Source organism: Sphaeramia orbicularis, chromosome 1 (genome assembly GCF_902148855.1).
Source record: "Sphaeramia orbicularis chromosome 1, fSphaOr1.1, whole genome shotgun sequence".
In the NCBI taxonomy this organism is placed as follows: domain Eukaryota; kingdom Metazoa; phylum Chordata; class Actinopteri; order Kurtiformes; family Apogonidae; genus Sphaeramia; species Sphaeramia orbicularis.
The window spans coordinates 22,475,510-22,763,867 of NC_043957.1; the positions used below are offsets into that span (position 1 = coordinate 22,475,510).

Genomic DNA, 288,358 nt, shown 5'->3' on the forward strand with positions numbered 1-288,358 from the left:
ACCAGCACAAATTAACACATGTAATTAGGCCAGTGCATATTAATTGTCATTTTTTCTAACATGGGCCCACTGGTGGAAACTAGGCTAAGCTAAGGGGTCAAAGATTTTAATGATCGGCATGGTTTCTTAACTTTGGGGCCACACCAAAAATATCCTCTGAGCCCCAATCTGCTCTGAAGTTCCAACGATTTTATTCTCAATAAGTTACCAGAACAAAACAAAACCTTTCTAGCTTCAGAAATGTTTGTGGAACCTTATGACAACTCTAAGTTTGTAGTCTCTGTCTTGGGTGAAAAGGATTCCTCTGATGAATCTAGAGGACGTACAAAAATAACTGGCCCAAGTTGATTTATCATCTGCTTTCTCCACTGGTGATGTTGTGACCCAAAAGTGGGTCCCAGACTTGTTGTGGTGTTTGGTGATTATTTTGAGTCAAACATGAACAGACATCTGTCAAGAATTAGTAGGTTTGTTTGGAAGATGTAGCAAAAAAAATATGACATCAAAATGCTGTCATACAAGAATATTCAACAGAATCTTTTTTAAACTATGATGGACAAATCAAAGGGGTCAATTTGCTACTGTACCCCCCCCCCCACACACACACACACACTCACACACACACACACACACACACCCCGCCCCCTTTCGGATTACACACCGCTATATGAAGAGGTCACTTCCACAGAAAACATTGTACTACAAGGAGCTACCATGGGAAGAGACAAATCCTACACCGGTACCCGGTCTCTTCACCAGGGCCAGGAGAAGAGACTGCAGCCCGGCCCCGGGAGAAGGGACCAGGCGAAGAGGCCATGACTCCGGCTCTCAGTGGCTCTTACCGGGTAGTTGGACCAAGGGAGAGCTGGCATCAGTCTTCAAATTCTTCTCCACTTTCATCCGTCTCCATGTTTCAAAATCATCTCCTATACATATCCTTGAAGCACTTCGTAACATGTGATTTTAAAAAGTGCTATATAAATAAAGCTTTACTTACTTACTTGTTTTGTTTCTCACTTTATCACGACATATTTGGGAATAGTAAGAGGCTTTTTAGGTTTATTAACGTCAGACATTTATGATCAGAAATGTTCCAGCTGCAGCTCAGTGGGAACTGGCAACCTGGATGCTGAAAGGCTACCGACTGTGATTGGAAGACAGGTGATGGGCGGAGCCTCAGACCAAAACACACAGTGTCAACATAAACATCATTTAGGGGCTGACACTGAGCTTTTCAATTGCAAATATTCTGGCTGGACTACTACTGTCAGTGATATCAGTATTTGAAATGAACATGATTCCGTAATGTCTGGTGACAGTCAGGCCATTTTAATATTACTTAGAACATCATTCCTACATACTGCACCTTTAATAAAGCAAATTGTGCATTATTTTTTTTTTTAACTGATTATCAGCTTGATAGTTTATAGAACTCACTAGTCACTGTAGCAACCAATACCAATGTCAATACCACAGATGAGGTGACTCATCTGTGCCCTGTCCTGACCTGTGACCCTGGACCTCCTCCTCCTCCTCCACCCTCACCTGTCTCATCTGACTAGATGGACTCCCTCATGTGCCCCCCACCCTACTGCATCTTTACAGACTGGAACTACATCTGCCAATGGACGACCATCAGTCCTGGTCTCATCTACAGCCTGTCCATTCATGGGAGTGGATCTCTCCTTCACTGTGGTTCTCCCCGAGGTTTCTCTTTTCCCACTGGGTTTTTGAAGTTTTCCTTCATCTACTGTTTATTTGACTGTTGTTTCTTTTCATATCCATCTAATTCTGTAAAGCCCTGTGAAGCAACCTTGTTGTGATATAGGGCTCTACAAATAAAAATGAACTGAATTGAATTCAATCAAAGTTTGTATATATATTAAGTACTTGATATTAAAAAAAGAAAAAGCGTTATATTTTCCTTCAGATACTCTTTAGATAATCCAAGGAGAGGGTTTCTTTGATAATTTTATGCTCTTGTTTGGTAAATAAGGTCGGCCATTAACATTGTGCATGGTCTCGCTGCACACCAATGCACACATATATTATCTGTTCTCTTGTATAAATGTTAATGAATGCACACTGTATACACAATCAAAATGCATTCATGTTCCCACAAATCTTGTACATCTAGCAAAACTTCTAGCATAAAACTGTATTTTAGGATTAAACAACAACTATCAATGAATGACTAGAGAGTATTCAAAGAGCAGCTTGAGAATCAAAGTGAACATTTGCAGGATTGTTCAGCTTTCAGAAAACTGCAACATACAAAAAGCTGCTCTGGTCTATCTCAAAAAAAAAAGAAAAAAAAAAAAAAAAAGAGGACCTATCGTGAAATTCATCTGGAACTACTGGGCTGTTTGCCAAAGATCATCTCCGACACAGACTCAGCCAGTCAATCTCCCTGCACTTAGCCGTTCTCCTGTATTATCTTATCGACCTGTGCCTCGATTGAACTGGGACTTTGCTCTCTATCATTCATCTAGTCAACTTTCCTGCTCAGTGTTCCACGTTGAATCAGGAGACATATTCTAGGACACTGATACTGTTCTCCGTGAAGGCCGGTGTAGCAGCGTCCATGGACCAGTGGACAGTGGGAATCGGTGTTGATGGATGGCAGCAGTAAAAGGAAACATTTACATGCAAATAATAGCATCCATCTACTGGCTACTCAAGCATGAGATACACCAACATGACTCCACATCCATAAGAAAAGCAGAGAACACCGCGCAAAAATACACACACTCAGAGCAGTGGTAATGAGATGATGTATGAGAGCTCTTAAACCTATTTTCAGCACTATCTTTACTGCTCTCCACTGGTCTTCATGCTCACGAGTAGACTTAGGGCCTGATTTACTGGGATCGCAATTAAAGGGCGCAAATTTACTTGCTCGCATTTAAAAATGCGTGTGTTATTGATTTGCGAGTCACGGTTGATCAACTGAGATTGACAACAGGTGCAAAGTCTTAGAGGCTTCCCTATTTAAATGAGGATTTTGTGTGTGCCACTGGTTGTCGTCATGGAGACAGTACGCTGGAAAAACTGCTCTGGGATGCCCAATAGTGCACTGGAATGATCCAGATGCAAGGAAATGTAATGATGGAGGAGTTTTGTCATAGAAGGTATTGTACGACTCCTCCTTGTGACTAGATCCAGATCATCCCCTCGCTCATTTAGAAGTTCTAAGATGGCGTTGCTGGGTTGGTGATACGTCTCAATTATTTTTTCTTTCGTCATTAGAAAAATATTGATGTGATCAGTACCAGTTGGTTCTCTGTGTTGCCTTTGGTTGGGCCTATGCCGCCTCCTCACCACTACAACTACAGCCAGTTTTGCGCGAAGCTGTGCCAGTTAAAACCTGCCTTTCAGACGTGCTGAATATAGACGCAAAATCAGGCACTGCAATCAGTTTATGGTTTGCTAAATCCCATTTTACGTGCAAAATAAATATTTGCATCTACTCCTGAATAATTTTGCGTGCTCTGGCAGAAACGCCCATATTGCATATTCATCAAGGAAAACATGTTAAATGGGTTGCACGAGCTATTTTGCACATTTGAGAAACGCAACCCTTGGTGCATCCTGTTAGTAGATTAGCTTCAACGTGTTTTTGCTTGGACATGTTTTTACACATCCAAACCTGTAGTAAATCAGGCCCTTAGTACTTCAACAATGTGTGTGTTATTCTTCTGTTCCTCTATTTTAAATATTGCCATGGTTTGGTTGGGGTAATCTAGGCTAATGTATTTGGTTGTTTCAGATCAAACAATGTGGGATAGGAAGGAGAGAAGCTGCTTTTGATAGTTTTTTTTTTTTTTTTTTTACATGTTTTAAAGGCATCTTTCACTGATGATCGGTGTTGGATATTCAACATGTTCTCAGGAACAAAGTATGCTACCGCACTGAAAGAAAAAACAAAACAAACACACACACACTGCATGACATCTATCTACACAATCAATGAGCCTGTTTAAATGACTATAAAAATCCTAAAATGAGTAAGCCCATTTTTCACACAGTGACTAAAATGTAATGACATTTGCTCAACTAAAACTACACACTGCAACTAAATCATTCATATAGCATGTAATACAAATGACATTTCAGTCAAAAGACTCTTCAGGGCAGATAATGTTTGTCATCCAGTCCAAAAAATGTGTCCAGTTTACAAAAATATGTGTGGAATTACACCACCACCCATGGTTGTTTCCATCTTTGAGTGAGGTGGACTGTAGAAAGAAAGCGTCAGATCAGCTGAAACACTCAGTTTATTTAAATCCAAGTATAGAATTCTTATTCAGAGGTTCAGATCTGCACTGTTTCTTTGAAGCCTAAAGTTTTTATTTTTTTTTTAGAATTATTTTATTGCTTTTTATTGCTTCCCCTGCACCCCGCTGTAATGCTTTTAATGTTTTATGTGAAGCAGTTTGACTTGTCTTGCACATGAAATGTGCTATATAAATAAACCTGCCTTGTGCCTAGATGTCAGATATTCTTTACCCTTTTTATAAAGGTCTCACTGACTGAGAGGGGATTGTGCACACAATACTTTAAGATGTATTATTACGTCAAAGTACAGTAATTTCATACAGAAAAATAGGACCAATGTTCCTGTATCTCACCAGCATGTTCTATCAAGAGTCAATAACAAGTTGAATTTGTGAGGTTGTCAGGTTCTGTTCTATGTTAGAGTCCTGTGGTCTGGATGCAGGAGATCAATCTCCCAATAGAAGTGGGTGGTACTTTCACTGGAGGAGAACTCAACTAATTAAATTAAAGTCCACATATGACTTCCTATCAGTGCTCAGCAGGAACTATACTGATATCTCTGACCATTTACATGTTATAAACCATCAAAATATGGAGCATTAGAAGTAAAGGCAATTTTTTTTGTATTTCAAAAATTTGTCAAAAATTAAGAAATCATAATTTCTGGAAACTGTACTCAAAGTTTGTAGACATGATCTCAAGGAAGCTACATAAAAAATCTGAACTGAATCTAGCCAGTAGTTTTGGAGAAGAAGACTGTTGAAATGTAGACAGGATTTGGGTCCATGACTTCATGGACCCAAATGAAAGTCTATATCAGTGCTCAATAGTAAATAATTGATATCTCTGACCATTTTCATGTTATAAGCCAACAGAATATGGACCATTATATTTAAAGGCCCATTTTTAATATTTCAAATTTATTTAAAAAATTTCAGAAATCAGTATTTCTCAAAACTGTGAGCAAGCTTTGTAGACATTGTCCAAAGGAAGCTACAAGCTCCATCTACATTGCTAATGAAGATGACAATGAGGAAGATGCCTCTGGACACAACGCCTTCACAACAGCCGGTTGGTCCACCGGTGAGATAAAAATACAAATATACTCAGCCCATAGGATCAATAGAAACACAACTGTCCACCATTTCTGATTTCTTATTACCTCTGCCAAGGATGTCACGTCACGTCATGTCTGTCCGTCCATGTGCAAGATAACTCAAAAAGTTATGGATGGATTTGGATGAAAATTTCAGGAAATGTTGATACTGCACAAGGAACAAATGATTAAATTTTGGTGGTGATCGGGGGGGTGGGGGGTGGAGGGGTCACTGATCTGCCTTGGCGGAGATCTACACTCTCCGAGTACTTTTCTAGTTTATTAGTGCAATGACCACACCTCCAGCCACAGCTAGTAACCACCTAGCACTGACAAACTTCTGTTTTTTAGTTTCTTGGCACTTTTAACACCCATATTGCACCTACACTAAACACATAAATCATGACCCTGGAAAGACACGGCACATTTAAACCCAGTACTTCCTTGTCAGTCTCATCCGCAAGGACCTGAAAAATGGCTAAAAGCTGCTACGTTGGGATGTACTACCAACAGGGTTAGTAATCCACAATACGGTTGTAAAAGATGTCGAGCTGAAAAATCTGAACCTTTAAGATGACAGATTGGATAGAGGCAATAAGACGTGAAGCATCAGGAGAAAGAATGGGAAAACAGAGGAATACTGACACTCAGTAGTTATAAAATGCTTACTGCACATGTTATCGTGCAAAGTCAAATATATTAATGTTAAAAAGTTAATGTAACACAGCATTAACATTAACGTTCTATCATTACCATCAAATATTTTAGTCAACTGTACCATAATGTCTCTTAACCTCCATTTAGGCCATAAATACATTGTAAAAACTGCTTATTTGCCTGTAATTGAAATTAAAATACATGTAAAATAAAGCCCTTATTCTAAAAACTACACCTCTGTCTTTCAGCTCAGTCTGTCACAAGTTATTTCAATATAACACAAATACCTCAACACCTAATGGTATTAAAAATGCACACCAATAATCGATCTAAAATTAATAGTTTGCACTCAAGCGTGGGATGTTGACCGATAATTAGTAAGTGTTGTTCACCTGGTTTTTTAACTCATAAAGACCCAGCGCTACTTTTGTGTCAGTTCACAAATGAAATTTTCTCTAGATCAAACCTTTCTTAAAGGGGTCATATTTTGCTAAACCCACTTTTATTAGTCTGTGGTACATTTATATGTGTGTTTGAACCCTAATAGTTCATAAAGCTTGAATTTTAACCCTCCAGGTGCTGCAAAGCTATCTTTATATTCATTCTGGCAAAAATCGAGTGGATTTCTACAACCTGTTTTAATTCCTTCTTAATTTGTTGCGTCTATAACTAGTTACATCCTGACATTTGTACATATAAGGTCAAGACTTCTGACAAACATTTCTCCGAGTATGACATAATAGTTTGTCAGCAGCAGTGGTTGAGCCGATTACCTAAAATGTTTAGTTGTTGGTTGAACGAGATGGAGCAGCACAGCCAACAACCTGGAGGGGGTGGGGCCTGAAGTAGCTCATTTGCATTTAAAGGGCCAGCACTCAAAACAACCTTTCTGATGCCATTACTCAGAAATAGGGTTGAAAATGGACCCGTGGAGTTGAATTAATGAAGAATTCAGACCCAAGTATAGCATTTACAGTTTATGTAGACCGCAGGGAAATGTTTTAAAATGCAAAATTCCATTAAAAAAAAGTAAGATATCACTCTTTTAAGTGGTTTATCACCATTTATTCCAGTGTTTTTCAACCCTGGGGTCGCCTGGAATTCAAACGGGGTCACCTGAAATTTCTAGTAATTGATTTAAATAAAAACAACACCACTAATTTACTAATAAAAAATATATGGTGAGAGGAGAGAGACAATCACAATAAATAAAAGACATGACAAACTGTGAAGCTGAAACTGAAGCACTGTGGTACTGTTTATCTGTCAAATGTTCATTGTGGTCCGTTTCAGATGCTGCAGCTCTTTCATAATTCATAGTTTGAGTTCTTGTTTGTTCAGTATTAATTGTCAGTCTTGTAAATCCAAACTGGACTGACTGTACATATCCTGACCAAGGAAAATAAAATTCTCCCTTTGTGCAGTAATCTACACCTGGCTTTTCTGCCTCCGTCCATAATAATATACATTATATAGACTAAATGTTATCTAAAATTAATGTTTATTTGCAACATAGTACAGCAAACTACTACATGATCAAAAACAAATTAATTTTAGGAAAAAAAAGTCTCTGTTTTGAATGTCTGAGGTTGCCAGAAATTTGTGATGTTAAAATGGGGTCACGAGCCAAAAAAGGTTGGGAATCACTGATTTATTCAATTATCATCATCTGTATTTTGTATTTTATCAACATAAATAAGGTGTTTTTCTGTATTTAATTCACTGATCATGAAGATGTTCATAAAATCTCTGTGATGGACACAGCCACACAAAGGTAATATCTTCACAAGCACACCATCACCTTATTAGTTTCATATCATATTTTTCATAAGTTTGGTTAGCAGCACATGGTTTCCATTTGTAGTTAGTCATTTAACATACACAGTTTATTTTGTATTTCTTTATTTTTAATCTTACACTGTAGATATAGGTGCACATATATTGACAGTGTAGGGTGACGATTAAATTATTTGTTTTGTAATATTAATCTTTGGTTCTGTTGTTTGAGTTACTATGTGGCGTGTCCTAGCACCATTCGGCTGTAGAAAAGGCGTGGTTAAGGGTGGAGCGGAGCTATATACTGTAGCCACCTTGTTGGAAGGAACCACGGGCTGTGGTGGCATGGGGGGGATTTAGTGTTACCGGGGTTTCAGTTGTATTTAGTTATAGTTAGTGTTCATTTTGTTTTCCCTTGTGTATTTCATGGTTTGGCCAAGCCACTATATATGTTCCCCTTTGTCTCACTTTGTTAGGTCAGTTTTTGTTAGTTTGTTTGATACCTCAGTTTGTGTTCTCAGCCTTAGTTGCTATTATTTTTTAGCGCAGTTTTGTTATGTTGACCTCTTTTATATATTATAATCTTTTTTTTTTTTTAAATAACTTTGGGTAAATAAAAACCCACTTGTGAAACTTTAGTCCTGTCTCCTGGTCATCTTGCTGCTTGGTCCCTAACAAGCTCAAATTACAGTTGAGGGTTATTATATCAAAAGCAGAGATAACCGCAGAAAAAAAACATGACTTTTCAGAAAAAAAGTGACTTTTGTCAGTTAAACCTATCATTAACTGAACATAAAACAAGCATTTCCATCTGGTGTCACTGATCTCATTCCATGGGTTTTACTGGTGAATCAATGTTGTAGAAGATGACAGTGTTTCTACCGTAACTACAGAGCCTCTGAATGTCCAAATGGGTCATATCTGATGACCATGAAAAAATGACAAACTGTATTTTACACCAATTATTTTAAGGTATTGATAGGCTTAGTGGATGAAAAATTATCAGTTTATATCAGTAGTTGCTTTCGGTTGCCAGTGGCTGTTTGGGTCTTCGAGGGTTAAACTGATGTTCATTTGTAACATTACTTTTGGTTATTACTATTAAAAAAGAAACACGACACAAACACATATTTTTATTGGATTGTACTACATGTAGATATTTGCATATTAGCATTTGACAACAATTATTTACATGTATTGACAGAATGAGTGGATCAACAGGTATTAAACAGTTTAGATCTGTAGGTGCTTTTGGTTGGTGATGGATGTTTGGGTCAGTTCTCAGACGAGCGCTGTATCACTGGGATGAAACTTGGATCTACCAGTTTGACACAACAAGCAAAACTCAATCAAATGAATGAGTGACCTAGAAAAATGCTGCATAAATCCAATCCACTGATAAAACGACACATTTCAGAAACATCACGTTGATGTTTTAATGGATGTTACAGGAAATACTGTCTCTATGGTAATGAAAGATGCACAGAAATGAGCAACTACTTTTAGCAACACATTTACTTAATAGACCAGTGGACCCATTTGTGGCTGATCTACTATGAGTTTAACCCTTAAAGACCCAAAAAAAACCACTGACAACCAAAACCGTCTACTGATCTAAAATGTTTAATAACCTTTAAACCACTAATCCTATTAATGCATGAAAATAATTGGTGTAAAATGCAGTTTGTCACCTTTTCATGGCCATCAGATATGACCCATCTGGACGTTCAAAGGCTCTGTAGTGAATGTGGATTGATTCACCACTAAAACCTATGGAGCTTGATCAATGACAGCGGATGGAGATGCTTGTTTTTACATTCTGTTTTTGATATCTTTGCCGAAAAAGCCACTTTTTCTGCAATTTTCTCTGTTTTTGATATAACATCCCTCAACCTTAAACTGAGTATCTACATCACAGGTGTCAAACATGCAGCCTGGGGGACAAAACCGGCCTGCCAAAGGATCCAATTTGGCCCATGGAATGAATTTGTTAAATGCAAAAATTACACTGAAGATATTAACAGTCAAGGATGTTAAAATCATTTTAGATCAATTCAATCTAAAGTGGGTAAGACCAGTAAAATACTATCATAATAACCTAAAAATAATGAAAAAGCTATTTTTTTTCCTCTTTGTTTTAGTGTAAACAAAGTAAAATTGCACAAAAATGTTTACATTTACTAACTAGCCTTTTACAAAACATGTGAATAACCTGAACAAATAAGAACAGCTTGAAATGTCTTAAGTGAAGTATGTGGAATTTTACCAATATTCTGCCTGTTACTAAATGTTTTGTGTATTTGTAGATCCACTGTGATCTCTAAGTTGTGATGCACATGTATAAATGATAAACTATGTTGCAAAATTGTTAAAATTGCACTCATTTTTCTTAAGAATTTTCAGGTTGTTCATATTTGTTTATGTTATATTCCAGTACAGTTCGTAGATGTAAACATTCTCAACACGGAATTTTACTTTTTTCACTCAAAAACAGAGAAAACTTTGAAGTTGATATTATGTATAAGTTCTTATCCTATTATTTTACTGGTCTGGCCCACTGTATATCATAATAGGCTGTGTGTGGCCCCTGAACTAAAATGAGTTTGACACCCTTGATCTACATGATCAGTGAATTAAATATAGGAAAATGCATAATTTTCTCTGAACCCCCCCCCCCCCACACACACACACACACACACACACACACACACACACACAAAATACATTAATCGGATAAATCATAATATTATAATAAATGGTGATGAATCACTTAATAAAGGTTAGAGACAGAGAAAAATAATTTGCGAACTGCCACAAAATAGATGCTTATTTCTGCTAGTATTCACCACAGCAACACAAACACATGAGAGATGTTCTGTGGTAGAACTTGAAGTGGATTGCTGTAACTTTTCCAGTACCTAAAACACCAGCCTTGTTGAATATGTCCTTGTACTTCCCTTTTGGACAGCATCAATTAATCATCCAATATGATTTACAGAGGTGTGAAGTTGTCAGTTTACACCCAGCTGTGCCATGTCAAGGCATGTCGTAACCCTTTTGTGCTGGATCTGGATGTGATTGAAGCATGTGGATGTGCAGAGAACAGTCTGTGTAAATAATTTATTGTAATTTTGCAGGAGGAAAATCTGAGATGACCCGCTACCTCCAACTAGGATTCACACCACACTTTACCTGCTTGGACAAAATTTACAGAACTTTGTTTTTTCCGCATCCCATGGATTTTGTGGTTCATATTTTCACCTGCATCGTCCCTGGTCAGAAATGAGAAAGGCATGGAAACAGATAGTGTTCCCAAAATGGCCTCTGTTCTCCAGAGGTAAGAAGAGTAAACAAAACGTAAATATAAGTATAAAGGCTTATTTTTACAAACTGTATGTGTTGTAAGACTACGTGTCCATCATAGATGTTAACGCTACTGACAGTGGTAAATACTGGGTCAACACATTAACCCTTAACGACCCAAACACCAACTGGTCCACCAAAGTCACCTACTGATCTGAACAGTTTAATACCTGTTGATCCACTAATCCTTTCAATACATGTAAATAATTGGTGTAAAATACAGTTTGTCATCTTTTCGTGGTCATAAGATATGACCTATTTGGACGTTCAGAGGCTCTGTAGTTACCATGGAAATATAGTCATCTTCTACAACATTGATTCACCAGTTAAACCCATGGAGTTGGATCAATGACAGTAAATGGAGACACTTGTTTTATGTTCAATTAATGATATATTGTGTTGAAAAAGTCAGTTTTTCTTCAGTTTTCTCTGTTTCTGATATAATGGAACACAACTTTAATCTGAGCTTTTATGAACATCTACATGATCAGAAAATTAAATAGAGGAAAGTACATGATTTATACTGAAAACCCCCCACAAAATACAGAGGATAATATTATATTAAATGTTGATAAATCAATTAAGAATGCTTGAATAAATAGAAAAATTAATTTAACTGCCACAGAAGCGATGGGTCTTTATGGGTTATAAATGAAGCCCCTATGAATAACAAACATCTTAAGAAAGTGACGTCGCCCGGTACGGCGCAGCCGGGGCCCCACCCTGGAGCCAGGCCCGGGGTTGGGGCTCGCATGCGAGCGCCTGGTGGTCGGGCCTATGCCCACGGGGTCCGGCCGGGCCCAGCCCGAAAGAGCGACGTGGGCCCACCCTCCGACGGACTCACCACCCATCGAGGGAATCATAGGGGCCGGGTGCAGTGTGGATTGGGTGACAGTCGAAGGCAGGGAGCCCGACAACCTGATCCCCGGACACGGAGTCTAGCTCTTGGGACATGGAATGTCACTTCGCTGGGGGGGAAGGAGCCAGAGCTTGTGAGGGAGGTTGAGAGATGCAAGTTGAGAGGAACAAGGCGGTTTTCGTCCTGGTCGTGGAACGCTGGACCAGCTCTATACTCTCCATCGGGTGCTTGAGGGTTCATGGGAGTTCGCCCAACCAGTCCACATGTGTTTTGTGGATCTGGAGAAGGCGTTCGACCATGTCCCTCGTGGTATCTTGTGGGAGGTGCTTCGGGAGTATGGGGTCCGGGGCCCTTTGCTAAGGGCAGTCCGGTCCTTGTATGACCGAAGCAGGAGCCTGGTTCGCATTGCCGGCAGTAAGTCAGACCTGTTCCAGGTGCATGTTGGTCTCCGGCAGGGCTGCCCTTTGTCACCGGTTCTGTTCATAATTTTTATGGACAGAATTTCTAGGCGCAGCCAAGGGCCGGAGGGGGTCCGGTTTGGGGACCAAAGGATTTCATCTCTGCTTTTTGCAGATGATGTTGTCCTGTTGGCCTCATCGAACCTGGACCTTCAGCGTGCACTGGGGCGGTTTGCAGCCGAGTGTGAAGCGAGCGGGATGAGGATCAGCACCTCCAAATCCGAGGCCATGGTTCTCGACCGGAAAAAGGTGGTTTGCCCTCTCCGGGTCGGTGGGGAGTCTTTGCCCCAAGTGGAGGAGTTTAAGTATCTCGGGGTCTTGTTCACGAGTGAGGGAAAGATGGAGTGTGAGATTGACAGACGGATCGGTGCAGCGTCTGCAGTGATGCAGTCGCTGTACCGGTCGGTTGTGGTAAAGAAGGAGCTGAGCCGAGAGGCGAAGCTCTCAATTTACCGGTCAATCTACGTTCCTACCCTCACCTATGGTCATGAGCTTTGGGTCATGACCGAAAGGACCAGATCCCGGATACAAGCGGTCGAAATGAGTTTCCTCCGTCGGGTGGCTGGGCGCACCCTTAGGGATAGGGTGAGGAGCTCAGTCACCAGGGAGGAGCTCGGAGTAGAGCCGCTGCTCCTCCGCGTCGAGAGGGGCCAGCTGAGGTGGCTCGGGCATCTGTTTCGGATGCCTCCTGGACGCCTCCCTGGGGAGGTGTTCCGGGCATGTCCCACCGGGAGGAGACCTCGGGGAAGACCCAGGACACGTTGGAGAGACTATGTCTCTCGGCTGGCCTGGGAACGCCTCGGGATCCCCCCGGAAGAGCTGGAGGAGGTGTCTGGGGAGAGGGAAGTCTGGGCATCCCTGCTTAGACTGTTACCCCCGCGACCCGGCCCCGGATAAGCGGAAGAGAATGGATGAATGGATGGGTTATAAATGACAGTGGATGGACGCATTTGTTTTTACATTCAGTTAATGATATATTTGGCTGTAAAAGTCCCTTTTGAGTCGCTGGATCCACCCCCCCTCTGTGATCTGGCACCTCCCACTGTACAAATTACGGACTGGGCTTTCCCCAACATTTGAACTCATTCTAATTAGCCTGTTATCTTGAGAAAACTGAATTTTATCTCCAGATAACAACATTAGAAAAATAATTGTTGCTATGACCTCTCTTGTCTTCCAAAAACGTGACTTTCATTAAGTAAAACTACTGATGTAAACAGGGAACAAACATAAACTCTTCAACTTTTTCTAAAGTGCTTAGGCATCAAAATCCAGCAGATTGCACTCAGGGTTCAAGTTCCTCGTGGGGTGTTATTCATTATAATACTTACAGGAGGAAGTGTAGATGGAACTGCCAACACACTGCACAGAAAAACACAGGTTAACAGGCACCATTTGTTTTTCAGAGATGGTCGGAGAGTATTCAGATAAGCCTGCAAACAAATTAAATGAATGCTTTTATGGAAATTTGGATGGTGAAAAGACCTTGTTTGCTAAATAAGGTCATCCATTAACGTTGTGCATGTTCCTATTGCACACCAACGCATGCATTTGCACATGAAATCTCTCACATATACGTTAATGTATCCATAAACACCCCTTGCTCTCACTAATCCTGTACCTTCACTGGGCACAAACCTGCAGTGACAGAAACAGAAACACACACACACACAAACCTAACTCTCTTAAACCTCGTCTGGTGAATCCTCCACCTCCTCTGTTCTTTCCAGGTGCTGCAGGGGAACACAAATTACACATCCTCTCTCAGGTCTGATGACAAGACTTCCTCAAACATGATCGTTACCTTCGACCTTTACCAAAGAGTTCCCTCCAAATCCCTGGTCTTTGTCCAAGTGTCAGTGGAAATTGTCCACTGAGGTGTGTACATGCATCATGTATACATAATGCATGTACACACACGACTTTTATTCTGTTCGTGCAGCAGCACAGTAATCTCACACATCTTCAGTAATCAGCCCTATGTCCAATTAGATCTCTCCTCGTCTTCCTTTGTACGATATTCCAGTAGATGTTTTCTCCACCTCTCTGCTTTGCATATAAATTGCTAAACACGGCTTTGTGATGTCAGTCAAACCATACGAGTCAAACACTGGAAACAGGCACTGACTATGAGAGACGGCGCATAAAAACACTACAAGAACTATAAAACATGGTAGTTGACAGATCCCTGTGGCACATTAACAAACTGAAGAGGATAATTTACAGTTCAAGGATCAATACTCAAATAATCATTTATTTACTGCTTTATAGTAACTGGACAAAACTGTCACAAAAGAAACAAGACTGAGAAGGAACAAGTTCAACCCTCACAGACCTAAACAGACGCTGACAACCAAAAGCATCTGATCTGAAAAGTCTATGGTACGCATTATGGTGCCAGTGAGGGAAAAATGTTTGCAGTGTTTTTAGGTCTCAAAATATAGACTAAATAAACATAATCTGAAGAAATTTTATTTTGGGGTTCGTTGCCTGTAGGCAACATTGTACCATTTAGAACAGCCCATTGAAATAAACTCGTAAAATGTAACAGAGTCCAACCAACATTAAACTACTTATCTCAACAAAGATCATAACCATTTGAAAAACAAGAAATGTGTCGAATTCCAGTGTTTGATCACCACTGCTTCATTTCACTGCATGTTTTCTGTCAGTCCCCTGTGTCTTTTCTGACATGAGTTGCCATCATTGATGCATCATTGAAGCAGTTTTTTTTTTTCCAGGAGTGAACCACAGGTAGGCGACACGTTTTATGCACTGCACTTTCACTAAACCCTTACATTCAGGGTATTTGTATCTGCCCTTTTTTCTCCACCCAAATAGGCCAGTGTTGACCTGATGCACAGATGCTGATGCAGTGGTGAAGGCCGCTGTGGTGATCCATAATGGTTCACTGTTCACTACAGGCAACATGTGCAATTTTCAGTGATAGTACAACAGCTGCATTTGAACAAGTTTCCACTATTCAATTAGCAAATAAATTGCATGAAACTATTAAAACATGAAGTTTACTCACTTATTAGTGTGAAGATATTTTTTTCCAGGTAGAAAAAGGCCAGGAAATAATGTTTTGAAAGTCTTTTTTGCAGCAAGACAGCAGAGGTGTTTCCTTAGAAAAATCACACCAAAAAGGGTTTCAAACTGGCTCCCTGGACGTCATGTGACTAATTAAAACATTTTTATTGGTTTTTTATGGTTTTGTTCTTTTTTAAAGTATTGCATCATTTAAAGGGATGCATAGTGCAGATGTGACAGGCCAAAAATGGGTTTGTTGCCTGAGGGCAACATGGTATCATAGAGGGTTAATAACTTTTCAACCACTAATCATGTCAATACATTTTAATAATTGAGGCAGTTTCTCAGCTTTTCAACAGCATCAGATATGATATACTGTATACTGGATGTTCAGAAGCCCCGTGGTGAACACGGAAACACCATGATCTTCTGCAAAATTGATTGACCAGTAAAAGCCATGGAGTTAAAAAGTCTTTTTTCTCCAGTTTTCTCTGTTCTGATTTAAAACCTTCTGAATTCATGTTGAGCTTTTATGAACAACTACAACAGCCCCCTCAGAATAATAAAGTATTCTGATTCTGACACATGATCAGTAAATTAAATACAGGAAAATACCTGATTTTCACTGAAAAATGTGAAATGCAGAGAACAATATAATGAACAATGATAAACCACTGAATAAAATACTGATGAAAAATTAATTTGGAAGTTACCACGAAAACAGTTCAACAAAGTCTTTATGGGTTGATATACAGCTGATCCAGGAAGCTTTTTTCTCTTCGAAACACACAAGTTTCTCTAAAAGCATGATTTTTGAAATTCTGAAGTATCTATTGACAATACACCATTTTTTGCTATGCACTTCTATTTCTTCATCTTTATAATTTATCATGTGTACAATCAGGCTGGTACTGATGGGGCATAGGCTGGTGAAAAGGTCAGTCCATTATGCTTTTAAGTGAAATAAAGAGTCTCTTTTCAGGTCACATTTACTCAGCCAGGACACAAAACAAAGCAGTGATTAAAGTAGAACGCTTCAGATCCATTAATGCAAATACAGGAATACAGATGCCATGAGATGCACTCATGTTCAAGAAGACATGTTGAGTTTTCTTTTTTTACATTTAAGAGAGTGACACGCTAGTCTTCAGTCTTAATAAATAGATTGGACAATACTTCAACAGTATCGGTAAAGCTTCCAACATCAGAACCAGGAGTGAACAACATGGATTTAGTCCAGAGTAGACACGGCACTGATCAAAATATAATAACGACCTAACAAAAAGTACAAAGAATGAGACATGTTTTGTGCCTTTATATTGCATTTTTAATCAATGAGGATACTAGCTGTTGCACTTATGAAAGCAGGTTTTATCTCCATACTTGCAGTTCACAAGATTTATCAGCTGCTCAGCAGTCTGGATGTTGTTTTCTAATTATCCTCTTCACAATGTTCACACATTTTTTAATAACTTGGTTGTTGAAAGGAATAGATATAACACAAATTAAAAAGATGTAAAAACAAAACAAAACAAAACAAAAAAAAAAGCAAAGAAAAAAAACTTCTTTTGGTGACATCAAGCAGAATTAAAGTTTATAGACAGATTTGCGGTGTTCACTGTCAGTTACATCATTTACATTTTTTTCCCCCACTGTTGATGGAGACGTACCAAATGAATAAAATAAAATTTTCATTTGGGTTATGTAGGATTAGACGAAGTGGAGGGACAATATAAGATTGTATTCTTCCTATTCCCTTTTGTACATGCAGTACAGTGGACAGACTCAATACATTGAGTTGAATGTGAGTTCTTCTAATATAACATGTTTGTTTATGAAGGTACAGAAAGTCCTAGTTCATACAACAGTAAAGACAAAAGTTTCAAGATAAAAACGGCTTCTATAAACTGAAGCGGTCATATTTCATGCGACCTTCCTTTGCACTCAACATGTCTTTAATCCTTTAAACCCTAAGCCTAAAATAGTCCACCTGGACTTTTTTTCTTATTTTGACAAACTAAAAGGTTACAAAATATGCTGTGAGTGAGTCTGTTTGCCCATTTTTCCAGAACACAGTTTTTTCCCCCAGATTTTTCAAACTCTAGCAGTTGTTCACAATTTATTGCATGTTATAATACTGGTAAAACGGCTTCTTCTCCAGCTTCTTGTACAGGCGTGAGTGAAATTACCATAATGACCCAATAAAACCTGTATATAATATATATTATATCTAGAAGCGCAACGTCTCAGGTTTCAGAAACTGTTAATAAGTTACAGCCATCCAAACTGCATATGCACAGGGTGTGTCAGCGATGACACGTCAGGTTTTAAAGAGTTAACCCTGTTCATGAAAATAATGACATTCATTTTATATTTTATGCCAGGTTTGATTCAACACATCAACACATGTCAGATGTTTTTAACTGTTTGTGCTGCTTCTTGTCATGGGGTCAGAGTTCACACTAAACAGCAACTTTAACCTTTACAATACATTTAGTTCAGTTTTTCGTGTGTCTGTTAAGGCTGTGTACATATTTCCTGCATTTTCTTGTTGTATGAGAAGATAAGAGAATGAGAAATACATATGTTCATTTCAACTCTGAACAAAAACCAAAACTAAAAGTGGTATAAGACTTTTGTGCAGTACTGTATGCTGTCAAAGGTTTCCCTACACTGGATACTGTACAGAATGATCCATCGTGTGCGTTTTTCCTCCAGTGTTGATGCTCAAACGAAATCTAAATAATTAACAAGCGACTCTGCAGATCTGAGCGTCAGAGCATTTTAGCATCTTTTTATTGCTTTGTTTTTGCCAACACTTCAAACTGTAAAACACAGAGGATGGGTAATTGTGCTTTTAAGATCTTGTTAGTCTTTGAGTTTGATGCTGTTTAATGATGAGTTTTGCTGTATGTCTTTGCTGCAGATTTGGATTACAATTGGAATTATTTTCCTTATCCATATCTGCAAATGAAGTGGAGAAGGAGAGGCTGCTCTAAAAAGGTAATACAGCAAATGTACTGTATAATCAAACTAATGTGCCAACAATTACATTTATTATAAAAAACATGATGAAGGGAGTGTATGTTGCAGGGCTGTTATGCCATTTTTAAACAAAAGTATTTGGTGTGTTTATATATAGGCATATTGTGACTCCATGTTAAATATTTAACAATGAATATAGCTTTACTACTTCTACTCCTCCTTGGGTGTTAAACCACGGCATGAATTATGTATCTAAAATTCTGTTTCATTGCAATACAACAGGCTTTTTAAAAGTCTCTTCTAAATAAACAATTACAGTTGATTCTGGACCATTTTCATTTTTAAAGCGTGTTTTTAAGGCTTTTACAAATCAAATTACTAGTGATTTCGTAACAATAAACCAGTGGGGAAACAGACATAATAGTAGACGTAATTAAGAGTAAAAGCGCAGCGGCTCACCCCAAAAAGCTAAAATCCTAAGTGCTGCTTCTTCAGCTGTGAAAAGAGCACATACGCCAACACATGCGCAGATACGCAGCTTCAATAATTAAGGGACTGATCACAGAAAATTGAACAAATAATCTCTCTATTTATTGTTGACATTTGTGAACATGAAAGCGCGCGCACACACACTCACAGAATCCATGTTTTTCAGTTTTCAAGCTCTCATTTTCTCCTCGTTTTATTCTGACTCATCAACAATTCTGTCAGAAGTTGTCTTTGAAGACTTTGGCTCAGCATTATGCTCTCTTGTCCTGGTTTTGTTGATATTTTTCTTTCTAAATGTTAATTTGATGCTTATGTTTGTGTGCTTTTGTAGAGTCCTCGAGTGGTGTTTCCAAAAAAAAATAAAAAATAAAAAGCCTGAAGCTGCTTGACAACAGTTCTCATGATGCTCCAGCACTAATTAACTCATTAAAATAGAAACAGAGGGAAATATGAGCGCGGTGAATGGATGTCAGCCAGATGAATGCAAGTAGGGTAAACTGAAGGAGACGAACAGATGGAACGAAAGTCAGACTGAAATCAACCTGTTACTCGGGCATTTTAGGCACTAGTTTCCATAAAAAGCTTGTGTCTACACCAGAATTTCCAGGATCTATGACATACAAATTGGCGTTTGTGATCCATAGCGAGTTGCCTCCATAATTCTGACCTTGGAGTTGACAAAGCTCCAGAGTCCCCAACAGAGGAAGCTGCTGTACAATACATAAGAAGAAGCTCATAGAGTGTGTTAGATTAAAGAAAATTGCCAGCACATCTCACAGCTCCTATTGGGGGAAACTCAGAGACAAACAAATGAAAGTCCTCTGACATTACTCTACGAGGAGGACCCCTGCTGCTGCGGATACGTAATGAAAGGAGCTGTGAAAGGCTACAAGCTTTGAAAATATGATGGGATTTGTAAAGAAGACGCAGCAATATGGATTTTTCTGTAGGAGTGCATGAAAATATACAATTCTTTAAAGTTACTAAGAGCTAAAATCAGGGGGAGATATGCTGAAAGTTGACCATATGTACTTTCTTTGTGCACTTTCTTTAAAGTTACCTAAATATGGATATAAACAGGGTGCGATTTGTCAAAAAACAGCAGTTACATATACAGTACGTGGGGGTGCGGTCCATAACTAATGTAACTAAAGTGAAACTTTACATACTTTCAATATCCAACTCCCGGGTTCTATTCCTCGATTATACAGCGGATCTTACACAAAATTTTCACAACTTCTAACCCAGGGGTGTCAAATATGCGGCCTGGGGGCCAAAACCGGCCCGCCAAAGGGTCCAATCTGGCCCGCGGGATGAATTAGTGAAATAAAAAAATTACACTGAAGATATTAACAATCAAGGATGTCAAAATAATTTTAGTTCAATTCCATCTAAAGTGGGTCAGACCAGTAAAATACTATCATTATAAAGTATAAATAACGAAAACCACATATTTTTCTCTGTTTTAGTGTAAAAAAAATGTAAAATTACACAAAAATGTTAACATTTACAGACTAGCCTTTTACAACAAATGTGAAAAACCTGAACAAATATGAACAACCTGAAATGTCTTAAGAGATTTAAGAGTAATTTTACCAATATTCTGTCTATTAATAAATGTTTTGTGCATTAGTAGATGCACTGTGATCTGTATGTTGTAATGAGCACGTAAAAATGAGAAGCTGAGGCCAAATAATGGCATAAATTGTTAAAACTGCACTTTTTTTCCTAATAAATTTCATTTTGGTCATGGTTCATGTTTTTCCATATTTTTATAAAAGATAGTTTGTAGATGTAAAAATTTAATAATATAATCTTACTTTTTTCACTCTAAAACATAGAAATTAGACATACAAATTTTGGAAATGATATTATTTATGTATTATTATGTTATTATTTTGCAGGTTATATTGGGCTTTATGTGGCCCCTGAACTAACATGAGTTTGACACCCCTGTTCTAACCTATATCCACTGGACCCCCTCCACTGCTCTATGGCCCCCCCACAAATGCCGGGCCCCTTGAATTTGTTAGATTTGTAAATTCAGTGGTGGTCTCGCCTTACCTAATCTTCTGTTTTATTATTGGTCAGCACATATTCACAAATGTATTTTTTGGTGTCAATCCCCAGGTTTATTATGGTGTAGATTAGAAGCTCAATCACTCTCTTCATTTTCCTTACTGGCCATACTCTCCTCTTCCCTCCCAATGAATCCTTCCAAGTTCACAAACAATCCAGTGGTGTTTTCCACCTTTAAGATTTGGTTTCAGTTTAGGCGCCACTTTAAATTTTTGTTGACCTCCACCTTCATACCTATAACTAAAAATCATCTATTTCCCCCTTCACTTATGGACTCCACTTTTATGATTTGGCAGAACCAAGGCATTAAATGTTTCAGAGACCTCTATAAAGATGGTATCTTTTCTACATATTCTGATCTGATGTTAGATTTCAATTTACCAGCTAACCATTTGTTTCGCTATTTCCAACTACGACACTGTGCCTCCACTCTTTTTACAGGTTTCCCTTCTCTTCCAGCCAAACAACCATGGGACGATCTTCTAACTTTGAAACCCAAAGAGAAATCTCTTATATCAAAAATTTACACACAGTTAATTTCATTTGATGATGATTTGATGACTAAAGCTCGAATTTCTTGGGAAGGTGAATTAGGCTTAAACCTCACAGACCAGCTATGGGATAAAGCTATCCTTAGTATACGGTCCAGCACACCATATGCTAGATTACAACTTATTCAGTTTAAAGTGTTGCATAGAATCCATTTATCAAAATCTCGACTCTCTGCAATCTATCCAACTATTGTGGACCAATGTGACAAGTGTCAAGGATCTCCCTGCAACTTAACCCATATGTTCTTTTCCTGTCCTAAGTTACTGAAATTTTGGGGTGATTACTTTATGATCATGACTAATATTCTTAGGAAAAATATCAATATTCACCCTTTTATAGCGATATTTGGGCTCCCTGTTGACTCCTGTCTTAACCAAATAGAGTCTGATATAATAGCTTTTACATCCCTCCTTACAAGACGACGTATCTTATTTTATGTGGAAGTCTCCTAAACCCCCGTCTATTTCATTTTGGCGTAGAGATGTTATGTTTTTTTCTACAAGTAGAAAAGATTAGACTCTCACTACAAGGCTCCTCAACTAAATTCTTTAATAAATAGCAATCTTTTTTAGATTACTTTCAGTCTTTACAAACGCTGCCTTCAGATTGATCTCTCACACCTCCACCCTACTCTGTTTTATTATTGTTTAGGTATTGTTGTTTTTTGTTGTAATTTGTTCTGTCTACCAATTATTGTCACATTTGATACATCTAGGTAATGTCTAATATTTAAAAGTAAACACAGGTATCTACAAGCTATGATTTTTTTTTTTCTTTCTTTTATTTCCATTAGCTCAATTAATGTTCTTGTACACCACAGATTTGATACTGCTTGTACTTATTTGATTTTCTACTGCTCAGAGATTGTTGTGATGTTCTTGTTTCTGCTGTTGCCCCTTCTCGGAGGGCCTTGGGGTTGGATTGGGAATGGGGAAAAATGATATAAAAAGGCAATGTATAATGAATGCATTGTATTTATGCTCCTTTGTATGCTCTGTTACATTGCTCATTAAAAGATAAATTAAAAAAAAGAATTTGTTACATTCCCCCCCCCCTTTACGGGTTCCCAGTGCATGGGGACGTTTGCGAATTCTTAGACTGCTGACAGTTGGGTTCAAGTGAACATTAGTGCCAGTAATGTAGGATATAAGTGTTTGAAAACTGTCCCAACCTGCCTGTTATTTCTATTGGCTGATTGTCCCCCCCGAGGATGAAATTCATTGAGCAGAAATAGGGATGTAAAAACCAGAGGGGTTATTGATCCTCCCAAACAAATCGCACCCTGGATATAAAGGAACTGTGCAAAAGTGAAGCCACTTTTCTAAGCTGCCATGGCCACATCTGGTCAGCGTCACTCAACCATGTCTTTAACTCCTACTTCTCTGAAAACACGGCATTGGCTAAAGTGTGCATTATGGAGTAGATTGTATTCAGTCTGAAAAGAGTTCTTATTTCCTCTCAGACCACCTGAATGACAGTATACTGAAAGGTAATTATAGAATCTGTGCTCAGTGATGCTGAAAAACGATCGAGCGCTGCTTCTTTCAGTAGTTGATCATGTTACCTCTCATTATAAAGCACTTATCAAAGCCTTATTCCTAATGAATTAATGAAACTAATAATAAAATACAAAGTGAAACAAGTGGTGCCAGGCACAACAAACCCCGCCCCTCCCACATATTTTGCCCATTATAAGTAAATAGGAAGATTTTAAAAATTCATAAAAAATTGGAATTTTGATCTACTGTTCCCAAAATGTAATGAGATCCATTCTGGGTCACTGGCAATCTATAGTCGTGGAAAAAATTATTAGACCGCCCTTTTTTTCTTTAATTTCTTGTTCATTTTAATGCCTGGTACAACTAAAGGTACATTTGTTTGGACAAATATAATGATAACAACAAAAATAGCTCATAAGAGTTTAATTTCAGAACTGAAATCTAGCCATTTTCCATATTTTTTTTGATAACCAAAATCACTTCAGTTCTTGCATCAATAGCTATGGCATTGTACTGACAAAAACAGTGCTTTTAGGCATTCATGTTTTCTTTTCTGTCTGTTTTAGTCACATGATACACACAGGAGTTAGCACTTGATTGCATAACCATTGTTTTAGATTACCTTTGATGGTCTAATAAGTTTTTCTGCAACTGTATAAAGTCAATTTGGTATGAATTTAACCAATAGTTGTACTGCTACAGACGTGAAATTTCACCCATTATATGCAAATGGGGAAAAAAAAGATGTTAAAGAATTCATAAAAATTTTTAACTTTGACCTATTGGAACAGACTGTGTGAACAAGCATTAGTTCCAGTAAAACCACTTTCTATACCCAAACGATAATACTGGCCTATTTTATTTTTTATTATTAAAAGTGAGACAGTAAATACACAAAGCCCACAACTGAAAGGCAATAGCATAAGGTAATATTAAATAAGTCTGCATATTTTGCCAGTGTAAAGATCTGAATTGGTTAAGTAAGTCAAAATGTCTGTAGATATTATTTTTTATTGTGATACAGGTGCAGGCGAGTCTAGGGAAACTGGAGGAAGAGTGAAAGGGAGAGCAGAGTCTACTGATGACAGAGGAGCAGCTCAGCAGCACAACCCTGAATCACTAGGCACAAAGGAGACAGATGAAGATGAGTCTTTTGTTAGCTTTGATTACTTTGCTCGCCCTCAGTCACAGGATATACATACATTTTTTCCAATCATCCTCGTCAAACCCCTAATATAACTATACCAAAAGTTTTCAATAGCAAAGATGGAACAAACCGCAAGTGAGTTGTGATGGAAATCTTTTGTTGCAGAGGATACAAAAATGATAGTTATTAGAAAGTGCAGCAGGCTTTATTTTTTGTATTATTTTTTTTATTTAATATTTTTATATATTCTTTTATTTCATTTCAAACATTTTAAAGGTTTGAAAAATGTTAACACTTATAAGAACAAAAATATAGATTCTGTTATTGTTGTGTTGTGAGGAATAGTAATGTTGGAGATGTCGATGTGCACTCACTGTTGAAATAAATCCACATTGTGAAGCAACCTTTACTTGCACTGAATTGGAAATATTTTGGAAAATACACTGAATTACAAGGCTTGGCAGAACAGTGTGTAGACCTAACATGTAAGGTTATAATTCCATAATTTTAATAATAATTGGTCGTGATCTAAAGTGGGCTGGTCTGAGGTATGAAACTCCAGGGCTGAAAATGAGTCTCAGTCCGGCCCTGGTGTGTACCTAAATATAAAGTAGAACTGAAAATCCCATTCTCTAGTAGTGTACAGTTACCTTTTCAGAGCTTCCAGAGTTTCACAGCTGCTTTCAGTAGAGTATCATAGCAGCAGCAGGGGGTCCATTTTATGATATCATGTCGGAGGGCTTTCACTTTGTTTATCTGAGTTTCCAGATAGAAACTAGTAGACTGAGATTTCTTTTATGCCCAAACACCTGTCTGTTTTTGAGCATCTGTGGAATTTAAATTATACATAGCAGTTGGTGCATGAAATGCAAGTAAAGATAATGTCAAATATACAGTGAGGATGTATTACACAATAAATAAAGCCCCAGGAGGAGGTCACAAAACAAAATTTCCTTCACATAAAAGGAGTGAAAAGAAAATGTGTAGGCAGTCGTGATGTAAGAATGTTCAGTGCTAAGGTTTAGTCTTTAATCTCACAGTTTGAACAAAACATCACTGTTATTTCTCCTGTCAGACTTGTTGACTTGACTGAGGCTTGTTGTCAAAATGTGAGGGGGCGGTAAGGTGGTACCTTTACCTAATAAGACTTTCTCAGTTATTCCCAAGTATATAATGCATAATGACTTTCTGACTTTAAGATTTCCGAGGTCGTGTTTGTTTACAATAAAACTTGATGTGGAAGTGTGTGTTTTTTTTTCCTCCACATCAGAGACCCTCAGCTTTGGAACAACCTGAGGAGATGAGGCTCACAGAATCAGTGACTTCCGTACCAAGAGAAATGATACCTTGACATCTAACCTTGCTTTTTTTCTCTAGTAACCCTGTTTTTGCTTTGATTTCAAAATGTTAGTGCCTGTTTGTATGTCTGAGATACCCTGACTCCAACTGAACCCCTGGACTCACTCTTACTAATAATGTTGTGCTATTTAAGATGGTCACCTGCCCTCCTGTCTCTGTGACAAACAGGATTTTATCTCCAAACAATTTAAGACCACAGCTGCAGGGATACCATTAACACACACTGTCTGATTTAATTGACAAAGGGGTTAAAAAAATGACTGAAATTAGCATCAGTGTTTAGGATATAGAGTTCTTAAGTTCTGCCAAAGATACCAATGTATTACGTCGTGGAGATACGCAAGGAATTTATTTCCAGTGACTTATGTGTCCACTAGAGGGAGTAGTGAGTCACTCTGCTGGTTTCCCATTTGGAGGAAAACTAACACCATGGGGCCTTTGACCAAAGCATCAGAGTGACCAGATGGAATGAGAACCATCAAGAAACAACTTTTAGAGTCGAAGAAAAGAAGTGATAAAAACATTCTTCGAGAGTAGAAGTAGCCTTTTTGGTTTATTCAAGCGTTTTGCTTAGTTTAGTTAGCCATCAGGTACTGCCCCCCCCCCCACCCCGTATTTTGATAGCTAGAAGTAGTTCTTATCTTTTATTCAGAAATTCGTTCGGGCTGCTCCATTAGCCCTAGGCAGATTAGCTTTTCCCTTTTTGTTGGCAGTATCTGTTCAGCTCTCCTTTAGTTCTGTAATTTGTATTGTTGATTTATCGTTATTCTGACAGAGCTACAATAAAAATGTACTTTATGCAAGCTGCCATTTTTCCACCTGTTTTTTTTTTTTTTTTGTTACATCCTTTACTTGCTCTTTCCCTAGCAGAGCTGGGTTCTAACAATGCTCTAGTCTGAAAACTTGTTTCCCACAAGTCTCTAATACTTCTACTGAATACAATCCTTAACCTTTGAGATCATTTTCAGCTGCGCCATGGAGCTAGCCCCCATACTACACTCACTCTTCTGCCAATCATACCGGACTGCCACAATACCCACACTATGGAAAACTGCAACCATAATCCCAATACCGAAAAAATCCAGACCCACAGAACTCAACCACTACTGCCCCATAGCCCTCACGTCCATAATAATGAAGTGCCTGGAGAAACTACTGCTGAACATCATCCTTCCACTTGTCACCCCACACCTGGACCCCCTCCAATTTGCCTATAAGGCTAAAAGAGGCACTGAGGACGCTGTGGCCTGCCTGCTGCACCTCCTCCTCCAGCACCTGGACTCCCCAGGCAACTTCGCCAGGATCCTTTTTGTGGACTTCAGTTCCGCCTTCAACTCCCTGCAGAAGCATCTACTGATCCAGAAACTACATCATCTCAACATCCCCCCTCAGCTGATCCATCTCACCCATAACTTCCTCACCGACAGACTGCAAGCAGTAAGGGTGGGCTCAACCACATCCCCTGTACTCACTATCAACACCGGGGTCCCACAGGGATGTGTGTTGAGCCCTTTCCTGTATGTACTTTACACCAACGACTGCTGCAGCATCTCACCCACCACAACATACCTAAAATACTCAGACGACACAGCCATCCTTGCACTTCTCTCTGACAATCAATCCACTCTGGACTACCACAACACAGTCACCCACTTCACCAAGCTTTGCACAGACAGTTATCTGGAGATCAATGTCAGCAAGACTAAGGAACTATGGTTTAACCCCCCCTCACCCCAGGATCCCATTATCATAAATACACAAACAGTTGAGTCAGCTGACACATTCAAATATCTGGGAATAACTCTGGACAATAAACTCAACTTTGATCAGCACACCACAGACATTCAAAAAAAGAGCCAACAAAGACTGTCAGCCATCCGCAAACTTAAAGGACTACATGTTGCGCCCCACCTCCTGTTGTCACTCTACAAAAGTATCATCCAACCCATCCTCCTGTACTGCTCCACATGTTTTTACACCATGCTTTCCGTCACCAAGATGTAAACCTGATCATAATATAATTTTACTTTTTTCACTGTTATTATTTTTACTGGTCCGGCCCACTTCAGATCAAGTTGGGCTCAATGTGGCCCCTGGACTAAAATGAGTTTGACACCCTTGGACTAGATGATTAATCAGTTTGTCTTTTGACCTCAATGAAGCAGCAGATTTTAGTCTTTTTGCTTCCAGTAAGGACATGAAAATTCATATTACTTTATTTTTCCATACATTTAATTATCGTTGACATTCTGTGCATGTCTAACAAACTATTACGGTCCCTCAGTTCTCACATGTGGGTTCAATCCCCGTCACCCTCATACATGGACATATGTGCGTGTTTAGACAGTCCGGTAGGCGACAGACTCCAATAACAGACATGTGGGTCAGGGGTGGATGTGTTTTGGTAGCTCCGGGTTACTCGGACAGCTGCATTGTGCCTGTTCATCCATGCAGGAAAGCTAAAGCCTTAGCCGAGCCGACAGGAGAAAACGGTCACATGTGTTTAACTGTGGTCCGCAGTTTGACAAAAACATGTTAAAAAAAAAACAAAACAAAAAAAACCCCTAAACAATGCACAGAGGGAATGGTCTGCAGTCTTATCACACTGGATATTAGACTGTCAAACACATGAGAATAGGAAAACTGGTATATTCAGCTCTCTAAAAAATGGAAGTGTCAGAGCCGCTAATGAAAACAAATATCGATACACATACTGCCATAGTACACACAGTACTTACACACACACACTCTGCCAGCAGCTATATTATTTCTTTTTATTCTCCGTGAGCTAAGGTTTGTGAGATGACTGTAAATGGCTTTAGAGGTTTAAAGGAAGGAGTACAAATCTTTTATTTAAAGACATGCTTTAGTGGTATAATATTCGCAGGTAAGTTTGGGTCACCTGGCTGATGCTATTTGCACAGACAAATCAATTTAGAAAGTATTGTGTCTGAAATAAGCACTAGGAGAGTCAAAAGTTTCCAAATGTCTCTATTTTCTCTAAAGGACTGAGCTACACTTTTCAAGGATATAAAGATGTGTTTGTCGCCCTTTGTTAATTGTTTTTTTCCTCACTATTATAACTGCAATATGCTACTTTCTGCAGTACACTTCTACCCACATGATGACTCAGAGTGTATAGTTACTGTTCTACCACCTTTAAACTGACAGAAGCAACGTACGACATCTGTTTACAGCTTCATATTAACCCACTCGTATGTCATCAATTTTATATATTAGAATCCTGATCTGTTTCTTTTATCGCCTGGCAGCAGTTTACTTCCATATCTATCAACAGGACGGGAATGTTTGTAATGGGTAAAACTGACCTGTGACCTTTAGAGGCTGTTTTCTGATCGGCCAACAATAACGTAAATATTTGGTTGAGTTTTGGCAACTGAAACGTACACTTAAGGTCACAGTCATGCTCTGGTGGTCAAAGGGTTTAAGGCTCTGTCACTGTAAACACGTCATCCACCAGCTTCAGTTGGATGAACACTTCTTTCAACATGTCACTCTTCATCTCTCTCCACTGTTCTCTATAATAACAGGCATAAATGGGAAAAAACACAGAGAAACACTTTCCCATCCTGAGAACATTAATCATCATCATGCTGCTTTTCTTCCTGTTTTAATGGAAGGAAAAATTCAGTAAGAGAGGATAAAGTTGACATCTACGTGTTACTGGTGTTTACAATGGTCCATTTTTTAAGCTGCAGTGCTAGACTTGTGTTGACTGTTTTTTATGTTAGAGAAAATCTACCCTGGGATCCAGTCTTATCGCAGGTGATTTCAGAAAAGTAAGGGGGTTAAATATTGATTGACAGCTGGAATTTCAGATTTTCTCTTTGCTGGTCTACACAGAGGTTGGAAAAAGTGTGTTTGCTTCACATGTCAAATGATGCCAAGTCTCGTACGCTCATTTAGTCTTATTTAGCCAAAGAGAACTGACTGCAGGTCACCGCAGAGCTTCAGTCTATGCCAGTGGTTCCCAACCTTTTTTGGCTCATGACCCCATTTTAACATCACAAATTTCTGGTGACCTCAGACATTCAAAACTGAGACTTTTTTTTGCTAAAATTAATTTGTTTTTGATCATGTAATAGTTTGTTATACTATGTTGCAAACAAACATTAATTTTAGATGACATTTAGGCTATATAATGTATGTAATGCACCTTTTTAAAATTTTTGTGAGGAAAAGTGTGTGGTGTTTTAATTATAACGACGTATATACTGAATCATAACAACTTATTTTTTTTATTTGTAATTTTTTTTTAAATCAATTACTAGAAATTTCAGGTGACCCCATTTGAATTCCAGGTGACCCCAAAGTTGAAAAATACTGGTCTATACACCCAAAAACTACCAACCAGGCCAGAAATCTCGGTGTGGTGATGGACTCTGACCTAAATTTTGAAAAATACATTAGAGCGGTGACAAAATCAGCCTACTATCACCTTAAGAACATCTAAAGGATAAAATGATCTGGTGTCTCAGCAGGACCTGGAAAAACTAGTCCATGCATTCATCTTCAGTCGGCTTGATTGTTGTAACAGTGTCTTTACAGGTCTACCTAAAAAAAAAAAAAAAAAAAAAATCAATTAGACGACTGCAGCTCATTCAGAACGCTGCTGCTAGAGTCCTCACCAGGACCAGAAAAGCGGACCACATTGGTCCAACTCTGAGGTCCTTCCACTGGCTGCCTGTCCGTCCATCAGAGGACAAACTTTAAAGTTCTGCTGCTGGTCTATAAAGCTCTGAATGGTTTAGGACCAAAATACATCAGTGACCTCCTGGCCCAGTATGAACCCACCACACCCCTCAGGTCATCTGGATCCGGTCTGTTGCCAGTTCCCAGAATTCAGAACCAGACATGGAGAAGCTGCGCTCAGCTTCTATGCTCCACATGTCTGGAACAAACTCCCAGAAAATCTCAGATAATAATACATTTTATTTATAGGCGCCTTCCTTGGCACTCAAGGACACAGTACAGTAAAACAGGAGAGTTTAAAACAAGCAATAAAGCAGAGTAAAAATAAAAGGCAGATCAGCTGAAACACTCAGTTTATTTAAATCCAGGTTAAAGACCCACCTGTTCTCAGCTGCATTTGAATAGTTTTTATTCATCAGATCAGATCTGCACTGTTTCTTTTAAGCTTGAAGTTTTTATCCGTTTTATGTTTTATCCATTTATCTGTTTTTTTTCCCCTCATGCCTATACTTTACATTGATTGCCTGCTGTAATGCTTTTAATGTTCAATTTAAAGCACTCTGAATAATCTTGTACATTAAATGTGCTATAGAAATAAACCTGCCTTGCCTTATAATTTGGACCAGAAGTCACTTTCTGATGCTTTGGTCAAAGGCCCTGTGGTGTTAGTTTTCCTCACCATGGGAGGCTGACAGAGCGACTCACTACTCCCTCTAGTGTTCACAAAAATCCTCTGGCCCCTCGCTGGAAATAAATTCAGTTCATATCTCTGTAATCCAATACAGTGGCATCACTGCAGAACTTCACAGCTCTTTATTCTAGTCACTCTAATGATAATTTCAGGTCATTTTAAAATATTTGGCAGTAGAAATACTACATATAGCTCCTTTAATGTCTCCATTCCCACCAGATCACCAGTAACCCAGTCACTGTTTTGTATTAAATAGCATACATTAGTTTCTACACAAAAGCATTTGTCAATATAGGCCTTGTTAGAAATCTTAGATTAGATTATTTAACTAGAAGCACTTGGAGCGCAGACCTCCGCCGAGGCTGATCAGTGGCCCCCCCCCCCGTGGGCCCCCCCACCCCCGATCACCACCAAAATTTAATCATTTCTTCCTTATCCCATTTCCAACAAACCCTGAAAATTTCATCCAAATCTGTCCATAACTTTTTGAGTTATGTTGCACACTAACGGACAAACAAACAAACAAACAAACAAACAAACAGACAGACAAACCCTGTCAAAAACATAACCTCCTTGGCGGAGGTAATAATTAGTGAAGTTTGGAGGGATTTGTTGGATTATGGACTGGATAGATCTGTGGATTGCGTTTGTTCTTCAGAATGAAATAAAAAAATAAAATAAAAAAAAATCTAAGTCAAGATTAATGTCTTTTATTACCTTCGCCAAGGAGGTTATGTTTTTGCCAGGGTTTGTTTGTCTGTTTGTTTGTTTGTTTGTTTGTTTGTCTGTCCGTTAGTGTGCAACATAACTCAAAAAGTTATGGACAGATTTGGATTAAATTTTCAGGGTTTGTTGGAAATGGGATAAGGAAGAAATGATTAAATTTTGGTGGTGATCGAGGGTGGGGGGGCCACTGATCAGCCTTGGCGGAGGTCTACGCTCTCCGAGTGCTTCTAGTTCTATTCTTAGATTCTCAGTTTATTTTATATCATTTCTCAGTGCCAAAACATTATTAGAATTATTGAAAGAATCATCTGGCTCAGGTTGTATTTGACCACATGCTAAAAGATTTTCTGAACTAGAGGTCATACCTTTCAGATGAGGTGACATTGATTCATTTTGACCTTGTGGCTCTGCAGTTAGGCTTTGGGACTTGGTGAATAGGCGAAAATTAACAAATTAAGTGGAAAGGAACAGGTTGAAGAGGGTGAATACTGTTTCCACAATTGCAAGTTAGTGTTGCTGAGATGTAAAGAAACTTACCTGGCCAGCCATCTGGTTCTCTCAGTGTATTCAGTACTAAGAAAACAGTTTGGAATTGGGCTAGTCGCTGTAAAATATGCACAATCTATTCTATACCGGACCAATCACAAGTCTGGGGAGGCGGGTGTTTAGCAATGCGTCATACAGACTGACTTCTTTTTGTCGTGAATCAAAGTCAGTTCCAAGTCTGCAGATCTCTTAACAACTGTTGTCCGTTGTTTGATTCAAAAATAAGGGTTGAATTACAGATTACACCCTGTGTTCTCAACTTTCTGACAAAAGCGACAGTAATCACATCCATTTTATCGGTGATTGGTTTACTTGGTGCCTGTTAGAAGCTGTTTAAACGTAGCTGAGGATTTTTGAAAACGGAGACTTTTCTCTGTGTTTGTGCCTATCGTTTACATGACAATGACAGACAAGTGCACAGAAAACGAAGGTTTCTAAAAACTCTGGCCGAAGTGGAGAGTTCGGCAAATCTCAGTTTTTGCGTTTGCGTGTCAACAGAGGGAAATGCTTTATCATTTACCTGTTCTGTCCAGTTCAGTAAAAGGTAAATGTCAAAATGTACATCCGTGCACAGCGGTGTACAAGAACTAAAGACAAAGCATGACTGAAAAACACACGCAGCTGTTAACGACTACAGAACTAACAGGGTTCAACTAGGAGTTCAAACCCTTTTTCATCCCCCCCGTTACATCACAAAGCAGTTTGTGATTGTAAATAAAGTCACTGGCTCATCCATCTGCATTGCACTGTACTGGTTACACATCTCGGACAAGGAACCAGGTAAACTACATCTCTGTAGGTTCATAGTGAAAGTAACATTTTGTTGTGATTCTTTTCAGGATTCTGATTGGTTAATGGTACTCTATCGTCCCACTACACTGCCATCTACAGGCCTGGCATAGATAAACAGGGACGTATAAATGCAGAGTTTACTGAAAACAATCACGCCTGCACATTTTTTTTTTTTATCTTTTTTTTTTTTTTTTTTAAAACAGAGGGAAATCTCAGTTTTCAAAAATACCCAGCTATGTATACAGGGTGGGGAAGCAAAATTTACAATGAACATTTAGTTGTTTTTTCTCAGCAGGCACTACAGTACAGGCCAAAAGTTTGGACACACCTTCTCATTCTTTGCATTTTCTTTATTTTCATGACTATTTACATTGTAGATTCTCACTGAAGGCATCAAAACTATGAATGAACACGTGTGGAATTATGTACTTAACAAAAAAGTGTGAAATAACTGAAAACATTTCTTATATTCTAGTTTCTTCAAAGTAGCCACCCTTAGCTCTGATGACTGTTTTGCACACTCTTGGCATTCTCTTGATGAGCTTCAAGAGGTAGTCACCTGAAATGGTTTCCTAACAGTCTTGAAGAAGTTCCCAGAGATGCTTAGCACTTGTTGGCCCTTTTGCCTTCACTCTGCGGTCCAGCTCACCCCAAACCATCTCGATTGGGTTCAGGTCCGGTGACTGTGGAGGCCAGGTCATCTGGCGCAGCACTCCATCACTCTCCTTCTTGGTCAAATATCCCTCACACAGCCTGGAGGTGTGTTTGGGGTCATTGTCCTGTTGAAACATAAATGATGGTCCAACTAAACGCAAACCGGATGGAATGGCATGTCACTTCAGGATGCTGTGGTAGCCATGCTGATTCAGGTTGCCTTCAATCTTGAATAAATCCCCAACAGCGTCACCAGCAAAGCACCCCCACACCATCACACCTCCCCCTCCATGCTTCACGGTGGGAACCAGGCATGTAGCATCCATCCGTTCACCTTTTCTGCGTCGCACAAAGACACGGCGGTTGGATCCAAAGATCTCAAATTTGGACTCATCAGACCAAAGCACAGATTTCCACTGGTCTAATGTCCATTCCTTGGGTTTCTTGGCCCAAATAAATCTCTTCTGTTTGTTGCCTCTCCTGAGCAGTGGTTTCCTAGCAGCTATGTGACCATGAAGGCCTGATTCACGCAGTCTCCTCTTAACAGTTGTTGTAGAGATGTGTCTGCTGCTAGAGCTCTGTGTGGCATTCATCTGGTCTCTAATCTGAGCTGCTGTTAATTTGCGATTTCTGAGGCTGGTGACTCAGATGAACTTATCTTCAGCATCAGAGGTGACTCTTGGTCTTCCTTTCCTGGGGCGGTCCTCATGTGAGCCAGTTTCGTTGGAGCGCTTGATGGTTTTTGCGACTGCACTTGGGGACACATTCAAAGTTTTTGAAATTTTCTAGACTGACTGACCTTCATTTCTTAAAGTAATGATGGCCACTCGTTTGTCTTTACTTAGCTGATTGGTTCTCGCCATAATATGCATTCTAACAGTTGTCCAATAGGGCTGTCAGCTGTGCATCAACCTGACTTCTGCACAACACAACTGATGGTCCCAACCCCATCAATAAGGCAAGAAATTCCACTAAGTAACCCTGACAAGGCACAGCTATGAAGTGAAAACCATTTCAGGTGACTACCTCTTGATGCTCATCAAGAGAATGCCAAGAGTGTGCAAGGCCGTCATCAGAGCTAAGGGTGGCTACTTTGAAGAAACTAGAATATAAGAGATGTTTTCAGTTATTTCACACTTTTTTGTTAAGTACATAATTCCACATGTGTTCATTCATAGTTTTGATGCCTTCAGTGAGAATCTACAATGTAAATAGTCATGAAAATAAAGAAAATGCGAAGAATGAGAAGGTGTGTCCAAACTTTTGGCCTGTACTGTACGTCAATTGTTTTGAAACCAAACATATATTGATGTCATAATCATACCTACCACTATCATCCATACCTTTTCAGAAACTTTTGCCCATATGAGTAATCAGGAAAGCAAACATCAAAGAGTGTGTGATTTGCTGAATGCACTCGTCACACCAAAGGAGATTTCAAAAATAGTTGGAGTGTCCATAAAGACTGTTTATAATGTAAAGAAGAGAATGACTATGAGCAAAACTATTACGAGAAAGTCTGGAAGATACTATTAAAGAAGAATGGGAGAAGTTGTCACCCGAATATTTGAGGAACACTTGCGCAAGTTTCAGGAAGCGTGTGAAGGCAGTTATTGAGAAAGAAGGAGGACACATAGAATAAAAACATTTTCTATTATGTCAATTTTCTTGTGGCAAATAAATTCTCTTGACTTTCAATAAACTCATTGGTCATACACTGTCTTTCAATCCCTGCCTCAAAATATTGTAAATTTTGCTTCCCCATCCTGTATATGTAGTCTTAGTCCTGCCTTCATATTTGGATTCAAACCCCACAAAATTCCAGAGGGATTTTTCATTGAGAAAGACGGAGGAAAGGCCAGCCTATACAGAAACACTCTCCCTGAAGTATTAAACGAACTCACACTCTCAGTTCCAGGGCCTGGTAGCAGAGTTGTAATCCAGGATTAGCCAGATTAGGATCTGTACACCTGCCTGTGTGCATTAAATTATTAACCAAGCCTATTTACCAAGAAGAAAAGACGATCAAATCAACAGGCTTGTGCTGGAGTGACAGCTGCAACAGATCGACTGTGGAGAAGAGTAAATTATTTGTTCACTCGCTAAAGTCTCTTGTTCTTTGATGCAAAACCATTGTTTGCTCTTCTAGTATGAGAGAGGAAGACGAGGTGGAGATGGTAGAAGAGGAGGAGGAAGAGTGAAGAGAAGAAAGAAAATGAGGAAAACAATAGCAGAGAAGATGAAGAGTGTTGTGTGTGACAGCTGATAGAACCTGGATGAATGACAAAGAGTTGTAATTAATAAACTCAAAGGATAATCAGGAGGCGGCATGAACACGTAGTTGGACATGCAGGCTTTGTTTCTCTCTCACTCACACACACACACACACACACACACACACACACACACACAGGTGGAATATATCTCAGTACGCAGCTGAGGACTACAGGCTCCCCATGGTATGATGGAGGAGCGCTGAACAAACACGAAGTGAGGGAGGGCTTAATGAAGATTTTAAATGAGGACATTTCTGTGAAAATATGATAACCCTCCCTCCGTTTATCCTCCCAGCTCTAACGCCAAAACTACTTCTTCATCACTGTGCACCCCCTTCGTCTCGCATCCCTCCGTATCCTGCCTGCCATAAACACTGCGACATTTTAATTGGGATTTGTACACCTCAACACTTTAATTTTCTCATCCTTATTTTGCTCTGAAATCTCTGTTTTATTAGTTATCAGACCATTCCAGGCCAAACTCATAATTACACTCTGTCCCTGGGGAAAATGTGTTTACGCGAGTATGCGTTTCGGGTATTCTAAACTTGCGAGGACGCTTAACATTTTAAAATCTTTGCAAGAGTGTTCCTGTGGGCAAAATAATAAGATTTTAAGAAGTGCGATAAGATAGAAATATAGGTTTTGGGGTTAATTTCTCAGCCTAATGTTTAGGAAAAGGAATAAAGATAAGCTTATGCCAAAACCAACTAATGTGTGTAGGTGTGAGGAAGGAATCCCCCCCTTCCTCCCCCTTTATAAATTCATTGTTTGGCTCTATCCTACAGCGAACAGTTATGTTATTTACCTGTAGTAATTGGTTTTCCCAAATGGCAGGTTTCCTCATCACATACACACACATTTAGACATACACATTCGCACACATACACACAGTAATGAAGGGAAAGACAACGGAGATATCATTTCAGATAGTGAAGGCACAAAGTCAACACACTTAGTGCACACACACAGAGATAAATGTGTGTGAGCAGACGGAAAAAGACATAGTGAGCTGTGGGTTACTAGAACGGTGATGATCTCGAGGTGGAAAAAGCAGAGTGAAAGAAATAATTAGACACACAACTCATCCTCGGTGTCATGTGTACATCCATTAAGCACATATCCTGTTGTCTTTGTGCCTGATGTGACCTCAGCTTAATATTAATGGTGATGAAGGATGAACATTATTTATAATAAAGTGCAGTACATTTTTGCAGTTACATAAGGGGAATTGATGGCATTTATCAGCCACAGAAGTTACTGCTGGGTTTGTTGTCTTTAGGGAGCTAATGTTCAAGAGCCACAAGCTGCAGTTCTTCAAACGTCCTCTAGATTCTGTCTCCAGAAGTGAGTGAAGACTCTGCCTTTACAGCAGACATGTTTACAACCTGATGCAAAATGTTTTGAGCAAATTCTCCTGCGCTAGAAATCCCAGTTTTGTACATATTCCGGCTCTTGGTTGAGTGACTTGTTATTCCTGGAAAAAAGATCTATTTTTTCCCCAGAGGCTCCTCAGGTTGATTCTGCTGCCATTGGCGACCATTGCTCAACTACTTTGAGGGACTGCCTGCTGATGAAATCTCGTCGTAGTGCCATCTCTCATGCTGAAAGTACTTATACCCTGCCGTCTGTCCACCCCCCAATCCCTCCCTCAGAGGAGGGGCACTCATGCAGGTATGGAGGATGTAGGCTCTTATTTCCTAGGTTATTTCAAGTGTTTTGTTTGTATCCTGACCACTGCAGTGAATCTATGGTCACTATGTGACATGGGCGGTGTCATACTTGATTTACCATTATTTTCTGATACACTTTTATGCATCTACCTTTTCTTTTTCCCCCAGAATTCATTTACTTATGTATTGTTACCCTGCCCCCCGCCCCAAAGGCATGGGGGATTGTTTTTGGTTCAGTTTGATTGTTAATACTCTAGCAGCAAAACTGTTGGTTGGATTCATACTAAATCAGGTTTATAAACTGCCGGTGACAAGGAATATGTCATTATATTTAGGGAAAAGTAGGTCAAACTTTAATTTTTTTAAATGAATTTTTAAAAGCTTTTTTTTTTTCCTCCCCCATTTACTTCTAATGGGCAAAATTTCACATGTCTGTAACAGAAAAACTATGGGTTGAATTCAACCCAAATTGGGTTTATAAATTGCCAGTGACCCAGAATAGATGTGGATACATTTTGGGAAAAGTAGGTTAAAATTAAATTTTTTTAATGAATTTTTTAAATCTTTTTTTTCTCCCATTTACTTATAATGGGCGAAATGCAAAATGTCCATTAAAACATTAAGTTTGTTTCAATGTACTTCAAACTTGGCACATACATAGGATATGCTGACATCAGCACATGATGACGTCATCTGGATCGATGCAAAAATAAGCTCCAATACGTGCGAGGGGCGGGGTTTGTTGTGCCTGGCATCACTGATTTGTTGTATTGTTTACTTGTGATGTTACTTGATGGTCACTCTGTCCTGGTCCTCGTGGGGTAAGGGATGGGGGGGGTTCAGGCTGCATTGCAGTGGAATCAGTATCATCTCCTGTACCAATTCTCACTAGTTTCTTTAATAAAATGTTGAAACAAAAAAAAAAGGTTTGAGCTAATTTTCCCTGTTCATTAGAAATGTATTGGAAGTGTATTTTATGTAATGCACACATTTAAATGATGCAAAAGTCTTAAAATTGATGCATAATTCAAGCCTCAGGTACTTTGAGTGACAGGTGGGTGTCGTTCTTGTCGGCTGTGTGGGGTTTCACTCCTTCACCTGCTGAGTTTCTGTTTATGTCATTAAACCTTTTTTCTGACAGACAGTTCTACTGTAATTATGGTCGAGAGGTTACATTTACAAGACAGGCAAAATTCTACCATGCAGTTTACAGATCGCTCAGCTAACCCTGTTCTAAATCTGAACCTCTTCTTACTATTTTTACGCCTGTTAATCTTTGGTGAGCAGTGTGTCACTCTCCGGTGTTTTCAGTGTTATCAGAGCCATACTGCAAAGGAAACAGTAGGACATTTCTGTAATAACAGTCATGAAATAGCAGAGAGGTTCACAGAGAAGACTGGAGGACCTATCTGTACAGTGTAGAGTTAATTTAATCCAAACTCTGACCATAAGGTACACTGCCGACTACACAGATGTTAAATCTGACGTCATGGTGCCATAAAACTCATTTCATTCCAGTCAGTTAATAATGTAATGGAGCCTGAATAGTTGTTTACTGTAAGTCTTTAGTGTGGCAAAAATTGGGGTCCTGAAGGGTCTAAATGCATTTATTTAAGTTAAATACAGTGGTGCTTTAAATGCAGATTGCAATCCTTCCTGTCAAAGTCTGCTTGGTATTTTACTTCCCTGACAATATCCAATACCTGACTGACTATAAATGTCATAAAATGATGGAAAAAATCCTTCATAACGCCACAAACAACCTGATGCATGCAAAACATCTGTTTTCCATTCATTTTCAGAACAACTTAAAGGTAGGGTAGGAGATGCTTTCTTGGAGCATATTTTTACCATGTTGTTTAAAATCCGCTTCACACTCTGATTAATTAAATGCTCTGACACAAAAATACAAAAATTTAGTCACCTGTGGAATGGACAGGACAAAAAAAAACAAAAAAAACACTATCTAATCATTTTAACCGGCCCATCGAAATGATTAAATAGTAATATGTCTGTCAAAGTCAACTGTCATTTGTCCCTCGCCCCTCTGCGTGCATAAATCGTGCGTTCTCAGAGGCTTGGAGCACTTGTTCAGGAAACGAAGCCAGAGCTTGGCTATATTAGCTATATTAGGATGGAAAGTTCACCTGCAAGCTGTTTTGTCACTAACGTAAATCAGGAAATGTAACATTAACAAGCAAGGTATGACTTGGGGCTGTTCTGCCGACAAACAGGGGGGTGTTGGAGGAGACTGAATAAGGTACACATGGATCCATGAGCCAGGGCCAGACCCAGAGCTGGGGTCAGAATGTCTGGGGTCGCCAGAAATTTGTGATGTTAAAATGTGATCACGAGCCACAAAAGGTTGGGAACCACTGACTTAATCACTGACATACATTAAGTGAAAAATGGTTTAAATGTTAATATGTATGAGCTCTGTTCTTGATAGTTATAGCTGCTGTAAATGGGCCCCGCTACCTCACACTGTCACAAAATGACCATTTAGTTCATGTTAGATCTTATCAGGAGGGTTTGTAAGTTGCTAGTTTCTGGATAAAATGTTAAAGATTACTACAGTGGAGGTCTGGTTTTTATGCAACCGACGTTTCCACAAAAATGTTGTTTATTCACTGCACTGAATCACTTCTCCCATAGGACTCCATTCAAACAGAAGAGCCTCTGGTCTCCCTATAACAGAATCTTGCATTTTTAGTCTGAAAATCAATGGGTAAATTACATACCCACCCACAGGTCAGTTCTGACTGAAAAACAAGATGGAACAGCTGAAATATTAAACAGTGTCTATGTCTACCTCATAAACAAAGTGCAGGTATCCTTCGTGTTTCAGGTAATACTTTACATTTGGGCCCTTGTAATATATGATAGATAGGATTTATTGATGGTAATGAGGGATTGTTCTCATGTTAAATTCTGCAGCTGCAAAAAGTGTAGTTATGTCAATGCATTAAAGTATGTGTTAATCATAAAGCAAAAAGAGGATCAACAGTGATGTCATAAGTAAATTGGTTAAACTTGCAAAACGTTTGTAGAATACTATTAGTTAACCTTTAGTAAGCATAAAATTGCTTATGAATCTCTTATAATCTTTTTTTTAAAAAAAAGGCATTTATGATCATTTTATCTCTTATAATACAATATTTACAAGGACCTTTATCAAAATTATTACTGTAAAATTGAATGTGATCCATGATTCGTTCTCTTTGGGCTCATTTTTTCATCATTTTTGTTCATACGGTTATATGATTTGGACATGGAGCTGATCTCCATAGTGTAAGTCATTAAACTTGAGGGTTAAGTCTTTTAATTTCAGCTAAAATCAGGAGTGTCAAACTCATTTTAGTTCAGAGTCCACATTCAGCCCAATATGACCTGAAGTGGGAACAGTGGAATAAAGTACAATTACATTATGATAATGTTTGCATCTACAAAGTTTCATTAAAAATGTGAATAACATGAACAACTTTAAATGTCTCAAGAAATCCAAGTGCAATTATAACACTATTATGCCTCCGTTTATCATTTACACATGCTGTCAAGTCTCTTCTAATTTTTGCCGATGTTCTCGGCTTGAAAGAACTTTTTACTGGATGTTTTCCCTGAACTTCACTGAAAGAACCAGCTAATCAATAGTCCTTCCACTTTTTATTGAAGTAGTAGGTGGATTTTACATCTTTAGAATTTTCTTTGGTGTCTCTAGTCTTTAGGTGAAGAACCTCAAAGGAAAAAAAAAAAAAAAAATACAAAAGCAATCAAACAATTAAGCATTTCTTTAAACAGCACCTTGACCTTTTACAAAAGTTATATTTTTAAAGTTAAAAAATTGCTCTTAGAAATGAGTTCTATTTAAACAACCAATTACTTCTAATATAGTATTGATCTTGTCAAATTTAACCAACCAAATATATTTTTAAACAGATTTTTAACCATTTTAACAATTTTTAACCAACAAAAATCACATTTTAAATAGTAAATGATGAACTTGTTAGTACATTTTAAACCAAGGTATCTTTAAGCAATATACAGCACTTCAATGAATTTAACCAAATGCTTTTAACCATTTCATTTTTATTTATATTTTCAGTAATGTATATTTCATATCTAACAATTTGTTTTAACCAGTTAACTTAGTGTTTGAAAAATACATTTTTAGTAAATCTTCAAATTAAATATATCCATCAAAATCAGTGAATAATTATTACACTACTTAAAAGGCTATTAAACAATAAACAACTTTGCAACTTATGCACAAACTAAAAGCACATTAAACTTAATATTGATCAAAGCCCAATTCTCCCAGGCGCTCTTGAATACATCAAGAAAATAATGCAGGTCTCAAACAGACACAGTCATTTTCTAGGCACTTACCTGCTGTTCATCCGAAGTTATAAACAGTTACGACACAGTTCAGTCACAAATCCTGAGGAAAACTTGGTCTCTGCTGAAGCTGTGAGGTGAACGCTGCTGTTGTTCTCTCCACACTGACAGGAAACTGCTCTGAAGACTGGACACTGATTAGCAGACTGGTTTCACCTGTGTGCTCCACCTGGCCTTTCCCTCATTAGCAGGAGGGTGGAGGCAGTTTGACAGAACACATGCATGACAACTTCCAGATCACAGTAGATCTACAAATACACAAAACATTTAATAACAGGCAGAATATTGGTAAAATTGCACTGATTTCTCTTAGGACATTTCAGGTTGCTCATATTTGTTCAGATTATTCACATTTGTTTGTGAAAGGATAGCTTCTGAAGGTAAACATTTTCATGTAATTTTACTTTTTTTATATACTAAAACAAAGAGGAAAATTTTTTTACTTGTTTTATTTGTAGGTTATTATGATAGTATTTTACTGGTCTGACCCACTTTACCTGAACCTGAACGGAAATGATTTTAACATCCTCATTTTAACATTTTAACATTAGTTGCTTTTCCATTGGACATCTGCACAAAACTTTACCGATATTTACTAAATGTCGGAAAAACAGAAGTGCGTAATGTCGGTTTTTCCATTAAATCACAAATATGATGATTTGTTTATTTACTATCACGAGATGACGTGAGAAGTCATTCCATAAACATGGCGACAAAAGTAAATATGGTGTTGATTTACAGATATATTCATTATTATATTATATTAACCCTCTATCTCGTACTAAATTAAAAAATTATTGGGTTTCCTGGTGTGTTCACACATACCACGACATGTTTCTTCTTCTTCTTTGCTTGTTGTAACGTCCATCAACATTTCGTTTTTTTTAATTCACCTGACTCCAGTTGCAAAAAAAGGTCATTCCATTGCAGTTTTGCATGATATACCATTTGTGCTACACCCAAAAAAAAAACCTACCTCTTGCTAATGCAAAAACGTTTAATCGAAAACAAGAGTTCTGGTGAAATTGTCGTTTTTCCATTAGGTAAATTTTTATGCGCAAGTAATATTCGTACAATTCGAGGGTCAATGGAAAAGTGACTATATTAATACTGATTGTTATCTTCAGTGAAATTTTTGCATTTCACACATTGATCCCACGGGCCGGGTTGGATCCTTTGGCCGGTGGCTTTTGACCGTATGTTTGACACCTGTGTTGTAAATAAATGGAAAGTTCTTTAAATCCATGAAGCCCTAATGTTCATTGTGTGTGTATGGAACCAGTTGTTCAATATCTGAGGTGAAAATAAACCTGTCAGATGAACATTTTACCTTCTGTCCTGCTTCATGCACCCTCCTCTGTCTTCTGGTCCACCTCTTTATCTCTGCTCTTTCACCTCTGATTGATCTGTGTCCTCCTCCACACGCTCTGGGATAATGCGTCGATGACCTGCAGGCTACAACACAAAAGAACAAACTGAAATTATCTGTATCTGCACAAGCTGAACCAGTGAGTCTTCAGACATGTGTACACTGTCACCACCACAGAACAAAGATTGTTGTTGTTGTTGTTGTTGTTAATGCAGATGCCAGTAACCAATTGAGGACATGTTCTTTTGGTTTTTACATCAACAGAATGATACAGCTGGCATGATGCAGTCTGTTATATTTAATACTGCCGCCCCTAAATAATACTTTAAGTACCTCTGTGATTATATGATTTAATTGCAGTATCTTAATATTTAATAAAGTATTGAAGTCACACCTAATATGTTTATTTTTAGTCACTATTTACTAGTCTTTAACTCTTTAAGTGCCAGACAGTTAAGGGGCTAATAAGCCTTAAAAGTGCCACAGAATTTGGACGTTTTTCAGTATTTCGCGTCGTTTTTATAATATTTGAAGAATCCTGCAGGAAACCGCTCGGTAACATCTGACCGATTGCTGATTAGATCCAAAACGCACCGGACGCAGCCAATTCATTATTGATCGTAATTTGCATAATTTATAATAATAATAATAACAATAATAATAATAATAATAATAATAATAATCTTTATTTATATAGCACTTTTCATACATTAAAAACTGTAGCACAAAGTGCTTTACATATCAGTTTAAAAATCAGTACCGCCCCCCACCCACACCCACCCACTCACCCACACACACACACATATACATGCAAACCCACATATACATGCAAACCCACAAGCTCACACATATTTAAGAAGACTGACTGAGCACGGGTAGACCAGAACAAAAATGTACAAGTAAAAGTAAAACATCAATTTAGGAGGCGCTGTCTCAGGGAGCCATCCGCACCAGGAGGCAGCCGCCGACCCCGGCGACCAGGCACCAGCAACACAGCCCCGCATCCCAACTAGTGGGAGAGGGCCAACTGGGACCCCCACCCACCAGAAAGGAGCGGACCCCAGTGAGAGAAGGCGCCACAGCCCCTGGAGTCCACAGCCGCCCCCCGGCATGGAGGGCTCCCTCTGATGAAACACCGGAGAATAAGAAACATTAAAAAGATATAACAATATTATTCGGTCGCGTGACCTCAAATTCCCGTCTGCTTGGTTTCAAAAGGGGGACACAGAAAGAACGTCATCGAAATGTGAGAAAGAAATGGGGGTGGATGGTTTGTTTGTACACAAATGTGGCGTGTTCTCCAAAGCCGATCTGATCGGCCCGTGGCACTTTACAGGTTGTTTTCGTAAAGCCGATTTAATCGGCCCATGGCACTGAAAGAGTTAAAGGTCCTGTACAGACTTTCTGCATGATCTTATGTAACAGGGTCAATTATTTTGCAGGAATGTGGGTATGTATATGGTATTGTGTGTTGTTATAATTACACAAAATCTGTTCATTTTATTTTCATTTCTTTTGGTTGGTACCTGACATTGTGGGCCTCTGGGTCAGTGTGTGGAACTTTTGGTTTGGGTCTGTTCCCCAGCGAGAAATTTGCAGTGTGACACTACATGTATAACCTGCGTTTTCACGCCTTTGCCTCTTCCTTTTTGTTCCAGATTTCTGTGGGAGAGGTAAGCAGCCGTGCAGTTCATGAAAATTTTTGGTTTAGCCTCTGTTAATTTATTTTTTTTACATGAACCAGCTAGTTCAGGCTGTATCAGGTGCTTATAATGTGCTTAAACACATTTCTGTGTCATTTTGGTTTGTGTAGGAGGTTGTTTAACAGGGGGTACTGATCGGGGGTTTTTATGTTTTCTGTCACTTGTCAGGTATGCTATATTTTGTTTTAATAATTTAATGTGCCCTTTTGTTCTGGATTTCTGTGGGAGAGGAGGTTGTTTAATGGAGGATACTGACCGGAGGTTTTTATGTTTTCTGTCACTTGTCAGAACAACAAACGGAGACTGCCTCCAAAGACACACTTGCAGGTCTCGTCATTAAAAAAAAGAACACAACGCAGAGTCCGACACCACCGGTTACACTTAAAAACGTCTCATTTTTAGATATACGCCTGATTGTAATCCGCAATTTAAAATGAGATTATCAGCCCCGAAATAGGTTATTACCTCCACCACAGAGGTTATGTTTTTGCCGGCGTTGGTTTGTCTGTTTGTCTGTCTGTGTGCAAGATAACTCAAAAAGTTATGGATGGATTTGGATGAAAATTTTAGGAAATGTTGATACTGGCACAAGGAACAAATGATTAAATTTTGGTAGTGATCGGGGGGGGCACTGATCTGCCTTAGTGGATGTCTGTGCTCTCCAAGTGCTTTTCTAGTTTTCAAATGCTATTTCCAGCTTCCCTGGTCGGGTCGGACAAGACTGGACTGATTTACAGCAGACTTGCGTCACTATGACAACACCACACCAACTGGCAGAGTTTAGTAGTGAGATGTAAGCTTAAGGAGGGAGGAGTATGATCTGTCCTTTTTCTTACAGAAAGGGACTTCTTGGATTTATTTAGTTGTAATGGTGGAGTTAGCGCTGAACTGCTAATGCAGAATGATGAGGATGTTGAATGACTTCTTTGTGGAAAAGCTAGTGCAAATGTATATTATTTGGACACATCTTAAACACCAGTCTTTATGTGACACTCTGGAGAAGCGGGAGTAAGAGAGACATAGAAGCAGGAGTCGAACTTCCAGTTTGGTTTCACTTTCGTTTTCATGCCAGTTACTAAACTACACTACAAATGGACTTTATGAAGTTTGCTTGTTGTCTCATTTCAAACGTCACTTTGCACCTGCAAGTTACTGTCTTGAAAAAAGAAATGCAGAGTTGTAAAGAGGATCCACTCTTCAGTCATTAGCTTCAAAACTCCTTGGCCAGAGTTATGCCCTCGTGACAGTAGGTGCTAGTACTCATGGGAAGCGGAGTCTTTGTCCCTTAAAAACACCACCGATTCTAGCTGAAGGTGTCGCTGCAATCCACTTTAAACTAATTCTCTGTTCAGGACCTTTAAACAGGCCACAGTGTTCAGATTCTTATAGGCTAAATTGTCTCTTTAGAAATAATTTTGCTTTTAGACAAACTCAGGCCATGAATACACATAACCAGGTATTTATTTTTATTAATAACATTGTGCACACCAGTTTTCATATCTATCTATCTATCTATCTATCTATCTATCTATCTATCTATCTATCTATCTATCTATCTATCTATCTATCTATCTATCTATCTATCTATCTATCTATCTGATGTATTTTTTGTCACATACTGCAGCGTTCAGGACCCTGTAACTCTGTTTCCCCCTGAATGCACACAGTTTTACAAAATTTCCACTTTGGCTGAATTTTGCAGAAATAATGGTTTTCAGTGACCTACATTAGACTTGTCATGTAGATAAAAAGAAAAAAATGTAAATTAAATTAAACGTCGGGTCGTTTCATTTACTAACTTATTTTCTAGTACTCTTCATAATGAATTACACACCCGAATATAAGCTGCACCTGAGTGTAAGCCGCACCCACCAAATTTTAAAAGAAAAAAATATTTGTACATAAATAGGCAGCACCTGACTATAAGCTGCAGGTGTCCACATAGTAACATGAGATATTTACACAGAAAGATGGTAAACAGAAAGATTATTTAAATATTTATTTCCATACCTTAACTGCTTTTTTCCAAACAGTGCCTGTAACACGGCAGTAAAACGGCAGGAACATGGCTGGTTAAAAAACCCAGAAAAGTCATTGATTGCTATCTTCATCTTCCTTCTGTGCATTGAAACCACTGCAGTCATCTTCTTCAGTGTCAGAGTTGAACAGCCTCAGAAAGGCTCCGTCACACACCTGCTGCGTCTCTCTTCTGTTGTTGCTCTTAATGGCACTTACTGCCAAGCTCTATTTCCTTCTTGAACAGACAGATCGATTGGTTTTAACTTAAAAGCTGCATTAAATGCATTTCTTCATGTGTTTTCCATGATGAGGGTTTGTGCATGACACAAACGCATCACCTCTCCCACCTGTCTGTCTCGCTTTTGCGCTTCCTGCTAGAGCGCCCCCTGGAGGTCGTTAGCCTGTAAAAATCTATACTCGAGCCACATTGTCGTATAAGCCGCAGGGTTCAAAGCGTGAGAAAAAAGTAATGGCTTATAGTCCAGAAAGTACGGTATGTTATTTATTATAGAAAAAAAAAGAAGTCGGACCCCCCAAACCAGCCCAGCAGTCAACTTTATACCCATCTACCCTCCTGTTTTTCCCTGTGTTCTTCCATATTTTACTCTATTGTCTTCCTGTTGGGAAATTTCTCATGCAATTTTAAGATAGTTTACAGATATACGTAGCCACCAGGTGAATTTGATGTGTTTGTTTGTTTGTCCTGTAAAGCAGGTGGTGGGTGTTACAGTGATCTGCCAATAAAACACAAAGAAACTAAGAAGCAATAGCAGTAACAGAAGAACAGCAACACAGGAATTAAACATGCATGAGGTTGAAAGATGGATGAACATGTGAGATAGAGCACAGGTCTGCTAAAGAGGCTCTAAGTCTGCACCAGAATCTCAAATGGTCCGAGACGTAAGTGAATTTAAAAAGCAAAATGTGTGTCGTCCCAGAAACTGATTGTGTGAGATTTTGTATCCACCTCCTGCTGATTTTATATGATCAAATATTCATAACGGGAGGTTCAAAGATCAAGTTACTTCAGTTAAGTTGCGTATTTGACCTAAGTTAATGCATATGATTTTAGTTCAGTCAGGACCACTTTTGTCAAACTGTGCTGTGCCTGAACACATTATATTTGATGTTATGGTTCTGTTCTACAGAGCCTAATGCAGGGGTCACCAATCCTGGTCCTCGAGGGCTACTATCCTGCATGTTTTAGATGTATCCCTCTTCCAACCCACCTGATTCAAATGATAGGCCTATCATCAGGCTCTGCAGAAGCCTGATAATGACCGTCAGGTGTACTGGGAGAGGGATTCATCTAAAACATGCAGGACAGTAGCCCTCGAGGACCAGGATTGGTGACCCCTGGCCTAATGTCTTCCATGTGCAGATGTGGAAAGCTTAAGCAGGAAGTTCACACCTTCAAGACTTGCTTATTGTAAACCCTTGAAGACCTACAACTATTTTTGATCTTCTGGGATTTATCACAGTTGGCAACGGCGCGTGATTGGGAGCTGAAAGTTGATCTGGGCAGGCAGCTGAAGTTCCCAGAAGCAGTTGCCAAGACAACATTAAGACCAGACATTGTCCTCACGTCGGCAGTGTCCAAGCAGGCAATTCTCTTGGAGCTCACGGTACCTTGGGAAGACAGAATGGAGGAGGCCCACGAGAGAAAGAGGGCAAAGTACTCCGAGCCAGTGGAGGAGTGCCGGAACAACGATTGGAAAACAAGATGCCAACCCACTGAAGTGGGATGCCGAGGATTTGTGGGCCAGTCCCTCTGCAGGGCCTACAAGATGCTGGGCATCACAGGGGCCAGCCAGCGAAGGGCCATTAAGTTGGCCACCGACGCAGCAGAGATGGGATCAAGGTGGCTGTGGATCAAGAGGGGAGAGGAGTGGAAAGTAGGGTAGCGCTACCTGGACACAAGCTGGGGCCTGATCAACCCCGGCTGGGTCGCCTGGGGGAGGGGGTCTAATTGTTGAAAGACCCGAAACCCCCTGAGATCCCAGGTTACATCACTGATGATGTGTCCAGGAGCACCACAAAGTGTATCTTAGAATCACTACTTAGGGGTGACACCAGGGATTCCAGCACCAGTTGATGGGGGTGGGACCTTTCTCTGTGGAGTTTGCATGTCCTCCCCATGTCTGTGTGGGTTCTCTCCGGCTTCCTCCCACCATCCAAAGACATGCACTGACAGGTTAATGGGTTCATCCAAATTGCCTGTAGGTGTGAATGTGAGAGCGATTGTTTGTGTCTACACTACAAACAAAAACTTAAGGATTTTTTTTTTTTTTTTAATTTTTGCGCTATTTTTTTCAGTTGGGATTCTTGCACAGCACTTTTTACTTTTTTTGTGTGAATTGAATTGAAACACATTTTTTTAATGACCAGACATGCTTTTATTTACAAATGGCAAAAATGACAAAAAAAATCTATCAAAAAAAAAAGAAATATCCTTAATGTTTTGTTTGTAGTGTATATGTCAGCCCTGTGATGAACTGGTGACATGTCCCGCCCATAAGTAGCTGGGATAGACTCCAGCGACGCCGTGACCCCAGTGAGGATAAAGTGGGTTCAGAAAATGAAAATGAATGAATTATCACTATTTATTATTTTATCATCAGCATTGTTCAGTAAAAATAACGCTGAGTGGCAGTGGCTCAGAAGGTAGTTCAGAGGGTTGGTGGTTCAAATCCCACTCTGTCCTAGTCCTGTACTATTGTGTCCTTGGGCAAGACACTTCACCCACTTTGCCTCCATTGCTGCTACCCACACTGGTGTATGAATGTGTATGAATATTTGGTGGTGGTCGGAGGGGCTGCCACACCTCTGTCAGCCGGCCCCAGAGTCCCAGAGTGAATGAATAATGGATCCAATAACTTAGTTCAAAAACACCTAAAGGGAACCACAGCTCTGTCGCGTGCCATGCCCATAGTTGGAAACAGAATTTCTCCCATCCCTGTATGAGAGGTTATATAAAATGGGCCGAGGGTATTAGATCATTCTCACAATTACAAGACAAATATGCTCTACCTTCAGATGACCTGTACAAATACCTACAAATCAGACATTATATTACAAACCATAACGACTGGGAATATATCAAGGGGGAGCCAACCAGTCTAGAAACCTACCTTATACACCCTGTCAGGACAACTTGTGTCAACAAAAAAACAAATATCCAATATCTACATAAAGCTGAACACAGACATTGCAGATGACACTTTGCATATCAAAGAACAATGGGAATTAGAGCTGAACATCGTGCTGAATGATGATGCTTGGGAAAACATATGCGCACCGTGTCACCATGGGATTGATAGCCAGCTCTGGAGAGAATTTGATTGGAAAGTTAAAAAATAGATTTTTTAGGACCCCACTGGTGTCTGGTAGGTTTAAAAACAACTCGGACAATAACTGCTGGAGAAAATGTGGTATGGTCAGTAGGGGTGTATGAAAATATCGGTTCTGCAATACATCGTGATATTTTATTTCACGATACTGTATCGATATCAAAAAGTACTGTATCAATATTTTTAGGTATTTATTCAAATGCAGATATGGCGGAAGTTCATTTTTCTTTTTTGTTTTTCTTTTTTGTTTATATTTTATTTATTATTATTTAACACTGTTTTATTAAATAATGGTTATTTGAAGCATCCTAAAAGCACTTTTTACTGTCTGAGAGGCAGATGTTAGTTCCTTTGGAAACTAGGAGAATCAGAAAAATTTTGTGATATAACATTAGATCCTGTTCTGATCAAATAAAAATGTGTTTAGTATTTGTACATATTTCTGGTGTTAATTCAATTCTTCCAGGAAATAATCTTGAAAAAATGACTTTTTTAACAGTATCATGATATACCGTGATTTACCGTGTTGTGATCCTAGTATTGTGATTTGTATCGTATCGCCAGATTCTTGCCAATACACACCCCTAATAGTCGGTGAACATACTCATATTTTTTGGGACTGTCCTAAAATACAGTCATTCTGGAATAACGTTACATTCCCATGGACCCACTGGTATTTTTATTAGCTGTTTCCTGATCACAGGTGCACGCCGATGAATGTTATATTCTGCACATTCTTCTGATGACGTTATCATTGGCTTCACAAAGACAGTGTGTAACCAGTGGATCGTCTCAAAGAGGGAGGATTTATTTAGCATGCACAGGGTAAACAGGCACACAGACAGACTATCAGCATCTGAAATACAAGGTGTTGTTATGGTTTGTTCAGAGCTGTTACACATATATGCTATGTAAGTTGCAGATAAGTCCATGGCTTGGTTGGTGCAGCTGTATTCCAAAAGGGCCTTAACCCAATTTGCTCGCTACGTGGTGTTCTGTAGATTAGATTGTATGCAGAGCTCACAGCTTGTATGAACTTTATGTAGAGTACGAGTAATATGGCTAAATAATGACATAATAAACATATAGATCCACAATGACTGCAAGAAAAAGGATCACTTTTGACTGGATGAAGCTTAACCCCTCCATGACTGTTCAGTAGTTACAAAAAGTCAAACATGTATATGATGGAGTGCTTAACAGCCCAATTACAACTAAAACTCCCTACTTTTAAAAGTAAATGGGCTCCAGTTGTTGATTACTTGTAAGTTGTTTTTTTTTTCTCTCTTCCCACTGATGTAATCCTAGGTGGATATATATATATATATATATATATATATATATATATATATATATATATATATATATATATATATATATATATATATATATATACAGGGTGGGGAAGCAAAATTTACAATATTTTGAGGCAGGGATTGAAAGACAGTGTATGACCAATTAGTTTATTGAAAGTCATGAGAATTTATTTGCCACAAGAAAATTTACATAATAGAAAATGTTTTTATTCTATGTGTCCTCCCTCTTTCTCAATAACTGCCTTCACATGCTTCCTGAAACTTGTGCAAGTGTTCCTCAAATATTCAAGTGACAACTTCTCCCATTCTTCTTTAATAGTATCTTCCAGACTTTCTCGTAATAGTTTTGCTCAGTCATTCTCTTCTTTACATTATAAACAGTCTTTATGGACACTCCAACTATTTTTGAAATCTCCTTTGGTGTGACGAGTGCATTCAGCAAATCACACACTCTTTGACGTTTGCTTTCCTGATTACTCATATGGGCAAAAGTTTCTGAAAAGGTATGGATAATAGTGTTAGGTATGATTATGACATCAATATATGTTTGGTTTCAAAACAATTGACGTAGTGCCTGCTGAAAAAAAACAACTAAATGTTTATTGTAAATTTTGCTTCCCCAGCCTGTATATATATGATGGTATATGTACATATAGGTTTCATCACAACTGTAATATTTATGTTTAAATGTGGATGATGTAGGAGTATGTATGATAGGAATGTACATTTATACACTTAACTTTACACTGTAATGCCGAGGAATGTACATTTATATGCACAGAAGATAAATACATGGAAGGCAGCATTTTTTTCCTCTCTTATTATATGCTGAAATCTCATTCATATATACATTTTTTTAAGGTGAAAGCTACTCTCAAGGCAATCTTATTATGTACTGTTAATTGCCTGTCTTTTGTTGATAATGGCAATAAAGTTGGAAAAAAAAAAAAAAACCCTAATGGATCCAATATATGCGTTAATAGAAAAGTGCTATACAAATCTAATCTGTTGTTATTTTTATTTTCCTGTAAATTTAATCTACTGGCCTTGTAGATGTTCATAAAAGCTCAGAGTAAATTCAAAGGTTGTTTTATCAGAACCGAGAAAACTGAAGCAGAGGTGACATTTTCAGCTAAATAGATCATTATGTGAATGAAAAAAACAAACAGCTACAGACACTACCATTTGTCAAATACAAGGGTTTTATTGGGGAATCAATGTTGCAGAAGGTGACTGCGTTTTCATGTTCACTACGGAGCCTCTGAACGTCCAAATGGGTCATATCTGATGACCACAAGAAGATGACAAACTGCATTTTATGTGAATTATTTTAATGTATTGATAGGATTAGTGATTCTAGACTTACTAAACATTGTATTTCATTAATCTCTCCCCTCCTAGTTGATCACCAGTTATCCAGCAGCCATTTAGTTTTAACCCATAAAGACCCAAACAGCCACTGGCAGTCAAAATCATCTATTGATCTAAAATGTTTAATAACTTCTGAACCACTAAACCTATTGATACGTTGAAATAACTGATGTAAAATGCAGTTTGTTGTCTTTTTGTGGTCATCAGATATGACCCATTTGGATGTTCAGAGGCTCCGTGGTGAACGTGGAAACACTGATTCACCTGTGAAACCCATATAATTTGACAAATGACAGTGGATGGAGACACTGGTGTTTACATGGTGTTACTGATATCTTTGCTGAAAAAGTCACATTTTCTTCAGTTTTCTCTGTTTTTGATATAATAACCCTCAACTTTAAACTGAGCTCTTAAGAACAGTAAATTAAATATAGGAAAATACCCAATTTTTATTGAAAAAAAAAAAAAAAAAGCTAAATAAAGAAGATGAACAATAAATATAGAGAAAAATCTACTTAAGTGCCACAAACGTATGGGTTAAAGACATGAAAAATGTCTACAATAATTTAACATATTGGAAAGCTTAGATTCTCCACAGTTTAGTTGCTAAGTTTATTTTACAGTATTCCTGAGCACCAAAACATTTGAGTACTAAACCAGAACTGTGGACCCAGCGTGGCAGTGTGAACAAGGCCACAGTCACCTCAGTATCAGGACTCAGGACTTAAGCTCTAATCTGACTGCTCCAGGGTTTATCCATCTCCATTCTGTGATTTGTTCTTATAAAGAGAAATCTATCATCTGTCAAACTGGTTTGCATTTCCGTTTCACAGTAAGATGGTTCTGGGTTCAACTCTGTTAAACTAGAGCCTTGTCTGTGTTGAGTTTATCTGTTCTCTCTGCACCACGTGGGCTTCCTCACAGCTACATACAGGTTAACTCTATCAGTGCCCTTGACCACGGTGCTGGTGAAGTTCGCTGCTCCTAATGCCTGCTATGTGCTCATGTTAATGCTAACGCTAGGTTCTGTGTGTGTATTACAATGGGTAAAATGCAGAGACTGAATTTCCTTATGGGGATAATAAATAGCGTTAACCTTTTAACCTAACCTTCAGCCTTCTAAATGATGCAGCATTGTGGCTGAATAAGTGAAATCCACTTTTGTCTGTTTAGTACTATGGAGTACTAATCTACGAGCTGAACTTAAATCAACATCTTCTTTATCATTAAAAAGCATCTGAAAAGGATTCAAATTTATGAAAAAATGTAAAGTTGTATATCATTTAATTTGTACTTGATGATTTGTAATTTGATTTGTATTTCTAGTGTTTTCACTTTAAATTATTATTTCAGTTATATTGTATTTTTAATTTTTTTTTTTTTTTCTTTCCTTCTTCCTGTGTATTGTTTATTTCTGGGGAGGTATTCACATAAGCCTTTTTTGGCTTCTATCCTCTCCTGCACAGTGATGTTACTTGTTTGACTATTGTTGTTTTTGTTTTTTGTTTTTTTCACTTGCTGTTTATGATGTGCAAATAAATAAAATAAAAGTATAGTGCTGTTTTCCATAGATGTTTTTATGAGTCCCCATTTGTTATGTCCCAGCTCTGCTAGGGGTTGGAGTAAGGGAGTTACAATAAAATTTTACTTTACACGACCCTCCATTTTTCCATCCCGGTTTATTTTTTTTACTCCCTTACTCACTCCAACCCTTAGTGGAGCTGGGACGTAACATCATGTCTTTGTTTAAGCCAATATTGAAAAAAGTAGACTGTAATTAACAGTTTATTGATGTGTTATTGGATATATTATGACTCTGTATTGTTTGACAGTGTATTCAGTCCTTTTTAGCTGTTCAACCACTACTTTTATGTAAAATTTTTACTTTTAAAACATAAATCACAGGATATTGTAATCTTTAGACATGGAGACACTTTCTCCACTCTCTTTCAAACGACTTTTCTTGGAAAAAAAAAAATCAGCTTTTTGGAACATAGAAAAAAATTACAGTACAAACCATATGAAACCATGCAGTGAATGAGTCTTACACTGTTACAGTAAATTGTTGACCTTTGCTGTGATTTTTTTGGTCAGAAACATCCCTCTTCCACAGTGGTACTTTGTTGTAAAAATACAGAGGAATATTTTCTCTTCAGTGAGACAGTGTTGAGCTACAAAGTTTTCAAAACCTCATTCGTCTGATCACATCGGTCTTTTTTTATTATATATATATATTTTTGGCTCTTTTGTCAAGAGATGACATGAAGTAAGGACAGACAGATAGGGAACAGCATGCAACAGAGATGAAAACACGCAGCTATTTTAATTCATCTTGCTGATTAGATGTCTGCCCAGGCTGATGTGTGATGTAGCAAAGGAAAAAATTACCTGTGGTCAGAAAACCGAATGCATTAATACAGAGACTCTTAACCACAGGGTACCCCAGCAGATCCCAGGTCTCATCAATTAAAGAAAAAAGGGATTTTGAAGGATTTATAACATTTATTGAATTGGTTGTTTTCTCCCCCTCTCTCAAACATAGACGTGTGTGAACATTTTTTTTGCATTCCATTCAGACAAATTCCTTTACAAAAACCCTGCTGCTGTCATGTCTGGATGTCAGGTTGTATTGGTCAAATTAGATGAGCGTGAATGCATGACAATGGTGAGCACAGATATTTTACATGTAGTACTTGTAATTTGGGTTGTTTAGTTTCATAGTTGAGCTTATGTAATTGATAGACAGCTTTTCACCTAATATTAATGGATTAGATTTATACGATATATATTTATAAGAAGCTATGAACGCATACAGTGGATTTATTATTCATTCGCTCACACATTCACGGTAAACTACATATGCATTCATACACCAGTGTGAGTAGCAGGACAGGAGGCAAGGAGGGTGAAGTGTCTTGCCCAAGGACACGACAGCACATGAGGACAGAGCAGGATTCGATCCACTAACCCTTCGGTTATTGGATGCCCCGCTCCACCTCCTGAGCCACAGCCGCCCCCTCGGCTTAAACAAACTGTGGAACAGGTCCTGAAAGACCAGTATGTACAAAAATGGAATAAAATCAGGGAAATGACTTCATGTGATGTTTATGTTGAAGTTAAATCAGAATATAAACTCGAAAATATCTGTTATGTGAAAAACTTGGTTACAGGCTAGCAATTTGTAATTTTACAACAAACAAGGATCCCTAAAGTCACCGGACGATACAAAGGTTCAGAAAGAAGTCTGAGAGTCTGTCATTTGTGCTGTAATGGTTGTGTGGGAGATGAATTCCATGCTTTACTTGAATGTACTAATGTACAAGTTGATGAATTTAGGCAGAAGTATTTGCCAAAACACTACTCACAGCATCCATCAATGTATAAACTTATAATGCTTCTTCATTCCAAACAACTGAAGACAATACATTAATTGGGTGCCTTAGGGAAAAGGGTTTTATCTCTTTCAGTGAATTTTGTTATTGCTGAATGCACATTGGGGTTTTTTCTGTCATGAGGTGGTGTTTGCACTCCATACCATGTATTTGGTGATGAGCAAAATAAAATAAAATGAAATTAATTGAATAATTTCCCCTGAACAGTCACCGGAGTCACTTACATCTCATAGTGCTCTGTGTTCACATTTGTAAGATATGACGGAAACTTAATCTTGAGACTGTTAAAGAATGAATGTGAACTCCCTCTAGGCAGCCAAAAACTAGACTTTCCATCTTTTCTAGTCTCCTTTCCCTGTTACAGCATGTTAATCAATCCACTTCACTCAGTCTTCCCTTTCATTACTGAATCCTTAATGGTGGAAGAAAGAACTTCCCTCACCAGTCAGATCTGCAGAATGACTTTCCATTCCAGTACAATAGTGTGTACTTAACACTACATCTTATTTTATATATACATATCTTCTTTACATAGCACATTATTATTTACATGACTACTGGTAAATGCATGGAAACAGAAACGCTCTGACCTATTCTGGAGTTGTACTTTCTTATTATTTTACGGCCACTCATTCACCTATTCCATCTAGCCTAATTCACTTTGCGTCAGAGTGCCACCTAAATGTGTAGAGTATAAAATGAAAAATGCTGGTGAGTGGTGAGGTATTGAAACTCACTGTTCATATATATTAATGGTGAGACCCAGCCAAAGTTTCTGCTCCACTGTACAGAATCAATTGAGCTGTACCAGCCATCATGGAAAACTATCTGCAGTTGGATTTGGATGGTTCAGCCATTAATTATCATATTAAAGTGTCGGCCAACTGACATGAGTATGAAAGAAGATCATGAAAATGTGAATGATTTATCATTGAATAGAGTTTTAAAGGGCAGACAGTGTATATGGTGATGACCAGTGGGGGAAGAAGTACTCAGATCTCATGCTTAAAGCTTCAGTATTAAATGTTCTTATGTGGAGTTCAGGCGGTGCTAGAATTTTTATGATGTTATCCAACTCCAACACTAGCTAATATTAGCTATTGTTACAGACTTCCATAGACATACAGTACATACATAACAAGGGGATGTAGCAACCATTATGTCAGTCAGTGTTGTTGTGATTGTCAGAAACGACAATATTTGGACAAAAAGTGGAGCTGTGGGTGAGATGGGTGATCTAAAGGTTCACATTTGCATAAAAATGGTTTTGATCGTTTAAGTGTTAACCATAACTGAACTGACAGGATAATAGAATAGAATAGAATAGAATAGAATAGAATAGAATAGAATACAATAGAATACAATACAATACAATACAATACAATATAGAATAGAATAGAATACAATACAATACAATACAATACAATATAGAATAGAATAGAATAGAATACAATACAAAATAGAATAGAATAGAATAGAATAGAATAGAATAGAATAGAATAGAATAGAATACAATACAATACAATACAATACAATATAGAATAGAATAGAATAGAATAGAATAGAATAGAATAGAATAGAATAGAATAGAATAGAATAGAATAGAATAGAATAGAATAGAATAGAATAGAATGCCCTTTATTGTCATTATACTGAATGCACAATGAGATTGGAGAGCTTCTTCTTTTTCACTGCAAACAGGTAATCATATATATAACGTACAAAATATATGCAAGATAAAGTCCGACAAGACAGTACAGTTAGCTCTATATACGAATATGAAGATAAAAGAATAAAATTTGACAATATAAAAAATGTGAAAGTGTATTGCACAGGATGGTTGAATATATACAGAATAATTCTAGTGCTCAGGGTAATAAATACTCACAGATGAATATAGATTACATGTGAGGATGATTGTATTGCACAGGATGAATGAATGTTGAGGTAACAGCAGCAGTGACAGTGATAGATTCGCTGCACACTGTTCGTTATATTGATGGCTGTGATCGTTACATGTGAGAGTTCAGGGTGGTGATGACTCTCAGAAAGAAACTGTTTTTCAGACTGTTTGTTCTTGCCTTGATGCACCTGTAGCACCTGCCAGAGGGCGACAGGTCAAACAGCTGAGAACCGGGATATAAACTGTCCTTAATGATGTTCTGAGCTCTGTGCTGAGGCACTGGGTGGTGTAAATGTTCACCAGGGAGGGGAGAGGGCAGTCGACAATCCTCTGTGCTGCTTGGACTGTCCTCTGAAGCCTCGCTCTGTCTGCCTCAGTGCAGCTCCTGTACCAGGTCAGCAGGCTCTCAATGGATGAGCGACAGAAGGCCAACAGCAGCTTCCTGTCCAGGTTGTTCTTCTTTAGGACTCTTGCACCTTTTGCACAGACACCTTGAGGTAATTTAAAGTGTTTTTACTATAGTGTTTTTACTAGTGTTGTTTTTAAGTTTGTTATACTGCTGGAACCTGTAAGTTTCCCTATGGGATGAATAAAGTATCTATCTATCTATCTATCTATCTATCTATCTATCTATCTATCTATCTATCTATCTATCTATCTATCTATCTATCTATCTATCTATCTATCTATCCATCCATCCATCCATCCATCCATCCATCCATCCATCCATCCATCCATCCATCCATCCATCCATCCATCCCTCCCTCCCTCCCTCCCTCTCTTTCTCTCTAAGGAAGTGTAGACACTGCTGGGGCTTCTTTATCACAGCTGAGTTGTTATCTGTCCAGCAGAGGTCATCAGAGATCTGGACTCCCAGGAACCTTAATGTGTGGATCCGGTGTGGTCAGGTCTGTTCATCCTCAAGTCCACGATGATCTCCTTGGTTTTTGTGGTGTTCAGTACCAGGATATTGTCTGAGGGCCAGGTCGTTATCTTCTGGACCTCCTCTCTGTAGGCTGTCTCATCTCCCTTTGAGATCAGTCAGACCACTGTGGTGTCATCTGCAAAGTTGACGATGATGTTGTCTTTGTGGGCCGGACTGCAGTCGTAGGTGTAGAGACATTATAGGAGGGGGTTCAGCATGCAGCCCTGTGGTGAACCGGTGCTCAGGGTTTGGGTAGAGGAGAGGTGGGGGCCATGTCTCACAGTCTGGGGTCTGTTGGTTAAAAAGTCCTTGATTCAGGTGTGTGTGAGAGGGGGGAGGCCCAGGATGTCTAGTCCGGGGGTCAGAATGTCTGGGATGATTGTATTGAATGCGGAGCTGTAATCCACAAAGAGTAGGGCTGTACAATATTGGAAAAAACTGACATTGTGATTTTTTTTTTAACCCTGCGATATATATTGCGATATGACAAAATACTCAGGAGGATATAATAGCCGTGTGGCACCGACATAAATGGTCAAACAAATTAGTTGTGTTTCCTCTTGTTGTGGAAACATTTTCAAGGCACTGTCGACACAGAACACGTGTTTCAATATCATCCTTTTTGTAGCCAAAATAATTCCAGATAACTGATGTTGCTTTTCTTTTTGGTGCCAAGTCTTCGTTTTCAGTGATTTGCTCTTGTTCGTTGCTCATTTTTCCATGTGCAGGGGCGTGGTCTGCTTCAGCAAACTGGTTAAGAAGGACTGTGATTGGTGGATCGCTGTGTGCAGTGAGTGTCAGGTACCCAGGTTGAAATTAGATGAAAACATGTCAAGTTCTTTTGCCTCCTACATTGCAGGACCTGTGATGTGACTATTATGCACACATACAGTGCAATGACGATGCTCAAACGATATATTGTGCAGCTCTAACAAAGAGCATCCTGGCATAACTCTGCTGCTGTTCCAGGTGTCTCAGCCCAGCGTGCAGAGCTATGGCTATGGCGTCCTCTGTGGATCTGTTCGCCTGGTATGCGAACTAGTGGGAGTCGAAAGTGGGGTGGAGACCGTCTTTGATGTGTTTGAGAACCAGAGTCTTGAAGCACTTCATAATTACAGGTGTGAGGGTAACAGGGTGGCAGTCATTAAGGCTGGTGGTGGGTGACTTCATTATAACAATTAAAAAACAAAACAAAAAAATGAATTTATTTATGTAGCGCTTTCAATCAAAGTACTTTACAACACAACATGCACAGGATGAGACAGTTGTGCTTTCTTTTGTGTGATTTTTACCTCCGCCAAGGAGGTTATGTTTTTGCCAGGGTTTGTTTGTTTGTTTGTCTGTCTGTCTGTTTGTCTGTCCGTTAGTGTGCAACATAACTCAAAAAGTTATGGACAGATTTGGATGAAATTTTCAGGGTTTGTTGGAAATGGGATAAGGAAGAAATGATTAAATTTTGGTGGTGATCGGGGGTGGGGGGGCCCACGGGGGGGGCCACTGATCAGCCTTGGCGGAGGTCTGCGCTCTCCGAGTGCTTCTAGTTGGAGTATGTCATTTTAAACTAGAAGCACTCGGAGAGCGTTGGAGTATGTCATTTTAAACTAGAAGCACTCGGAGAGCGTTGGAGTATGTCATTTTAGACTAGAAGCACTCGGAGAGCGTAGACCTCCGCCAAGGCTGATCAGTGGCCCCCCCCGTGGGCCCCCCCACCCCCAATCACCACCAAAATTTAATCATTTCTTCCTTATCCCATTTCCAACAAACCCTGAAAATTTCATCCAAATCTGTCCATAACTTTTTGAGTTATGTTGCACACTAACGGACAGACAAACAAACAAACAAACAAACAAACAGACAAACAAACAAACAAACCCTGGCAAAAACATAACCTCCTTGGCGGAGGTAATTATCATTTTTACAAGCCCATTGTTATTAGAATCAATATTGTGCTTTATTTTTTGTTATAAAAGTCCCTTAATTGTAGGTACTGAAAGTGATCTTGATTTGCCAAGTCAAACTCCTGTTTTAATTCTTCAAAACTTTTAAAGCAGCCGTCTTTAATTAGTACACACCAAGCTGTTATACCTTTATTAATTCACTGCTTACATCGCAGGTGCTGGGTACCTGGGGTAAAGTTTTTATGATAAGCGGGCCACTGAAGTAAAGGCAGTTCCCTTTCTAATTTGTATTTTCGTATTACACTTAGCCACGTTCCTAAAGTGAAACTAGTCACTGTATCTACTTGGTTGAGGTTGTTCTTGACTGTATCTGTCTCTGCAATAATACTTGAGATTTCTCTTCCCTGTATCACATGTTCAATATTTTTCCATTTTGAAACATAATTTACATCACACCAATTTATTATGGGAGTTATTTGAGCTGCATGGCAGTATTCTTTAAAATTGGGCAATCCCATGCCCCCATTATCTTTTCCAATTTCTAGTTTTTCAAATTTGATTCTAGGTTTTTTACCATTCCAAATGAACCTTGATATAAGTCTGTCCCATAACTTAAACTGCTTTTCTGGTATTTCAATGGGTAATGCCTGAAAAAGGTAAAGGAGACCAGGCAAAACATTCATTTTCAGAGTTTCAATTCTGGAACTACAGTCCAGGGTGAGAGAGTCTCATCTTTCTATGTCGCTCCTGATTTCCTGGTCCAGCTTGGTAATATTTACATCATATAATTTATCGAGCGTTTTTGTTAGTGTGACTCCAAGATAGGACATAGTAGAGGAGTTCCAATTCAGATTATATCTTCTCTTTACATTTTCAGATGGGGAATAGTTCATTGCTAATATTTGTGTCTTAACCAAATTTAATTTGTATCCAGAGAGTAACCCGTACACCTCCAAATTATGAATTAGAATGGGCAAAGATGTTTCTGGGTCTTTTAAATAACATATTACATCATCTGCAAAGAGTTCCACAACATGTGAATCATTCCCAATCTGTACTCCCTTGATTTCTTCATTTTGTCTAATAAATTGTGCTAGAGGTTCTATATAAGTTGCAAATAGAGTTGGAGATAGACTACATCCTTGGCAAGTTGAGTGTTGGAGTTGTATGGTTTCAGTGAAATTACCATTAACTTTTTTTTTTTTTCAAGCTGTAGGTATATATTTATAATGTTTTAAATGTGTTTCTTTTTATTTCAATGTCCTGTGTGAAGCACCTTGAATTGCCTTGTTGCTGAAATGTGCTATACAAATACACTTGCCTTGCCTTGCCTTGCCTAGGTGACTGATAAAGTGTCTTAACACACTGTACAGCTTTTGCATTGAATCCAAATTTCTTTAAGACTGCATACAAGAAAACCCAGCTAACGCTATCAAACGCTTTCTCTGCATCAAGACCTACTAGTACTGCTCTATTTTTCCCTTTTTTTTAATATGATCTATAATGTGAAGACTCCTTCTAATATTATCTTTGGTTTGGCAACCTTTAATGAATCCCGTTTGGTCTTCATCAATAATGTCTCCCACAAACTGTTCATATCTCTTAGCAATAATAGAAGTGTAAATCTTGTAGTCTACATTAAGTACAGATATCGGCCTAAAGTCTGCACATGTGTCACTTTTCTTCTTTTTGGGAATAACAGTTATAATCGCTTCCCTCCAGGATGGGGGAAAAATCCCTTGTTCTAATGTGTAATTAAATGATGATTGTAACAGTGGTATAAGTTCGGCACTAAATGATTTGTACCATTCTGATGGTAAACCATCACTGCCAGGTCTCTTATTTGTTTTAAGTCTACCAGTTGCCTTCTCTATTTCATTTTTCGTTATAGGAGATGTTAGTAGATCATTTGGTTTACTTCTGATTGAGGGTAGATCTAGGGTCTGTAAAAAGTTTTTTATTTGCTCACTATCTGCACAGGGTGGTTGGCTGTACAGTTGTTCGTAGTCATTTTTAAATAATTGTTCTAATTCTTTAGGTTCATATGTAAACTGGTCTGTTTTGTCATCTTTTAATTTATAAATTGTTCTTTCTGCTTGCTGTTTTTTAAGTTTCCTGGCTAATAATGTAGTTGCTTTGGGCCCTACTTCATAATAAGATTGTCTGAGAAATTTAGGTTTTTACTTCCTCTTTAAATTCACCCAGTTTGTGCTTTATGTCTCCTTTGAAATCTCGTATCTCTTGGGTTAGCAATGTAATGCTTTCTAGCAATTTGCCCTGTTGGACGGCTAAGCTAGCATTAGCATCTTCAGTTGTAGCATCGTTGTCACTAGCATCATCAGATTCTTCGACATTTTCATTCACCTTGGGTATTTTCTTGCCAGTTTTATGGCTTTTAGGCATTTTCCTCCTTTGTGTTATAATTTGTAACGTATTTGAAAGCTTTAGATATCTCCAGGAGGTATTTTTGATTACTGACCTTACAGAGCTCTTTAGAATGCATCCATATTGGTTCTGCCGCACTCAGAAGTCCTCGACATCTTAGTATTTCTTGAGGGAAGTTCAGTGTAAGTATTACAGTCTGTGCCGGTGTTGAACGCTGGCCCCTCTCTCTCTCCACATTATCCTTGATCAAGAACCACCTGCTGAGCACCGCGTGGCTGCAGCACATCATCATTTAACCTATTTACAGCTTGGTGCTGCAGCCGTGTGGCGCTGGTCCATTGCATCTTCTCCACCTGTTCCATAACCCGGACATTTTCTCACTCAGGACTCTGACTCAGGTTTTTGTTTATTCTACGTTACTATGTTTCCATTGTCATTTATGTTAATAAATTAATTTTTTTCCCTTCAGCACCATGCAGTTGAGTCCTCTCCTTTCCACCAGTGGCGATTTCTCACAGACTGCAAGGGAAGCTCGGCTTCCCCTAAAATTACGAAAATTAAATGGTTAAATCTGTACGGTTGTGTTGACATTTCATTGACTACAGATGTGTTAGAACACGTTCATCTCAAAGATGAGTTTGTTCAGAATCAGCTTTATCACAAATCAACAGACTCGATGTTGTTCACTTCTCATACATTCCAGTTGCGCTGTTTTCTCATTCGATCTCTGCTCAGTGCATTTGTCCGTAGACTGCGGGCGTCTATGGGCTTCAACGGGACTGAGTGGAACAGTTTTTTTTCATTGCCTCAAAACTGGACGCTAATTGGATAAATGCCACGATGTTGTCCCGCCCACGGACGCCGGGCGTCTCTGGGGGTGAATGGAGCTGTGGGTGGAGCTCGGCCGGGCTGGACGCCAGAATCCCATGTGCTGATTGGAGGATCAGTTGAAAGGCTGACTCCCATTTGATTGACAGCTGTTTTCAGATCTACTCCTTCACTGACAGTTCAGTTTAATACCGTCGCACATTCTGCTGTGAAATCAAGAGAGAAACCACTACGAAATTACTCGTTCATTTCTTGCACTGTAAATAAAACACACTCATTGTACTTCCTTGTTTCAATTTAACATAATTTCAGCGTTTTCTTGTTTCAGTTACATAATTTAATCATTTCTTGTTCAAGTTTAATATCGTTTTGTAGATAGTTAAATCAATCAAACTGTCGGCTAGGTCGGAGTGAAAGGAGCATCTCTAGTTTAAGAAGGCTGAAGTCTTACACCCACAACACAATGGGCCAAGGCAATCTAAGCAGCCTAGCTCTGCTGGACATTCAGAGGACACTGGTCCAGTCCCTGGAAAAGATGCCTACTTGGTACGATAAGGTTACTGACCATTTTCTTAAAAAGGAACGGCGGGCCGAATTTATGTTTAAATAACTTGACAATTTTTTTGATGTAAGCCGACAATGAGCTTCCCCTGTCTGAAAGATGAGCAGCTGCCACTGCTTTCCACCCTTGTGTCAGTAAGTCTATAAAAATCAGCATTTAGTTGTCAGTAATATTACATATGAACAGATTTCAGTAATTGCTTCACTTGCAACGTGCTGTCCTTGCCCCTCGGAGAAGAACCCAGACTTCAACTCATGGATTTTTGTGGAAATCCATAGAATTCAGACTGTTATCATGGACGTGGGCGACACGGACAATTGTTAGCTTAGAAATGGAGATTATGTCAACAGATGACGGTCCCTCAGCACAAAACAGACTCCAATACAAATGTCACATATGTACATATGTTTTTTACACATTGAAGGTTTAATTAGAAGCACAAATATGAATACTCAACAATAATAAGCAGTTCATTGAAAACTGAAAGCTTCAATATGTAATGGATAGTGCACAGTAACTTTGCAGAATATGAATGTACCTGATCCTTTTGCTGATCTGCAAAAACCGGCCCACCAAAGGGTCCAGTCCAACCCATGGGATGAATTTGTGAATTGCAAAAATTACACTGCAGATGTTAATTATTTTAGTTCAGGGGCCACATTCTGCCCAATCTGATCTCAAGTGGGTTAAACCAGTAAATACTGTCATAATAACCTATAAATACTGACAACTCCACATTTTTCTCTTTGTTTTAGTGTAAAAAAGTAAAATTATATGAAAATGTTCACATTTATAAACTCTCTTTTAACAAAAATTGTAAATAACCTGATGAACAACCTGAAATGCCTTTGGAGAAGTCCAATTTTAATAATATTCTGCCTGTTACTAAGTCTTTTGTGTTCTAAGTTCTAATGCACATGTGTAAGAAGCTGAGACATAATATTGTGAAATTACACTTGTTTTTCTTTATACATTTCAGTTTCTCCATGGTTGTTTGTGTTATTTACATTTTTTAAAGAATACTTGGATGTAAACATTTCCATGAGGTAATTTTACTTTTTTTCACTCTAAAAGTAGAGAAAAGTTTTTACATATTATTATATTATTATTTTACTGGTCCGGCCCACTTCATGTGACATTGGGGTGAATATGGCCCCTGAACTAAAATGGGTTTGACATCCCTGTGCTACAGGAGAGGAGGCAGGTTTACTTCTGCCGCATCCTTCTACTGTATGTGATTCATCTGAATAACCAGGCTGTTAACTGTGTTCACAACCTTTAACACAAACCAACTCTTGATTGTGTCTCTGGAGTAATCAGATTTATGTTTGTTTTTTTTTGGTTTTTTTTGTAATTGCACAAACACAGTAACATTGGTTAGTTTATGTTCGTTGACCTCTGATACACTTCTACAAACAAGGTCTTGTAACATGAATATTCCAATATATGTGTATTTCCATGTATTTAGACTTTTTTATTTGTAATGTGTGGGTGCATTGTAACCCACTGTTAAAAACAAAAAAGTGTCAGCCCATATGAAAAAAAGAAATTCACCAAGCACTTATATTCGACTCCACCACTAGTGTGAGGCAGTTGGACAAACAATTCCAAAACACACAGAAGGACTCAACAATCTGTTGAGAACAGAGGTGAAAAAGGCACCGATTAGAGAATGGGGAACAGGTGTACGGGTGGGGGTCGAGGGCAGATAGATCTAATTGGAGGGAAAGTCAGGTCATTTTCTTCTTCCTCTTCTTTTTCATTGGGTCTTATTGACAACTTGGATTCTATACGTTGCACTGCAGATTCAGAGATACTTAACTCCTACTGTGTCCAAGCTGCCAGATTGACTCATCTGTCCTGTTTTCAACACTGTCGGTCTGACAGCGTCTTACTTCGGCCCTGTCCATATGAAGGCGGTTTCAGTCATATCCGTAAAAGTTTTGTATCGGATAGGCCGGTGTTTTCAGTCACTGAAACTGCAACTTTTAGAAACCGGGTCCCAGAGTGGATAAATTTGAAAATGCTTTGTTTCACATCTTCATCTGTCTATGATGTCATAGCCCCACCTCTCTAACCTTTAACCCTGGAAGCAAGACGCCACTTCACAACAACAATAACAACTAGAAAAGTACTCGGAGAGCGCAGACCTCTGCCAAAGATGATTAGTTCTCATCCCCCCTGCACACCGATCACCATCAAATTTTAATCATTTGTTCCTTGGTGCCAGTGTCAACATTTCCTGAAAATTTCATCCAAATCCATCCATAACTTTTTGACTTACCTTGCTAACAAACAAACAGACAAACCCCGATGAAAACATAACCTCCGCTGTTCCTTGGCGGAGGTGAAAATCTGTCCCTTTTTCTTCAGTTTTCTCTGTTTTTGAGATAATAACCCTCAACTTTAATCTGAGCTTTTATGAACATCTACATGATCACAGTCCATGAAATATCAGAAAATACCTCCTTTTTGCTTAAAAATACAAAATACTGAGAAAAATATTAAAACTAAACAGTGATAAATCACTTAAGAAAGGTTAATTATAGAGAAAAATTTAATTTGAGAACAGCCACAAAAGTAACACTGGGTCTTTATGGGGTTGGTGTTTATTCATCTATGAAGTGAGTGTAATGGTGTGTAATAACACAGACAGGGTGAGAAGGTGAGAGAAATGAGTGAATTTGCAAAAAAAAAAAAAAAAAAACTATGGAAAGCAGAGGTCATTCTTGTATAACTTCCTCATTGATGTGTCTCTTGTGAGTTGTGTGTTGATTTATCCACATATGACTGTGTATAGATGGGTGTAAGTATAACATATGTACATAGACTGTGTAGGTATATAAAGGAAAGGAAGCTGAGAACCATATGAGGGAGGAGGGTGGGGGATGGGATGGGAAAAGTTCATGTAATATATTTGTTTTGTTTTGATTTTTGTTTTTGTTATTTTTATTTATTTATTTCCACCAGGTCTTTCCCCTGTAAGTCGCTTTGGAAAAAAGCGTCTGCCAAATGCGTAAACATAAACATGCGTAAACATAAACATTTATTTCTTCTTTTTTCTTCTGATGTTTAGAAATTATCCCTGTGTGGTGTATCTGTAAGTTTATACATTTATGTGTGCTCCTTCTGTAAAATGCGCCTTTTCTAACTGTAATGAACTGTAGACATTTGTTAAACACCATAAACATCCTGTAAAAGCTTCTGTTAATAAAAACTTTTTTTTTTTTAAAGAAAAGCAGAGGTGATTTTTGGTTTTACTGTGGCTTTTTTTATTTATCAATGCTAAGCTAACAGAGCTATAATGAAAATAATGTATGGGTGTATAATGATTGTCAGACAGTGAGGGTTGGTTGATGGAGAAACCTTGACACTTGATACTAAAACAGATTTGGATGAACACTGAGCTTCACTTTTTTTTCAGTGAGTGATACTGTCTGTGGAGATGTAGTGTTAATTGGTTGGTGGTTTTGGTAGCTGTGGGTGCATTCTGATTTCAGGGACCTCCCCCATGTTGTTGATAGTAGAATACCACAACTACACATGTCTCCATTAGACTGAGCTTTCACAGCTGTATAAACCCTAGTTCATTGCTCGTATGTGCATTTTGTTGTCGTTTTAAGACTCGTTCTGTCAAATTCCCAAAGAAAAAAAAGAAGCTGCAAATGGTGCACAGAGAAAGCACCAGTCAACCCACCAGGTCTCATCTCCCTGACACGGAGCATCGAGAACGGCTCTGCCATTAGGGAGCGGAGAAAAAGAAGAGCATGTGGCATTGACTGGAGTGTGGTCCTGTCAATCAGCTCTAACAGCGGCATTTGGCATTTCAGTCAGGTATACAAAAGGTGTGTTTGGTGCCAAAGTACCTCAAGTCAGACAGGCATCCAGACAGTGTGCATGAATAACAATATTTCATCAGAGTGAAGAGGGAATAACAGGGAAGAGGGTGAAAGGAAGGGGGGTGGGGTGGGGTAAATATAGTGGAGGTTGGAGCTGCTGCTAAGTCCTTTAACAAAAAAGCAGCATACGTATGCCATCAAGGTCCTCCTCTACCACCTGTTCTCCAGCTCTAGTGACTCCTGCCATCTTCTACCATTCTCCACTCAACACGCCCTCCCAGATTCATTAGCATATAAATAACTCATACAAACACAGAAAACACACTCCATGGCAATGGTACCATCACACCATGGCTTATTCCACTGATGCTAAGAGGTGAACATGGAATATTATTAGATATAGCCAGACTCCATCGGTGTGTGCTATGAGTGTTGTTCCACTGATGAAAAGGCTTTTAGGCTAATGACACCAGAATAGTGTGCTGCAGTGTAGATAGATTTTTATCTTGCATGTACATCTCTCTTTCATGCAAAGATTATGTGCAGAGACACACAGTGACAATTCAACAGGCTGCTGCTGTTGGGTTTGTAAATTAGGGAGTCATTTTATTACAATAGTGTGTGTGTGTGTGTGTGTGTGTGTGTGTGTGTGTGTGTGCGTGCGTGTGTGTGTTACATCCTCCCCAACACTAAAGTCTGTGATTAAGTCAATAAAGAACATCATGTACTGAGTGTGACAAACGCAGCCTCTTCTCGGTTCATTGCTGATACCTTGTGTGCTGACTGTGCTTTTCATTTGCAGTCCTTCCTTTTCTTTGCAAAGTAGGAAATAAAAGGAGTTTTAAGAAAAAGCAGTCGGTGGCTTAGTCTTCTGTCTTTCTTAAAGCTGATGAGACGGCGCCCTCTGTCCAGAAAAGGGTAGAACTACGGCAAATTTGATCACAAAATGAAAAGAACTTGTTTTATTTATTTATTTTTCTCATCTTTTTTTTTCTTTTTTCTTTTTTTTTTTTTTAAATTATTTTAACTTATACCTTTGAGATTCCAGGTGAGGGCTTAATATTTTTCCACTTTGCATAAAAGTATCTCCTGATCCACAGACTCAGAAAGCACTTCAGCTTCATCCAATGAGCTTTTTATAATTTTTGTTATGTAACACCATTGAATACCTTGGAGACACCCAAATTGTTTAACAGGAAGAGGCCTATTTCTCTCAGGAAAGTTAAACAGCTGCTTTGCAAATAAATTTTCATATTACAGGAAGAACTAAAATCAGTCCATAATTAAAGGCTTGGTCAAGACTTCAAAATTGGAGTTATAATTCCTTGGTGAAATATTTGATGAAATCCAACAAAGTTAACAGAATAATTGATTGGATGTGTTATAAGATAACGGGTAGATCTGTACAATAAACCTTTAAAAAAATGTTTTTACACAAAAAATAGGACACATACTGACAAAGAAGTATTGGTAATACATGAAAGGGGTATCTAATGCGTCTATATAAGCAGCTAAACACCTAAACATCTTATAAAAAGTGGGAAAAATAACACAAAATTAAATGATCATAGACGGACATTAGATAAAAAAGTAGAGTAGAAGGATGGAACCCAATCTTATTGAAGTGGTCCCTTAATAACATAAGATTTTTTCCAATGTAAGAACTTTAAACTGTTGGTTTTCAGTTGGTCAATACTGGTTTTCTGGCAGTAGGATCACAAAACTAGGGCATCTTTTGTCAATAGTGAACTATGTCAGTTTGAGGAAGACTCAGAGCAAGGAAAGACTTTCAGTTCTCCTTTTTCCTGTTAAATCTAAGGTGACAAAAATATCTGCGCAATTATCTAACCTCCTAAGACTCAGCTATGGGTTTTCTGTCCACATTTGTGGACAAGAGTTTCACAAATTTACACTAAAAAAAGAAAAGAAAACTGTCCACCACAAAGGACATTCCATAAAAATTTTTTTAAAACTGCATCTGAAAAAACTGTTGCATCGTGATGTTTCCAATATAGGCACTTATTTAATAAAAAAACAAAACAAAAAAAGCTTGTACTTTGCTGACATTTCCTGGGTCTCAGGAGGCTAAGGATGAAAAAAGCCAAATCATATGTATGAGATTCTGTCAAAGAGCTCTGAAGTTTAAGGTAAATGCACTGGTCTCATCACCAGAGCTCAATTTACTGCTTCTTCTCAGCGAGCGTATAATCTGTCCAACCTTCAGAACTGAAAGTCTAAAATAAAACTCCCCTCCAGTATTAGAAGGAACATTAATTACCTCCGCCAAGGAGGTTATGTTTTCATCGGTTTTTGTCTGTCTGTTTGTCTGTTAGCAAGATAAGTCAAAAAGTTATGGAAAGATTTGGATGAAATTTTCAGGAAATGTTGATACTGGCACAAGGAACAAATGATTAAATTTTGGTGGTGTCTATGTCCTGTCTATGTTATTACACACGATGTATAAATCAACACACTACTCACAAGAGACACATCAATGAGGAAGCAGAATGACCTCTGCTTTCTTAGTTTTTTTTTTTTTTTCTTTTTTTGCAAATTCACTCATTTCTCTCACCTTCTCACCCTGTCTGTGTTATTACACACCATTACACTCACTTCATAGATGAATAAACACCAACCCCATAAAGACCCAGTGTTACTTTTGTGGCAGTTCTCAAATTAAATTTTTCTCTATAATTAACCTTTCTTAAGTGATTTATCACTGTTTATTTTGAATATTTTGCTCAGTATTTTGCATTTCTAAGCAAAAAGGAGGTATTTTCTGATATTTCATGGACTGTGATCATGTAGATGTTCATAAAAGCTCAGATTAAAGTTGAGGGTTATTATATCAAAAACAGAGAAAACTGAAGAAAAAGGGACGGATTTTCACCTCCACCATGGAACAGCGGAGGTTATGTTTTCACTGGGATTTGTCTGTTTGTTTGTTAGCAAGGTAAGTCAAAAAGTTTTGGATGGATTTGGATGAAATTTTCAGGACATGTTGATACTGGCACAAGGAACAAATGATTACATTTTGGTGGTGACTTTTTTTTTTTTTTGGGGGGGGGGGGGGGGCTGATCTGCCTTGGCGGAGGTCTGTGCTCTCCAAGTGCTTTTCTAGTTTATCTTTTAATTATGTAAACTTGGCAATACAGGCAGCAGAAATACACAACTCCTGCATGAAAAACCCCACTTGAGGTAAAAAACAGAAGGATTGGCAGTAAAATGTAGTTCTGGTGCTGGTTTAGTTGCTCTGACTGATGTATTCTTCTGTGCTCCGTCATTAGATGATTAACGGTGAATCACTGGTGAGTTACTGTTATAGCTGTTGGCATCGAAGCCAGCTGATCTACTTCATATCCTGTTTTATAAACAGAAACAGAGATGAATCTGTGAGGAAAGCCAAAAAAAAAAAAAAATCGGGGTGACATATTGGATGATATGAAATGAAACAGAAATGAAACCATGTGCAAAGTTAAGGAGGAAAAACCACGACTTGATGCAGCTGTTAACAAGCCATAAATATCTGAAATGTTATTGTGAGCAGACTACACACTGCATTAGATATCAGAAGGAAAAAAGGCTGGAAACCACTGCTTTAATCTTTAACACTGTGTTGGATTTTAAAAGACTGTTCTATTACTGCCGTGTCAGAAAGTAAGTAAAGTTGTCAGACAAATGTAGAGCAGAACGCACAATTTTTACTGCTAAAATACATGGGAGTGAATCAGAAAGAGACATAAAATAGAAACAAGTCAAGTACATTTTCAGTGTTTGAGTACATTAGCACCTCATCAAGTAAAACATCTGAAACCTTTGAGGGGTATTACTGTGGCATAATACTGGATATAAAAAAAAACTAATTTAAGACTCAGACACAGAAACAGCAGTGGATGTGGGTGTTGACAATGTTCTACTACAAACAACTATAGGAGGTGTAACAATGATGTGAAATTGCTGGATTTGTGATTATTTTACAGCTTCTGCATCAGCGTTATGCAAAGTATGAGTTTTTCCTTTATTAGATACCTCAGCTGCACTAACAGGACTATTTACAGAACTGTTCCCACCATAATCAGATAATGTCAGGTCAAAACTCCATCTAAGGCTGGTCAGTGGGAAGGAAGCAAGCGCATGAATAACCACCAATAGGCCACGGGCCAGGATGGTCCCTCATGCTAACCCCCACGCACACACACACAATCCTATAAATTTGGTATCATTAGATTCCTTGGGATGTCTAGATTACAAATATAAATGGTAACAGTAAAAAAACTGGGACTCACTGTGACATATCAACAGTTTTATTGACCTACCTTAAAACATACAAAATGGCTAAATGGAAAATCTGTAATTTTACCATTTGATACAAAAAACTCATTAAATCCTCATGTTTTTTTTTTAGATAATTGAACATATAAAGCGCAAAATAAAAACTAATTGTATGCTAAATCATTTACTTTTTAAATAATGCATCTATCCTTATTGTGTCTAGAGATATACTAGAGTAAAGTATGGCATGGTATAAACCAGGGGTGTCAAACTCATTTTAGTTCAGGGGCCATATTCAGCTACATTTGATCTGAAGTGGGCCAGACGAGAAAAATAATAACATAATAACCTATAAATAACGACAACTCCAAATTTTTGTCTTTGTTTTAGTGTAAAAAAAAAACCCAAAACATTAAATAATGAAAATACTTACTTTTATAAACTATCCAAAAAAAAAAAAATCTGAAAAAACTGAAATTTAAATTAAAAAAACGTAAGAAAATTTTGTTCAATTTTAACAATATTATTCCTCAACTTCTCATTTCTCCATGTGCATTATGGATCAGATCGACAAAGACACTAAACACTGAGGAACAGGCAGAAAAATTCTTAAAATTGTGCTTAATTTTCTTTAGACATTTCAGGTTGTTCATATTTGTTCAGGTTATTCACATTTTGGTGTTACAGGATAGTTTGTAAATATAAATATTTTCATAATTTAATGTTATTTTTTGTACTAAAACAAAGGGAAAAAAATTAAGTTGTTGATTCTAGATGTTTTTTTGGCTTAATTCAAGATTTTTTTTTACTTAATTGAAGATTTTTTTTTTGTTTAATTCAAGATTTTTTAATTTAATTGAAGATTTTTTTGGCTTAATTCAAGATATTTTTAACTTAATTGAAGATTTTTTTTTGGCTTAATTGAAGATTTTTTTGGCTTAATTGAAGATTTTTTTTTTACTTAACTGAAGATTTTTTTTTTTTTTTTGCTTAATTCAAGATTTTTTCCTTAATTCAAGCTAAATTTTTTTTGCTTAATTCAATTCAAGACTGTGGGATTTTTGCACTTGGCAAAAACATCCCAGGGGCCAAACTGGACCCTTTGGTGGGCCGCATTTGGTCCCCGGGCCGCATGTTTGACATCCCTGGTATAAACAATAAACACCCGTATCACAATACATGATCATGACCTCAATAAATGTTTGTTCTTCACAATTCTCCATACATTTGGCTAAAATATATATACAACAAGAAAACTCAGTGTCTTAGCTTCCATCTCCTGCAAACAGTAATCCAGTTGGACAAATATTGGCAAAGATACCATATGTTTCAATGAGTTATGGATAAAATGGAGAAATGAATACTGAAGATTGCATAATTATCTGTTATATAACTTGATATGAAACTAAAATGTCACATGCTTTGGGTGTTAACAGGCCAGAACTTTTGATATGAACATTTCTTCTGCCAGAATTTTCACCCATATGTTCAAAATGTCTGAATATGTCCAATGAGTAATCTGAAAAAGTTTAGTGTTGCTCTTCATCTATGTTATCCATTGATATCTTTTATGTGCAGTGATATTTTGTGACTGACCAAGACAAGACATGTTTGTGTCTAAGGACTGATGTGAGTATTTGTTTCTCAAAAATATTTCAGTACTTGATGCTCCAAGTCAGATGTTATCACCCTGACATTGACTTTCATTTTCAGCAGAGGGATAGTGTCACATTTTACTTAAGATATTTATATAAAGTTTAAGTTCCTTTGAATTTACTTAAGGTATTTAAGTTCCTTCCTTTCTGAATTGCTGACAGACTTGATATATAACACCATGGACCAGCCTCCACAAAAACGTAAACGTGACAGTGATGGTTCATCATCAAAGTTCTCCTGTATTGCTCATGTCCCAGGCCTTCGGTACTCAGACATACAAAGTTTATCTGCCAGTAGAGATCCTGAAAAAAAGTTCCAAAAATTGAAGGAAGTCAAAGTACTTCAGTTAGGGCAACCTCCTGGATCAAGCTACCGAATGAAGGACACATGTGACTTGATTCCTGATCAACTTGATGAAACTCATGGCTTCCACTGAGAGTGCTATGAAAGGTTCATAGGAAATCTTGATCGACTGAAGCCACTTCCAGGAACTTCAAAGGAACTTAAAATTTATATAAAAACCTTCAGTAAAATGTGACACTATCCCTCTGCTGAAAATGAAACTCAATGTCAGGGTGATGATTGATGATCAGGCATGACTCAGGTTTTTATTGCATTATAGTTTGAGCCTTGTGCTTGTGTTGTGTTTGCACTGTTGAGTTTAGTTAATGTATTCCTTGTCACGCTTGTGTTCTGTACCAGAGATGGGATTAAAGTCACACATGTCCAAGCAACAATCAAGTCTCAAGTCTTAACCTTTAAGTGTCGAGCAAGTTCTAAGTATCTCTGGTGAAAATGAGAGTCACGTCAGGTTAAGTCCCTGCTAAAAGTCGAGGAAGACGAGTCAAGTCATTGTTCACGTCAAAGCGAGTGACACGTTAACGGACTTCTGACCCTATAGTCGTGCTCTGACATTAAAACATAGATCAATAGGTCTGAACAGCTCCAAAGTCAAAACAGAAATGGTTGCTTCTGTGAGTTAGTTCACAAATATTAATCAACGAACAGTAGCCGAAAATATTTATATTACAACTGATTACACTGGTCTGCAATTTTTTATAAATGATCTGCCTCAGAGATTAAATGTGCTAAAGCTTACATACTTTAATCAAATGAACTGGAAAACAAACAACAAAAGTGATGGTTGGCTGATGTTTTCAATGTATTTGATAAAGTGTTATTACACATATAAATTGGTTTATGTCCATTTAAACAATAGATTTATATATGTTCCAGGATAAAGAACCTGAAAAGTGAATGTATTTTCATGTGCAGACAATATTTTGATATTGATATGAGGGATAGAGTGAGGAGCTCAGTCACCAGGGAGGGCTCGGAGTAGAGCCGCTACTCCTCCACATCGAGAGGGGCCAGCTGAGGTGGCTTGGGCATCTGTTTCGGATGCCTCCTGGACGCCTCCCTGGGGAGATGTTCCGGGCATGTTCCGCCGGGAGGAGACCTCAGGGAAGACCTAGGACACGCTGGAGAGACTATGTCTCTCGGCTGGCCTGGGAATGCCTCGGGGTCCCCCCGGAAGAGCTGGAGGAGGTGTCTGGGGAGAGGGAAGTCTGGGTGTCCCCGCTTAGACTGTTACCCCCGCGACCCAGCCCCGGATAAAGTGGCAGATAATGGATGGATGGATGGATGGATGGATGGACAATATTTTGAAGTAGATTTTTTAGCTCTGACACAAACATTCCTTTGTAGTAAGACATATATTCTCTCATGAATTCTAATAATTTCACATTTTGACCCAAGGCTGAATCTTGGAAACTACAGCCAACCCGCATTTTTGACTTAGTTTTTCTTTATTAGTGACTCAAATTTAGTAAAGTTGCACTCCTTTTTTTCTGATGTAAATGAAAAAAACTTGAACTTAAATCTTGTTCTTGACTCATCCTCCGGTGGTGTCCCAGAACTATTGTGTGACTGATCAGGAGTTTGACGTGGCTGTGGTTAAAATAATGTTGAAGGTTAACCCTATAAAACCATTTATATCATATTTGCTACACCAGGTTCTGAGACCTTTATCTTATCAACGAGATCAAAACGTTCCTCAAAAACCTGTTGTGTATGACCTGATACTTGTTTTCTGTTCCCTGGTGGATTATCATCCCATGGCAGGTAGTGGAAAGGTTTTTTTGTTTTTTTTTGCCCTTTTCAATATGGCCACTAACGATAAATCACCCAACACACAATTTGTAAGAAAGTCTGTGGTAATTTTCTAAAAGTTATGTTAAGAAGAACATTTATACCATTATTCAGTTGAAAATGTCAAAATATTGAAATTATGGTGCCATTCAAAGGAAATAAAGAGGCTGTAAAAAAGTGTTATGTAAAAAAATAAAATAAAATAACATACTTGAAATATTCTGTATTTTCAAAATGTTACTGGTAAAATTAGTATTTGTGTCTTAAGTTAATGCTGTGAGCAAAAAGTTGCCAAAAACACCCAGTGTATCTAATATGATACAAAAATATATCATAAACAAATTGATATGGCAACATTTTTTTTTGTTTGTGTTAAAAGGGCTACTAGACATTTCAATTCCAAAAAAATTAATTTTGTGGCTAGTTTTTAATAGGTCAGGTTTTACAGGGTTAGCTAGCTTTATTATCCCCATAGGGAAGTACAGTCAGGGCATTTTACTCATAATAATACATACACAGTCCCTAGCATTAGCATTAGCAATTAGCATCAGTACATAGCACACATCAGGAGAAGTGAGCTGATGAAGGCGCTCGGGCGCCAACTCCTTCATCAGTACCGTGGTCAGGGGCACCGACAGGAGAATTGAAGATTTTTTTTTTTTTAATTGTGGGGGAAACTAGAGTACCTGGTGGAGAGAACAGGTAAACTCAACACAGAAAGGCTGAAAAACATGGAGAAGTGGAGGACTTCCCATGCATTCTGCACTGGAGTTTCTCGTTAAAGCTGTGAGCAAGGTTCTAATAGTTTTGGATTTTTCATTATAGTTTAGTTTTATTTAGTTTTGACGTTTTTTCTCTAATTCAGTTAGTTTTAATTTGTTTTTAGAGCAGGTTTGCTAGTTTTTTATTAGTTTTCTTTTTTTTTTCTAAATGTTTAGTTTTACTTTAGTTTTGGTATTAATTTTATTTTTTCATATCTTTTCTCTTCTTCTCTGTCGAATTCACATAAATCCCAGACAGGACTCTGCTGCTTTCCCCAACTTTAGTCTCCATGTTTCCAGGTAGAGTGGGGACCAGAGACGACTGGAAATCACAAGTGACCACAAGTGACTGACCGTGAAGTACCGTATGGTGCCGCTAGCTAAAATTACTAGAACGAAATAAATTGATTTTGTATCAATCCGACATTGACAAGGTGAAAACAAGTGGAATTTTATCCAGAATTTTTATACGTTTTAGTTAGTTTTGTAAGCACACAATACAGTTTCAGTTAGTTATCGTTTTTTCTTTTAATTATAGTTTTTATTTGTTTCAGTTAACAAAAATGTTTTTTAATTCTAGTTTTGGTCATTTCGTTAGTTTTCGTTAATGATAATAACCTTGGCTGTGGGAAACTTACGTTACCAATTTTTCATCAAGTCTGTAAAACCCAAGTCACAGCCTAAGTATCACGAATCTGTAAGTATTTCTGTGATTATGCACCTGAATCTCTTCCCTCACAGTGCACAATTTTGAAGAGTACTCCACCAAAAACAAATCATTTGTTTACAAACAGAGCCAGTAGGTCACTCGGGCATCTTCGGAATTTTGTTGCAACGTGCATTGTTTGCCCATTTGAGAGACACAACCCTGGGTTCATCCTGTTAGTAGATAAGCTTCAGTGTGTTTTTGCGTGCGCAGTCAAGTTTGTGCACGTTTTTACATGCACAAACCGTTAATAAATCAGGACCCTGTGGAGGCAGTGGCCCCCCCTTGCCCCCTTGTGGATCTGTCCCTGCCAGATATGCACTCATAATGAACACAATAAATTGGACAAACCTGCACTTACAGCAGGTCTGGGACTTGTGGCTTCTCCCAGCAGCACTTCTGCCATTTTTTCAATGAAGTTTGAAAATATAATATTATGTTGTGTCACATTTAAAATTAGATCATAATTTCAGATTAAGTTAGTAAATTAGATTGGCGGTTTGACAAAAAAAAAAAAAAAAAGTGTGAAGATGAAACAAGATGCAGCAGGAAAAAAAAAGTAGTTGTAAAAGCAGCCATGATATTTAAAATGAAAATGAATTCAGATTATGGGTTGAAATCTGTCTGTGGGTTCACTTTGATCATGGAGGAGCTGAAATGCTGATTAGTGAGCGCTGCTGTCATCCCCCTCCTCTAAATGGATTATTTCTGGTGGACCGTCCTCGGGCCCTCACTCCTACATGCAGACTTCCACCTCCATGTCTGCTGCTTCTTCCAGCTGGCTGCTTTCTGCTGGGTCCACTTCCTTTGGCTCAAATCCGGCCATTTTGGTAACAGCAGACAGTTGGTGGGCAGAAAGAAGTCTGCTGGAGTATCCAAGGTCTGCGGACCAAGCTGGCACGAGCGAGGCGGCTTATTCTTGAAGTGAAACTGGCCCTGAGACAGTCTGGACCCTGCGGCTGATTAGTCTTAGACAATCTCCTGTTGGTCTGGCTCTGAGGCCGGCGAGCTCCTGTCGGTTTGGCTTCTCTGAGAGGCTTATGTTTTTCAGGGACACGGACAGGATTATGGAGGAATCACTTCAGTTTGGATTGTCTGGCTGTTTGACAGAGAGGCGGAGAAAGTGTGGAGAAGAGAACAGACTCCCGTTGATTAACCTGCCTGGAAAAATAGGACATTAAGTATAAGCCTGAGTACTACTGCATTCTTTATTCAACAGGCTTCGCAGAGAGTAATAGCATCCACACGAAGCTTTTTAACTTGTTTTTAAGGAATATTTTGAATTGAATGCAATGCAAAAGTGTCAACATATGTTTCCTACTTATCATTGTGCAATAGAGAACATTTCAAGTATAAAGCTTATTGTTTACAGACATCTGTATTATGGAATCATCAAGCTGTCTTTTACAAACTAAAACTCATAGACACTTCTTTTGACAGTTGGAACGATCTGCCTCTCCATATCAGACAGGCCTCCCCTCTGTCTGTTTTTAAATCCCTTCTTAAAACCCATCTTTTCTCCTTGGCTTTTGAAATCATGTGAGATGTTTGAATGTATTATTTTTATTTTATTGTTTTTATTTGGTAGTGGTTTTTCATTCTTTTTTTGTTTTTTGTTTTTAATTGTATGGCTTTTTTTTTTTATCTAATCTGTATTTTATTCTTTTATTTTGGTTTTAATTATTCTTCTGTACAGCACTTTGGTCCACTGTGGTTGTTTTAAAGTGCTTTACAAATAAAGTTGGATTGGATTGGACAAGTCGCTCAAAATAACACTGTGTCTTATAATCTCCGTGTGCTGCATCAGCTGACGGCAACTTAGCAAAGATAATAACATCTCTTAATAGCTTTATACCTTCATAAGCCTCATTATCAAACTCACCTGTGTTGAAGAAACACTGTCATTTCAGCATCAAACTCCATTCTTTATATTTACAGACATGTCCAGTGGAGAAAACAACAACAGTGAGTCTAAATTTTATCACTTTGCCCATTTCTTTGACTCTAAGAGTTGTTTCTTTGTGGTTCTCATCCCATCTGGTCACTTTGTGATGCTTTGGTCAAAGGCCCTGTGGTGTTAGTTTTACTCACCATGGGAGACCAGCAGAGTGACTCACTACTCCCTCTAGTGGACACATAAATAGTCCGACCCGTCACTGGAAATAAATTCAGCACATATCTCTACAGTCCAAAACATTGGCATCTTTGGCAGAATTTCAGAGCTCTTTATTCTAAACACTCTAATGATAGATCATTACTATTTTTTTTTTGTTTTTTGTAATATTTGAATGTAGAAATATTAAATAAAGCCCTGTTAAGCACATTGATACTTGCTGTTTTTTTTGTTGTCGACCTAAACATGACACATACCAAATCTTGACTTGTATAAACTGTTGCATTAATACCAACACAACTTTTTTACATAGCAATATAAGAGTAAAATCCAGCTTTCATCTCTGTTCTGTTTTCTGCACATAGTTTAATTTTTTTTAGTTTAATTTAGTTTATTTCAAATATGCAACAAGACAAAGTAATGTTACTTAGTCCTTAGAAATAAAACAGGTAGTAAGAAGTCATGGAAAAAAACAAAAAAACAAAAACAAAACTTATACATATACATGACTTCATTTGCACATTCGAAAAGGAGTGGGAGGAAGTATAACTTAATACATACAACAAAGTCAGTATGTAGTGGAGAAGATATACACTTTATCAACAAAATAACTTGGACACATTTTACCTACAGGATATAGGACTATTTCTTTTTAAAAATGTTTGTGTCAATTTTCAATAATAATACTAATAATAACTGTAAAATAGATGACACTAATGCTGATTTTTTTTTTTTTTTTTTTGGATTCTGTGTGAGAGCTGAAGAAACCAGATGGTTACTGGGAGTTGAAAAGGAATTTTTATGGTCAGAACGTGACAAATGTTTCAGAAATTCAGACGTGGAACATTTAAAGTAGTTAAACCGATACTGAAAAAATCAACATTGAGTAAAATTAATTAAAACACTGAAACATTTTGTAATTGTAGATGGCAATGGACACAAAATTAACCGTAAAGGCAAAATTTTAAAAAAAAAGTTATTGCAATGATATGTATGGTAATATAAAATTATGTCATTTGTTATAGGGTCAAAACACAGTATTGGAAATCTCTCTGACAGGACATTTTAGAGACAATTTGACAGATTAGTGTTGCTAAATGACCCACATTGTTACTTTTAAATTCATTTTTGCTTTAGTTGGACCATAAGGGATTATCCAAAACAAGGAGCTACTTTATATTGAAATAAATGTTGGAATGGCAATGAATTAAAGTTCGCTCTCTGACAAGACATTACTGTGTTTTGACCCTATAATGGTTTTGTAGCTCAGCCCTAAATTCAATGTGTCCCAATACTTTTGTCCGTGTTGTGCATCAGTGTGAGAACTGTAGCTTTAACTTAGAAATTGATATTTATTCCATAATTTATTTCTTATTAAAAACTTAAGACATTAATTATATGTGTTAAAACATTCTTGTGACCTTTATGTTTACCTTTAGTTTAATAAAGTAAAAAAGAAACACTAATTATCACTGGTCACAGATCACAGACCTTTGTGATACTGTCCATGAATGTCCAGGGGCTGAAAGATCATATGATTAAAAAACTGGGGTGCTGAGCTGGAGCAGACTGTGGTTTTAAACATTTAAGATTAAAAAGAACCTTCCAATGCATTAGGGAGAGTTTGATGTGCAAATATCTTCAAAAACAGTGAAAAAAGGTTAGAATCCAACCGGGTACCACATTCTGATAAGAGACTCTTTTAAAAAGATGTAACAAATGGTTTGTTTCAAGGTTATTTTGTCTCTGTGAGAGTAATACAAGCCATGTGAGACCTTTTCAACAATTTCTTAAGGTACTTTTTCAATCAAATGCAATGAAAATGATGTTTTTTGCCCTGAATAGCTGAATACTATACCACAACATTTAAATTATTTACAGATTCAGTATGAAAGAGGAATGCATATTTGTGTACTTGGATGAAGTTTGTGTCAGAGTCTATTTTGTGCAAGCGGACTTTTACCAAGGTGATAATGGTCTGTTATCCTACTATAACGGACGTTCTGTGTCCGGTGCGTCTTTGTCCGATGTGTCTTTGTCCGACGTGTCTTTGTCCGATGTGTCTTTGTCTGACGCGTCTTTGTCCGGCGTGTGTCCGACGCATGTTGCAGCACGGGAGGGCGTACGAGTGCAATGCCGCTGTTGCACCACAGGAGGGCGCGATCGCACAATGGCACCACGGGTACAATGTCGCTAGTTTATATAAATGACAACAGCCTGTTCACTGATTTCTCCATATTCAGTCCAGTTTTTTAACAAAGCACGTACAATACACCATACAATGTAACACTATACAGAAAAACGTAAAAAATACATTAAAAATTGCATATTTAAAAATATATTACATAAACATGACAAAATGTAGAGAAGTCACTCATTCATTGTTTCCCTTCCGCTTCTGTACATTAACTACCATTATCTTAAGATAAGATAAGATAAAATAAGATAAGATAAGATAAGATACGATAAGATACGATAAGATAAGATAAGATAAGACTTTATTTATCTCACCATGGGGAAATTTCACAGTTAACAGCAGCAACATACAACAAGCAATCGCTGAGAAAAGACAGGAAGAAAAACCACACAAATTTTTTTCTTCTGACCCAATAAAATGATTGGTCAGACTTTTATCGGAAATATATGAGAATTAAACATTTTCAAGCTTCAAAACCTGGTGGATTTCTTTTACATTTTAGTTTGCCACACACTCATTAGGAGCATTTTTAAGATTACAAATGAAAAGTGTAAAAATGCCACATAGTACAGTATAGCTTTAACCTTTACAACACATTTAGTTCACTTTAGCCCATCTGAGATCACCAATTTCATAGAGGAATGAGATCACCAATTTAATCTCAAGTATGATGGACCAGTAAAATACCATCATAATAACCTATAAGTAATGACAACTCCAAATACTTATCTTTATCTTATTTATTTATTTATTTATTTATTATTAGTTTGTTTGTTTTGGTGTGAAAAAAGTACACTTACATGGTGAAAATGTTTACATTTACACACTACCCTTTCATGAAAATTGTAAATAATCTAACCAACCATGAACAATCTGAAATTTCTTAAGGAAAATAAGTGATTGGTGGTAACATTCTGCCTATTACCTAATGTTTTATGTATTTGTAGATCCACTTTGAAGTTGTAATGCACATGTGTAAATGATAAACTGAGGCATAATATAGTTAACATTGACAGTTAACGGTGCTTGATTTTTCCTAAAAAAAATCTTAGGTTACTCATAGCTGTTCACATTATTTAAAGGATAGTTTATAGATGTAAACATTTTCATAATGTAATTGTATTTTTTTTCCACTCTAAAACATAGACAAAAGTTTGGAGATGACATTATTACTACTACTACTGTTATTATTATTATTATTAATAATAATAATAATTATTATTATTATAATAATAATAATTTATTTATCTTTTTTGTGATACAGTTAACAAGACATAGTGGACAGAAAAGCAAAAGAAAAATCAAGCAAATAAACAAATCAAGAACAACAACAAAATAATGACAAACAGCAACAATGACAACATCATATTACAATAATAATAAAAAAAAAAGATAATAAACGTAAAGAGCAACTAAACAGTATAGACTGATTAGGGGCGATAAGGAAAAGGGGAAGGAAGGAGAGTGAATGAAAGTGAGCAGGGAGGGGGGGGTGATAAGTATTATAATAAAGATAATAACAACAACAACAACAACAACAACAATCTATGTTAATAATACCAATAGTCTAATATGCTGTTATTTTACTGGTCTGGCCCACTTGAGACTGGGGCCTTGAACTCAAATGAGTGTGACACCCATGCTATAGTCGGGACCCGCTGACGCCCCCTTCCGGTGCGCACCGGTACTGCGGCAACCCCCCCCTACCCCCACCCCCACCGTCCTCCCACCGCCCGGAGGAGCTGCTCTGTCTGCTGCCCAAGTTCACAAACCTCCGGCGGTGTGTGTATGTGTGTATATGTTTGTGTGTGTGTGTGTATGTGTGTGTGCGCGCAGTCCAATGGGCAGTCCCGTGCGCTCTTGGAGTCTCCACAGGCGTCGCTTCAGGCTCCGTTTGTTTGGATCCAACACTCCTACCCCTCAACTTTTCTTTCTTTGTGTTTTTCCTAAGCAGAACTTGGAACATTTCAACCTGTGAACTTTTCTAACATTAGATAATCCTCATTATTCCGGGGAGGTTTGGACAAACAAAGATGGACTCGGCTTTGGTCTCCGGTGCGCGCACACAGCTCTGAAAACATCTCCATGTCCAACTTGGCTCCGGCGGATCTGTGGAGACCCTTTACCCACTGGATGTAACCGGAACAGGGCTCACATCCTATCATGAACATTCTCCCACTCAAGTTTCCGTGAACTTTTCCCACGACTCGCCATGTCGGGAGTGGTCCGCACCCTGAGCCGCTGCCTGCTCCCGGCCGAGGCCAGCCGGGACCCGGGCGGCAGTAAGGACCGGAGCCGGGAGAGGGACGCGGCGCAGGAGCGGGAGGCGAGGCGCAGGAGCCGGGAGATAGACGCGATGCTCGCCCGGGAGAGGAGAGCCGTCCGCCGGTTGGTCAAGATCCTCCTGCTCGGGGCTGGAGAGAGCGGAAAGTCCACATTTCTCAAACAGATGCGCATCATAAACGGACAAGAGTTTGACCAGAAGGCACTGCTGGATTTCCGGGACACTATCTATGAGAATATACTGAAGGTAAGAGAAGAGAAGGGCCCTTTTCTGTTTACACTCACTTCCTGCTCTGGTCACTTTTAAACTGGATTCAACCAAGTACATTTGGATAAGATGGGCCTTATGTTACTGTCATTTTGGAAAACTGTTACCTTGAATATATAGAGACTTCCACTTTTAAATGATATTGACAGAGATGTAGATTGATTGCTTTGTGCATAAATAATCAGAGAGAACACAAATAAGATCCAAAATGTAACCTATCCAGGTGAAAATGCTTGTTTCAAGATGTTAAAAGACAAAAACAATACAAAGAGGAAGCAGATATTTGACATAAAAGTTAAAAACATGTGCAGTACCTATTAGGTCTGAAAGTCAATGCCATGTTTCAAAGAAAAACTGCTTAATTTTCTTGGAGGAATCTGAATTTTGGGGGGATTTCTACCTTGAATATGGATTAGAAGTTAACTTTTGAACTGATGAGCTCACGATCAGATATCGATTGTATTCTTTGGAGATTTTGTGAAATAAAAACACTTATTTCTAACAGTTTCAAGACATTAAGGGAAGAAAAATACAAACAGGAAGCAGATATTTGACATTAAAGATAAAAACATGTGCAGTCCAACGTCTGAAAATGAGTCCCTATCAGGTCTGAAATGAGGAATCTGAATTTTGGGGGATTTCTACCTTGAAGATGGATTAGAAGTTAACCTTTAAATTGATGAGCTCATGATCAGATATTGATTTTATTCTTTGGAGATTTTGTGAAGTAAAAACATTTATTTCTAACAGTTTCAAGATGTTAACAGTAGAAAAATACAAACAGGAAGCAGATATTTGACATAAAACATAAAACATGTGCAGTCCAAAGTCTAAAAATAAGTCCTTATCAGTTCTGAAAATCAGTATTGCCATGTTTTGAAGAAAAACTCCTTAATTTTCTTAGAGGAATCTGAATTTTGGGGGGATTTCTACCTTGAATATGGATTAGAAGTTAACTTTTGAACTGATGAGCTCATGATTAGATATCGATTGTATTCTTTGGAGATGTTGTGAAGTAAAAACACTTATTTCTAACACAGTTTCAAGATGGTAACAGAAGAAAAATACAAACAGGAAGCAGATATTTTACATAAAAGATAAAACGTGCAGTCCAAAGTCTAAAAATGAGTCCCTAACAGTTCTGAAATGCAGAATCTGAATTTTGGAGGATTTCTACCTTGAATATGGATTAGAAGTTAACTTTTGAACTGATGAGCTCATGATTAGATATCGATTTTATTCTTTGGAGAGTTTGTGAAGTAAAAACATTTATTTCTAACAGTTTCAAGATATTAACAGTAGAAAAATACAAACAGGAAGCAGACATTTGACATAAAAACACGTTTGGTCCAAAGTCTACCAACTCTGAGAGTCGATAATGTCACCTTTCAAGCATAAACTGCTTTTCTTTATCTTCTTAGAGGAATGAGTTTGGGACCAGATATACACTGATTTTATTTATGGCTTTTGAGGTTTTCTGAAGTAAAAAAACATGTTTCTAACCATCAGATATTGTACCTAAAAACCAAAAACGCACAGTCCTGAAGTCCAATAATGATTCAGCATCAGTTCTGACAGTTATTAATGTCAGTGTCAAATATAAACACTGCTCTTCTGTATTTTATTATAGGAATCTGAGTATTCTGAAGTATACATACATATATATATATATATATATATATATATATATATATATATATATATATATATATATATATATATATATATATAGTTTGTTTGTTTGTTTGTTTGTTTGTTTGTTTTTTTTTTGTTTTTTTTTTGTACCATGTCAGCTCATGAACACACACCACTTGATTTTATTTGTGAACTGTGGCACATTTTAGGGTAAAAACACATATCTCCTAGAATAAAAAACACGAAGAAGCACAAGATGTTTGATATAAAATACGCACAAAAAAATCCCAAAATGAATCAGCAACAAATGGGATAACCTTCCCACAAATGTTAATGATCAGCTTTTCCTGCTCATTTTTCCTGGTTTTCTTTATCTTCTACAGAAATCTGAATATTTTAGGGTGTTTATCACACAGAGGGAATTCAGCTCCCACTTCGGGAAATTGCGATAGGCACCATTTAGCCTCTTATTTTCCTACATTTCATAGCTGAAGTGATTAATCAAGAGAAATGACTTCAGTGCAGCCCTAATTTTGACATTTTCATCCCACAATCAAGGTTCACATGCACCTAAACACACAAAGATGTTTGTTGACACAGTGCATATTTTTATCCTGAAGTGTTTGCTGTCCCTTTGTTTTCTGTCATGCCTGGGCCTCCTTCACCAGCTAACAATACCAGACTATTCCTGAGGGATGAGCACATCCGCCCTGAGTGCCACCCACAGCCCAGACAAGGATGATAAGAGCCCTGTACACAGTCCAGTCCAATCCCTCCCCCGAATACCAGCGTATAGTGGTCACGTCACAGTCCTCCCCCAACACAAAACACACTTACAGTTTACAGCCATCCACAGCCACATGAAAACATAGAAACACCGGCAAAAACGAACACAACGCAACAAGAAAATAGTGTGATTCATTATATAGGAATAGAAATGCCACCCTGTTAATGTTTTTCAACCTGGGAACTAAATATTATTACATCAGTGATTAATTGGTTTATTATTTTCTTATTTAGTCTATACTCCTTTTTACACAGCACTTCTGTTACGGGAATATTTCACATTTATTCCGGAAGGACGTCTGTGTAAACGAAATGGTGGGATCATTATTATTGCGGCTCTGTATCGCTTCTGGAGGTAGTAACAGAGCCGTGATAAATAGGGGTGTTAGAAAATATCGGTTCTGCGATATATCGTGATATTTCATTTCACAATACCGCATCAATATTAAAAAGTATTGTATTGATATTTTTAGGTATTCTTTCAAATGTAGATATTATGGAGGTTCATTTTTGTTTTTTTGTTTTTCTTTATTGTTTATATCTTATTTATTATTATTTAACACTGTTTTATTAAATAATGGTTATTTGAAGCATCCTAAAAGCACTTTTTACTGTCTGAGAGGCAGATGTTAGTTCATTTGTTAAAACAAAAATAATGTTCTGATGTTAGTTATGAACTAACTGAATATGAACATTTGAACAGGATCTTAAACTGTAATGTCTGTAAAACATAATTTAAGTTTTAATACAGGAACATTTTGTGATATAGCATTAGATCCTGTTGTGATCAAATAAAAATGTGTTTAGTATTTGTGCAGACTTCTGATGTAATTCAATTCTTCCAGGAAATAAACATTTAAAAAAAAAGAAAGACAAAAAATTGCCTTTTTAACAGTATCATGATATATTGTGATATATCTTATTGTGATCCTAGTATCACGATTTACATTGTAGCGGGGTTCGAACTGCCAACCCTTTGGTTATTGGCCGACCCACTCTACCATCTGAGCCATGGCCGCCCCAAGTGGTGCAAAAATTCCACAGTTTCCCAAAACCCAAGATGACGTCCTCAAAATATCATGATTGACCCAAGCTAAATATATTCAATTTACTGTCATAGAAGAGGAGGAACCCAGGACATATTCATGTTTCAGACGCTGTAATTAGAGAAATCACTCAAACCACTAATGTAGCATTAAAATAGTGTCAAATAATCTAATTAACAACTGCACCTGTAAAAATGACTATTAGATCCAGATTCAAGGTTCCTTTTATTGTCATTGTAGACACAGAGTATATGCAATGAAATCCTGATGTGCTTTATAAAGACGGTACTTCTTGAGTAAAAAAAATTGAAAAGGGGAAATATAGACTGCAAAATATTTAAAAACAGTAAAGGGGTCAATGACAGGGGTTAAAGGGTTAACCCTTTCATGCACTAATTGTGAGAGTCTTAGCCTAGATTTTTTTCTTCAGTGTTTTTATTCCTCCTTAGGCATGAAAAAAACAATGCGATCGAGGTTTTTTTTTCTAAGGAGTTCCAAAAATATCCATGCTTTTAATTTTTGAAATAAAGAAACATGTTTAAAGCCCAATATCAGAAAGTGACTTGAAAACAATGGAATAAAAACATTTTTAAGGCTGCTAATCTGATGTCTTCTGACATTTTAACATATTCTAATGCTAGTAATTACTCACTTCATGGAGATAATATGCAAAAAAAAAAAAAAAACCTTCTTGTCTAACAATTAAAAATTGATTTACACTAAAAAATGTTAGTGCAGATCAGGTTTACAAGAACAGCAAAGTTACAGTAATGGTCTGAATGTCAGGGTATGAGATGGTGCATAAGTGTCCACTGTGTTGGCTGATATGGAACTAAAACAACAAAACCCATGAATATACAAGAGAACAGCTGGAGAATAACTGTCCACTGTAGTGACCACTATGCATGAAAGGGTTAATGACAAAAATGATTTTAAACATAATTGTCATTTATAATCATCATGAAAATGTAAATACACTGTTGCTCATAAAGTTGGAATAATTTTGTTGTTAAATACTTTTCTCTTTTTATTCCCATTTCAACACACAATGAATCATCTTTAATCAAGTGCAATGATACAGTCTTATATGTTATCTATCAAGAACAAATCCCATTGTCACTGTTTTATTCCAGTTATATGGGCAGCAGAGTAAAGTCACTGCTCTGCCATTAAACCACGGTGTAGTTAAACTTGTAGTGTAATTACATAAAGTGCTGCATGTTTTTCAAGTGTTCTGGTAGTATGCTGCTAAACATCCGCTGCCCTTTGCACATACCCCCCCCCCCCCCTCCAAAAAAAAAAAAAACAAACTTCTCCAAGAAGAGACTGTCAGTGAATTGATGACTTCAACATTTATTACTTATTACTATGTGAAAAAAAGAGTAAAACATCTGATGGAATAAACAAGTTGTTATTCACAGACTTAGAGGTGAATCATATGTATAAATGAAAAGTATTGATAGAATCCACTGAACACAGGCACTAAATAATAATTCATCTATAACCACTGCATTAGTCATGAGGCTACAGATAAAAATAAGCTGCATGTGTGTGAGTGAAAATGAAAAAAATGTGATTTTATGGAGAGTAAAGTGGTTCCAGTCTTTGTCTGGGTACACCTGTGACATTGTTGTGATTTGTCTGATTTGTTTTTGCTCTGCGGACTGAGGCGTTGGTGGTGTTGGATCCTCACCTGCTGATTATGGGTTTTCTAACAACAGAGGAAGAGAACAAAGAAGGAATCAAGGAGGATAAATTGCGGATAAGTGTGTCAAAAACAAGGCTTAGATGATACAGAATATAAAGGTGGAGTTCAGGTGCACTTCCCATCCTGGATCTCAGTAATTACTGCTGGAGGGCAGGATGATTATCTGAAATAATTTGTGTCAAACTGGAGTCATTTCTTTCATATGAAGTGAAACATAAATATTCTTTGCAGTTTTAAGACAAAATAAAGATGCTCTAAGTTCTATCAGATTTTGTGTCTGATAGATGCTATTAGTCTGCACAATGAAAAATGACAGACGTGACAGGAGATTTCAGAGTGATAAAGCGACTCGAGTCAAAGTCGGAATAAATTAAAGGAATAAATCAAGGATGAAAAATCAAGATTGACAACCAAGGTTACTTCAGTATCATCCCGTTTTTTGTTTTGTTTTGTCTTTTTTTTTTTTTTTTTTTACATAAACACTCAATATGTAACATTAGTACATACTCTCTTTTTGTTTTTACTGAAATAGATTTCTTCTTGAGAGACAGTTCCACAGTGGTTGTGGTTAAGTATCAACATTGTAAAATGACTTTTTTTTAATGCAAAGCTTGATGAAGTTTAATAGTTGGAAAATATCAGTAAGCTAGCACTTAGCATTAGCTCACCTCTGACACAGCGTACTCTTGGCACCCGGCCATTTTTGTCCAAATATGGTCACTTCCTGCTCCAAAAACCCAACATTTTGGAACCAAATCATCTATCTATCTATCTATCTATCTATCTATCTATCTATCTATCTATCTATCTATCTATCTATCTATCTATCTATCTATCTATCTATCTATCTATCTATCCATCCATCCATCCATCCATCCATCCATCCATCCATCCATCCATCCATCCATCCATCCATCCATCCATCCATCCATCCATCCATCCATCCATCCATCCATCCATCCATCCATCCATCCATCCATCCATCCATCCATCCATCCATCTTCAGACAGAAACAGACTTTATTTTCAGTCATGTGTGAATGTTACATATTGCACCTTAAAAATATTTCCAATTGGAACAGAATGTTTTTCCTTTGTTGTATTGTAAGACCATAAATCCTAGAGAGAAAAAAATCCCCCTGCAGTGATTTTGGGTGGCTCAACAGCACATTGGCAATCTGCAGGCTAAAGTGGACAAACCAAACCTCTAAGAATGGAGGTGTAAATGTTTTTACACTTGTTTTTCACTGGTATTTCAGCCAAAGTCAATCAGATTTCCTCCACACTGGAGTTCAGAGGCTGAATCAGCAGCTCACACATGCTGTAATTCTTCACTGTCTGAAATCATTATTTCTTCAGCAGCAGCACAACAACACATTGCACAAACTCTGCAGGTTAAAGTGGACTAACAGGTATTAACAGACTTAAACGCACTTGCTAGCCTAACAACATTAATGCTACCAATAACCCATAATGCAACGCTGTCTGTATTTACATTAAAATTCGACATATTTACATTAAAACTCGACATATTTAAGGTGAATGTGAGTTGATTAGGAAAGTTTGGACTGCACTTTATTTATTTATTTCATGACTCAAACTGTACAATTCCTTCGAAACGCGGATAGGATGACAAATCAAGATAACAATTCTGTGGGAAACTCTGCGGGTTGTGTAGCCTCATGACAAACAGCAGTAGTTGCAGTTACTTGCCATCCTCTGCTTTTGAAGTAGTGGTGATTGAGTACTGCTGAACATTTGGGTTTTGACTAGATTTTATAATACAGTTGGTGGATTTAAAGATTGTTTACACAAGTTGAACTACACAGATTAATGTGGTTGGGTTCTTTTTTTATTACAAGGCAAAAGAGGAGAACTAACCTTAAGATGTGTGTTTGTTGTGTTCAGACATTTTTTTGATGTCGGCTGCACAGTGGGAGTCAGTTTGTGGAGTTTCCTCCTGCTTTGAGTGGTTGTGTAAAAGGCAGACACTGTAGAGGAGGAGGCCAATGGAGGTCATTGTGTGGACGGAATCGGAGCAGGAAGGAAGCTACTTGATAAGATAAGATAAGATAAGATAAGATAAGATAAGATAAGATAAGATAAGATAAGATAAGATAAGATAAGATAAGACAAGACATGACTTTTACAGTTAATAACAATAACATACAACAAGCAAATGCAGAGAAAAAGACAGGTAGAAAAAAACACAAACAAGTGAAAAATGAAATATAAAGAGGAAAAATAAGAAATTTGGTATTTATTAGTGCTGTCAAACGATTAAAATTTGTAATCAGATTAATCACAGGGTTGCTGTGGATTGATTTCGATTAAATTTGATTTTTTTAATCAATATTAATCGTGTTTCATTTTACATGAGCAAACAGACTCAAGAAAGAAGGGAATATATATGCACTTAACATGTTTGTCACAAGCTGGGTGATGTGTTAGCCGAAGTGCTAGGACAATCCCTGACTAACGTATGCTTCGTGTTAATGTGCTATTTTAAGACAGAAGTGCTTTGGTGGAAAAAAACCCTCCTTCCTACAGACTGAGCATAATTCTTTATGTATCGACTGTTCCGTCTTGTTTTTTTTGTCCTCATATTTCCATCCAGAGGGCCAACATGCTGTTTAGTGTCTTCCATTTTTATGGGTTGGTTCTGCTGCCTGTCACTACCAGATCAACTGTCCATTTGTTCATGTGTGACGGTAACTTTACTTGGACAAACTGCCCCAAATGTGTTGGCAGAGATGTTCAGAGTCATTCTGCAGATGGGTTAATTGCGTTAAAATTTTTAATCAAATTAATCATGATGATGGATTAATCTGCGTCAATCCATTAATTTTGACAGCCCTAGTATTTTTATGAATATTTGTATGAATATAGAATTAAAGTTAAATATTATTAATATATTTACATTGTGATTGCATATTCACCTGGTGTGAACTGTTGTATAGTCTGACAGCTGTGGGAGGAATGACCTGTGGTATTGTTCCTTTTTGCACTGAGGATGTAAAAGTCTGGTGCTGAAGGAGCTACTCGGGGCCTCTACAGGTTGATACGGGGGGTGGGAGGGGTTGTCAGTGAAAGATGTCAGCTTGGCCAACATCCTTCTGTCCGCCACCTCCTTGATGGAGTCCAGCGGGCAGCCTAAGACTTAACCAGTTTGTTCAGTCTCGTCCTGTTTCTGTCCATACTGTCCGCTCTCCAGTACATGATACCTCAGATTACTGCAGACGCCACCACAGTATCATAAACGTCTGGAGAAGAGCCCTGCCCACTTTGAAGGACCTCAGACTCCTCAGCAGGTGGAGGCGACTCTGGCCCTTCTTGAAGAGGGCATTGGTATGTCAGTCCAGTCCAGTTTGTTAACCCTTTAACCCCTGATGTGTCTGTGGTGAGCGTTCTGAATGTATGATTTATTTTAAATATTCAGAAAAATGAAACAGTTTGCTCAATAGGAAAAATTTCAAAATGTGCTGAGAGAAAAGACCATGTGCTTTCCATAGACATCTGAGCATGCTCAGTGCACACCCCACCACCTGTGTAATGGGGGGGGGGGGGCAAAACACAGAGCAGTGAATGACACCGACTCTATTAAAATAGACGGTTTGGTCTTTTTTATTTTTTTTTTACAGTTTCTTTGTCATTTTTTGTTTTTTCAGTTGTTTGCAGTATTGTGATTTTCCTTCATTTTTCTTTACTGTGTTTTTACTGAGTTTTGACCGTGTAATTGAGTTCAGCCAGGTGTCAAAAAGCAGCTGGACTGATTTAGAAAAAAGAGCCCTAAAACAAAAACTACTGGACCAAAATTCAAATTTATTGTTCAGTGTGTTCCAGTTCATGTTCAACATCCTAAATCTCTAATTGATGTACATTCTGAGTGCTTTATTTAGTAAAAACCTGTAAAACTACTACTAAAAATTACTCTCTTTGTCATTTTCTGTCATTCCACCCTGTTTTGACCCTAAAACACACAGTAAGTCAAAACCACTGCAAGATCTGAACGTAAAAGGATTCCTGATGAAAAGAAACAAAAGCACATACTCAGGAGCTTTTATGACACTTTTGCAAATTCCAAGCAGCCCATTGAAACTGAAATAATGTCTCAGGGGTTAATGAGTTATTGAGGTGAACACCCAGGTGTTGAATAGTGTCCACTATCTCAATGTCCAAGCCCTAGACATTCACCTGTGTGTGTTGTAAACAATTATATGGCTATGAAATAATAAATGCATCTCAGACGACTGCCAGCGTCAAGTTAGTCTCAGGCATCATGGTTCCATTTGGTCTGATGGGATGTAAAACTCCAAGAAACTCACCATTCAGCTGTGAAAAGTCTGTACAAGTCTCTATGAACGTCATCTGGTGTTTTTATTGAGCAGTGTCTCCTTCAGACTCAGCTGCAGCTCCTAAAACTAATGGTGCATTCGGGCGGTCCCTGTCAACTCGTAAAGTCAAACATGGAAATCCCCCTCAGCAGACCATAAATTTGAATACCATGTTGGTTAGTCAATAAGTAAGATGGTTGTTTTCAGTAGTGTCTTCTGGAAAGTTACAAGGTGACTCACACAATCAGAAAAACATGAAACACAGGAAGAAATTTTAGAAAGGTCAGATCATGTAGAAATCAAATAAAATGAAAATGAAACACAGAAGTTAACAAATATGATTTTAACAGTGTTTTTCACTTCAACACCAGAGCTGAATAGCTGAAGCATGTAATAGACATGCCTCTTTCCCATCACTCCTTGCTCATACCTTTTGGTTCTGCTCAAGGTTGTCGGTTTGTGGAAGAATTTTTATTAAGATTATGTCTACAGTTCTAGAAACTGATATAACACCTTGCCCACTTATTCACTAAATTCACAACACTCTTTTTTTTTTTTTTTAAATTTAAGTTTTTGTTAGTTGGTTTTTGGAAAACTGGACTTGCTTATTGCTGTACTGACAGGATATATATACTGAAAATGTGTCCTAATAAAAAAGATTATAAACAAAATAAAAGAAAAAACTGAATAGTTGGTTATTGTTTTTTTAAACAAATAGATACAATCAGCAGAATGGGAAGAATATTTATTGATTTAATGTTAAATTCATGTTTTAAAAGCATTGTATCTAGTATTTTTAAATTATTTTCAGATATGACCTAATGTTAGCATGATAGTGTTTAGAAGAAAGAGCTGCAACGTTCTGTCAAAGATGCCAATGTAGTGGATTGTAGCGATATGAACTGAATATATATACAGCAATGGCCCGGAGGATTGATGTGACCACTAGAGGGAGTAGTGAGTCATTCTGTCGGTGTCCCGTGAGGACAACTAACACCACATCAGAAAGTGACCAGATGGCATGAAAACCACTGAAAAACAACTTCTAAAGTCAAAGAAATCGATAAAGTGATTAAAATTAGAATTGCTGATGTTGTTTTCTCCACTGGACACAGCTGTAAACATAAAGAATGGAGTTTGATGTTGTTTTCTGTCTAAAAACAGAGCTAAGCGAACAGAGGTATAATGTAAACTATCAGCTGATGCAGCACATGATGATTGTAAGACACTGTGTTATTTTGAGCGACTGTAAAAATCAACATCTGTGAGATTTATTTTGATGAAGAAAACTTTATGATACCATAATACAGATGTGAGTGAGCAGTGAGTTTTATACTTCGTTCAGTGAGTGATATAGTCTGTGGATATATTGGGTGGATTCGTTGGTGGTTTTGATCTTAAGTGTGTTCTGGTAAGACACTTTTTGCTGTTGTTGAACATTTGGAATATCAACACAATATACAACCCCTTTAAAATCCTTTAATGTCCATTTATTTGTGAAGTATAATGACAGGTAGAAACTTAGACAGGGTGAGAAATATAAGTAAATTTACAAGAAAAAACTGAGATTAAATTTGCAGTCTTCATATTCTCCTTCAGTGTTTTCCTCCTTTAATTTTTTTCTAGAAATTCAGCACTTAAATGTCACAGAATATTTAAGTGTTCTTACTCAGAAATGTATGTCTCTGATCTTGGAAACTGTTTTTATATAAGAATATATTCACTATTCACCTGATTTGACACATATTCTTCACCACTAGGAGAGGTCCAGTGTACAGTTTAATAGCTGAATTAAAATTGGGAGATTTTTTTTTTTTTTTTTTTTTTACAAATTTTTGAAAACTTCAACCTACAAAATTTGTGAACCGATTTCTCACCAAATTCTTTTGAGGACACGGTCTTTACATTTTCCTTTCTCTCTCTCTTTTTGTTTGCATTTTTTTTTTCAGACTCAAAAGTAGTTCCTTGGTAGGCAGGGTATCAACGAAGGTATTAGTATGGTCCACTTACTTTTCCACTTTTTCACATGTTACTCCACTCCGCTGGTTTGTATAAAAATGAAACAAAATAAATGACCTCAAATTGGCCTAATAGGCAGTCACAGTAAAGCTGGGCTGAAAACAACAGCTTTTTTTTTTTTTGTTAAAACCTGCAGTTAAGTGAAAGAAAAACACAATAAAAATCATATCAAATAGACAGATAAGAATATGAAGTATAACAGAAAAAGTGATACATGGGTCAAAGGAAATCTGCTTAACATTCCTCATCTTTCATGACAAATTACCTGAACATGTCGGTAAAACTCAACCGGCTTATAACAGAGTACGAGAAGGGCACTGTCAGTGATGCTCCAAATTTGGGCAAAACGAAGCCTAGATTCAACATCAACATTTTTAGGAGATGTTGAAACAGGTTGGCCCGTGTCAGACTGCTTGAGTTTTGGTGTATTTTGACATAGAAATACACACTGAGCCCCTGAATTAGGACATAGTTACAGGGTTAGTGTACGAACAGAACAGACAGGCTGAGCAACACAAAAACAAACAGGCATACAGGAAGGGAGACAGACAACAATGCAGAGGATTATGGGTAGAATACACAGGACGGTATATTGATAAGTTGAGGCTGGTGTATAGACAGGAAAAAATGTGGAGTACTGCAGGGTTTGTGAGTGGATGTGACTCAGAGTTCATTCACACTGACTGTCTGTTAGTAATTCACTTCCTGGACTCTGATACATGTTCTATTATAAGGTTACGCATGTGTTCCTGCTTGCTTACTTTTCAGATTTTCTGATTTATTGCCTATTTTACTTTTAATTTCTCCCTTCTGCATGCTGTTTCAGGCAGTGGTTCCCAACCTTTTTTGGCTCGTGACCTCATTTTAACATCACAAATTTCTGGTGAACCCTAAACATTCAAAACAGACTTTTTTTTTGCTAAAATTAATTTGTTTTTGATCATGTAATAGTTTGCTATACTATGTTGCAAATAAATGTTAATTTTAGATGATATTTAGTGTATATAATGTGTATTATTATGGACGCAGGCAGAAAAGCCAGGTGTAGATTACTGCACAAAGTGGGAATTTTATTTTCCTTGGTCAGGATATGTACAGTCAGTCCAGCTTGCATTTACAAGGCTGACAATGAATACTGAACAAACAATAACTCAAACTATGAATTATGAAAGAGCTGCAGCATCTTAAACCAGCCACAATGAACATTTGAAAGATAAACAGTACCACAGTGCTTCAGTTTCAGCTTCAGTTTGTCATGTCTTTTATGTATTCATGTACAGTATGTGTCATGTATTATGTATTGTATGATTGTCTCGCTCAACTCACCATATATTTTTTTATTAGTACGTCTTTTTTTTTTTTATTGCTTACTAGAAATTTCAGACGACCCCATTTGAATTCCAGGCGACCTCACAGTTAAAAAACACTGGTTTAAGGAGATGAAATCCATGTTAGTTTTATGGGTGTTTTTGTTCCTAATGTGGTGAGGAGCGTCAAGGTGAGGTTAGACGTGGTCAGCAGGAGGTGATATTACAGGCATTTAAAGATTTTTCAGTCTGATAATATGATGTGGAAATGAACACAAGAAGAATTAGTTGATCATTACTCATTGAAAGACTCACACCACACACATCATTTAACCTCCTGTGCCCTCTGGGACACTTTTCTGATTCGCTGCTTTTGCTCACAGCCGAATCCTATACACTGTTAATCAATAGCCATGGAAAACAAGCTTAATTTATTTAATGTGTGTTTTGAGCTATGATTTATGCATAAAAATGATCACAGAATAACAACAGATTCAGCTAAATCAGAGGTCTACAACCCGTGTCTCTCTTGTGGTTCACTATGGAAATATAGTGCTTATTTTTTACAGTTAACATTCATCATAGTAGGCTTTAAATGACTCCTAACTTTCATTAAGACAATTTTTATTATATGTATTTTACACTACAACACAGTCTTGCTTGTTATATTTATTTTCAAAGTATCTTTACCTTCGCCAAGGAGGTTATGTTTTTGCCAGGGTTTGTTTGTTTGTCTGTTTGTTTGTTTGTCTGTCCGTTAGTGTGCAACATAACTCAAAAAGTTATGGACAGATTTGGATGAAATTTTCAGGGTTTGTTGGAAATGGGATAAGGAAGAAATTATTAAATTTTGGTGGTGATTGGGGGTGGGGGGGCCCACGGGGGGGGCGCAGACCAGAAAATTTCATCAAAATCTGTCCATAACTTTTTGAGTTATGTTGCACACTAACGGACAGACAAACAAACAAACAGACAGACAAACAAACCCTGGCAAAAACATCACCTCCTTGGCGTGGGGGGGCCCACGGGGGGGCCCACTGATCAGCCTTGGCGGAGGTCTGCGCTCTCCGAGTGCTTCTAGTTTATTTTACAAACTGACACGAGATATTCATTTCATGCACAAATGAATTGAATTTATGATTTAAAAAAAAAAAAAAAAAAGTCAACAATGCATTAAAAATAGGCTGTGGAACCCAAGAGAATGTGTATTTAAAATGTACAGTTGGAAACAGGCTGAGAATTTGGTGATCGGCGTCTGAATGTCCAGGTGTGGGTGTGAGAATGAAAATCACAAGTCATTTATGAGGTTCTGACAGGTTTAGAGTTTTTGTATTTGTTTTACCACCTGAGAAAGGCCTTGTGAAAATCAATATCCATTTACACATATGCTGTATTTGGAATATTTTTAACATTTTTTCCTCACCATCATGGCTCTAGCCGAATGGGGAACTAAAGCCCTGACGCCTCATAAATAAAACCCGAATTCACTGACAAAAAAGAGCAGTACTTCAGACTGTGTTGTGGTGTCTCTGTGGTGCTTTAATATGTTATTTCTGATTGAAAATTAACCAACCAAGAGGGTGGTTGTAGGAGGCAAAATTGCTGCCTCCATGTGAGTCTAGTGGTTCAAAGCAGAACAATCAAAGTCCTTTAGAAAATGAATGAGGTTCAGCAGAATTTGTCTTGATTTTTAAGTTAATTATTACTGTCATTGATGCATTTCATTAAAACTGAGTCATATAATTCTGCTTATTGCTCAAAAACATGTGTTAATGTTTGGTATCATTTTAAAGGCAGATATTTTTGCAGCTCCACTTCCTGAAAAAAAAAAAAAGGACTTTATAGATAAAGGCTGCCAACTCCTGAACTAATGCCTTATTTGCACTGTACTGTTGTGATTTGGAAATATACCCCCCCCCCCACACACACACACACACACACACACACACACACATTTCTGTTTGTGGTGCATTCACTCAGGATAAGTGAAGTCTGTTTTAGGCTCTGTCCGTACGAAGATGGTTTTGGTCATATCCACAAAAGTTTAGCCTTTCGTCCACATGAAACCAGCGTTTTCAGTTACTGAAACCACAATTGTATGTATTCCATGAAAGCAGGTCCTCTCAATATGTGTCACTCACTTGAAAGACGTTTTTTCTGCCTTTCTCATTCGCATTTCCAATAATCGTGCATCTTTCAACGAGACGTGCAGTGACCTGTCAATCAGCTGGGGTGGCACTTGTACCTGAGGTGTCCAATCAGGTTCCAGAGGTGGCCTGCACTAGTCAGCAATGTTTTCCTCGGAATGACCCGCCCTACTTTGCCTCTGATTGGCTCATCAGTCCTCATGCCTAAAGTTAACCAATCTAACCAGTGACGGCAGTGAGTACTAGCCAATTAGAGGCAGAGTAGGGCGGGTCATGGCTTCACCATCCAAGGGGGAAAAAGTGGGAAATTTGGCTCAGATACTACTGAATGGTGCATGAGGGGGATTTAGAAGTGGGTATACACAATAATGACTGAATAATAAGTAGGTATACCCCATATACCGCCGTATACCCTGAACTACACCAGTGGTCCCCATAATCCATGACTATGAAGTACACACAGTAGGCCTAAATGCACAACAGAAACAAAGAATGTTACAAAACACCAGAAATGAGAGAGATTTCAACTTGGTACTCTAATATTATCACAAGAGTTCTGTGTTTGCTGAAATAGGGTGGATAGTTTGTGGTGGAATTGTAACAAATTATAGACATGGCAGATTCACACGGGACTAAGATCACAGATGACCTCTGCAATTATTAAAATTTACCAAAGGTTCACCAAGTAATACTAGTCCCATGTGAATCAGGCTTTTGTGGCTTTGTGTTTGCATAGAATAATAGAAATCTGCGTTTTACTCCAATTTACTGACATGATGCACAGACTCATTAAAAAGCTACCACACAAAAACAAATATTCAATACTGCATGCAGCCATAAATATCATCTCTGTCATCATCTTTTGAGATTTTGCTCGTCTGGTGGATGGATTAGAGTTTGCTCTTTCTGTGAATGTGTCTGTTTAGTGACATGAGCACCCATTAAAATCTTCCAAAAATGCTGTCAGAGCTGTCAGTCATAATTGCCAGTGCAGCCTCTGTAAAAGCACAGACAAAAACAGTACGAAGCATTGAAAATCATGAAGAAATTAGTACTGTACACGCTGACATCTCAGTGATTTCCAGCTTTTTTTCTTTCCTCTGTTTATTTGTTCTCCGTTTCCTTGTTCAGAATTATAGAGGCTGTGATTATAAATTGTGGTTATTATAATGAAAGCTTAAAAGTGTTTTGGGTTATGAATTTAAAAGGCTCATGTTGTGACACAGCATGGAGACTCAAAATCCTCCAGAAGAATGAAAACTGCAAAGGTGAGATCATGGATGACATTTATGGCAGCATTTAATAAGGAACATTTATTTATTTATTTATTTATTCATGTGGTAGATGATTAATTATGAGTGATGGTATCACGTCTAGTGTATAATGTCAGTATATTTAGGTAAAACGCAGGCTTTTCCTGCCCTGTGTGAGTGCACTGAATGTAACACAGATGCAGGGAGGTCATTTATAAGTCACATGTTGTACCGATGTCATACTAAAGACCCATAAGAACATGGTTAACTGGAACGTGACTTCCTGTTTCAATGTCACATGGTTTCTCTACGGTCCCACCCTTTAAGGAAACTGTCAGTAAATCCAGTCCCAGTTGTACTAATGGAGGAAGTGATTTATAGATTTTCTTTTGGCCCAGAGTCACCCAAGTAAATGCTGGACCCATTTTAAATGAGACCATATACCTTCTGAACATTCTGACATTTTTATTATACATAGAGAAGAACATTCACAAGATCTGGCAACACAAATCTCATCTGGAGGAGCTAAAAACAAACACAACACTTCTGATAAATTATTGTCACTTACCAGTAAACACACGCTACTTGTGTATATTTGTATAATGGTGACGCGGTGGCACAGTGGTGAGCACTTCCATGTTGAGTTTACCTGTTCTATCCACACCATGCCAGTTTCCTTCGGTTTTTTTCTGCCATTAAAAGCACGTACATATAGGTTTATTCTCCTGTCATTGCCACTGACCACTAATAGTGCCATCCTCAGTCGTAGCTCACTGCTCCTAATGTGTGCTAATTGTTAATGCTAGGTTCTGTCTGTGTATTATTATGGGTAAAATGACTGAATTTCCCTACAAGGATAATAAAGCAAGTTAGCTTTTAACATTTAGTATATATGTATTTGGACCTAATTAATTTACATCAGCTGTTTTCAACCCTTCTGTTCATGCCCATTTAGGAGACAGGAAGTGAACCATTTCATATCATTGGTGAAGCCAAGAGGATCTTTGGCTAGACCAGTCCCCTGTGAAAATGGGAGATTTTGTTTAGTCATTACTTAATTTTCACAAAACTTTCCACAGTTATTTTTTATTGATTTTTTTTTTTTTTTTTTTTTTTTTTTTTTTTTTACAGCAGTAGTGCAAAAAAAGTCTAAACAATAGGAATTGTTGTTTTTATACAGAACAGAACATATACAAAACACACATACAACAAAACAAAAAACATCACAAAGCAAGCCACCTATAGTCCTAAACCAACGTAACAGAGTTTGTGAGACACAAACTTACACTTAAACATAGGTACAAAATATCACAGACAGAAGGAAAAAAAGGGAGGTGTATATATATTTTATTTATTTATTTATTTATTTATTTATTTATTTATTTAATTTTCACAAAACTTTCAACAAGAAGAAATATTGCTGGACATTAAAGAGGTGAAGTCACACAACTTCCAGTGTAACATCAGAAAAAAACAGGAGCAGTGGTCAATGGGGAGGGACTGTTGGTACTGTTTATGTTTGTCAGGTTAAAAGGTTTTTTGCACCAAGAAAGTTGTATTTTGTGGCAAAGGCAGTAACTTACACCAGGCCCCGCTGACAGGTTGACCAGTCTGCTACCTGTCACTCCATCAATGTCTCTTTTTGTTATGCCTACCCCTACTGTTGTTGTTGTTGTCGGTGTTGTATAATGTTGCTGTCTTTTTCTTGTAATGTTATGTTATCTTTTTCTTGTAATGTTTCAGTCAGTGAAGACAAATTTCCCCACGGGGACCAATAAATTAAATCTAATCTAATCTAATCTAATCTAATCTAATCTAATCTAATCTAATCTAATCTAATCTAATCTAATCTAATCTATTCTTAACATCTGGCTTTGTTAGTACATCTCTTATTGCTCATGATACACGTTACCGACAGCAAAACGATGTTACCTTGGTGTTTTTCACCTTGTTTTTCAAGAGTGAAGTAAAACAGCTTTAAGAGACAAAAATCACTACAACTCTGATCATATAGAAGCTACAGAGACATCATCACCTCTGTTAACGTTCAGGTGTGTGTGTAGTCTGTCTGTGGCTGTATTTTCACCATCTGATATTTCAACACTAACCAGTAAAACTCCATCTTGTCTTTGCTCTTTCACGACATCCATAACTTCAGTCGTGTTCTTCGTTCCAGCAGCTTTATCCATTTACTTATTACTATTGGTGTCTGGTCATTTCAGTTTTCTGCCACTTATGACTGGAATCATCTACAGCAGACACTTAAACTCATTCATTCCACTTTTTTCTTAATTTAGTGAAGGCAACATTTTGTGACTTTTTCACCTGTCATATTATTTTATACATACAACTGTTATGAATGGTTTTATTGGTTGTTCTGAATGAATCCTTTTTTGTTGTTTGTTTACCCTGTTCTTGTGCTTCCTCTTGGCCACGTCATCATTGTAAATGAGAATTAATTCTAAATTGACCTACCTGGTTAAATAAAGGTCAAATATAAAAATAAAGAACAGTTTTACAACAAACACTGACTTTCCTACCTTGTAAAATTGTCTCACACTGTCAAACATCATATGTGCAAATGATGCATAACTAAAACAAGATTTAAAAAAAAAAAAGAAAAAGCTTCATTAACTTCATTAACTGTAATGCAGTTTGTGTTTTTTTTTTTTTTTTTTTTAAGTAAGGTCCCATTGAGGCGGGACTTCACCTCTCTGTATGACTATATATATTTTTGCACTATTTATATCTACATTGTTCAATTTTTTTTTTATTTTGATCTTTTATCTATTTAGACATTTTGGCATTCTGCGGACAGCAAAGCAAGAATTTCATTGTACAGGGAACGTGTTTCCTCACACAACAATAAATGCTTTCAATCTTGCATATTACACAATAAAAAATGGCAAATTACTATCACTTATTCCAAATAATCCCATAATCTAATTTGGAAATAATGGTACACATAATCAAAAATGTTTTATTTATGTACAAATTTGCTTTTCTCATGATTTATAGATAAGGTCTACTGTGAAATAGCTCAAGTGGGATGGCAAGAAAGAAAGTTTGGAAGAGTCTCAACTAAATAAATAAAATAAGAAACTGGTTGAAGTGGTAAGCCAACATGTCATCAAAAATTTAGAGCACATGTTCTTCCAAACAGATGTGAGACATGTTAAAATGGAGTAAGTGGAAGCAATGAATAAAAAAAAAGTAGAAGAACAAGAAGAGATGGAAGAACAGATCGACAACATGGCCTATCTGTCTGTTGGTTGGTTGGTTGGTTTTGATCATTCAGGAGGCGACCTCCCACACAGATCAGTCCACATGGTTCTCCTCAGAAAACCACCAGAACCCACACATGGACTCCCAGACACATGTGCTGCACTATTAAAACTACCCCCTGTTTACAAGTAACACTAGACTCTGTTGACGTTTGTTCAGGAAGCAGCACATGCCATATGTGTATAATATCTGAAATAAATGCACATAATTGCTGATATTACAAAAGCAGCTGTTGTTCCATTCCGCTGGGTTGCCGTCTGTGTAAACGCTGCTGTCATGTGTGTTTTTGCAGGGCATGCGGGTGCTGGTGGACGCCCGAGACAAGCTGGGCATCAGCTGGCAGAGCTGTGAGAACGAGAAGCAGGGCATGCTGGTGATGTCGTGGGAGGGCCGAGTGGGCGCCTCGGGGGTGGAGCCCAGCGAGTTTCAGCTGTACGTGATGGCACTGAGCGCGCTCTGGGCCGACGCAGGCATTCAGGAGGCCTACGCACGGCGCTCCGAGTTCCAGCTGGTGAGTGCATTAAAAGATGGAGAAATGGATGAGTGCCAGAGTGTTTAAGGAGTTCTTCACTCCAAAATGATGACAAATCTTCAGCTTTAATAAGAAAAGATGCTTCCAACAGCTGTAGAGCAGGATTAAGATCATCTGTGAGCTGTTCTGTCTTTTCCTCAAGTATATTTATTTACATTTTTATATTATTGTGATCAAAATGATTCTGGAAACATTTTCATAACACTTACTCCAAGTTAAGGTGTAATAGATGCCTTTTTAACCCATAAAGACCCATCAGCCACTGGAAACTAAAATCATCTACTGATCTAAAATGATTATTAACTTCTGATCCACGAGTCCTATCAATCCATGTGAATAATTGGTGTAAAATGCAGTTTGTCATCTTTTCACGGTCATCAGATATGACCCATTTGGACGTTCCGAGGCTCCGTAGTTAACATGGAAACACCGTCATCTTTTACAACCAACAATTCACCAGTAAAACTCATGGAGTTGGATCAGTGACAGTGGATGGAGACACTTGGTTTATGTTCAGTTAATAATAGATTTGCTGAAAAAGTCACTTTTTCTTCAGTTTTCTCTCTTTCTGATGTAATAACCCTCAACTTTAATATGAGCTTTTATGAACATCTACATGATCAGTCAATTAAATATAGGAAAATGTGTCATTTTCACTTAAAAACCATGAAATGCAGAGGATAATGTATACAGTAAATGGTGATAACACACAAAAATTCCTTTTTGTAATTGCCACAAAAGTAACACTGGGTCTTTATGGGTTAATGAGTTTTCAACACAAATCACAAAAAAGTAGAAATAACAATAAACAGTAATGTGCAAAAGTCTTCGGCCACCATTTATTGTTTTCACAGTGTTACAAAATTTCCACACATGCAAATCCTACTCAGTGTATTTAGATACCAGGTTGTAGAGGAAATATTTACAGCACTAAAAATAAAAGTTTCAGGAAAAAACGGCTTCTACAGGCCAAACTATCAAGTGTTTAAGGTAACCTCCCTTTGAACTTAACATGTCTTTTATTCCGAGGGCATAATAAATACAGATTTTAGCCTGTAGTAGCCATTTAGGTCAGAGTTTTTGCATGTTTTTAATGCTGTGTGCACATATTTCCTGTATTTTTTTTGTTGACTATTTAGAAAAGACAAATATCATTCCAACCCTACAGAAATGACAAAACTAAAGGTTGTGGAAGATTTTTTTTTTATAGTAAATACATGTGCGTAGATGAATTAGTAAGCAATAAACTTAATTACATAATTTAAAAAATAATAATACCAAAGCGTTTATCCTTTTTAAGACAAACCTATGGTCCCGCATTGTTATTTAAGTATTAATTATGTCACATATACACCTCTATGTCTATAAGTGCTCACCACAGTTACATTATTCAACATTCATTTGCAGAGGTTATATAGAAGCTTCACTTCTCATTCATCATAAATCTTTGCCCCTTAGATAGTTTATAAACGGAGCCCAAATACATTGAATTCTTCCTGATTTTCCCTTGAGGGTATGTGTGAGCTTTCCTAAGAGTAAACAAAGACATTTCTTTAGGCCACGGTCCAATACTTAGTTGGCATTGATGCCTTTTTCAGTTTTGTCAGTCGTCTGTCGTGCCGTTTGTCATCATCAACTACAAAACTACTCTATATTTTTCCAGAAACTCTTGTGCTATTAATGGACTAAAGCTCATGTTTGTCGGAGAAACCAGTATTAGTTTTACAGAAGCACTACTCAGCACAGAAAGAAAGAAAACACACATTTTAGAGGCATATCCATCAAACGTCTGTCACTCTGAATCAGTTGCCACCACATCTACGACTGTAACTGTGTCTCAAGATCTCATGTGCAAATAAAAGCTCTTGTTAAATGTCAGATCCACTCACATTAACATGCTGAAGAAAGGATTTCCATATTTAACAATCAGAAAATGAATGAATGAAGTTAGGGCTATTAAATTATCCATTATTTTCTTGTACAATGCAGAAATTGGAGGGACATAAGGGGGACTGAAATGTCTCAAACTGTGCGTCTGTCTAAAGAAGTAGTAATGTTATTATATTTTTACTTATTGGATTACTGTATTTAAAGAATTCACAAGAAAAAACAGGAGCAAAGAATAAATGGATTTTATTTACCCTGCTGACAAACTCTTCCACAGTTTCCTGACTCATAAGCACTTGGAGTTATCTCATTAGTATACGTTAGGATGTAGTAAATATAGACTATATGGCAAACATCCAGTACAAAGATTAACTGTGACGCTTCACTTCTGTTCCTCTGACAGACGGATTTATTTTAATCGACTGCTCTGCATCATGGTCTGTTTGTGGCCTTAATAAGAGTTTTTTCTTCCTATTATAACAGTTATTATAAGGTGCAGCCCTGAGTTTCTGCACAGTATCTAATCCTGAGAAACCAGACTGCTGGGATTTCTGTACTGTTCAGGAGAGAACAGATGCCTTAATAACCAGAGCAGAATGCACTGTCCTGAAAATCAGCTTTTATAAAAGTAGATGTTGGAAATTAGTCAGAAAATGTATTTGTGTGTTGACCTCATCAAATGAGCAGATTGCATTTATTTGGACCATATTTAAATAATATAATATTATAATATGTAATGTATTATGGAATAATATAAAGGTGAAATCCTGCTCCTTCTGGTTGAGCCCCACAGGATGCTATTTAGAAAGAAATTATATTAATAAAATAATAATAGATTAGATTTATATAGCGCTTTTCTATGAACGCATACTCAAAGCACGTACACTCACGGCCTCTCTGACCATCACCGAAAATTCATATGCGTTCATACAGGGTGGGGAAGCAAAATTTACAATGAACATTTAGTTGTTTTTTCTCAGCAGGCACTACGTCAATTGTTTTGAAACCAAACATATATTGATGTCATAATCATACCTAACACTATTATCCATACCTTTTCAGAAACTTTTGCCCATATGAGTAATCAGGAAAGCAAACGTCAAAGAGTGTGTGATTTGCTGAATGCACTCGTCACACCAAAGGAGATTTCAAAAATAGTTGGAGTGTCCATAAAGACTGTTTATAATGGAAAGAAGAGAATGACTATGAGCAAAACTATTACGAGAAAGTCTGGAAGTGGAGGAAGCAACAAAAAACGTACCAAAGCTTTTATTAAAGCTCTCAAATCCAAAATTTAAAGGATCCAACCAAATCCAAGAGAAAAATGGCAATTGAACTTGAGGTAGACAACAAGACCGTTAGAAATGCAGTAAAATATCATTTGAAGTTAAAATCTTACACAAGAACACCAAAACACTTGTTGACAACAGCAACAAATCCAACTTTAGCAATTTTTGGGAATCATGTTTATGGCCGCCTTCTAGCCCAGATCTAAACCCTCTGGATTCTGCTATTTGGGGCGTTTTAGAACATGCTACCAATAGAACATTACACAGCAATGTTGACTTTCTTAAAGATACTATTAAAGAAGAATGGGAGAAGTTGTCACCCGAATATTTGAGGAACACTTGCGCAAGTTTCAGGAAGCGTGTGAAGGCAGTTATTGAGAAAGAAGGAGGACACATAGAATAAAAACATTTTCTATTATGTACATTTTCTTGTGGCAAATAAATTCTCATGACTTTCAATAAACTAACTGGTCATACACTGTCTTTCAATCCCTGCCTCAAAATATTGTAAATTTTGCTTCCCCATCCTGTACACCAGTGTGAGTGGCATCACTGGAGGGAAGGAGGATGAAGTGTCTTGCCCAAGGACACAACATCACATGACTAGGACAGAGCGGGATTTGAACCGCCAACCCTTCGGTTATTGGACGCCCCGCTCTGCCCATATTTCAGTCAGTGATGAGAGAAATAAACCATCATTTACACATGGGATATTTGTCTAAATAGACTAAAAGATAATACAAGTCCAGAAAGTTGCACTGTTGAAGTTGAACTGCTGTTGAACTACGAAAATCCGCATATGAAAAACTACACACAGTCACAGAAATGTCACGGAAGACGCATCATCATAATTTTTCCATTTACAATCTGCTCAGAGCTGCTGAAGATGTCTCTGCAGCTTCAACATGACCAGACTTTTAATGATTCTTGTCTCTTAATGCTTCTTCACGTCCTTATTGAAAAAGAAGCTGAAATATGTCTGGCTTATGTGAATCAGGTGTGACGAGAGATGCTGTCCACAAGCATTTCACACAAAACTAGATGTTACGTTACTATCTTTACCACAAAGTGCGACTTTCTTGACTCATTAAAATTGTCTTTGTGTTTTTATGTCTATTTATACTGAGTCACTGGAGTCTGAATAAAACTAATTGTGTTACATTTAGTTATCTCTAACCTATAGAAGTTTAGTTTCTGTGAAGTCTATGTGACACTGGAGCCTCAAATTCAGAACAGACTCAAAACACTTTTTATCTGTGAGTAATCAGGACAGTTGACTCCAATTTGAACCACTAACTAAAAATGTGTAGTGTTAAGTATATGTGTAATATCATTAAGTGCAGTATAATCAGTTATTACCCATGCATGTAGTTTATTATTTCACAATCTATTTATTAATCTATTTTGCCGCGTTTCCACTACATGATACCGGCTCGCCTCCACTCAACTCGACTCTGCTTTTTTTGCGTTTCTATTACAAAAAAAGAACCTGGAATCTGGTACCTGGTACTACTTTTTTAGTACTTGCTCAGCTGAGGTTCCAAAATGGGTGAAGAGAAAAGATGAAAAGATTCAGTGTGAGCTTGACACGGCAATACGCAACAAGCAAGTTTATCAGCAACTCTCTGAGGAGACATCATGGAAGTTAGTTATCTTATCTTATCTTATCTTATCTTATCTTATCTTATCTTATCTCATCTTATCTTATTTTATCGTATCTGATGAGATGAGATGTGACTTTATTGATCCCTCAATGGGGAAAATCACTGGTCAAGGCAGCAACAGAATAAAGTGCAAGAAGAAATGTGTATAAAGATAATGCAAAAGACAAACAATAAAAAATAAATAAATAAATAAATAAATAAATAAATAATAATAATAGTAGCAAGTAATAAACCTCTATAGGCTATGTACTTATTTACATAAGAGTAGATTAATGTAATTTAACTTAACTTATATTACCTTAACTTAACTTGTCTCGTCTCAAAAAATTATGGAAAAATGAAGATTATTTCTCCCGCAAAAAAAAAAAAAAAAATCGATTTGTTTTTTCTTTGTTGTAATATATCCATGGTGTCCTATATGATAAATAGTTTTGGTAAAGAATAGTACTACCCATGAATTTCCACAGTGAAGACCAACTCTGTGTTCTGTCATTGACATTATTCAGTTGACAGAAGCCAAAACACTTGGCTTTAGTAAATCATCCTGTTTTTCTTTAAATCACTCTCATATCTTGGCCCACAGTTCTTACCCATCATTCCTCTCCTTTATGTCTCTGTTCTATGAGATGTCACATCGAGGCGTACTGCCAAAAAATACCCTTTGATAAAAGTATTACAGCATGTGTTTCCCGATTATGTACTCCCTCTGGCTGTAAATGTTTTTGCCTTCGGTCCTATAAATATTTCAGCTGCTCTTTAGTGAAGTGAAGAGTAGCAGATATGTTCTCAGGAGCTGATCTCTCACAGCTGGTTTTCACACAGCTGACAATCTGGAAGTGCATTGATAATGTCCAGTTACCGTATCGGCAGAGGAAGTAACCGGACAACCTCAGCAACTATTTTAACCTGTCAAGTCAAAGCAAGAAGTCACAGTGAAGCAGATGATTGTTTTTTATTCACATCTCTTTTTTTTTTTTTTTTTTTGCCCAAAGATATAATTATTTTTTCCCCGCAGTGGAAATAAAGAATGTTAAAATGGAGACCTGTGGAGTTCCATCTGTCACATTACACTATTCCAAACACAATCTGAACTGACTCAAAAAATTACAGCACCTCTTTTTTTCTACTATCATGAATATATTTAACACATTCTGATGGAAAACAGTAAGTGTCACATAAGTGATGAGAGGCCAGCTTTAGTGTTTACGGTATGACTCATCATATTGAAAGGAAAATAGACAATCAATCATTATAAAGATTCTTTGAGATCAAAGTGATCCTCGACATACATTTTAATATGTGGCTGACATGTGATAGAATAGAATAGAATAGAATAGAATAGAATAGAATAGAATAGAATAGAATAGAATAGAATAGAAATGTATTGCCATTGTTACAATACAATGAGAAACAATTTAGCTGCATCCTTCTCAGCAGTCACTATACTAATAAAAAAAATATAGTGCAAATATAATGTGTGAACATCTTTCTTTCAAAGGTCATTTTATTAATAAGAGAACATGAATAAGACATTCGCTATACAGGAAGGAGATTTTTGATTTTCTAAATAACATCCACCCATGACACAACACATAACCCTACCCAGACGTGAACAGATACAAACAACCACTGAAAAAATTTATGAAAAGACAGAATGAAAATTATAAAAAAAAAAAAAAAATAACAACCATGTTTAAACAGCATTAATACAGTATAAAAGAACAATATTAAACTATATATATATATATATATATATATATATATATATATATATATATATATATATATGAATATCTAAATGTAGTACAGTCCAATAAAAATATGTGTTTGTGTCATGTCTGTGTTTTTAATAGTAATAATAAAATAAAAATAATATTACACATGAACATCAGTTTAACCCTTGAAGATCCAAACAGCCACCAGCAACCAAAAGCAACCACTGATACAAAGTGTTTAATAACTTTTCATCCACTAATCCTATCAATACACGTGAATAATTGGTATAAAATACAGTTTGTCGTCTATTCATGGACATCAGGTATGACCCATTTGGACGTTCAGAGGCTCCGTAGTGAACGTGGAAACACAGTCATCTTCTACAACGTTGATTCACCAGTAAAACCCATGGAATTGGATCAATGACAGTGGATGAAGACACTTGTTTTTAAGTTCACATTATGATATAATTTGCTGTAAAAGTCACTCTTTCTTCAGTTTTCTCTGATTTTGATATAATAACCTGTGAATTTACTTAGCTTTTATGAACATGATCTACAAATGACTAATGGGAAAACACATGATTTTCACTGAAAAATACAAAATGTACAGGGTAGTATTATAATAAATGGTGATAAATCAATGAGGAAGAGTTCAATTCTGAGAGAAGAGTTTTTAAGGGTTAATTTATGGAGGACAAGATGTGAAGGTTTAGTGTATAAAATAGACTTGTGTTGTACTGAGAAGTGAAACTGTATCAAGTTCAGCAGAGTCAGGATCTCTTTCTGTAACAAAACTGAACATTCAGCTATGTGGAATTGCTAAGTTGTTTTATCCAGGGTCTCTGACTCTCTTTATGATTGTGTTCACATAAAAAAGGCAAAGTTAACACTGGGTGACCAATCACAGCTGCACAAGAACTATAATATAAAATAGGAACAAGGAATTCAGATGACAACACAGGCTAAAAGCAACACAGCTGCAGTAGAAAGACACAACAAACTCATTAATATTCTTATCAGTATCACATCATTTACACACAATTATGTCAGACTATAATTACAATTGTTACAATTGTTCTAAGACACTTTCAGTCATATTTTTTTATTTCAGTTCAACCCTGGTGCTGTTTAACATCTGAACCTAATTAAAGAACAAAAACAGAACAGAATTCAAGGTGCACAACAGACTTACAGACAAATGTTATCACAGCTTTAGTGCTGTAATGATTTTCTGTTTTAAGGTTATATATTAGTCTACATCACAAAGTCAAATGGTGTCGATTGTCTATATTGTCTCCTTCCTCATAGACCCTATCACTGGGATTTTTTTATGCACACTTCAAGGTCCACAGGATTTTTTTTTTTTTATACATTATTTTTGACAGATTTTACATTTTTTAACAAACAGACAATAAAACAAAAATGCAAAGACATAAGAAACAACAGACGTCAACAAGCACAGACAGGGCAGTATCAAAAGTTAAAGTACAACGGTAAACAAGTGGGTCAGTGAGTCACAATATTATCCCATCATGATAACAGGGTTGAGTTAGCTTGGGTAGCCTGTTTCAGTCCACGTCAGATCATTCAGATATATTCTCATGTTGTATCAGATCATGTCCAGGTGTGCGAAATGGTTCCTCTGTGACATCACTTTGTATTCAAGGTCCACAGGATCTTTTAAGAGGATTGATTGGTCAGTTTAACATGTAAACCACCTTTGTGATCCTCAAAATCCTGAGCTGAACCAGAACAAACCTCACTAACCCCTTACTCCTTCTCGGTGATACAGGCCATGGATATTGGTCGACTTAAACAGATTCTATTTCCATTTCTAAACAGGAGCTGCTGTAGAGAGGAGGCATCACGACCTCAGCAAAGATGAAGATTTTAGCAGAAAAAAAAAAGACAAAAAACAAAACATGACCTTAATAATGAAATCAGAGGAGAAGCTGAAACTCAGACAGTTATTAAAGAAAGAGCTAATGTCAACAAACGACCGACTCCCAGCATAAAAACAGATTTCAACCATGAACATGTTGAACCTTTAAAATGAAAGTAAGTGCAAGACAAAACTATTTTCTCAGTCTCAAGGGAGTTTGAAGAGCTGTGACAGTTATTCAATAAATCAACTATTATTTAAATAATCACTTTTAATTTCTTACTAAATTGGGTTGTTCAGGTTCATTTCCTCCATGATAGTAAACTTGATATATTTAAGTCGTGGCCCAAACAAAGTAAAAAAGATGTGAGGATGTCGTCTAATGCTATGAGAAACATTCATGGAGAAACTATTCAAACAGGACTAGTTTAACCTGCATAAACCTGGTGATTTAGAAGCGTGTGTTTTATGCAGCACATTCACATGTGAGAGGCGAAGTCTGTTTTTTTTCTTGAATTTACTGACATTTATTTTATTCCTCAGTTCTGATGTCAAGGGCAGGTTCACCACTCACAGGAAACTATTGAAAGACAAAAATATTCCTTTCTGTAGCTGTCACACATGTCATCCTTCTATCCTTTCAATATTGGGACATGAGCCACCCAAAAGACTTTAAAAACTTTAATTAATCCTCACTAGCACAGGCTCCATCATCCTTGAGCAGGAAATAGGCTGAATAGTAGGCTGCATTTATGCATAAATTCTGTTGTCTACTTTCATGGAAGGAACAAATAAATAAACTAACTAACTAACTAACTAACTAACTAACTAACTTTATTGACCAATGTTTTATTGCAGAAACTTATGTAATTAATGCAAACTGGTGGCTGGATTAACCAAGAAATAATCAATGTATGAACAATAGCCTAATTATAACCATGATTTTAAAGAGTCTCCTGAATGAATGCAGTGTAAACTTGACTAGTAAATGACAAATGTTAAATTGATTACCCAACCAGTCAGGGATTGTTGAGAGTTTTTGTTCATTTTTTTAATGAAAAGATGAGTCTGTTTTCAGTCAAGTCTGTCTAAAGAAAACCAAACAAACTGAGGGACATTTTCTGTACTTTAACCCTTTCATGCATGAATTATGAGAACCATAATCAAGATTTTTTTTTCCTGAGTGTTTTTATTCCTCTTTAGCCATGAGAAAAAAAGGGATTGAATTTTTTTATTAACTTATTTTTCATGGAGTTACAAAAATGTCCACTCAGCTGGACATCATGCAATTTTTTTTTTTTTTACACTCAAACATGTTAGTGCAGATCACGTTTATCTAGAACAGCAAAGCTGCAGTAATGGTATGAATGTCAGTGTATGGGATGATGCATAGGCGTCCACTGTGTTTGCTGATATGGAACTAAAACAACAAAATCCATGAAAATATGAGAGAACAGCTGTAGAATAACTGTCCACTGTAGTGACCAATATGCATGAAAGGGTTAAAGAGGTCTGTAAGGAACACAGCAGCTTCAGATCTGCTTGGTTTTAAAACTAACCACATTTGGCTACAAAGGGTCCAGCAGACTGTTAATGGCACCTAATGGTTTAGTAGGAACACTTGAATGATCAGTGAGTATTACCAACACAGTGGAAGTATCACAGCGTCTGCATCATCCCAGCTGTTCCCTTTGTCAGTGCGCGGTGGCAGCGTCTGTATGTGTGTTTTATTGGAAGTGATGCAGCAGTTTTACTTTCTGTTCCAAGCTGTAAATGTGACCCTTTACCTTGTTACACATTTATCAGTGACAAAACAATGTGGAGTCAGACGGAGGCTACTTCTGTCTCCTTTAACAGACTGAATGTGAGTGTGTTAGCCGTGCACAGCTTTAGGTCAGACTGCCTTGTCTTATCTCCCGTCCCTGTCTGATAAAACCAGTATGTTACAGCTGCACAGGCCTGCCGATATCATTAAAGTGGAATGCTAATCATATTTACTTATTGTCAACAAAAGCCCAGAAAAGACCCAAACTGCCAGTGATTTATCCTCCAAACAAGTATTATGTGAAAAGTCAGAGCCAAGTCCAGTTTACAGGATATAAACTGGAATACGACGTAGTGGTAAGACCAACAACCTCAAAGGTACAACTATCTGCTCTTTTTATGGGATGTTTTCTTTTGTAGGATTTCTATTTCTATTTTCTTCTTTCTATTTCATTAGAATTAAACTATGTAATATGGATATAACACTAAATGTAATCTGAATACAGTTTAAATACATGCAACAGGTATAAACATAATTTCGACCTATGTTTTCATTGGTAATGGTCAGGGCCATTACTCCACTTCACATCATCATCTACTACTCTGTAACACTCCAAAGTTATTCCATAAAGTTGTGGACAAAAGTTTTAACAATTAAAAAAATGGACCCTTTGATAGAATATGATTTATTTGCCAATAAAAGTCAAGTCTTATACAGTTCTTATAAACGGTCTCCAGTGAACCTCAGAAACATGTGGAGAAAAAAATTAAAACTGAAGCTTTTTGACCACAACTGTGCACACAATGTTCATGTAACTGTTCATTTGGTAAAAATACAACAATAAAACTTAACTGTGGATTACCAGTTTAACACTGAATCATTATGTTTATAGATTACTTAACTCTTTAAATCCTGAGGTGTCAACGCTGACACACTCTGGACATATGCAATTTGGATGGCTGTAACTCTTTCACTGTTTTTGCAATTGGAAAAATTCCAACAGTTTCTGAAACCTGAGATGTTGCACTTTATAGGCTTTATTGGGTCATTGTGGTAATTTCACCCACACCTGTACTAGAAGCTGGAGAGTAAGCTGTTTTAGCAGTATTATAACATGCTGCAAATTGTAAATGACTGCTAGATTTTGAAAGTTCTAAGTGTTTTAGAAAAATGGGGAAAACGACTCACTCACAACATATTTTCTAACCTTTTTATGGTTGAAATAAGAAAAAAAAGTCTAGATGGACCATTTTAGGCTTAGGCCATTTTCAGACTGGGTATCCGAGTACATTGGACCCCAAAGTCCACTTAATTTTATCAATGTAAATGCATGAACACCGTACCCGAGTCCAGCTAAGAAGGTAGTCCTGTGTACGGACTGTGTAGACTCCAGTACGGGACGTTGCCGCATGAAAGCAATCTGTACCCGAGACTGGAAGTGACCTAATCACCACTCCGACAACGGAAGTAATTTAATCATCACAAGACCATAGACGGCGCTCCTGTTGTCTTCTGAAAAAGCCTTGGATCCGTGCAGCACGGGCTCACCATATCAACCAAACCACGTGGTGATATATCTGGGACAACGAAGGTCGCTCTTTTTTTCACTTTCTCTGTTTCGGCCCTGTAACACCCACTTACTCTCGGGTACCGGCCGCAGTACGTGCTTGTGAATGCAACATCTGCAGGAAAGGTGTGATTGTATCCAGGTACAGCACGGATCCAGATACCCAGTCTGAAAACACCCTTAGGGTTTAAAGGGTTAATATCCACTAGAGTTGCATGACTAAAGTTCTGGTTATTTCCCTCAGGGCCAAAAGTGCAGTGAATCTTTGTACAACAGATGACCAATAACTTGACTTTTATTCGCGAGAACAATCGCATTTGTAAGTTTGACTGAAGACAGAAATATTATGTGATGGGAGTGGATAACTGATGTAAAATGGCAGTTGTGGGTGTGTAAATATATGTAAGTTTTCCACATGTCAGTGTCATGTTCACAGCTTGTGGTGGACTTTGTAAGCAGACACATACTCACATATTTACAGATGAGTTTTTTCTGTTCAGTCATGCTGATCGTAACTGTGTATTTATAGGCTGTATATTTAACACCATATGGATACTGTTACTGCTCGGCTGTGTGTATGTTTACAGCGTTGAGGAAGCGTCTTTGAAAGTGTAGCTTTGCCGGCAACCAATTAGTTGACATTGGAAAAAGATGAACTACTGCAAGGATACACTGAGAGGAAACTTCACGGAAAAAGTGGTGGAGTTTACATCAAACTGCTTCCAATTGACAATATGCATGTGATATGAAAAATAGAATTCAACCCAGTTAAGCTTATTAATGGTCAAAGGGATTTAATTACAGTAGATAAGCAATGGTAGAATGGAAATTAAACATTTCTTTCCTTTTATGGGCGTGTGTATTGTTACAGTATTTAATAAAAAATAGCAAAAAGGGGGTTTAAGTGCTTGAATCATGAAGGTAGATGAACTACCAGTGAGATAAACTCCTACAAAATCTTTTCCAACTGTTATTTACTGAGTATAAATGCATGTTCATCACGTGCCAAAACTGTGTTTGTTCTACTTGTACTTTATAAGCTCATCAAAAACATCGATATTGTTTTATTTTTTTATTGTCAGCACTTAGCCAAAGTTCAGTTACATTATTCCACTATTCTTGCATCATAATATCTTCATGGCTTTTAATCAGTTACTAGTAGTTTCAGCTGAAAAACAACCTTTGACCTTTAGACAACAAAGTATAGTCAAGACATCTTTAAGTTCAAGCGAGCATTTGCGACAAATCAGGAAAAAACAAACCAGATGGCCCTTAGGCATCAGATTCATAAGAATGGAGAAGTTTGAGATCCTACCTTGACCTTTAACCTTTGGCCACCTAAATGTAATCACTATATCCTATAGTTCAACTAAAAGTTTGCGTCAAATTAGAAAAAAAAATATCTTCAAGATGTTTGGAGACCTCAGACTCATGAGAATAGAAAAATGAGAGATCGCAAGTTTGGCCTTTGACTTTTGATCTTTGAACACCAAAATCTTATTAGTTCGTCTTTGAGTCCAAGTTTACGTTTGTGCCAAACTTTGTTACATTCTCTCAAACTCCTGAGAAATTATGGCCTGACCAGTGGACACAGTGTCTTATAAAAACACACTCTGGACATTACTGTTGTATTCAAGACAACCTAAACCAAGACCAAGTCATGACCAAGACCAGAGTCTATCAAGACCTAGACCATCAGGGATCAAGACTGACTAGACTAGACAAGACTCTCTTTGTTGGAGTTTTTAGTACATAAATAAACCAAAAACCTGCCATCAGTACCACTATTAATACCAGCCTTATACATCATTCAGGAGTCAGAATTCTTTAAAAATAAATAAATAAATAAATAATGAATGAATGAATGGTTGCCATGTCATGTTGAACATTTTGTCTCAGTGAGAACTAAATGTTTTCCAACTGTGAATGTGTCATCACATCATTCCGTACATTTGAGTGGGATGATGAATGTCCCTGTTTTCACTTGAACAAAATAAATCTTCCTACTAAGAGGAACACAAAACATCTCAGAGTATCGGAGTGTACCCTTAAATAATTCAGATTTAGCCACTTAAGTACTAAATAAAGCTTGAACCAGATCTGGGTTAAAGTTTTGTAAAACGTCTGACAGGGTTCAAATATTTTTGGGTTTGGGCTGTTCCAGAACATCAGAGCTAATGAAGCTGGTGTTTGTCCTCATCCATCACACACCAAAGTTTTTATGTATATCACAGATTAATATTGTACAAAAGGGGAGATGATCCCATAGCCGCTGAACAGAATGAGGAGCTCTGTGGACAGAAGAATCAAGAATTAGCAACATGTTTTACACCAAAAAGAAATGTTTTAAAGATCACAATAATGATGTTCATTAATAAATCAAAAACTGTTTTGGAAATTTAGGTTGTTTTCACACCTAATAGTCCAATGGACTCAGGTCGAGTTTGCTTTCACACTGCACACTGTCAAATGAACCCAGCCTTTTGAATAACCCATTCCCCTCCTTGCCTGTGGTTTCACTACATCTACAATAGCCATAGAAGAAGACGAGACAAGCAATGAACAAGAAACCTTGCAGGGAAACTTTTATTTCCACAACATGAAAACAAAAATGGAGGTTGTGTTTACCCACAATGCCCTGCATTGTAGTCCACTTCCTGCATTTGGTTCACTTGAAGCTGACCGAGACCTACATTTTTAGGTGAACCAGGGTTCGCTGCTTTGATCCACATCAGAGTTCCATTGTGCTGTCCTACCCCCACGAGTGAACCAGACTGTCCGGGCTAACAGAAGGAACAGGGCTGGTGTGGATACCCTTAGTGATATCTCTACAGCAGTGGTTGGGACTGCTCTTTAAATATAATCCTCTTTGTCTGAGACTGAGACAAGAACAGATAAAATGCACTTAAGACCAAGCTAAGTGGACTTAAGTACTACAACTGTAATGGACACAGCTAAAAGGGGGGTTCTCTTGGGAAATAGTTCACCAGAGCACCACGTGTATTAATTCACAGCTGAAAAGCCCCCAAGAGTTTTACTCCACTATTTACTTCTTCTTACACACACACACACACACACACACACACACACACACACACACACACACATATATCTTCACTCATGAATAAGCCCCCAGCTGTTAAAGAAGCTACACAGCTGACACTTGTGAACTGTTGTCAGAGTTTTCTACAGAAGAATCAAAGGCGTCAGTAGGGAAGTTGAAAAGCATTAAGAACCATTGGTTTTGGCCTTTTCATAGGATTTGTTGAAAGTAAGAAAATTATAGAATATCATCAGTCTTATCCTTTCACAGAAAGAAAAACCAAAATGTCTAGTTTGGAGTAAATGTGCTGAGTTAGATCCTCTCCACCCCCCCGTCTCTCTCTATCTGCCTCTCTCTCCACTCTCGGAGAGGTTTTCCGGGGATACCACAGTCAGCTTTTCCCAGGGACGGCTGGAGCTGGGCCACAGGCAGACAGCGAGGGAGGAGGCCACGGGACGAGGAGAGGCAGGGAGTGGAAAGTAGAGAAGAGCAGGGGGATGGGGAGGCCGAGCCTGAGAGAGAAAACTGACTGAAGGAAAGAGATAGTGAGAGAAAAACAAACCCAAAAGCAGCACATGCAGGGACTTTGTTTACTCGTAGACTTCGCTGTGTTCCCACCACACCCAGATAACATGCAGTTTGATGTAGGGTATAAACACCAAAGCCTCCTGTGCCTGGCATAAACAAGGTTGTATATCATGTTGTGATGACAAACTCATCTTCAGTAGCACAGGCTGTTTGAGTAAAGAAGGTATGAGATGGCATAGTATGAGAGGCCAACAAGAATGTAAAGACGTGAAAGATACAGAAAAAGATGCAAAAACACCTCTTGTATGGTGGATCTGCATTTTTATTACAACTCAACCTTCATTTCTGTCAGTTTAGATAAAAATGTTCTCACTAAAGTGGTCTCAGTTTTCTTGGATCAGAGTTGGAAACATGAATGTTCAGATGATCAGAAGTAAAGCTGACAGACTAGATCACATTAGTACATGGAAGTAAAGCTAAATGAGTGTTCTGAAATGTCAGTAATTATCTCTTATTGCACAGAAAACTAAGGTCAGTGTGTCAAAGATGAACCAGAAAGTTGGCTTGTAAACTTTGATGAATGTTTGCAACATATCATTTGGGTAATAATTACTTACACAGAGGAGGTTATGTGATCACTTGTGTCTGTCTGTCTGTCTGTCTGTCTGTCTGTCTGTCTGTCTGTCTGTCTGTAGGGCATGGACTGCTGTGATTAGTTGTTTGCTGCTCTTATAATTTATATCAGATGCAACACTTGCACGATAAAGTGTCAAACATGACATAGTACCTAAACTGCTACATTACAACTCAAAATAATCAAATTTTTACCTCACCACATCATCTGAAATGTTACGGTTACTTTTTTTATTCATTCCACCCAGCTCCACCACAGTACGCCGCAGGAGCTCATTCCTGCCTGTGGCCATTTCCCTCTGAGTGTCAGACACCCTTTTCGACATATAATCCATTCAGGATTATATTTTTTCCATGCAGGATTATATCTCCACTCGGGACTATACTTTTCAGATCTATAAAGATCTATAACAAGTGTCATTTTTGCACATTTGTATTTTCAATAGAATGGCACATACTAACAGGAATATTGTAATCCCCTTGTAAATCTCTGGTACATTTCTGTGCATTTCTCGTACATAACTGCATAGCAGTGTTTATTGTTTATTTATTTATTCATTTTTATTTTTCCTTGCTCTTAAGTTGCTTTCTTTCTGTACTTTAACTGTGTTGGAGCAACGATAACGAGCACATATCCCCCTGGGGATTAACCCTTTCATGTGTGAATTATGAGAACCTTAATCAAGATTTTTTCCTTGAGTGTTTTTAGTCAACTTTAGGCATGAAAAAAACAATGTGATTGAGATTTTTTTAATGAACCTATTTTACATGGAGTTACAAAAATGTCCACTTAGCTGGACACCATTTAATTATTTTAATTTTGGAAGCAAAGAAACATGTATTTACTGATATACTGTGTGAAAACTATGAAATAAAAAAACATTTTTAATGCCACTGATCTGATGTTTTCTCACATTTTATGCTAGTTATTATTCACTCAAATAATATGGAAAAAAAAACTTTGTTTAAAAAAAAAACCCTGTTAATTACAGTCTAATAACAATTGGCAATTGCTTTACACCCAAATATGATAGTGCAGATCAGGTTTATCAAGAACAGGAAAGTTACAGTAATGGTCTGAATGTCAGTGTATTATGGGATGGTGCATAAGCGTCCACTGTGTTGGCTGATATGGAACTAAAACAGCAAAACCTGTGAAAATACAAGAGAACAGCTGAAGAATAACTGTCCACTGGAGTGACCAGTATGCATGAAAGGGTTAATATGGTATTTCTGATGCAGATTTTTCGTAATTTTGGCTTACAAAATGTACTATATTCTATGAAATATTGTGTAATATATGGTGAATTTACTTGAATTATTTTGATGACCATTTAAGTACTTTTTACATATGAATATCAACATTTTATGGTTACAGCTTCTTAAATGTGTGTATTGTCTGCTTTTTGGACCAAGGAAGCAATTTGATGTAGTTATGTGGGTCTTTGAGACACTATGTTTTCTTTCTGTATTTTTTTTTTTTTTTTTTAGAAACTGTCACACACACACACACACACACACACACACACACATACACACACACATATATATGTATATATATATATATATATATATATGGATAATGAGACCTGCTGAAACCCATAGACAAAGAGGACAACATACTTTTACAATACAGTGTTGATTACTTAGTTCCAAGGTAAGATGCTAATGTTAGCAAGCTTAGCTGTAAGCAAACAAAGACAACTGAATATTACTTATGATGTAGTTACATTTTAACTCTTTAACTTATTTCAGGCAGTTATATACCATTTGATGCTTTGATACTACATAGCCAAAAAGAAATGCCAGTAAAGTTAGAAGCAAGACATATTTTCTTTGTTTGCTAACAACAATGAGCTAACCTATCTAATATTCTCATCTTGGAGAAAGCATTGGAGTTTTTTTTTTCAGCAAATAATAATTTTGCAGTCCTTTTGGTCTATATCTGTATGATATTTCAACTATTATTACAGAAATTCACTATTATTTGCTTTAAAATATTTTCATTGTTATTACACCGTCATGACATAATGGAAAAATCCTATTATAAGACATCCTCAGGTTAAAATATGCACAACAGTAAAAGAAATCTCTATCTGTATTCAACTAAGCAAATATATAAGAGCCTTGCACTGGACAGTGACTAATATGTTTTAGCAACAAGCTCTTTAATGGGTACACATTAAAGAGTATGCGTTTTTGCTCTTCATCCACATGAAAATTCTGGTTTAGCTCATTTAAAACTAGTATTTCCGAAAACTCCAGCCAAAGTGGAGATTTTGGAAAATTCTGTTTTTGTATTTACATGTGTACAAGGGGTAACAGAGTTTTAGTTTTAGAATGTCACTGTATGTGACAAAAAAATGCATCAATGTCATATGTGACTATTGTTTATCCTAACCCTAACCCCATGATAGCGCTCCACGGTGTAATTATGCAGGTCCATGTAGATAAAAATTATCTGGTGTGTAGGATGTTATAATTGTAAAAGGGTGGTAAATGGGAAATATCCGTTTCCATAAATACCCATCTACGTAAGTACATGGCCTAACTCTAACTGATGCAGTGAGAGGCTTCTCATCTCTTAAAAAACCACCAGTTTGTATAAAGTATAAAGATTGGACAGTGTTTCAGTGGAAAGAGGTCATGTGGTCTGATGAGTCCAGCTTGACCCTGTTTCAGAATGATGAAGAAAGGTGGATGAAGGGATTACCCATCATGCCTACTGCCTGTAGTTCAAGCCTGTGGGGCCAGTGCTATGATCTGGGGGGGGTTAAGTCAGTCAGCTGTAGCTTCACAATATCATGTGTCTGAAAAATGGGATCAGCTGAACCTGAATAAACTGAATTATCAGCTTTTGACACAATGGCACAATGAGACTCAGACAGTTAAAGGGTGGTTCAAGGAAGACATCATTTAACACATGGATTGGACACCACAGAGTCCAGAACTGAACTACATGAGCGTCTGTGGGATGTGATGGAGAAGGCTTTACACAGCGGTCCAACTCCATCATCCATTATTAGGTCTTGTTGAATGTTTAGGGCATCAATGAACCTCAACAATTCTCTGTAAATCTGTAACTATGTAATGACTAATATGATGATTCAGTTGTGAGTGTGCTCTTCCACATAATACATATCCAACATTCAGTATATTTTTGTCTTTAACCTCCTAAGACCCAGCTATGGGTTTTATGGGCTTCACAACTTTATACAAAAAAAGAAAAGAAAACTGTTCACCACAAAGGACATTCCGTAAAAATTTTAAAAACTGCATCTGAAAAAACTCTTGCATCATGATGTTTCCAATATAGGCCCTTATTTAATAAAAAACAAAAAAAAAAAAAGCTTGTACTTTGCTGACATTTCCTGGGTCTTAGGAGGTTAAAAAAAAAAAAAAAAATTCATTCATCCACCTTTGAATGACTAAAGGTATGCTTTCATTTTAAATGATGAAGAGAGTTCAGCGATCAGAGTAAATGAATGAGAAAAGACATGAAAATAATTAAAAACACTCAATTATCATTTCTAATCAGTTTAAAAACACAGCAGTAAAACTAAACACACATTTTACAGTTTTATTGTTCACCCAAAATTGTTTGAGCGTCAACCAATCACTTGACCATGCTGACTAATTTAATCTCTAATAAAAAATAAAATAAAAAAAAAGAGATGATGATATATGAGGATATTTGGAGGCAAGTTGACATTTAAGGTTTGGATAAATAAATAGAAATCAAATGCCAACAATACAGTGCTTCGTTGTAAACATGGTAGATAACTGCCCTCAGACGTGCAGGTTCCATATGCACAGAGTTTTCCCTTTTTCTGGAAGCCTTGACAGGCCTCCTGTGCCTCATAACAGTCGGTAACGTGGACCGGTAGTTGTTCTTAGGAGAGGCTCAGTGAACGGTCCATTAAGCGTAATTTAACTAATACTGAAATGTGTCATTTTCTGTCGGCCTACAATAGTACATTCTCATTAACTACTAGGTTTTATATAACTCTGTAATTTGCAGGAAAAGGTCTAAATTGGTCAAATAATGATGGTTCACCCGGTTAGACACAGATACCTGAACACACAAAGACTCACACATTGTGCAGAATGTGAACCTATTCAGGTCTTTGCTGTAATAAAGCCCCTAATCTGCCCCATACACAACATGAATGGAGACATTCCTCCTGCCTTACTCAGCCCCACACTCACACAACAAATCCACACACACTCACATACACTAATATATTTTTTCAGTTTTACTACCTGTGGTTCTTCATTACACAAAACCCCTGCTTGACCTAATAAAATGAATTGACTTGGATTGTAGTTTGATGCTTCCACTGTGTGAATAATCAGGCCGTTTCATTTCTGCTGATGGTGGTTAAAGTCTGTGGAAATGATCTGCCTGTGTGTGTCTTTGTGTGCGCTCACGTGTATGTCTGTGTCTGTCTCTGTCTGTCTCTGTCTGTCTGTGTTTGCGTATCCCTTCATTGCTGGGAATTCCCCTCTCCCTGCTTTTCCCTCCCACCAGCGCCTCTTTCTGTCCGCGTCCTGCTGAACCAATCAGAGCATCCGTCTTTGTGTTTCCTCTTGCTGTGACATTGCAGATCAGCGGCGGGGTCACGGGGTCGCGTCTCACCCGTACTGGGGTCACATTTCCGCGACATGTCAAGGCAGGACAGAAATGTATTTAACAACCCTGAGGCAATCAGAGTTGCAGAACCCAAAGAAATTGAAAATGTTAAAACAAGTTACCACCAACAAAAGCTGAAAGTGAGATTTTGGCACATTGTTTGATTTGACATCCAAGAGAGTGTGTTTTTTTTTTTTTTTTTCCCTGCCAAAAGGACTTTGCGACTGGGTTTTGTGCGACTCACTGATCCCTCCCTCCCCCATGCTTCTCCTCACTATTTTCACACACACAGCTGCTTCCTGTTGGATGTGTATGTTTAAAAGAAAAGAGGGAGGAAGTGAGAGATTCAGTTTTATTTTATTGTTTCATTTTAACTGTTCACAGTGAAGGGAAGACGTTACGGCTTAATTTAGCAATCATAAAACTTGTTTTTGATTTCAGTGACTCTTAATCATTGCAAAATGTATGAACAGACCAAAGACCATACCAGTCAGATGCATCTGTTTGTCCTAAAAATCCCATAAACTTAACCCAAATGCACATTTTATGAACTATCCTGCTGTGAAGAAAACAAGCTTTTTCTACTTTTCCCTTCATCTACTGGTTTCCATGTATTTCTCCATGTATGAAATTCAATTAGTCTTCCCTTAGAGGCCTTCCCTGGCCTGTGTAATCAATTGCATTTTGCTCTTAAACCACATTACCACTCTGTAATAATGCAGCATTGACAGAAACCACTGGTGAGAGTAGGTTTTCATCCATAATTCTGTTTCATTTGTGTTTCATTTTGACTTCTTGTTTTCAGTGTCAGTTTAGATTTAATGACTTTTCAGTTTTTAGTACTTTACTATTTATTACTTTTAGTGCATTTTTTTTTTTTTTTTTGTAATATTGAGTATTTTCATGGCTGCATCATGCACCTGGCCTGGGGTTAACTTGTATTTTAGGGCAGAGGGGCTGGGCAAGGTAAGCTAGGTTAGCCCTGTTGTGCCTTGGAGCTTTTCAAATAGACTTTTAGATGTGTGGGATTTTTCATCTTGAGAAATGTTCCACATATTTTATCACCTTCCACCACACGGCACTTACTCTTATCTAAGATACAGTCATATTCAAAGTAATCCCAAATGAGACTCCAGCACTTTCTCCAAACTTTCACTGCCATGATGCCAGTTGACGGATTGGCAGTGGATTGGTGTAAAACTGGCACAGCAAAAAAGTTGGAAGGATGGATTCAGTGTAAATATTTGACTTGTATATGAGAGAAATGTACAGAGATGAAAACAATGGTTTGAGTTATCTATTTCTTCAATGAAAAGGCTTGTTTTCATCATTATTTCAGTGAATAACAACCCCAGAGTTTTCATTTGCAGTAGTAACCTTGCTGCAGACTTGATGGTTAATGTGGTCAGTAAACGGACTTTTGCACTAGATACAATTGATCTGATCTCAGTTGATTTGCAGTTGGAGTTTGCAACTTGTCAAATATTATTTTTTGTCACATTTAAAGGCTGAATGTAAGATTTGTGCATGTTGGACTTGTGCTGGGAGCCGGTCATTTGGTAACATTAGCTAACTCCATTACTGCTTGTGTTGTGGGTATCAGTGCAGTTATATCCGAGTACTTTTACGGGTACAAGTACACATGCTGAGTATCGGACCCAATACCATACCCGATACTGGTATCAGTATTGGAGCATCCCTAACTTTTGCCATTCAGAGTGTTACTGATTTCAGTTGTGTGTGTCTGCATGTACACTGCAGCGCTGGCGCCTGCCTCCTGGTCGCTGCTGTGACGTCACATTTGGTTGTTAACTTTCAAATTGTGAGCGCGTTTGGTCTGCACGGTGCGCCCCGGAACAGTCCATCATCTATCATTTAGACCTTCAGTCTGATGATCTCAGCCACTTCTGGTGCAATGACACTCAGTGGGTGTGATTGCTAATTGAATCTGGCGAATTGTGGCTGAATCTGGTGCAGTGTCAGATGCTATCTGGGTAGACTCCAAATAAAACTGAAGTCAGCCTCATAAGCAACAAGCACACCTTTATATACTCAACCTTTAAGAGTCAAATTTTGGTTTGGGGTTTTAAAAGAAATAAGTAAAACAATCCCAATCATCAGGGGCTGTGATTTAATAAAATACTTTTCTGTAGTTGTGTTGGAAAATAGTTGCCGTACAAATTTAACAGATATCGCGCAACTTTGGAGAGGATGGATTATTTAGAATCCTGTTTATGTCATTCTCACAAAGCCCAAGATTCACTCGCTCCATTTTGATCCTCACTAAGGGCAATACAGATGGTAAATGCTTCCCTATTGTAACCCCATAAGGTCAAGAAACTTTAACTTCAATATGCTGAAATGTACAAAGACTCAAAGTGCTGAGTCTGACACTCATGATTCTCTGTGGATTTGTTATCACCAGTGACCTCTTTCACACCACACAGAGTCATTTGATCCATTGTTTATACAAAGATAACGTGTGGAGCAGCTTCGAGGTCTGCTCTCAGCTCTCCAGTCATATAGTCTCATCTCTCTGTGTGTAACCAGCCAACACATGATTAGGAGATAAAACTTACAAAACAAGAGTCATATTACAATGATCTAGTTCTGATTTAGTTATGTCACTGGAGTCACTATAGTTCACTGCAAGTTTTAAAACTCTGTAAATGATCGAAGGCATGTATTTGTGCTTTAGTAAATATGACATAGTGTCAAAAGTAATCAGATTATTAATTCATGACTGTAGACAAAGACTACAGAAGAACAGAGCTGATTGCCTTCTATCAAAAATGGTGGCGGCATTGCTCTGCTCATTGACACTGATGTTGCAATTCAACAAAATTAGGATTCACTTCTTATCAGAGTACAAAGAGAATAAATACAGAGAATAGAAGAAAATGATGAAATTGTGGTGTTATTTTTGCAAAATGTGTTCAGTCCATTATGGCAGAAAAGTAGTTCTGTCGCAGTGGATCAATACATTGACTTCAGTTTTTTTGTGATTGCAGTACTCAGTCCAAGTTTCTTTTGATCATTTAAGGCGCACATTAAATCAGGAGCCATTTGACTGATACTATAGTTACAGCTGTGTTTCTTTTGGATTTGTATACACCAATATAAGATCATTTTACAGTGGAAATGTATTTATTTAAAGGCAAAAATCTGGCAACAATCAACAATTCCACAGGAATTATCCATTATTCAAAATATATAAACGGGGTTTAAAGCATTTCTTTCATATATTTATTATCCTGTAAATTAGTTTTTTAGCTTACCGGCCGACAGGCCGTAAGCTGTTGTCGTCATGCGGCGTCTGTCATCGTCTGTCATCCGTTACAAAACTTTCAATCGTCTTCTTCTCCGAAACTACAATTCTGATAGACTTCAAACTTGGTATACAGCTTCTGTATGATGATGTCAACACAAAGTATTGAAATTATTTGGATCTGGATCTAATTCTGGATTTGGTGTGACTTTGAAAAATTTTCCCATTATAAGAGATAGGAAGTGGATTGATACAATAAATCAGTCAGTATCAATGATATCAAGTTGGAATTTGAATTTTTCTGATTGGAATATGACCAAAACATGGGCTATTTCTGTAATATAATAAATACACATAACTAGGTGATAGTAAATGGCATCTGGATACATTTCCCAGAGCTTTTAATTTGGCTGCTAAGTGACAGGGCCATTGGTCCTATTTTCAACGTTACTCCTGAGCTTTTATTTAGAGAACACCTGCACAGCTCATATGTGTTGTACACGGATTTGTGCGCAATATTGAAACTTTCTGCATATTCAGAACATATCACACACATCTGAGTTTTAGGATGATTTAAGGCAGGGGTCTCAAACATGCAGCTCGGGGGCCAAGTGCAGCTAACCAAAGGTTCCAATGCAGCCCGTGGGATGAATTTGCAAAGTGCAAAAATTCCACAGTCAAGGCTGTGGAACTCATTTTAGTTCAGGTTCCACATACAGACCAATATGTTCTCAAGAAAAATAATAGCATAAAAACCTACAAAAAATAATGACTGAATGATGTGAAAAAAATATTACACTCTGCCTATAAATAATGACAACTTCAAATTTTTGTCTTTGTTTTAGTGCAAAAAATAACTAAATTAAATTATGAAAATATTTACATTTACAAACTATCCTGAAACAATAAAATGTGAATAATCTGAACAAATATGAACAAACTGAAAGGTCTAAAGAAAATTAAGTACAATTTAACAATTTTCTGCCTTCAGGGCAAAAATAGGGCTGACAAGCCACTCCAGTACCAACAAAAACTGAAGTGAAGGTCATCATTGAGACTGATGGACGAACAACAGTGTCTTTGTAGATTCGATCCATAATGTACATGTATAAATGATAAGTTAAGGCATAATATTGTTAAAATTGCACTTATTTTTCTTAAGAAATTTCAGTTTTTCCTAGGTTTTTCATATCTTTTTTGTTTGGATAGTTTATAAAAATAAGTATTTTCATAATTTAATGGGGTTTTTTTTGCACTAAAACAAAGACAAAAATTTGGAGTTGTCATTATTTATAGGTTATTATGCAATTATTTTACTGGTCTGGCCCACTGGAGATAAAATTGGGCTGAATGTGGCCCCTGAAAGAAAATGAGTTTGAGACCCCTGATTTAAGGAATTTTGAAGCTGAGTGAAAACTAGATTAGAGTCATCCAACTGGAGGCTCTCTGCCAGAATAAGGGTGAATGTTTTGTTGTACAGTGGGAAGGCTGTCCTTCTCCTTCCTTGCACTACCTCTGTGTTGTCACTTTTAAAGTCCCTTTCACTACATGAAAGAGTTGCAAATACACCCTGCAAACAGCAAGTTTTATGTGCCAGTTTTAGTTATTTTAATACCACAATGCGCTTCCTGATGCACACATTTTCCACTAAATCAAACTCTCTCTCAACACTATTTTTCAAGTGTACTGTTGCAGGATCCTGTACTGAGCTCCACCAAAGAAGCAGCCAAACTACCCAGAGAATGTTTACACTAGCATAGTGTTCTCAATATGTTGGGACAGACCAGGAAAAAAAAGACCTACAATACATTTTGACCTGAAATAGCTAAAATGTTCATCAGATCTACCAGTGTTTAATTTCTTCATGGTAGATGCAATGTTTGCACAAGCTTATACTTCATATTCATATTTTGGAAGTAAAAAAAATTACCCATTGATTAAACAAATGGACTCATCTCTGTTTGGCGTATTATTGTGGCTATGAGTAATATTACAGTTCCCTCCTTCAATCATGTTTTTACTTGGGGACAAATGTACAAATATTCTAAATATTGAAGATCTCACATCCCCTCATCCTCCATGAAATCAACACCTATAGATGTAGGATTAAATATTACACATCCAAGAAGGGATATGAACCCTGCACAAGGGGAAAAAATAAAGATTGTAAAGATTTTAAACCGTTTTTCATACACAGTTCCATTAATTATTAAGCTAGAAGCACCGAATCCTAAACACTTCTAGACGTCCACTCAGTCAATAGACCTACCAAGTTTCATAAAGATCGATGCGTCCGTTTGTGAGTTATACTGTACTAAACAGAGGCAGACATGAGAAAACAATACCCTCGGCTTGGTACAGGATGATCAATAACCACAGTATGACAGCCTCCAGGAAAATCTGATTAAATGTTAAATTTGATTAATTTGATCATTAATGTGTAACAGGATGACTCAAGTCCATTATGTGACTGTAAATGTTTTTTTCTTTCATATCTGCAGAGTGAGTCAGTCAAATACTTCCTGGATAACTTGGATCGGATTGGCCAACTGGTGAGTCATTCTGGTCGTTTAAAAAGAACATGATGTTTTTCATCCCTTCCGTTTTGTATAATAAAACTTCATCTTCCTCTTTCAGAGCTATATTCCAAGCAAACAGGATATTTTGTTTGCGAGGAAGGCGACCAAAGGCATTGTTGAGCATGACTTTGTCATCAAAAAGATTCCCTTCAAGATGGTGGATGTTGGAGGGCAGCGGTCTCAGAGGCAGAAATGGTTTCAGTGTTTTGACGGGATAACCTCCATACTCTTCATGGTGTCATCATCTGAGTACGACCAGGTACCATTGAATCACACACAAATCTGTTCATGTAACGGTAATGTAAAGGACTTTATGTGGAACCTCCACATAATATCAGACAGGCTCATCATTATTCTCTTTTCTCTCTTGACTCTCGCATTACGAAATGGACAAGATACACGGCAGAGACAACATTTGAGGTTTAAACAAAGTGCTCTTTGTGGTCAGTTGAGGAAAGTTGATTGTTCCCTCAGCTGTGGCTCCGGCTCAAATCAACAGTCATATGATGACGTCTGAATACCTAATTGGTGCACAGATAAAAACCAAAGGATAATGTGTGTGTTTGTGTGTGTGATTTTAGGTCCTGATGGAAGATCGCAGGACAAACCGTTTGGTGGAGAGTATGAACATATTTGAGACCATCGTCAACAACAAGCTCTTCCTCAACGTGTCCATCATCCTCTTCCTCAATAAAACAGACCTGCTAGTGGAAAAGATTCGTACAGTAGACATCCGCAAGAACTTTCCAGAGTTCAGAGGAGACCCACGCAGACTAGAAGATGTGCAGGTATAAACTTTATTGAGACATTTTGGTAATGTGAATTACATTACTTTGCACTATAGTTGTCTGAGTGAGTTTGTTGCTCCTTCACTTTGGTCCAAACTAAATATCTCAACAACTACTGTATGAAACTTTTGAACAGATTTTTATGTCTTCAAGAGAATGAAGCAGCTTAAATAATTCCTCTCCTATTCGTTCAATACTTTGATCAGAGGCCATTTCTCATAGACTGCAAGGGAAGCTCGGCTTCCCCTAAAATTACAAAAATTAAATGGTTAAATCTGTACAGTTGTGTTGACATTTCATTGACTACAAATGTCTTAGAACACGTTCATCTCACAGACGAGTTCGTTCAGAATCAGCTTTATCACAAATCAACAGACTCGATGTTGTTCACTTCTCATACATTCCCGTTGCGCTGTTTTCTCATTCGATCTCTGCTCAGTGCATTTGCCCGTAGATGCTCAGTGTCCATGCACTTCAATGGGACCGAGTGGAACAGTTTTTTTCATTGCCTCAAAACTGGACGATAATTGGATAAATGCCACGATTTTGTCCCGCCTCCGGACACTCAGCATCTCTGGGGTGAATGGAGCTGTGGGCGGAGCTCAGCCGGGCTGAACGCCGGGCTTCCACGTGCTGATTGGAAGATCAGTTGAAAAGCTGAATCCCATTTGATTGACAGCTATTTTGAGATCTACTCCTTCACTGACAGTTCAGTTTAATACTGTCGCACATTCTGCTGTGAAATCAAGAGAGAAACCACTACGAAATTACTTGTTCATTTCTTGCACTGTAAATAAAACACACTCATTGTACTTCCTTGTTTCAATTTAACATAATTTCAGTGTTTTTGTGTTTACTTGGTACGATAAGGTCACTGACCATTTTCTTAAAAAGGAATGGAGGGCTGAATTTATGTTTAAATAGCTTGACAATTTTTTTTATATAAGCCGACAATGAGCTTCCCCTCTCTGAAAGACGAGCAGCCGCCACTGACTTTGATATACTAAATCCTGACTAAATTACACTTACTAAAAGGTGCTATATGGAGTATTACTACTTTAAAATACTTGATTATGACCTAAAAGTATCATTAGAGTGTTCAGAGTAAAGAATCCTGAAGTGTAGCAATAGGAACTGAATTTATTTACAGCAACAGGCCAGACACTCTGTCAGTCTTCCAGTGGGAGGTAAAACTAATGCCTTGGGGCCTTTGACCAAAGTGTCAGAATTTGATCAGATAGGATGAGAACCACTAAGAAACAACTTTTAGATCCGAAAAAAATGATTCTGTGATAAAAGCTTGTCACTGTTGTTTTCTCCACCGGACACAGCTCTAAATGAAAAGAATGGAGTTTGATTGTGAAATGTCAGTGTTTCTTCTACATGGGTGAGTTTGATTCTGAGTCTTATGAAGGTAAAAAGTTATTATGGGATGTTATTGTCTTTGCTAAGTTGTCATTTGTTGATCCATAGTTCAGACTAAACTGTGACAGTTCTGACCTTGTTTGTTGGATTCCAAACAGATCTTTAGTTCAGCTACTGACAACACAAACTGTACAGAAAACAGAGGTGATTATTGGTTTTACTGTGGCTGTTTTGTGTCTAAAAACAGAGCTAAGCTAACAGAGCTATAATGTAAACTATCAGTTGTTCAGCACACTTTTATTTAAAACGACAAAATAGGTATGTATGAGTTTTTGTTTGCAGAAGAAAACGTGATGATACCATAATACAGATGTGTGTAAACAATGAGCTCTATACTTTATTCAGTGACTGACACAGCCTGTAGATACACAGAGCTGATATGTTGGCGGTTTTGGTCATCGAAAGTGTGTTCTGGTACGTGACATTCCTCTGCTGTTGAGAGTATGAAATAATAATACACAGAGCCCTTTAATGGAGTGATATTTTGCTTTTTTAAATGGAATTATGTATTTTAAAACATTTCCCTCTAGTCTACATAAACTGTAAATGCTATGCTTGGGTCTGAATTCTTCATTAATTCAACTCCACAGGTCCATCTTCAACAATATTTCTGAGTAATGACACCAGAAAGGTCGTTTTGAGCGCTGGCCCTTTAAATGCAAATGAATCACTTCACACCCCACCCCCTCCAGGTTGTTGATCATGCTCTCTGTCCCGTTCAGGCACTCGTTTTCGTTAATTCATCCAACAACTGAACATTTTAGGTAATCGGCTCAAAGTTTGGACATATGGACGTATGGACTACAACCACTGCTGCTGACGAACAATTATAGTGTACTTTGAGAAATGTTCGTCAGAAGGCTTGACCTTATATGTGCAAATGTCGTGATGTAACTAGTAATAAAACATAACAAATTAAGCAGGAATTGAAACAGGTTGTAGAAATCCACTCGATTTTTGCCGGAATGAATCTAAAGATAGCTTTGCAGCACCTGGAGGGTTGAAATTCAAACTTTTTGAACTATTAGGGTCCAAATACACAAATAAATGAAACAAAGACTAATAAAAGTGGGTTTAGCAAAATATGACCCCTTTAAGTTTATGTTAGGATTGCTGTTTTGAGCCTTTTTTCCAAATTGTTTAAATTATTCATAAATATTGTAACATCGTTCCAGCTCCAGGAGACACTTTCATCTGCCTACACATATGTAAACCAGCTTGTGCACACATGCTCACTGTCCCTCCTCTGTGTCTTACAGGCGTTCCTCGTGCAGTCGTTCAGCCGTAAGAGGAGAAACCGGGGAAAGCCACTGTTTCACCACTTCACCACCGCAGTAGATACAGAAAATATCCGTTTTGTCTTCCACGCTGTCAAGGACACCATCCTGCAGGAAAACCTTAAAGATATCATGCTGCAGTGACCTTCAACACTACACACCCCTCTGACTGTTAACTGTGAAATCAGCCATGAATCAGCGCCTGCAGGACCACTTGTCTCCGACACTGCAGCCCATGAGTGCATATTAACACTGACCTGTGGAGCAGTCAGTTGACCTGTCGAATGGATCTGACTGAACTTTGAACTCTGAACCTGTGGAGATATGAGGTGACTCTGAGCCCGATAGCCCTTGGGGGTCCACTGTGGAAGGGGTCACCAGGACAAGACCCTGTTTTTAACTTGTAAAAATATGCTGGGAGGACAGTGGCCATCTTGTTCTGGTATAGCATGCTTGCCTGCATAAACAGGTGAACTTAAAAAAAAAAAAAAAAAACTTTGCTACATGAGCACTGAAAGTGTTTTTCCTTGGATCTGTATATATGACTAATGACAACCCTGTCACTAAAAGTCAGGCTGCTGCTTGTGGAAATACAGCCGGATCTATGCTGTGTGAGTAAAGAGAATGATAAGAAGAAAGAATAAGAGCTGAAAAATGTTCTACACGTGACTGAGGGAGAGGGCTGAGGGTTTGGGTCTGTACTGGTCATATGCTGTGTTATGTGATAAGGTTGCACAAGTGTTCCTGTCAATGAACTTTAACAGAGGAAAGAGATCCATCTCTCTCAAGCTCTCAGCACTGTCTCCTCTCCTCTCCTCCTCTCCTCCTCTCTTCCTCTCCTCTCCTCTCCTTTTCTCTCCTCTCCTCCTGTCTTCCTCTCTTCCTCTCCTCTTTTTTCCTCTCCTCCTTTCTCCTCTCCTCTCCTCCTTTCCTTTCCTCTCCTCTCCTCCTTTTCTCTCCTCTCTTCCTCTCCTCTCCTCCTTTTTCCTCTCCTTTCCTCCTCTCCTCTCCTCTCCTCTCCTCCTGCACAATAGGGAGATTGTTCATCTTGGTTCCTCAGCAGCAGAAACAGTCGACCGTCAAATTAAAGACTCCTCTTGGGTTCAAGAAACATAAACACAGCTCAAGGTTTTGCATGAATTATGCTTCATCTCTGTCCTTTATGTCTATCGCCCTGTAAAAAAAGTACCACAAAGACAAAACTTCACCTGAAGCATGTTACAAGTTAAGTATTCCCTTCACAAAACGGCTGGGGGATAGTGTTTCACTGCTTGTTTCTGTCCTTTTGTCCTTTGAATTTGCAGTCGTAGAGAAAAGGGAAGAGCACAGAATGACAGCGTTGAGCTGTAAATGACCTTATTCTCGTGTTGCCAGTAGTTGTTCTAAATTCGCCACTTACAGCCAGGGATGTTGGTTCAGCTGAAAGACTGGTTAAAGCACAAAAGATGGTAAAAAAAACCAAAACACCTGTCGAGTTACCAGCAATTCATTTGATTTTACCAGTCGAATATTCTCTCCTATCTACTGTCAAATGACTGCTGCTATGACTCCTTACAGCACATGAGCAGATAAATGTCTAACAGGTTCACTTTATAAGACTTGCACCAGCTTGTGTTCATATGGGAAGTTTTTGTGGCTGTTATGATGGGAGCTAGTTGTTTGTTGACATTAGCTCACTCCGTTTCTGAACTAACAGTAACTAGAAAGAAATAGGAAGTCAGTGTACGGATTCTCACAGAAAAACAGACCTGACTCCTCTACATAAAAATCAATGTACAGGCTGTAACCCTGGACATCTGACACACTCATCAGGTTAGGAGTAAAGTTAGCAAACATCAACTATGACCTGCTTCCAGAAAAAACAGAATGCGGCTTCACATAAGCACATCAACAAGCATAAATCTTACAGAATGAACCATTAAAGGTACAATTTCCAAGATTAAAACTCAGAAATTAACTTCAATTATCAACTGAGGGAAGCTGAATTTCTCCAAAAAGTAACTTACAAAACATTTTAATACTGTCAGTAATTGTATGTGGTTACTATCTTCTTAAGCTATGGTAGCTGAAGGTTATGAATAGCCCCAATACTTAGAAAGTAACAGTTACTTAACACAGTCTGCACCAGGATGCTATGGAATTCCTTCAAATCTAGTCAGCTAGTTTAGCATCAATTGTTATGACTTAATCCAACAACAGCCAAACAGGATGTGACAGAAGTTACATTTTCAGTGGATGATAACCTAATATGTTGTAATTTTAGTCATTTCATTAGAATTTTATGTCTAGAACAATGCTGATATCCCCAATGGTCTTTTCTTTCTGCCTTTTCTACATTATTTTATGCATTTGTTAGCATGCTGAATTGTTAGCCATAGTGATTTCTATGACTTAGAGTTTAGTTCAGGGGCCGCATACAGCCCAGTTTGATCTCAAATGGGTCAGACCAGTAAAATAATAAGCATATTAACAAATATATAACTGTTTTAGAGTGGGTGAAAAAAGTAAAATGACATTATGAAAATATGAATAACCTAAGCTACCATGTAGAACCTGAAATGTATTCAGAAAAATAAGTGCAATTTCAACAATATTGTGTCTCAGCTTATTATTAACACAATTTAGGAGATCGTAGTGGATCTACAAATGCACAAAACATTTAATAACAGGCAGAATATTGTTAAAATTGCACTTTCTTTCTGTAGAAATTTCAAGTTGTTCCTATTTATTCAGCTTATGCACATTTTAGTCTGAAAATTGTAAATATTTTCACAATGTAATTTTATTATTTCACATTAAACCAAGGAGAAAATTGAGAGTTATTATTACTAGTAAGTTATTGTGCTATTATTTTACTTCATCTGATCACATCTTGCCCCTGAACTAAAAGGACTGCATGTTTAAGTTTAGTTATTTTTTGCACAAATTCAACTTGTGGGCCAGATTGGACTATTTAAAGGGCTGGTTTTGGCCCACAGGCTGTAAGTTTGACACCCCAGAGTTCGACCTTTTATGATTCTGAGTATAAGACATCCTGTGTTGTCAGGACAGGCTCGCCAAGTTCCATTTGGCGTTAGCATTAGCCAAAGTACCAGCCCAGTAGAAACATTTAGCATCACTACTCACCTAGAACTGTCTCCAGGGAGTAATGCTGATGTTTACTCACATGTTGGTTCTATTTCAGTCGCTTCTTTCCTTTTCCACCAAATGTTCTTTCTAACCAGAGGCAGGTGGTGGAGGTGATAATGGTCACTTGGCAAGAGCTTCAGCCATGATATGTTTACTGTTATGTTGTGTTTACTGCTCAGCTCACACTACCTGCACTTCCACACATTTGACAAGATGTTAGAATACTCCTTCTGGGCAGCACCACTTCTTCTTCTGAGAACTGAGGACAGAATACTATTGACTCAATGTGCCTCTTGAGGTAGAATGTGGTATTACAAGATGAAATATATTGGGGTTAGCTAATTAGCCTGCTAACTTCAGTAATTATTTTTGTAATACATTTAACACCTTTGAACTTAATGTTATTTTTTCACCCTCTGTTGATAATTATATATTTCATTTTTGAAAATTTTAAGCTGAAGATATTACAAATTGCCACTTTAAGGTGTTTTTGGAGTCAGACCTGGGAGGCTTCACCTTTAACCAGTCTGCTACAAACCACCTGGCAGAAGTGTTTTTGACACCAAAAATACCTGCAGGCAACAACAAAGTATTTAAGACTTACGTTGTTTTTTTTTCCAAGAGCATTCTTTTGGAAAATTAAATTAATTTCTTAATATCTCTAACCCTGCGGATATCAGGTTTATTACAGAAAATGAATCAAGTAGCCAACATTTTGCCTTTTCCAGCTTCTTGAAATGATATGAGAGTTGCAGCCTTTCTCCAACACATGAAATATAATTGTGAATTTATAATGTTTGAGTTTGAGGACTGTTAGTTGCACAAGAAAGCAGCAATTTGAAGTCACCTTTGGCTCTTTAAAACTGATGTTATTTTCCACCATTTTAAATAACATTTAATTAAAACAAGACTCAACATATTAAGCACTAATGAACAATAACCATTAGTGGTGAATACTTTTTCACCAATTTAAACGTTAATGTAGCATAAAGAAAAAGTACTGTTGCCAAGCTTATTCTCAGCCATATAATATATCACATATGTGGTGCCAGCCAAGAAAGGAACACATACTTTCAGCTGTCAGACTTTTGTAAATTGTTTTCTAGAGGAGAAAAAAAAAAACGTTGATGTGGATGATGTTGGTACACAGCTGGACTGCTCCTCCCAGCAGCCTCCAGGGTAATGAGGCGAATCATGAGCACTTCCACAGCCTTTGTACTAATACTGTGTTAAAATATGTCATTTGTGCCTTTTGTGCATGTTTATACCTGTTGTATATAGAAAACTGTACGTGTGTAACTGACACTGTGTGTAATGTGGTAACTTTACAATACAAAACACCACTCTGCCTAACAGTATCACTGTACCTGTAATATTGCTGTAACGATAATTGTTAAACTAATCTACCTTTTCCACTTACATCGGTTCCTAAGCGTTGTCATTGCACTGGAAGTCTCTGAGAGAAAAAGGAAAATGTCTGGAGGGGGGAAGGCAATGAAACAAATAAACAGACTTTAAAAGGCAAACAGGATGGAAGCAGAGGATGAAGGCAGCGAGGGGAGAACCACAAAGGCTTCCACTCACTTCTGGTCTTCTGCTTTTGTTTTTTTGTTTCCCAGTGCCTTGGCTCTGTGCTCTGTGGTGAAATACACTGCCGTTTGCTGACATGCTGTTTCTTTATTTTTCTGTGTGGGCGTCTGTGTGTGTATATATAACAAAAAGCAAAGAGGTCAAGACCCTGTGAGCTGGAAAGTGAAGTGGGAGAAATGAAGGTGGAAATGAGAGAGAAGCTTATGGACTAAAGAGGGGTTTGAGTCTGTATAATTCACGCTCAAAAAAAGACCCAAACAGCCACATAGATAGATTTAGTACATAAAGCATCTACTGATCTAAAATGTTTAATAACTGTTTATCCATCAGTCCTATCAATACATGTAAATATTTGGCGTGAAATACAGTTTGTCATCTTTTCATGGTCATCAGATATGACCCATTTGGATGTTCAGAGGCTCCATGGTTACCGTGGAAACACTGTCATCGTCTTGATCTTTATTGATTCACCAGTAAAACCCATGGAGCTGGATCAATGACAGTGGTTGAAGATACTTGTTTTATTTTCAGTTATTGATATCTTTGCTGAAAAAGTAACTTCTTCTTTGGTTTTCTCTGTTTTGATATAATTATTTCCCTGAAATGGAGTTTCAGGGATATAATAGTTTTACCTCAAACACCACCGCTGGATATCCTATGGGTGAGGATAGATACACTTAAGCAAAAAAACAAAAAACTCTAGTACAGTGAGAAAAGGGTCATAATATGGCAGTAAAGGTCTTCTATAACCAGAAGTTTAATTTTTAGAAGAATAAAATTGTAATGTTATATTTATGAAATATTTTAAATAGAATTTAAGAATTTATGCGGCAGTGAGTCTGTTGGTTACAGTACTCACTTATCAAACACAAACCACAGCTAGCAGACTGCTGCGTTTAAGTCAGCTGGGAATTTTGACAACTTATGAAATATTAAACTATTTTCCTCTAAAAATACAACTTTTTTCTCCCAAGTATTGACTATTCTTATTGTATTTTGACTTTTTTCCCCAAAATATCAGGTTTAAACCACAGTGTGGCCCTAGTACTTTTTCATAATGTCCAGATAACTTTGTTTTTTTAAGTGTTATTCTTAAATTACATTATTTTCCTTTTACCATGGTTCAGTTTTAATAATGGCATTATAACAGTGTGATCACATTATTTGCAATGTTAAACAGAAATTTAAAGAAATTTTTTTTTTTTTCATATTTTTCCCATGGGTACGTTGTTATTTGGGAAAAACTTCCTAATAACTAGGAATCAGGTCAAAAATGCAACAGTACCCATATCTACTTAATTTCATGGTAATATGACCCTAAACCAAACATGAAGAGACCGGTTTGAATGCACACATGAGAACCAGTGAAGCTTTTCTTGGAAAAAAAATAATGCACAGGTATTTTTTTTAGGTGATTTATGAAGTAGCTGCAGATTAGACAGATGGAGGGATAGATAGATAGATAGATAGATAGATAGATAGATAGATAGATAGATAGATAGATAGATAGATAGATAGATAGATAGATAGATAGATAGATAGATAGATAGATAGATAGATAGATAGATAGATAGATAGATAGATAGAAACACACTATACATCATAAATTAGAAGTATATAAACAGAACTGATTAAAATCCTGTATAATTAAACTGTAAGGTGCACAACAAACTGTAATGTTCAGTATGATGAATGTGTAAAGGAGCAGTGAGTTGATAAGTGAAGTCCATCTGATGGAGCCGTAGTGTAAACTCATTCCACATAATGTAATATGAAGCTCATCAGACTGTTGGGTTTAACAGTGAAGCTGAAGGCAGGCGATATCTCCGTTACCCAGCAGAGTCTGACCTTTGCTTTGGCTTTTAATCAGAGCAGCTCTGATACATAACAGACCACAGGCCTCAGGAGAGAGGGAGGAGGCCCAGAAACAACCAGACCAGAGCTCCAGCGTTGTTTTAGAAATCACTGGTTAACATAGATTTATTTACAAAGGAAGAGCAGCCAATTGAATTTGCTTTAAAGTCTACACACATGTGACAGCCAGCGAGGGAGAAACAGTCAGACATGACCCTGAATGGGTGGACGCAGACTGGGGGGGTGGGGGCAGACAAAGAGAGGAAGGGGGGACGACAAGAAAAAGTAAGGGATAGAGGGAGGGAGGGAGGGAGGGAGGAGAAGGGGGAGGAGGTCATGTTTCCTTTGTTGAGCCCACTTCCTGTCCTGATCCCAAAATGGAGAGACTGTAAGAATGACACAGCGCCCCCCCCCCCACCCCCACTTTGCCTGTTTCGATTGCCTCCCCCCTCACTCCTCCACACACACACATCAGAGAAACCCAAACCAGCCTCCCGCGGTATCCTACAAAGGAGATGAGAGGGGAAAGCAGGGAGCAGAAAAATCTATCCCCAGTGGTCTCTGAAACATAAGGAAGCCTTGGTTTATAGAAGCACAGACACAGGACATTTTGTCCTCCTGTTGCACTGAAACGTGTGTGTGTGTGTTATGCTCTTTTACATTGTACTATCATTACAAAAACAGTGTAATACTTCAATTAAATGTGACTGATAATTCTCACTTTTGTTCCATTACTTTTTTTTTTTTTTTTTAATTAAACATTATATTTGCGCACATGCCAGAGATGGAAAACTTGGGGGGGGGGGGGGGGGGGGGGGGGGGGGCACCAAAATCTGAGGATATGCACCATCCTTCTGCTGCTCTCTCTTCTCTCCCCAAAGACTAAATGTGAAGATGTTGTAGAAAACTGAGACTAAATGATTACATTATAGTGGAGTTTCCATGTTGCTTCAAGCCACAGAGCAGAGCAGTAGTCACGTCTGCAGGAATCTGAAAAGTAATTGAAGTTGTCAAGCATTTATTTCATGCACGTACCTCCAGGAAAACATCTGTGATCAGCCAAAACCATTTGTCACCATTTGTCGCTTTTCTAGTGTCTAAACAGAACCAAGAGTTCTAATTTCCTTTTTCTCATGAATACTGAGAGGTTATTATGAAATATTTGTCCAGTGAGGCCAAAAACTACGATCAACAGGTAGCTAATGGCAGAATAATAGTATTTATGCTTTTACTATTGTTTAATTTGCTTATGCTTACCTGAAAATTGCATTTTCATTGCCTTAGAATGAGACATTTATTAAATTTTCACCAAGAGGCAAGGATGTCTTCTCCAAAATTAAGTTATTGCACAAGTAAAATTGTAATACCACTGATGGCCACTGGGATTGGCATTGGAAAGTTCTGGCTCAGATAAACTAACAATCTTTCCTCCAAAAATCAATAGAATGTTTGTTTGTTTGTTTTTCTTTTCTAGGAATCATTAGTGATCCACCCACTGTGTGAGACACATGCCCATCACTCAAATCATCCCTTAACATACGTAAACTTTACATAAAAGGTAAAGTAATTAGCTTTGTATGAGGATAATGTTAGCAATGTGCTTCCCTCTATTTTGAATTATAATTAATGAGTTAAATTCACTTGTTTGCTTTATTGCAATGGATATCCATGGGTTTTTTTTTTTATTGTTTTTCTTCCATTAAATACAACTAGTCAGGTTAGCCAAGACTAGCTGGTTTTCAGTAAACTGTGGAGGAAGCAAGATGAAACAGCTAGTATATAGGGTAAGCCAGTGTTTTTCAACCTTGGGGTCGGGACCCCATGTGGGGTCACCTGGAATTCAAATGGGGTCACCTGAAATTCCTAGTAATTGATAAAAATACAGAAAAAAAAAACAAAAAACCTTACAAACAAAAAATATATGGTGAGTTGAGAGAGACAATCACAATCCATGAAAGACATGACAAACTGTGAAGCTGAAACTGAAGCACTGTGGTACTGTTTATCTTTCAAATGTTCATTGTGGTCAGTTTCAGATGCTGCAGCTCTTTCATAATTCAGAGTTTGAGCTCTTGTTTGTTCAGTATTAATTGTCTATAATATAATCTTATAATAATAATCTGATAGTATAGCCAACTATTACATGATCAAAAACAAATTAATCTTAGCAAAAACAAAAAGTCTCCATTTTGAATATCTGGTTTTGCCAGTAATTTGTGATGTTAAAATGGGGTCAAAAGCCCAATAAGGTTGGGAACCACTGGGCTAAGCTATCAGAAGTACCTAAACTGTACGGGAAAAGTAATTAGCTTTGCGTGATGCTAATGCTAGCTATGTCTTTTTTCCTTTTTTGGGAAAATAAGATAATGAAGTGATATTCAAAATCTTGGAATTTTCTGACCAACAGTGCAAATGCCTAAAGTTATCAGTGTCCAAAACTAAACAAAAAAAAAAAAAAAAAATACAGCCTCATACATTATGATTTTTTTCCCTTTCATTTGTCACTCGTTTATAGAGAAGCACACCAACACACATACATGGTGAAGCATCATAAAATTAGCCACCTGGTTTGACTTGCAAACACAACAGCTATTACGCTGCAAAAACCAAGCGAACCCTCAACCACTGGCCTCCATTTGAGAAATTATGGCAGGGTCTTCGAAGCCACAGTATGACTGCTTTGGATTATTCCAGAAACCACAGTGAAATAACCTGCTAACCCTTTAGCTATGCTTCACTACTAATTAGCCTGCGTGACTTTTGCATAAGTGTCACAACTCATATATTAGAACCTCTTTCTAGTTGTGAGCATTAGATAAATTAGAAATAACAGCCACATTTCAGAGGGTTTTGTTAATTAACTAGTCTTGAGTACCTCACATATGTTCATTTGTGTGTGTGTGTGTGTGTGTGTGTGTGTGTGTGTGTGTGTGTGTGTGTGTGTGTGTACACTCTGCAGCTTGTGTGTGAGTGAGTTTGGTCTCATGACTCTGGTTAAGCTGATGTTTCCCTAAGGCTGTTTTGATTGGGCCTACAGCTGAACTCTGATATTTAATAATGAGCCCAGTACTCCCTCTGTTTCTGCCTCTCAGACCCTGCACTCGCGCACACACAGGAGCTGACCAGACCATTGAATCACACAGTGAAATATAAACAACCAGCAGGTCATTAGCTGATGATTTGGCTGTGAGACATCCCTCGGCTCGAGGCGCTCACGTCATTAAACCACTTCTGTTTTAGTTCACACTGACAGTGGAATTAACTTGGTGATGTCTGGCATCTTTTCCACTCTACAGGAAGTGTTTTCTTTTGCACAGCATAGGCTTAAAGTCAGGATGTACACATGGATAAACACATAGATGCAGATAAACATGCAAGCATATATAAATAACTATGGAGCATGTACTTTATATCTCTGCTAACAATCACTATATACTATGGAGCTGAGAGAGGAAGATACATCAGGCAAATGTCTCCATCTGATGGTGAAAAGTGGTACTGCAGTTCCTACTGTACTGTAAGATAAGGTTCTCTGCATTCAGGAAAAATACATTTCTTTATTATAATGTTTTTAATCAATTTGTTGTCATAGTCCAGACAATAAGAAGGAACATCTAAAGGAAGTTTTTCTTAAGAAAAATAAAAACAAAACAAAAAAACACAATGCAATATATTGTCCAATGCGTACATATAAGCAGCATATCACTTGAAATAAATAGAGAAGAGGTTGGATTAATACTTTCTTGACACATGTTACAATCTGCAAATATATGCAAAGGTGCACATTGTGTTGATAAATTACAACCAAATTAGTACGTAGACAGCAAAATATAGAAATATAATCACACACTGAAACCAATTAAATTACTTAAACAAATTTAACACAAGAGATAACAATGTGTGAGACAACCTCCATATTAAATGAATGTGCAATATGATGTAAAAAGTAAAAGTAATTTTTATGATTAAAAAAAATAATAATATAAACTGCTTGCAGGTCAATAAGTTGCTTTTTTGTTTTGTTATTCTTGCTCATGTGGAAGTTAAATTGTTTTCAAGTTTGTCGATTTTCAAGTGTAACTTAGAAAACTTGACAAGCTGTGATGTCTTCACAGAGAAGAAATAGTGGCTAAATGGTTAATAGTGGCTAAATGTCAACTTCACATCGATAATTAATTTCTAATTGTACAACGTTATTTATGTGTCACTTACTGCTTTAATTACATGCAAACTTCATGAAGTTTTCCTCTCCACAAGCTTAAAAATAACCAAACTAATTACTCCTATTACAGAGGAGTCAACATAATTACACATTACACTTCTGTAATTAAGAGTTTACTTTGTAATTTACCTCATGCTTTTAGGCTGTATGGTTGATAATTGAAAAATATTTCAACACTTTTGCATAATGACTCTTGTCAAACTCATTCTATTGGATGCAATTCTAACAGTTTACATTACCTCTCCAAAATAACTGATCAGCTTAAGATAACATAAGATAAGACGAAAAACATAATTTGCGCTGTTACTGTTTTCAATTACCTGTTTGAATCAAGTTTGTGTAGAAATGTAAAAACACACACAGATGAGGTACTTTGTGTTTACAAAATGAAGACAGTTTTTTGGCACACTCCAAGTATCCATTTATTTCACTCGTTCTAAAAAAAAGAGTACAAAAGTTTTCATTTCCATTCAGTCTACAGCAGATCTATAAACACATCTTCACTGAGGAGTTACAGAGACTTCATGAGGCTCTGAGAGCATTTAATGGGATTTTGTGCAGCTGCAAAGACTCAAACCCTTAAGCAGCATTCAGAAGTGGGAAACCTGTCATTGAGTAAAAAAAAAAAAAAAAAGGCCGCTCATGTCAAATTTGTCACAGTTTCCCATTTGTGCATTAATATCTGCACACACAGATGATTTCCACAGCATGTGCACATTGTTTAATAAATGTGATCCATTTTCTCAGTGGTGAAATCCAGTCGCGTACAGTGACCAGTCAGTGTCGCTACCTTCAGTAATACCGTATTAGATACACAATCACACAAACACAAAATACACAAAAACAGAGCATTTGTTTGGAGTCTTTGGTACAGAGAGGTGAAGAGAAGCACAGCAGCGAGAAAATCAGGCAGAAGTAAATAACGTATCTGGTTAGATGTGTAATGGAGATTCCTTCTATGACATGCAGTTTTTTACTCTCCACCTCTGACAGTAACATCTGCTGAACTTCTCTGAATCTTCTTCTGTGTCTGTTCAACCCACAGTGCTGTGACAAAGTTTGTGTACCCTTACATCCAGTTTGTGTGATTAAAGGTATGATATGTAACATTTCAGCATTAAAATATCTAAAAACAACTTCGCTGGCTTTATATCTTTTGTCATTTTGTGCACTAAAATTACATCAAATGTTTCTAACAATGTTCAAAATCAGAAAAATCTGTAATTGTATTCAGCTTGAGCTCTGAAGCCCAGACTTCCCTCATCCTGGTCACCTCCTCTAACTCCCCCGGGGCATTCCAAGGTGTTCCCAGACCAGCCGAGAGCTATAACCCCTCCAGCTTGTCCTGGGTCTACCCCAGGGTCTCCTCCTGGTTGGGCATGCCCGGAACACCTCACCAGGGAGGCATCCAGGAGGCATCCTGACCCAATGTCCAAACCACCTCCACTGGCTTCTCTACTCTGAATCTCTCCTGGATGGCTGAACTCCTCACCTTATCTCTAAGGGTGAACCTGGCCACCCTGCGGAGAAAAGTCATTTCACCGCTTGTATCCACGATCTTGTCCTTTCAGTCTCTACCCACAGCTCATGACAATAGGTCAGGTTAGAAAAATAGATGGACCGGTAAAACGAGAGCTTTGCCTTTTGACAGCGTTTGCATTACTGCCAATGCTGCTCCGATCCGCCTTTCAATATTATTATTATTATTATTATTATTATTATTATTATTATTATTATTATTATTATCATTATCATTATTATTATTATTATTATTATTATTATTATCATTATTAGTGCCATCCTTAGATTTACGATGAACAATGTCCTGGACAAATGTGAACTTACACAGATATATTATTAGTGTCACGTTGGTTGATAGTGATGATCATTAGAAATTTGGCAACATGAGGTTATTTTCATAGTATTAGTATTTTGTGGGGTTTTATTTTCCAAACAAGAAGAAAAGTTTTCAGTTTTGTTGACTATCTTGGTTTTCTCAGTCTACAAGTGTAGATTAATCTTTTTAAATAAATAAACAGAATATAATGTATAGCGTATAAGAACAAAAGGAATAAACAAACTTCTCCACAGCACTGGATCTTTTCCAAGAAACAGCAGGCTTTACAAAAGCAGTAATGGGGCACTGTCAGGGGTTCCCTCCCTTTTACAGAAGTTTGCTGTGCGTTCACTTTGGAGTGCAAAGCCACAGAAAACCACAGAAATGCTATTTGGCACTAGGGGGCAGATAGTAGGGGTGAAACAGTCTTTCATGAGCACAGATGTGCAGAGCAGCATGCGTGTGCATCAGTAGCCGTGGAAACCGTGAGGTGAAGTAGCTGACAAAGCCTTCAGGCAGCTCTCCCAGAGTCTCCTGCACTTCTGGTGGCAACTCGTGGTAATGATGTTTCTGTGATGTATAGAATACAGAGGTTCAGAATCTTTCTGTATGTGTGACATTTTACTAATGTGGTGTGACAGTGTTAGTGTGAGTCTGACCTTGTTCCTCATGGCTCTCAGCAGGTCTCTAACTGAGTTTCCTTTGTAAGTCCTGAACCGCCTCAGGTCTGAGTGTAAACACAAACAAAAAACAGAATATACAAAGTTATTCTAACACTGTCTTTTCCATTAGAGTTTTCCTTTATTTTCTTCTGTGCAGATACAACTGTGTGTCCACAGTCAATCATTATTAAAAAGGTTCTACTTAACCAAACCATGATCTTTTAAACTAATCAAAAGGTTCTGGTACCTGAATAACATGGAGTTTTATGTGTGTGTGTACTTAAGTGTAAATGGCAGGCAAGTTTCCACACAGTTATTTTAAACTGGGAGTAAATTGGCACTTTATTGCTTTTATTTTGTGATGTGATCTTTTTATTGCTTTTACTATCTTCAAACTCATGTTAAACTGTTAATTTGTCTGTGTCACATCTACCTTTTGTGCATATTGTATGTTCTGACTTCATCTTGTTTAGTTGTGTATGTTCTACATTACATCTAAGTTTGCCATTTTTCCTGTTTTTCTTACTAACTTTGGAAATGTGCACATGTGAACAGTACATTTTAGTGATACTATGTGTGTACCTGTTTGTAGAGGCACAGAAATATGCATCCTCCAGTTGGTTCGAACCACAGCTCTGCCTGCGGACTCCAGTCTGACCACAATCGGACTGTCTGCTGGTTCCTTCTCTATGCGGTCACTCACATCCTGGAGGCATGCACACAGTTAAAAACTAGCTTCCAAAGTAGCCAAACGAATACCTGAGACTCACAAATATGAAAGACAAGATAAAAAAAAAAAGCAGATGTAGGGCTGTAAAATATGATAATATATGTCATGTAATGTTAAAAACATTTGGATTGTTACATATTACTCTCTAATGTTCTTTAGTTACATCATTAATCATCCCTTTTTCTCTTCTTCCAAATGATAAATATGAATATTTTGCCACATTGCACAGCCTCAAGCAGATGGATATTGAATAATTTTTCACTGTTAATCATTACAAAAGACATTTCTTAACCACAGGCAATACTAACTTCTTAAACAATAGTGTTAGAAGAGTCAAGGTTCCTACAGGTTTCTACAAGTTAAATTTAAGACTTTTTAAAACCTTTTTAAGACTACTAAGAACCAAAATTTCACACCCATTTCACAGCCTATTTCACGGCCACACTAGCAAAAATTTGAGACTCCTGGAATTTAGGAAAATATATTTATTTACATCAGCAGAGATTGAATATTACGTACATACTGTACACAGAAATGAATCTTCTTTTGAATCATTTCTCACTGGGGCCTGCAAAGTTAGCAATAATCAATTCCTAATTTCAGTATAAATTGTCGGGTTGGAACAGGTGGAACTGAGTAGACTAATGTTACTTTGCAGCTTGGACATTTCCCAGACACATTTAAACACAACACAACCTACCATATCAAATTTAATACCTTTTAAAGACTTTTTTAAGGTATTAAATTCAGATTTATAAATTTGAGACTTTTAAGACTTTTTAAGAGCCTGCGGGAACCCTGAAGAGTAAGAGTCGAATGTATGAGGCCAACTTTCTGTACATATTAAACCTTCCAAACCTGGAAAAAGACAAGCTGCTTCTCTGGACTCCAGAAGAAGGGATGTTTGAGGACACAGGCAGTGGGGGGACGAGACTCGGCCTCAGCGCTGATCATCTGCTCGATCAGATCCTGTGCTATGACGTCATCTTGCATGAGAAACAGCACGTTGACACATTAGAAACATTAGAAATTTCCCTCTCATTATCATTAAAAAACTATCCAGAAGTTAATCTTCCTTAAATTGCATAGTAATTTATCTCATGCATTTTTTCATTAGTGGTTTGGGAAACCTGAGAGGCCTAAGAAGATAAACTCATGATAAAATGTGTGTGTTCATAAATTTGGTGTAATTTTTTTTTTTTTTATAACAATCATCCTGTATTGGTTCATTTTACACAAATGTGTAATAAATTATGAGAGAACTTTTACACTGTAGATAGACAAGGATAATAATCACTTTTCATTTGTATCAAATAATGAGGGGAAACTTATCCCAAACCCATTTTTGTGTGACATATTCAGGTGTTGCACAATAACAGTAAATAATGGGATAACTGGGACAAAGACATTAAATCTGTTCTCACCGTGTATGTCCTCCATAAAATGTGAGAGTGAATATTCTCCTGACAGGATGTTGACCTGTCGTCTCAGTGCATCTCCAAAAGGATGCTGACCCCTGCTGACCACGTAGTAAAAGATACAACCAGCTGAGAACACGTCCACCGCTGCTGTCTGACAGAAAACATCAAGACATGAACCACAGTGAGAAAAGAACTCATACACAGTGAAGAAAAACTAGAAACTACACTTAATATACTGATTGGTTGACTTTTGATGTAGTCATGTATGATGTCTTTGTATTTTAAGGTATTTTCTGGACATTTTGTTCCTGTACTTGACAGAAAATAGGATTCAGAGAAGTCGTGTATGATGTCATCATTTAGTCACGTAAATGATGACCTCAACACTAGTTGGTGCCTGCTACAAAATGGAGGAAGTTGGCTCTGAGCCACTGTGGAAACATGGCAGTGTAATGTGGTAAAATATGCAGCTCTTAAATCTTAAACACTAGATCATAAGGATTTGCAACAAAGCACTATGTCAAAACACTGTGTTATACATATAATACACTAACAAAACTCAGAGGGGTCAAGTAACAAAGTAAAAATACTTCGTTACATTACTTAAGTAGGAATTTTGGTTATCTATACTTTACTGAAGTAATAACTTTTCAGCCAGCTTTTTACTTCTACTTCTTACATTTGCACGCAATTATCTGTACTTTCTGTTCCTTACATTTAAAAAATAGCCTTGTTACTCCTATTTCATTTCGGCTTGTCAACATTCAAATAAAAAAAACTAGAAGCACTCGGAGAGTGCAGACCTCCGCCAAGGCTGATCAGTGGCCCCCCCCCGTGGGCCCCCCACGCCAAGGAGGTTATGTTTTTGCCAGGGTTTGTTTGTTTGTTTGTTTGTCTGTCTGTCTGTTTGTCTGTCCGTTAGTGTGCAACATAACTCAAAAAGTTATGGACAGATTTTGATGAAATTTTCAGGGTTTGCTGGAAATGGGCCCCCCCGTGGGCCCCCCCACCCCCGATCACCACCAAAATTTAATCATTTCTTCCTTATCCCATTTCCAACAAACCCTGAAAATTTCATCAAAATCTGTCCATAACTTTTTGAGTTATGTTGCACACTAACGGACAGACAAACAGACAAACAAACAAACAAACAAACAAACCCTGGCAAAAACATAACCTCCTTGGCAGAGGTAACTATCCAGATAAATTGCACCATCTGGATAGAGTGAATTTGATTGTGGTTGGATGACAAGTATGAACATATACCATTCCGCCACCCTATTGATTTGTATGCGATCCTTCACATCTGCACATGACACAAATCATATCACACTCCAGCAAGTACAAAGGCAGTGCACTATAGACTCCTGTGGCGCCGCCAAGGCTTTTGTCCTGATGGCATTTTTTGCCCCTTACATTTACTTTTATAGTTTAAATAGGTTTGAAACCAGCCCATTTACTCTTTTACTTGAGTAAAAAGCCTGAGTTAAGACTTCAACTTCTACAGAAGTCTTTTTAAACCCTAGTATCTACAGGGTGGGGAAGCAAAATTTACAATACTTTGAGGCAGGGATTGAAAGACAGTGTATAACCAATTAGTTTATTGAAAGTCATGAGAATTTATTTGCCACAAGAAAATTGACATAATAATTGACATTTTTTATTCTATGTGTCCTCCTTCTTTCTCAATAACTGCCTTCACACACAGTTCCTGAAACTTGCGCAAGTGTTCCTCAAATATTCGGGTGACAACTTCTCCCATTCTTCTTTAATAGTATCTTCCAGACTTTCTCCTAATAGTTTTGCTCATAGTCATTCTCTTCTTTACATTATAAACAGTCTTTATGGACACTCCAACTATTTTTGAAATCTCCTTTGGTGTGACAAGTGCATTCAGCAAATCACACACTCTTAGACGTTTGCTTTCCTGATTACTCATATGGGCAAAAGTTTCTGAAAAGGTATGGATAATAGTGTTAGGTATGATTATGACATCAATATATGTTTGGTTTCAAAACAATTGACGTAGTGCCTGCTGAGAAAAAACAACTAAATGTTTATTGTAAATTTTGCTTCCCCACCCTGTATACTTCTACCTGAGTAATGAATGTGAATACTTTTGACCCCTCTGACAAAACTGAGAAGGAACTCACTTTAATATATAAATACTCTTATCTTTTTGTAGTATTCAGCAGCATAAATATGAGAATCACTTTCAGCAGCTAGTGAAGTGAAGTGAAGTTTTCTGATGATCTTTTTCCGAAACCCTGTCAAAAGACCATCTTAGTAGTGTACCCTGATAGAAGTAAAGTGTGAATGAGCTGGCTGGCTTTAATAATTAAGTCCCTGAATGTATCTGATAAATGATAAATATGATTAAATACTGATGTTGTTGCTGCTGTTAGAATATCAGAATTTGATAAATACACCTTTACTTTCCCTTTTGCAGCTCTCTCTTCTTGGTCAATCAATCAACAAATAAATAAATAAATAAATGACTTGATGCCATTTCATGCTCCTAAGAAGGTAAAAATATCGCTTGGTGGAGTCACAGTGCAGAGCAGCAGAGATGTATGAGAGCATCTTAACATCAGTCAGTAATTGGAGCTCCTACATGTCTGAAAACACCCAGGACTGGCTAAAATCATGTGTACTGTTGTTTCCTGACAGTCTTGAATTACAATAAACCCAAAGGTACTTATGGATGTTTGCCTAGTGATGCACATCTTCCTGAGGGCTTTGGGGGTGCCACAGACTATCTGGCAATGTATGAGCAAAGGCAGGGTACACTCTTCACATGTCATCAGTTCATCACAGGGCTATGTATTATTACACTTTAATCAGAAAAACTAATTCATGCATTTTGTAACAACTGCTCCAATTTGTGTTCATTTGTTATAAATTATTGAGATAATAATCATGTATTGGATTCAAGTTATGTATTAAAAAATGCAGCACATTATTACACAATGGCTATATAAAGCAAAAAAATCTCACTTTATGTCAAGTTATTACATATTGTGGAGTTTTTATAATGCGTAAAGGCTGCAGTTATTTCTTTATACATCATTTGGAGCTGCTTTTACATGCTTCAAAAATAAATACACAAATGTTTACAAGAATTTACCAGTAATAATAATAATTTTCCCAGTTTTATGGAATACCCTCTGTGTGCTCAGGCCATGAAAATGACAGTATAGTGTACAAAAAAAAAAAAAAAAGAAACTTGATTTTTTTATGTTCAGTATTCTGTGGTTCTGAGTCTTTGCTGTGAGTAATGTGCTCGTGCACATCCTACCGGTTTGTTTCCAGGTGTCTCATGCAGAACTTCAGGAGCTATCCAGCCCTCAGTTCCCGGTATCCCAGACCGCAACGAGAAGCTGCTGCGACCATCTGGAATCTTCTTACAGAGCCCAAAGTCAGAAATGAGAGCTCTGACACGACCCAGCACACTGGGACCAGAGAGCAGGATGTTTCTAGGCTTCAGGTCTCTATGGACTGAAGAAGGAGAAGATGGAGCACATGTGGAGATAATATTCAGAAAGGCAAGGGATTGAATAAGGAGAAAAATAAAGAGGAAGAGTTAAGCAGTTATGCAAAGTCACATTATTTGTGCATGTGTGTGTGTGTTTGCATTTCTGACCTATGTTGAGTGAGTGAAGGTGTGAGAGGCCACACATGGTTTGTTCCAGCAGAGATATAGGATTCAGTTCAGGAAAACAAGATGGATCCTCCACATACTTCAAATACAATGACATATGTTAAAAAATTAGTCATGCCATGATTTTATTTTAGAAAACATGAACTAACTCATAGCGCTTTGCTTTTTGCTCTTAAGCACCGACCTGCTGCAGAGTTGCAGGACAGAGCTCAATTGCGATATACGTGAAGAGGCGGTCTCTCTCAGTGCAGAAGTATCGAATGACGTTTGGATGTGTGTCAGACTCTCTAAGGAGCTGAACCTCTCGCTCTGCAACCTCAAAACACTCCGGCAGGATTCGTTTCACCGCCACATGACGTCCATCAAATCTACCCCTGGGGCCAGAAAAGCAGAAGATTCATAAAACATCTCATTTGTCTGTTAGTATCAACATTAATCTTCATAAATTATTACTTTCATTATGTGTCCCTTGTTATTGTTTTGTACTTCCTAACACATTTCAGACATTTAGAATTCCAATATCCATTGCCCATTGAGTTTCCTCATTTTGTCATATGTTTATACCGTTTCTAAAAAAAAGATCCTTTGCATATAATTTTGCACAAGTTCAAAAAATAATTCTTCTGATGTAAAGTTGGGTAATATATTGAATTACTTCAATTAATCAAATATTTGTGTTTTGAAAAATATGAAAATTAGAAAAATTGACATTAATTCTCTGTAGACCTCTCCTCCACAAATGCAGCCCGTTTGCTTGTGGTATATTTCTTGTGTAATATATAATATTATGGTCAATATAAGTTTTTGATCGTGTCTTGTTTTGAGTTCATGACGACAGAATATAAAATATGAAAAAAATAGATTTTCTGGGCCTACAGGGGTGATTTCACAGATGCTTCTACATCTAAAATATAACATTTATCTCTCATTTAACCTTTTCATTGCAACAGATAGATAAATGCAGTGGGGTGTTTGCTAAAACTGATTCCTTTCCTTAAAGTTTCTCAAGCTAAAAATATATAGTATAATAGAATTGTAAATAATTCCCATTTTAATGAAAATAGACATGCCAGTAACAGGGTTCATTAATTCAAGCCAGCAGCATTAACAAAGGTATTAGAGCTGTGTTAAAATATGGACGAATGAGGACAAACACATAAACAGTACCTGAAGACAAAGGTTCCTGCTGTGCCATGTCCGAGGACCTCAGAAGGAGTAAAGGAGATTTTCCCAACTAGAACCTCCTCACTGTCTCCTTCTGTCACAAAAAAGAAAGACAGGATGAGCCAGATATACAGTATGTCAGATTTGGACTGAGGAAAGAGACATTATCTACTGTACATAAAGGAAGTAACAGTGCAATATCAAGGTTAGAACATCTTCATTCATCTTCATCTTCATTCAGTGTATTAGGTCCTATCAGAACCCCATCAAACCTGTTCCACCTGAGTCTAACAGATTTATCTTCATCTAATTTGACTCAAGGATGTGCTCTGAGTGTTCATCTGGCTCATCTGTGTTCATGTCCTTGGGCACCATCCACAGATAAAATATAAGCTGTCAGAGAAATTCTGATTTCCACTGATAAACCCCATCACAGCAGTAGGACAAAATATCAGTTTGGAGATAAATTGTATCTTATAATATCTGGTACAATACTGGTGCTAATTGGTAACAGTTTGATTTACTAATCTCTATTTCTTAAAATGATAATAAGATGTTTTGGATGAGGAGTTACAATCAACATGTGCTTACAAGGAACTAAAATAATCTTCTACACACTTGTTGTTCTTACTGTACATGCATTTTGGTTGTCAAATTGTGTGAAAGTGAAACCATGATGCAGTGGATTTTCCTTTACTTTTTTGGGTTACTTTTACCTTTTCAGTTACACAGACATCATGAAGGATTGTAGATGATTATCTCGCAATGTATCACATATCGGTGAATCCCTGATTTCTCCAGTACCATTCTGTCTGTGAATCATTTCAGGACGACAGTCGCTGTGGCTCTGCTTAGTCTGAACGTTGTGATTACTGCAGCTATGGCTGGGCTCAGTATATGGGCAATTCATCCATCCTTAAACTGAACTGTTTTACGCTTGAAGTTTTCTCCCATTATTGTAATTTCTTGAGATGCGCTTGTATATTTAAACACACACATATATAAGACAGTTTTGGGTGTTACCTGCTGAGGGTTTATGTTCAGTCGTGCTGTTTTTAACAATGTCTGATTTGCTACTGCTGTGACTATGAGGGTTGGGAGGCATCTCAGGAGAAGCAGGCTGAGAGTCTGGAAACAAAAAGTAACAGTTCATAGGTCCATTAAGGCTCTGGAAGGCATTTAATATTTTTCTCTACACAAAATTAAATGAAAGAATGAATAATGTACACTGTCACCCATGCTCCTCTAATGAAATGATTATAACAATGTGATGTTTTCTTGATAGAGAGTAACTGGGACTCTGACCCTAACCCTACTGATGGATATAAATAGCAATAAAAAGATGAATGTGTCTGGGAATAGAATAGAATAGAATAGAATAGAATAGAATAGAATAGAATTGAATTTATAGTCATCATTCATGACAAAATTACGGTGCCAAGACCAATATAGTGTGCAATGATATAACAAAGAAAGTATAAAAAAAGAAAAAAAAGTTGGGAAAAAAGTATAGAGCAAGTCTCAAAAGTATAAAAAAAACGAGGAATAAAAAAAAAAAGGACAAAGTGCCTTCTACTTTACCTTATCGCACTGCAGAGTAATAATGTCCTTGTATTCCAACTTTATGGACAACAGTGTATTTCGCAACTTTACGTTTGAAGAAAAATTCAGCTTCAAGCATTTTAATAATCCTTAATAATTTTTCAATTACCAAGAGAAAGTTGGAATCGCTAAACTCCACCTGAGGTCATTCAGTTTCTTGTAATGAAAGATCAGTTACATACCGCTGGAGAGGTTTGTGTCAGTAGAGAGGACTGTGTCTGATGAAGCCATGGTAACTGTCTGCATGTTGGTCTGTATGCGCTGGAGACGAGACTCAAAAGCCTTCTCCAGCTGTCTCTGAGCTTTGAGCTGCTGAGATGCACGCTGAAAAACAAAAAACACACACATATATACACACACACACACACGCAAAGACAGAGATCTCAGTTGGATTCTTGATACTTGATGTTAGCACTAAAAAGCCTGAGGAGGATAAATCAATGAAGGTCTTCAGTGAAACAGATAATACGGTTATAAAACTGTCTTTTGAAACAGTGCTGTAACACTGCAACACAACAGTTACTATCAAAAGCACGTCAGTGTGAACTGTTTCTTAGAAGTGTTCCATGCAGTGAACGACCCTCAATAAATCTTTTCCTAAATTAAAACAAATCAGCTTAATGTATTAATTTGCAGTTAGTTACACATAAAAGACATTTTTATATAATTGCACAGAAAGCACATTAGATCTAAAATGTAATTATAATAGTTATAGGTAAATTTTATGCAGAAAAGTTCTGTGATATCTAATTACATCATAAATTCTACAGGTCTGTGCTTTACTTCAGTGTCTGCCAGTTTTAATTAACAGCTACCTTGGATAAAGATATTTCCATAATACTGTGTGAAATCAGTTTTCCACCGACTGGATTTCAGCAAGTGTTTAAGAGAAGAGTTACAGAATTGCTAATATTACTAATATGTGCTCCACCTGTGTGTGTAACCAACAGATAAAGACCAAATACCATGCCCACTTCCTTGCGATGCAGAACATACATTATGAAGCAGGTAGAGGGAGACATATAATCACCTGTCTTATTAATATTTGAAGGGTATTCATATTCATGTTGTTTCATATGTGATTGACATATTGCATCAGATGTTTTTACATGTATTTTTCCATTTCATTCAGACAATAAAGAGAATTACACAAAAAAAAAAAAAAAAAACCCACAGTGCACCACCAGAACTCAAACCAGTTAAAATAAGTGGAGTAGAAATGGACAGCGCTGTTATTTACAATGTGAAGCTATGGTGATGTATACATTGTCCAGTCCATGCACACACCTGCAAACATGCACAGCATTTAGATCTATTGATATAATTACAACAGGAAACTTCAACCACTGATAAATTTGAATTTGTTGTTAAATAATTTGAAGAAGGCAGGCGTACTCAAACAGAAAACTTAAGATAAAAGGGGTCATATTTTACTAAACCCACTTTTAATAGTCTTTGGTACATTTATTTGTGTATTTGGACTGTAATATTTCAAAAAGTTTGAATTTGAACCCTCCAGGTGCTGCAAAGCTGCCTTAATATTCAGTCTGGCAAAAATCAAGTGGATTTCTATGACCCGTTTCAATTCCTGCTTAATTTGTTATGTTTTATAACTAGCTATGTTATGACATTTGCACATATAACATCAAGACTTCTGACAAACATTTCTCTGAGTACGCCATAATTGTTTGTCAGCAGCAGCGGTTGTAGTAAAAACTAAAAATATGTCCAAACTTCAAGCCGAGTACCTAAAATGATCCGTTGTTGGCTGTATTAACAAACACAAGTGGCTGAACAGGAAAGAGGACAGCAGCATGGTCAACACCCTGGAAGGAAGTGGGGGTCATGTGCATTTAAAGGGCCAGCGCTCAAAACAACCTTTCTGGTGTCATTACTCAGAAATAGGGTTGAAGATGGACCTGTGGAGTTTAATTAATGAAGAATTCAAACCCAAGCATAATATTTACAGTTTATATAGACCACAGGGAAATGTTTTAAAATGCATAAATTGATTTAAAAAAGTTAAATATAACTCCTTTAAATCACACTGCAGTAAATAGGCTTTTTTTATCTTATGAAACTGCTTTGAATAATTTGGTATGAAAAAGTATCATTCAGGAACTGATATTAAAGCAAACGTATGGGTATATTAATTTTTGGACTGAAAGCAGATAGCTGTTACCTCCTACTTTCCATCTTTGTGCAAAATTTAGTGACTACTGGCAGCAGTTTAACACTTTGAGAACAGACATAAATAGATACGCTAGTTCCAACAATCTCATCTAAGTCAATGTAGTCAATAGGTGTGCTTCCTGAATTTAAGAATACAGTCTACAGATACAGTGGCTCACCAAGGAGTAAATGAGTGCGAGGGCCACCCATCCTCCCAACAGCAGGGTCAGAACAGCCACGGTCATATCGTCCTGGCTCATGTAAACAGGCAGGATGGTGGCCAACCTCGGAGCCTGTCCAGACGTTTTCCCATCAACACCCCCTGTATTAACAGGAGCGTGGCCATGGCTGCCAGCTGCTGTCTGGAACTGAAGGACACAATGAAAATACCAAAGTAATTTACAATTAAAGTGGGTGTTAAAGGGACATGTAGCATTTCTGTACTCTCACTCTCGAGCACTCTCACATAGCGCTGATGGTAGTAGGAGGCAGGGGTCACTGGGGAGGCAGGGGTTCGCGGAGGGATGACGGCCTCACCAGAACGCTGCAGGCTGACTGGGAAATCCCGCAACATGGTTGTGTGGGCAACAGGAGGGAGCTCATGATGACCTGGAAGACAAAAAACATACAGTAGTGGAAAAAAGATTTCAGACACCCTTAAAATTTTACACAATCTCAAATATTATCATCACTCTTTATATTTACCTTTTACACTCTTCTATGTTATTTGCACTTTGCACTTTTCTATGTTATTTGCACTCTATGTTTTACTTGCACTGTGGGGTCTTAGAGTCCAGTAATTTTGGCTCTCTCTGTATATAATGTACATGGCAGAACTGACAATAAAGATGACTTGAAATATTGGTGGAAAAATATTTTTGGTCTTTCAAAAGGTGTGGCCACATCAGACAGACACAAACAAATGCAAATGATGTTTTTGATCTTATCTTATCCTATTCTTATACACACTTCGTCATCAATGATGTCCTGCAGCAAAATGATCAACTATTTCGTTAAGGTAAAAAAAAAAAAAAAAAAAAGTAAACTGTTAGACTTGCATCCAATAGAATGAGTTTCACAAGAGTCATTATCAAAAAGTGTTGAAACATTTTTCATTTCTTAACCATACAGCCTAAAAGCATGAGATAAATTACTTATTAAACTCTTAATTGCAGAAGTGTAATGTGTAATTATGTTGACTCCTCAGCAATAGGAGTAATTAGTATTGGTTATTTTTTAAGCATGTGGAGAGGAAAACTCCATGTCCTGATAAAAAAACCAAACAGTAAAAATTAAGTTTTTATCTTATCTTATCTTATCTTATCTTATCTTATCTTATCTTATCTTATCTTATCTTATCTTAACTACAACCAGTATCCATAACCCAGAGGAGTTTGTACTTTTACCTATTAGCAGCCACTGGTTCTTGCGGCTGTTTGTGCTGCCCGGTGGATAACGCACATCAGTGGACGGTGTGATCTCACACTCCCCTCTCTCTCTGACCGTCACCCCGTCCGTTAACGGACCCTCAATTCGTGCTAGAGTTAACCCCCGAGGCTGCCATGACAAATTAGCAGACAAACACCAGTCACATGCAAGGACATATTGTTTAATTACCGTCTCAGTTGTTTACAATTCCTTGCATTCTATTAATGGTAATAACTTGATATAGTGCATGAATGACTTTGATATTAGAGGAAAGAGGGTTCTTGTAGCACGATTATGAGCACAATTACTGTACATGTACGTACTGGAAATGAACTCACCACTAATGAGACTCCTTGGTGTACAAGAGAAGTAGAAGCGTAGAGGTGGGAGTCCAACTTTCCCACATAAAGGGTAGGTCTGAAAATACAAAAGTCAGGTTAATCTCTCAGCCAGAGACGTTGTGTCTTCACTATTTCTTCGTTAGCAGAATATCTCAAAAACAGATATTTTAGCAAACAAATACAGTGGCCAAGCCTTCTGTAAGCTGCTAATTACAATGGAGAAACTGTAGTAGAAAGGAAGTACATTTACTCGAGTCCTGTAATTACCAACGACCATTTCATGCTACTTTATAAACTATATGGACAAAAATATAAAATACTGAATTCAGATACCATATATCTAATCAAATTTCATACTGCATTAAATATCATTACAAGAAAATTTTTATTTTGTCTTTATAGTTAATTTTGTTGCTTCAAATGTTTGTTAATACTTAATTTTATGTTGTTTTTCTTTCATTAAGTGTTTTAAATGTACTACCCCTATATTTCTGAAATATGTCGTGGTCTGTCCATACTAATCATTCTAAGAAGAATAATCACTAAAATATATGATAAATTTACATTTATCATGCAAGTTAATGACAACAGCCAACATAAACATTTTTATGATGATAATATTTCAAATTGCCTGAAATGGGAAGTCCTTCAAGCTGTAGGTGTGATGTGTCCCGATATCTTTGTCCATATAATATACTTCTGGTATAAATACAACACAAAAGACTGGTTACCCAGTGCAGTTGATCCACATTTCAGATTCACTAAATAGTTATTTGTCTTTCTAAACTCCTCACATTGTAATATTTTAAAGTCATCCAATGTGACATCAAAAGTCAAAGACTAGAATGAAAATCTTGAAACTGAAAACAGATGAATTGGATTAACTTTCTGAGATTGATCTTGTATCCCAATATATATATATATATATATATATATATATATATATATATATATATATATATATATATATATATATATATATATATATATAGGGTGGGGAAGCAAAATTTACAATATTTTGAGGCAGGGATTGAAAGACAGTGTATGACCAATTAGTTTATTGAAAGTCATGAGAATTTATTTGCCACAAGAAAATTTACATCATAGAAAATGTTTTTATTCTATGTGTCCTCCTTCTTTCTCAATAACTGCCTTCACACACTTCCTGAAACTTGCGCAAGTGTTCCTCAAATATTCGGGTGACAACTTCTCCCATTCTTCTTTAATAGTATCTTTCAGACTTTCTCGTAATAGTTTTGCTCCTAGTCATTCTCTTCTTTACATTATAAACAGTCTTTATGGACACTCCAACTATTTTTGAAATCTCCTTTGGTGTGACGAGTGCATTCAGCAAATCACACACTCTTTGATGTTTGCTTTCCTGATTACTCATATGGGCAAAAGTTCCTAAAAAGGTATGGATAATAGTGTTAGGTATGATTATGACATCAATATATGTTTGGTTTCAAAACAATTGACGTAGTGCCTGCCGAGAAAAAACAACTAAATGTTCATTGTAAATTTTGCTTCCCCACCCTACATATATATATATATATATATATATATATATATATATATATATATATATATATATATATATATATATATATATATATACACACACACACACACATATATATGTGTGTGTATATATATATATATATATATATATATATATATATATATATATATATATATATATATATATATATATATATATATACACACATATATACATAAAAACTTAATATAAAGTAGTTAAAACCAGCTCCACCCCCAGTGGAAATACAGCAACATGCTGAAACAATAGTGATGCTTGACTACTTAAAATTAAATTAGTCATACAGTATATAATGATGGATTTTTTAAGGCACGTTTCCATTGCTGGATCTGAACAGTTCTACCACCATTGTTACTTGTATTGTCATGAACCATAGCAACACTATGACAGAGGAATAAACATCAAAATTTTATTCATATCCTACATGTAGGAGTGTGAATGTGTGTATGAATCTTTTCTTACACAAGTTGTGTTTGTGCGCTGGCTTGCTCCTTAACAAACTGATAGCTCCACTTCAGACTTGAGTATGCGTCCGCCTGGTCATTAGCAGAAGAAAAGGTGAGGAAGCGAAGCGTTTCCCTGGCGAGTGACAGGTGGGGGGCGTGTCTTAATGTGTCACCAGAATAGAGGTAAACCCCCACAACTGGCGACCCATAGTTTTGACTCCACAGGACGTCACCTGGAAGACAGAAACGCACACTGTTTATTTAATTTACTAAGAGGGAAAAGAAAGATACATGTTCAACTAGAAGCACTCGGAGAGTGCAGACCTCCGCCAAGGCAGATCAGTGCCCCGGATTTAGATGAAAATGTCAGGAAATGTTGATAGATCAGTGGCCCCCACACCCCACCCCCAATCACCACCAAAATTTTATCATTTGCTCCTTTTGCCAGTATCAACATTTCCTGAAATTTTCATCCAAATCCATCCATAACTTTTTGAGTTATCTTGCACACAAACAGACAGACAGACAGACAAGCAGACAAACTAACGCTGACAAAAACATAGCCTGCTTGGCGGAGGTAATAAAATCTATTTTTAAATATTTAAAATATTAACCACACACCTCCCCCTACCTGTCTCTCTGTCAACTGTCACAACAAGACCATCACCACTGGACACAAGATGAGCCATCTCTAAAGGAAATGCAAGTAGAATGGGTTAGATTTGGACAAGTTAGACCAATCAGTGAAATGACTGGCAAAGATAGATAAGGTGTAACTGGGACTCAGTATGTAATCATTGCTCCCGGTCAAAGGCGATTACTGATGTGTGTAAATAGGAATAAAAAGAGGAATGTGTTGGGAAACAAAATTATTCCACCTTTATGGGAAACAGTGTAAATATTTCAATTGACACTGGCAGTAGGAATTTTACACATTTCCTACTAAGTTAACAGTCAAAAGCAACTAAAAGTTTTAGTATAGGAAAACATAATTTCCTTTGAGATTAACTGACATTAATTGCCCTTTATTTTTGATGTCTGAACAGACTGTAAACAACTGTTAGCTCATTAACTGATTCCACTACTGTTAGAAAAACGACTTTGACAAAACAAAGTCCACATAAGCACATGATGGATTACTATAAATAAATACACAAGAGAACAGAAGTACATTGATAATGAGGGGTGAGAACCAGATGGCCATAAATGACATTTTGGCTGAAATGGAAATGTATACTGCTGTCAAATGAAACCTCTTGATGAGCTCATTCTGCAGCCAAAAAGATACAAATGAATTCTTAATTAATTCAGAGTTATTAATATAAACTGTAAGGACTTCAAATTAAACACATTGAACATTTGGCACCAAATGGTAGAATATTCTTCATTAATTATCCATCTTCATTAAGCATCCATGTGTGAATAAAATCTATTTATTAGTGTAGTACAAAACGTCAGATCAAACTATGGTAGTGTTTTGTTTTACTCTTCTGTGCAATTGGTGAAATGTCCCTGATGTCCTTTGGTTCTAAGCTCTCAATATCATATTTTATTAGCTGTTAAAGTTCTAGTGAATCTGCAAGTATGTCATTAGTTAATTTTCTGTTGGTCTGTGTATCTGAACATGTGTGTGAGAGACGCACTGTAGTCTTGCTTTTCATCGTAGGGTGGAGCAGAGTAGTCATTATACGTTGCATTCCATCGTAGCTCTTGTGTCTTTGTGTCAAACATTGTAACCATGTATTCTGTTAAAAAAACAGTTGGAGAAGTTCATAAATTCACAGTAAAGATTTGTGAGAATCAGACGTGTGCACCTGTGCTTCATACCTGTGCGTCCTATGTACAGCAGAGGACTGTTGGGGCAGATGGATTCAGAGGAGGAGGTGGTTAAACTGGTTTGTTTCTCACCTGTTTCAGGATCCACCACAAACCACACATCCTGCTTTTTACCTGTGGCGTGAAAACACACTCACAGGTTATTTAAATAAACTACCACCAATGAATTACACTGTGTCAGATATTTGTTTCTCATCCATCATTCTTTGTTGTATTAACTGTCAACTGCCTGTGTCAAACGCAGTAATAAAGCAGGTTGTATATTTTGTGTACCTCACAGTCTCTGTCTCAAGTGTCCATAAACAATAAACATAACTCACCTGTGTAAAGTATACCGTCAGAGCTCCTGCACGGAGCTGATTGAACCAGCTCTGGGATGGTGAAAGGAAGTTTCTGGAGATACATCAAAACAAGTGGCTCATAAAGTTAAATGACAGATGCAAACTGACCCTGATAAACACACAACCACACATACAGACCCACTACATCCTCACCATCAGGCCTTCTTTGTGCTTTCCACCCAGTACATATAAACTGCCATCGTTGGGATCTGGGAGGAAACCTGGCCTATAAAAAAACAAATTAAACATCACTTTGCGTTATCAGTCAAACTGGTTAATTGCCAGTCCACTTTTTTTATCTTATTTTATATTTTAACTCAAGACAACATTTTTTTTTTTCAACATTTTTGATTTACCAAAAAGACACATGTCAAATGTGACTAAATTTTGTCTAACACATATTGTAATATCTATGTATATAATACAATGGTTTGATCAGGTTATTGAAATCAGTGAAGTTGTGTGGAGTATAGGAGTGTATCAGATGCCTCAAGCGGCAAGTTCAGATGAAGTGATGTATTAAAGGCACAACATCTAAGTGAAAGAATGTACTTGTATTAATGACTTCTTTATTTCCTATGGCTGAATGGATCATAAGGTACCTTAAAAATGCCAACCAAAGGGCCTCCACCTATGTTGTAGATAAGAAGTCTTTAAATATTGTTGTAGACAGATGGTTTACCACATATGTCTTTGTCTGTGTGGTTGCAGGAAGCTGCAGGAAGGAAAATATTGAGATCTCTATGATCACGGTAACTATATCACATATTCCCCAATGTTGTACACTGGATGAAGTGTTTGGTAAAGCAACAGCAAAAACACTGGTCATCATACTATTTTAAAGTGATCATTTAAAAATGTTCAATAGTATAGTAATTCAAATTGTGAAAATACATTGCTTTTAAAACATGTACTCATCAGTTAGTTGTATGTTCACATCATCAGGATGGTACTATCTCTGACTGACTTTGAGACAGGAAAATCCCTAAAACAATCTTTGGTCTGTTTTCTAACTAGAAACCTTGTGCAAAAGTTTCTATGGTCGCTCAAAGGGTGATATCTGATATCTGCTCTACAGCACTATCTGTGTGGAGGGTTCTCCCGGACATTGTAGCACTCATACACAACACCTGCATGCTTTATCATAAGCCAGATGAAAAGGTAAAGTGCTATTCTGAGAGTTTTTCACACGTTTCACTGTCATTTATGGTCGTACTTAACCACAGTGTAAATTACACTATTATTAAATAAATGTTACTGTGTAATGATTATTCTTCATGGCTCCCAGTACAACACAACCCAGACTCCATCACAAACATCCTAAAAGCCAACAAGTGTGTGTAAATGTCACACATTGTACCTTTACAGTTTTATTCACATTACATCTAGGGATATATATTCACAGTTCTCATTTCATTCTAAACATTTAATGCTCCAAGGAACATTAAATGCAAATTATAGCTACATTTTCTGGACCTCAGGCAACAAATTGTGGGGTGCAGATCCCTTTGACAGGTATGTGTTTTCTATGATCTGCCAGAAGAAATAACAGGGAATCATACCTTCTGAAAATATACAATGCAGAAGCGAAAAAGCACATTTTTTTGTTAATGGTTACAGGCAGACCCACATTTAGAGGAAAACTGGCTTGAAATTATAGAAGACAGACAGACTTTCCCACTAAGGTTGAGAAAATCTCTAGAGTACAAGAGGAACAAAATTGATAATGTTTTGATGTGAATAGAGTGGGTAAGTGATGCTTTCCTGTGACATTTTTGCAACCTGAAAATCCCTTTGATGTTTTTTTTTTGCTGTATACTATGTCATGTTAGAGGAGTTTTTGCTGGTTTTGCTGTGACCCATATACATAAAATATGTGTTGACATGCTACACCTTTGATAAGTTCTTGGTATAAGAAAAAAAAGAAAGGATTGTTAAATGTTGTGTTCATATAAGTAAAGGAGATATGATAAAGACATTCAAATTAAATGAGTTGATTATGTTAGTTTAAGTACACAGGTCTACAAAATGTTTAACATAGGACTATTTATTTTAGATATTTCACTGTGTAAATGTGACATTTCATAGCTCATAACAAGAACTGTGTGGTTCAATACTTCTTCGACTCCTTGGTACATGACAGGTTTAAGATTTTAATGTTTTGAACTTATGTCTACGTCAGTGTGCATGTTACTCACTCTGTCAGGTAGACTGGCACTTGAATAATTGGGTCTGCAAGAAACCACACATTATTTCATTAGAATTACACCACAATGCAATAAAAGTTAGGGAACAGAATTTGTGGGTATGAACCTTCTCTTAGGGTCCATTTGATGTCTCCAGACTGTTTAGAGACAGCGTGCAGGCTACCGTCCAGCGTTGAGACAAACAAGAGGGATTCTGGGAGTGTGACTGATCTGACCCCTCCAACCTGTTGGGAAGCCAGGAAGAGAGGGAGAGAGAGAAACTTTAGGACAGCTGTCTGACTGGGAGTTCACACACCGTGTCATATATCAAGAGATTTCAGCACAGCGTGACTACAGCAGCTTGTAAGTGAGTGTGTGTGTGTGTTTTCGTGGGTGGGTGTGTCAGGTCTTCCAGGGGTTGATAGTGCAAGCCCTGCAGTTTCTGCTTTAATTATACAGTGTTCCTCATTCAACAGGATATCCTTATCGTCCACTCATTATTACCAGGTCTGTTCTGTGTGACAGCATGTGCTCAGCACTCCTTTATTTACCAAGAACAGAAAACCACTCTTTGGTACCACACACACACACACACACACACACACACACACACAAGTAGTATTAACTTTCTTCAAGCAATCTGGACCACTCAGTGTGCTAACTAAACACTTTAAACGTCCTATCATATCATGACAACTATACTGGAGCCTGAAATAGACACACAAGCGCCTTGAGATGCCAGTTGCGGTGTCAACTGTGCATAGCCATACACAAACAGTATTAACAACAAGAGCAGCTTAACTCACAAAGTTTACCTGACATAGTTTGCCTTCCCAGGACAGCAGCAGCAGGGACAGTAGCAGGTGTCCCAGAGCCCCCATGACCCCCAAAACACTTTCTTTCATGGCTGTGAACAAACGCAGGACTAAAGCTATTGAACTAACAACAGAGGTCGAACTCTCTGTCCATTTCCAGCACGGGCGTCCATTTATCACAAAGTTAACGTCAGAAAGTTAACATAACGAAAACTTTTACAAAACAATGTGAGGTTGAAGCCAGTCGTGCCGCTTTAAATCCATTACTACCGACCATTCCTGTCACTATTCCATAAATATTCCGTATTTCCGTGTTGGGACGGAACCGTTGACGTCAGGACAAAACCGTCAGGCAGTGGGGATGGGCGGGGCCAGTAGGGCTCCCGCTCTGATTGACAGAAATATTAGCCAATAGTAGGGTGGTTGCCGCGGAGAAGGGGCGGAGTTGTGGAAACGGCTGGAACACGTGGAAACAGACAGCAGGACAGTTTGTAAACGCAACAAGAGCCGCTCTTTGTGCAATAGAAAGTGGTGGAGGGTTGCACACAAGTTAACTGTTTAACTCCTGACGTGCCCAGGTGATTGAAACTGTAGGAAGCCATTTAATATCTTTATTGATGCTGGACGGAATCAAATTAAATGACAGAAAATGTAACAATATGTGTGTCAAATGCTTTTCTAGAGGGGTAAATTAACAAAAGCCTAAGGATTTGTTTTTTTTGGGGGGGGGTTGTTTTTTTTTAACATCAGAAACACTGCATCTTAAACAAAACTAAAGAGGTGCATTTGAAAATTGTCCATAAAATATACCATGACATTGACTGATTAAATATTTCTTACCTTATCTGAGAGTCACTTAAGCATAAAAACTGCAAATTCAGACTCCAATTCAGTTTAGATTCCAAGACGTTAACCCAAAAGATGCTTTGAATACTTGATCACTTGTATTATTTTATACACCAAATTCTTTATACACTAAGAAACTTTAACCTTCATTCACACAGTTTCTGCCAAAAAGCAATGATATTCTCACACAAGTAAGCAACAAAAAAGTATTAGAAAAACTTCATTCTATGTTATTCCTTTTGCTCATTTTTAATGTTTAACCCATAAAGACCCAGTGTTACTTTTGTGGCAGTTCCCAAATTATTTTTTCTCTCTATTTAACCATTCTTATGTGATTTAGCACCATTTATTAAAAACAATATCAGGTATTTTCCATTATTTAATTTACTGATCATGTAGATGTTCATAAAAGCTCAGATTAAAGTTAAGGGTTATGATATCAAAAACAGAGAAAACTGAAGAAAAATTTGTTTTGCCAGTAAAATAAATAATTAACTGAACATTAACAAAGCATCTCCATCCACTGTCATTGATCAAATTCCATGGGTTTTACTGGTGAATCAACATTGTAGAAGATGATGGTGTTTCCACGATCAATACGAAGCCTCTGAATGTCCAAATGGGTCATATCTGATGACTATGAAAAGATGAGAAACTGCATTTTACACCAATTATTTACATGTATTGGTAGGATTAGTGCATCAACAGGTCGTAAACATTAGAAGTGAATAGATGGTTTTTGCTCACTGGCAGCTTTGTGGGTCTTTATGGGTTAATTTGGGTTTATTTTCGACTCAGTTCTCAGACAATGTCAATCATACTGTACACCTCATGACTAACTAACTGATATTTGGTAATAAAAGTGGTGTTAACTATTTAAAATCTTTTGCCTACATATGTATCTAAATACTTTTAAATAGGTGGTACTGCTGGACACTTAGAGGATATTAATATTTGCTCAACCCTAGTTGAAAGTAGACATACACACCAAAGTAAACACAGAGAGTTACACATTTACAAAAACACTTTATTTCATTGTACCATTTTCCCTTTTAGAAATTCCAAAGATAAATAGCACCAGCCCTCTCCCCATGAGTTAACAAAATACTATTCAAAGTGCATTAACATGAGGGAAACACAAAAGTAGCATTCAAGCGAGTGTACTTTACCACAAAATGATGACAAACTGTGACAAAAATGAAGGCCATAAAATAATACAGGCAGGCACTTCTGACCTTTGAGATATGAACAAATAATAGAAACAAACTGCAACTTCATGGGCTGGTCTTTAAAGGCATGTACTGGCTTTGTGCAGTAGGTGAGGTACAGGACCAGGTCTCCTCTGGGTCTGGGTGGTCTCTACTAGTGAAGCACACTGTCAGGTTTGGGATATCCAAACAGCTTAAAGTCTGGTTCATACAGCTTGTACAGTTTTCTCCTCATCGCTATGGGGATCTGTGAAAACCATTCTCTTTCCCAGCTCACTGCAGTTTGGTTTCGGGCGCCAGAAGGGAAGCGGATTAGATGATCCACCTTCAGAGTCTTCAACAGATGCTCTGCGTCTGTCTCCAGGCTTTCCAACCGTCCAATAAAGTCGTACTTGACCTGGCATGGATGGCACAGACGATACACCTGAAACACACAACCAGGCCTGGGTTTAACACGACACCTGCTTGTTCATTTCTTTGGAAAAAAGTGAAAAACAAGTCATCCAACTCTCTGTGTTCAACTTCTGAACCTTTTCATCCTGTTGTTTTCAGCTGGCTCCAGTCTGTCTTTCATTTGTTTAAACAGATCCACATGGTTCCATATCTTCAAGTAGTTTGTCAATATACAGAAGAGTCTAAGTTTCACTTTAAAAAAAAACGATTGCGACGTTAGGCTGCAGATTAAAACTTTGAATTAAAATTGAAGAAGTCTTTTCCTGCAGACATGGAGGAAGCCACTGGAACTTTTGGGAGTTCAGAATAATTTGGACTTAAATATATAAGATGATGGAAATCTGTCACTTTTTGTTTTGTTTTGCTTTTTCTGCTTGTCTTCCTTTTCACTTTGATTGTAGAGAAATAATAGTCTTGATTTACATACGTATGTGTTGCATTTATTACACAATACAAGTTATTGTGCAAACATAATGTTACTACCTCAGTGTTGCACAAGCATATATTACATAAACCAGTCTTGTAGCATCTTTGTCATTTTAATTTTACCGACTGTTTTGTTTATTGTTTTTTAAATTGTCATAAAACTTTAATAAATAGAAGTTTAAAAAAATTAAAAATTAAAAAAGTCTAATATATGTGATTTTGGGAGATGAAATTGATCAGTATCAGTAGATCAAAAATATTAACAAAAGAAGTTAATGTTCACTAAATCTAATGAATAATGAAAAATTAACTGCTAATTGATTATAGTTTTAAGGATACAATATTAGGTCAAGATGTGAAATTGTGTGAATTAATGAGAGAATGTGTTTTATTCAAAATAAATGTTTGTCTCTGAGCTACTAGGTCTACTTCAAAACACTATCTACACATTAGAGTCACTCTTCAGATTCCATCTAGTGTTAGATTTATAGATGTAATTGTACATAAACACACACACACACACACACACACACACACATATATATATATATATATATATATATATATATATATACACACATACATACATACATACATACATACACACATATATAAAATGACACACTGTAGTACATCATGAAACCATCAGCCCACCAGCACTTTTGTTTCTTGTTTTCCAATTAATCTTATGAAACTATGTAAAATTGTATACATTTTTTCTCTTATCAGATAAATTACAAAAAGTAAATTGTGTTACAGTTTTATACCTGTAAAACTAAACAAAAATATTCCGCATAAAACACAAAAAACAGTTTGATTAATTAGAAGCAGCATACTTTTTGAACAATGTGCATAGTTTTTTTTCTGTATTCCCATTGCATTTATTTTTTCATACTATGTTTCTTACAAATAAAGATTTTTCAAGGCATTATTGTTTGTTCACAAAACTATTTTTCAATAAATACTTCTAAAGGTTCAGTATGTAACAGTGCTGCACACTCATTTCATTTCTAAGCTAACAGTTGCTAATGTTGCACACTGTTGCTGCTGTAGAGGAGCAGAAGCGAAGCACTGAAGAATGTAGAACCAAATGTAACAAATTTTTACAGAAGTCTGATCTGATTTTTCTACACAGATATCAGACCACAGGTTGTTATGTAGTCAAAAACATACGTTTAGAAATGGTTTTAGCTAACACCATTAACACACCAGTTCCCAGCAAAAAACAGACTCCAACACACATTTCACAAAAGCATGGGTGAATTTTACAGATTGAACCTTTAACCTGTAATGGCAACAGAATAAGCTGTTTCATAAAGTGGTGGGAAACACTGTCCCCTGTGACCTCAGAGTAAACGACACCTATGAACAGAGTCAGCTTTAATCTGAGTAGGTTTACATTAATATAGAAAGAACTGTATGTGAAATATAATCCCTGTAATAACACAGTGTCCAACAGGTTTGAAGGTAATTGGACATTTAATAGCTGAGCTGTGGGATATTTTATCATCATAATATATACTTTTTTTTCAAATGGAACAAATCAGAGGAACCAAAAATGTCTAAATGTCCACATACTTCTGACTGCAATAAATCAGCTGCATTTAACAACATATACAGTCACAAATAACTAATATTTAATTCACAAACTAGAAAATACATATAATTATTGTAAACACACATTTGAAATATGGATTAAATTGTAGGACTGGCTGTTAAAATCCATAAAGTTTAACTGAGTGCAGATTTACACTGAGGAAAAAGTCAAATGATTGCTTTAGTCACATAATTTAACATAGTGCATAATGTAGTAGGAGCCTGTTTCTATTAAGATAAAAAACAAAATAAGAGGGAAATAGAGCATAAAATGTCAGAATAACAAGTGCAGCCTTATCTTATAACTGTACTGGTGTGAGACAAATACCTGCCGCCAGTGTTCATTGTAGATACTCTCCTTCTCTGTATCTGGGTCCAGCAAGTATGTGATGAACTGCTGAAATGTAGGTGTTATTCCTGCTGCAAATGCCTCAGCTGCTGTTTCTGGTAAACTCCCGGACACGTTTCCATAACGACGCAGTATCACTGAGCCAAACTGCCGGTAGAAGTCCTCGTTGGGCCTTACAATCCAACACAAACACAAATATGCATGTTTTAATCATTAAAAAAGGACAAAAGCTGATATTTAATACTGAGAAGGGAAGTACATACATCAGCTTGGATTTGGGTCACATGCAGATGCAAACACTCCTACAGGTTCACTCTCTCACTCTTCATCCACTCACACACACTCACCTTCCAAACTTGTTCCTAAAGGCAGAGATGAGGCGAACAAAAGGGTCTCGTACAAACAGAAACTTGGTGTAGTGCTGGAGCTTGAGTGCCATCAGGTGGCGAGAGAGGGAACCATAACGACGCCAAAACCTGGAAAAACACAAAACACCATAAGAAACTGTTACTACCACCATCTGTTTTATCTGTAATGCTTCAGAGTTTGTCACAGCCACATTTTATACCCAATAACTAAGGTCTTAATACATACATAGACATGGTTTTAAGGTGGGGTGAGAGGATATGCATAAAAATATTACACAAGCTGAGGAATTTCATCAATACAAAACACTATAATACGCATTTTTGACTTAAAAATGAATTGTAAGCTCATATAGACACTGAATCTTCTGTATTATACATATTTAGCCTCCACAGAGCCTTCATAAGGTCTCGTTTTCTGACAGATTTGATCAATGTTTTAATAAAATGTTTAGGTCTACTCTGGTTTTCAATTTGTGAGTTTTTTCAGAGTTAAAATCTCATAAAAGATAAGAATAAATCATGTCTGTTCGTGTGTGGATAATATTAAATCAGTCATGGAGAGTAAGTATTTGAATATTTGTCATATTTTGCTTGAATTTTGTGATAGATAGATAGATAGATAGATAGATAGATAGATAGATAGATAGATAGATAGATAGATAGATAGATAGATAGATAGATAGATAGATAGATAGATAGATAGATAGATAGATAGACAGACAGACAGACAGACAGACAGACAGACAGACAGACAGACAGACAGACAGACAGACTTTATTGATCCCAAACTGGGAAATTGTAGAATAAACATAAATATATTTCCACCACAAACACATGTAGAATAACAGAACAGAAAGAAGGAAATAAACTGTCTGATGCTAATAGCAGACAATTAAAGAGTACTAATAACAGTAATTAATTTTTATGTCATGTTGTAGGATTTTTATATCACATTGTTATCATTTTCCTTGTACATAATCAGATAACAGAAATAAAGATAATGATTCTAGATCTCAAAAATAACATTTTTGCTATTTTTTTTTTACAATGTTAAATAAAGTTTTGACATTGAATGAGCGATTGTCATTTAAATGTTTCTGAATCCTCTTCTAGATTTATGAAATGTCCAAAAAACCCAGGAATAAGGTCTGGTATTTTTCACTCAGGTCCAAAAATATGTCTTTACACTTGAAAACGAACACAGTTTAGACATTTATTAATATCAACTGAAGTGTTTTGGGGTTTTTTGGTTGTATTGCCCAGCTGAAAATATCACATGTGAAGAAACCGAAACCCTGACTTAATGTGTCCTCCTCTAATGTTGAAATGAAACCTACAACTCAGAATGGAGAAAGAAGGGGAAAAAAAAAACACTCTGATACAAATACGTTTGGAGACTCGTGTCCTAACACATGCAGTTCCCAGGGGTAGAGAAAGGTCTGTCTGTGCTGCAGCACCGAGCTCCGCCTGCCGTTTCCACTCAACTCTTCCAAGAGTCAACTCAGTAAATAACTCCTTTAGCTCCTGGATATTTTGTCAAACACTGTTACATTATACTCAAAATCAAAGCATTAGCCCTGAAGCATTAAATGTATAGTCTGAACAGGAAAAAAATATGTAGCTTTTTATTCATTATTTGCCATTATTAGCCCTTTTAGATATATTTCATTTAACTTTATTTAATTTTATTTAACATTTTCCACACCTTCGCTGTGTGGTCTGGGCCAGTTCATAAGTGTTTCTACCAAATTCTGAAACACAGAGCTATTTAGAATCAAATCTGATGTTAATGAATAGGTGAGTGATATTTAACTAATGTTTCTGACAGCAGTGAGAGTGAATTTTCTAGGTTTTCCAGTCATTTATGAAGAAAAAACATCTACAATATCCCATGTCCTATTTCATCTAAGGTATGAAAACATAGTAACACCCCTAAAGATTTAATTAAAAATGAACATAGCATAAACATTCTAGATGTGGAGGATTCATTTATAGAATAAGGGTCCGATAAAACGAAAGTGAACATCAACATGAAAAAAGTAAATTTGCATGCATCATTTATCAAGTGGGCTCATTTTTTAACAAAAGCTCTTTATTTTATGGAACTGTCATCCCTTTTAAAATACCACTTGTAGAAAGAAAGTTACAACCAATTTTTATTGATCGTGCTTTTTACACCACAGCCATAGCTCAAATTTGACTAAAACTTGGCTAAAAATTTTGTCTACAAAATTTGAAAATGTATTCAATCTGTTGATTATACAGATGAATGTTAAGTTTCAAGTGTTAGATTTTCAGTATTTTGTGAATATTATTGATATTTATGAGTTTTAACATTTGTGAGCTGCTTAAAAGGCAGTGTCCATGTATTACGACAAAAACATCTATTTTAAATTTTCAAGTTACTTATAATTCAAATATTTGAGTGAAACTTTCAGAAAGTAATGATCTTTTGATACATTTTAGGTGATGCATACAATGGTAAAGAGTCGTCAGTGTATTACTATGGCAACCTGTCCATGTGTTACCACATTCTCATGTCAATAAAACCAAGATTTTTCAATATGTTACTCCAAAATTTATTTTCAGCATAGTTGAATATAATATCTAGAAGGTTTTGATGTATTTGATATCAATTTCTGTGGAGAACTGCATGTTTTGAATCATTGCATAAAGCTTAAAAAAATGTATGTCTGTTTCAAGTCCACGTGCAGTAACTTGACATTTTTCACCTAAAAAAATTATCTCCCCAAATTTTGTTCTACATAATGTTGAAGTGCTTCTAAATACCTACTCAAATATGACTAATACATGCATATACAGGGGTTGGACAAAATAATGGAAACACCTTCACCTCAAGATGATAATGCCCCAATCCATACAGCTAGAATTGTTAAAGAATGGCATGAGGAACATTCTAATGAAGTTGAGCATCTCGTATGGCCGGCACAGTCCCCAGACCTCAACATTATTGAGCATTTATGGTCAGTTTTAGAGATTCAAGTAAGACGTCGATTTCCACCGCCATCGTCTCTAAAAGAGTTGGAGGGTATTCTAACTGAAGAATGGCTTAAAATTCCTTTGGAAACAATTCACAAGTTGTATGAATCAATACCTTGGAGAATTAAGGCTGTAATTGCCGCAAAAGGCGGACCTACACCATATTAAATTATATTTTGTTGATTTTTTAAGGTGTTTCCATTATTTTGTCCAACCCCTGTAAGTTACTCTACTTACATGACAGAGACCAAATGTGACCACGTGTTACCGCTCGATCGGACATTTACGCAACTATTTTGACAGAAAAGTAATAGTTTTACTGTTACTTTTTAAGCCAACATTTCTGAAAAAGGGTTAAATGTAGTATTTATGCTCTTTCATATATTTGAAAAGAAAATTATCATTAGTGTTGAGAATAAAGAGAGCTGAAGTTCTGGATACGAACTGAATTTATTTCCAGCGATGGGTAGGTATGTGACCACTAGAGGGAGTAGTGAGTGACTCTGCTGGTCTCCCATGGGGAGTAATTATATGATGTTAGCACCTTTGCTAAGTTGCTGTTTGTTAATCTACCTTTCAGACTAAACTGTGACAGTTCTGACCTTGTTGAGGTGATATGTGGTTTTGCTGTGACTGTTTTCTGTCTAAAAACAGAGCTAAGCTAACAGAGCGAGAGACAGAGAGAGAGAGAGAATGTAAACTATAGCTGATGCAGGTACATGAATATTCTAATTATGTTTGATGAAGAAAACTGGATGATATCATAATACAGAACCTCTGTTATGGCATCATCAAGTTTTCTTCATATAAAGCATACATCTGTATCTGTATTACAACTGTGTGGAAAGAATGAGCTTTATACTTAATTCAGTGACTCATATAATCTGTGGATGCATAGCTTTGATTTGTTAGTGGTTTTGGTCCTAAGTGTTTCCTGGTTCATAACTTCTCCCTGATGTTGAGAGTTTGGAATATCAGTACTACATAGAACCCCTTTAACTTCCTAAGACCCAGGAAATGTCAGCAAAGTACAAGCTTGCCTATACAAGCCTATATTGGAAACATCATGATGCAACAGTTTTTTCAGATGCAGTTTTTAAATTTTTTATGGAATGTCCTTTGTGGTGGACAGTTTTCTTTTCTTTTGTTTTTGTATAAAGTTGTGAAACTCTTGTCCATAAATGTGGACAGAAAACCCATAGCTGGGTCTTAAGAGGTTAATGTAAAAAAAAAAAAAAAAAAAAAAGGGTACAATTGGGCTTGAACAGTATATATGTGTTAAAGAGTTTGCTCTCTTTTATTTCACTCTCTCAAAGCTGTCTTATGTTTCTGACCTGACGCATTGATTTACTGGTTGGATTGGCTTGTTTTCTTTGTGAGAATTAGGTATGTGAAGTGTTTGGCTGCCTCTGTTTAGACACAGTTTTTAGTCCATATTTTGACTCTTTAGGGAATGAACATTTCTCGTCGAGACTTGGCTTGGCTAGTGTATTTGTAGGAATGTCTTTTGAGTATGCTGTGTTCCCATAATTATAATTATTTAACACCAAACATGTCTCAAATTGCTCTTATTATTAAAAAACAAAAACAAAACAACAACTCTATTTAGGCACACTGAATATTTACCGTGCTGTTTAGATTAGTCATTTGAGCAGCTTTGATTACTAACAGGCATCTCCTCACTTGTGGGAAAATGATGAAAGCATAGGAAATAAAGCTTGTTTTCTTCATTCAGTACCATAACTGAGGAAAAAAGGGATGTAAAGAAATCATCACAGCGTATAAATTACAAGCAACTCTTGCATGAAATGTAAAACCAAAATGGCACAAAACCATGACTGTGGCTCCCTGAAGTATAACTGAGGTCATGTCCTCAGTGCTGAGTCTGAGAACATTTTAACAAGCTGATAAAAAGTTTACTCTCTGCACCTACTTACACATCACACAGAGGTGAGTTTTGACTCTTTAAATGGGATTTGCTTTGGCTAAACATTACAAAGGGAGCAAAAGAAAACACTCTTAACAGTGTGACAAAAGATGAGATTAAACTAAACCAATCAGAAAGTCAAAATGGCATTGAAAATCTAGTTTTATGTCCTCCTTTTCTAAATTCCACCTACAGACATTGTTATACCAGGTCCCATTATTTCTTATTATTTCAACTAAACATATTTGTGATGTTAAACATCTCTTTAGCTCTTTTGCTTCTGTCTATGAGTCTGAAGAAGACACAAGAATGCAAAACCAAAGGGTGAGGACCTCAGCTCCAAAGTTAAGTTGATGCAGATGTTTTATAAAGTTGTAAATCTAAAGCTTAATGACCACTGGGGTTGGCTGGCTCTCATAGACTTAAAATGAATTTCTCTCTCAAAATACTAAGTCAATAATTATTTTCCAGTGTCATTCTAGCATCATCTATTTTATTTGGAACTTCTAATAAGTGATGAAAAGGTTTAGATTTCTAAATCTCTCAATTTTTCTGCCATTATTTACAGCTCAGGTCGAACTGAAGCTTCATCCTCTTTATTTATTTAACCTTTATTTAACCAGGTAAGTTAGTTGAGAACTAATTCTCATTTACAATAACAACCTGGCCAAGAGGCAACACATAAACAGAATGAATAGCAGCACAGGTTGTATGTACAGCAAACGACAGAACAGATTAAATATACAACAAACAAACACACAAACAAACAAACCAACAGGGTGGACAGCAGAACCGATCCCAATGACATATAACAAATAGAGAAGCTGCAAACATAAAAAAAATCTGCCATATCAGACTGGAAAATGACTTTGTTTTGCAATACCTGATTAACTTTATCATTTTAATGAGCTACTAAGCTAGTGCTTAGGACAGTGCCATCCCTTCGGTCCAAATATGGTCACTTCTATCTCCAAACAGCCAACACGGCGATGGGCAAATCATAAACTACTGGTTTCAAAACAGCAGCTCAGAAACAAATTAGTGACATGATGTTTCCTCTGTCCAATGATTATATACAAGCTTTGGTCAAAACATCAGCCCTCCGGTCTTTTTTTTTGCACCATTAAAAGTCTCTGAAGTGATCCATGTGTTCCCACTTTTGTCCTTTTCTTCAACTCTGCTGTTCTGGCTTAGAAGCACTTGGGAGATGCTTACTTTACTAAACTCCCTCAGGCATCTCTGATGCTCTGTTTCTGTGTTGTTTAAGTTAAAAGTTTTTTTTTTTTTTTTTTAGAAGATCAATACCACCACTGATGCAAGACCAAACTCTTTGCTATAGAGGACGGTGAAAACTTTATACTCTCATGCTCTCTTCTAATAACTTTCCTCAGTCATTGGGGAATCCACCCAGACTCTCATTAGAGACCCTGAAGACCTTCAAAAGAATGAAATTATATAACTCCATCTGAGTACTGGAGAGGGAGAAGCATTCCAGATTGCCTGAAGATCAACAAAACTCCCTTCTTTGGCTCAGAAGACAAAGAATTTCTCCAGAAGGACAATATTTTGAAGAAAATCCTCCTTTGACTTAATGCTCCTAAACACTGATGAGACAAAAACTGAAAAAGAAAATGTGAGCAGATACTTGAAGAGAAACTGATGGGAGGGGTCAACCAAGAGACTGTTGATGCAACTATAAAAATGATCTGTGAAACATTATTCTCATTCCAAAGAGACCCCAAATCCAAAAAAAGAGAGAAAGAAAATATGAAATAAGACATTATGCAGAAGGAAAAAACTAAAAACTGCCAAGGAGCAAAGAAAATATTCTCAAGTAGACGACCACCTGTTTTTTCTAAAGTGCAAATCGATGAACAGGCCAAAGCATATGAACTTTTTTTTACAGCTTCCCAAAACAAATCAAAAAAGATTCAGCAGGACACAAGAGCACACCACAGATCCCATGATCATCCACCACACACAGCAAGAAAAGGCAGCAGTTAAAATTTCTGATGCACTATGTCTCTAAGAAGAAATATCTGTGCTCAATGTTCTCATACTTACATGAACCCACTTAAAAATAAAAGTCAATACAATCTCTTAGCTAATTGGATCTTAAACACTACTTCTCAACCTGGTCACGTGTTTTATCAAGTTATGCTGTTAGTACAAATCTGAAATTCAGTACACCAGTAGAGAAGAAGTAACTCCCTGGAAAATAAAATCTTTGCTCTTGGACTTCATCTCATTTGAACCCTCCGTCCTTATCTAGAACAAACTGGTGGGAAATGATTTAGCTGAATTATACCAGATTCCATGAACTACCAACATCAAAAGGCTGTGAAGTGATTGGTGTGCGTCAACTTTTGTACTTTTTCTTCTGTGGAACAAGCTGAGAAGCACCTGATTTTGCCAGTTTGTGCTGGAGGATGTGTGGAGAATCTGCTTTACATCTGTTCAGCTTGTTTATGTTGTAATTGTTCAAGTTTTTTTTATTAAAGAACTGATCTGTAAATGCTGTAAATGCTCTGCTTGGGTCTGAATTCTTCATTAATTCAACTCCACAGGTCCATCTTCAACCCTACTTCTGAGTAATGACACCAGAAAGGTCATTTTGAGCACTGGCCCTTTAAATGCACATGAGCCACTTCATGCCCCACCCCCTCCAGGTTGTTGGCTGTGCTGCTCTGTCCCATTCAGCCACTTATGTTCATTAATACAACCAACAACTGAACATTTTAGGTAATCAGCTCAAAGTTTGGACATATTTTCAATATGGACTACAACCGCTGCTGCTGACAAACAGTTATGTCGTACTTGGAGAAATGTTCAGCGGAAGTCTTGACCTTATATGTGCAAATGTCGTGATGTAACTCGTTAAAGACATAACAAATTAAAGAGGAATTAAAACAGGTTGTAGAAATTCACTTGATTTTTGCCAAACTGAATATGAAGATATCTTTGCAGCACCTGGAGGGTTCGAATTCAAACTTTTCAACTATTAGGGTCCAAATACACAAATAAATGAACCAAAGACTAATAAAAGTGGGTTTAGCAAAATATGACCCCATTAAATAAAAGTAACTGGCACAAATAACAATTATATTATAACTGGTTTTACTGATACTTTCTCAAGCAAGCACTTCTTTAAAGGGGCTTCATCCAGTATTTCTACTTAAAAGTATTTAAAAAATGACATAAAATTATCATTAGAACATTTAGAATAAAAAGCTTTGAAGTTCTGTCAAAGATGGCAATGTATTGAATTGTAGAGATACGAGCTGAATTTATTTACAGCCATGGGCTGGGGGTTTATGTGACCTCTAGAGGGAGTAGTGAGTTACTCTACTGGTCTCCAATGGTGAGGAAAACAAACACCATGGAGTCTTTGACCAAAGCATCAGAAAATGACCAGATGGGAACAGAGTTTGATGCTGAAATGTCAGTTTCTTTTACATGGGTGAGTTTGATTATTAGTCTTATGAAAGCGTAAAGTTATTATGGGATGTCATTGTCTTTGCTAAGTTGGTGTTTGTTGATCCATAGTTCAGACTAAATTGTGACAGTTCTGACCTTTTTTGTTGGATTCCAAACAGATCTTTAGTTCAGCTACTGACAACACAAACTGTACAGAAAACAGAGGTTGTTTGTGGTTTTACTGTGGCTGTTTTGTGTCTAAAAACAGAGCTAAGCTAACAGAGCTAGAATGTAAACTATCAGCATGAGAAGATTATGAGACATAGTGTCATTTTGACTTACTGTCAAATAACCGCTTATGAGATTTAGTTTGTAGGAGAAAACTTGATGATACGATAATACAGATTAGGGATGTAACGATTACCGGTATAATGATAAACCGATGTAAAATTCCAAACAGTTAGTATTACCGTTTAAATTCTAGTTATCATGATAACCGTGTTTGATTACCGCACTTTGAAAACTCATGGCACTGCTCATTTCCTGGAGAAGCAGCAGCATTCCAGGCGTGCATGCCAGTTTGCAATGGCTATCCATCTATGAATAAGAAACTAAAACAACTTAAACTTGATATGGAAAATGGTCAAACAATGGCCCTAAGGTTCCATCTTTAATGCGCATTTGTATGTTTGATGTTTACATGTTAATATTTGAATGTTTCTGCCAACAGAAAGTACATTGTGCCAATTATTTTTATTTTTTTATTTATTTATTTATTTATTTTTTTTTTTCGAAATACAACTTGGTTAAATTATTTCAGTGTGTGTATATAAGTACTTTTTGAACATTTTGAGCACAATTTCAACAATACCGCAATAATAATGGTAACCGTAATAATTTTGGTCATAATAACCGTGATGTGAAATTTTCATATTGTTACATCCCTAATACAGATATGTGTAAACAATGAACTTTATACTGTATTCAGTGACTGATACAGTCTATGGATACATAGCATTGATTCATTGGAGGTTTTGGTCCAACACATATGCTCTGGTACATAACCTCTACCTGTCGTAGATAATTTGGAATATCAATACTTCTGAGAAGCCCTTTAAGTCAGCAAAATGAGGTAAATTATGCCATTTGAGTTATAACTTAGTGTTAATCTTGTTTTCTCAACCCTGTGGTTTAGATAGATGAAAATATCTGTTGTATGTCTTAAAGTAAAACAGATCAGTGTGATAAACCATTTGGCATGCTATTAAAATTTTTAAAAGCCTCACTTCTACACCACTGAAACAATATTTCTGTTTAGTTAAAAAAAAAAAAAAAAATGACAGCACTTCTGCATTCTTTTAGTGCCAGTTAGGAAACACAGAAACCCATTTCTGTTGAGAGCTGGAGGTGGTGCCACCTTTTAATTCACTATGCAGGATAGATTTCTATAATTATCTTAAAAAACACTGTATAAAAAGGTTACATTGGTGTCGTACTTGGCAAACGTGAGGTGGAGAGTGGAGTTGTGTACGACTTCAGAAGGAATAGCCTCTGGGTCAGTGTAGGGTTTCCCTGACGAGGGCGAGATCAGAGACTGAGACAGAACCACCAGCACTCTCTTCCAGTTGGTGCAAGCGACCTGAAAGGAGAACAGAGACGAAACGAAAAAAGAACATGTAGAACATGAAGAAGATGTGTAAAACAAATGTGGATGTGCATTTTTTATCAGATGAAAGTGGACAACACTTACTTTCATTCTCAGTCATTGAGATACTTCTTTCTTTACAACTTTGTTTCTTATATTAACACAGTAAACAACTCATGAAATATGGAAGGAGCATTCACACTTTTACCTTAACTTTCAGTGTGTAGTATTTAGTGCCATCTAGTGGTGGAGCTACAGATTTCAACCAAGAGTGAACAAAACCACAAAATCCCTCCTAAGACCTAGTTGTTGTTGGCTTTTTAGTACAGGGGACATTAACCCATAAAGACCCAAACATCCACCATCAACCAGAATCATTCATTGATATAAAATATTTAAAGCTATACCGTATGATGTGGCATTTTTACACTTTTCTTTTGTCATCTTAAAATGCTCCTAATAAGTGTGTGTCAAACTAAAATGTAAAAGAAATCCGCCAGGTATTGAAACTCAAAAATGTTTAATTCTCATATATTTCTAATAAAAGTCTGACCAATCATTTTAGTCGGTCCGAATAAAATAATTGGCCGAACCTGACTGAACCTCCTGTCAATCATCCATTACAGCCGTCCAGCATCCGATCCATTATCTCCGTCTCACATCCGATATGTGTCCCTCTGAATCTGACGCTTCACTGGCGCTGCTTCTCCTGTCACTGACCACAGTCTACTGTCTAGGATGTGTTTGGATAGAACTGACATGCACATGTGGAAGGGAAAAAACGGATTTATGAACAGAAACAACAACTGAGGGGCACAAACGGGAGTCTGATGAATGAAGGATGGAGATAAAAGTCTGGAAGTCAGCTGTACTGGACTGAACAGGTCTGCATAAAGCTCAGCTTTTATGACGGTGGGACTCATACAGGTACATGTACATGGTGTCACACAATGTAAGAGGATGTAGGATGATAATTGTATGGACTATGACACTTCAAACGTCCACGGAAAATTCGCGGAGGCCGCGCGTTCATAGTGCGCGCGCCCATCCCCTGGGCACTGCAGTGACACTGACCCAGTACTGCACAGACCAGGTCTACTGATGGAACAGGAGCCGCGGGCAGGTGGATGATGCATCTGATTACTGAGGGAGGGGTCCGCGGACACGCCAAAACGGACCGGACCTCCACCTCTGCTTCCTCCTCCGTTTCCATCACGCATGAGGAGAGAGGAGGAGGAGCCTCAGAGCTCAGGCAGAGGGAAGGGGGCGGGGCTTTGGAGGGAGGCGGGTTGTTCATGTTCAAACTTTTACTAAGTGCTGTGAGAAATGCCACATCGGTAGGTATAGCTTTAATAACTGCTGATCGATTAATCCTATCAATACATGTAAATAATTGATGTAAAATACAGTTTGTCATCTTTTCATGGTCATTGGATATGACCCATTTGGACCCATTGATTCACCAGTAAAACCCATGGAGTTGGATCAATAACAGTGAATGGAGACACTTATTTCATGTTCAGTTAACAATATATTTTGCAGAAAAAAAAATCTTTTTCTTCAGTTTTCTCCATTTTGGATATACGATCCCTCAACTTTAATCTGAGCTTTAATAACATCTACATAATCAGTAAATTAAATACAGGAAAATACCTAATTTTCACTTAAAAATGCAAAATATAGAGCATAATATTAGAGCAAATGGTTTGTAAATCAGTTAAGAAAGGTTCAAATTTGGGAACTGCCACAAAAACACCACTGGGTCTTCATGGGTGAAACATAGAGGGTGAAGGTGCTTTTTTGGCATGGTTGAGCCAAAATTCCATAATTATCTCTCAGTATATTGTAGGGATGTAACGATATGAAAATTTCATGTCACGGTTATTATGACCAAAATTATCACGGTTATCATTATTATTGCGGTATTGTTGAAGTGTGCTCAAAATGGTCAAAAAGTACTTATACACATGCTGAAATATTATATCCAAGTTGTATTTTGGAAAAAAATAAATAAAATAATAGGCACAATGTACTCTCTCTTGGCAGAAACATTCAAATATTAACATGTAAACATCAAATACACAAATGTGCATTAAAAATGGCACCTTATGGCCATTGTCTGACCATTTTCCATGTCAAGTTTGAGTTGTTTTAGTTTCTTTTTCATAGATAGATTTTCATAGATCTCTCTCTCTCTCTCTGTGTGTGTGTCCTTGGACCGGGTCTCTCTCTCTTTCCCTTTTAAAGTTCACTTTAACCTACTATATCAACATAAAAGGCCAGAAAACAGAAAAAAATATTTACACTCCGATTTGAAAAATGTATATTATTTATGGCATAAATAACACAAAGATGCTTAACGAACCTTTTCAAAGACTTTAAAAGTGAATATTAGTTCCAAATATTAAGTATAGAAAATTAAAATTGTAAAAAATTAAAACTACACTCAAATATTTGACATAAAAGCAGATCTTTGCATAGGCGTTTTCTCTACAAAAGTGCGGTAATCAAACACGGTTATTGTGATAATTAGGATTTAAATGGTAATACTAACCGTCGGGAATTTTACCGTGGTTTATCATTATACTGGTAATTGTTACATCCCTAGAATATTGTAATTAGTCTGAAACAAAACAAGAATTCCACCTGAAGCCCATGGACTCGGGTGTTTTCAGACAGGTAAGGGGTGAAAAATTTGGCTGACAGGTATAATCTCCTATACGTAACTCAAACATCGAAGCTCGGAGAAGTGTGCTTGATTTCAAGAAGAACTCCTCAAACATTTTTTTAAATCTGAAACTCAGATGTCAGTCTGACATTCTGGCAGGATGTCAGAAGTCTGAAGGAAGTCTGAAATGCAGTGTATTCGAGTCTACCACCATAAGAGGTCCCACATATTTTCATTTCATTGACTGAAGTTCGTTGTTCTAATAAAAACTAGCTGAAGCTGTCGGATAACTGCAGTGGTTATGTTTATTTCATATCTGTGTGTGAAGTTGTGACTGCAGATATAAAGTGATATTGTTACCTCCGCCAAGGAGGTTATGTTTTTGCCAGGGTTTGTTTGTTTGTCTGTCCGTTAGTGTGCAACATAACTCAAAAAGTTATGGACAGATTTGGATGAAATTTTCAGGGTTTGTTGGAAATGGGATAAGGAAGAAATGATTACATTTTGGTGGTGATCGGGGGTGGGGGGGCCCACGGAGGGGGCGCAGACCACAAAATTTCATCAAAATCTGTCCATAACTTTTTGAGTTATGTTGCACACTAACGGACAGACAAACAAACAGACAAACAAACCCTGGCAAAAACATAACCTCCTTGGCATGGGGGGGCCCACGGGGGGGGCCACTGATCAGCCTTGGCGGAGGTCTGCGCTCTCCGAGTGCCTCTAGTTTTTAATGTGCTTGGTTTCTGTTTTTATCTGCAGTATGTAAAGTGTCTTCGAGTTCTATGAAAACCAGCAATGCAAATAAAATGTATTAATATTACCTCAGCCAAGGAGGTTATGTTTTTGCCAGGGTTTGTTTGTTTGTTTGTTTGTTTGTTTGTTTGTTTGTTTGTCTGTCCGTTAGTGTGCAACATAACTCAAAAAGTTATGGACAGATTTGGATGAAATTTTCAGGGTTTGTTGGAAATGGGATAAGGAAGAAATGATTAAATTTTGGTGGTGATCGGGTGTGGGGGGGCCCCTGGGGGGGCGCAGACCACAAAATTTCATCAAAATCTGTCCATAAGTTTTTGGGTTATGTTGCACACTAACGGACAGACAAACAGACAGACAAACAAACAAACCCTGGCAAAAACATAACCTCTTTGGCGTGGGGGGGCCCACGGGGGGGGCCACTGATCAGCCTTGGCGGAGGTCTGCGCTCTCCGAGTGCTTCCAGTTATTATTATTATTATTATTATCATTATTATTATTATTATTACCTCCGCCAAGGAGGTTATGTTTTTGCCAGGGTTTGTTTGTCTGTCTGTCTGTCTGTTTGTCTGTCCGTTAGTGTGCAACATAACTCAAAAAGTTATGGACAGATTTTGATGAAATTTTCAGGGTTTGTTGGAAATGGGATAAGGAAGAAATGATTAAATTTTGGTGGTGATCGGGGGTGGGGGGGCCCACGGGGGGGGGGCACTGATCAGCCTTGGCGGAGGTCTGCGCTCTCTGAGTGCTTCTAGGTATTATATAAAATGTAAATCTCAAGATAGATTTTCAGCAGCACATGTTTACATATATATTTTCAGACAGCAGACCAAGGTTATAATAGTTTTGGATTTTTCATTATAGTTTAGTTTTATTTAGTTTTGATGGGGGTTTTTTCTCTAATTCAGTTAGTTTTAATTAGTTTTTAGAGCAGGTTTGCTAGTTTTTATTAGTTTTGACGTTTTTTTCTAAATGCATAGTTTTAGTTTTTTCATATCTTTAATCTTCCTTGCCATCATATTCAAAGAAATCCCATACAGGACTCTGCTGCTTTCTCCCAACTTTAGTCTGCATGTTGCCAGGAAGAGTGGGGACGAGAAGACGACTCTAAACAATAAGTGACAAGAAGTGACGGACCGTGAAGTGTCGTACAGTGCCGCCAGCTAAAATTGCTCGAGTGAAATACATCAATTTCATATCAATCTGACATTGACAAAGGCGAAAACAAAGGGAATTTTATCCATAATTTGTATAAGTTTTAGTTAGTTTTGTAAGCACACAATACAGTTTCAGTTATTGTTTTTTCTTTTAATTATAGTTTATTTCAGTTAACGAAAATGTTTTTTTAGTGCTAGTTTTTGTCATTTCATTAGTTTTCGTTAATGATAATACCCTTGCTGCAGACGTACCTTGGGGACGTAACAGTAGATAATCTGATGTGTGTCGTCCACTATGAGGTGATCCAGTTCCCCGTTTGGAATATGATCAAAAGCTCGACTCCTTCCCAGGAATTCCACCTCGTCCTTTCCCGAACATACATCCATGATCCTTTGCTTCCTCTCCTCTTGTTTCCTATCCTCAGCATCAGTACGACTCCACAGAGCCTCCTCCTCCTCTTCCTTCTTTGTTTCCTCCTGTTTCTGCTCTTGCTTTTCCTTCCCCTCCTCCTTTATGTCATCCTTTCCTCCGTCCTCCTCCGGGACCCTCGTGGTGCTGGACGCAGCTGTGGGGAGGGTGAGGGCAGACCTGGGCTGAGCTGTGCTGGTGGATGACAGAAGCGGCGGGCCGGCGGTCGTCTCAGGGCAGCTGATCTGATGAATCAACTCGTGTTTGGGGTAGAGGTTGAAGCCACCGACGTCATCCCAGTAGACGATGATCAGCAGGATCATAAACAAAGACCCCACAAGAAACGCCACTCGAAGACCACGGCATGTTCCCATAGTTCTATCAAATCCACAGCTGTGATTGGTGCAGAAAAGAGGAAGGGGTTATCTGAGTTCCATAGTGGCGGATTATCATGGGAGGGCACACTTCCTGCAGAAAAGCTTCAACACAGCAAACAGGAAATGACAGTGAGACTCTTGTTCCACTTTTACAAAAAAAGAACTGACTGACTGATTTTGAAACACGTATCTTCTGCTGTATGAGATTTATTTTTGTCGTTAGACTGGAGCAGGGTTGAAAATTTACACACCCCCCCAAAGTCCAAATGACGGCAGAGTTTGGTGGATTAACCCTTTCATGCATAGTGGTCACTACAGTAGACAGTTACTCTACAGCTTTACTCTTGTATATTCATGAGTTTTGTTGTTTTAGTTCCATATCAACCAACACAGTGGACACTTATGCATCATCTCATAAACTGCAATTCATACCATTATTGTAACTTTGCTGTTCTTGATTGGTTCTTGTGTGGAAATCAATTGTTAATATTAATTTTTTGCATATTATCTCCATGAAGTGAGTAATAACTAGTATTAGAATATGTTAAAATGTGAGAAAACATCAGATTAGCTGCATTAAACAAGGTTTCATTTCACTGTTTTTATATCACTTTATGATATTGGGTTTTAAATACATGTTTATTTGCTTAAAGAATAAAATTCATGGTGTAGCTGAGTGGACATTTTTGTAACTCCATGAAAAACAGGTTGATTTTAAAAAAAAATTCAATCACATTGTTTTTTTTTTTCATGCCTAAAGAGGAATAAAAACACTCAGGAAAAAATAATCTTGATTAAGGTTCTCATAATTCATGCATGATAGGGTTAATTACTGGTCACCAGCTGATCTGAAACATACCCGAGTTACAAAATGAGAATCTGACAGAATTGTGGACAGAAAAAAACTAATTTTTAGCAGAGTAGTGGAAAAAAGTTTTTGGACACCCTTAAAATTTTACACAATCTCAAATAATTTCATGAAATATTTGCTGAACAATCTTTTTTGTCTTAAAAGGTGCGGCTGCATCAGACAGACACAATCAAATGCTAATGTTTTTGGGTTTTTTTTTTTATTATTATTAACAAAAAATAACCAACCTAAAGCAAATCTAGCTAAAAAAGAGTTGATTACTGGCTCTAAATGTGACAGATGTATCCAAGAACCAGGAAATCTGTCACACATGTTTTACCTTTCCACCAAATTGAGCAATTTCTGGCAACCAATATTCGATTTCTTTTCAGAGAGCTTTGAAACCCCAATAGAATGTCATGTACTCACTGCAATATTTGGAGTGATTCCACAGAATACACGCCTCAACAAGAATTTTAAGAACATCATCGCCCTCACAACTTCAATAGCTTGTCGGCTCATTAAATGAAAAGATAGAAATCCACCGACATTCAGCCTCTGGATTAAAGACCTTATGAACAATCTGACATTAAAGAAAATAAGATGTACCGCAAGAGGCAATGCAGCCAAATTCTATGCAATGTGGCAGCCTGTCTTATCATATATTAAAAAGATGGACATTAACAACTTCTCATTGTAACTCATAGATGCCTATTTTTTTCTTTAATTTCTTTTATTTTAATTAAAACATTTTATTTTATGTATTCAATTTGGATGTGGATTTGTTGGAGTATGAGGTGCATCAGGGTTGGGGCTCTGTTAGAGTGGGGTTACATAACTGTGTTGTTATATTTTATGTACATTCTATTGTACAGTCATGATTGCTACAATATAAAAATTCAATATAAAAAACTTTGGAGAGAAAAAAACAACAACCTACAGTTCCAACATGTCACTTCATATGAATGCATGATCCAAATGTCTTCAAATGTTTGACACAGTTTATCATGCTTCTCTTAGGTTTGTTACTAATGACACATCATTGTGAGTTGTATTCCAGAGTGGGTTAGCCTGCCCTATCCACTAGGAGGCTGGGACACTGGTACACCTTTATTTACAAGGCCATACTTGGACTACTGCCTTCTTATATTTGTAGTTTAATAAGAAGAAGAAGTGTTGATTCTTATTGTCTGCGATCAAATGAGCATTTATTCCTTTTTGTGTCATTTGCCCGTACAGAGCTGGGTAAAGGGGCATTTGTCTGCTCTGCTCCTTGCACATGGAATATGTTTTGCTAAAAGACTGGAAACTGACTGAACTGATCTCCTTGAATGCTTTTAAATCCAAACTCAAAGTGCTAAAGACTAACTCAATGACTTGCACTTGTTTTTCATAGCTTGACTTGTTCTGTAAATTACTGTATGTTGTAACTGTGTGTTGGATTTCATGCTGCCTCTTGGCCAGGACTCCCTTGGAAAAGAAGTTCTTCATCTCAGTGGGATCTTTTTCCTGGTTAAATAAAAAATAAAAAATAAAAATGTCCTGGATGTTTCATTCTCTGCTGAAATATCCAGTTTTGACCTTGATGGAACAGAGCACGTGCAGAAGGGAACATGTGGGTTTGGAGAATGGAACAATACTTGGCTTGGAGTTGGAGTTCAGTGACTTAAGTGATTCTTAATGCAATAAATGACAAATGCATGGGGTGTCCAGAAACTTCTTTTCCACCACCGTATGTCTGCCTGTCTATATCCATGTGATCAGGGTGCAATGCAAAAGACTATTCACTGAATAGTTACATAGATAGTTTTGAAGTCATGTTTGCGACCACATTATTTAGATGACACATATCTTCATGAAATCAAACATAAACATCCTCATATTTCTAGCAGCATGGACAGTAATAAACATATTATACATAATAACATAGACATTCCACATTAAGGAGAAACAGATGAACTATTTCAGGTATTTTTTTAGTTGCATAAATACAATTTTATGGCCAGTCAAAAAAAATTAATTGTCAGTGCTTTCCACATGTTTTGCACTTGGAACACATAAGATCCCCATATGAACGTGTGATCTCTGTATGGAGCCCATGTGGAAAACATATTATCCAAGGGCTCTGTCAGAGAAGAAAAGCTGTTGGAAAATATTAATTTTAGCAAAAATGTCTCCAAAAAAACAAAAATTATGGGCCTGTGTCCTGTAGTTCATGTCAACATTTACTGAAGATGGTATGTAATTCCTGTGTGTGTATGTTCACTTCCTGGTCGTGCTTCAGTCACATGAGTGTGTGTGTAACTACTGAAACTTTTGCTCATCAGGTGATATGAAGGTGTGCTGTCATTGGAGGATTAAAGATTCACCCCAGCCTGCACTTTTTGCCGCTCAAGAATGAACATAAAGCAGATGATTAACACAGGTAACAAAGTTTAGTCCTGTTCAGCCTGTTACTCCAACATTTAGTCTCCTCCACCTCTGAGTTTTACACAGAGTCTGTATTTTAACCTCCTAAGACCCACTGTCCACATTTGTGGACAAGAGTTTCACAACTTTATACAAAAAAAAGAAAAGAAAACTGTCCACCACAAAGGACATTCCATAAAAATTTTAAAAACTGCAACTGAAAAAACTGTTGCACCATGATGTTTCCAATATAGGCACTTATTTAATTAAACAAAAAAAAAAAAGTTTGTACTTTGCTGACATCTCCTGGGTCTTAGGAGGTTAATGAAGTATGAGGCCAAACACCACTTGGTCCTTCAGCTACTTATCCATTCATCCATCCTTGCATTCATTCATTCATTCACTCACTCATTCATTCATGTACTTATTCAACCAGGTAAAGACCCATTGAAATCAAGATCTCATTTATGAGAGTGACCTGATCCAAGAGCTCAGCAACACACATCATAAAATAGATCAGTCTAAAAGACAAACTGAGAACAATAAAATGAAACAAGCAATCAAACAGAGAAGTGTAAACAGTTTGGCATTTTAAAGCGCCATTGCTGAGGATGCAATAACAATTTTAAAAACACAGACATTGTTCAGTGGAATGGATTATGTTGCCGGTTTGCCATGACCTATAAATTAAATTTTTTAAATTAAAAACAAAAACAACACTAGAAGGCCATGTTGAGAATCTTTTCATATGTTGTAATATGTGAGGAGACATGGAGGATCTTATAATGGTTTATATTTCAATCACTACAGTCTAATTCAGTCAAATATTTGAACAATATTAACAGTGGTTAAATATAGCTAGTAGTGGATGTACTAGTATATAATACAGTTCATTTACTGCAGTATTTCACTTATGTACAAAATCAATGTGCTTGTATTTTACTCAAATATTTGTCCTTTAAGCAACTATGCACTTCTACCAGGCCTTTACATAAAAACCACATGAATGTCAGGCATAAAATGAATTTGTAAAGTGATCATATGTGATCACATGATCGATACTTTGTTTGTTGGTCGTTTTCCTCCCACCTTGTGTCTCCTGTGTTTCCCTGTCTGTCTGAGTAGGTGAGGAAGGCCACGCCTCCTCACCTTTCCTCGAGGTCATTACCTGACACACCTGTTCCTCATAAACTCAGCTGTCTGACACCCTAACCCTTCACTGTCAGTGGTAGATGCTCAGGGCCAATAAGTGTAGGTCAAAACATTTCTTCAGGTTTAACTCCTCATTCCTCCATGTTCACCTTTAAGCCTCAAATGTTAATAACAGTTACATTAACTCTCACATGTCTATCATCTACAGTGTATTGTTGTTGGGGGGAAAAAATGAAAACATAATCCACCTTTTATTCAGGCTTTTAAATTGCTTCTTAGTCTTAATCTTAAATCTTAATTTTGAAAAATATTTAAAAATATTTATAATTTGTTGAAACCAGATTAACTGACTGATTAATAAACTATTGACTAAAACTTGGCTTGCCTCAAAACGTCTCAAATGGAATTACTGAGAGGAAAAAAGCTCCCAAAAAATGCACAGATTTTTTTTACAGACTGTTGTACATTTTTCTGAGGAAATACTTTGAGTGTAATTTTCAGTGATCCAGATATATTCAGCTATTTATTCATGTATTTATTATTTTGACTTGTGTTCATTTAAACAGTTATGGAGTTGATAACTGCTTATTAATCATCTATCACCTTGTTCCCATTCTAGAGTGTTGTTAACGTATTGGCCTTTATAAACCCACCACAGTGTGAAAGGTGCTGTACAAAATGAGGTTGAGTTCAGGTGAGGCGTGCTGCCCGGTTGCCATGGTAACAGCAGGTATTCAGTCCAGGTGTCCTACATTTAAAGGGTATGGACGATCAATCACAACTAAAACTAATCTAACTAAGGAAAGGCTAAGTAAAACGCTAACACTTTATTTTATCTGCTTCTACATTAATTTAACCAAACCATTGATACTTATTATATATTAGTAGCTATTATAGTAATCATATTCATTCATCATCTAACTATTAAATACACTTCATTCACAGTAATGAATTATGTAATATTCCTACATACATAGCAAGCAAATAAACATTATTCAAAAGAAAGATTTTGTAAAGCAAATAATAATCACATTGGCTCTTACAGCCATAAGGAGAGTGAGAGTGATATGGGACGTATAACTGATGAATGAATATGAATAAATTAGACCTCTTTTTGATGAGTAAACTGCACAAGAACCACAAAAACCTTTACAACTTTAATTTTTTAAACTTTTATTTCCAAGAAAAGCAGTTTTATGTATTATTCCATTATCAGGTATTATATTTTCAAGGGATGTTTTTATGCTAATAACCTAATAACTTATTACATTATCAGAAATGTATTACATTATTGGCTTTATTACATTTAAAATAGCCAAAATGGTTACGCTAATAGCCATTAATATATTATTAGTTGCCACAGGGCCAGAATAAATACAATAAATTTATAAATTAATTTGTATTAAAATTTGACTTGATATGAACTTTAGTTATTGAAATAACATCATAGCTATGAAAGTCATTTTGTTCCAAAAATTACAGTAAAATTACTTTAGAACAGAATTTAAAAGGGATAAAATAGTAAGACATAATTTTTTTTAATTAAAATTGAAATTACTTCAATGAACATATAGCAGATAATATTAGAACTGCTTCTCCACTCTCTCAATCCGCCTTAAACCTACGGCTGCAGAGGGGTATGACTAGGGTTTGTCACCACAATTCACCATTGTAAGTCTGAAGTTAACAAAGTAATTGTTTCCAGGAAAATCAACCACAGAGAAGAACATTATTGTTACTAATACAAGTAGCTGTACTGTTCATCTCAATGAGTGTTTTTTATTGTTTGATTTACAACGTCCTCCTCCTCAACTAAAGGGGTAAATCTAGTCATGACATGAGCAACAAATTCAACATAAGAAGGAAATGACCTACTTGTCCTTGAAAATGCAAAGATCAAAAGTAGGTAATCACTTTTAAACCACTAATCCTATCAATACATACAAATAATTCAGATAAAATGCAATTTTTCATCTTTTCATCATTATCAGATATGACCCATTTGGTCATAGTGAACATGGAAACATCGTCATCTTCTACAACATTGATTCACCAGTAAAACCCACGGAGTTTGATAAACAGTGGATGTAAATACTTGTTTTTAAGTCCAGTTAATGATAAATTTAGATTTAAAAAATCACTTTTTCTTCAGTTTTCTGTGTTTTCATAAAATAACCTTTGAACTAGGGATGTAACGATTACCGGTATAGTGATAAACCGTAGTAAAATTCCTGACGTTTAAATTCTAATCATCGTTAAAAATCGATTACCACACTTTGAAAACTCAGTGCACATATAAGTACTTTTTTAAAATTTTGAGCACATTTCAACAACACCGCGATAATAATGCTCACCGTGATTATTTTAGTCACAATAACCGTGATATGAAATTTTTATATCGTTAGATCTCTGCTATGAAGTTATTCTGTACTTGTAAGAACATTGCAGATTAAAACACTAAAAATGCAAAGGATGTTATTATAATAAATAGGCTACTGATAATTCACTCGTTCACAAATGCAAAGGTTAAATACAGAGAAAATTTCATTTGGAAGTTGCCATTAAAATAGTTCAAGGTCTTTAGGGGTTAATGTAGCTGGTTCCTGCTCCACTCTATCATCAGCCTCTAAAAGGCGACTATTTCAAAACCACCAGCAAAGTCATACATGAGTAGTGATATCCTCCTGAGACCCAGGAAAGTGAAAATTTTAGCTTTTTTTTACATTAAACACTCATTGCAATTGGAAACTGCATAATGCAACAGTTTTTTCAGATACTTTTTAAAAATTCTTATTTTTATTTATTTATTTTTAATGGAACGTCCTTTGCAATGTACAGCATTTTTTTTTCAGTAAAACTGTCAAACTTTTGTCCCCTACAAAGGACAAAAATGCATTGCCAGGTCTCAGGAGGATATGTACAATTAGGAACCTACTATACTATTTGGGTTTCAGGTTTTTTTTTTTCATTTATTTATGTATCTATTTATTTGCACATACAGTATAAAATAAGACAAATACATGTAAATATCTCTCTTGATAGAGACAAGGATACGAAAATGTGCAGGTGAGGTGGGAAACCCAAAAGGCTTATAGAATGACCTCAGCTTGACTTAACTGAACTTTAAACAAAATTTAAAAATGTCATTTGCATACCTTCAATGAAGTTGAGGGATAAATAAAAATGACATAAAAGTAAAAGAAGAGCTGGTTATATATCTATAAATATCACTTCTTTCAATAACATAAAGAGTAAAAAGAAGTGAACAATAATAACAATGCAATAAAACTAGCTGTAATTGAAACACTGAATAGATAGATAGATAGATAGATAGATAGATAGATAGATAGATAGATAGTAGATAGATAGATAGATAGATAGATAGATAGATAGTAGATAGATAGATAGATAGATAGATAGATAGATAGATAGATAGATAGATAGATAGATAGATAGATAGATAGATAGATAGATAGATAGATAGATAGATGGGAGGAAGTGAGATTCCAAAGGGAAAAGAACCCTAATGCAGCTAAATGAAGTTCAAATAACACACCAAAAAGGGAAATCAAAACAAAACGTGTGGCACTTAGGAGATAAAAACTGAACAGTCAAACCAGTTTTTGCTGTTCTGTTAATTTTGACACTAGTCTCTTTTTGAAAACAGCCATGGTGGAAGGGCTGTCGGCTGGGTTGTGGTGTTTGTTCCATAATTATTTATGTCATATACATTATTTTGCATTTTTGTAATATGAAGAAGAAAGAACAGTGCAGACTGGGGTGAATCAGGTGTAAAACTCCTCATACTGAGTCTAATATGTTCATAAATCAGTAGGAAAGGTTTAAATGTTTATGGCAGCTGTATGTGCGGGAGCAGAGTGGATTTGCCCGTGGGCCGTGGGAACCTCCAGCTCTGCTCCGGGGCTCTCAGCTGTCACGGACCTGTGAACAGGGCTGGAGGGGGGGGGGGGGGGGGGGGTGGAGGAGTGTGGGGTGGAAGGAGCCTCTGTTCAGCTGCTGGGGTTCCTCCCCTGATTGTCCAAACCCCCATAAAAACATCTGCTGTCTGGGCAAAATCCTGGAAAAAATGACGCTTCTGCTCCTCTGTGCACAAAATCCTCAGGCTCATATTTTGACTGTGAAAATGATTGGTTTGGTGTGTTTCTTTCCACTAGGTTTGAAACTTTCTGCTCCCACACACATATAGGCTAAAATGATCCAAAAATATTCGTGTGGGTTTATGTCGGTCTGTGGCGCACATGGATGGAGGTGTTCATCCGCGTCAGTGTCTTGCTTTGTTTCAGGTTTTTGGCACGGGATGATCTATTCTTTTTTTTTTTTTTTTTACCCCAAAATAAGCCCCCATCATCTCCTTCCAATCAAAACCCAGCTTCATTTCCACGGTGCAGGTTACAATGTGTCCCATTGAGCAGCGGCACCGGACAGTGTCCCGCTTTTACGCAAGAGGACACACTCTCCCTTCTGAGCAGCAGCAGACAAAAACAGATGAAACTTATTTTTGGGCACGTTTCCTCATCGTCTTTTCCTCCCGGACATACGCCCCCCCTCTCCATTATGCTCCCTCTGGGGGTGGAAGAAAGCCCGGGTTTGTTCCCTTTATGCCCTTCACACCGGGAGCATCACGGCCACAATTACGCCTGGCGCACAGAAAAAAGACCACTATGTACTGAACCGGATCAGATGTGTTTTTTTTTTGGTTTTTTTTTTTTTTTTTTAATTAAATCTTACCCGACAGATGAGCTCCATAGTGCCGTCGGTCAGTCCATTGTTGCCTGCTCCTTGTGTCCCACTCTGTCCGTCTGTCTGGAGACGAGACCGGTTGTGCACGACAGGACACTTGCGGTCTGCGCTTTTCAGTCCAATGGTTTGGACTGAATTACGCATGTCCTCGCGAGATTTGAAAAACGAGCCACCCACTATCTGCAAACACACACATACACACACACACACACACACACAACACACACACACACACACACACACACACACACATCATCCACATTTAAGCTGTGAAACCACAAACCCGCCTACTGCTATGACAGTGGTTCCCAAAGTAAGGTCCGGGGACCCACTTGCGGTCCATCTGTGACCCTGTTTTGGACTGAATCAGTCTCAATGGCTTTTGTGTTTTGTATTCAATCAGTCTCTTTATTTGTCAGTGAGCTGTGCAGCAATAAGACATAAAATATACAGTGTAACACACAAAACATTGACTACAGCTCAAAAATACAGCAATTTTAGGCTTTTTTTTTTTTTTTTTTACACTGTTGTCCTTGTGTTATTTTGTTTTTACTGTTCTTTCCAGTTGTTACGCCCCAGCCTAGGGGTTCACCAGGGCGAACATAAAGGGTGGGGAAGCAAAATTTACAATATTTTGAGGCAGGGATTGAAAGACAGTGTATGACCAATTAGTTTATTGAAAGTCATGAGAATTTATTTGCCACAAGAAAATTTACATCATAGAAAATGTTTTTATTCTATGTGTCCTCCTTCTTTCTCAATAACTGCCTTCACACGCTTCCTGAAACTTACACGTGTTCCTCAAATATTCAGGTGACAACTTCTCCCATTCTTCTTTAATAGTATCTTCCAGACTTTCTCCTAATAGTTTTGCTCATAGTCATTCTCTTCTTTCCATTCTAAACAGTCTTTATGGACACTCCAACTATTTTTGAAATCTCCTTTGGTGTGACGAGTGCATTCAGCAAATCACACACTCTTTGACGTTTGCTTTGCTGATTACTCATATGGGCAAAAGTTTCTGAAAAGGTATGGATAATAGTGTTAGGTATGATTATGACATCAATGTATGTTTGGTTTCAAAACAATTGATGTAGTGCCTGCTGAGAAAAAACAACTAAATGTTCATTGTAAATTTTGCTTCCCCACCCTGTAATATGCTCACTTTTGTCCCCCCCCAGCTCCCAAGCACACACGTCAGTCGAAACTACAATTCACAATGTTTATTATTATTATTTTTTGCTAAACAACTAAGAAAGGGTTAGGGGAGGGAGCGGCTAAAACAACAAACAAAATCTCTTCTAGTTCAACTAACTTATCTAATCAAAAATAAATGCACAAAATAACATACAGAAAACTTACCTAAACTTTCTAACCAAAAAACAGGAGAAAACGGGAAAATAAAAGAAGCCGACCTCCCCTACCGGAAAAGGATCAATTTACCAAAAATGCTATTTACAATTATATACAATCGAATTGTCACAAGAACACACGAAGACTGACGGTCACACACACAGAACACAGGGTTGAGAGCTGGCAGGAGGCAAGAGAGAGGACCAACTGAAGCTCCAGGGCCATTTTTAAAGAGGCCGGGCAATCATGTTCCACCAATCAGCCTCCTGCAACACAAACAGACACAAAAAGGGCACAGCACACCTACAGGACAGGGAGAGAACACACACACTATACAGAAAACATATACATACACAGATAAATGGACAAATTATGACCCAGAGTCATAACACAGTGTTGTGGTGATTTTCCTTTATTTATTTTTTTACTGTGTTTTTACTGAGTTTTGACCGTCTAACTGCTTTGTGGAGTTCAACCAGGTGTCAAAAAGCAGCTCCACTGATTTAGAAAAAAAAAAAGAAGAGCCCAAAGCAAAAACTACTGGGCCCAAATTCAAATACTTGTTACATATTTTCTTCTGTGATTTATCTTTGCATCACTGGCTTTGACCTGGAAAAAAATATAACTTAGGCAGTTATGCTATGAGGCAAATAATATGTTTGTCACTTCAAAAGATCATTTTACCAGTCAAGAAAGTCAGAGATTGTTGGAAAACTGTAGAAGTATCAGAAAAAAAACATAAACATAAAGAGCACACAGCTGAAAGTGAAGGAGGTGACATTGTTGTAACCGTTTCTGTCCACAATCTGCTCATAGTTCCTGAAGATGTCTCTGCCACTTCACTGTGACCAGTTTTGTAATGATATTCACCTCATGTAATACAGGGGTTGAACAAAATAATGGAAACACCTTCACCTCAAGATGATAATGCCCCAATCCATACAGCTAGAATTGTTAAAGAATGGCATGAGGAACATTCTAATGAAGTTGAGCATCTCGTATGGCCGGCACAGTCCCCAGACCTCAACATTATTGAGCATTTATGGTCAGTTTTAGAGATTCAAGTAAGACGTCGATTTCCACCGCCATCGTCTCTAAAAGAGTTGGAGGGTATTCTAACTGAAGAATGGCTTAAAATTCCTTTAGAAACAATTCACAAGTTGTATGAATCAATACCTTGGAGAATTGAGGCTGTAATTGCCGTAAAAGGCGGACCTACACCATATTAAATTATATTTTGTTGATTTTTTAAGGTGTTTCCATTATTTTGTCCAACCCCTGTACTTTTTCACCTCAACCTCCAAGATTGAGGTGATTTGTGCCGAGCAATGGCCGTTAGAGTTAAATGTTTCTTAGCTCCCTTTACTGTTTCATGAACCATAAAATTAAGTCAAACCAGACCAAAATCTTACTTGTCTCTCTCTATTGACCACTGTTTAGTTAGGTCACATGGGGCATGGAATGGGAAGGGGCAGGACTTCAGTTCTCTATTATAAACAGTAGGAAGCAGTTTTTGTGACTCAAATTACAGAAGGTTTTGATCAGCTCTTTGTATTTCCCTTCTGTCCATTCCTGATAAGATAAGATAAGAAAAGATAAGATAAGATAAGATAAGATAAGATAAGATAAGATAAGATAAGATAAGATAAGATAAGATAAGATAAGATAAGATAAGATAGCCTAACATAAAGTGTAACGTAACATAACAAAATGTAATGTAATGTAACATAACAAAATGTACTGTAACATAAAGTAACATAACATAAGATAACATAACAAAATGTAACATAACATAACATAAGAAAATGTAACATAAGAAAATGTAACACAACAAAATGTAACATAACATAACAACAAAAAGTAACATAACATAACATAACATAACATGATGTACCATAACAAAATGTACCATAACATAACATAACATAACATAACATAGGAAAATGTAACACAAGAAAATGTAACGTAACATAACAACAAAAAGTAACATAACATAACATAACATAACATGATGTACCATAACAAAATGTACCATAACATATCGTAACATAACATAACAAAATGTAACATAACATAACATAACAACAAAATGTAACGTAACATAAGATAACATAACAACAAAATGTAACGTAACATAAGATAACATACGTAATGATGAGCGTATATTTGGATGTGACAGGACTCAGAGTTGTACTTGTATGCTAGGTTAATTCTCCTGTCAGTGCCTTTGATGGGTTACTGATTTCTGAGGTGCTGCCAGGGATTTGGGGCCTGTGTCAAACATTTTGGCCCCTTCAATACTACAAACCATGCAAATCCTGAAAATGTAACATTATGACGGCTTGGATCAATATTCTGCTTATAATAGACTTTACAAAATTATACAAGATTGATGAGGAAAGTACAAATCATCTTTTACATTATTTTACAATATTTTTTTAAAAAATGATAACAGTATTAGATTTTTTTTTTTTTACATTGAATTTATTTATTTATTTATTTGCAAATAAAATATAGCTATACTTTTTGGATGGAAGCCTGACTGAGTTAAGTCCAGAGTTGGTCCACTCAGAGGCAGCTCACTGCTCCTCATGTAGAGTTAAATGCAAAAAATGACTTTCCATTCAGTGGAAATAAAGGTGACATTTACTTTATATCAAGTATAAAACCTACAATTTGAAGCCTGTCCATACAATGCTTGTCATTAGTGTTAAAGTGGTGTTGACTGAACACTGGATGGAACAGTTGGATTTTCCAGTGTTTTCTGTCTTTGAACTTCAATATACTGTACGTAAACATTCAACAACTGTATCAGAGACTGTTCAGAATATGATGTGACAATAACATATGGCAGAGCCTCTGGAATCAAACACTGAAAACAGAAATCAGAAACATAAGGCTAATTATATCATAGTGTTGAACAGGTGCATTTTTCCCTCCACGTACTGTATAAACTGTTTTATTTGTCATAACAGACTAAACATTATATCACCTGTGTCTCAACACTTGTCTCATAAATGGCATTTATAGCATCTGGGAGCTGAAGGAAAAATGACAGAGTGTCTGTTTGTCTCCACATCAAACAGACCACAGTTCAAGTCCACAATGACCACGCTGCCTCTGTTACTAAAACAAGGGGAGGGTTTTAACTGCGCCACAAGTGCAGCAGATTTAGCGTACCAACCACATGAAGGATGGTATGGATTAATATGAGCATAAATTATTTCCATGTACCACCCAGAGAGTTATATTCAGTCCTGTTGGGAGGGGGTGAGGGGTCCAATACTGATTTATAACATGTGGTCAAAAATATTAAGCCATTAAATATTTAAATAAAGTCTGAAGTTACACATATGAATCATGGTTCATCTGAAATGAGACCATGATGATACAGACTTTTATACAATGTATGTACATCATATAAGAACTAAACTTGAACCCATTTAGTACTTTTTCAGTGATCTGTTGGGAACTGCTCCTTCTCCTATGTAACAACCTTGTAGTACCACATTATGTAATAACAATGCAATATGTAACAATGTAATAATTTTTCACCTCATTTTATAATAACTCTGCATTTTGTAATAAAATTCTTAACGCATTTTGTAACTAGAAGCACTCGGAGAGCGCAGACCTCCGCCAAGGCTGATCAGTGCCCCCCCCCCCCCCCCCCCCCCCCCGTGGGCCCCCCCACCCCCGATCACCACCAAAATGTAATCATGTGTTCCTTATCCCATTTCCAACAAACCCTGAAAATTTCATCCAAATCTGTCCAGAACTTTTTGAGTTATGTTGCACAGTAACGATCAGTGCCCCCCCCCCCCCCCCCCCATCACCAAAAAAATTTAATCATTTCTATGATATGAAAAAACTAAAACTATGCATTTAGAAAAAAACATCAAAACTAATAAAAACTAGCAAACCTGCTCTAAAAACTAATTAAAACTAACTGAATTAGAGAAAAAAAAAACCCATCAAAACTAAATAAAACTAAACTATAATGAAAAATCCAAAACTATTATAACCTTGGTCTACTGTCTGAAAATATATATGTAAACATGTGCTGCTGAAAATCTATCTTGAGATTTACATTTTATATAATAACTAGAAGCACTCAGAGAGCACAGACCTCCGCCAAGGCTGATCAGTGGCCCCCCCCGTGGGCCCCCCCACCCCCGATCACCACCAAAATTTAATCATTTCTTCCTTATCCCATTTCCAACAAACCCTGAAAATTTCATCCAAATCTTTCCTTAACTTTTTGAGTTATGTTGCACACTAACGGACAGACAAACAAACAGACAGACAAACAAACAAACAAACAAACCCTGGCAAAAACATAACCTCCTTGGCGGAGGTAATAAACTTTGACTTTGACTAACTTATTACATATTGTGTCTGCCAAATTTCAGTGCACCAGTAAATTTCTTGTCAGTAATACTTAATTCGTGCAGCTTTTGTCTCTAACTTGCAAACACATGTTCCATTATAATGAATACAGTTACATTTGATTTAGGTTTGACCAATGAAACATCCTACTGGTTTTTTAAAATTAATTCTAATTAAGCTGGAATCCTTAATGTTGTTCTGGTGGTATAATGGTTTTTCCAGTCAAGGCATCAAATTTGATGGTGTATTACATAATGCACCAAATTATTACATTTTCCTACAAAAAAAAAAAGTGCTATACCCGCATTTTGTAATAACTGTTGCAATATGTAATAAGTAAGTACAAAATTCAGCAACGTTTATTACAAAATGCATTCAAGAATTTTATTACAAAATGCGGCATGTTATTACATAATAAGGTGAAAAATGATTACATTATTACATATTGCACTGTTACTACATACAGGGTGGGGAAGCAAAATTTACAATATTTTGAGGCAGGGATTGAAAGACAATGTATGACCAATTAGTTTATTGAAAGTCATGAGAATTTATTTGCCACAAGAAAATTTACATCATAGAAAATGTTTTTATTCTATGTGTCCTCCTTCTTTCTCAATAACTGCCTTCACACGCTTCCTGAAACTTGCGCAAGTGTTCCTCAAATATTCGGGTGACAACTTCTCCCATTCTTCTTTAATAGTATCTTCCAGACTTTCTCGTAATAGTTTTGCTCATAGTCATTCTCTTCTTTCCATTATAAACAGTCTTTATGGACACTCCAACTATTTTTGAAATCTCCTTTGGTGTGACGAGTGCATTCAGGAAATCACACACTCTTAGACGTTTGCTTTCCTGATTACTCATATGGGCAAAAGTTTCTGAAAAGGTATGGATAATAGTGTTAGGTATGATTATGACATCAATATATGTTTGGTTTCAAAACAATTGACGTAGTGCCTGCTGAGAAAAAACAACTAAATGTTCATTGTAAATTTTGCTTCCCCACCCTGTAATGTGGTGTTACAAACCTGTAAAAACAAGGGGTGTTCAAATTAAGCATTTTGTCATTTGTTTGAGCATTACATGACTACATTATTTCATCAACTAGTACTTTTTCTTGCTACTGTACACAATAATGGTACTTCTTTACCATATTTACTATGACTGGACAGTATTTTTCTGATCTTAGACTATATTTATATTGATATGAATTGTTTTATTGTTTGTAAGCTTCCAAAGGACTACAAATGCAATTTAGCAGTTATGCTAACTCTGGCATATTTACCGTTGCGAAAAAAAAAATATATTAGACCTTCAAAAGTCATCAAAAACAATGGTTATGCAATCAAGTACTAACTCCTGTGTGTATCTTGTGACTAAAACAGACAGAAAAGAAAACATGGAATGCATAAAAGCACTGTTTTTGTCAGTACAATGCCACAGATATTGATTTAAGAACTGAAGTGATTTTGGTTATTATCAAGAAAACCATGGAAAATAGATAGATATCAGCTCTGAAATTAAACTCTTATGACCTATTTTTGTTGTTATTGTTATATTCGTCCAAACAAATGTACCTTTGGTTTTACCAGGCATTAAAATGAACAAGAAACTGAAGAAAGCAAGGGTGGTCTAATAATTTTTTTCCGTGACTGTATATTGGAATTAGTACTGTATTCATAAATGTGCAATGTCCCTTCCAAATAAACAGATTAATAAAAATCATTCTATTTTCAGAGTGGAACTAGAAAACCGTGCGATTTTTTCCCACTGAACTGCTCATAAACTACTTCAAAACCTACTCAATTCCTCAGTGGTAACAAGAACCACTTTGTGTTTTGGTGGGATCAGATTGGATATGCCACCATCTTCCTGAAACAGAACACAAATGACTCAAACCATTAGTTAAACGGAAAACTCTTCTTTGAATGTCCCAGCAGATAATGAGGCTTTGTGCAGTGCATGGTGTTTGGTTTTTCTGTCGATGTGGAGCAGCAGCGTCTGACCTCACATCCATTAGGACTTAATCATGCGGACTAATGAACCTAAATGGTGTCACCACAAAAAACTGCTCAACGTGTTGAGGCTCGGCAGAATAGTTTTGTTTTACTAGTAGAAGAATGAGTCATATTTAACTGAAAAAGGCTTCACTTAACATGAACATTTCTCTTATATTCATTCAAACTCTGGAAGCAAATAGGACAAACATGATAGAAAAAAAACACAGGAGAAGCTCAGTTATTGTTAAAAACATCAGTAACACCAGACGAACTGAACTCTCTCCATCTCTTCTTCAATCATACAGTTACCAGAGGACGCATCATGATTTTATCTGCATGTTTATTTCATTGATTTCATGTTCTATTTTAACTGTTTGACATTGTGTTTTGTTAGTGTTTTATCAGTTCCTGTGTAAAATGCTTTGTACTTTAGTTGAAAAGTAATTTATAAACATGTGGTGTCAGGCACAACAAACTCCGCCCCTTGCACGTATTGTAGCTTATTTTGGCATCGATCCAGCTGATGTCATCATGTCTACGCATGTGGTGATGTCAGCATATCAATTGCTTCTATATATGTGCCAAGTTTGAAGTAAATTGACACCAAATTGATGTTTTTATAGACATTTGAAATTTTGCCCATTATAAGTAAATCGGAGGAAAAAAAAAAAAAAAAGAGTAAAAAAATTCTTAAGAGATTTGAACTTTGACCTACTTTTCCCAAAAATGTAACTACATCTGCCAATCTATAAAGCCAGTTTGATATGAATTCACCCAATAGTTTTTTCTGCTACAGACGATTGAAATTTCACCCTTTATGAATAAATGGGGGGAAAAGATTTAAAAATTCATACAAAAATTGGAACTTTGACCTACTTCTCCCAAAATGTGATCAGATCTATTCTAGGTCACTGGCAATCTATAAACCCAATTTGGTATGAATTCAACCAATAGTTTTGCTGATAGGGTGTTAACAAAGACACAAATAAACTGAGCCAAAAACAACACCCCTTGCCTCCACTTAATCATAAAGATTATCATTAAATTCTGATTACATGATTTATTTCAGGTTCACTGTAGAACAAAAAAGTTTTCATTTGTCCGTTTGTTCAACTGAGGTTATTTTTGTTGTCCAAAGTAAACTGTAGTACAGAGATTATCTTGTTTTTTTCACACACACACACACACACACACACACACACACACACACACACATATATAAAAAAAAACTTTAGGGGAAAAAGTGTTAGTACCATTTCACTTAGGTACATTTATGAGAGTAAAAGGATAATTTTTCTATCTCATGCATTGTTTAAAAATGTATGATTTTTTTTTGTAGTATGTACCATGTATTATGTGATTTTAGGTGAGTTATTTTATTGTATGTTCTCATTTGTGTAGTTAGATTTGGTGCTATTGTTTTTATTTGCAGCAAAACTTTGGAGTTTGTGTTAGATTAAAAAAAAATAATAAAAAAATCAAATAATGAATTATACAATTGTTCCGTACCTGTGACTGAACTCAACATTTCTTTCTGCACTATAACTGGATCTATTTATTAATTATTCAGATGTTTTCGGACTTAGATTTGCTAATATTTTTTGAGTACTTTGTATTTATGTTGGTTTTATGTATTTGCCTTTTCACTGCCACCATTATCTCAGTTTCATTAACTATTAAGCCTGGAACATGTTTTTATGCAAGACATTATACTGCATGAATAATTAATTAGGCAAATACAGCCAAAAAACACAAATAAGAATCCTGTAAAAGCAGCAGATCAAACATGGAATCACATCTGAAGATTTTGTTATAACATCCCATTATGACACATACTGGTAGAGTCAAAATAACCAGTAACGCAGAGGCTTACAGTATTGTTTTTAAGTGTTTATTTAAAGGTTTTCCCACAACGCACCCCCTCCCTGTGTGAAAGCCTAGTCTGAAAGGAGGAGGATACAGGCCACTATAGTGCCACATCAGCACATTTACTAACAAGGCTACTGGTTTAGTCACAACACCTCCACCCCCCTCTGGTATAGTACGCTCTGCCCGCTGATAACACACTAGCATAGTGAGGGCTGGTTCAGAAACAACCCCAACGAGGATGAGACGGGGCTCAGGTTAGAGCCGGTGACTTCAATTAATGAGTAGAAAAAAGCAGGCAGATTTTACTAAAAGATCAAGTTCCACCGAGAATAAAAATGGGGCAGATGATGGTGAGAGACTAAGAGAAAACAGCTGAATGCAAAGTATTGTCTCTTGTCCCTCGATGTGGCCGTTGATCTGCAAGGCGTGCTTCGATGATGTCACTTAAGTTGAATGATGAGGCTCGCGATGAACCTCGAGGTTTTTCGGCGTGGTCGTTGTCCTTCTCCAATCAATCCCGTCTTCGCCTTCCACACAAAAACGGATGGACTGAAACGGAGAAAATAAAATTTAAAAATACGACCAATGTCACTGTATCTCATCAGCATGTTCTATCAAGAATCTATGAGTTGAATTTGTGAGGTTGTCAGGTTCTGTTCTATGTTTGAGTCCTGTGGTCTTGATACAGGAGATCAATCTCCCAATAGAAGTGGGTGGTACTTTCACTGGAGGAGAACTCTAAATAAATCAAAGTCCATACACAACTTCCTATCAGTGCTCAATAGTAACTATATTGATATCTCTAACCATTTCCATGTTATTAACCATCAAATTATGATCTGTTGTAAGTAAAGGCAAATTTTTAATAGCTCAAAAAATTCATTAAAAAAAATACAATTTCTCAAAACTGTGACCAAACTTTGCAGACATTGTCTCAAGGAAGATGCATATAAAAATGTAAATGAATCCAGCCAGACGTTTCATCAGAGATGATGTTTGAAGAAATTGCTAACGCAGACACAGCACCTTCACAATAGCTCATGGCCTATCGGATGGTGAGATAAAAACCCATGAGTTTATGAGTTCTGTCACTTTTTAGGATGTTTACATGAACTCCTCTTCCATCGCAGGAACTTTTATCATATATGGGGATTCTGAGAAACCTTAGTGCATTTCCACAGAAATTACCCGAAAAAGCAAATAAAAAAAAAACTTTCCCTCAACAAAGTTTCTAGCAGGAAGTCGGACTTATCAGATTCCCCAGAATTCTTGGGGGTGGGGCTGTGTGCTGAAGAATACTGACTGGTGAAACACACTTGCAGAGTTCCACACTTCTGTTCACCCTCCATATTTAATCCAGTGTTGTTTGCGTCTTTTCTGTGCAGATCAGATGGTTTTATTTGCGAGGTAGTAAAAACATGAGGAGCAACAGAACGACTTGAGCATCCATCATGGTGTTTAGTATCGTAAAAATGATGATGCAGGATTGTCCGTCATCATTTATGGCTTTAATGTGCTCGTTTGGCCTTAGCTTCTTCTTAGCGCCACCTAGCTTTGTTCGTTTTGTTTTTTACCACTCTGCAAAATGCCAACAGACTGATTTCAAGAAATTTTCACAAACTTTGAGGTGCAATGGAAGCGCAAACCACACAGATTACAGACTTAAATAAAAATTCCTGGAAATATTACTGGAACAGGAGCTGTAGAAAGTAAAAAGAGGTTTCATAAAACTGTCGTCAATGTTACCTGCGTAGGGGACTACAGATCTCCAAGGGGAATGATTTCTTCGTTGATAAAAAACTCAATGGTCTCCTCCTCCCAGTCGTCAACGTTGCTGTCCAGTTCATCGGTGTCCACTCCTGGAAAACAGGGAAAAAAGGAAATATAAAAAAGTTCAGAATACACTAACAAAATACGACTGAATTTACGTACAAGTTTATCTTTAGGAATCGGAAACTTATCACTCAAGTTAAAATTATGATGAAATTGCACCATAAAGAATGTAAGAAGTGAAATTATCATCAATCCTATTGGAAATGACATAAACAATCTGAACAAAAGTGACTGAAATAACAGCAATATTATGTAAAATCTGAGGCATCTTGAATCTACAGTCACTACCCACACTGTTCTGTTCCTGCCTAGTTTCACACATGACCTACAGTGTGAATGTCTGAAGAAACACAAACAAAACCAACACTAATCTAAATTGTCTGCTACAGATAAGGGCAATAAATAAATCAAATTACTATGCACCAACCCATACAGTATTTACACACTTTTGAGTTTAATAACTTGTTTGATTTTAGAGCTGCACAGATAATGTGTAAGGCACAAAATGATTTATTTCCAGATAAAAGGTTTTTTAAGGTTAGAGTCATGACCTGAGAGGAACAAGGGCAGAACCAGGGGACAAACTGCAGGACCAGTGGACAATATAGATGTATATTTGTTCAGCTAGTCGAACTGAGGATGTGTGATTCAATTTACACACTTAAAAATTATTACAAAATATAAAAATCATGCATCACAATATGTTTTTTTAGATAAAATGCTGGGAAATTGTTTTTGTTTCTATTAGTGATTTTTTTTTTTTTTTCGATACATAACTTGCTAACAATTAATGAATCTGCGCAGAGAAAGACTATATTTATTTTTGGCCAGCTTTAACCTGAAGAACTGCTGCTTTTACAAATAAAAACAGGTTGGTGTAATAAACTAAAGCTTCAGCTACACCTTTTCAGTCAATATTGTCTTGTTTTATCACAAAATGTAGTTCTTGATGTTAATTACTGTTTCTATTAATTCTGGACAATTTCCAATAGAGACTGAAGTAAATGAACCAAACCAAACTGAAAGAAATGCAAGTCATTCTGGAAGGATTGTATACATAATCCAAGTGAATTTTAAGATCAAAAAAGCAGCGTGATGACAAACCTCCTCTGAGCTCGAGGCGGATGCTCTTCTGTTCCTGGTAGATCTGCTGCGCTGTTTCCCTGTAGCGGCGATATTCCTCCATCATGGCCCGACGTTTGTCCACAAGCTCCTACTCACACACAGACAGACACACAACGAAGTTTCTGCTGGTCAATACACTGTTTATATAATTCTACTGAGTACTTATCTAAAATCCCATAACAATAATTGAATAAGCCTGCATCCATGCCAATGCAGATATATTTTATACGCAAACACTTCCCCATTCTGTTAAAGAAAATGTTCACATGACCTTCATTTTACTAAATATTTCTGCAGAAAAAAAAAAAAAAAAAAGACAAGCTTGTCTGACCATTAGGATGTGATAAAATCTATGTCAGGAATTATCAAAGAACATTCTGAGTATGTTTAGCGAGCTTATTTTCCTGTTTGAGAAAAATATTGTGGTCAGTTAACAATCTGCACCTGTATTTCTGTGTTTAACCAAAGGTGGTAGGTCTAAACAAAAAGAAAAATCTAACTTATTTCTGCGGACAGATGAGACAGAGATGCTGCTTAGTATCATGTCGCAAAACAAAGCAATTAAAGCAAATTCTAGTGACACAAAAAAGTAATATTATTACTTCACAGAGTCTCTGTTGTGCATATCGATTCACATAACCTGGAGCTTTGAAAAACATGTATATTTCAAAAACTCTCTATTTGAGTAACTTTCATGTGAATGAGGCACTAAAACCTGGCAGAAAATGATTTGCAAAATATCTGTGCTGACATGGACACTTCACTTCTGATACAACAACTAAGATCATCCAGAATGATGGAGCGCTCTCATATATTACTGTACGGTTAAAAAAGTACTTGACTAAACATTCTTATCAAAATGAATTACAAGCAGGTTCAGATTCATGTATGAACAGTCTGGAGGAGGTAAAAACATGAAAAGGGGTCTAACCTTGGATGCCTTGGACTGGCTCAGACGATCCTTCTGCTCAAAGATCTTAGAGTATTTCTTAAGATCCTTCTTGATCATCTACAAGAGACAAACATTTACTGTTACACAGAGAAAAAGCACCAATGATTAATCTCAAAAAAGGATTTTAATATTATTTTTCAGGGTCTCTGCAGGTTTTAGCAAGACTTTATAAGCTTTTTATAAAAACAGAGTGAATGCAGGTTAAGTGTTGAGGAGGTTCTGCAGGAGCTGCTACAGCTCTTGGTATGAATACAGAACACTGTTGGCTGATGTTTCCTTTAGGCTTTTTACTGTGGTTTTAAGCTTTTCTGGTTTGCCATGTGACTGTGGTGTGTTTTTTTTGAATAAGGTAGAGCTGCATCAAATTCCCAATTTTCAACCAAGTCCTACTGGCGCATTCCAAAGTGCTGGGAGGTAGAATATATCCCACCTGGAGTTAACTACATCCCACCTCAAAGCATTCCAGACAATCCATGTTAAACATAAACAACAAATATGGAGGACTGCAGATCTAAGCTCCTATTTGCTTTCTTACTGAAGAGGCATTTTGACTGTCAGCACTGCAGTGTTATCATACACGCAAACGAGATGGAACAGGTGAAATGACAAATGAGCCAAATATACATTGCTAAGTTTTTTTTCCATTGTGAACTTGCACACTGTGCGCTGCCATTGTTGTGTTGACGTCACCTTGAGGTCAGGGTAGTTTGATCTGGCCCCACTTTGCAACTAGGACGACCGGCTTCAACAGGCGTTCCAATGCATTTTACCTGATTGGATGTTGCAAACTTCCCGCCTCTCAGCACTTTGGATCGCACCATAAATGCACTGTTCAGGAGCCATATTCCATTGAACTGGCATCAAACCAGTGCAACATAAAGTAACAAAAACAGTAAAAAAAATTTTTTACACATTACTTCTACAAGCAGCTATTTTTGTTTTACATGCGACACTAGCCCACACACCACACTGCAACATAATGGTGGGTGTTTTCTGATAAATCGTGACTTGGCTGCACAGTTTGTAGTAGTGCTTAATGTTTCCATGTTGGTTTTGTACTTTTCTTAAATTAACTTCTGTATTTATCGCAATTCAGGGCCTAAATTTACAATATTAGATTTTAGATGTTTCCAGACCTGCATTAACCCTGCACCTGGTGCATGAATGTTGATAATGCGAGCCTCAGATCAAAGTTAGAATCATGAGCTGTGACACAGCTCTCATACGAGGTGTCAGAAAACTTATGTTTGTCTTCACTGGCTCCACAAACACACAGTATCTGAGTGGAGATAACACGTTACCTTGATCTGATCTGTGCTGAGAAGGGTGGGAGGTCTGGGTCTCCAGAGCAGCTGGCAGAAGCGGTCTTTGTTGTTCTTCTGAAGAAGACGCCCCTGGAACGTCCACAGCCAGTACGCATTGTCCACCTGCACACAAATGTAAATGACAGAACAGCGTGTGTTCAGTAAACTGGCCCATGGTCATGGTCGCTGGTGTCACAAAGGAACAAGTACCTTGTGGCTCCACCATGACACAGAGGTGACAACATAGCGTCCGGTCGGGTCCCACTCCACATCAGAGGCCATGTAGTGCTCTGCTATGTTCATCATGGTGCAGTCTGATGTGTCCACGAAGGCAAGAGCTCCGTTCATACTGAAAAAGCAGAGAAAAACAGATTTATCTCCCGCACAAGACGCAAAGTTCAGAAACTTAAACAGCAGGAGCCTCAGATAAGCATTAGAATCAGGAGCTTAGCTCTCATACGAGGTGTCAGAAAAAAAAAAATTGTCATCAGTGGCTTCTTGTATCTGTTGAACACACACAGAAATAAAACTGACCTCCTGAGTCCAGCCAACACCATGAACTGTCCCTGTGGGCTCCAGAAGATGCTGTTGGCCTGCTGCTTGTCAAACATCTCTGTAAGAGACAAAGTGTGTGTGTTCAGTGAGGGTGCACATGAAATGTGATGAGGATGTGTCAAAATTAACACAAGTCTGTCTGATAAACTTACTTATGAGTTCAATCTTGCCGTTGTTTTTGACATGATAGAAGGAGGCATTGATTCTGGGAGACTCTCCATGCAGAACAGCAAACTTACTGCCATTGGGCTCCCACGCAAATGCGATAATGCTATCTGCAAGAGCAAAAACCCAGGGTTACAGCTTAAGCTTACATCTAATTAATTTGTTTTCCATGAAATTTCCACGTTTTCAATAATGTAAACAGAGGAGAAAAATAACATCAAAGACCTCTCTAGCTAAATCCCATTTGCAATTTTAAGACCAGAAACATTACTTTATGACATTTTAATGCCTGTTCAGGCCTTACTGATTAGATGAATGAATATAAGGCATTTTTAGCGTGTTTGCTCACCCTTCATTTCCACCACGTCAACAGGAACCTGCTTCTCCCTCATGCGGAAGATTTCGAAGTTGGTGACCACACCCTGAAAAACACAAAAAACTCTATTTTATGGTTTGATCTCCATCTGTCAAGTCTGTCATTTCCTTTGTGACTCTTTTTGTGTTTACCTGTGTCCCTTTAGGAGTCCTGTCCACTTTCACGCACAGATAATCTCCGTTCCTCTGCCAGTGCAGTTTGCAGTCAACAACGTTGAAAAGATTGCGGACCCGAATCTCCTGACGGGAAGGCAACTGCATCAGAGTCACTCTGGCCGGGATGTCTTTGTCCTCAGGTACCCAGAATGCAATGATGTTGTCCCCGGGAGACCATGAGAAGTCCCTGTGGAAACAAACAAACTTCTGTTCAAATCTACATGCAGAATACTTCCACAGCACAAACAAAACTGGACAAAATGACCAGCAAAATGTTTATCAGAGACTCTTACTTGATTCCACTGATCTTGAGACTCTTCTTGTCGAGCAGGCCCATTGACTGAAAGGAGCAGAAGCACGTCTTTAATTTACCAGCACATGTTTACATCCAGTTATACAGATGTGTATTTGGGTTGGTCTACTTACTGGAGTCTCATAGATGCTCAGCGTGTCTTGGGTCATTCTGGCAAAGAACTTTCCATCGTGGCTCCATCTGAAAACACATTAGTAACCATTTAAAAATCACCACAGGAGTGGGAAAAAAGTATAATTTGGTAACATGACAGTATTAACAATGGAATCTTAATAGCAGGGGCAGACGTGTATAATGCACTGACTTGAAAATGGGCCAATGTGCTGAGCTCTCGCAGTGGAAGCCTCTCTTCTTCTGTCCTGTAAGAATGTCCCAGATGATGATGGCCTGTGGGTCCTCCTTAGTGTCCATCAGTGGACTGAAGGTCACAACATACCTGCAAGACATCACAAGCAACATTCAGCCTCAGACAGGAAATACATTACACTATCAATCGTTAAGGAGACCTGTCTGGTTTGTTTGCAATTCAAGTCTGACAATCATATGATAAATAATTTCCATTAGTGAAAAATTATGAATGAGATGCTGTGTACTTCATTCTAATTGGTCAATGGCAGTATTGCTATGGAGTAAGTATTAATGATAAACTCGGGAGTGATCTGATATCGGGATTAAATTTGTCACTATTGCGTGATAAATCCCTTCACGGTGATCAGGGTGCTTTGTTTTAGGGTTCTGCATCACCTACATGGGGTTTACTTCCCTATAATAACCGCCTGACCAAGCAGTGCCGTTTACCTCTCACACGGTGAAAAGTCGATGAGAGAAACTCCCTGATGGCTGAACCTCTGAATCTGTTTGAACTTCTCGCCACCCCATAATGCAATGCCTCGCTGGTGAAAGGTAGCCAGGTAGGTGCCTTTAGGAGACCAGCGCACATACGTTTCTGTCCAACGCTGAATTGAACCAGACAGCAAAAAAATATTAGATAGTTACACTAAACAAAACCCCCATTCGTTTTTGTTTAAAGTAGAATCATGTACTTACTGCTCTTTCTTCAGCTGTGATAGGCTCTTTAGCATCGTTGGAGAAAATGGCCGTCCTCTCTCCAGCCTCGTAAATCACACTGTACTGATCACGACAGTCCGGGTCCTCAATCCAGTGGCGCATATTACCCTAAACAACCAGACATAAACAAAAAGGATTTTAACATTTAAGTTTATAATATGTGACGATTTTATGAGTAATAAAGTGTGATGGTAAAACATCCATTTACAAAACTGATGGTGTAAAATTTGTCTTTTTATTAAGTTATAGTATTTAAAAAAAAAAAAAGATTACTAGTATGTAAAGACACTCACAAAGTCTTTGAAAGGCTGCTTCTCTGGAGTTTCCCACTCATCGCTGATGGTCATGTACCTGGAAGATGAAAAGAAAACAAAATTAATCCACATGCCTAAAACCTTTCTGTAATCTCATTTGCTGCATTTATTATTAGATGTTGCACACTCACTTGTCAAAATCGGTGAAGAGGTTCACTCTAAATGTATGCTGCTTGTCGAGTTTGTACCCATCTGCATTCTTCACTGCCTCCAGAGCCTGAGTGGGAGCAGCATACTCCAGGAAGATGTACCTACAGGAGTAATAAAGCTTCAGTTACACAAGCCTGACTACCATATGCAGCAAAAAAAAACAAAAACAAAACACAAATACACATGAGTATAAAACAACAAGGTCGCACCCTTTGGTCATGCCATCAGCCTCTGGGTAGAACTCAGTGGTGATCTTGCCAAACTTGGAGAAAATCTTGTGTATGACGTTCTTAAGCTTCTCCAAGCGCTCTGGGCCGACCTGGGGGACATTGTCCACCACCACCACCGAGTCTATGCCATCAGCCTCCTGAGGCTTCTCTCTCAGGATGTCCAAAAGGAGCTCTGCAAAAACAAAAACACACACAAAAAATAAACAAACCAGAAAGTATAATGGTAACATCACTTTCACTTTGGTCTGTATTCACTGGTGCTTCTGTATTTTCATTTACAATCCCCATAGACAAAGAAATGCAAACTACTTCTAATGCAATTCATTCATTTGATCAAGTTTTCATACACACTTTCATCTCAGCGTGCAGATACCATTTCTATACAATGCAACAAATACTCACAAGTATTACTCTGGTTTAAAAGTATTAACCATAAGTTTTTCTATTTCACATTCTCAAAGCCAAAATAAGCATGCCAACAACCTTCCAAATATTGTTTAGCTTTCTTCAGAGGTTTTAGAGGAGCTGATTAAACCTTAGTACTGCACTTCAGGTGCTCTTAAACTGGAGTGAAATATCTAGAGATGCTTTTGAATAATTAGTTAATCCTTACAGGTACTAATTCTACTAATACCATACTGACATCCAGTTCAGCACAGCGAGGTTACAGGCCACAATATGAACCAAAAGTTAATGCTTAATACCTGTAGGAAATATGTTTTAATGCAGAGTAGTTGTATTACAACAAAGTGTTTTCAAACTGGCAACTGAGTACAAGTATGACTTATCGTACTGATGGTTTTATAAATACCTCTAGTTTGTTTTGGACATAACTACTGCGAATAAAGAAAACATTAACTTGGAGTCAAATTATCAAACTAGTGGATCATTTGTTCATGTTTTACTTTCAGGACAGAAGTGATGGGTGTTTTTCCAGTCCTAGGCAAGAATTAACACTCCACTAAGGTGCAAACCAGCTTAACAGATTTACATGTAAATTGTTAGTGACAGCAGTGGTTTCGACCCAAAAGAATCAATCAAATTGTATTTGTATAGTGCCAAATCATACCAAAAGTTATCTCATGACACTTTGCATATAGAGTTGGTCGAAACCAGACTCTTAGACCAATTTACAGAGACATAACAGAATCCTCCAGGAGCAAACACTTGGTGACAGTGGAAGGAAAAACTTCCTTTTAACAGGCAGAAACCTGGAGCAGACCTTGACTCCTGGAGGATGGTCATCTGCCTTGACCAGTTGGGGTTAAAGGAAGAGAAAGAGAGAGCGATTGGGGGAGAAGGGGGAAGTAGAGGGAGACACAAGGATGTAGAGCAAACTGAACAAGAACTATTAAAAACTAACAGCTGGTATCAATATAATTAACAATAGTCACAACAAATGTCCACAACTGTTAATACTACTACAAATACAGGTATTAACAGCGGATATACATCTACTGCAACTGTTAGAACAAAGAATAGAAAAAGTAAAGATCCAGAGTCAAAGAACTGATTCCTACATGCGTTTCACCTCGGCCATTCCATTAAAATTTGCCAAGTAACGGCGACAAGGCCATAATACGACTGTGTGTGGTGTCTGAATGAGGTTTCACTGGGCGTGAAAAATGACTACGATTACATCTGTCCGCGTTCGCCAACACTCGCAAGACAGTTCAGGATAATATTAATGCATCTTTTATTTTTTGGAAATACAGTGTAAAACGTGGACAATAATAACTGAAAGCTATTTACTCAATTCCAGGAGGCAAAGAGTGAGGCTAACTTGCTAGCTAGTAGCATCTGTAGCTATAGGCCAGAAAGCCGGCGTTTTTCCTGCCGCCTCTTACCATCATCTTCGATGTCATCCACGAAGTCCTCCGGGTCGCTGAAGGAAGGCTCTTCCTCTTCATACTCGGGGTCGTCCACCATATCCACTGTGTCTTGCATTTAACAGGAATAGAATTTAGGTATCTCGCTTAAACAGACTAAAACCCCAATAATAGAGAGGCTGGTGGACCTGGGCCGGTGCGGCACCATGTGCGATTACGTGAAAATGGACGATGTGACGGAAACGCAAAACCGGAACTTGCTCTCAGGCAGCAGGGGGCGCTGCATCAGATCTATGAGGCATATGGGCCGATCGTATTGCATTACACGGGTGGAGGTTCACCCTATCCATGATTGTTGAGATCGGCGGTTGGACTCTGAATTATGACACCGACGAAGAAGAAATAGAGGGAAGCCACGCGCCGGTTTACTCTACCTTAAGATTTCCCGCGACAGTTAGTTAGCAAGAAAAGTACAACTGTTTTTTACATTTTATTATCAGCAACATGTCTGCTTCGTCGTAACCGGCTAAAACTATCACCAAATGCGTTGTAGCTACAAAACAACACATGTAAATCAGTCGTAGCGGTCCTAAATTAGACTGTTTGCTGTAATTTGTGAAATCTGCAGGTTATCAGTTCAGTAATGCATACAGAGGGGACACTGACACACACCACTGTTAGCACCATGGACACTGAGTGTGTGTCGCTGCTTCCGCGGGTGTGTGAGGTTCTGGCGGACTCAGGACGGTCCCTGCCCGATGATACCAGCCTGGAGAAGCTTCTGGACTGGTTCACAGGGCTCAACAAGGCTGGTTAGTACTGAACAGAGTGGAATAGTTTGGTCTTGTTTCATCGTTCCTCTGTCTTCTTTTGGAAAGGTTGAGTTTTCAGGTGTTATATGTGAAATAAATCTATGATCCACAACCAGTTCATGTCCACATGAACTCAAAGCAAACACAGTTCTTTGTAAAACAAAAAACAAAAAAAACCCCTCATATGTCTATTATAAATAAACAATAATAGTGACAATAAACACAGACACTAGAGAGAGTGTCATTGTGGTTTATTTTTTAATAGAAATAATTTCAGAGAAAATATAAAGCAACAAACCAATAAAAAGTACAATTTTGAAGTTTTATTGTGAAAACCAGATTAATCAACTGAATATAATAAATTGCCAAAGTGTACATTAGCATAAATTGACAAATTAGGCAGAAGAGGATATGTGAATGTGGTTAAGAGTATGTTTGTGTCTGTAAGGGTTGCTGGTCTTGTTGAGGAAAGCAGATGTAGTTAGGAAGAAAGTGGTCTGATGCCTCTAGAGCACAGCGGTTGAAACAGTTGGAGCCTCAGTCCAGGAGGCTGACAGGTCCAGGTAAGATGCTGCTCTTTGCTTTGGCAGCAGTGTTCCACATGGTGACACGAAACAGTTCTTTTTTTGATACCAGTGTCAGCTTTCTGCTTCGGAGCTGGTTTTATATTTCAGCACCCTAGCATTGTCCCACTCAAAGCAACATTACAGTGGAAAATCTGGTCCGTTAACATAATATTAATAGATAAAAATGTGTAAATGCAGTGCATACAAATTGCATGCAATGATGTTTATGAAATATTGTATTTAGGTATTGCAGTTTCGTACCAAATGTCAAGATACTTTTTGCCAATTATCTAAGCAATTTGGTCTGTGCCAAAGAAGTACTGAATTTTGCTATCCAGCCCTAAGTGAAGGAGCTGATGTTAAGCTTCCATTTAAGGCCTGGATGATGATGGTCCCTTGGAAGAATGTCTCCATAATGTTTACTCATTAATATTTCCACATAGTTTTCCCCCCTTTTTAAATCATGTCATATTATTGTGTGTATTTTTCAGTAGGCTTAATATAGACTTCAGTTATTTATGCCACGTTTTCCCTATGGAATTGTTGTTTACAAACTACAAAAGGCAAACAGAAAGGTAATTTTTATTTGTGGTTCAGTGTTTGTTCTTCTCCATTGAATGCAATGTATAATTGAACTATTGTTAAGCTCACGCTAAACTACTGCAAGATGGAGGCAGAGACAGAGTTTAGTCCAGGCTCTTTGCAGGTATTCTCCCTCCTAAAGTCCAGTTAATGCCTCTTTCGTTGTCATGGTAGGGGAAGAGGGGGGCTCTCATGTTGGTAGATGTGGAAAGGCTTGGCCCCCTATTGTGGTGGGATGAAGTCACAGGGGGTGGCATCTGGAGTTATCCATTGTATGCATTTGTGCAGATCATTGGCCAGGTGTGAATTGATTTTTTTTAATAGGAGATAGGGAAGGGTGTCGAGAGCCGCTTATTACCGTTCATGTTACCCAGGCCCTGTTTACACCTGTTGCTAAAATGTTTCCTGAGATATCCAACCTCAAGTGGACAGCTGTAATCCTGTCTGTTCACATCTGCATCCCCAGAAGTAAAAGTAGTAAAAGGCCATTGTCAGTATCTTTGATAGATTTTATTGTTGCATTCATGTATATGTTATATTTTACTGCTGTACATGTTTAAATACTGAGAATGTTGTACACTCTATGAAAGAGGACTTTAATGGAAGTTCTCATGTTTTAAGAGACAGAAATATGTATATGTTCACCATGGAAATGGGACCACTTTACATGATTTATAAAGTATAAAGCGATAATTTTTAAAGCATACGAGAATGTTGGCTCAATAGGTATTTTTAGCAGTGCTCAGTAATACTCTCTTACTATATTTCCATTTTTTCTTCTAATAAAGGTGGCTCTCTGCTCACAACCTGCCCATGCCTCCTGGAATTCATATCCACTGTGATTTCCAACTCCACCTCAGACCCTGCTGTCCTCTCCTTCACCATCAAACTCACTGGTTTAATGGCTGCCACTGAAGATGGCTTCAGGACGCTGCAGGTACGACTCAGCTGTGCTTTAATAAACTCTGAATGTAACTCAGCAAAGAACCTGACAAGTGTGATGATGATTCCCTGCAGGAGTGCTCTGCTCTGGACTTGGTCTTCAACCTTCAGCCCTGGCATGAGGCAGGGCTCTGGGATGATCCCTGCATACGTATTGGATGGATCCAGGGCATACGGAGCATGCTGATGCACCCTAAGGCTTTGTGTTTCTTTGTGCAATCAGGTGATCCATCATGTGGGAATCTCATTTTCTATTGTACAATCATAAGTTTGTATAAGAGGGGGAGGCTAAACGAAGAAATAGACTGAACTTTGAAGATGTTGACTTCGTAATGCCTCTCTTTTCCTTTCCAGGTTTTATTGATCCCCTCCTGCAGCTCCAGACAGACCCAAGTTTATTTGTAGCGTCAGCAGCCAATCAGCTGCTTGCACATATCCTGGTCTTCTTTCAACCTAATTCATTTCCAACAAGAAATGACAATGATAAACAAGCTGCAGATGGCGAGAGAGCACATACCTGCTTCAAAGCATCTACTGCTATAGACACAGAGCACCTGGTCCTCGATATGGAAAACTCCTCTGAATACACTGCTGTTATCATGATGATTTCTCAGTATCTCAAAGAGTCACTAGTTCCCAAAGAAAAAGCTCAGATCCATCAGAGCGTGCAGACCCTTAAACTGCTGGTCCTTCTTCTGAATCAGGCCAGACCTCCGCTCAGGGACGACCTACTGCACTCGGTCTTAGACTCTCTAGAAGCTCTGGTGAAAAGTGGACACAGTCAGCTCACACTGCCTCTGATGGACGCCGTTCTGGCTGCAAACAGGTACAATAACTCATATACACCGACTCACTAATTGAAAACATTATCTGCTACCTATGTTATTGTTGAGATTCCAAATTGTAGTTGATTTAATAAATTGCAGAATTTCTTTCATTCCACTCATATTTGATCAGACTGTAGCTGTAGAAAAACATCACACCTCAAATTATTCCTGTCAAGTTTCCAACCCTAAGTGGAAACAGCTCTAAAGCCGTCACAGACAGAACAACTGAGATAACTGTGGCTCTTATTTATCCTTCATGCATGAAATCACTGGAATGCCTGTTTAAATCTCTCTCCACTTCTCCTCAGCACTGATGAACAAGGTGTTACTCATCTTCTGTCTTCCATGTTGGAGATGAATAAACCTTCTGAGCTCATTCAGGCAGCAGCGGCTTTTCTCCGCCGAGGCCCTCGGTAAGCATCTGTTCACACTTCACACTCTCAGACACTCAGCACATGCACAGTTTGTACATGATCATGAGCAACTAGTAGTGCAGCAAACTATTAACTCATTTTGTTTCCATTTTCATTTCAAATCATTTCATTGATGCAGATACAGATGCATCCATTCTGAATTCCTGATACACACACCATACAGGGTTCCCACAGGGTTTTAAAAAGTCTTGAATTTACAATCTACATTTAATACCTTAAAAAAAGTCTTTAAAAGGTATTACATTTGATATGGTTGGTCTTGAGTTATGTTGCCATTGTTGGTTGGATTGTGTTTAAATGTGTCTTTAATGTCCAAGCTGCAAAGAAAGTAACATTAGTTTACTTGATTCCACCTGACAATTTATATTGAAATTAGGAACCAACAAGTGGTGCCAAGCACAACAAACCCCGCCCCTTGCACAAATTATCGTCTATTATAAGTAAATGGGAAGATTTTTTTAAAAATTCATAAAAAAATTTGAACTTTGACTTACTGTTCCCAAAATGTAATGAGCATGCTGCTACAGACATGTGAAATTTCATCCAGTCTAAGTAAATGGGGGGAAAAAAGCTTTAAAAAAATTCATTAAAAATTGAAACTTTAACCTACTTTTCCCTAAATTTAATGAGATCTATTCTGGATCACTGGCAATCTATAAACCCAATTTGGTATGAATTCACATAATAGTTTTGCTGCTAAAGTGTTAACAAACAAAAAAACAAACCAAACCAAAAACAATACCCCTCGCTTCCCCTTTGAGCGGGGCGGGGTAATTATCGTTAACTTTGCAGCCGAGAAATGACTCAGAACAGTGGGAATCAAGGCTTTGGAGTGAATAAATACATTTTCCTAAATTCTAGGAGTCACAAATTTTGCCAGCATGGTTGTGAAATGGGCATTAAGTTCAGTTCTAAGTAGTCTTAAAAAGGTCTTAAAAAGTCTTAAATTTAACTTGTAGGAATCTGAAGGAACCCTGATCATAGTCTTATCAGGGATGAATGACCAGATAGTATATTTAATTATCCATTCATCAGAGTTACTCTATAACATGTAAAACCCACTTTTCTACAACAGTTTTACATTGAGAGGAGCTAAAATAAGAAAATGCCGGTGAATCCTAGAAATCAGTGTACAGTGTGGACCTAACCAAAAACAAAAGGAATTTACCTTTAATGTATCTCATCCTGGAGGCTCAATGTATAGTATGTTACCTCATAGTAAAACTGAATTCAGTACAGTGGCGTGAAACTTTTCTTTGTGTTTCTGTGCAGTGACTCCACCCACACACCTAAGGCTGTGAGGACACTTTTACTGCCCCTTGACATTATCACCGGTCACTGTCTAGCAGGTGCAGACGCTGCAGGTAACACATGGATGGGCATTAAAAATGTTGACTCTTTTACATTTCCTGACTAAATCTTTATTCTGTTCCCTCAGCAGATCAGAGTTGGAGCCAAATGCAAGAGCAGCTGAGGGGTAAAACATCATGTATCTCCATCATCTGTATCTGTCTAACAAACACAGCTCAGATCACACTCATGGTGAGAATGAAGGAGAAACTAAGTGTAAATGAGAGCAAGGCTGAATCCCACTTCACCCCTTGGCCCCTCCCCCTTACCCCTACCCCTCTGTTTTGCACGTACACATGAAGGGGTTGTGTAATCCCGATTCTCGATTAGACAGAGAGGAAGGGCTAAGGCGGAGGGGTGTATAGCCTTTGAAATGGAGATTTTTCAGGACCACACTATGAACGGAGGGGTAGGAGAAATTTCCCATAATTCTGTACGAATCATTGGTAAGATGGAGGTAAACAGCCAAAAAGTGCAGCAATGTGATGAAAGAAACACACAAATGTATGTATTTTCTTTGTAAACAACTTCATCATTTGAACGACCGTTTAATGCCGTTTCAATGTGTTATAGATCACATTTCTGTGGTTTATAGTTGATAGCCGCAAAAAGATGCTTAAAGCCCATGCAACAGAGACGGTTTCAGCTGCTGACGGCATGATGAATACTTTCGGAAACAAAGTTGTCGCATCTGTTAATAGTGGCATGGATGACTGCTGATGACGTAACAGGTCATGAAGGGTTGTCCCATTTCATAGGAGAACGTTTCAAACCCTACCCCTTGCAGCTCCATTTCAAGGGGTAGGGCTAAGGGGTGAATTGGGATTGGGCCCAAATCTGTGTACGAACACTAAAAATTAATCAATGTGTCTTCTTTTAGCCCCCTGACGTCCTGCCCTGTCATCCTGGTTTGATCATTAGTGAAGTTGTGTCATTGTTACGGATCTGCAGCGGGGACTCCTCTTCTTCTTCATCCATCGGCTGCACTGAGGCTTTGAGGAACATCGTTGGAAGTGGGAAGGTTCAGAAATGTGCTCTGGAGGCTCTAGCAGTTCTCAGTAACTGCTCAGGTAACACTGTGGATATTTGAGGTTTTCTTGTTTACTTTTACTTACTGGAAAATAATACTATCATTTCAGAAGAGGCCACCATTATCAGGTTTTCCTTGAATGTGTCACCTGTAACCTACTGCAAATGATAAGAACCCTAAACACTAACTTGTATATGTGTGAGAAACATCAAGTATGTAAAGTTTGTCTTCCATCTTTCATGTTTTTCAGGAGCAAAGGATAAAGTAAATGAGGTGTTCACGGTTCTGATAAATTATCTGGACAACCCTAATTCTGACCCCACTGTAAGGTTATATTTATTATTATATGAACATCATTTTATTTATTTTGTTATGTGTTATTTCACTTGACTCACCAGTGTCATCAGGTCAGTGAATAAGGACATGAAGGCTGGGTTTCCTGATAAGGACTCCTTTTTAAACTAGGTTCAATCATATTTGATCAATAACAGTTAATGCTCTGCCATATAGTGTGAGACAAATTCCATTTTGATAAAGCATTCATATTAGCTATTAAGTTTCAGTGTCGATCAAGAAACTTTACAGACATTAGTTTTTAACTGTGCAGGGCTTTTTGGAATTTTAAGTGTGGATTTTCTCATTTTAAACCTAGTTTTCTAAGCTCTTTCTAAGTCTTTAAATATGTTCACACTGCAGGCTCATCTGTGAACTCAGATCTGTTTTTTTCATGACAGTATTGATAGTACAAATTACAAGTACAAATATGATCTTTTCAATTCTGATCTGGTCCACTTCCATACAGCAGTGTTTCCCAACCTTTTGGAGCCATGGCACATATTTTGCATTAGAAAAATCACCAAACAAAAATGTCACAAAAAATATATTTATTGAAATATAATGCAAATCTAGTCTCAATTTACTTACTCAGTGTGAAACCTGGGCCTGTTTAGTTGAACACAAAGCTGATATTCTTGCAGGAATTGAAGAAAGATGCACACAAATCTTCCTCAACAGCTCTGAGTCTCTCTCTTTTTTTCGTCTTTATATCAGTCATGCTTGAAAAGCCCACCTTGCATAGATAGGTTGGGGAGAAAGGGAACAGAACTGAAATAGCTTTGTTTTCCAGAATGGCTGCGCTGGAACAAGAAAGCTGAGAGGGGTGCGTCAGCGGCCCCTCAGACAGACCCCCCAGTTTACAGATTGAGGTCCATCATATAATAGTATGGGACACACACACCCTGCCCCAACCTGATACCCGGAGTACACGGCTAACCCGCTGGTCCACATATCACTAGTGAGGGGGGCTTTATGAACAGAGCGCACCACATCAGGGCCGGTTCACTTTCATTTTGCAAAGGGAAACAGAAGACCGTTGTTGTAGAGTGGATCATTGGTGCATGCAGTCGTATGTATCTAAATCACAGTGCTCGCTTACAGTACCAGTCAAGTGAAACTGGATAATCTTCCACGGCACACCTGATGATTTTGGCACACTGGTTGGGAAACACTGGACTATACAGTACGTGGTCCTTAATCGGATACAGAGCTGATCTTTTTCCACGTGACCTCAGTCTGAACAGTCAGATCAGAATTTGTACGACTTTTGTATTACTTAAAGTGGACATTCAACACAATTCTGCACTGGAGAGAGTCACATGAATCCAAAACATAAAGCACTGACAGGTACCTTTTAACTATTTTTACTGTGTATATGAACAGTTTTACTGAAGGGAATGATCCGAACACTTCTAACTCCACTGGTTTTGTGCAGGTTTACACTGGGATCTGAAATGGGCCACATTTTAAAAAACAACAGGACAGACAAACAAAGAAAAATCAGATCTGACCATTAAATCAGAAATGAGCACTTGGGCTGACAGGCTGAACGTAACCATTGTTGATGCAAACCAGTCCTTTTGTTTTAACTAACATGTTTAAAGTTATGAAACCAATTGTTTGAGCTTCTTCAAAATCTCCCACACTTTGTATTCAGACACTTTAATGTCCTCAGAGAGACACAGATTTTGTCAGTAGTAGTTGGTCACAGTCATCTATAATAAAGCTCTACTTGTCATTAGATTCCAGTCATCTAGTTACTGTGCTTTGCTCAGTTGTAATGGCTTTGCTAATTTGAAAAGGTTTCTGTCTGTTCCTCAGGTTCTACATAAGTCTTATCACGCTTTGGTGAAGTGGACGAGCATGTGGACGGACGTTATGACAGAGCAGCTCAGACGAGGTTTTATTCACATGCATCCTCCTGAAATCACCTGCTGGTTGTGTGTCTGTATGACTGTTTTGTAACATGATATTGTGGTTAGATCTCATCAAGGTGGTGAAGAAGCGTGTGTGTGACATGCGTTGGGAGGTGAGAGACTCCACAGTGGAGTTTGTGGGACAGCTGGCGTATTCGTCTGACGCCCTGCTGGACGGCTGCTGTACCACTCCTCTCCTCAGGGAGGTGCTGCAGGATCAAGAGAGTTATGTGAGAGCCAGCGCAGTCTCTGCTCTGGCACAGACTCTGACACGCAGCTGGCAGCAGGGGGCAGCACCAACACAGGAGCAGGTATGAAAGAAATAATAGTACATGTTAGCAACACCAACAGCACAAACAACATATCAAACAGATGTTGGTGCATTACTGTTCAGGAGTCCTCCAGTAGATTTGTTATTTTAAAGTTATCATACATATGCATTTTCAGTATCAAGACACATCCAGAATTTACAGCAGCAGTGTAGAGAAAAATTCATTTGGAAGTCACCATTAATAGTTCTACTGTATATCTTAAAGCGTTAATTATGCAAAAGAATTATGGTGCCAAAATGAGGACTTTAATGTTAGATATTGAAAATAAAATTTCACATTGAAAACACACCCTGAAACTGAAAAAAGAAACATTGGCGTTCAAAAATGTGTATTAAAAAAAGTTTTAAAGGGATCTAAACAGGTATTGGCATTGATAACCTTTTGCTGAAGTTTAAAACACGGACATCAAATACTATCTTATTTCTCTCTTTTTTTTTTTTTTTTTTTTTTTTTTTTTTTTTTGCATTTTGATGTGTTTTTGAATGACAATCCTATTATTTTTATTTGATGTCACTGTTTTATCAATGACAGTTTATAATTCTGATGTCATTTTCCTTTTTTGATCACGGTTTTTTTACAATTACTGTGGTTTTTCAGTTTCAACTTTCTGTCACCTTTTTGGCATTGAGGGGAGGGTTTGAGGGGAAGGGCTATGAGGGGGCAATATGCATATTATTTGCATATTGAAAACAGCAACACTTGGCTCAGTCGGCTGGACTCTGCTGGACTCAGAGAGACAGCAGGCACATATCGAGGCACGGGCATGGATCCTGTGGCCGCCCCCGGCTTCGTGCCACATGCAAAAAAAAATTTTCAATATCAAACATTAAAAGTCCTCATTTTGGCTCCATAAATAATGTGTTTCAATACTGAAAGACAGATGAAATTCACACAATAATAATAATGTATACCTGCTATAAAGAGAGAATGAGTTAAAATTATTTTCTTCCACACTAGTTTACATGTTAAAAATGTAAAAAGCGTTTTATTTAAACTGCTTCATCAAACTAATGTCACTAACACTGAATTGCTTTTGTAAAGAATATATTCAGAAAACATATTTAGATGTAACTTCTTTGCAATCTCCAACATGTGAATGAGTAACTGTAAATTAATTACATTTTGTAGTAGATGTAATAGATTACATTCATTTGTGGTTTAATTATGTAACGCTGTTACATCTCATTAGTTCCCACCGATTGTCCCATAGTGAATTTTTCAAAGTTCATTTATCAGAATCAGAATACTTTATAAATCCTAGGGGAAAATCTTGTGTGTTACAGTTACTCCCTGTAAGTATAATTAAAATAAATAGTACAATAATAGCTTGGAGGAGTAAAAAAGTTAGAAAGTGAAATTATCTTTAGCTTTAAATCTGTTGAACTGAATATTTAAATAAAAGTAAGTATTAAATAGATACAAGAATTTAACTAAGTTTAAAAATCTAATTAAAGGCGTGATTTAAATTTTTTTAAGACTGGTATTTTAGTAAAAGATAGTAAAAGTCCATAATTCCAGCTGAGAAGTGTCATATGTGGTAACTGCAGCATTCTATTAGCATCAGTGAATAGAATAGAATAGAATAGAATAGAATAGAATAGAATAGAAGGTTTATTGACATTGCCCAATAAAAAAACAAACCGTGAGATACAGTACAGGAATCAGTCAATCAAATTAATTGGTCTATTTAGGAAATGTTAGAAAAGTGCAAAAGACAGTTCCTGGATCTGCTCCAGAGTTGAAGGTGTTTATGTTACTTTGTCTTTGGTGGACGTAGAGACCAGATGTCCAGTGTTTTCAGACGCTGCAGTGCAGTGAGTCCTGAACGTCCACTCTGTGTTTGTCCCCAGACTGACATCGTGAACAGACTTCTGGGAATTCTGTCAGAAGACTCGGAAGGTTTCGCCAGGAGGGCAGTGGTCAAATTCTTCATCTCCTGGTTCTCTTCATGTGCCTCACACTCACCTCCGTCCTCTTCCTCCTCCTCTTCTTCACTTCTGATGAAGTCCGTGTGTTCAGTCCTTTCCCTGGGCAGCGCTGATCTGGACTGGGAGGTCAAAGTTCACACTCTGGAACTGGCCGAGCTCCTGATGGACGCGGTGCTTTCAGGTCAGCGAGGGTACAGGAAAGACCGCAACACTGACCCCGCCCCATCGCACCCCTACGCCGTCGCTTCAGCCCGGACACACTCACTCCACACACACGTCTGGTCAAACGGGTGGTGAAGAGTCCGGTTTGGTGGGTACACTGGAGAGTCTGGTGGAGGTGGGGGTGGTCTCCGTCTTATTGAGCGGTCTGGTCGACTGTGACCGACCTGTGGGACTCAAAGCCTGTCGACTGCTCCTAACACTCAGAGACACAGTTTGCTGTCTGGATGGGACTGCGGCCATGGCAACAGCTTCTACAGTAACCTGTGAACTGCCATGCCAGGGGTGGGGCCAGGAGATCACGAAGACACTGGGACAAACGACGAGGAGGGGTCTGAACGGTGCAGACGAGGCTGAGTCTGTGGAGTGTGACGATGTGAGCGCAGGAGTCGGCGGTGTGTGTGTTAGTGTGTGTGATTTGTTGAGATCTCTGGGTTTAGACGACAGATTGACCGTCCTGAGTCGGAGCAGTGACCACGTCCACAACTCTCCCCTGTCTCTGCTGCAGGACATACTGACCGCCAGCGCCGCTCACACCCACACAGACTCACAAACAGGAGAAGAGGTCATAGTGGACTGTTACTAGATGTCAGCCAGGAATGGATTTACAAAACACATAGTTTCTACAGCTGTTTTTCTAAAGCCAGAGTGTCATACATACAGCCCTTGGGCCAAAACCAGCCCACCACAGGGTCTATGACGGCCTGCCGGATAAATCTGTGAAATGCAAAAGTTACACTGAAGATATTAACAATTAAGGGTGTCAAAATAATTTTATTTCAGGGGCCACATAGAAGTCAATTCGATCTCAAATGGGTCAGAGGCAGTAAAATACTATCACAATAACCTATAAATAATGACAACTCCAAAATTTCTCATTGTTTTAGTGTAAAAAGTAAAAGTACCCGAACAAATATGAACAACCTGAAATGTCTTAAGAAAATTTAGTGAAATTTTAACAATATTCCGCTTGTTACTGAATATTTTGTGCCTTTGTAGATCCACTGTGATCTGTAAGTTGTAATACATATGTGTAAATGATAAACTGAGGCATAATATTGTTAAAATTGCACTTATTTGTCTCACGAAATTTCAGGTTGTTTGTTATTCACATTATTCACATTTTTTAAAGGATAGTTGTACATGTAAATATTTTCTTAATGTAATTTAACTTTTTTCTTGAAAAAGTTACTTTTTTCATCTTTCCTGAACTGAAATGTGTTGGACACTGCTGGTCTAAAGGCTTTGAACAGAATGATATGTTTAGTTCAGCCACACTGTGCCTCATAGATCTATTCAACCTGTTATTTTTCCCCTGTCAGGTTTTGGTCTGTTTCAGTAAAGTTGTTTTTAAGATTTCTTTATGTGTCAGAACTGGATTTTACAGCTATACATTTACTTGAGTACTTAGATAAAAATGTTTTACTCTGCTACATCTGGTCTTTACAAAGTAATAACTGTTTACAGCCACCTACAGCTGAACACAGCACATTTTCTTCTCATACAGAATTAATTATTAATTGTTTCATTCACTGCTGCGACCACATTTGCTTTAAATAATGAAAACACACAGTGCTGAATTATGTTACACTACACTTAGATTATATAATATTACACAACACATTTTACTTAAATGGATCAACTGTAAAACTGTCCTCCATCTCAGACATATAGAGAGATACATCTCATCTGTACATGCACACACCGTTATTTGCAAATGCACATTGGTATTTGCACAAAGGTTTTGTGATTTATTCAAATGGTTGGAAAGTTGCAAATGAAAGAATACCAATTTGTAAAAATATGTCACGTTTTGCATGTGGGTCTGTCATTAAATTTCTTTTGTAACTGAAGTTCTGTGTGTGAAAGTGTTGAATTTGCATTTGTGGATCATTCAACCTCAGCATTACAGAAGAGGATTAGGGCCACTGGAAAAAAACAGGTGCAATTTTTAATTTTTTTTTTTATTATTCTGAGAAAAAAGTCAGAATTCTGAGATTAAAGTCAGAATTCTGACTTTTTTCTCAATAATAAAAAAAATTTGACCTTTTTTTTTTTTCAGTGGCCCTAATCCTCTTCCGTACTAATCCTCTTTTGTAAAATATGATCAATTTCAGATCATTTTTCCATGAGGCACATGAAAAAGCAGACATTTGTGATAGAATCCAACATTTTCAGTATTTTCAGATTTGAGGAGGATCTAAATATCCACATGAGCCACTTTTGCAGTAAACTATTTTATACAATCATTCATCTTTTAAAATACACGTATCAGAGAAAGGAAAGGCCCAGGTTGTGGTTTGTTGTACTTCAAGTGGAGGCGTCTCTTCTTCTATGAATACATTTTTTTGTGCTGCTGGATTGAACATTTGATGCATAGTTTAGAAATTGTAAACTCCAAGCAATTTAACTTGTAGTTTTACAAATTCGAGAAATATTAAAACATGAAAAACAGTAAAATGGGATCAATAATACAGCAGGTCAACTTACTCTCTTCCCGGTTATTTCTGTTGCGTCTCATTTAACTGATTTCCCTGGTGGTGTTTTATTTGAGCCTGGGTGTGTTAAGTGTTCAGATGTCGACGTCCACGTGTTCACACACTCACCAACTGAGTCACATGTTCGAGCAGAGGGACACACGCGGCCAGAAAACTCTGCTCATTAACAAATGAGCAGAATGTCAATGATTGACACATACACACACACACACACAGTGATTATCTCATCCTGTAACTGCATCATCACCCCACGCTGCTCTACTCACACAGCTGCATCCCTTCATTCATGAAGTGAAAGTACTTGGACTCTTCAGGATGGAGGCTGTGGCACTTTTCTCTTTCACAGCATCAGCAGCTGATGAGATCAGTTTTCAGAAAGGAGACATTGTCAAGGTAAGTGTTTATGCGCGACATCTACTGAGGTGATCTGAAAATGCAGACGTACATATTTTCAGTGAGAGTAACTGTGCATGTATGTTGTAGGTGACAGATATGGAGGATGATTCGTACTGGTTCACAGCAGAGATCCAGGGGAAACGCGGCTTCGTGCCAGAGAACTACATTTCCCTTCTTCCTCATCCGTAAAAAAAATATTTATTGTATTTAAACTGAGCAAGAAAACCTGCAGAAGTACTGATATAAATTATACTGGTCTACTTAAAAAAACATTACCTGACTCAGATTAAATGTGCTAAATCTTCCAGACTTAAATAAGATGAATTGAGGAAAAATGACAAAAGTGCTGGTTATGTGATGTTTTCAATATATATGATATAAAAAAAAATATTTTATTCTTTTCTCCTCTAGCATTTTGCTTTTATTTCCTGCTGGATGTTACATTTATTTATGTAAAGTACACTGAATTACCTTTATGTATGAAATGCACTATATGAGTAAAGTTGCCCTTACTGTTTATTGTATCCAGTCAGAAAACCAATACAATCATATATGTGTTAAAGTTCCACAAAACTGATTCCAAACATCTAACCTGTTCTTCTTATTGCTAAATTCACTGGTTGACTTTATTTATTTATTTATTTATTTATTTTATTTTATTTTATTTTATTTTATTTTATTTTATTTTATTTTATTTTATTTCATTTTATTTTATTTATTTTTTTTTTTTTGGGGGGGGGTATTTTTGAAATTATCTGCCTCAGATTAAATGTGTTGAATCTTATATACTTTAAGAAGATGAATTGGATAAGAAATGACAAAAGTGATGTTTAGCTAATGTTTTCAATGAATATGATAAAGTGTATTACATATGTATTGGTTTGTCCGTTTATACATTAGATTTATAAATGTTCCAGCATAAAGACCCTATAAAGTGAATGTATTGTAATGTACAGACAGTGTTTTGAAGTAGATCTTTTAGCTTTGACACAAACATTCCTTTGGACTATAACCATTTTTATGATTAATTCTCACAATTTCACATTTTGATCCAAGACTGTATCTTGGAAACTACAGCCAACCAGCATTTGGACTGAATATTTCTTTATTAATGACTCAAACTTTCATTCTGGAGATGTTTTACTTGTAGACCGGTGTAATTGTCACTGCTATGTTTTCCATCCTCCACTTTTTTGTGTCTCCTTTAAGTTAAAACATGTTTATTTGTGACTCTTTGACCATTATAGACTCAATTTGAGGTTTAATAGTTCAGGCAATTTAGCTCAAATCAGAGAAATTGCAATTTAAATTTTATATTTATCTTTATGTTCCTGCGTCCAGACGATGGCAAATAATCAACCACGAATGGCTTCTACGTTTCTACATTTCCTAAACAGGCTGTTCAGCTTGGTTTTAATTTATTTGAGGGGAATTAATGATTATTTTTATTTGCATCACTGTGTGTCTTTCCATCATCCATCATATCACATTTAATAAACTAAGATGAAAACTGAGGAATGTAACAGAAACAGCCTGTGGAAATGTCATTCAAAGACCCATTTTTTTCTTTTACATTTACACTTTGACTATATTTTAGAGCGTGTGCAATGATGAAGCTGCATCAGTCCGTCTACTCTTTTTACAGTTTCTTCATTTCTACTGGAGTAAAGAATGCACCAGATATTAAAAGTAAACCGTTACACATTCAGTAACATTTTCAAGGTCCCAAAGAATTTTTTTTTTTTTTACACTGATGCTGAGTAAAAGGCGTTATCTGCTCTGATTCAGATCATTTGAAGATCCTGGCGCTAAAAGTACTGAAGTCACATTTTTGGACAATTCAAGTTGAGCATTTAAACATGTTGTGTTTGTTTAGCTAAGTCCAGCCTATAAATATTTTTTAGTAGACCTTTTTTTGTGGTTTCAGTGCTTTTAGCACTGGGGTCTTCATTTGGTGTCCCCTCCTAAACTTTTGGAGTCAATGTATCAGAAATCTATGGTAGCCCAGAGGTGCAACAGCCCAAAAAAATTATCCATAGAAGAAAAAAAAAAAGAGAACAGCCCAAATAATTATCCATTATAAGGGAAAAAAAGAGAACAGCCCAAAAAATTATCCACTGTAAGAAAAAAAAGAGAACAGCCCAAAAAATGATCCATTAGCCCAAACAATTATCCACTATGAGAAAAAAAGAGAACAGCCCAAAAAAATTATCCAGTATAAGAAAAAAAAAAAAAAAAAAAAATCATCAACTTTTTCAATTGACGGCTGAAGGCCATAAAAAATTTCAGCATATGCTTTTATTTTTTGTGGTGGCCTTAATTTTAAAGCAAGAGACCTTTTGGGTAAACAGCACCCCCTGAATTGAAAAGGTGGAGGATTTTTTTTTTTTTTTTTCTTATAGTGGATGATTTTTTTGGGTCGTTTGTTTTTCTTTTCTTATAGTGGATAATTTTTTGGGCTCTTCTCCTTTTTTTCTTATAGTGGATAATTTTTTAGGCCGTTCTCCTTTTTTTCTTATAGTGGATAATTTTTTGGGCTGTTCTCCTTTTTTCTTATAGTGGATAATTTTTTAGGCTAGTGGATCATTTTTTGGGCTGTTGCACCTCTGGGCCACCGTAAATCTAATTCAATCCAATCCAACTTTATTTGTAAAGCACTTCAAAACAACCATAGTGGACCAAAGTGCTGTACAGAAAAAATAAATAAAAATCCAAATAACAGAGTAAAATTCAAGATTAGATTAAAAGACACTGAACAACTGTAAAAATCAAATTTAAATTTTTTTTTTAAATTAAAAAATAAATAAATAAATAAATAAATAAAAATACAGAAGAATAGATAAAGCCTAAATAAAAGAATAAAATACAAGAACAGATTAAAACATAAAAAGCTGTACAATTAAAAACAACAACAAATGAGAACAATATAGCAATACCAAATAGAACAATTGAATAAAAATAATACATTCAAACATCTCATGTGGTTTCAAAAGCCAAGGAGAAAAGATGAGTTTTAAGAAGGGATTTAAAAACAGACAGTGAGGAGGCCTGTCTAATATGAAGAGGCAGATCGTTCCAACGTTTAGGAGCTTCTAGACGTTCTAGTGTCTTCTACTTGTGATTGGGATTCCACTGACCCAATATCCAATTTCTTGTTTAAATTTTCCACATTTAGTTTGTGCTCCCATGGGTATATCTGCCACTAAACTGGGTCTGGTCTCATTTAAGGTTTCAGTGTGAGCTGACATGGATCATGCACAGAAAATGCACTCACAATAATAGTTTGGAGCTTAATTTGACTTTGTTAGAAAACCACTTCTCTCAAAGGGCATGTGTAAGTTCAGACCAGGTCCTATGTGGGAAAAAAATGGAACTAAATGGGTTCTAAAAGTTAGAGTCAGTATTTATTGTGACCCCATGACAAGAAGCAGCACAAACCATTAGAGTTTGCTTGTAAACTCACCAGGGCTTTTCTGCATCTGAAGGTTAAACCACTGAGGAGGACGAGGTCATGTCTGTGTTGATGTTGTTTCTGTTTGTTTTGGTTTATTTGTAGCTGGTTTTCAGGACGCGTGTCCAGACTCGAAGCTGAACAGTATCTCCGTTGGCAGGACACGGGAGTTTTCCTGGTCAGAGAGAGCGAATCAGCTCCTGGAGAGTTTTCCCTGTCTGTAAGGTCAGTGAACGCACCACAAATGCGAAAACACAGACAACAGCAAAGTTTAGGAAAAGATGATCAAATCTGATGATGATTCAAGAATCAGTAGATTCACAAATAATAAGACAAATCAGATATAGTGTCATATTAATGTTTAGTAAAAATCAACTAATGCATGATGACATTATTATAGATGGATTAAAATGAGCTGCATGATCACATCTGCAACATTAAAGATGAACACGTTAACGTTGTGTCCAAAACTTAGGGTAGGGGCTCACAATGGGTCGCAGAGATGTCAAAAATTTAAAGGAAAAATATGATATGAGTAAATTCATTTTCCTACCTAGAATAGAAGAAGTGTTTTTTGGAAGAGTTTATGAATGTTGGTCTCAACAAAACTATGTAAAATACAGAGGAGCAGCATCAACTGGAAAAGGAATGATGTAGTGAGATGGACATAAGTTAAAAACAATTAAAAAAAAAAAAAAAAAAAAAAAAAAAAAAATCAAGGGAAATTGTTCAATAAGATAAGAATGATGTGAAAGATGTGCCAGGATAAAAATTATGAAAAACATGTATCATGACAAAATTAGGTAAAAAGATAGAAATTATGAAAAAAATAAAAAAACATAAAAAAGAAACATGTAACAAGATAAAAAATGAAGAAAGACAATGCAAATGATGTAAAACATGTAATAAGATAAAATAGATGTAACAAAATTAACATGATGTACAAGACATAACAAGATAAAAGCAGTGAAAAAGACAAATCCAGACCAAAATTATGCAACAAGATAAACATGACGTTAAAGATGTAACAACATAAAAATAAAAATATATATCTTTGTGAAATTATGTAATCAGCCCAGCTGTTTTTTGGCACCTGGTTGAACTCCAAAAAGCAGTTACATGAACAAACCACCCTGCAAACAACAGTAAAAACAAAAAAACAACAAGGAAAACGGTGATTAAAAAAAAAAAAAAAAGCCCAAACCGTCTATTTTTATAGTAAGTTGGTCTCCCTCACTGCTCTGTGCCCCCCCTTCCATTCCACTGGTGGCGGGGGGTGCACTGGGCATGCTCAGATGTCTATGGAAAGAACAAGGTCTATTCTATTACTTTGTTTTGAATTTTTTCCTATTGAGCAAACAGTTGAATCTTCATGAATATTTAACCCATACAGACCCAAACTGCCACTGGTGACTCAAACCATCTACTGATCTAAACTGTTTAATGCCTGTTGATCCACTAATCCTATCAATACATGTGAATAATTGGTGTAAAATGCAGTTTTTCATCTTTTTATGGTCATCAGATATGACCCATTTGGACGTTCAGAGGCTCCATAGTTACCATGGAAACACCATCACCTTCTACAACACTGATTCACCAGTAAAATCCATGGAGTTGGATCCATGACAGCGGATGGAGACACTTGGTTTTACATTCAGTTAGCAATGTCTTCACTGAAAAAGTAACTTTTTCTTAATTTTTCTCAGTTTTGATATAATTAACTTTGAATTTACTCTGAGTTTTCATGAACATCTACATGGTCTGTGAAATAAATATGGGAAAATACATGATTTATAACAAAAAATGCAAAATACAGAAGATAATATTATTTGAAAAAAAAATTGGTGATAAATCAGTTAAGAACGGTAGAAATAGAGAAAAATTCATATGGAAACTGCCACAAACGTAGCACTGGGGTTTTATGGGTTAAAATAAACCATACATTCAGAGCGCTCACCACTGACATGTCAGGGGTTAAAGGGTTGAAAGGCCGATCTCTACCTCTGCTTATGACTCTAATACGTCTGTAACCTTTTCAGTTCTAGCGTTTTTTTAGTGCTGCTGCTACTTTTACTCAAGTACTACGTCTGAGTTCATCCTTCATCGCTGCCTCATGTTACGATACAGCAGTGAGATGTTTGTTTTCCATGGGTTCCGTCCTCCACGTGTCTCTGAGTGTGTGTCAGTGTAAGACAGGGAGGGGCTCGACTATTTCTATTCTACATGAACCCATTGCACTAAAAATACTTCGACCTCACACACAGTAAGAGCGTGTGCATGAGGAAGAAGAGGAGGAGGAGGAATTTGGGTCACCAGAGTGACGTGGGACACATTTAATCATTGAGGATAAATTAAATGTGTTCAATAATCAGGACATTATGCAACGCACAAAGTCTTTAATTAAACACTGGTACATTATGCAAGTGACAACACAAACATACAGGCACGTATTGTTCTCCAGGTTAAAGGTGCAACATCTGTCTGCCTGCGAGGGATCACAGTCGACATGAGCAGAGTCAAGTGGTTTATTTATGTACTTATCCACTCAGAGTCATACTCTAAACGACCACTAGGGGGTAGTAGTGCTCAAGCTCAGTTGTATGTAGCTCCTACTGTTTGGAAGCTGCAGCACAGACATGTTCTACCAAACTAGTGTCTGCTACGACTAACATAGCTTATTAAAACATGATAGCATATTACATAACAACATTTTCACATAAATACATCATATCATAACTCATCTAGTTTCCTGTTTTTCATTCTGTTATAATTTCCACTCACATCTGCAGCCTCACATTTGGACTTTACATATTGTAAGTCAGTTAATGGCTTGAATTTTTCCAGAAAGTCCAGTCTTACTTTAGTGTTAGGTTTGTGGAATCCCTCAACCCATAAAGACCCAAACATCCAACATCCAACTGACCAAAAGAATCTACTGATCTAAAATATTTAATCCCTGTCCTATCAATACATGTATGTAATTGGTGTAAAATGCAGTTTGTCATCTTTTCATGGCCATCAGATATGACCCATTTGGACGTTGAGTGAATGTGGAAACACCATCATCTTCTACAACATTGATTCACCAGTAAAACACAAGGATTTTGATCAATGACAGTGGATGGAAATGCTTGGTTTATGTTCAGTTAATGATATATTTTACTGACAAAAATAATCAATTTTTCAGCAGTTTTCTCTGTTTTTGATGTAATAACCCTGAACTTTAATTTGAGCTTTTATGAACATCTCAGTGAACATGATAAGTGAATTAAATTTAGGAAAATACATGCAAAATACATACATCTTCTACAACATTGATTCACCGGTAAAACCCGTTACCATTACCATTGTTAGTATGTAATTATTGTTGAAATATATTGTATTATAAGTTATGCAGACTATCAGTTAGATAGTTACTATAATATGCATCAGTTTTCCTTATCTGTTTAGTGTCTGTTATTTACATTGTTAGGACTTTAAACAGATGTAACTTTATCATTAAGGAAGCAAAAGTAATGAGTTATGTTGTTTAAATGAGAGGTGGGGGTGGGATTTAATAAGTTTTCTTCTTCCCACTCCTTTTTGAGCAATACATATTGAATTTATTTTGTTATTACTAGTGTACATGGTAATTGCTATATTGTTTTGATCACCTTTATTTATTTATGTATGCATTTGCTCTGATATTAGATCCTTGTACACATAAAAATACTGGTTTTTCTTCTGCTCGAAACAAATAGAAAAAAACGACATTAGTTGACAACATTTGTTTTTGTGTTATTGATATGTTTGCTGAAAAAGTCTCTTCTTCTTCAGTTTTCTCTCTTTTGATACAATAACCCTCAACTTTACTCTGAGCTTTAATGAACATCTACATAATCAGTGAATTAAACAGAAGAAAATACCTGATTTTCACAGAAAAATGCAAAATACAGAGGGTAATATTATAACAAATGGTGATAAATCAATTAAGAAAGGTAGAGAGAAAAAATAATTTGGGAACTGCTACAAAAGTAGCACTGGGTCTTTATGGGTTAATATAGAAAGGACGGACAACATTCATGTGTCCAAATGATACTTTTAAGTAAGTATTGGCTGTAGAGCTGAAACGATTAATCGAATTAATCAACTCGAATTGATCAAAAAAATTATGTGATTACAATTTTGCTTAATCAGAGCTTCATTTCCTTCATTTCACTGCCGCTAAACATTGGTTCCACTGTTGTGTTTCACACAGACGTTTATTGTGATGCACACGACACCAGGATTATGACAAAATCGTATGGATCCAAATTTGTTGAAGATTGCAGTGCACATATTTTTTTGTAGATGTCATTATATTTCTCCATCTCCTCTTTCAGCTCTTGGTATTTGTCACACTTCCCATGTTTGTTCTCTGATGTTGCTCTCACTTGGGAATATTCATGGAACAGGGCAGAGAACATCGATTTATTTATTTATTTAGATATGGATATTTTTATATATCCTTTTATAAGTTGTTTTTCATTTTCAGATATGTCTTTTTCAAATGTTAACTTTTTTTTTTTTTTTTGCTTGATCCAATACAGCGCAGAAAAGACTTTATTTCATCTTTTCTGTTGCTGTACCAAGGGACTTATGGGTTTGATGGGAGGTTTTAAGTTGGTTATCGTCTGCAAGTTCACCACTAGATGTCACTAAATTTGACACACTGAACCTTTAACTCAGAGAACTACTGAAAATGAGGGTTTGTCTCAGGGTTCAGAGGTAGTTTTGTGAATGTGCTCTGAACTGAGGACAGTTTTCTAGTGGGACTCCTTATCACTCATCATCTGATTATGTCTTAGTGTTCATGTGACAGCTTTTCACACGTCAAAACCAACTATGGATCTTTTTTATTTTCACAGCTCAACTCAGAGTTCCTGTCATTTTTTCTTCTAGTCTTTCATGTTTTCTGATTTCAGTTCAGCTTTGAAATTGCACAGTTTTTGCTGAATATTTGGCTGAACTGAACTTGTCATTTTTATTGTTTATTTCTTCTCAAATTCAGAATTTTAAAAAAAATCAAGCTTTTAAAATCTCTCATGTTTTTATTTCATTTATTTCGGTCAACAACTATTTTTTCACTGCTGTGTTTTGTTCTAGTGCCCTATATTTCCCGATTCACTTGGTTTTAGATGACATGTTTAAAAGCAACCTGACTTCCTCTGAGCTGACTGATGTGTTATTGACATGTGCATGTATAAGTGTTGACACTTGGAGATCCAGGTTCTCATGCAGAGGTTTGCGGTCTCTTTTCTCACCGTGGCAGAGGTATGCATGCAGCTAATTAGAATTCCTAAACAGCCTGTTAGACGAATGCAGATGAAGAGAACTAACAGCAGAAGGTGTGAGGTCATGGAGGAGCATACACACCTCTTTTTATGAATCTTTTCAGTGTGCCTTGTTTGTTTGTTTGTTTGTTTGTTTGTTTGTTTGTTTGTTTGTTTGTTTGCAGTTACGGTGACAGAGTGGAGCATTTCCGAGTTCTTGAGGGGGGCGGTCAGTACTGCATCTGGGATGAGTCCTTCTGCTCCCTGAACCGCCTGGTGGATTTCTACAGGACCCACAGCATCGCGGTGGAGAAGGTGGTCTTCCTCAGAGACAGTCCTTCAGACACATCCTCCCCTGGTCGGAACCCGTATCCCAACCCTTATAAAAGCAGCTCCCAGGAGCTCCAGTCCTCATCCAAGGACAGGAAGGCCTCCCCACATCTGCTTGAACCAGTTTTGGAGGTTTGATCAGTCAATTTATTTTCATATGGAGCTTCGTTCATGCTAAAAGCTAAAAAACAAAACATGGTTTATAACTGTGATGTGATTCACTAACAAAATGGTTTGGAATACAAATACAAACCATACTAATCACTTGAATATATACTATATTTTTAATAAACCCTCCCTCTGAAATGATCACAACATGTTACAGGTAAAATATATATCGGCTAAAATTTGCATAGAGGTCTTATTTATGTCTTTGTGCATAAGAAATCAATATAAGTGAATCCCCAAAGGAACTCTGTGTTGGTAAATGCAAGTTATGCAAATGTACAGGATTTCAGTTCTGTTCAACATGTTGATGGTCATATGAACGATGTTTTCAGGTCAAAAATGTCCAATTTCATCATAATTAATACTATATTTTCATGTCACAAATGGCCAAGTTATATTTTAACTGAATTTACCTGAAAAACAAATATTCTATTCTTTTAGATTCCCGTTTTTCTTACAAGATTATATACTACATATCACATGTTTTATTTTTACAGGTTGCAATATGGAGTATGGTGCTGATCCATCCTGCTTATGTTACGGGAATACATACATGAAGAATGTCACACGTCACTTTTTAAATCAACAGTTTTCTAATAATAAGCATTTTTATGAAGAAATAACAATTCTATATTGTTATTTACTCTTTAGTATGATGATAAACTATACAATAAATAATTATGATACTAGTTTTTGCACAGGGATCATTTGTGGAAACAGTGACATGGCTGCCGAGCATCAGTATGATGGGATCCACAACAACCATGTCACATCCGTCCACTGCCACATTTTGTGTTTTTGTGTCAGCTGGTATTGTTTTAGATCCACAATACTAACATTTATAAATAAGAGGATAATTAGCAATTGTAAGTATATAAGTTTATTATTAATAAAGTAGTGGTACTGACCAGATCATCATGGGTAATGTCACGTCCGTCCACCAGCAAAAGTTTTCACATACACGTGCTATTCAAAATCCAATATTTCTGAAAATAGAGCTTCCACTGTCAAATAATGTCAGTAGTCTGTGCACAAATGTATTAGCATTATTTCAACACAGTTCAATGCATTTCTTACAACTTTTTTTTTTGACAAAAATGGCCACTCATTTGACCCCCTAAGTAAATTTTAGCCTATATACATATACTTATTATTGGACTCTTAAGACAACCTTCCTGCTAAGTTTATGCTGATGATTTTCTCCCCAATGTTTTGAGTGTTTCACCTCCACAACAGCAGGTGGTGCTACGGAGTTAAAATACACATGCTGATGTGGTCTTCTATGTCCAGGTCTGCAGAGAGCTGAAGTTCTACCCCTCTAGAAAAAATATTTACATTGGTCAATAGTGAGAGACAAATAATTCTTTGAGTCTAATCGAACTATGCCATTATTTACACATATGATGTTTGTTGATTTAAAAGATGATTTTATAGACCATAAAGGTCAGTCTGTTGAAAAGATAAAAAATAAAGTAACATGTAGTTTTGAGTGAAACAGCTTAATGGACTGCATACATGTCAATAATACAAAAATGCACATTACTCGGAAAATTTTACCTCGTATTTTGAGATTTAGGTGAAAAAGTCTTAAAAGAGATGAACCTGACAACCTCACAAATTCAATTTCTTATTGATTCTTGATAGAACATGCTGGTGAGATACAGGCACATTGGTCCTTTTTTTTCACATAGCAAAACAGAGTGAAAATGGTCTCAGTCAGGAAGGGTGGAGGCTGTCTAGTGGAAAGATTATTCTGACAGAGTACATCCTGTGATCTAGATTATGCAGAGCTCTGTCAAAATCAGACCTGATATTTTAAAGTAATATTTAAGCTTTGCCCTACTGAATAACACCCCATCCTCTGCCTCTGGGTTTATCCTATAGATGCTGAGATTTGAGTTCTGTTAAGTGAACTCAACACTGGTGCTTTTAGTCTGTGAAGCACATCTTAGCTTGGTTGTACTTTTCCTGAAATATTGGAAATGAGTATATTTTGTATTTGCAAAAAGAGGGGGTAGTGTTTTGTATTTGTTAATCAAAGTGTGTTAGTGATTTGGATGGTATTTGTAGGTTTTGGAAGGAAAGTTTCAGCATATATGTATTCTTCACAGCCAGCCTTTACTTCTGTATCTGTGACTGTGTTCTGGTGTTTTTGTGAAGAAACCCCGTCTGGCCCATGCCCTCTGCGACTACACTCCCCCTCAGCGAGCTTACCTCCACTTCCTGCGTGGGGACATCATCGACCTGCTGGACTGCTCCACGCCGCTGACCTGGAGAGGACGCTGCCGTGGACGGGTGGGAATCTTTCCAGCAGAGTACGTCCAGCCGCTGTACCACTGACACCATATCAACCTAAAGACCTTCGTGACCACAGCTGCATCAGGCTGCGGTGACTCAACAAACATCAGTTGACTAAAACATTATGACTTCAAGTCACCTATCAAGAAAAAGCGCCAAACCCTCATTTCTTCCATCTTCTTAAAGTGAAAATTTGGCTATTAAATACAAATATCTTTGGATTATTTATTTACTATTTATTTATTTTTGCCATTGACTAAACTATACAACTGACTAAACAATGTAAAACTCCTCTTTTGAGCTGAGCTTTGTTGTGTTCCGTTGCACCAGCTTGCACTGATAATATATCAAATATGTTTGTTTTTTTTCCACTTGTGTATCCTCCTACCTCTACTTAAATGTAAGTCAAGTGTACCAATACCAAATAAAGACTGATATTATCTAGAAATGTTTGTTTATTTTCAACATGAACACATGCAGGTTTGATGATGTATCTTTACATTTATTTGAGAAATCATAATAAAGAAAAAAACATTTCATAGACAAGATGCTGATATATTGTGTCCCACTGAATGAATTTCTCTCATGAAATGAAAATATGCCTGTTACACGACAACTTAACCTCTTTAAAAGCTGAGGTCATGGGATTTAACATCCAAATGCCAGAAGAAATGCATAAAATCCCTGATTTTCAGTCATAAAAAAATACAAGTGACACAGCTGAACACAAGGAAAAAGAGTCTGATTAGCTACAAGTAAAAGTTTCCTCAGTTTGTACAATTGAAAAATACAAGCAACACCTAAAACAAAGCTTTAAATAATTTTGAGCATGAAGAGTAGGTTAAATCACAAACACAACACATAAATCTACAGTGTAAATGGGAAATATTAGAGAATGTAATGTTATGTAATTTTAGCTACAGATTGCATTGTCTGTAAAAGTAACTGGATATTTGTGCTGGGTTATTGACAGAAACTTATTTTTAATTCATGCCAATTATTATGTTGTGGAAGGTGTCTATTAGGGAAGCTTTAAGCAATACTTTAGCAAATATTTTCACTAATATGTCATCGGCAACAGCAGGTGGCAATATGACAAAAGTGTCTGTATTATACACACACTATTGAGTTCATTTTCAGACATTATGTGGATGAAATTATGCTAATAATACCTATGTTTATGTAATGTCTGTAGCCAAAACCAGCTGAACTGAGGCCAAGGTGAGACAAAGACAGAATCAAACACCAAATGTGTGAAGCTTTTTGGTAGAACTTTACATTAGAACTCGACAATGTTATGGTAATGATTTGGTAATATATAGGTAATAAAGTCATTATAATATGAATCTACTGAAATAATAACCATATAATATCTCCTGTCATTCAACGTCCTATTTGGTTCTGGCCTCTTGATGTTTGGTTTAATGTGAATCTACACTGAGATTAAATAAAAACAGAGATTTTGCACTTTGCAGTCTGATTCATTCTTATTAAGGAGAAACTACCACAAGTGTATCCAGGTCCACATCAACACGTCAAACAAAAAGGAGGTTTGGAGAATAAGGGAAGATTATTTTTAAGCGTTATATATGATAATGATCATTTTTATCTCCGAAAATGTCCTTGATTATTATCAAAGATATTGGAGTATTATTATTATTCATTTGGAAATGACATGGTATTACTACTTTAATTTTATGTTTTATCAAACCATTACCTCACTATTAGCATGTTATAACTGAGCTATAATGTACAGTACAACCAGTTTTTCCACATATTTAACAAATTATTGGATGATGTGGCCACAGCACTTCTTCAGCGAGACAGTTTTCAAGAGTCTTTCCTGTTGTGTCCAGAGTTGTTTCCATTTCTTCAATATGTGCGCAGAGATCTCATAAGAATAGCGATCATCTTTAGGGTGGATAAACTCCTAGAGGAGTTTAGGTTTCCAATGTCTAACTGAATCAAGAATAGAAGTTTTATACCTCAGAGAAATGTTTGGGATATTTTTCAGAGTGATGATGGATCCTAAATGAATCAGAGGTAGATCAGTTTTACACTGACAGTTGTAGGGTTGACTGGTTTGGAAATAAAATTCAGTCTAGTTTGTCCCTGACTGAGAGTAGATCAAGTAAACATCCAAAATGAGATCCAAACTCTCATAGCAGCCTTAATACCAAGACTCATTTCTATCACCCATGACATCAGCAGCTACAAAATACACTCTGTTGACTAATGCCTCCCTACAGGAATCAAGCCATAATAAACTAAAACAGCCCAAAATGTAATGGAACCAACATAATTGTATCCTTATATAATGTCTGAAAATACAATTAAAAGGTGGCGTACTGTTTGACAGAGCAGATTTTGGCACGAATTGACTATATCATAGACCAGTGGCGCCACCTGGTGTTGTGGAGGCACAATGAATGACCCTAAATGTAGCGCAATGATTCTGTGAATAGTCATGATGGGTTTTTTTTTGTCTCAGAAAGATTAGATTTTTTAATATATGAAACATGTAGTTTGTGTGCATTTGTTAAAGATATGTTTGTAGTTGCAAAAGAAAAAGTGATAGTTTGTTTATTGTGTTTTCTATTTGTTTTATGACCATAAAAATCTAATTATTGCTGGGTTTTGGCAAGAAATTAACTCCATCTTTATTGTCCATGTGAAGGATCTTAGAAATTCATGTCTCTCGTGAAGGTAATCTGAGGTGAAATCTGAGCAAAGACAGTCCCAGTTTGTTTCCTCACCCTCATACATGTAGATAAGTCAGCTGGCAGAGTTTCTAGTTCATGGTGACTGGCTGGAGTTCAGCAGGACGGGTGAGGCAGGATGTCGAATCTGATCCCTCCACTCAGGCAAAGTACGCGTAGAGAAAAATGTTAATGCTGACCAGCAGGAGTGCATTAACACAGCAGAACCTAGACCAGAACACACTCTCCCTAACACTGGGAATCCTGGGAGCTGGAGTCTCCTCTGAGTGTCTCGCTGCTGACATACACAAGCCGGCCCCCTGACCACATGTGATCCGCCTCCCTGGATCAGAGCCTGCAACAACACACACAGAAGACACACAGGAAATGTGTGGGCATAAATGAGTGTCTGTCACATGACGGCTGCTGCTTTTATTCCATGTGGCTCAAATATTCAGGCTCTTACCCTGGGAGCTACGGTGGCTGACAGAGGACACTTTCTGTAGAGGAATTTCTCTTTGTGGCACTTCAGTCAGAGTCCACCAGGTCAGATTACACACCTGGGACAAAAAGACCAAATGCACCTAAGGAACTAGTTCATGTTCAGCAAAAATATGATGTATTTTCATTTTGTCAGTCATGAATTTAAGCTTATGTTGAAAAACCTTGACAGAACTGTATGGACTATATATTAATTCATCATTTGTAGTCACAGAAAAATGCCAGAATGCGAAAATACACACTTTCCCTCAACAGCTCTGTCCTCTCAGTCCTAGTCAAAGGACTAAATATAACCTTAGGTGACATAATGTCACCTCAGTCTGCTATGTAAACATGAAGCCTACATATCACTGTTAAGGAAACAGTAGAGTCGTGTCCAAACTCTTACAGATGTCATCTAACCCGAAAGAATTTATGAAAAAAATGAAGCCTTTTGCCACGTCCTAAATTTTCTACAGTCTTTAAACAGATCATGGTGAAGATAAAGGTCAGAGGTCATGTTTCTTTTCAGATTATTTGAATTATAATATGCTGAAGTATTTATGGAATTTCAGTTCAATGACGCCAAAACAACAGAAGCTTTAAGGGCAAGTATTCATCTGTAATGAAACACATAGTAAATGCGACTTGTAACATTGGCTGTAGGATATGATTCACATCATTTTCATAGTCATCAGACCATTCAGTGACCCCTCATTCCCTGTGAAAAGAGCATCATCATCCTGAGAAAGACCTCCACTCATCTAATTCTAAAGGGATTCATTAGTCTGATTCACAGGAAAGAGCCTTTTGTAATAATCCAACCACTGGTCTCCTCTCCCACTATCTTTTCCAAGTGTAGTTATGAGCTGAAAATGGCAGATTCTGATGAACATTTGGATCTTGTAATAAGACAGGTTTGCTTGGTTCTTTGTAATATTTTGTTTTGCAGGGATTTTGCCTTTTTAAAGCCAGGGCTCAATTCATTACATTCAAACATTCCACCAAAACAAGTTCCCCCTGACACCCTCAACAAAGGCATTGTCCTTGTACCTTTGGCTTACTGCCACCCAGGATGACTTTGAATGGTTTTCAGAAACAAAAACCTGAGTTTTTTTCCCCATTTCTAGAATGTCTCCAGTGCTGGCACAACACTAACTACGTCTGACACTTGAGATTTATCAGAAAGCCTTTTTTTAGTTCGTTTACAGGCTGTGTGACGTAAGGCCGTCAGATCTTTAAATAAACATCAACTTTATCCTTTTATGGGTGCATAAGACTATTTGTACTGTTCTGTGAGACTTAACTCTGCGGAAGATTGTTGGTCTTTTGGATTTAGACAGACACGGCCTCTTGATATCACATAGTCAGGTCAAACTTCAGTTAATCAGCTCACAGTTGTACAGCTGCCAGTTCCCTCAAATCCATCTTGTGTTTTATTTCCAGTTGATAACACTACAGGTGCATTAACAGTCAACCCGCTCTATTGTTATTTACTGTATCTATGCAGACACACCTGTTCATGGCTGGGTGGTGGTGTGAGCAGTGACACAATAGCAACAACAATAGCAGTCAGGCCACAGAGCAGGATGGCGAAGTGCAGGTAGTGGACACCTCGCAGCACTGCCGGTGCAGAGTCCACAACGCCGCATCTGGGTGGGGGGAAAGCGAACTCCAGCACCATCCTACAGACCCCCACCACCAGTCCAACCATCAGGCCCCAGAATGCACCCTGAAAACACATTCAAACACACCAATGTACAAACACATTGCAATGCATTCCTAAGATCAAGGTCCTGCTCCAGGTCACAGATGGGTGTGTTCACTGAAAACACTCTCACTTTTCCCAACATGAGAATCTGTCATTGTCATGTCACTCCTCAGTTAAATACACACACGTGTAATGGCACAAATACCTGTGTCTGCTTCTTTGTTCAAAGAATGCGACCTGTGCGGTTCGACTCAGTCATGTAAAAAATACTCAACATATATACTTCTCATACTATTCTTAACAGTTTTTTACTTCTAAAGTTTCCAATCCTGGCTCTTACTCTCTTCACTTCAAAACAATTATCTCTGAATGTCTTGGAATGTTTTATTTTTCTTTCAAGCAGCACATGAGTAAAAACAACATTAACAGTTAACATTGTTGTACAAATGCCAACAATTGCAGAACAGTCTGTTTTTCAGTTTCATGTTTATACTCAAACATTTTAAAACTTCACACTTCATTTTAGGGATCTTATTTTTGTCAAAGTGAAAAAGAAAGAAAGAGACTTCCACTGCACGTGCTGATGATAATGACACAAACGACAAGTTAAATACTGGTTTGATAAGTTATGCATGACGCTGGTTCACAGAATAGACTTGTCATGTACAGTTAATAGGTCTGTTTATTCTCTGCTGAGTCTGGTGTGCCAGACTCAGTCAGATGACACATACAGGGTAGTCACATCTGCCCTTTGACCCCGTGAGTCAATACCTTTAGGACTGTTAAAACAGAATGCATACTGTGTTTATGTGAACAAATAAAAAGATCAACGCGTTTATGGTACAGACCATTCTGTGCAGCTGATCTTTCAAGTTAACTTCCTCTAAGTCTAAAGAGAGTACGTATGAGTGTGACTTTTCTAAGCCACAGTTAACAAAATCATCTCATTGAAATCCTAAATACATGAAGAAGTAGAAGAAGAAGAAGAGGAAATGGGGAGAAGGAGACTCCTTTTACAAAAACAGAAATTATTCCTCACAGAACATGCGAGTTTACAGGAGCTTCAATCACTTCCTTCATTTGCTAGTTTGAAATGGAACTAATTTAAACTGTTTAAACTAATGTCACACAATAACACAAATAACTACCTGATCAATATAGAAGTAGACCAGCAACTCTCCTGTTCTGTGAGATAAAAATTATTGTTTTATCAAAAGGGATCTTGAAGAAAGAAATATTGTTTTGTCAGAAAAGGATGTGTGTACAAGGGTGAAGTGGTGAAAATATTCCAAATACAGCATGCACTGAAACTGATACATCACTTAGCTTTTACTTCTCCATACTAGGGCAGACCTGACTATCATCTACTCCACATAATACACCGACTATTGATAGTACCTCATATAACTCTGCTTTAAATGGTCCAAACGAACAAGTTCTTTCAGATGTCCAAGTTCAAACATCACTTAGGGGAAAAACATTCACACGTACTGTATGTAAATTGCATATTAATAAAAGGTTTACACCTAAATTTAGCTCTCTTAAGCCAGACAAATGGACGTTGTTCCCTACAAATCACTAAATTAGTGTTTTACGAGGCTATGGCCAAGTTTTTATAACCCCTGGCAAGTTCACAGTAAACACAGAAAAAGGTAAGATTAAAATAAAAGAGCAAGGAGAAGAATCCCTGCATTGTGGAAAACTCGGAGTAAATCCTCTTCATTTAAGTACTTCAACAGAATGCCAACAGCGAGCTGACACACCCAGGCCTTGCTCTAATAAAACAGAGATTCAATCTTCCAGTTTTTACTTGCAGTCATGTTTCAACTCATGTATTATCTTTGGGCAAACACTAAAACTCTAACTGCAGCTCTGTTATTTCTTCTGTTTCACTCTGTAATCTTTTCCCCCATAATCACCTCTTCTTCTCCTTATCTGACAAAAAATAACTACTACTTTCTGCGAAGTGAAAGTGCAGTGAGTCCAAACTCTTTTGCACAGGAAATGAGGAACAATACACTTCATAAAATGGGTGAGAAACACATGCAAACATTAATGGTTGCACACACATATGTGGAGGCACAACAAGCAGTCAGTCTGCACTCAGCTGGGTCCCATGTGAGACTAATAAAACACTACACCCATACGGTGTGGGGGAAAGGACAAACAGAGCAATGACAAAAACACAAAATAAGAATATCAGCTGCAATTTGGAAAGGGTAAGCCATGAAATAAACCTTCACATTTATTCAACCATGAACTACATGCAGGATGTTCTTTTCATGATTAAATGGGTTCAAAATACAATCATTAATTTTTGTCCTAACTTGAATTGCACATCTGTTACCTGTTCGTTGGTCCTCTTCCAGAAGACTGCCAGAGTGAAGACAGCAGTGACGGGTGGAGCGAGGTAGCTCGTCACTGACTGGATGTAAACGTACAGCTGGCCGCTATTAGCCGACTGTAAAATGGGGATCCACACCACGCTCACCACCACCAAGATCACTGTCACGATCCTGGGTTAGATATGCACATACACAGCAGTGGAAGAAACACAGCCATTCATTACATCAGTGAAAGTACTTAAACTGTGACAATAATGTGCTAAAATTATGAAACTTAAAAGTCACTGTGCGCTAAAATGATCTCTGTCCATGATTTAGTTTAGATGTTTTTTTTTAGTTTAGTTTATTTCAACCACAAACATAATACAAAACATAGAGAAAAAAATACATAAAATGAAACAAAAACAAAAAAAAAATAGAATAATAGAAAAAAGAACAACTGTTGTGCCTGAAAGAGAGTAGGAAGAAGCCACTGCTTATCCAGTCCTACCCCCTGATTCCAGTCCTCAGATTGTTAGTGTTTAATCACTTGATATGATGAACATAAGATTATGATTAACCATAAACACACCCCTACAAACCTGTACACCCATACACATACAGTCACATACACATATATAAATATATACACACCAATTTATATCTGCATCTGTACACCGACCCACACCATACAATATAACAGCCTGACAATCCAAATAATGTTCACACCCTTCCTTGAGCTAGATATTAGATGAGATTAGATGAGATTTTATTGATCCCACATTGGGGAAATTCACTGGTCATGGCAGCAACAGAATAAAGTGCAATGCATGCATATAGATAGAGCAGAAGACAAACAATATATAAATAATAATAATAGTAGTAATAAAACTCTATAAGCTACATATTTACATAACAGTTGAACCATTTACTATTATTTATGACATTTGCTTTCATTTTACCGCAACAGATCTCATTTGAACAACTTCAAAAACTGCTGGTAGTTTAATCTACAGCAATGCATTTTAGTGTTGCAGAGCTGTGAGAACCATGAATCTATTAAAAAAATACACTTCTCATTAGCTCAGAAGAACAGGCTTGTTTTCAGCTGTGAGAAAATGCATCAAAGGGAATCTAAGAGAGCGTACTAAGTTTGAGAAGGGGGATGATGTACTCACTCCACGGCATGTACATGACTGTCTCTCACATTAAAGTCCTACCATATTGCCATTAAACTTATATATCTCAGTAGATCTACAAAGGCACAAACCATTTAGTAACAGGCAGAATATTACTAAAATTACACTTATTTCTTTCTTCTTTTTTTCATATTTGTTCATGCTATTCATATTTTTTGTGAACAGACAGTTTGTAAATTTAAATATTTTCAGGTCATTTTACTTTTTTACATTAACCAATAAAGACCCAAACAGCATCTGACGACCAAAACTACTTACTGATCTAAATTGTTTAATAACTTCTGATCCCCTAATCCTACCAAACTATGTAAATAATTGGTGTAAAATGGAGTTTGTCATCTTTTCATGGTCATCACTTGGACGTTCAGAGTCTCCGCAGTGAATGTGGAAACACCATCACCTTCTACAACACTGATTCACCAGTAAAACCCATGGAGTTGGATCAGTGACGGTTGTTGTAGATGCTTATTTTTACCTCTGCCAAGGAGGTTATGTTTTTGCCGGCGTCTGTCTGTCTGTCTGTCTGTGTGCAAGATAACTCAAAAAGTTATGGACGGATTTGGATGAAAATTTCAGGAAATGTTGATACTGGCACAAGGAACAAATGATTAAATTTTGGTGGTGATCGGGGGGGGGGACTGATCTGCCTTGGCAGAGGTCTGCGCTCTCCGAGTGCTTTTCTAGTTATGTTCAGTTATTGATATCTTTGCTTAAAAAGTCACTTTTTTTACTTCAGTTTTCTTTGTTTTTTAACATATCCTTCAACTTTAATCTGAGCTTCCATGAACATCTACATGATCACCAATTAAATACAGGAAAATACATGATTTACACCAAAAAAAATTACAAAATACAGAGGATAATATTATAATAAATGGTAATAAATCACTTAAGAAAGATTAGATTGAGAGGAAAATTAATTTGGGAACTGCCTCAAAAGTAGCACTGGGTCTTTATGGGTTAAAAAAAAAAGTCCTACCATGTGAACAAATACCGTATAAACACTTTTGTGTCCTGCAGGTGGTCGTTCTCCTCATGCTTCCGTCCTACCTGCCAACCAGCAGCAGCTCTTTCTCTGATGCACTTGGACGGTGTTTCTTCCAGATGTCCATGGTGAATAACGTGGAGCTGCTGTTAAAGATGGAGGTCAACGAAGACATCAGGGCCGCCATCATTACAGCTATCATCAATCCCCTGAGGCCTGTGATGAACACATGCACAAAAGTAAGAGACCACCGGAGGCATTCAAAACAAAACTCTAACGTAGATGACATAAGAGCAGCGTTCTCACCACTTGGCATCAGTTCAATGACCAGTTTGGGAAACGCGATGTTGGAGCATCCCACCTCAGCTCCGCACACTCGCACACACTCCTCAGGATCAACACATCCTACAGAGTCTGAAAAGTACACAAACAGTCAGTGCACAAGACTTTTCTATTACATTAATTTGATTCTGTTCTCAGCTTCAACACAGCTGAGCATAAATTTGTGTCCTCATAGGCAGTATATGAAAAGTATTATATATAGAGAAAATATAAATGTAACTAAGAATATTAATAAATGCATTTAATCAAGCACTGTTCAAGTACAATGTGTACTTGACCTGAGTATTTCCTTTCACCGTTATTCCACTACAAATACAGTTCTGTCTTCTCCACGTTTATTACAAGTCATTTTAATTACTAGTTAATGTGCAGAATCACGTCACTAAGATGAAAAAGAAATGAACTACCCTTTTTCTTTGAAATATCAGCCAATCCTGCCCTACTTGTATCTGTTAAATATTTGTGAGAAATACAAATCCAATACCTCTGCATTTTTATTTTATTTTTAGTTATGTTATTTTTTTTTTTTTTTAGAAATAAGCAGAAATGAGCATTAACACAACAGTTCTATATGTATAAGATATTTGGGCTCAATAAAAAAAAAAACAAAAACATTTGGATGAAAACAATATAAAACAAAATAAGACAAAATAAAATAAAATAGAAATTAACCTGAGATAAAAATCACTAGAAATTTCAATAAAATTAATTATCAGCTGCTACATTGAAGACAAACACATCTACACATAGGTCAATATTACACTGTTGTAAATATTATAATATCACTTCTCACTTGTTTGTGGTTTTTTTTTTCTACCTTCATTCAAAGGTAATTACTGATGTGTATAAATAGGAATAAAAAGAGGAATGTAAAAAAAAAAAATTCCTGTTTTATGGGCTGCAGTGTATAATCTAGTAATACTCATTTTTGTGACATGGGTTATTTTACACTTTTTGGCTTTTACTGTTAGTTAACGCTTCTGTCTTTTTACTTGGTTTAGATAAGGTTTTGAATGCATAACAGTGGTTTTACACTGTAGTACTTCCTCCTCATTGTATAAAATATCATCTAAAATGACACTAAAAGCTGTAATGTGTTCATATAATTAGACAAACCCTGCAGTAACAATAATCTGTGGTAAGATATTGTTCATCTGAGCTCCTGTTCACACACAACAGGAGTGTAAATGTGCTTTAAATGCACACGAGAGCATAGAAACACATGATAGCCTGGAAACAACTATGAACACATGCATATGAAATACCTCCCTCCTCTGTAACATGATACACTCTACTGTGACACCTTAGACTCTGAGAGAAAAGGAAAGTCAATACCCTCAATACTGTTGTTATCGCTGTTTGGCCTCGTTGGACTGATGCTGTCACTAGAAACGATCTCATAGAGGTTAAGATTAGATTAGAGCACATCACTCACATATTTAAGTCGAATGTTGTTTCTGTGTCTCACATGCAGAGACTGTTTGTTTGGTGAATCACTATGTAGGTAACACTCGACTTGACCTACTTTTAATCTTAAATGCACTAGTGTGTAGATATTATAACGCAAAAGTCATTGAAATGTTTTATCTAACCAGCAAACCTTTAATGAAGCCACTCATAGTCAGGTTTCCAAGTAGCTGCAGATGGTTTGATCACGTTAATTTAATTTAAATTTTATTTAATCAGGCGGTTTCATTTAGAACAGAATGGGTTTTCCATGTGAGACCTGAGACTTGTTATAAAAAAAAAAATAAAAAAAAACACTCACAAGAATGTAGTCTGCAGACCAAAGCAAAACAATATACAAGGGATTGTATAAGGAGCAACAAAATCATCAAACATCAGATAATAAAACGTTGAGATCTCCATGGGGAGTGTAGTTTTATGGACTGTATTTACTAAATCAAAAAAATGGAGTAGTCTAAGAGCAGCTTTACAAGTAAAAAACATGAAATGGCTGTTTTTAAGACGATACAAAGAGTAAAGAATAAAATGATTATTGTTAAGATTATTTTAATTTTTTTTTTTGTTTTCTCCCTATAAAATCACTTTGACTGAGTAACATGTTGTGAAATAAGTTGTGTGTGTGTGTGTGTGTGTGTGTGTGTGTGTGTGTGTGTGTGTGTGTGTGTGTGTGTGTGTGTGTGTGAGTTGTTATTCCTCTTTCTGGTGCTTGGTGTTAACTGAGGAGGTAAAGCAGTGTTTCTCTCCCTAATGTCCGGTCAGAGGGTGGAGTTAAATCCTCCCTTTCCTAAGCGACACCCCTCCTTCCAGCCCCCGGTAATCGAGCTTCCGTTGCCGAATTCCAGGGTCAGAGGTACCGGTAAATCCGCCGCTCCCTCCGCTGGACCTCCATGAACCGTCGGTCTACAGAGGGAGGACTGTAAACCGGACCCGCGGAACCGGATCGACTGAAGGCTGAGACTCCCACCCGCCACGTAAATCCACTGGTGGAGTTTTAGTGTTTGGGGGAAATCAACAAGTGTGTGTGTGTGTGTGTGTGTGTGTGTGTGTGTGTGTGTGTGTGTGTGTGTGTGTGTGTGTGTGAGCAGCAGCTGTGGCTCCGACAAAGAACCACAGAAGTGTCTCGTCAGCGTCTGAGTCACAGTCAGTTTCAACACGTTTCAGGGAGGATTAATGACTTGTTTCTCCTCCAGTCTGTGTTCCGCTTCAGCCTGACTCACTGGCAGACACTCTCACACTCATCCAGCCGGTCCCCGTGTTTGCCGGGCCCCGCGGCGGCTGCCTCTGGACCGGACCGGTCCCTGCAGGTCCTCGGCCCTGTCAGGTGGAAGGCGTGGCCCAGGGCGGGGTGCTTTGTTCGGCAACACCTGAGGTTGGTGTGTGAAGGGTAATCTGAGCTCAGTGTTGATCCGGAGCCCGCTTTGAGGAACTGTTCTAGCGGTTTATTTACCTCAGATGAACACCCTCCCGCTGCCGGGATCTGTTTACACGACCCCCGTCCCACGGACACAGTATGGGCCCAGTCCAGGCAGACCAGTCCGTGGAAGTTTAGACCCGCTGGACCGACCGTTGAAACTGGGTCAAAGTGGTTTGTGTGCTTAACTCTGTGGGTGCCGGAGTGTTTGGGTCATGGCCCTGTCCCAGGTGCAGTGTCTGGATGAGCACCACGTCAACCTGCGGGTGAGTGAGAGTAAGCCGGAGTTCTTCTACAGTGAGGACCAGAGGCTGGGCCTGGAGGCCCTCATCACCCGGGGCCGGGACGCCTTCACCGAATACCTCCAGAAGCACGGCGTCCGGGAGTTCCTCTCGGAGCCGGAGTTGGAGTGGATCGAACGGACAGCGGAGGCCTACCGACCGGGACATGAGCACCACCAGAAAGCGGAGACCCCGACCTCTGGCCCGGCTCCGGGGAACACCACCCCGGGCTCCGGGGAGGAGGCGGGGGACGGAGAGGTGTCACTGCAGTACTGGCCGGACCGATCCGAATTCTCCGTGGCCGAACTGGACCTGGGCTGGCCAGAGGCCATATCATACCGTGGGGTCACACGCGTGACCGTGTACACGCAACCTCCAGCGGAGGGACAGACACATATCAAGGAGGTGGTGCGGAAATGCATAGCATCAGCCCAGAGGGTAAGACCATGGTGTAAGATAGAAGACTGGTAGGAACACAGGTGCAAATATAGAATAGAATAGAATAGAATAGAATAGAATAGAATAGAATAGAATAGAATAGACCTTTATTGTTAGTGTCACAGGAACTATGACAATTATTTTAGCAGCAAAAGCAATAAGTGCAAAAAGGACTGTATAAAAAAATCATACAAAACACTGAAAATTTAAGCAATATATGAAAGCTACAAGATAAGATATTAAATATACAGATACTACTAAAGTACTACAAAAACTACTGAAATATACAAAACGCTGACCCTTCACTACAGATGTATGTGTATGGTGGGGGGGGGGGGGCTGTTTAAAACTGTGCTTGAGTCTGTTTTTGTTTTTAGTGTAAGGTGATATTGTGGGGACAGGCCCTTTGTGCTGTAGTAGAATGTAACTACATAGTACATGTACTCAAGTACTGTTTACTTCATTACTTCAGTACTAATGTTAGGTACTGGGAACTTATTTTCCTTCAATGGTCATTTCCATCTTTTTTGCCACTTTATATTTTTACTTCTACTCCACTACATCTCAGAGACAGATGCTGTCCTCTTTACTCCTCTACATTTGTCTAATGGTCTTAGTTACTTTTCAGATTAAATTTTTCATCCCCCTCTTGTTCAATGAAAACTATTTATTTTCAAATACTACAATTTTTTAATATCTATGATAAACTGAAGGATGGTCACACTTTTAGTTAAATGATAAAATTACACATGTGAATACTCCTTAATGTCAAAACCTTTGTAATATCTTGGCCTTGCAGATGTGGTTTAGAATATTGAACCTACACTGTTTAGGCTTGAGGATATTTTTGTTAATATCTGTACAACATAAACAAAGGTAACCTATTCACATCTTGTCTGACACATTTTACATCCAGACCTCTTCTGACTTTCAATTGCTACTCCTGTTTAGTCATCATCTAATTCTATCTCACTTAAAGTTTATTATTTACCTCTGCCTGTGTCACAGACCTACTTCCCTTTTGCTCTTTTCTCTCCAATGTGCTAGACTTACACATTCTCACAACAAACTTTTAATGAAACAAGTCTCATCTTGACACAAGTGTGGAAAGAAAACGCTCTGACGTCACCAAATGCATTACATACCAGCACCCTGTTTCACATTTGCCTTCCACATACATAAATCCTGGCACATGCACCTTGTCTGTCTTTACTTGACAGCAATTAATCTATTCTACATGACACTGACAAAAAACTATCCAGATTCTTGACTTAAAGGAAAAGTATAAATAGCGTACTGTGAAAACACTTCACTTGTCATGTGTTCCTCTGTCTTGTGAGGACCACGTATCTCTGAAAAAATTTTCACAAGATTAAAAAAACACATTTTTTCAGTTTTGTGATATTGCATTTTGCAGTTAATCTAAGAGGGGTTTAAAACATTTATTTATCTTAAAGGATATTCATTTTCCCAACTCGTGAAAGGAACATTTAATGCTTCAGTTTATCACAAATATTCAGTTAATCAGTAGAATGATTTACTGAAGTAGAAGTTAAAAGTTGCCTAAAATGGAAATAGTTAAATCAAACACAAGTACTTCCAGTTTACTTTTAAGTACATGAATGAAGGTAGTTAAGTTTGTAAATGTCAGCATAATATTAATCATCAGTATATAAATAATGGCTCTCCTTGTTATTTTTATTACCTCCTATATGTTCTAGTTTTATGATTTTAACTATGTGCAATGTCTAGAAATGTCATAAACATCTTTAAACCGCTGATGATCTCAGCATTAAACTTTTTCTGCAGCTTCAGACTGGTCAAGACTGAATAGACAGTGTTGTGTGCAGAATACAGGGAAATCATGGTCCACACACTAGGGTCATCATGCAAATCACTTTGTTCTACAGTAACTTAATGGAACATTATCTGCCTACAGTGAATCTTTTTTAGTTCTTTACTGTCACAACATTCTCTGAGATTCTATGCACTTTCCTTAAATGATCCACTTCCTCTGAGATTTGAGTGGTTTGTATATCATTGATAAGGATAGCTCGACTCGGTCTCTTCCACCCAGACCAGGAAACACTAAAACCATTTGTGGTTTCCTCTGTATGTTTGTGTCTGTGCATCTGTCTGTGTGTGTGTAGGTGATAGCCGTGGTGATGGATGCTTTTACTGATGTGGACATCTTTCGGGATCTGCTGGATGCGGCCTACAAACGCAAAGTTCCTGTGTACATCATCATTGACACGGCTGCAGTCCCTTGCTTTCTTTCCATGTGTGGCAGAGCTGATATGCATCGTGGACATCTAAAGGTATGCAGCTACACAGACACACACCCAGATGATGTTTTGATAAGATGAAAGATGAACTAGTTAGAGCAGCTATTCACAGTAATCGCAGAATAACAGGAAAAGGTCTGGTGCCGACTTTGAAAAATAATATCTTAGTATTGACACCTTTGCAATAATAATACAGATATAGAATATTAATAAAAGGATAATATTTCAAAGGAAGGTACATAATTGATGTAACATGAACATGTTTTTGCCTGCAGGACTGGGTAATATGCATGCTGCAGCTAGTTGACTGCCATAGGCTGTATTTCCTTGTTATTCCTTTACTTGCCAAGTTGAACTGGTTAAGGCGGTAACAGAAAATATGTAGTGTTTGGTTAGGGGCTTTCTAATTATTTTAACGACTTTCATTTTCATGTCACATTACTCACTTTCTATAATATGGTTTCTCTCTTCTTCCTCCTAGCTATAACCCCTAGACTGCTTCTCTTCAAACTTGTCTTATCTCCCATTTTCATTATGAACATTTACGACTTCTATGGTTAGTGTCTCTTGTGAGATTTCGCACAGAACATTTACTTACGAGGTAACGCTCAGCCTGCAACCACACCCTTATCACAGGGCTAAAGACAAACAACACAGGGTGTGCCATAAAAGCATGCACATACATACTGCAGATACAGTCCATGCTCTAACCTGTAAAATCAGCAAGCATGAGGTATGGTGGTATTAACAGAGGCACATTGTTCTGTGAAGGTAATTCTTTTCTGTCTGCCTATTTATTTTTGTCTGGGACAATCCTTCCTCTTGTCACTATTAAACCTCCGAGAGCCTCTCTTTACATTACTATTATCCCTGCATGTTTGTGCAGAATCTGCGTGTACGCTGCTGTGGGGGGGTGGAGTTTTTCACACGCTCAGCACAGAGAGTGCGTGGATCACTAAGCCAGAAGTTCCTCCTAGTGGACGGAGACAAAGCCATCTCTGGCTCCTACAGGTGAGCAGCGTGACCTCTGTCTGTATCTGTTGTGGTATGATATGGTTCCTCAGATATGTAAAAGAATGCAAGGCTCATTATGCATGTGCACAGTGCCTTTCTCTGTGTAGTTTGTGTATTGTGTATATCCCAACTAGTGGTATCATAAAAACACTAGTAACAATGGAAACTGTAGCCTGTTCCACTGGGACTACCTCATTTTTCAACAAACATTTAACCCCTTAAAGAGTCACTGTAGCATTGCTGTTGCATGTAAACTTTCAGTTGCCAATAAAAACCTGATAACTCATGAAAATGTTGTAGCTTTACTGTGATTATAAACTTGAAACTAGGCAAACCCACCAAATATATATGTTAGATTACTTACCTGTTAACTATTATTGACTGTCCCTGGGTGCATTTATATGAACCATAATATTCCACTAAATTATAGAAATTAACAATAAATACAATATAATACAAAACAATAAACAATAAAACGTGTCATATATCCAAGAAAATGGCCTGATTAAAAGGAATTTTCAGTTCGGTTAAGTGTTGTAGCATAAACCCAGTCAACACTTCATCTGACACTTCATCTCTAGTTGGAATAAATACTGTATATTCTTTCTGTGTATGTCTGCTTCGTGTGGGGGGATCATCTGGCAATGGGACATGTTTCTGGGAGGGACAGAAGACAAGACTGGTCTGTCATTTTTACAACATTTTCTGTTCAAGACTGTAAAATATTCAAGGATTCTTGGACGCCTTGATTACAGAAAGGCTCCAAACAACAAGTCATTCACGCAAAACAGGAGTTTAACAAGATGAACAAAGCCAGAATTCACTAAACCACTGATAAAAAACGTCTTTTCTTATATTTCTGGCCGATTACACATGGCCAGTGGAACCACTTTCACAGATATCAACAAAGCTCTGCATGGTTGTTGTCATTAAATACTTTGGGGCCTGTAAACACACCTTATCAGACTTCATTATTTTGTATCCATCTAAACAGTTCAGTAGGAATTTGATTGTGAGTGATTTCAATCTGGTTGAAATAAAATAGCCATAGCTATTGGTTTATTCAACCAGAATAGCTGTGCTGTTACAGCTGTATACTTCACTGTGAGCAATTCACATTTTACACAAAAATGTACTCTGTTAAAAGTTGTGTTGAGGAGTGAAACATGTATTTGCTCCTCCATTTTTACTCAACTCTTACTGTATTATACAGTGGCTTATTTAATAAAGTATCTGCATATTCTTACATATGTGACTCCTCTCTGCAAGTCAAGGAAGGATATACAAGAGTCATGATCAAAGAGCATAATGCTATGCTTGACTTAAGATGACCAGTGTCAGTGTAATGTTTAATCAGGAAGTGGGACATGCAGACTTTGCAATAACCTGTAATGATAGATTAAGGAAATGTTTTTAAATGCGCAGTCAGACGACAAGTCAGTTTAAAGCTATGATATGTACCAGTTCCACATGACAATATCTTAGTAGAAATGTTGTTGTGTATGAACATTATATCAGATATCCCATCAGTGTTTAAATTAACAGTCAGTCTTTCCCCATTTATGTTTAAAAATGTGATATCACAGGAACAGCTTGACAAAATGTCTTAAATTTGGTGTAAACATTCACAGCCCTAAGGATAAACTGAAAAGATTCTTGTGGTGAAGACATGAAGGTTTCTTTAGCTTCATGAAACACATTTTTGGCTATAGCTGAGAGAACGGCCTTTACAGATTATGATGTAGACACATCTGATTGAATTTGTGGTTCTTGTTGATTATTTTTATACCACAATATTATAAAAATTGAACTTATTTATTAATACGTATTAATAACAGTCTACCTTGCTATGGTGTACAACCAGTGGTTTATGAATGCTACCAAGCTAACAAGTACATAATGTAAAGCTAACTTACCATTAGATCAGTCAACTCATCTAATGCAAAATTGGGATTTAAGCTTAGTTTCGGTGACACCACTTGTGGTTGTTTCACTACAATGAAATGACAACGTGAACATATGTCATAAACTGTAATGTGAATAAACCTTTATCTTTCACCTTTTTGCCTGAATCATATCAGATAAATTCAATGCTGCTCCGGGACCTCAAACTAGGTCTTTTTCTTTTGACTAAGAGACGCCTAGTGGTAGAAATGATCCCCTTTAGATTATAGCATTTAATAGAGGATTCACTGGTGTGAATTAATGTGAGCTTATTTGTGTTGTTTCAGCTTCACCTGGTCATCCTCTCGTTTCGACCGTAACCTCATCACTGCGATCACAGGACAGGCAGTGGAGACTTTTGATCTACAATTTCGGGAGCTTTACTTCTTGTCCAGAGGTGTGTCTCTCAACAAAGTCTCATTGGCAGAGGAACCGCTCCCTGACCCGGTCCCCCAGGCAGCTCCTGCTCCAGTCCCAGCTTCAGTGGCTCGGAAGCTCATCAATCCCAAGTATGCCCTGGTTGCTGCAGGAACCCAGTTAAGTCCATCCTCCTCTGACCAGAATTCCAGCAACAAAAATTCAAACACCCAGAATCCCCCAGGGTTGATTCTGAAAAAGCGTCATAAGATTACAGAGGAGCCACCTATGCACCCAGGATTGGTGGGTCTAGAGCGTGCATACTTGATTCCATACCTGCCCACATGGCCCGAGCCAGACCCGCCCAGTGATGTGATTGGCTTCATAAACATCAGGGATGAAACACGAGCCCATAAGGTTCACTTACAGAGGTCAGAGAGGTTTGAGGTCAGTCAGGCTATACGCTTCCGCGCACCACTGACTCTACCAGCTCAAAATGAGGAACCTGCTTCAGGTCCTGTTGCAAATGAAGCAGGAAAAGCCAACTCCCCCTCAGGAAATCCAAGCACAGAGGCCTCTACAAATGCTGCGAGTCCAACCAAAAAACAGTCCAAGGAGAAAAAACACACAGCTGCAAATACAGACCACACTGAGACAACAGATTCCAGAGCCCCCCCTCAGCAGCCCAGTATACCTTTAACAGAGGACATACACAAACCAAACACACAAACCCCCACAACACAGTCCAATGTTACTGATACTCCACAGCCTACAGACAATACCAGACAAACTACAGAATCACAAAACATAGCGCCTCCCATTCCTAAACGGCGCACTTTACAGTTAGTAATAGACCCCTCCCTCTCAGAGAAGTCAAGTGAAGCTCAGGTCACTCTGGTAAAAATGGACCAAGTGGATGAACTGGCTAACTCTAACGCTGAAATGAAAACCCCGGAAGATGTAAGGACAGGTCGCAGTCGTATTAAATCAAAGGCGAATGCTGAGGACTCTGGAAGTAACGAGGATGGTAGCCAAGACAGCACTAAGGTCAACTGTGACCGGGCGGCCAACGACGACCCATCGAGCAACTCCACAGCGTCAGAGGAGGAGTTTTATGATGCACAGCCAGAGCAGAAAGACCCATTGATCAACGGAGTCACACTGGGGTCAGGCCACGGGAATCGGCACGACGGGTTCAACATGATGGCTCGCTTTTCCCAGAGCATGCTGGATCTTCGGGAGCCCAGCAAGACAGACGACAGTGCTGCTCTCATCCTCCGGTCACAGCAGCTTCGCAGACAGGGTCACCCATCACCACACCGACACATTGGACAGGTGAGCAGACAGTTATCACTCATATCTATTATTAATCCTGTTAACAGACAGCTATGAGGCATATTTTTAAAATGTTGCAAAACAGGAAAGAGTGCTCATTAGACATGTTTTCATGAACTGCTTTGGAGTAAATACACCAGGCTGCATGGTGTCAAAACAATGGAACAGTATAGGCTATGTTAAGCATGGATACACTGAAGGAGAAGAATATTTTGTTACAGTTTTTTGATGTAAGGAAAGAATAAGTCAATATCCTCATCACTGCACACTACCTGTTGTTGCAGCTATATTTTATCACTGTATGGGTATATAAATGGAAGATGGTGAGAAATGTCTGATAACCAATGAGTTGAATTTTACCTTGATCAGAAATATTGAGAAAAGGTGTTTCCATCTCCCATTAAGTATATTAAAAGATTTGTCACTCCAAATGTAAATTCCAGCAGGAATTAATGAGAGTGAAATTAAAAATTACAAGTAAAAAAAAAAACATGTCTGACAGGTTAAATCTCCTATCAGAGCCCTTGTCCTCAGTACTGGTTTAGATGTGGAGTTGATTCCCGGGTATTGGTCCTAATGGGATGCCTTCTGAGGCATAAAATGTATTTCCCTACAGGCGTTAATACTGGTGAACTTCACTTAACTTTTACTTTATATATTATGTGCATGGGAAAAAATATTCTGATCAATTTGTGTGGATGCTTGTGTGCTGAAATATACATTTAATCAAAGAGGTCCTTGTCCAAAAGGAAACAGCAGCATCATGGTTAGCAAAAAGTAATTTAAGTAAACCTCAAACTATTCCACAGTCATCTGAAAATTTTGCCCGAAGCAACTGTGAGTCATCTGTAACCCCTGGAACTCACCATGACCTGTGTGTCTCCAAAACTGGATGGATCTAGAACTATCTTTTTTTTCTTGATGCTAGCGCTACCGCTTGAATCCATTTTCCTATTTCAACATAACACAGGTTAGAATAGATCATTTATACTGGACCTGGATTTTTCATCTTGCTGCCGTGCATTTTTGTATGAAGTGTAAAACCATGTATGAACGTGAGCATATTTTCTTTTCAAGCTACGCTGTTTTACATCAACCTTTTCTACTTCAAAATGCACATAAAATATGTTTTTAGAAACATGGGTGTTGTCTCTCCATTTTTTGAGAGATTGCACCATTACTTGATTAAAACAAAATTCGTAATTACTTTTGAAATTTGTTGATTTCAGATAACTGAAAACACTCATTCCTTTTTCTGTTGCATGTCATCACTATCCTTTGGTTTACCTCAGTGACAATTAGATGACACATTGATGGTGTAAAGATTTCAAAACATTTGATAAGTAATCCATAAAAATTTCACATGCTGTGGTTTCGAGGAAGTTTGTCATGAACAAACAGGCACCAGGGTTCATAGATGATCTGGAGTTACAGGAAGGACACGCATACACAAACCCAAAACTAATGGGTGTGCTTTATCAGTTGTGTCAAAGCAAGCTACTACCTGTTAAAAAGGTGTGTGTGTTTGTGTGTGCTTGTCCACCCACATACACACCTGGATAGAGTGCTCGGCTAATCATGCCCGGCAGGACGATGAAGATGAAGGGTAGTATTTTCAGGTATGCTGCCAAGATTGAGGCTCCTTTCACATGGCTCATGTTTTTAGCCGATAGGGATCGCTGAACAATCACCTACGCCCAAAAAATACAAATCATAACGGTAATTGCATAACACACGAATAAAGTAATTATGGTTACATAAGCTTAAAACAACAAGTTACAATAGTTTTTTAATGGAAGAATTTTACATGGAGTACTGGAGTGATTTTCATTTGTAGAGGGAAGTTTAATGTTTATAGACAGGGAGGATGAGTATTAGGAAACTGGACTTGGGAAGAATTAGTCCTCCATTAGTGTAGGATTTGCCATCTACCACACTGGACCTCATATTCCACTCTTTTATTCCTGTCTGTGCCTAGCTGTTCCAGGCCTCCAGATCTCCAGCTCGTGACGCAAGATCGAAGGGACCCAAAGTAGTCATCGCCAAACCAGGAAGCTTTCACCGACCCGCGCGAGCAGCTGGTCCTGTTATCGGAGGACACCGTTACTGGCAGAGTCAAATGCTTCAGCCCGATTCGGCCCAGCTGAACACTCAGACGCGCTCTGGTCGGTCACCGCGACGCCACAGCCCTGGTAACAGAAAGACGGACTATACCTCACCACATCCACCAGCTAACCCGGCAGGACTACTGGGCATGTCATTCTCAAAACTGAACAATTTCAGGCAGTTGAGGGCACGAGGAGGGGGAGCGTCGCAGAAAAAAGCGCCTCCAAATAACAAGGCTACTAGGTGAAACCACGGGCTGGCACAGGTACATGATGTGACATGACATTTGTTGATACAGACTTCCTGCTAAGAAATTGGTGACTCTTTAGTGTGGGATCTACATTATCTCTGGCATGCATGCTGTTTTCTATTTTTAAATCATGAAAAGAACTAATTGGTATTGTTTAGTTCCGCCAACAGTTGACGATGTACAAAGTCAGCCAAGGTGCTTTCGTTTTCAACTGCATCTCTTTGATGGTTTATTAGTTGGTTTGCTTCTCTCTCAGCAGGATTATGTAAAAACTACTGGACCAATCTTTATGAAATGTGGTGGAAGGGTAGGGCTTGGGACAAACTCATAAAATTTTGCAGCACATCCAGAAAAAGATTTTACTTTTTCCCTTCTTATCGAATATATTTTTAGAGGAGCTGTCTGACAATCACCTTTCAAACAACATTTCTTGGTGATGGTTTCTTACTGCATGGGATCTGTAGTGTCTTGTAACATGATTTAGTGCAGATACAGACCTGTTAGTAAAGAATATGTCAGTATTTGAATGTTTACCAATGTGCAGAGTCATCTGAGCATGGATTTTTAAAAATGTGTCTATCAAAGACTTATGCTAGGACATCTTTTAGTGGTAGTGTACATTGTAGGTGATAAATCTTTCTCTCAGGCTCTTCAGTCTTGTAAACCAGTGGTCCCCAGCCCCCGGTCCCCGGACCAGTACCGGTCCGTGGATCATTTGGTACCGGGCCACAAAGAAAAAAAATTGTGTTAATATTAAAGCAATTTTTTTCCGTTAGTGTGGTGGAGATTTTATTTTGAAAAGCGACCGTTTTCGCACTCGTCTCACAACCACTAGACCTTGGTGCGCCATTTCATGAATCAGTAGTAACACAAGCTAAAGAAATGAGCCAAAAACAAAATTCACTGGAGAACTTTTTCAGGAAGAAATTAGGAAATGACGGGGCTACAGAAGCATCACAGACTGCCTGCAAACAGAAAGCTGCATTTATAAGGAAATAGCCTGATTCCTGCCTAAGTTACAGGTTCATCCCAACAGATGACACACAAGCACCTCAAAACTGCTCCATCCATGTTTGAGACAACTTCAAACCTCTTTGCATTCCTGATTAAAGTCAAAGCAGAATATACGGATATTGCTACAAAAGCCCTGAAAGTCCTTCTTCCGTTTCCAACCTCATATCTTTGTGTGGCCGGGTTTTCTGCGATGAGTAGACTGGATATACGGAACACAATTGGAGTGTGTGTCTCCCATCAGCCGCAGATGGGACCATCTAGTTGCAGGGAAACAAATCCAGGGTTCCAACTGATTCTGCATTAGGGTGAGTTGATATTATACTGTAGAATCATTGGAATTGCCTGATACACAGTGTAAGTGTTTCAGATCACATGCTCTGAACTGACAAAGGTTTTTGTTTTTGGAACCCCCGCACCTCTACCCGGTCCGCGGAAAATTTTCATGCATGAAACCGGTCCGTAGTACAAAAAAGGTTGGGGACCACTGTTGTAAACTATCCTTTGAACAAATATTTACAATTTACCTCAAGTGCTTTCATTTTCTGCAGAATTTTGTACTGTTATTATTTCCATATCAACTTGTCTGTGATAAAGACATTACATGTAATTTTTCAGAATACTGTGATCTGGTGTTGATGGTGTGAGAGGGGTTACCATGTTGATTTACCATTATATGTCTTGCAGAAATCCTGTGTAAATGTAACAACCAGTGGCCATATTTTACAGCATCTCACTATACAACAACGAGTGGATACAAGCTAATAACTGTAGCTTTATTAGGAAGGAACTGAAAACTTATCCTTTGAATATCCATCTTTTTTATGAAAACCTAACCATATAGTGATGGTTACATCAGCTTTTGCATAGGGTAAGGTTTATAATGGAAGAAGTTTAAAGGGGTCATATTTTTGCTAAACCCACTTTTATTAGTCTTTGGTACATTTATTTGCGTATTTGGACCCTGATAGTTCAAAAAGTTTGAATTTGAACCCTCCAGGTGCTGCAAAGCTGTTTTATATTAATTTTGGCAAAAATCTAGCGGATTTCTACAACCTGTTTTAATTCCTGCTTAATTTGTTACATCGATAACTAGTTATGTCACGACATTTGTACGTATAAGGTTAAGACTTCCAACAAACATTTCTCCGTGTTCGACATAATTTTTTGTCAGCAGCAGTGGTTGTAGTCCATACTGAAAATATGTCCAAACTTTCAGCCAATTACCTAAAATGTTCAGCTGTTGGTTGAATGGGACAGAGCAGCACAGCCAACAACCTGGAGGGGGTGGGGCCTGAAGTGGCTCATTTGCATTTAAAGGGCCAGCGCTCAAAACAACCTTTCTGGTGTCATTACTCAGAAATAGGGTTGAAGATGGGCCTGTGGAGTTGAATTAATGAAGAATTCAGACCCAAGCATAGCATTTACAGTTTTTGTAGACCACAGGGAAATGTTTTAAAATGCATAATTCCATTTAAGAAAAGCAAAATATCACTCCTTTAAGGCCAGAATGCTTGTATAAGGCTTCATCTGAAAGACACAATCTAAACCCCATCAGTTCACATATGGCTCAAATATAACCTTAACCTTAAATGAGTGCCAGTGACCTGATGGATGTGAACAATACAGCTCCTAGTATACATAGATGAGTGATAAGTTAAAGGAAAAACCAATGAAGCATCTTAGAAAGGCGTCAAGTGATTAGGTCTTTGTGTATACTATCAAAGACATATTAGTTGGTTTGAAATCTTGTGACTGTGAATGTCGTAGCATACGATTCATATCACGCCCTCGTACTCTATGGATGGGGGCACTGTTGTCCTGGAAGTAACCGTTCACATCACATGTTCATTTTGATTACTTTGCCTCCTGTCTGCATGCAATGTTTAACACTGATGTGGGACCAAAAGTCAATGTAAATAAACAGATGTAGTACTAATGCTGATGTGGCCTTGCTGTTGTTTTCAACCAGTTTTGGTAGAGAAACAGTTGTGTGATTCCATTCCAGGCCTTTAGCATGTGTATGAGTAACTGCTAAAATGCAGACTAGTTTGGCGCAACAAACCGCAAATGCAACTGTGTTTTGTGTGTTTGATTTTGCCAAGATAATTATAGCGCTCTCCAGATTTCTGCAGATATTTTGAAGCTTGGGTTTGGCACAAAATATTTGTGGAGAGTGAATGCCTTTTAGGTCCAGTGTGTAGATTTATGGGGATTTAGGAAGATGTAACTGCAGAAATGGAATATAATCTTCTATAATGTATGCTTTCATTAGTGTATAATCCTTATATTTTTTTTGGTTACCTTGGAATGAGCTGCTTATAACTACAGAGGAAAGGACCTGCCTTTCAAAATGGCTTTGTTTTCTTCTTTTAAGCTTTCACTGTCTGTATCCTATATCCTGGACAAAACAAACGCTGACTCCAACTAGGGGATGTTTTTGCAGCTACCATAGGTGGGAGTATTCAGAGGGTTGTATCTGCAAGACTTGCACTAAATATCCCACATCGAACCTTTAAATGCTGACGATCTCTTAGTGTCACAATCAAGAATCCCTGAGCTCTATCTCAAAGGTCTATTTGCACCAAAACTTCACATGGAGATACAAAATACCAAATAACACCATGAAACAAATTTAAAAACACAAAACTTCTCTGGCTGACTATGGTGTTACTCAACAAAACACAAGTATTATAATTCGTATGTGTAAGATATAGTTTGTTCACAGGGAAGTAATACATGAGGATGACTTTAGAATGCACCAGAAACAAAGGGTAGTTTCACATGATTGATACGATTATGATACAAACGTTAAAAATTAGTTCAGAATTAGGCCGTAATAAAAAACTAAGTCCAGTCGTTTTTCTCAATACAAGCTTTCAGTGGTTTACTACTATGAAAACATGTATTGTAAGGCAAAAAAAAAAACATTTTCAGTGAATTCAGGTCAGTTTTTGTCCCAAGTGGCAAATGAATGAACTGGTCGTATTGTGTGTATAGTGGCTGTTTCTGCTTGGTTTGTCCGTACATGCGAATGTCTGCATGTGTGTAGAGGTACCTGGTCTGTGCACCAGTACCAGGTGGCCAGTATGGTGAGTCCGAGGGTCATGCCAGGCCAGGGCAGGTCTCCAGTGACGGCATCTCTGAACAAGTGCATGGCGTCCTGACGTGGCAGGTGACAGGTACTGTTTGGAATGATTTTACTGGGCACCGCCATACTATACACTTGCTCCAGGTTTCCATAGCCCCCGATTTTGTTAAAAGCTGAAAAAACAGAAGCACACACTTCCAGCTTGGAATTACTAGTTTTTTTTTTACACAATTCATTTGTATATTTGTAGGCAGAATGTGTGTTTCAAATAGTGGAGACTATACACACCAGTAACTGTCAGGATGATCGCTCCTACAATCATGATAAATGTCTGTAGAGTGTCAGTGTAGATGACAGCAGCCAGACCACCTGAAAGAAGTCAGAATGTGGGTATTGATTTACATCAGATTTCATTGTAATGAGCCTTACTAATGGTTAATAAAGCCCATATAAGATGCATATTGACATAATTATGTGTTAATATTTTCCCACTTTACTTCTTACTAGTTTATAGATTGTTTTACGATGTTCATAAAAGTTTTATGAGTTTACTGTAATAGTTTATAATAGCAATCCAAGCATATTTATTTACTTAGTAAAGGGTTACCATAATACTTACAGCAAAAAAAAAAAAAAATCATTTTGGTTTTTAGTGTCACAGCCTTGTGTTGTACTTTGATTTACACTTTTGTAGTCTCATTACCAAATGACCCGTGAACACTTACGACAATGACCTCAATCTATATAATTACCAAATTCGGTTAAATGCAGATAGAAAATTTTGTCATCATGTTTTGATTTTTTTAGATTATTAAATAGTAGGAAAACAAAAAACAAAGTGAAAGCAACAACAGCAACTATCAATACATGCTGACCCATTGTTGTCTGCTAATTATATCCTCATAGGAAAATAACTATAAAATATACAACTGTTGACTGTATTTGTGGTTGTTTATGTACCTGCAATTGTGTAAAGAGCAGTGACTACCAGCATGAGGACAGTGGACAGGTAGAGGTTCCATCCAAGACACACCTGAACAAACAAGGCTCCAGAGTACAGGTCGGTCTGGTCAAAGAAACACATATGTCAGCAGGACCAGGACAGATTCAGTCCCACTGCAGATAACGGCAATAAATAGAAACAACTTTTATCGTGTGCGTTTTTGTAAAATTGTCATACTGATATTTTTGTGAAGACGGATAACAACAGTGAGAGAACAGCCAGGTACGTTCGGATTCTCTCGCCCCCAAAACGACGGCCCAGGTACTCTGGCATTGTCACAATCTGAACACACACACACACACACACACACACAAACATAATGAAATCATTACACACATACATCGGAGGATTATTTTTGGAGGCTTGCAAAATCCACCTGTAATGATAAAATGACAAGTCCAAGTCATATCCGTCAAATTGGAGTTGCCTTTGCCATAAAATAGTGAAACTTAGCACAGTTGTATAACCTGAACATTTTCAGAAATGGAGTTGTAGCAAAAACACCTTGTGGCTGCTATATTACTTTACTGAATGAAACACTATTACAAAAAAAGGTGTGTTTTGATGGTCAAATACAATGAGTAGAATAATATTCAGTACAACCTTTAGAACTTAGCTTAAAAGTTCAATATGTAACATTGACATTAAGTACATGAAGTCTGTGTTGCATTAGTTAAATCAGTTACTATAGTGGATCTGAGTTATCAGTGCCACCTTTCTGATTCTCTACAAAAGCAACAGTGGCTGTGTCAACTGAACCTGAAGTGAACTTTTAAAAAGCCATAAAAAAAAATAATAAAAAAAAGAAATTATCTTCATTTCCATAAACTGGTTTGGATGGAATAATCTAGGCCAGGGGTTCTCAAACATGCGGTCCGGGGGCCAAAACTGGCTCGCCAAAGGGTCCAATCTGGCCTGTGGAATGAAATTGTGAAATGCAAAAATTACACTGAAGATATTAACAATCAAGGATGTTAAACACATTTTAGGTCAATTCAATCTAAAGTGGGTTAGACTAGTAAAATACTATCATAATAACCTACAAATAATGAAAACTGTAATTTTTCCTCTTTGTTTTAGTGTAAGAAAAGTAAAATTACACAAAAATATTTATATTTACAGACTAGTGTTTAACAAAAAATGTAAATAACCTGAACAAATATGAATAACCTGAAATATCTTAAGAGAAATATGTGGAATTTTAACAATATTCCACCTGTTACTAAATGTTTTGTGTATTTGTACATCCACTGTGATCTGTACGTTATAATGCACGTGTGTAAATAAATAAAGCGTAATATCGTTAAAACTGCACTTATTTTTCTTAAGAATTTTCAGGTTGTTCATATTCGTTCATGCTGTGTTCAAGTACAGTTTGTAAATTGGAATTTTACTTTTTTCACTCAAAAACATAGAGAAAACATTGGAGTTCACATTATTCATAAGTTCTTATCCTATTATTTATATTATCTTACCGGTCTGGCCCACTTTACATCATATTAGGCTGTATGTGCCCCCTGAACTAAAATGAGTTTGACATCCCTGATCTAGGCTGTGTTGTGTCTCCAGTAGGTGGCACTGTAAGCTGTGAAGCTGTGATGTTTTTCTCATAGATGAAACAATAATTAAGTCTTGTCATCAGCCTGCATGACCTGCTGTACCAGACATGTTTTCACACTTTATCAGAATATCTGTGAGGAAGCAGCAAACAGCAGATAGATGTTCACTACATCAGAGTTAATGCAAAAGATGTTTCTATTTTTCTGTATAAAATGGCAAAAACCACCTCACCTATAAGACTTTTTTTATTTTTACATTTCTATAAACAGTTATCAATGTGAAATAAAAAAAAAAAACAAAAAAAAACATCAAATATATTTGTGTGAACAAGCAATGGCTATCTTAGAAATGGAATTATATAACATGAAAAAAACAGACTCCCAGCACAACACAAACTCAAATATGAAGTAAACACATGACTACCAATGAAGTTCACTTACTGAAATTTATGGTGGTGTATGATGCTTGATTCATAAAATAAGATGCAACAAAAAAATTCTTATATTTTGTGACACTTTCAGTCCTCAACATGTTCAGGGTTGAAGTGTGCAATGTTCCATTCTATAATAAAAAAGTGAACATAATCTTTACATGCCATGGATGTGGACGTGTTTGATGTGTTCAAGCTTCTGAATAAACTCATCTATCAACCAAGAGTAATAGTTAAGTGTGTCACCCTGCATCTGTGTTTGACTGCATCCTGGCGTAACACCCTTTTGCGGAATTTTGTAGGTGGGGAGTGCTCATAATGAGGATGTCTTTTGGCACCTAAAGGTACCTGCTGAACCAGCCTTAACAATCTGATATATGCGTGTGTGGTTGTGTGTATATAATGAGTGTTACACAAACCCCTGAGGAGATGTACACAGGCACGAATACCCACGCCAGAGCCAGTAACACAAACGTGGCCTATGACAAAGAAGGGAGAAAGAAAATAAGATGAGAGAGGTTTGACCAGATTCTCCATAACAGTCACCTCAGGAGGGAAAATGCCACAGGTTAAACTTATGTAAACTCTTTAACTCTTGATATGTTGTGCATATTTTACACAGAACCGTTTGAGCTGTTGCTCTCATGCCTTTTGCAGACAAACTGGAAGGTGTGAAACAGTTGTACTGGTGCCCCCTGCTGTCTATAGACTGTTACAGCTGTTAAAGGTTCTTTACTGAACTGGTACAGAGTGAACCTGCCTCTGCGTATTAGACAGGCCTCCTTTCTGATTGTTTTTAAATCTCTTCTTAAAACCCACCTGTTCTCCTTGGCCTTTTAACACTTGTGTAATGTTGACATTTAGCTTCTGTTTTTTTTATTTTAACTTGTTTAATTTATTTATTTTTATTTGATTTTATTAATTTTCATGGTGTTTTTAGTCTTCTGTACAGCACTTTGGTTGTTTTAAAGTGCCTTATAAATAAAGTTGGATTGGATCGGATTGGATTTGTCAGATCATGCACTCAAGATCATTCTTTTATCTACTGAAACCAGAAATAGTACGAGTAAGATTAACATATATCAAGTTATCATTTGTTTCATTTGCTTCTAATTGGAGTTGCCTTCCCCAAACCCTAATACTTTTTACATGTTTTCAGTTTTTTAAATGTCTTTTTCATTTGTTTGCAAATTCAAACAATATATTTATTCTAGATTTTCTTTGTAAATCATTCAGCCTTATGTGAGATATGCTGTCCATAATTTTCACCACTCTCCACATAGTGTAGTTTTTAGCTCATGTGCTGAGACAGGCTGACTTCCTCACCAAAAATCCAAGCGTATTTCCTCAATTTATGCTATTTTGGTCAAGAAGTCTGCCAGTGTGGAGTAGATTGACCCCGTCAATTTTCAGCAACATCACTCCCAAACACCTATTTTTTGCAAACTATTTGGGGTGTTATTGTAGAAAATGTCATTTCTATGTGTTTACAACTGTTGGCAGCATGTGCTGGTTAGCATCTTTGAGATCAGCTCAAAATTAACAAAAATTTTCAAACTAAAATTATTCACCATGTAGCAATGAGAGAGAGGAATGCAGGCCTCAGTAGTCACTGGAAAACTCTATATGATGTTTATATACAATGTTAATATTTTGGGTTTCAATAATTAAAAAATATTTACAAATATACATTGTTTTTACATGTGTTTTCTTGGTTGTGGGCTAGAAGTTTGTCCTGGTTCAGTAGAATTACCAAAAGGGGAATCAAAACAAAAGTGCTAACATGCTTAAAATAATTAAACACAAGAGTTGTTGTTGCTTGTGTTGTTTTGAGCATGCTGTGTTTGTCTAGTTAAACCTATTAGTAGCACACAGGATATAGACATACCATGTAGATGGATTAGCAGACTGGCTCTGTTTCATTCCAGACACATCAGTTAAAATATAATGTCGTGTGTGTGTTTCTCTACTCACGTTCCATTCAAAGCCGGTGACTGCGATTCCTCCAGCAGCTCCAGTTCCAGCCAAACCAATAAACAGGCCTGAGCCCTCTGAACTTGCAAACAGAGACGCTCCAATCTGTCACCACATATACATTCGACACACTTCACTTCAGTTTACGAGAATTCAAGTATTTAGTTGTAAAACTGATCTCAAATGAAACCTGACAGCATCAAACAACTGATAATGAACACATTAGCAGTGGTGGAGCAGGTATTTGGTTGTTGTATGCGTTGATGTATTATTAGCACATTGTGAAAATACTCCAGTACAAGAAAATGTACATTTATGTCAAAATGATCAACCACATGTATGAAGTATGAAAAGTCAAAGTAGTCCCTGGAATAAAATGGTCCTTGTCAGTGTTGTACCAGTACAAATGATGTTTTTTGGGGTCATTTTACTGCTTCGTTCATGTGTGTGTTGTTGTACTGCTGTTCACGTTCAACAATAAGCTCCTTTTAACTCTTTACAATAGTGACATACAGTTGGTATCAATGTCTATATTCAATAAGACCATTATATGTTTGTAGTATTGTTGTCCTGTGAGAGTCATCCGTCTCTAAAAGGGTCAACTTTTCACAAGCTCAACATTGTATTTTTCATATTTATCTAATGATTGAGGATAATGTTTGACTCAGTCCATTAACAACATTTCATACTTCAGTTTATCAAAAACATTCAACACATTCAGTGTTGTTTTTGCTATAAATATCATCAAAAAGTACATTAATGTCTGAGATATAATCGTCTACTCTAGTGAAGTACAAGCACTGCAAATTTGTACTAACTGTAAGTAATTGAGTACTATCCCACCACTGCTTGTTTTTCCATCAGTCCAGCTCTCTTTAGTTATTATACTATTTTTACTCTTAATTAATAATAATGACTAAAACTATGTTTGTCAGCATAAATTATATATTCATGTTGAATTATAATGATATTTCCAACAGGGAATTTAACATGTACAGATCGATGTAGTAATTATCAGAAAATATATTAAAAACTAAAAGCCAACATAGCAATTTGTAGAGGGGAGACAAACTATTCATGCAGAAATATGTCAAATCATACGATAAATGTGCAATATATCATTAAGACTTTAAAAAATGTGTTCATTTCAGTAGTCAAATTCTCTGAAACACACACCACAGTGCAGTGAATTAATACAGAATTCCTTCCTTTGCCCACTTTAGGGGTATTTTACTTATTCAGTTACATAGATGATGATTGTCCTCCAGTGTGATGAATGTCGTGAAATCAAGGTCATGTTCATGTTACCATTGTTCTCATGAGTAACACACTGTGATGCTCTTGTATTAGGGCTGTGTTATTTGAGGGACAAGTCACTTAGAAACTACTGTACTGTAGGCAAAACTCTGATTTCAGATTGCATTTTGAGTTAACTTACATGAATCTTCTGCTTGGTTATCAAGGAAAATGCACAGATTACTAATGCTGAAATTTGTATTTTTCTCAACTGAAACATATAAACTTAAACTTGTTTAGAAAATACAACTTAATATGAAAAAATGTTGCAATTTAAATTTACGTGTCTCTAAATCCAAATTATCACCAAACAACTGACATTATGTTTATCTATTTCTTTTTCTGAAATAAATAAATCCTATTATGTCTGAACCTTTAAATTTCAGCCTTTTGCAAGTGAATAATGATAGGATGATGGACAGGTTGATACACCGATTACAGTTATGATTACAACTGCAATTTGAGTCATTGTGCAGCCCTATATCATATTATAAGTCTTACTGTGATTTACAGCTCTAGTCATTCTGATCTTTTCTTTCACATCCTTTTACAAAAGCATCATCAACAAGCTGCGGAACACATAATAAGAAATACAAATATGCACTTACCGGCCACCAGGCCATATCACGTCCAGCCAGGAAATATCCACTCAGGGTGTTCCTGCTAACTCTGCACGATGACTGGAAGACAAAAAACAGTAATAAAAGCAGGCAAGCACATACACTGAGCAGGTATAAAACACCTCTGAGTCTTACCCAGATGCCAACAGCAAGGTTCAGAAGAAAGTAGGTTGCTATGACAATAATGTCAGAGAAGCTGAAGGACTGTGGTGAGGCGTAGAAGTTGGTGGTGGAGTTAGACATCCTCAATAGTCCACACAAACACTCATCAAAAAGGCTTTAAAAACTCAGACAAAATAGGTTGTGTTAACCTTCCTGTACAGCTGCATATAAACACACAACTGTTGATTTCAACTGTTAAAATGTGATACTACAGACCCACCAGAGGGACACATTACACATCCTAATCTCTGAAAACTTCCTAATCAACCAATTTTTGCTTCTAAAAGCTTTCTTTTGCCTTTTACTTGTAAACAATTAGACTATCTTACAAACATCAGCACACATATGAACACCTTTCAGCGCTTTGTAAAAGTTCCCTCTAGTACCAAAAGGCTAAGATGAACTGTTTCTTGTATGTGTGAAGAGGGCAGTCCCTTTGCTGAATTGATGATTAAACACATCACCTTAATGTGGCACCTGTAGCGCTGACACACACGCTGTGCTAGGGGATAATGGAGTGCAAGTAAGGGTGAGCAGTGGAGTACAGCAGATGCTCATGTGGACCATAGTCCACGCTGATGCCTGCACACACACAGATGGTCAATCATTGGCGATGACAAGTTTATAATCATTAGTGTCTGAACACACAAACATCTGCTGGTAAGTGCTAAGTATGGTTTGGAAGAGAGTGGAAGAAAGACAGACAAGAGTTTAACAGATTCTTAACATGTTTACCACCAGTTACTCAAGAAAGACAGTCTGTAAGTCAGCTTCAGATTTCACCTCTAATAATATGAAGACTTTACTCCAATAAAATAGCCAGCTACAGAAACATACAACCATGGAAACACTTTGCAAAGCTTGCTAAATTCAGCTGAAAGGATTCAGGAATGATTTTACATTATTGGCAGCTGATGAAGAAAGATTTTGTTTTGGATGAAACCAAACATTAATATATTTTTATCTTACATTTTATCACCTAAGTCATAGCTGTCAAACATATAGCCTGCGGGCCAAAACCGGCCCACCAAAGGGTCCAATCCGGCCCATGGGATGAATTTGTGAAATGCAAATATTACACTGATATTAACAATCACGGATGTCAAAATCATTTTAGTTCAGGTTCCACACATAGACCAATATGATCTAAAGTGGGTCTGACCAGTAAAATACTATCCTAATAACCTACAAATAATGACAACACATTTTTCTCTTTGTTTTAGTGTAAAAAAGTTAAATTACATGAAGATATTTGCATTTACAAACTATCCTTTCACAAAATATGTGGAGAAGCTTAATAAACACAAACAACCCAAAATTTCTTCTGAAAAATAACTGCAGATTTAACAGTTTGAAACTAAATGTTTCATGTGTTTGTAGATTCACTGTCATCTGTAAGTTGAAATACACATGTAAATGATCAGCTGAGGTATAATATTGTTAAAACTGCACTTATTTTTCTGAAGACATTTCAGGTTGTTCATGTCATTCAAACTTTTAAGGAAACTTTGTACATGTAAACATTTTCATAATGTAATTTTACTTTTTTCATCGTTTATTATTTTTCTGGTCTGGCTCATTTGACATCATATTGGGCTGAGTGTGGCCCCAGAACGAAAATGAGTTTGACACCCCTGACCAAAGTGTTCTATAAATTTAGACTTGTACTTGACTCTGGTTTCTTTATATAAGTCCATCAGATATTTTACTTATAGATCACTAAATATTAGAAAACCTCAACATATCAGCATGTTTGTAAAATGAATGAATACAAGATACAGGATTTATTCTAAATAGATTATGTTTTGCTTAATCAGCTATAATAATAATAATAATGGATTAGATTTATATAGTGATTTTCTATGAACGCATACTCAAAGCGTGTACAGTGGATCTATTATTCTCACTCATTCACTCACACATTCACACTCTGGTGGTGGTAAAATACATATGTGGCCACAGCTGCCCTGGGGCAGAATGACGGAAGCTGGTAATTCACGCCTGTGGCCCCTCCAACCACCACCAAACATTCATCCACCAGGGTGAGTAGCAGCACTGGAGGCAAGGAGGGTGAAGTGTCTTGGCCAAGGACACAACAGCACATGACTAGGACAGAGCAGAATTCCAACCGCCAACCCTTCGGTTATTGTGCAACCCACTCTACCTCCTGAGCCACGGCCTATGTAATTCATAAAACAAGGACAAACACTGAACAAATTAGAACCACTTGGCAACAAGAGATGTCTGAGTCAAAACTCAAAAATATCATGGAAGCATTTAATATTTTATGTTTTTCAATGCATAAAGTAATCAGCGTATCATAATGTGTTATGTTCCTTGTAAGCTAATCAAATGGTAAAAGTGTTTGATTTTCTTTTGCCCATTATAGCTATCACACCGATGAATGAATGACTGAATACAGATGCTCAGCAAATTAGAATTGCTCCTTTACTCTTAACACATCTGGACTCTACTGTAACTATATAAAATGAAGCCAAGAGGAAGAGTGGGATCTGAGTGGGTTTGCTTCCATGCTAGCTGATGTGAAATTAATTCAGTGTCACACACAGACCGCTGGCCAGTGTTTGCCTGCTATAAGGAGCAGATGGCAGCGCTGGAGACACCCTGACGTCACACTCATCATCATTAATCTCACACACTCCCAGAGGACAAAATGTAAAAAGCTGCTTTGGAGGACAGCTTTTGTGTTCGATGGGAAAAGCAATACTTTTAATTGAATGGAAAATTGTTTGCTAATGACGTGTGTTATGTGTTATGGTAATTAGTTTTCATGATTCTTGATAGGTTTTTCACATTAGGTTTTCATCTACAGCAGGGTGCATTACAGTAAGGACAAAGCACCTGAGACATCCACAGAAATAAAAGAAACAGAAGGTTTAGTGTATTTATTCCAACAGCCAGAGAAAATATGCATAAGATTTAAGTTTGAGAATCACTTAGATGTTTCATTAAATGGTGATAAATAAGAAACTTTTTAAACAGGGGTAAAATTTGGTTTGATGTTTAATCTTTATTTTAAAGGTTAAGAGGTGGGGGAGCACCTCTCTGTCTCTGTCTAATGAAGAAGTGTCTATTTCTTCATATAGTTAACACACAAATCCCTTACTTTAACCCTTTCATGCATAGTGGTCTCTGCAGTGGACAGCTATTCTTCAACTGTTCTCTTGTATATTCATGGATTTTGTTTTAGTTCCATATCAGCCAACACAGTGGACGCTTATGCATCATCCCATACACTGTAATTCATACCATTACTTGATAAACATGATCTGCAGTAACAAGTTTGTGTAAATCAATTGCTTGGTATTGTTATTAGATTGTAATTAACAGTTTTTGTTTTTGTTTTTTTTAAAAACAAAAGTTGTTTTTTTTTGCATATTATCTCCATGAAGTGAGTAATGACTGGTATTAGCGTATGTTAAAATGCGAGAAAACATCAGGTTAGCTGCATTAAAAATGTTTTTCTTTCATAGTTTTCACACAATATATCTGTAAATACATGTTTCTTTGTGCCCAGCTGAGTCGACATTTTTGCAACTCCATGAAAAATAGGTTTATAAGAAAAATTTTTTTAGGCATGTTTTTTTCACGCCTAAAGAGGAATAAAAACACTCAGGGAAAAAAATCTTGATTAAGGTTCTCATAATTCGTGCATGAAAGGGTTAACTTCTTTCACCTAACAATATAAGGAACAGGCAAGTTATGTAGCTTAACTGAAATGACTCCTCCACTGACATACATTACAACATGAAGCCCTGGGCTGAAATGAAACTTTATGAATTTTAATATTGAAGCAATTGTTATTCAATTAATTGTGCTCCATTAAAAAATGTCTGGTGATAGCCAACAGTGGATGAGTGGAACGCTAATGCTTAGACAAAATCAGACAACTTTCAGCAAAACTGACATATATTCATATCACATATAAAGTTATGTGGTATAGTACTGATTTAAGAGGTTGTGTTATTAAAAAACTAAGACATGAACTCAGAAATGTAAAACTTGAGTCAATGTACTCACCTGAGTTACACTTGTGAGCTAACTAGCTAAGAGATGGTGCTAACCTGTGTTAACACTTAAATATGTCTTATTTCATTATTTGTTAAGTTGCTTGTTTTTGGTGTGTAATGGACCAGTAAATACAGACTTTTATATAAGTGACACGTGTAAAAAAAAAAAAAAAAAAAAAAAAAAAAATAGTAGTATCTGGTCGCAGTTTAAAGACGTTGGAAATAACAGAGTAATGTTCCTTCACTGTAAAATGAAAGTCACAGTAAGAGCAGGTTCCACCACAGACACATCAGAACGGTCTGTTCCTGTTCTGTGGATTTGTTTGCAGTGTTTTGTTAATTTGTTTGTGTGCAATGAAAAGTTTTATTAAAATATTAAACAAAAGTAAGAATACTTTTTGATAGAATAAATGCACAAAATGAGGCACTGGCTTCTCATAAAAACACTGAATTTCAAAGGTTTTATTAACACATAAACCATTCATAATTGCTAAGTTAGGCTAAAACCTTAGCCTACAAAGGATACTAAGAGCCGTTTGGGAGCCGAAAGAGCCAGCTCTTCTTTGGGAGGTGAGCTAAAAGAACCGGCTCTGAGAAGAAGTGAACTTCCAAAAAGATTTGTGACCGGCCCAAGATGGCGGCGACCTTTGGGCGGACATTCGTAGTTTCAACAACCAATCAGAGTTGAACAAAGCGCGTCACCCGGAAGTACTCCTGCACAACATCAAAAATTGCCGGGAAAGCCTTTTTACTGAAGCGATTGTAGAAGTAGAACTATTTGGGGGAAAAGCATACTGTGTTTTCGTTGGTTAACTAAGTATCGGTTCTCCTCTGAACTTGGGGACTTATTGGAGTCGAAATGGATGAATATGACGAGCTATTTGAGATTGAGGATAACTTCGATGAGCAGTTCGCTGATGAGCTGGAAGTTTTGGCAGAGATAGAAGGTGAGGAGCAAACAGACTGAGACAACTTAGCAATAGCCCAGCTCCTTTTATACACATGTCCCTAATATACGTAGATAGACTTGCATTACTTATACATTTACTTTGTATCCTACACCTGGCTGTTCAGAGTTAGCTTAGTCTGTTTGTTGGCTTCTCTGAGGCACTGTCATTTATATCTAAGATATTCCAACATTAGAATATTCTTCAGCAGTTTTCAGCTCACAGTATTCACAGTTAATATGTACAAATAGTTTTGTGCAAGGGCTGCTCCTATATGACACTCAACATAATAAAATGACAACTAAAGTCTGTTATAACACCACAGGGTTTAATACAACAGTTTAGGCAAAGATGTAGTTGTTGTCAGTAATTTAATTAGTACAACTGTACAAAGGAAATAGTGGGGTTTTTTTTAGTTTTTAATTTAATTCAGTTTTAGTAAGTTAAATTGCTATTTTTTTTGTCTCTGTTTATGGTTTCATTAACTTAAATAATTCTGGTGTGTCTCAGAGGACTCTTCAAACCAGGGGAAACGTCCAGGTCCGCGTCCAGATGATATCTCAGACATACAGCATCTGCTGGATCATCAGCCAATCAGTGAGTTCACTGGTTTTATGTGTATGATTTGTACTTCCTCTTCATTTGTAGTTATGAACACATTTTCACCTTAAATGTGACTTCATCTCTGCAGCCCCAAAAGCAAAGCGCCAAAAGCAAGACCCAGGTGTGGTCAAGAGACTTTTCACCTCATCTGAGATTAAAACAAGTGGAGGTCTGTCGTGGACTGATGACATCACACCCCCATCATCTCCAGAGCATTATGAACCCTCAAACACTGTCAGGTAATTTATTCATAGTTGTAAGTCTTAAAAGAATTCTAAGCAAATCAAGTGTAGGAGCTTGTAACACGGCACATGTGTCTTGAAAATAGAGCACGCATTTATCATTACACACATTTTTGCTCATAAGTAGTTTTCAACATGTTGTAACTCAAGTTGCGTGACAGCAAACAAGAAGCGTACTACCTTTTCTGAACTATGGGCTGTAGAAAATGTACCCTGTGACAAGGGGTTTGAATTCCTCACAGGTGTTGTCAGACACAAATACATGATTGCTTGATAGATAAACTTGGAAAAATAGCTTCACTTTTTGTTCCTTTTAAATAGTGTTGTGAAATGGCATCAAGTCATCTGCATTTATGAGTGTTTTGATTAAATATCTAAGTGGACATTGACTCTTGGCCAGACTTGAAAATAGTAGATGACAGTTATGCAACTTAACACTGCATGCCATCTGCTTCTTCCGCCAAAGTGAATCATCTTCCTCCATTTAACCCTATCCTCTGCATCCTCTTCTCTCACACCAACTATCATCATGTCCTCTTTCAGTACATCCATAAATCTGGTCTTGGGTCTTCCTCTAGACCTCCTGCCTGGCGGTTCCAACCTCAGCATCCTTGTCCTCTGTACATGTCCAAACCATTTCAGTCTGGTCTCTCTGACTTTTTCTCCCAAACATCTAATGTGTTGTTCCTCTGATGGACTCATTCCTGGTCTGATCCATCCTGGTCACTCCCAAATAGAACCTCAGCTCCTTAACCTTTGCTCTCTCCAGCTCTGCCTTCTGTCTTTTCCTCAGTGCCACTGTCTCTAACCCATACAGCATGGCTGCTCTCACTATTGTCTTGTACACCTTTCCTTTCATTCTTGCTGACACTCTTTTATCATACAACATTAAATAGAAAAAAAGTGGAAATCCATGCACAGCTACTGTAAAAGCATGTTGACATAATGTGCCAGAATCACTTCTCATTTTTGTGTGATTGGACTCCAATGAAAACGTAGTTTAATTAGTTGGATCCGTATAAATCCCCCACTCACTAGACCTTCTAAAGATCAAGCGATATTTTTATGAAATTGAAAACAATTACTTGGATGAAATTTTTTAAACATGATTTTGTTGTAGGTCTGTCCCAGCAATGTTGGATATCAGCGGCTTTGCTACGATCCCAGAGACACCCAGACGACCTGACATAGAAACAAGAGCATCTCTGCGTGTTCTAAAGAGACCGCCTGTGGAGGGGGATTACATCAGCGTGACCGACTCCTCAGGGACGCGAGTCTATCTTCATCAAAAAGAGGAGACGGGGCCAAAGGTGGTTGTTGACTGCTAAACAGGATGTTTTGGATTGCAGTTCTGTCTATAGTTAGGCATGAATATAAATAACAGTTTTGTCTGTGCTTTGATATTTCATATTTCTGAATGTATAGATTGCGGACTCCAGAATAGTGCCAAACTCCCAGGGTTCACTGGGGCTGTTGGCAGTGCCTATTAGTGTCCTGAGAGAGCAAGAAGCAGAAAAGGTGAGTGAGAATGGTGACACCTGCTTGTAACCTATCCATACTGTTTATAATTCACAATGTGTCTCTGGATTGTCATTAGTTGGCCATATCATTTTGCTTATTAGTATCATTTTTATTATTGACTCCTTATCATAACACAGTTAGAGTTATCACCCTCATATTTGGATCAAAACCCCCGGGTAAGAATTATCCCTGTACAAATGCTGTTTAACCCATAAAGACCTAGTATGACTTTTGTGGCAGTTCTGAAACATTATTTTCTCTGTATTTAACTTTTCTTAAGGGATTTATCACCATTTATTTATAATATTACCCTCTGTGTTTTGTGTTTTTTCAATGAAAATCATGTATTTTCCTAAATTTAATTTACTGATCATGTAGATGTTCATAAAAGCTCAGATTGAAGTTCAGGGTTATTATGTCAAAAACAGAGAAAACTGCTGAAAAAGTGACTTTTTTCAGTAAAATATATCATTAACTGAACATAAACCAAGCATTTCCATTCATTGTCATTGATCAAAATCCATGGGTTTTCTGGTGAATCAATGTAGAAGATGAAGGTGTTTCCATGGTAACTATGGAGCCTTTGAATGTCCAAATGGGTCATATCTGATGATTGTGAAAAAATGAATAACTATTTTACACCAGTTATTTACATGAATTGATAGTGGATCGACAGTTTAGATTTGTAGATGAGTTTGGTCAACAGTGGATGTCTTTATGGGTTAAGTACTTTGCCCATAGAAATTAGGTAATCCATTTACAGTGTTCATTAAAGGTTTTCAGCTGCCATAACAGACTACTCAGACAACAAAAAGTAAATACGGCTGCTAAAGAGGCGAACAGATATACATATACAACAAATATACACAGTGAAAAAACCTGCTGTTGAATACATGTTCATCAAGTGGCTTGATAATGTGGGTCCTTGGTGAGGGGAAAAATAGTCAGTGAGCCTGAGAGAGAACAACCTGACAGTTTTTTCTTTCTTTCTCTTTTGAAACATGCAGCGTCATCAGCAAGTTGTGGAGGAGTCTCAGCGTCTGACAGAGCTGCTAACCAGGTATCTGTCCCTCTAATGCAGGGGTGTTAAACATAGGCCTGTGGTCCAGTCTGGCCCGCGGGCTGAATTTAGGAAGTGCAAAAATTACACTCAAGATATTACAGGGTTCGTACACGTGCTTGAAATCCTTGAAAATGCTTGAATTTCAATCTTGTCGGTCTAAAAAGTGCTTGTATTTTAGTTGAAGTGCTTGAAAGTTCTTGCAATTATAACTTTGTGATGTATTATTATTATTTTTTAATATTAACTCTGTCAGGTTAGATGACAAGCCAAAGCTACTTACAGAGAGGTGATACATTTTGAAAAATAAAACTTTATGTCAAAAAAAGAAAATTAGTGAGTGCTCTCAGGTTGACTTCAGGTAAATTTTTATGTTAATCTTTGGCTCTGTGTGAGTGTTTCCTTTTTTTTGTTTTTTCTTGGTGTAAAACTGTGTTTTATTTTAATTTCTAAACTTTTTTGCTATTATGAAACATAATTTTAGATGTTTATAGCATAAGACAATGTACATCATTCCAATAAAAAGTAAAAAAGAGAATCATGAGTGTATATAGATATGTATTTTATCCCAGCGTTAATGTACTGTGCTGGAAAAATTTGAAAACAACCCTTAAAAGTGTTTGAATTTGACCTGAAAAATGTGTACAAACCCTGTATCAACAGTCAAGGGTGTTGAACTCGTTTTAGTGCAGGAGCCACATACAGACCAATGTGAATAAAATGTGAATAACCTGAACAAATATGAACAACTTGAAACGTCTAAAGAAAATTAAGCTCAATTTTAACAATATTCTCTCTGTTGGTAAATGTTTTGTGCATTTGTTGATCCACTGTGATCTATAAATTATGTTTAAGAAGCTGAAACATAATATTGTAGAAATTCTTATTTTAGTTCCAAAATCCAAAATATAAAAATATTATGCCTGTTACCAAATGTTTGTGTAACATTGTGTATAATGCACATGTATGAATGATAAGTTGAGGCATGATATTGTTAAAATTGCTTTCATTTTTCTTATTAAATTTCCATTTTTTCCGGTTATTCATGTCTTTTTTGTGAAAAGATAGTTTGTAAATGTAAATATTTCCATAATTTAATGTTTCTTATTGCACTAAAACAATGAAAAACTTGGAGTTGTCATTATTTATAGATTATTTATGCTATTCTTTTACTGGTCCTGCCCAATGGAGATCATATTGGGCTGAATTTGGCCCCTGAACTAAAATGAGTTGGACATCGATACTTTAACGCATGCACACATACAATGTGGTCACATATTTTGCTGCTTTCTTTCTGTATCACATTGTAGCAGTGTGAATGATGTATTTATTGAGCCTGAAAGCAACGAAGATGGAGAGGATGATCCTGAAGATGCAGAGGGACGAAGCACTCGGCTTTGGGTGGACAGGTTTTCTCCTCGACACTACACAGAACTTCTCAGTGACGATGTAAGGCATAATTACAATTCAGTGCAAATTAATGTAACTATAAGTAAATAATGTCCCGTGTTGTAGATAAATTCATCCCTGACAATAGTTGTGCCTTTATTGCAGTTTACAAACCGCTGTTTGCTGAAGTGGTTGAAACTGTGGGACACTGTGGTGTTTGGTAGAGAGAGGAAGTCACGCTCTGCGCGTTCAGACCGACACGCTCTGAACCAGAACTCATCAAAACCCAATCAACCCAATCAGAATGCAAATCGCTTCAAGAGCAAAATTGAAGTGACTGAGGAACTCCTGGAGGCAGAGCTGGACCAGTACAAACGACCCAAATTTAAGGTAAATATCTGTACAATTGTTTTACAGTACAGTTTAATTTAATATAATAATTATTATAAAAATATCTAAAACGATGACCTATCACACATACTGTATCGTATGTAATCAATGAAATGACCTGTGTTATTCTGTCCAATGTCAGTGATGTCATATCAGCTTTTATTGGGAAACATTGGATAAAACTCAAACAAAACAGTTATACGGTACAGTATACGGATGATACAGTAAATGTAAATCTTATACTGTCTTGGAATTATAATTGGTAACAGTAATACATTAGCATTTCAACCACACTTTGTCATTTTTTTATTATGTGCCTCCCATTTTGCAGTTTTCCATAGAAAGCATATCAATGTACAAGGTGGCTTCAAAAAGTTTGTGGGAAAAGGACAGCTGGGAAAAAACAGTTTAACTTATAATGTTTTCAATATATGATCCATCTAGGTCAATACAGTTCTGCAAGTGTGTGTAAAAGTCTGTGTAAAACTGAGGGCTATGCCATTTAAACCATGTCATGTACTTTGTCCATGAACGTTTTGAAGCCCCCTCATACAATATTTCAATATGAGTATATTT

The 288,358-nt window shown here is 37.4% G+C and overlaps 9 protein-coding genes, 3 long non-coding RNA genes and 2 other non-coding genes across 17 annotated transcripts in view; 7 read left to right on the forward strand and 7 right to left on the reverse strand.

The window, feature by feature from the left end:
* The window catches only part of LOC115426456 (uncharacterized), a 13,718-nt gene extending 13,468 nt beyond the window's left edge, over window positions 1-250 (forward strand). The window contains exon 3 of the long non-coding RNA XR_003936346.1: window positions 239-250. This is a non-coding gene — a long non-coding RNA (uncharacterized LOC115426456). The remainder of the gene's footprint in view (window positions 1-238) is intronic.
* An 84,394-nt stretch (window positions 251-84,644) lies between these two features.
* gna12a (guanine nucleotide binding protein (G protein) alpha 12a) lies at window positions 84,645-135,935 on the forward strand. The gene is made up of 6 exons (XM_030144866.1): window positions 84,645-85,342; window positions 105,175-105,393; window positions 131,793-131,843; window positions 131,929-132,129; window positions 132,452-132,658; window positions 135,343-135,935. Exons 1-6 carry the CDS (start codon window positions 85,025-85,027, stop codon window positions 135,502-135,504), a joined length of 1,158 nt encoding a protein of 385 aa, XP_030000726.1. The 5' UTR covers window positions 84,645-85,024; the 3' UTR covers window positions 135,505-135,935.
* Window positions 135,936-147,137: 11,202 nt separating this feature from the next.
* ern2 (endoplasmic reticulum to nucleus signaling 2) lies at window positions 147,138-168,697 on the reverse strand. 2 transcript variants are annotated; one of them, XM_030133757.1, is made up of 24 exons: window positions 168,359-168,697; window positions 167,671-167,788; window positions 167,556-167,589; window positions 165,511-165,583; window positions 165,337-165,409; window positions 165,008-165,130; window positions 164,824-164,925; window positions 163,812-163,871; window positions 163,197-163,413; window positions 161,171-161,249; window positions 160,811-160,961; window positions 159,871-160,013; window positions 159,584-159,772; window positions 157,415-157,556; window positions 156,654-156,758; window positions 155,634-155,721; window positions 154,651-154,840; window positions 154,449-154,545; window positions 154,104-154,303; window positions 150,809-150,956; window positions 150,243-150,370; window positions 149,237-149,360; window positions 148,652-148,719; window positions 147,138-148,562 (listed from the first exon to the last, which is right to left on the reverse strand). In XM_030133757.1, exons 1-24 carry the CDS (start codon window positions 168,446-168,448, stop codon window positions 148,380-148,382), a joined length of 2,925 nt encoding a protein of 974 aa, XP_029989617.1. In that variant the 5' UTR covers window positions 168,449-168,697; the 3' UTR covers window positions 147,138-148,379. The 2 variants fall into 2 exon arrangements, with proteins under 2 accessions (XP_029989617.1, XP_029989608.1); XM_030133748.1 differs by having other exon boundaries at window positions 155,634-155,724.
* Window positions 168,698-170,210: 1,513 nt separating this feature from the next.
* LOC115419140 (carbohydrate sulfotransferase 12) lies at window positions 170,211-198,275 on the reverse strand. The gene is made up of 6 exons (XM_030133779.1): window positions 198,121-198,275; window positions 188,427-189,062; window positions 183,445-183,587; window positions 173,584-173,712; window positions 173,216-173,408; window positions 170,211-170,836 (listed from the first exon to the last, which is right to left on the reverse strand). Exons 2-6 carry the CDS (start codon window positions 188,955-188,957, stop codon window positions 170,567-170,569), a joined length of 1,266 nt encoding a protein of 421 aa, XP_029989639.1. The 5' UTR covers window positions 188,958-189,062; window positions 198,121-198,275; the 3' UTR covers window positions 170,211-170,566.
* A 9,477-nt stretch (window positions 198,276-207,752) lies between these two features.
* On the reverse strand, window positions 207,753-218,355 carry eif3ba (eukaryotic translation initiation factor 3, subunit Ba). Its single transcript, XM_030133768.1, has 19 exons — window positions 218,134-218,355; window positions 216,266-216,458; window positions 216,038-216,157; window positions 215,886-215,943; window positions 215,572-215,700; window positions 215,323-215,480; window positions 214,829-214,960; window positions 214,638-214,704; window positions 214,505-214,551; window positions 214,188-214,398; window positions 214,030-214,102; window positions 213,668-213,790; window positions 213,495-213,573; window positions 213,171-213,309; window positions 212,958-213,083; window positions 211,636-211,713; window positions 210,684-210,792; window positions 209,493-209,605; window positions 207,753-208,295 (listed from the first exon to the last, which is right to left on the reverse strand). The coding sequence occupies exons 1-18, from the start codon at window positions 218,231-218,233 to the stop codon at window positions 209,505-209,507; spliced, it is 2,043 nt and encodes a 680-aa protein (XP_029989628.1). The 5' UTR covers window positions 218,234-218,355; the 3' UTR covers window positions 207,753-208,295; window positions 209,493-209,504.
* On the reverse strand, window positions 212,834-212,918 carry LOC115430166 (small nucleolar RNA SNORD60). Its single transcript, XR_003936891.1, has one exon. It is a non-coding gene; the product is annotated as a small nucleolar RNA SNORD60 (small nucleolar RNA).
* LOC115430175 (small nucleolar RNA SNORD60) lies at window positions 213,378-213,456 on the reverse strand. The gene has a single exon (XR_003936894.1). It is a non-coding gene; the product is annotated as a small nucleolar RNA SNORD60 (small nucleolar RNA).
* A 174-nt stretch (window positions 218,356-218,529) lies between the features above and the next one.
* Window positions 218,530-230,135, forward strand: brat1 (BRCA1-associated ATM activator 1). The gene is given in 13 exon segments (XM_030148592.1): window positions 218,530-218,927; window positions 220,864-221,012; window positions 221,093-221,240; window positions 221,372-221,843; window positions 222,153-222,257; window positions 223,551-223,642; window positions 223,717-223,820; window positions 224,509-224,698; window positions 224,909-224,982; window positions 226,816-226,894; window positions 226,977-227,221; window positions 229,093-229,440; window positions 229,442-230,135. Coding segments are annotated over 13 exon segments (2,709 nt in total). The 5' UTR covers window positions 218,530-218,758; the 3' UTR covers window positions 229,976-230,135.
* LOC115429285 (uncharacterized) lies at window positions 224,999-226,460 on the forward strand. The gene is made up of 2 exons (XR_003936760.1): window positions 224,999-225,462; window positions 226,179-226,460. It is a non-coding gene; the product is annotated as an uncharacterized LOC115429285 (long non-coding RNA).
* A 1,966-nt stretch (window positions 230,136-232,101) lies between the features above and the next one.
* LOC115424620 (GRB2-related adapter protein-like) lies at window positions 232,102-244,364 on the forward strand. The gene is made up of 5 exons (XM_030141993.1): window positions 232,102-232,280; window positions 232,371-232,468; window positions 235,840-235,959; window positions 241,214-241,490; window positions 243,687-244,364. The coding sequence occupies exons 1-5, from the start codon at window positions 232,203-232,205 to the stop codon at window positions 243,864-243,866; spliced, it is 753 nt and encodes a 250-aa protein (XP_029997853.1). The 5' UTR covers window positions 232,102-232,202; the 3' UTR covers window positions 243,867-244,364.
* On the reverse strand, window positions 244,311-277,693 carry slc5a10 (solute carrier family 5 member 10). Its single transcript, XM_030141982.1, has 15 exons — window positions 277,573-277,693; window positions 277,426-277,497; window positions 275,522-275,626; window positions 273,967-274,026; window positions 271,735-271,839; window positions 271,515-271,620; window positions 270,843-270,923; window positions 270,522-270,727; window positions 265,652-265,787; window positions 253,529-253,636; window positions 253,288-253,438; window positions 251,062-251,230; window positions 248,520-248,735; window positions 246,990-247,083; window positions 244,311-246,878 (listed from the first exon to the last, which is right to left on the reverse strand). Exons 1-15 carry the CDS (start codon window positions 277,678-277,680, stop codon window positions 246,685-246,687), a joined length of 1,911 nt encoding a protein of 636 aa, XP_029997842.1. The 5' UTR covers window positions 277,681-277,693; the 3' UTR covers window positions 244,311-246,684.
* Window positions 255,858-267,812, forward strand: fam83gb (family with sequence similarity 83 member Gb). The gene is made up of 6 exons (XM_030141969.1): window positions 255,858-256,052; window positions 256,114-257,161; window positions 259,312-259,479; window positions 260,333-260,457; window positions 262,692-264,096; window positions 266,075-267,812. Exons 2-6 carry the CDS (start codon window positions 256,658-256,660, stop codon window positions 266,447-266,449), a joined length of 2,577 nt encoding a protein of 858 aa, XP_029997829.1. The 5' UTR covers window positions 255,858-256,052; window positions 256,114-256,657; the 3' UTR covers window positions 266,450-267,812.
* Window positions 266,620-268,428, reverse strand: LOC115424628 (uncharacterized). Its single transcript, XR_003936113.1, has 2 exons — window positions 267,949-268,428; window positions 266,620-267,091 (listed from the first exon to the last, which is right to left on the reverse strand). It is a non-coding gene; the product is annotated as an uncharacterized LOC115424628 (long non-coding RNA).
* A 4,679-nt stretch (window positions 277,694-282,372) lies between the features above and the next one.
* The window catches only part of chtf18 (CTF18, chromosome transmission fidelity factor 18 homolog (S. cerevisiae)), a 27,130-nt gene continuing 21,144 nt past the window's right edge, over window positions 282,373-288,358 (forward strand). For all 3 annotated transcript variants that reach the window (XM_030130506.1, XM_030130573.1, XM_030130643.1), the window contains exons 1-8: window positions 282,373-282,577; window positions 283,088-283,174; window positions 283,269-283,419; window positions 284,543-284,732; window positions 284,848-284,940; window positions 285,951-286,003; window positions 287,314-287,452; window positions 287,558-287,782. In XM_030130506.1, the coding sequence (XP_029986366.1) occupies window positions 282,490-282,577; window positions 283,088-283,174; window positions 283,269-283,419; window positions 284,543-284,732; window positions 284,848-284,940; window positions 285,951-286,003; window positions 287,314-287,452; window positions 287,558-287,782 (1,026 nt within the window). In that variant the 5' untranslated portion in view covers window positions 282,373-282,489. The remainder of the gene's footprint in view (window positions 282,578-283,087; window positions 283,175-283,268; window positions 283,420-284,542; window positions 284,733-284,847; window positions 284,941-285,950; window positions 286,004-287,313; window positions 287,453-287,557; window positions 287,783-288,358) is intronic.

Bases quoted from the DNA above. Each gene is read 5' to 3' on its own strand.
- ern2 (XM_030133748.1), bottom strand. From the start codon at position 168,448: ATGAAAGAAAGTGTTTTGGGGGTCATGGGGGCTCTGGGACACCTGCTA. The intron at 149,361-150,242 runs GTTTGGAAGGTT...GCATGCCTCCAG, and splicing joins AGCAGCTTGTCTTTTTCCAG to GATGTGAGTGACCGCATAGA. The intron at 148,720-149,236 runs GTACACACATAG...GTTTACACTCAG, and splicing joins TTCTGTGCCTCTACAAACAG to ACCTGAGGCGGTTCAGGACT.
- slc5a10 (XM_030141982.1), bottom strand. From the start codon at position 277,680: ATGTCTAACTCCACCACCAACTTCTACGCCTCACCACAGTCCTTCAGC. The intron at 248,736-251,061 runs GTAACAGATGTG...ATGTGTTTTCAG, and splicing joins GGAAGAGGACCAACGAACAG to GGTGCATTCTGGGGCCTGAT. The intron at 246,879-246,989 runs GTAAGAGCCTGA...GTGTTGTTGCAG, and splicing joins CAGCCACCGTAGCTCCCAGG to GCTCTGATCCAGGGAGGCGG.
- fam83gb (XM_030141969.1), top strand. From the start codon at position 256,658: ATGGCCCTGTCCCAGGTGCAGTGTCTGGATGAGCACCACGTCAACCTG. The intron at 259,480-260,332 runs GTATGCAGCTAC...ATGTTTGTGCAG, and splicing joins TGCATCGTGGACATCTAAAG to AATCTGCGTGTACGCTGCTG. The intron at 264,097-266,074 runs GTGAGCAGACAG...GTCTGTGCCTAG, and splicing joins CACACCGACACATTGGACAG to CTGTTCCAGGCCTCCAGATC.
- gna12a (XM_030144866.1), top strand. From the start codon at position 85,025: ATGTCGGGAGTGGTCCGCACCCTGAGCCGCTGCCTGCTCCCGGCCGAG. The intron at 131,844-131,928 runs GTGAGTCATTCT...TTCCTCTTTCAG, and splicing joins TGGATCGGATTGGCCAACTG to AGCTATATTCCAAGCAAACA. The intron at 132,130-132,451 runs GTACCATTGAAT...GTGTGATTTTAG, and splicing joins CATCATCTGAGTACGACCAG to GTCCTGATGGAAGATCGCAG.
- LOC115424620 (XM_030141993.1), top strand. From the start codon at position 232,203: ATGGAGGCTGTGGCACTTTTCTCTTTCACAGCATCAGCAGCTGATGAG. The intron at 232,469-235,839 runs GTAAAAAAAATA...GTTTATTTGTAG, and splicing joins ATTTCCCTTCTTCCTCATCC to CTGGTTTTCAGGACGCGTGT. The intron at 241,491-243,686 runs GTTTGATCAGTC...GTTTTTGTGAAG, and splicing joins TGCTTGAACCAGTTTTGGAG to AAACCCCGTCTGGCCCATGC.
- LOC115419140 (XM_030133779.1), bottom strand. From the start codon at position 188,957: ATGGGAACATGCCGTGGTCTTCGAGTGGCGTTTCTTGTGGGGTCTTTG. The intron at 173,713-183,444 runs GTACGACACCAA...GTGTTTTTCCAG, and splicing joins CTCCACCTCACGTTTGCCAA to GTTTTGGCGTCGTTATGGTT. The intron at 173,409-173,583 runs GTGAGTGTGTGT...TTGGATTGTAAG, and splicing joins TTTAGGAACAAGTTTGGAAG to GCCCAACGAGGACTTCTACC.
- eif3ba (XM_030133768.1), bottom strand. From the start codon at position 218,233: ATGCAAGACACAGTGGATATGGTGGACGACCCCGAGTATGAAGAGGAA. The intron at 216,459-218,133 runs GTAAGAGGCGGC...TTGTTTTTGCAG, and splicing joins GGATGACATCGAAGATGATG to AGCTCCTTTTGGACATCCTG. The intron at 209,606-210,683 runs GTTTGTCATCAC...CCTGTTTTCCAG, and splicing joins CCGCCTCGAGCTCAGAGGAG to GAGTGGACACCGATGAACTG.